The sequence below is a fragment of the Oncorhynchus nerka genome, linkage group LG15 (genome assembly GCF_034236695.1).
Source record: "Oncorhynchus nerka isolate Pitt River linkage group LG15, Oner_Uvic_2.0, whole genome shotgun sequence".
Lineage (NCBI taxonomy): Eukaryota > Metazoa > Chordata > Actinopteri > Salmoniformes > Salmonidae > Oncorhynchus > Oncorhynchus nerka.
Window position 1 is genome coordinate 82,358,195 of NC_088410.1, and position 280,075 is coordinate 82,638,269.

The following is a 280,075-nucleotide window of genomic DNA, read 5'->3' on the forward strand; positions in this document are numbered from 1 at the left end:
ATTACAACAATACTGAATGAACACTTTTCTTTTACCTTAATATAATACATCAATAAAATCAATTTAGCCTCAAATAAATAATGAAACATGTTCAATTTGGTTTAAATAATGCAAAAATAAAGTGTTGGAGAAGAAAGTAAAAGTGAAATATATGCCATGTAAAACAGCTAACGTTTAAGTTCCTTGCTCAGAACATTTGAAAGCTGGTGGTTCCTTTTAACATGAGTCTTCAATATTCCCACGTAAGAAGTTTTAGGTTGTAGTTACTATAGGACTATTTCTCTCTATACCATTTGTATTTCATATACCTTTGACTATTGGATGTTCTTATAGGCACTTTAGTATTGCCAGTGTAACAGTATGGCTTCCGTCCCTCTCCCCGCCCCTACCTGGGCTCGAACCAGGAACACATCGACAACAGCCACCCTCGAAGCATCGTTACCCATCGCTCCACAAAAGCAGCAGCCCTTGCAGAGCAAGGGGAACAACTACTCCAAGTCTCACAACGAGTGACGTCACCGATTGAAACACTATTAGCGCGCACCCCGCTAACTAGCTAGCCATTTCACATCGGTTACACCAGCCTAATCTCGGGAGTTGATAGGCTTGAAGTCATAAACAGCTCAATGCTTGAAGCATTGCGAAGAGCTGCTGGCCAATGCACAAAAGTGCTGTTTGAATGAATGCTTACGAGCCTGCTGCCTACCATCGCTCAGTCAGACTGCTCTATCAAATATCAAATCATAGACTTAATTATAACATAATAACACACAGAAATACGAGCCTTTGGTAGTTAACTAGTGATTATGTTAAGATTTATTGTTTTTTATAAGATAAGTTTAATGCTACCTAGCAACTTACCGTGGCTTCTTGCTGCCCTCACATAACAGGTAGTCAGCCTGCCATGCAGGCTCCTCGTGAAGTGCAATGTAAGGTGGTTAGAGCGTTGGACTAGTAATCGGAAGGTTGCAAAAACAAATCCCCGAGCTGACAAGGTAAAAATCTGTTGTTCTGCCCCTGAACAAGGCAGTTAACCCACCGTTCCTAGGCCTTCATTGAAAATAAGAATGTGTTCTTAACTGACTTGCCTAGTTAAATAAAGGTGTAAAAAACGAAAACTTGATATCGGCCCTAATTAATCGGCCATTCCGATTAATCGGTCGACCTCTAAACTCTACATCACTGAGGAGCTTCTGACGTATGACTTTGGTAGTTCAGAATAATGTGGAGCACACAGGGTCCTCAGAAACTTTAATAAAGCTTCTGTCGATTGCCTTATATTCAAACATTATGCCTTGAAATGTAACTGAAAACGCAATTGTTTGAGATTTTCATTTTCTGCAGTGAACCTGCGAGTCAATGCAATGAATGTAATGATGAATCACTAAACCAGCCATAAGAAGTGCTGCAGGTCGAGACAGGGCTGTCATGTCCGATCAGCCCTGGCCACTCAGGTCATTTGGACACAGTGGACAGCTGTGGCCTGTCAGTGCTCTGGCCTCGACACAGGGGAGAGAGAGGGGGCCCACAGACCCAGGGTGGGGGTTTCAACTTCATTAGCACTAGTGTCTACACCCATCTGTCAGCTGACATATACAGGTAACAGTCTCATTACTCAAATGAGGCCTTCAAAGTATAATGAAAACAGGTGCTTCCACACAGGTGTGGTTCCTGAGTTAATTAAGCAATTAACATCCCATCATGCTTAGTGTCATGTGCAAAAAATTATTTTGGTGTCACATTCCAATAGAGTTCCAGACTTGTAGAATCTATGCCAAGGTGCATCGAAGCTGTTCTGGCTCGTTGTGGCCCAACGCCCTATTAAGATACTATCTTGGTGCTTCCTGTATTTTGGCAGTTACCTGTATATCTTTGTCTTAGGGGAGGTGAGGGAGGGAGAAAAAGCTGAAGACAGTCAACAAGTGAAAGCATAAGAATATAGCCTTCCCACATGACATGTAATCAAACATTTAAAATCATAAGCATGCTATCAAGATTTTACTGCAAACAGCAACATTTGCTGACCAACACTCTACTCAACAGGCAGGGGAAGGCTGAGTGCTCTATCTCAGAATGCAGAATGAGAAGAGGGAGTCCACAGAGCTGCAGGGAAATGTAATGTTCTTTAGAGGGCTGGATTCCTCCTGCTTGCCTGCCGCTAATGGGCTGTGTATCAGTGCTGCGTAGCATTGACTGATGGCTGTTGGTCATTATGTGATCTCTCCAGAGCTAGGCAGACACGGATCCTGGCATTCTCAACCCAACGCACCCTACTGTCATAATGCTATCTGTTTTTATCTAAATCCTTTCCCGAGTGTACCGTACGACATCCTGCACTAACATAAGCTGTGGCTACTGGCCATGTGTTTGTTGAGGCGGTGGGAGCAGAGGAATTAGTAGGCTGTTAGTAGAGCTGGATGGCACAACTGAATTGTCTCACAGTGGAGCAGTGAGGCTCCATACACCCTTATCGCTCTCATCTGATAAAGAAGAGAAAACAAACCAACCTGGGGGCCTAGCCAGGCAGCCAGCCCTGGATCACACCTTTTAAATGACTCATCGATGTCATATGTCATGGACTGACAGAGAAAGAATAAAGAGAAAGAGGATTTGTGGGGGAGTGAGGCAATGGCGATATATACTATTTGCCAGATTCCCACTCGACCTATGTCACAACTCTCCTTCCCTGGCAATAGATACGAGTCTGGATAGGAGGGTGGCTGGGAAGAAAAGGGCAATTGTGTTGAAATATACATTTTAAGGAAAGGTCTAACAGTTGAGTACTGAAACGAGGATCTATTCTAGACAGAATACATTCTATAAACAAAGGCAACCAAATGAACCAATACAACAGGGAAACATCTCCAAATTACATTTAAAGAACCAACTCTGTAGTCTTAATGTCAACCTCATCATCAATCCAGTGAAATGTTATCACCTACTGCGAAACCACAACCTCACAACTGACAGTACCCAGAAAAACAATTAGGAATACTGAATATACAATGTTTAGTACTAATTACGTATACATTAACATACTTTATCAAGTCAAGTTCCTTCTTTGTTGTCTGTATTTTTACACCACCTGCTGGTGGGAATCTTACTTTGTCTGAGCTGAGCTACAACTATAGGTTACTACATTAATTACAGCATACCACATTACAGCATATAAGATCAAATTCATGTAAAGTGTTAGCATCTGATTTGGGGATGGACTATCCCTTTACATGTAGTGCTTTTTGAGGAGAGAGAAAGGATGAGCTCACCTGCCTTTCTCTGCAGGATGGAGTCTGGACTCAGACCAGACCACCACGGGCAGAACTTCAGCTGACCCTGGATCATTTCGTCTTCAAACAGGTCAGCACTACAGAGACAAACAGGTCGGTGTCATGACAGATTATAATGTAATAAAACGTATATAATCCGTGCAGTAGTTAAATGTCATAGAATTACTAAATTATGGGGTACTATTCTTTGGATAATTTACAGGTAGGTAATGGTCATGGCAGAATATGGACGTCTCGGCGTCTAGCCTTTCCCGTCTCCTCTCTGATGCTGTGGCCCTATCTGGGTTTTGGACATCACTCAACTCCTCCTGATTGGACAATCCTCCATCAGATTTTCACATGCTGTACTTGATGTAATGTTTTCCTGATTATATGATCAGGAAGAACTCCTGGCCTTTCTTATGTGAACTATAACAATCACATTCTAAACCTGCTAGCAGTGATTCCAAAAGAGACCATTCCACTACTCATTTCTAGTCATTGTCTTCAATAATAAAAAAAAGTATTATTTAAAAAAATATATAATATTTATTGGCCCATCCACCTCTTCAGAGGACAAAAGTAACTTTGTTTTACATTTTTGTTTTTTTACAGCTATTTTTACAGCTATTTTGTTACATATACATTATTCATACAAGCCAATGACCTTACCTGCAGTCCAGTGAACACTCCGGACCTCTGATTCCCAAAGCCATACTTCTGCAGTGTATTCAGTTGCTCCTTCAAGGTCTCCATGTCCAACTGCTGCTCAACCTGCCAGTCAAACCCATCTTCATCATCCTCTTCCTCACCTTTCAGACTCCCACTGCACACCTCTGTAATGTAAAGCATCAATGTCTTCGGGAGAAACCAAACCATTCAGCCAAATGGTATTACTAAAATCACTAATGACTAAATCCAGTGGGGTTTTCTGTTCTCAGTCCTTACTCAAGCAGTTTCATTGGGCTTCATTCAAACAACAATAAGGCTTCCAACCACATACTGCTAAATTAATCTAATCTAACAGTATCATCAACCAGGGCACAGTTTTTAGAAAGTTATCTATCTGGATTTTGCCTATTGCATAAGATTAAATGCATAGAATTAGAATGAATAAAACAGGGGTCCCCATTCCAGTCAATGATTAGTCCATTCTATTCAATCTATTTCTATGCATTTAATCCTATCCGATAGAAGAAATTCAGATAGATACCTTATGAAAAACTGGAGGCAGGATACTCTTCAAGATACCCAGGTCTTCCAACAGAAGCTTGGGTGAGTGGGAGCCGTTGGGACCCAGGAGACTGGTCAGCATCTGGAGCCCTTCAAAGTGCTCCCCTGCAGTCTCCTTGAAGACGCACAGGGTAAGAAGACCTGAGACATATCACAGAGAGAACATCAGGGAGCAGTTGAAACAAGTGGCACCAATAGATTGTTTAGCTGTTCAAGGTGTATAGATGTAGACAATGTGGAAGCAAATGGGATAGAATTGTCTTCCTCTAAACTGTCCTGAAGCGTCAGATAATTTTTGTTAATCAATTAGATATGGCTCCTTACATGTACAATAAATGTTAATGATAAATGCATGATTGAATCTCTGCAGAACAGACACCTATTCAGTCTAAATTAGGGGGTTAGTTCTCTAAAAAGAGCAATTAAAAAAAGAGAGACTACACAATCTATAAAATATGTGACCATTCCTTCACGTCTAGCCAAGGAGATAATTTTTAACATTTTAAAGAACTAATAAAACTTTCAACACAGAGTATTTATCTTAAAAATGCTTTATGCTAGTTGGCTAATTGCCATGGCTGTGGGCCCCTAAAGAAGCATCTTAATGATTTCTAATTGCGAGTGCAAACGGGGATACCCATTAGAGAAGGTTTATTAGCAGCAGTTAGTGGCTTATTTAGACAGTTTGTCAAACAACGCATCGCTGATCGAGGGCCAATGAGGTGTAAGTGTACAAAAGGCTAACGCTCCACCAACCCAACATAATTAAGAGATCATTGGAAATTAATTAAAGAGAGACAGAAGTGTTCCATTCCTAACTGATAAAATTGCTTTGCCACTTACACTAGTAACAAATACTTTGAATCAAAGTAGCCTCACGAGCTGGTAAATAAAATAAATACATTAAAAAAAAATAAAAAGGCCAAGTCTCACTAAGTAGGCATTCATTATTATATCACTGACAGCTCAAATTGCCCTTCACATCTAATAGTACAGCCAGCGATTAAGCCTGGGTGACTGACTGACTTTAGTAATACTTAAAGAGCACCAGAGATCAATCCCACTGACTGCTATCAGCCCCATGACTCCGGGTCCTGCTAGAGTATCTCTGACTAGCTGTAGTACTAACCGCACACTGTAGAGCACATATGTCAGAGTCAAGGCCCGCGGGCCACATCCGGCCCGCAAGAAGGTTTTTTACGGCCCCTGGGATGATCTTGATTTATTATTAGAACCGGCCCGCAGCAAGCCGGCAGCCCGCAGATCTTTTACACGCACCAATACTACATTTCCCACAATGCAAAGGTGACGCACCGAGCAGTAGGCTGCTTCATTTCAATATTTATTGGCACAGCAGTCGTCAGCATCACAGTAAAATTAACTTTCAGATACCCATCAAAAATGGCAAAACGGAAGGTGGATACTGAGAACCGGGGGTTTCAAACAAGGTGGGAGTCGGAGTATATGTTCACGAAGGTAGCTGGAAAACCTGTGTGTCTTCTGTGTGGAGAAAGTGTGGCGGTACTGAAAGAGTATAATCTGAGACGACATTATGAAACGAAACACGCGGACAAAAACAAGAATATGGACATGGAACAAAGGCTACAAAAGGCAGAGGAATTAAAACGAGGCCTCAAATCTCGACAGGCTCTGTTCAAAAAAGCCAAATCACAAGGCCAGGCTGCTGTCAAGGCCAGTTTTATTTTGGCAGAAGAGATCGCTAAATCAGCCCGGCCATTTACGGAGGGGGATTTCATCAAAAACTGCATGATTAAAGTTTGTGACGAAGTTTGCCCAGAAAAAGGCAACTCTTTTTAAATGTGAGTCTGAGCAGAAACACCATTGCCGAGAGAGTAGACCAGTTGTCCATCAATCTAAAAGAGCAGCTTGTGAAAAAGGGAAAGATTTTATTGCATATTCCTTGGCTGTGGATGAGAGCACCGACATTTCTGACATTGCCCAGTTGTCAATTTTCATCGGAGTGGACTCCAACCTAAGCGTGACAGAGGAGTTTTTTGGCTTTACGTCCTATGCATGGCACAACTACGGGGCATGATTTGTATGAAGAGGTGTCAAGATGTGTAAATGAGATGGAGCTGCCTTGGGAAAAACTCGTGGGTTTGACAACCGACGGAGCACCTGCGATGTGTGGACACAGGAGCGGACTGGTGGCGAAGATACGGGAAAAGATGCAAGAGGAAAACGCGACAGGTGAGCTGACAGCTTATCATTGTATCATACACCAGGAAGCGTTGTGCGGTAAAGCCTTGAAAATGGAGCATGTAATGAGCATCATCACGCGCACAGTTAACTTTATCAGAGCCAAAGGTTTGAATCACCGCCAGTTCAAGGCATTTCTGACGGAGTTAGAAACGGAGCATGGTGATTTGCCTTATCACACAGAGGTGCGATGGCTAAGCCAGGAAAGGTGCTTCAAAGATGTTTCGAGCTTCGTGAGGAGATTTGTCTGTTCTTGGACAGCAAAGGGAAAGACACAACACAACTCCGAGACGAAATGTTTCTGTGTGAAATGGCTTTTCTGTGTGACATTACGAGTCATCTGAATGCAATAAACTTGCAGCTGCAGGGTCGGGATCGTGTCATCTCTGATATGTACAGTACAGTGAAGGCATTTAAAACCAAACTGACTCTGTGGGAGACGCAGATGCGGAAAGAAAATTTGAGCCACTTTCCCAGCTGCCAGACCATGAAAGAGAAGCTCTCTACCAGTGCGTTCCGAGCACACAGTTGGCTGATAAAATAGGTATGCTTGCCGCTGACTTTCGACCCGATTTGCTGACTTTGAAGCACAAAAAAGCAGGTTGGAACTGCTCGGTAACCCATTTGCTGTTGACGTGGAAAGCTCACCACCAAACCTCCAAATGGAGTTGATTGACCTCCAATGCAATGATGCACTGAGGGCAAAATATGCGGCAGTGGGTGCTGCGGAGTTCGCCCGTTTCCTCCCGGCACAATGCCCCAGCTGCGCATCCAGGCTGCTCAAACGTTGTCTATGTTTGGCAGCACATACCTGTGTGAACAACTGTTTTCTTTGATGAACCTGAACAAAACATCACACAGAAGTCGACTTACTGCTGAACACCTCCACTCAATTCTGAGGATTTCTTCAGCTCAGAGCCTTACCCCGAACATTGATGAACTTGTGGAAAAGATGGGACACCACCAAGTATCACCCTCAACCTCAAACAAGTGAACATTACTGTGCAATCACATATTTAGAGTTTTTACTCAGTTCAAGTTTAAAAGTTAAAATTTAATATTTGTTTTCACTGCATGTTACTTCTCCTTAAACAAAGTGTTGTTTTTGATTAATAGATTTTTGCACTTTATTTTTTTGTATTTCAATCCAATTATATTTTAAAAATATTTCAGTTGAGTGGATGATAGAAAATTGCTATTATTGTTTTTCTTTGAAGTAAATTTAGCCCACTTTTGCTAAAATAGAAAATATAGTCTACTGATGGTGCCTTGAATACCGGTTTCTTTCATTTAATGTTCATGTTATGGGGATATTTATATAAAGGAAATTTGTCTTTTGTGTCTGTTGAAAATTAAAGATTACTGACAGAGCCATAAGAAAATATTGCTTTATTTATCTGATCATATTGTAATATATTTGTTAGGTTTTCAGTAGGTTCAATTAGGTTCACTAGACTATATGCGTCATTTAAAAATTTTTCAATGAACATTCGAACAGTCCGGCCCTCGTCTTGTAGCTGATTTTTTTATTTGGCCCTCCGTCCATTTGACTTTGACACCCCTGCTGTAGAGTCTAGTGAGAAAAGAGAACATCCTCCTAATCACCAGTAAAGCAGATCTGATTACTAGGAGGTCAAATGCACTGACCGAGATAGGGTCCCATTGCTTTTGAATGATTGTTAGTTTTTCCCCTATATTCAATTAGCAGCTAAATTGTTTCCGATACTCCCAAAAATATAATCATATATATACACACACACACACACACACACACACACACACTGCATTCGGAAAGTATTCAGACTCCTTGATATTTTCCGCATTTTGTTAGGTTACAGCCTTATTCTAAAAAGAAAATCTATTTAATCCTCATCTATACACAATACCCCAAAATAAAAACAGATATACCTTATATACATAAGTATTCAGACCCTTTGCTATGAGACTTGAGCTCAGGTGCATCCTGTTTCCATTGATCATCCGTGAGATGTTTCTACAACCTGATTGGAGTCCACCTTGTGGTAAATTAAATTGATTGGACATGATTTGGAAAAGCACACACCTGTCTATATAAGGTCCCACAGTTGACAGTGCATGTCAGAGCAAAAACCAAGCAAAGAAGTTTGATGGAATTGTCTGTAGAGCTCTGACACAGGATTGTGTCACGGCACAGATCTGGGGAAGGGTACCAAAACATTTCTGCAGCATTGAAGGTCCCCAAGAACACAGTGGCCTCCATCATTCTTAAATGGAAGACACTTGGAACCACCAAAACTCTTCCTTGAGCTGGCAGCCCGGCCAAACTGAGCAATCGGAGGAGAAGGGCCTTGGTCAGGGAGGTGACCAAGAACCCAATGGTCACTCTGACAGAGCTCCAGAGTTCCTCTTTGGTGATAGGAGAAAATTCCAGAGGGACAACCATCTCTGCAGCACTCCACAAATCAAGCCTTTATGGTAAAATGGCCAGACGGGAGCCACTCCTCAGTAAAAGGCACATGACAGCCCACTTGGAGTTTGCCAAAAGGCACCTAAAGGACTCTCAGAAACCAATATTGAACTCTTTGAACTGAATGCCAAGCATCACATTTGGAGGAAACCGGGCACCATCCCTACGGTGAAGCATGGTGGTGGCAGCATCATGCTGTGGGGATGTTTTTCATTGGCAGGGACTAGGCGACTAGTCAGGATCGAGGCAAAGATGAATGGCGCAAAGTACAGAGAGATCCTTGATGAAAACCTGCTCCAGAGCACTCAGGACCTCAGACTGGGGCGAAGGTTCACCTTCCAACAGGACAACGAACCTAAGCACACAGCCAAGACAGCGCAGGAGTGTCTACGGAACAAGTCTCTGAATGTCCTTGAATGGTCCAGCCAGAGCGCGGAATTGAACCCAATCGAAGTCTCTGGAGAGACCTGAAAATAGCTGTGCAGCGACGCCCCCCATCCAATCTGATAAAGCTTGAAAGGATCTGCAGAGAAGAATGGGACGAACTCCCCGAATACAGGTGTGCCAAGCTTGTAGCGTCATACCCAAGAAGATTTGAGGCAGTAATCACTGCCAAAGGTGCTTCAACAGAGTAAAGGGTCTACGTAAATGTGTTATGTCTGTTTTTTTATTTTGTACATTTGCACCAAAACATTTTTTTGCTTTGATATTATAGGGTATGTAGATTGAGGGGGAAAAAAACAGTTTATTCATTTTAGAAAAAGTCAAGGGGTCTGAATAGTTTCTGAAGGCACTGTGTATGTACATAAAGTACCAGTCAAGTTTGGACACACCTACTCATTCAAATCAAATCCAAATCAAATCAAAATCAAATCAAATGTATTTATATAGCCCTTCGTACATCAGCTGATATTTCAAAGTGCTGTACAGAAACTCAGCCATTCAAGTTAGATTTTTTATTTGAACTATTTTCTACATTGTAGAATAATACTGAAGACATCAAAACTATGTAATAACACATATGAAATCATGTAGTAACCAAAAGTATTAAACAAATCAAAATATATTTTATATTCTTCAAAGTAGCCACCCTTTGCCTTGGTGACAGCTTTGCACAATTCACATTCTCTCAACCAGCTTCATGAGGTAGTCACCTGGAATGCTTTTCCAACAGTCTGGAAGGAGTTCCCACATATGCTGAGCACTTGTTGGCTGCTTTTCCTTCACTCTGCGGTCCAACTCATCCCAAACCATCTCAATTGGTTGGGGGATTGTGGAGGCTAAGTCATCTGATGCAGCACTCCATCACTCTCCTTCTTGGTAAAATAGCCCTTACACAGCCTGGAGGTGTGTTGGGTCATTGTCCTGTTGAAAAACAAATGATAGTCCCACTAAGCGCAAAACAGATGGGATGGCGTATCACTGCAGAATGCTGTTTATTTAGAATTCAAGTGTGCCTTGAATTCTAAATAAATCACAGGCATTGTCTCCAGCAAAGCATCCCCACACCATCACATCTCCTTCTTCATGCTTCACAGTGGGAACCACACATGCAGAGATCATCCGTTCACCTACTCTTCGTCTCACAAAGACAATGGCGGTTGGAACCAAAAATCTCACATTTGGACTCATCCGACCAAAGGACAGATTTCCACAGGTCTAATGTCCATTGCTCATGTTTCTTTGCCCAAGCAAGTCTCTTCTTCTTATTGGTGTCCTTTAGTAGTGGTTTCTTTACAGCAATTCAACCATGAAGGCCTGATTTACGTAGTCTCCTCTGAACAGTTGATGTTGAGATGTGTCTGTTACTTGGGGCGGCAGGTAGCCTAGTTAGAGCGTTGGACTTGTAACCAAAAGGTTGCAAGATCGAATCCCCGAGCTGACAAGGTAAAAATATGTCATTCCGCCCCTGAACAAGGCAGTTAACCCACTGTTCCTAGGGTGTCATTGAAAATAAGAATCTGCTCTTAACTGACTTGCCTAGTTAAATAGGTCTCACCACTGGCGTCCCCCAGGGCTCTGTTCTAGGCCCTCTCCTATTCTCGCTATACACCAAGTCACTTGGCTCTGTCATAACCTCACATGGTCTCTCCTATCATTGCTATGCAGACGACACACAATTAATCTTCTCCTTTCCTCCTTCTGATGACCAGGTGGCGAATCGCATCTCTGCATGTCTGGCAGACATATCAGTGTGGATGACGGATCACCACCTCAAGCTGAACCTCGGCAAGACGGAGCTGCTCTTCCTCCCGGGGAAGGACTGCCCGTTCCATGATCTCGCCATCACGGTTGACAACTCCATTGTGTCCTCCTCCCAGAGCGCTAAGAACCTTGGCGTGATCCTGGACAACACCCTGTCGTTCTCAACTAACATCAAGGCGGTGGCCCGTTCTTGTAGGTTCATGCTCTACAACATCCGCAGAGTACGACCCTGCCTCACACAGGAAGCAGCGCAGGTCCTAATCCAGGCACTTGTCATCTCCCGTCTGGATTACTGCAACTCACTGTTGGCTGGGCTCCCTGCCTGTGCCATTAAACCCCTACAACTCATCCAGAACGCCGCAGCCCGTCTGGTGTTCAACCTTCCCAAGTTCTCTCACGTCACCCCGCTCCTCCGCTCTCTCCACTGGCTTCCAGTTGAAGCTCGCATCCGCTACAAGACCATGGTGCTTGCCTACGGAGCTGTGAGGGGAACGGCACCTCAGTACCTCCAGGCTCTGATCAGGCCCTACACCCAAACAAGGGCACTGCGTTCATCCACCTCTGGCCTGCTCGCCTCCCTACCACTGAGGAAGTACAGTTCCCGCGCAGCCCAGTCAAAACTGTTCGCTGCTCTGGCCCCCCAATGGTGGAACAAACTCCCTCACGACGCCAGGACAGCCTTCCGGAGACACCTGAAACCCCACCTCTTTCAGGAATACCTAGGATAGGATAAAGTAATCCTTCTCACCCCCCCCCCTTAAAAGATTTAGATGCACTATTGTAAAGTGGCTGTTCCACTGGATGTCTTAAGGTGAACGCACCAATTTGTAAGTCGCTCTGGATAAGAGCGTCTGCTAAATGACTTAAATGTAAATGTAAATAAAGGTATTAAATTTGATAAATGTGAAGCATTTATTTGGGCACACTGGTAACTCTAATGAACTTATCCTCTGCAGCAGAGGTAACTCTGGATTTTCCTTCCCTTTCCTGTGGGGGTTCTCATGAGAGCCAGTTTCATCATAGCGCTCAATGGTTTTTGCGACTGCACTTGAAGAAACTTTCAAAGTTCTTTCAATTTTCCGGATTCACTGACTTTCGTGTCTTAAAGTAATGATGGACTGTCGTTTGTCTTTGCTTATTTGAGCTGTTCTTGCCATAATATGGACTTGGTCTTTTACCAAATAGTCTTTAACCAAATAGGGCTATCTTCTGTGTACCAACCCCACCTTGTCACAACACAACTAATTGGCTCAAACTATGCCACAAATTAACAAGGCACACCTGTTAATTGAAATGCAGTCCATGAAGCTGGTTGAGAGAATGCCAAGAGTGTGCAAAGCTGTCATCAAGGCAAAGGTTTGAGCTCTAAAACAGCAACATTTTCTCTCAGCCGCATGGTAAAATTTGTAGAAATGCATGAGATTAGCTATTAAACTGCTAATCTGACGGATTAAACCAAAACTCCGGACACATCTTTTAGGAATCAAAGTTGAGAGAAATATTATTTAAATTCACAGAGGGCTATTGCAAGAAACTACAATGTACTTTTTCAGTTAATATGTTTTTTTGGCGAGTTTGAAATTGGGATCCTTTGCTCCGGACAAAGGCATTTCCAGGTATAGAGCCGACATGGAAATGAACAACATAGAAAATATTAAGAAAATTCCAAAAACAAACGTTCCCTCATAAAATTCCCCTAAATGTACATTTTAAGCTCAAAATGCAAAAAAATAATAATAAATACACCTTTAAAAATCAAGTTTCTCTAGCGGACAAGGACTGTCCCGACTTTCAAGAATCCCTGAGATAACGTTTAGCAGTTTTAAAGCAAAGTTCCTGTAATTCAAAAAAAAAATAATTCATGGCTTGTGATTTTTATTTTTTATTTTATGGCTTTTGCCAAAATTTCCAGAATTCCATGAACAAAAACAAATATATTTTAGAAACATTACCTTTATCAATGTCAAAGGAGCCCCCCCAATCCTCCACTATTGTTTCCAGGTAAGGTCAGTCTTGATAAGAGATTAAAATGTTAGAAATCTGATATTAAAACTAAACATGAACGTAGCCTATCAGCATTTTGACACACTTACAGCATATTGTGGTGCATTTACTTACTATATACAGTGGACCTAATACTTTTTTTTTTAATCCTTGAAGTAAGTGACTTCAATACTGGCTGCACATAACTTTAACTGATGGTCAGTCACTCACCTGAGAAAGTAAGGCTCGGCGTAGAATTTGAAATCATCTCCATTGATGTAGAGATCGAACTCTGATGTTCTACTGTAGGGCACATGGAGGTTTAGGATAAGGAAAGCTGGGTCCTGGATTAACTCAAACGCTGGAGTCATCATAATGAGCAGAACACCCGCAGGTATATGGATCTACAGAAGTCTGAGAGAGCTGTAGAAACAGTAGGGGAATTAAATTAGCACACAAGATATTATACACATTTCACAATGTTTAGCACTGCTTGACATCATACTACTCTTGTCCTGTGGCCACTTATTTCTTCTTATATCCTGGAATTGGGGACTCACAGAGCTTCAATACTTTTGTACCAGCAACACACGCCAGGGTCTGGTTATCCTTATCATTTATTTTAAAATGTTCACGGTTTTAGCCACAGGTTGCGCACCTCTCTGTATCTGGTTCTCCCTCTTAGTGGGTGTTGTCATTGTTTATTGGAAATGTTCATGTTTGTGTTACAGCCTATTGTGTAGTGTGTTAAGTATTCATTATTATGTGAAATGTGAATTTGTGCTATTGCTAATGAATAATTCACCTGTTTAAAAGGTGTGAATAGTTTATGCCAGGTTAGGGCAGGTCTATTTGGATGCCCGTGCTCCTCAGTCTAGGTCTTGGAATCTGACAGCTGCTTGTCAAAGTAACATACAAGTTACTAGCTCTTTTTTATTCTATTGACACTGGCTGTTTTTACACAGGCAGCCCAATTCACCTGTTTTTTGTTATGCCTTTTTTTACTCTAGTTATTTTGGCTAAGTAGCTTAAGTTTATTATTTTATTATCAACTTTGTCAAGTATCACCATCTGTATATTTTGTAAATAATCTTTGGCTCCAGTCATCACCTGCACTATCATACCTATTTTTGCACCTGACATATTGATTCACCTGAGCCTCCTAAATAGGCTGCCGGGTCCTCTTTAACAGTCACTACTGGGCTGGAACAAAACCTGTGCTCCAGGCCTATGAATCCACAAGACCACGTTTGAAAAATGGCAAACAACTCCACCGTGTGGTCGGTTTTGTAGCAGAGTGTGATGTGATGTTTACGTTCCACGTGCCAATGAGCCCCTCAGTTGCCTACAATTACCGTAGGTTAAATTACCTAACGTTACAAAGAACTGTTACAGTAGCACCCTGCTAAATATTTCAAATACATTTCAAATGAATGGCCAAAGACTGATTTAAATTGTGTAGAGGTAAGATTACAAGTATATTTGCGACTGAGTACGCTAGCTGCCTAGCCTAACGTTATGTTTATTAAAACTGATGCTAGCTAAATTAGCCAATTGAATTTCTATCCAGATAAAATAAAAACCTGTTAACGTTACTCAAACAATAGCTATGTAGACGGTTTACATGTATTAACAATTCAGTCACTTGCGGTAATTTCGTGTTATTTTTTTATAAGAAATTAAGCCCATGTCAGAATCCGAGAGTGAAATACTACACTCGTCTCAGCATTCCGGTGTTGTGCCGAAAAGCTCACCCCTGCCAGAATCCGCCCGCCCTTATTGTGAACGCGCACGCACTCAAATCTTCGTTGATGCGACTAGCTTGAACGCGCACGCACTCAATTCTTCATTGCTGCGACTTGCTTGCTAGTTGAGATTTCTGATCATGTTCGGCTACGTTCCATTTTATTTTTTATGTCGGTTTGATAGCGGGGGAGGCACTAGCAATGTCTGAAGTTTTCGGTTTGGCTATGTGTTTCAAGTCTATAAATAAATCTCTGCCCAAATCCGTCATCTCTCTCATGTCTTATTCGACTAGTAGTTGTTCTGAAATGTTTATTGCTTTCCTACATTTTACTCCTTCTATGTTTATTATAACACACATACATTCATGATCAATTTCGGTTGCCTACGTGAAGTTTGTTCTATAGAAAGTATTTGACTCTAGCCACAAAATTAAGGAAATTAGAAGGGGGGTATTTTCTTGCCTGCCAAAATTCTCCCCCCCTATCTTGGGACTGCAAGGCCTGGCACACTTCTGAATAATTTTGGTAGCTCATGTTGGTCAGTAGTGTGTGCCACAGAAAGTATTTGACAAGCCACAAAATTAAGAGGGGGGTTGGAGGATTTCAGCAAGGCCATTTTCTTCCATGCCAAAAAAATCCCCCCCTCCCTATTAGTCTACATGTGTGCATATCCATAATCATAGTAAAGTTATAATAGAAAAATTGAATGTATAATATTATAAACAAAACTATGACTGAATGTGCCTCCATGAAGAATCCTCTCCCCCAAAAGGTCCTGTGCCCTCAATATATAATGATGGGGCGGTGAGTCGGAAGCAGGTGAAACATTTTAATAAACCAACAAACCACCACTACATAAGGCAGTACACCGATACACAAGAACAATACCAACTGGTGAGTGAACATGGGAGAGTGACATATAAAGGGGAGAAAATTATGACGATAATGGAGTGCAGGTGTGAATCATAATTCACACGTGTGCGTAATGATGAGTGCCAGAACCAGTGGTTAGTACTCTGGCGACGTCGTACATCGGAGGGGAGGAGCAGGAGCAGACTTGACACAATAGGACACCCTCAGCACCTCCACCCTCCCCATCAACCTTAAAAGACAATAATGATAATAATAATAGAAATTAAAATAAAAAATTATATATACATATATATATATATACACACATGTATAGTACATATACATAAACATATTCACAGGACACTCAACGTGTCTCTTTTCCTACATCAGATATGCAGGTGACATTTCCACCTGGATGACAGCACATAATCAGCAAGACGGAGATGCTCTTCATCCGAGGGAATGCCTGCCCTTTCTCAGATGTTAGATAATCCGAGACGATCACGTCATTTACATTCAAGCACTTCTCAGCTCCAGATTTGACTACTTCAATTCACACCCTGCTGGAATCCCTGCATTCTCAGATCCCCCTCTGTTATTAATCTCTATATTGTAATCAAAGTGTTTCAAAATGCTGTACTTTTATTAACATATATGGTCAGATCATTCCTGAGAGAGAAGGGGTGTAAATATCTCCAGATGGGTGTGTGGTACCCTTCCTCATCCATGCCAAAAATATGTTATTTCTTGTGGGGTCTTTGCCTTGAAAGTAAGTATGAGTATAAGTAATGTACAATTAAACTACTGAAAGTATACGGACTAAAAGGAAAAACAGAACTGTCAAATTATATTATAGCTGTGTCGTTGTATACTTATGAATTAGAATCTTAAGTGTAACAATTTTGTTTGGGAAAACTGAAATGCACATCAACTTTTTTTCCTCAGTTTGCTGAATGTGTTCTGAAGGATTGTCTTTTCAAATACAGACAAAGATGTTAACATCATGAGAGAGGAAATAGCAGTCACTCTCCTCTAAAAGTGGCATGTTCAATTTCTAATTTAATATAATTGTAGATATTAAACATGTATATGGATCTTTGAAGGTTATATTTAATTAAACATTAAAATGTTTCTAAAAATGTTCTTTTATACTCCAATTAACATTAGCTAAAAATGATTCTGAAGTGTCAGGCCTTGCAGTCCCAAGATACTTTCTGTGGCACACATGAGTCAAATACTTTCTATAGAATACATTTCACATCAGGATAGGCATTCGAAATGAATAACTAATGTGTTAAATTAGAGGGAGTAAAATGTAGGCAAGCAATAAACATTTCAGAACAACTACTAGTCTAGTAAGACAATGGAGAGGTGACGAATTTCGGCAAATAGACTTATTTAGACAAATAGCCAAACCGAAAACTGCAGACATTACTACTGCCTCCCCAGCGATCAAACCCACATCAAAAATTCAATTTAGACGCAGCCTATTGTGATCTGAAATCTCAACTAGCAATCAAGTCGCAGCAATTAAGTATTGAGAGCCTGGGCGTTCCCGCGAAGGGTGGGGGGAGAATTCTGTCACAACACCGGAACAGTCCCATTACAAGTCAGAATGTCGAACACACTTCATTTCAAAGTACTTTACCTGTTGATCGACGATTTTGCCCCGATGTAGGAGGTAATCTGATACAACATATTAACAGGGAAGCATTATCAACCCGACATTCGGTTTGTATTTCTGCTAAATTAGAAATAATCATGACAAACTTGTGTACGAACCACTGAGCTGAACAGCTCCACGGGAATGCAGTTTTGATGTTTTTTTTTTATTGTTGGAAAAATATGAATATTTGCAGTTTCCTCAATGAAAGGGAACATTTGGAGTTTGAATATATTTTTATGTAGTCATAGAATATATTGTTTGTTAGTGGTTTTAGTGACGCCTGGGAGACTGCAGGGATTATCCAACAGTTGCCACCAGCGTAGCAATTGAGAGGGTGCAGCTAAATCTGGGTTTGAACCATATTAATAGTGTGTCATACGGTCCAAACTACATTGCAAATGTATTTTTAGACCAATCACACTCATGCAGGCTACAGTCACAGTATTCCCCTGGAGTTGCACTGATCCATGAAACACAGTGACGTGTGAACATTTGAAGTGTTATTCATCCTCAACGACCCAACAAAATTCACATGGACATTTGAGATAGATCTGTCGTTCTCATTGAAAGCAAGTCTATGAGGTGGTAGATCTGTTAAACCAGGTCGTCACTAGTTACCACAGCAACAAAGTCATAACCCCCGCCTATTTCTTCCATTTCTCTTCTTAAAATGTGATTTTAAAGCTAACCCTAACCCCACTGCTAACCTAATTTTAAGACCAAAAAGCGAATTTTTGTTTTCATGGATTTTTACGACATAGACATTTTTTTACTTTCCGGCTTTAGTTACTAGTTGAAACTGTTCGGGTCGACATGCGTGGATTTTTTTTCGCCTAAATTTCTTTATTGTGACAAATGATGATGGAAACAGTGTTTTACGAATAAATGATGATTGCCGAATAATTTTCAAGGTATGCGGGTTACTAGTCTCTTTTATAATCCGAGAGTGAAATACTTACTCTCGTCAATAACATTTAGCATTATCAACACGACCTAAATGACCTGTAATGACCTGACTAGATCATAAATGAACAATTGTCCAGACAGAGGCTTGAGTTTGCGAATTGACGGTTTATTGAACCAACTTTACACAGGCTACTGTTTGGGCCGTAGCACACGCCAAATAGATGACAGATTAACCCACAAGCCAATCGTGACCTTCTCTTGTGAAGCCCAGACGTAAGAGAGAGAGAACAAAGGCTGAACCTGGTCTTAACTTCCAATGCCCAACCCCCCTCCACGCCACTCCGCCAACCACCAGGATGCCCGGCATCAGAACATTCCAGGCATTCCCGTGATTGGCAGATAGCAGGTTGATTGACATGTCGGACCCCGCGAACACCGGGTACTGGTCAGTACAACACAACCACCTCCTAGCCTAGCACATAACACACAGCTGTCTGTGCGGGTCGCTACACAGCCCCCCCACCACAAAGTCCCTCGTCCCCGAGAGAACAAACAAAGTCTCTGAAGCGACCCGGAGGTCTCCTTTGCCTGCGTGGCCGTGATGGTCGCAGAGTGCCCCTCTGGGAACCAGGGGATGAAGGCAGGGATATGGGGGACAAGGAAGCGGGAACGGGTAATACAGTCCGTGGTTCTGGGGAACCACGCGGTGACACAGGGGGGGAGACAGGGGGAGTGGGCTGTCTGGAGCCTTGTCTGCGGCACCTGAGGGTGGGTGCCTGGAGAATGTCATTGCCAGAGAGGGGAATTGTGGGGGTTCCTGGGGTTTGGGGAGAAGAGGCCCCTCTGTATGGGGCTAACCTGTCCCGGTGCAGTGCCACCTTTCTCCCCCTGGGAGGAAGCTGCACCCGGTACACAACCTCCCCTACCCTCTCCAGGACACTGCAGGGTCCCACCCAGTGACTGTCCAACTTGGGGCATCTGCCTTTTTTTCCTTAGGGGGCTGTAGACCCAGACCAGCTCCCCAGCCACAAAGTGCCTTCCCGGTGTGCACGTCATAGTTCCTTTTCTGCCTCACACCTGCATTCACCAGCTGCTCTCTGGCGAAGGTGTGGGCTGTCTCCAGGCGGTCCTGGAGTCTCCGGGCATACTCCGGCCCCGGAGGAACATGAGGGCTATCCAGGGGCCGACCAAACGCCATCTCCGCAGGGGTGCGGATCTCTCTCCCCAGCATGAGGAGGGCAGGCGTGCAGTAGGTGGAGTCTTGGACAGCGGAGCGGCATGCCATGAGGACCATAGGCAGGTGCTTGTCCCAGTCATGCTGGACGATGGCCAGCTGCTGTCCAAGCGTTTTGTTGAAGCGCTCCACAAGGCCATCACTTTGAGGATGGAGAGGAGTAGTGCGGGTCTTGTGCATACCCAGCCTCTCACACATGGTGGCGAACACACGGGACTCAAAGTTTCTGCCTTGGTCGCTGTGGATGGACTCTGCAGCTCCAAACCTGCTGAACATCCCCGCTGTCAGGGCGTCGACGATGGTCTCTGCCTCCTGGTCAGGCAGAGCATAGGCCTCGGGCCATTTTGTGAAATAGTCCATGGCCGTGAGCACCCAGCGGTTTCCACTGTCTGTGGTGGGAACGGCCCAACTACATCCACTCCCACCCTCTCCATGGGAGCCCCCACTGGGAACTGTTGGAGCTGAGCATGAGAGCGGCCTGGGGGCCCTTTCTCGCTGTGCAGTTGTCACAGCGGCGACAAAAGTCCTCCACATCCCTCTTGTGCTGCCCCCAGTAGAAGCCCTGACGGAGACGGCGCAGTGTTTTTGTGACCCCAAAGTGTCCAGTCCCCACCCCCCATGAGTACTCTGGAGCACAGCCTCCCGCAATGCTTTTGGGACCACCATCTGCCACCTCTCCTCTCCCGTAGCTGACTCCTTCCATGCCCGCTGTAGCACGCCATCAGCCAGCCGCAGTCTCTCAAACTTCGACCACAACCCTTTGGTCGCGAGTGAGAGCGCTGTCACCTCTTCCCATGGTGGCCTCACCTGCCCCTCTACCCACTGTAGCACTGGCTGTAGGTCTGTGTCCCGTCCCTGCTGCTGCCGCCATTCAGCCACGTCGACAGTCTGCAGCTCACAGCAGACAGGCCCGCTCGCCCGACACACTGTGGCACAGACACCCTCCTCTGCCCGCAGCTCTCTCCCGTCCCTCTCTCCATTCACAGTGGCGGCAGCCGTCTGCAGTACAGGGCCGACGGGACATGGCGTCGGCGTTGGAGTGGCGTGCCCCTGCCCTGTGCACCACCGTGAAGTCATACGGCTGAAGCTCCTCCAACCAGCGTGCCACCTGCCCCTCTGGCTCTCTGAAAGACATGAGCCACTGGAGAGCAGAGTGGTCAGTCCTTACAGTAAAGGGCAGACCACCCGGGTAGTACTTGAAGTGTTTGACGGAAGCCACAACAGCCAAGAGCTCCCGCCGGGTGACACAGTAGCGGCGCTCATGTTTGTCAAATGTTTTGCTGAAGTACGCCACCACTCTCTCTCCCCTCTGGCCCCACCTGGGCCAGCACCCCACCCATGCCCACATTGCTCGCGTCTGTGTCCAGGATAAAGGGCAAGGTGAGGTCAGGGGGGCGAGCACGGGGCCTCGATCAGTGCACGTTTGAGGGTGTTGAACGCCTCCTCACACTCCACTGTCCAAGTGAAAGCCTTGTCCTTCGGCAGCAGGCGGTTCAGTGGAGCAGCAACGCTTGAGAAGCCCGTACAAACCTCCTGTAGTACGAGGCCAGGCCCAGGAATCTCTTCAGCTGACGCTGGTCGGTGGGGGTGGGCCAGTCTCTGACAGCCCCTACCTTGTCCTCCATGGTGCTGATCCCCTCCTTCCCCACTCGGTGGCCCAAGAAGGACACCTCTCTCCTCATGAAGTGGCACTTCTCGGGTGGAGCTTCAGACCTGCGGCAGCCACCCTCTCCAGCACACGCCGTAGCGCCCCCAGGGCTGACTGGAAGGAGCTGCCATGGGCCAGGATGTCATCGAGGTATACCAGACACTGCTGTCGGGGATGCCATCCAGCACCCTGTCCATCAAACGCTCAAAAGTAGCTGGAGCGTTGCACAGGCCAAAGCACAGGACCTTGAACTGCCAGTGTCCTCTGTTAGTGGAGAACGCAGTTTTGGCTCTGGCCTCTGGGGAGAGGGGCACCTGCCAGTAGCCACTGCGGAGGTCTAGTGAGGAGAACCAGGAGGACCCCTAACCAGGTCCAGCGACTCATCGATACGTGGTATGGGGTATGAGTCCTTCCTGGTTACCTCATTCAGCCGCCTGTAGTCCGCACAGAACCTCAGTTTGCCCCCTTCTTCGGAACCATGACGACTGGCGCCGCCCAGGGGCTGTCTGAGGGCTCAATGAAGTCTGCCCGCTGCATCTCCAACACAGCCTTGTCTGCCGCCTCCTGGCGTGCCAGCGGGATACGGCGGGGACGCATCTTGATGGGTCGAGCATCACCTGTGTCGATCTCATGCTGCACCAGAAGAGTCTGACCCACCTCTTCCTCACTCAACGCAAAGCTGTCTCTGAATTCAAACAGCAACTGCCACAACCGTTCCTGCTGCTCAGGGTCAAGACCAACACAGTTCCTCCCCATATCTCCCTCACTGCAGACAGTGTCCTCTCCTCTCCCATCTGGGGTAGCTGGGCTGGGGGTGCGGCCCGGGCTCACAGAGGGCTGTGTCATGGAGGTAGCTGGGGAATGTAACACACCGCCGTAGGTGACAGGGGACTGGGGAAAAGTCACACACAGCTGTGGGGGAGGGGGCGCAGCCATGAGTCTCTGCTGCTTTAACTGTTGGAGTAAAGGGTTTGTTGGGTTGAGTGAATGTGACATTAGGGGGGGCCATGGTGACTTCCGTCCCTCCCTGGAAGCTCAGTGTGCCCCTATTTAGGTCTAACTGGCAGCCTGTGCTCCTAAGAAAGTCCAACCCCAGGATACAAGGGTCCTGCACAGCCGCCACCCACACAGGATGACGCACAGTCCTGCCCCCTACTGCCAGAGTCATTATTCCCTTCCCTTTCATGGGTGCCAGCTCACCTGTGACTGTGCGGAGCTGCACAGTTGTAGGCTCACACTGAGTCCAACCTGGCACAATATCTTGTCTCACCAGGGTTACTGTGGACCCAGTGTCCACCAGGGCGGAGCAGGGCACCCCCTCCACAGTGACAGGGACATGACAAAAGTCCCCAACACAGGTCCGGCCCACCACAACAACAGGCTCCATCCGCTTGCCCTCGTCTGCTTTTCTGGGGGAAGTGGAGCCTTGCTTCCCCGTCTGTGCCGGTGGGCTCCTCCTGAAGATGATGGTGGTTGGGATAGAAAGCCAGGGTCCGCACTACCCGGTCTATGCGGACCCCGAGCCGTTCCCTGAGCTCTGGGGGACATGGGGCAATCTCGGCGCAGATGGCCTGGCTGGCCACAACCCCAGCAGACCCTGGGACCAGGGCTTGTGTTTCGTGCCGCCTGTAGCGACACAGCCCGAATGAGTTCTGTCATTTCGGCCACCCAAGCAGGCTTTTCCGGCTCCGGGCTGCTCTGCCCCCAGCTCGCACAGAGGGTGTGTCTCCCTGCACCCCCACCAAAGCCCCAGCTGAAGCCCCAGCCCACACCAGCTCCCTCTCCAAAGCCATCTCCAAGGCTGTCTGCAATGACTCAGGATGAGCCAGCTGGGTCTGTATGCGCAGCTCCGTAGGGGAGAGCGCCTGTATGAACTGGTCCCGTGCTAGCTCGCTCTGCACGGAGGGGGCATGTGAGCATATGCCCGCCGAGAGAGGCTCTCAATGTCATTAGCTAGCACCCGTAGAGGCTCTCCAGGCTGCCTGCGTCTATTCCTCAGTTCGGAGCGCAGTAGCCGGGCTGTACACACTGTCCATAGCGCCTCCTCAGTGCTCCCACAAGAACACCATAATCATGCCTGTCCTCGGGGCTAATCAATATCAAACAGGCCAGAGCTTCATCCGTGAGGCATAAAGCCAACTGCAGTGCCCTTTCTTCATCCGACCACCCCCTAAAATGAGCTAACAGTTCAAACTGAGCATGAAAAGCTTCCCAATCCGCCTTACCGGAATACTTCGGGGGTCTTAACAGATACGGACGCAGCCGGGAACTGGGCGCCGCCATGTTTGTTTACATCCTGAGCCCCATATTCCTCGTCACGCCGCGTCGACGTCGCCACTTCGGTCCGCCCACCAGAATCCGCGCGAAATACACTCGACGAAGCACTCCTGCCCGCTTCAGCCGCCATCACTCTAACGTCCTCCCTCAAGCGGCCTCTGCGCTCCGACGCCCTGGCGATCTCCTCAGACAGAACCCCGACGTCCATTCACACGCACCTCCTTGGCCATAATCGTCCCCTACCTCCACCTTCACTTTCGGATTCCCTCAAGCATTTTCAATCCCGTTCTCACCTACGGTAGCTAGCCACATAAGTCAGCTAGCTAGCTGGCTAACTTGTATCAACGTTTTTACTTCTGACACCAATGTAATGACCTGACTAGATCATAAATGAACAATTGTCCAGACAGAGGCTTGAGTTTGCGAATTGACGGTTTATTGAACCAACTTTACACAGGCTACTGTTTGGGCCGTAGCACACGCCAAATAAATGACAGATTAACCCACAAGCCAATCGTGACCTTCTCTTGTGAAGCCCAGACGTAAGAGAGAGAGAACAAAGGCTGAACCTGGTCTTAACTTCCAATGCCCAACCCCCCTCCACGCCACTCCGCCAACCACCAGGATGCCCGGCATCAGAACATTCCAGGCATTCCCGTGATTGGCAGATAGCAGGTTGATTGACATGTCGGACCCCGCGAACACCGGGTACTGGTCAGTACAACACAACCACCTCCTAGCCTAGCACATAACACACAGCTGTCTGTGCGGGTCGCTACAGTATGCTGTTCTGTATATTGTTTGTATTTCCGGTTTTCTATTTTCAGTCTTGACAATTCCCATTAGACAAACACTTGCACAATATGGCTGAGCCTAACCGAATCACAGACCGAACATTGTCCCACACGGTCAGATGACAAATGTTGAAACAAAATTAAACTGATTGAGAGGAAACGTGTTCGATTACATTTGGCTATTGTTTAAATATTTTTCATCACGTGCAATGTGTACGGAGATAATAGACAGAACCTACCGGTGCGAAAAAAGTTACACTACAAAAAAATGGAAAAACACTTTCCTGTGGGTACCCTATCTCCATCTCGTATCGCCAAAAGGACCTACAGCACGGACAACCGGTAAAGTAAGTGTAAATATCATGTTATTCAACATTCCGGCTTGTAGAGACTCTTGCGTCTTTTGTAGTCAGACTTCTTTCAAAATGAATAGCCAGCCATGTGGTAACCATGGTAACAGCCTGACGTTTAGGTAAGGGGGGCATGTGATGTCAACACTTAACTATTTTTTTTATTTTTTATTTCACCTTTATTTAACCAGGTAGGCTAGTTGAGAACAAGTTCTCATTTGCAACTGCGACCTGGCCAAGATAAAGCATAGCAGTGTGAGCAGACAACACAGAGTTACACATGGAGTAAACAATTAACAAGTCAATAACACAATAGGAAGAACAAAAAAAAAGGGGAGTCTACATACATTGTGTGCAAAAGGCATGAGGTAGGCGAATAATTACAATTTTGCAGATTAACACTGGAGTGATAAATGATCAGATGGTCATGTACAGGTAGAGATATTGGTGTGCAAAAGAGCAGAAAAGTAAATAAATAAAAACAGTATGGGGATGAGGTAGGTAAAAATGGGTGGGCTATTTGCCGATAGACTATGTACAGCTGCAGCGATCGGTTAGCTGCTCAGATAGCAGATGTTTGAAGTTGGTGAGGGAGATAAAAGTCTCCAACTTCAGCGATTTTTGCAATTCGTTCCAGTCATAGGCAGCAGAGAACTGGAACGAAAGGCGGCCAAATTAGGTGTTGGCTTTAGGGATGATCAGTGAGATACACCTGTTGGAGTGCGTGCTACGGATGGGTGTTGCCATCGGACCAGTGAACTGAGATAAGGCGGAGATTTACCTAGCATGGACTTGTAGATGACCTGGAGCCAGTGGGTCTGGCGACGAATATGTAGCGAGGGCCAGCCGACTAGAGCGTACAAGTCGCAGTGGTGGGTGGCATAAGGTGCTTTAGTGACAAAATGGATGGCACTGTGATAAACTGCATCCAGTTTGCTGAGTAGAGTGTTGGAAGCAATTTTGTAGATGACATCGCCGAAGTCGAGGATCGGTAGGATAGTCAGTTTTACTAGGGTAAGTTTGGCGGCGTGAGTGAAGGAGGCTTTGTTGCGGAATAGAAAGCCGACTCTTGATTTGATTTTCATTTGGAGATGTTTGATATGAGTCTGGAAGGAGAGTTTACAGTCTAGCCAGACACCTAGGTACTTATAGATGTCCACATATTCAAGGTTGGAACCATCCAGGGTGGTGATGCTGGTCGTGCGTGCGGGTGCAGGCAGCGAACGGTTGAAAAGCATGCATTTGGTTTTACTAGCGTTTAAGAGCAGTTGGAGGCCACGGAAGGAGTGTTGTATGGCATTGAAGCTCGTTTGGAGGTTATATAGCACAGTGTCTAAGGACGGGCCGGAAGTATATAGAATGGTGTCGTCTGCGTAGAGGTGGATCAGGGAATCGCCCGCAGCAAGAGCAACATCATTGATATATACAGAAAAAAGAGTCGGCCCGAGGATTGAACCCTGTGGCACCCCCATAGAGACTTCCAGAGGACCGGACAGCATGCCCGCCGATTTGACACAGTGAACTCTGTCTGCAAAGTAATTGGTGAACCAGGCAAGGCAGTCATCCGAAAAACCGAGGCTACTGAGTCTGCCGATAAGAATATGGTGATTGACCGAGTCGAAAGCCTTGGCAAGGTCGATGAAGACGGCTGCACAGTACTGTCTTTTATCGATGGCGGTTATGATATCGTTTAGTACCTTGAGCGTGGCTGAGGTGCACCCGTGACCGGCTCGGAAACCAGATTGCACAGCGGAGAAGGTACGGTGGTATTTGAGATGGTCAGTGACCTGTTTGTTGACTTGGATTTCGAAGACAGATAGGCAGGGCAGGATGGATATAGGTCTGTAACAGTTTGGGTCCAGGGTGTCTCCCCCTTTGAAGAGGGGGATGACTGCGGCAGCTTTCCAATCCTTGGGGATCTCAGACGATATGAAAGAGAGGTTGAACAGGCTGGTAATAGGGGTTGCGACAATGGCGGCAGATAGCTTCAGAAATAGAGGGTCCAGATTGTCAAGCCCAGCTGATTTGTACGGGTCCAGGTTTTGCAGCTCTTTCAGAACATCTGCTATCTGGATTTGGGTAAAGGAGAACCTGGAGAGGCTTGGGCGAGTAGCTGCGGGGGCGGAGCTGTTGGCCGAGGTTGGAGTAGCCAGGAGGAAGGCATGGCCAGCCGTTGAGAAATGCTTGTTGAAGTTTTCGATAATCATGGATTTATCAGTGGTGACCGTGTTACCTAGCCTCAGTGCAGTGGGCAGCTGGGAGGAGGTGCTCTTGTTCTCCATGGACTTCACAGTGTCCCAGAACTTTTTGGAGTTGGAGCTACAGGATGCAAACTTCTGCCTGAAGAAGCTGGCCTTAGCTTTCCTGACTGACTGCGTGTATTGGTTCCTGGCTTCCCTGAACAGTTGCATATCGCGGGGACTGTTCGATGCTATTGCAGTCCGCCACAGGATGTTTTTGTGCTGGTCGAGGGCAGTCAGGTCTGGAGTGAACCAAGGGCTATATCTGTTCTTAGTTCTGCATTTTTTGAACGGAGCATGCTTATCTAAAATGGTGAGGAAGTTACTTTTAAAGAATGACCAGGCATCCTCAACTGACGGGATGAGGTCAATGTCCTTCCAGGATACCCGGGCCAGGTCGATTAGAAAGGCCTGCTCACAGAAGTGTTTTAGGGAGCGTTTGACAGTGATGAGGGGTGGTCGTTTGACTGCGGGTCCGTAGCGGATACAGGCAATGAGGCAGTGATCGCTGAGATCCTGGTTGAAGACAGCGGAGGTGTATTTGGAGGGCCAGTTGGTCAGGATGACGTCTAGGAGGGTGCCCTTGTTTACAGATTTAGGGTTGTACCTGGTGGGTTCCTTGATGATTTGTGTGAGATTGAGGGCATCTAGCTTAGATTGTAGGACTGCCGGGGTGTTAAGCATATCCCAGTTTAGGTCACCTAACAGAACAAACTCTGAAGCTAGATGGGGGGCAATCAATTCACAAATGGTGTCCAGGGCACAGCTGGGTGCTGAGGGGGGTCGGTAGCAGGCGGCAACAGTGAGAGACTTATTTCTGGAGAGAGTAATTTTCAAGATTAGTAGTTCGAACTGTTTGGGTATGGACCTGGAAAGTATGACATTACTTTGCAGGCTATCTCTGCAGTAGACTGCAACTCCTCCCCCTTTGGCAGTTCTATCTTGACGGAAGATGTTATAGTTGGGTTGAAGCTCCACTCCACACTTAATGCTTACAGAACCTTTAGAAAGTATTCACACCCCTTGACTTTTTCCACATTTTGTGTTAGTCTGAATTTAAAATAGATTAAATTTAGATTTTGTGTCACTGGTCTGTGTCATGTAAAACATCTTCCCAGCGTGAAATAGTTCCCAATCGTTCTGATTGTGTTCTGATTGTGACGTCATGTAAATTTTCTCCGAGCTTGAAAACGTTCCGGTTTCAATAATTGACGCGCATTTCTTTATGTGGATGGCTGAGATTGTGTAGCTGTTTCAGCATATAAACACCCGACTCGCGCGTCAAAATGCTGAGGGTTGATGTGAGGAGAGATTTTTGCGATTGCAAAAACATTGGCGCTACGAGAGGGTGTGAGAGAAACATCAGCTCGAACTCAGCCCTCTACATATAGAGACGCACGTGCATGTATTAAACTGGGAACATTTTCACGCTGTGAGAAATTTTAAAACACACGTCATAATCAGAACACAATCAGAACGATTGGGAACTACTCAACGCTGGGAATATGTTTTACATGAGAGCCTTCACACAATTCCAGTGGAATTATGTATAGAGAAATGTTTACAAATTAATGAAATCAAATGATTTATCTTGAGCCAATAAGTATTCAACCCCCTTGTTATGGCAAGCCTAAATAAGTTCAGCAGTAAATATTTGCTTATCAGTCACAAATTGAATGGACTCACTCTGTGTGCTATAATAGTGTTTAACATGTTTTTTTTTATGGCTATGTCATCTCTGTACCTCACACATATAATTATCTGGAAGGTCCTTCAGTCCAGCAGTGAATTTCAAAACAGAAACTGAACCACAAAGACCAGGGATGTTTTCCAATGCCTTGCAAAAATGGCACCTATTGGTAGATGGGTTTATAAAAAAGCAGACATTGAATATCTCTTTGAGCATGGTGACATTATTAATTACACTTTGGATGGTGTATCAATACACCCAGTCATTACAAAGATAGACAAACTTCCTAACTCAAATGCCAGAGAGGAAGGAAACGACTCAGGGATTTCACAATGAGGCCAATGGTGACTTTAAAACAAGTAGAGTTTACAGCAGTCATGCATTAGGTGTAAAACTTATGACTCAATAATCTATGCTTTCTGGGAATGCTATGAAGTCCAAATATTTTGGGCGGAGCTAGAAAGTTGTCTGTCAGAAGTACTATGATATAAACTTACATTTAATCTGTCTGTTTGTATATTTCAAGACATGGCATGTTGGGGTGTAGTGGGCTGGACGATTCACTCATCACTCATCTTGAAAAAACAAATAGTAAAAACTTGGAAATCAATCCACCATCATGAACGCAATGGAAAAATAATAATTTATTATTTAAATATTGAAAGAGCATGGGCGACCAAATTAAAACAAATTGGTACAATTTATGGCCAAGTGGCAAACAATAATAAAGGCAATAGGGATGGAGGTGTGAGCTTGCGAGTCTGGGCAGATGAGATGTAGTCATTGTTTGTGTGAATCTGTAAGATGTTGTTTGTATGTATACATTTGTGTTTGTAGTAAAACATATATTTTTTTTTACAAACAGTTACAGAGTTTAATGCCTGTGATAGGAGAAAACTGAGGATGGATCAACAATATTGTAGTTATTCCACAATTACTAACCTAAATGACAGCGAAAAGAAGGAAGCCTGCACAGAATACAAATATTCCAAAACATGCATTCTGTTTGCAATAAGGCACAAAAGTAAAACTGCAAAAAATGTGGCAAGGAAATTAACTTAATGTCCTGAATACAAAGCATTGTGTTTGGGGAAAATCCAACACATCACGGAGTACCACTCTTCATATTTTCAAGCATGGTGGTGGCTGCATCATGTTATGGGTATGCTTGTCTTCGGCAAGGACTAGGGAGTTTTTTAGGATAGAAATAAATGGAATAGTGCTAAGCATAGGCCAAAGCCTAGAGGAAAACCTGTTTTAGTGTGCTTTCCACCAGACACTGGGAGACAAATTCACCTTTCAGCCGGACAATTACCTTAAACACAAGGCCAAATATACACTGGAGTACCAAGCACCATATTTACTGCCAACATCAAGTGGTAAAAATCTCTACCTGATTACAACTGGAAACACTACTGTTTTCCTACTGAACACTATAAAACTTGTGTATATTGAGTAACACTTCAACCACTACATTTTTATTCTACACTAGGTTTTTTAGATTTAAAATGTTTCTTTAGGTGTGACATGATTACGTCCAGCACCCTAGCAGGCAATCTATTTTCTATGCAAACTTTTTAAAATGTTGACAAAAAAATCACTGGACAAGTAAAAGCTGCAATATGTCACTTTTTGGGCAACCTGACCAAATTCACATAGATCTGTCATTCTCATTGACAGCAAGTCTAAGAAGTTGTAGATCTGTTTTATGTGCTCTATTTCTATGCTTCCCGTTCTTAAGTTTCGTTTGTGTGTCTTTTACTTTCGGTTTTGTACACCAGCTTCAAACAGCTGAAAATACAATATGTTTGGTATTTCAAACATACTTCACGGTTTAGATGGTACAATGATTCTCTACACTAAACATTGCTTGTTTTGTCAAATAAACTTAGATTAGACAAACTATTACACTTTTAGCAACCAGGAAATGGCGGAGCGATTTCTGCATTTTGCAGCTTTAATGTAAACATAGCTACTGATGCATTGTGATGGATGAGTTCACGTTGTGATGTCAAACAAAACGCTCGCACTTCTCTTCTAAAGATTACGGTAAGAGAATATAGAAACTCCCACTGAGTGATGGTCATGGACGTGGAAAGCTCCTCCTCTTCGCTCTGGGTCATCTCCGGCGCAATGCAACGGAGTAGTAACAGAATGTCAACTCTAGCTGTTATTGCGTATTCACAGACATGAAAGAGGAATATTGTGCTCCTCCAAATCATCAGAACAGTTTTCCACGATGAGAATTCATTGTAAAATTGTTGTGATCGCTGTCTGTTTTGGAGTTTTTTTACTTTTGTACTTTTTTGGGGGAAATGCTGCAGACGATCCGCCTTTGAAAGAAGTTGAGGATAACTATTTTCCGAAGTTCTCGGGGCTTCGAAACAATATTGCATCAAAGTTAACAAAAAAAACTCTCGATGAACTTCACATTCCACACAAACAACCACTCACGTACCGAAAAGTATCGAAAGTATCCAGTAGAGGAGGCAATGCGATCGCAAAGAGGTAAGGAATTATCGCACCATTACTCGCCTGCTAATGTTGATGTGATTCATGTTTTTTTTCTTCTCCACGCCTATTTTTTTCATCAACGTTTTGGAACACATTTAAAGACGCAAGATGTCTCAGGTTAGATGAGGATTTTTTTTCACCTTTTAACGGATTGCATGACTATCTGCTTACAGAGATAGATGGGCTTTATTCCCTGTGGAAGTAATGGAATGAGTCCACACGTATCCCGTCTTTCTCTCTTTATTCATTCAGGAAGACGTGCCCCCCCATCAAAAATATACATAGGCTCAATTATATTCAAGGACGTTGGCACCAAACAATGGCTTGGTCAGTCATGAGAGGACCAAACTTGCTTTTGTCATTCAAATCCTATTTTTATTATCACATGTATTGTTCTAAATGACCGATGGATGTATGACATTTATTGTAAAGGTATCCCCTATTCAGTATGTTGTGTGCAGATTTAATTCCAACATCGGCTCAAAGAAGTGTCTTGGGGTTGTAAAAATATTCTAATTGTGTAGCTTTGTAAACAACGAGTTTGACCTCGAATCTGACTTTTCTACCCCATGGTTTCTGGGGCTTATCCATTTTTTTAAAGTCCTGTGGTTAACAGGTTTAAAGGTCACCTTGAGAGAGTTTAAGATGATGGAATATACATTAGTCCAAGGAGACTCAGTCATTACACTATTGGGGATTGAGGAGCATACATTTTACTTATCATTTAGAACTCTCCACCTTCAAGTCAAGAGGCTGTACTTGTCAATGTGTATAATATGTGTGATGCCATGTCCCTTCAAAGTAGACAAGCCCAAGTAGACCAATATAGATGACCTCAACTGATGGCCATCATCCCCTCTTTCCTGTGCCTTGCAGACAATAACTAGACAATGGTTTGTCATCATTCACTATTTCTGTCCAGGTGTGGACTTGTTTTTTGTTATGTCTCCTATTATACTATTTTGGGCCCTGCTCAAATTCTTTCCCAAAACATAACATCCTTCCATTCCCTCTGTCATGGCTGTCACTGATATGATAATAGCCCAGATTTGATATTCTAAAGGCAATGTTCTGAAGGCAATGCTTTCTGTTGTAAATTTTGCTTTCACCTAAAATGTCCTGTTTGATCAGTGATCTGGTTGGAAGCATTTATAAAGCATTCAGTCTGGACCATAGTGTCCTGGCAGAGACCACACCCACATGCATGTGCTCTCTACTGATAAGAGAAATGGGGTGGAGGCCAATGGGGATGGAGGAAAATAACCAAAGCAGGTTTAGCAAACAAAGCAGTAAGTGCTCTGATAAAAAAAAAAAAAAAAAAACACTGCACATCTCCCATAGCTTCAGGCACTTTACCATTGGTTCTGGTGAGGGGGAGGGCTGAAAGGGAGGCATAGAATTACCATAAAATATAAGCTATTATGTTGTCTTGGTTACTCTTTCCTAATTTGTTCGTGTAATTTTCCCATCTTCATCACTGCAAACGCAACTGACTTCCTCTTACACACCTTTAAATAGACAAACATGCCCATCTTTCCTTATCAAACCATTTCCTCTTGATGTATCACTCTGCTTCCTGTGGATAAAAGTAGGGAGAAGAGCTGCTTCCCGAACAGATACCATCAGCTGTCCCAGCTCACACTAAATTCTACAGTCATATCTTGTTGTAGACAATTACACTGTAATAACACTTATTTTTGGTCAATATATTCCACTGCTGATGGATGTTTCACATCCAGGCTCAATGTAGCATGTATTTTTCAGTCTGTCTCACACATTGTGTAAGGAAAGGTCATGCATGATACTGTCCCCATAAAAAAAACTTTCCTCCCAATGGTTACATCTGATTTAATAAGCCCTTTTAAACAAATTCCTTGCCCCATCATCTGGAATACTGTAAAACAGTGTCCCCCGAGGCCAACAAGGTATTCCGTTGCACTGACATTATGTAAAGCTATAAAAATGTCATCTTGGATGACTGGAGACTGCTCTCTCTCTTTCTGCAGGGCTTTGAAATCTCCCTGCTTACCCGAGCATCCTGACAAGTTTTGAGAGACTTCTTACGTGGGCCTCATCAGGTGGAAAAAGCTCTCTTTTTGGTAGCTCACTCACTTAAGTACCTCCTGACAGAGGTTGGCGTTGAGTAACTGGGAAATATGTTAAACAGAATGCATGTAGCTAGGGGTGATGATTCACTCAAAGATACTGTTACTTTATTGAAATCAGAGGAGGCTGGTGGGATGAGCTATAGGAGGACAGGCTCATTGTAATGGCTGGAATGGAACGGAGTCAAACGTGGTTTCCACATGTTTGATACCGTTCCATTACAGACATAAGCCCATCCTCCAATAGCTTCTCCCACCAGCCTCCTCTGTTTGAAATCCATTATGCATAGGGAGGACACATTTTATAGCATTCCCTTCACACAAGTTTTATCCAAGCCTTCAGCACATTGCAGTAGTGGCTCGTATCTGATGGAATTTCTAAATAGTTGAAGTAATGTTTGATAGATTTGTTGATTAAGGTAAGCTATATTGTCACTGTGCTCTTCTGAGCTGTTTTGTCTTTCTTCATGATTTGAAAGAGATTGTTGCGAGCCCAAGGCCACGTAGGCACAGTACTCTCTGTTGTCAATAATTAGTGCAGTCCTTGTATCCCTTTAGAGCTAGTCGGAGTTTGTCAAAATGTTTCCAGATGGGTGGAAAATAGTTCTAACACTATGTAAGATTACCTCACATGAGCAGCATGTTCTTCTTACAATAAATAATGGGGCTTTGTTTGGTCTAACTAACTGTGTTCACAACATTAATTTCACTGGTCCAGGCCATCTATAACACAATGCAGTATGTATCATAGAACAACACATTTTCTGAGCATTTATGGTTAGGTTGCAGGTTAAAAGACAATATGCCTATCCCTCAGTATTTTTGTGTGTATAATTTTCCCCCTGGTAATAATGTACACAGTACATGTTCAAAAACACGAATTGTTCTTGAAAGAGCCTCTGCCATCAAAGCCTAGAGGACAGGTTTCTCTGAGCTCTACCATTAAAGCCTAGAGGACAGGTTTCTCTGAGCTCTGCCATCAAAGCCTAGAGGACAGGTTTCTCTGAGCTCTGCCTTCCATCGTAATCAGTGTTGCATGATTGTCCCTCAGCCATGCAGAAAACCAAGTGTCACGCTTGGAGACTGTCCTGCAACCCACCTGTCAAATTTCAGTTTCCCCCTTCAGATTATTAGACTAAAAGACACATTCTTTGCCTACATGAAGCTCTTGGGTAGATGTTGCACTTTCCTCTGGCAGAATAGTATGTTTCCTTTCCAAAATCCTCACACAAATGAGGGCTACTTCGTTCTGAAGAAGGATTTTGGGACCATTCTTCCTTTGCGTTTGCTAATGTTTACATTTACACGCATCATAAAAACCATCCCATATGGTGTGTACATAAAATACAACTCGAGGATTTAGGTCTAGTTCTACGTTGAGCTATACACATTTTTCTTTTTCAGAGTGTGATTTATTCTGCTCTGCTGAATCCATTTGAATTCAATGGCAGTCTCTGTTGCTGTGCAGAGAGCATTTTTATGTCTGCTATAGAAACAACTTTGCCTTGAACATGAGAGAACAAAGCCCATTGGGTATATACAGACCTACACTACAGGAGAGGGAGAAGGGTATGGTGAGGGAGTGCTGCTCACCCTGAGCATATGACAGGGATGTCTTGTAGGAGGCCTTGAATATGAACATGTTGGTTAGCTGTCTGTCAGTAGAAACAGTGTGATTATGTACTGTCTGGAATATGTGTCTAAGCCACATCCTGTCATGTTCAAATCTGTTCTCATGGCCGTTGACATGTCCATGAAGAAGTATCAGCGTTGCTATGCAGCGGCACGGCTCTGCCATTCTGTTGACAGTTGATGAGCAAGCCTGAGGAGCCTTCTGTAAGCGGAGAGTCTCATACTTGTTGCCCCTGTTTGTATCCCTGTAGCAGACAGAGGAGTGACATGGGAGTGGGTCGGCCCGCATCGAAGCGCACCCGTGCTGAGGAGGTCATGCACCTGGCCGTGGTGGCCTGTGGGAACCGACTGGATGAGACGCTCACCATGGTCAAGTCAGCCCTCCTCTTCAGCATCAAGAGTATCAAATTCCACATCTTTGCAGAGGACCCCTTGACCTCACAGTTTGAAAAGGGGGTAAGTATCCCCTTAACAAAGTACATGATCTAGGCTTTAGGTACGGTATGTTTCTAGAAAAGGACCACTGTAATTCTCAATGAAATATAGGACTATTTGAATATTTTCAAAGACTCTCATGCTTTTCATACAGACAGTATCTTGTTTAATGTTCTTCCATGCTCAGTAATAGATGACATTCACTGCCAGATCGGAGTATTGGCATGTTTAAAAAAAAAAAAAAAAAACAGATCTAACCTTTTTTGGATCTCCCTCTCACTTGCCCTCTAACGCCTTTACAGGCCTTTTATCTCAAGTTCGGATCATATATCCCCCAGACGTTTGCCTCACCGCATTAACCATGCAAGTTTTCAGTCACCGTTAGTTTATTCACGACTCAAGCTTCACGAAAGTCAATGTCTTATGCTACTGTGTAGCTGTAAACCTGAAGGTTTCCAAGATGGCGTAGCAGTCAGATGTTGTGTCGTGTCCCTTGTATATATTCGTTGTTTTTTTTACATTTTTCTTCGTATATCTTTTAAAACATTTTTCTAAACCTCAACATCTAAATACTCTCCTGCAACCCGCCTCACCCAATGTAGCGCGTGGATCTGCTTTTTTTTCTAAAGTATTTATATTTGCTTCGGATCCGGAACCCCTCAACTGAAGCTAGCCAGCTAACAGTCAGCAAACCATTGCTAGCGGTCATCAGCTAAACTTTAGCTCGGAAAGCTCTCGCCAGTTCGAGCAACGCGACTCTAACCAGAGCATAACAGACCTATTATTTTTATCCCTGGATTCCCACCGCAAACTGAACTTTTTCATCTGGATCTTCACAACTAGCTAACCGCAACCCCGGATGACTACTCCTGGCTAGCGTTTCCACCCACTTAGCTGGAAGCTAGCCCGGCCAGAACTCCTGTGCTGCCACTGAAGCATACTCCTGGGCTACAATATCCGGACCCACGACCGGTCTATCGATGTCACCACATGAAGAGGCATAAACAGACTCAACCCCCATCGTGACGTCCCCCAAAGGCTAACTTTCTAGCCCTTGCTATCTGCTTGCTTGCTAATTCGGCCTGCTAACTGCTAGCTTGTTAGCACAGGCCTGCTAACTGTCTGAATTGCTGCGTCCCCAGCCAGCCCATCCACTCACTGGACCCATATTTACTTTCAATCTCTTTTCGATTTTTAATTTGATTATACCTTCCGGTAACCTGCCTCACCCGATGTGATACGGAATCGCTATTATTTTAAATTTTTAGAACACATTCAAGAACCTCCAGAAGCCATTCCAGCTAACTAGCTACAAGCTATTTAGTCATTGTAAGCCACTGCTAGCGGCTTTTACCTTCTGCACAGCCAGCCAGTTTTTTTAGCCTGGATAATACTCGCCAGTCTAGCTTCCCTGTCCCATCAACCGCTGCCCCCTGGACACCTTGATCACTTGGCTACATAGCTGATGCCTGCTGGACTGTCCATTCATCACGGTACTCCATTCTGTTTGTTTATGTTTTATCTGTCGGCCGCACTCAGGCTCTGTGTGTAGTTAATCCGACCCTCCCTACCTAGTCAACGCCATTTTACCTGCTGTTGTTGTGCTAGCGGATTAGCTGTTGTTGTCTCACCTACTGGTTTAGCTCCCAATCAACACCTGTGATTGACTTAAATGTAATGTAATGTGATTACTGTATGCCTCGCTGTATGTCTCTCTCAAATGTCAATATGCCTTGTATACTGTTGTTCAGGTTAGTTATCATTGTTTTAGCTTACAATGGAGCCCCTAGTTCCACTCTTCATACCCCTGATACCTCCTTTGTCCCACCTCCCACACACGCGGTGACCTCACCCATTACAACCAATTACTCACTGCTTTAGCACACTCTGCTAACCCTGATGTCCTTGCCGTGTCTGAATCCTGGCTCAGGAAGGCCACCAAAAATTCGGAGATTTCCATACCCAACTATAAAATTTTCCGTGAAGATAGAACGGCCAAAGGGGGAGGAGTTAGCCTGCAAAGTAATGTCATTACTTTCCAGGTCCATACCCAAACAGTTCGAACTACTAATCTTGAAAATTACTCTCTCCAGAAATAAGTCTCTCACTGTTGCCGCCTGCTACCGACCCCCCTCAGCACCCAGCTGTGCCCTGGACACCATTTGTGAATTGATTGCCCCCCATCTAGCTTCAGAGTTTGTTCTGTTAGGTGACTTAAACTGGGATATTCTTAACACCCCGGCAGTCCTACAATCTAAGCTAGATGCCCTCAATCTCACACAAATCATCAAGGAACCCACCAGGTACAACCCTAAATCTGTAAACAAGGGCACCCTCCTAGACGTCATCCTGACCAACTGGCCCTCCAAATACACCTCCGCTGTCTTCAACCAGGATCTCAGCGATCACTGCCTCATTGCCTGTATCCGCTACGGACCCGCAGTCAAACGACCACCCCTCATCACTGTCAAACGCTCCCTAAAACACTTCTGTGAGCAGGCCTTTCTAATCGACCTGGCCCGGGTATCCTGGAAGGACATTGACCTCATCGCGTCAGTTGAGGATGCCTGGTCATTCTTTAAAAGTAACTTCCTCACCATTTTAGATAAGCATGCTCAGTTCAAATGCAGAACTAAGAACAGATATAGCCCTTGGTTCACTCCAGACCTGACTGCCCTCGACCAGCACAAAAACATCCTGTGGCGGACTGCAATGGCATTGAATAGTCCCTGCGATATGCAACTGTTCAGGGAAGCCAGGAACCAATACACGCAGTCAGTCAGGAAAGCAAAGGCCAGCTTCTTCAGGCAGACATTTGCATCCTGTTGCTCTAACTCCAAAAAGTTCTGGGACACTGAAGTCCATGGAGAACAAGAGCACCTCCTCCCAGCTGCCCACTGCACTGAGGCTAGGTAACACGGTCACCACTGATAAATCCATGATTATCGAAAACTTCAACAAGCATTTCTCAACGGCTGGCCATGCCTTCCTCCTGGCTACTCCAACCTCGGCCAACAGCTCCGCCCCCCCCTGCAGCTACTCGCCCAAGCCTCTCCAGGTTCTCCTTTACCCAAATCCAGATAGCAGATGTTCTGAAAGAGCTGCAAAACCTGGACCCGTACAAAACAGCTGGGCTTGACAATCTGGACCCTCTATTTCTGAAGCTATCTGCCGCCATTGTCGCAACCCCTATTACCAGCCTGTTCAACCTCTCTTTCATATCGTCTGAGATCCCCAAGGATTGGAAAGCTGCCGCAGTCATCCCCCTCTTCAAAGGGGGAGACACCCTGGACCCAAACTGTTACAGACCTATATCCATCCAGCCCTGCCTATCTAAGGTCTTTGAAAGCCAAGTCAACAAACAGGTCACTGACCATCTCGAATCCCACCGTACCTTCTCCGCTGTGCAATCTGGTTTCTGAGCCGGTCACGGGTGCACCTCAGCCACGCTCAAGGTACTAAACGGTATCATAACCACCATCGATAAAAGACAGTACTGTGCAGCCGTCTTCATCGACCTTGCCAAGGCTTTCGACTCTGTCAATCACCATATTTTTATCGGCAAACTCAGTTGCCTCGGTTTTTCTGATGACTGCCTTGCCTGGTTCACCAATTACTTTGCAGACAGAGTTCAGTGTGTCAAATCGGAGGGCATGCTTGTCCGGTCCTCTGGCAGTCTCTATGGGGGTGCCACAGGGTTCAATTCTCGGGCCGACTCTTTTCTCTGTATATATCAATGATGTTGCTCTTGCTGCGGGCGATTCCCTGATCCACCTCTACGCAGACGACACCATTCTGTATACTTCCGGCCCATCCTTGGACACTGTGCTATCTAACCTCAAAACGAGCTTCAATGCCATACAGCACTCCTTCCGTGGCCTCCAACTGCTTTTAAACGCTAGTAAAACCAAATGCATGCTTTTCAACAGTTCGCTGCCTGCACCCGCACGCCCGACTAGCATCATCACCCTGGATGGTTCCGACCTAGAATATGTGGACATCTATAAGTGCCTAGGTGTCTGGCTAGACTGTAAACTCTCCTTCCAGACTCATATCAAACATCTCCAATCTAAAATCAAATCTAGAGACGGCTTTCTATTCCGCAACAAAGCCTCCTTCACTCACACCGCCAAACGTACCCTAGTAAAACTGACTATCCTACCGATCCTCGACTTCGGCGATGTCATCTACAAAATAGCTTCCAACACTATACTCAGCAAACTGGATGCAGTTTATCACAGTGCCATCCGTTTTGTTACTAAAGCACCTTATACCACCCACCACTGCGACTTGTATGCTCTAGTCGGCTGGCCCTCGCTACATATTCGTTGCCAGACCCACTGTCTCCAGGTCATCTACAAGTCCATGCTAGGTAAAGCTCCGCCTTCTCTCAGTTCACTGGTCACGATGGCAACACCCACCCGTAGCACGCGCTCCAGCAGGTGTATCTCACTGATCATCCCTAAAGCCAACACCTCATTTGGCCGCCTTTCGTTCCAGTTCTCTGCTGCCTGTGACTGGAACGAATTGCAAAAATCGCTGAAGTTGGAGACTTTTATCTCCCTCACCAACTTCAAACATCTGCTATCTGAGCAGCTAACCGATCGCTGCAGCTGTACATAGTCTATCGGTAAATAGCCCACCCAATTTTACCTACCTCATCCCCATACTGTTTATATTTATTTACTTTTCTGCTTTTTTGCACACCAATATCTCTACCTGTACATGGCCATCTGATCATTTATCACTCCAGTGTTAATCTGCAAAATTGTAATTATTTGCCTACCTCATGCCTTTTGCACACAATGTATATAGACTCTCTTTTTTTTCTACTGTGTTATTGACTTGTTAATTGTTTACTCCATGTGTAACTCTGTGTTGTCTGTTCACACTGCTATGCTTTATCTTGGCTAGGTCGCAGTTGCAAATGAGAACTTGTTCTCAACTAGCCTACCTGGTTAAATAAAGGTGAAATAAAAAAATAAAAATGTATATAGCCTACATTCAGGGCTCTCCAGCCCTGTTCCTGGAGATCTACCGTGCTGTAGGTTTTAGCTCCAACCCTAATCTAGCACACCTGATTCTAATAATTAACTGCTTGATAAGCTGAATCAGGTTAGGTAAAACTGGGGTTGGAGTGAACCTACAGGAGGTTAGCTCTCCATAAACATGATTGGAGAGCCCTGGCCTACATAAACGAAAACACTGTGCATGCATGGGGCTACATACCCTTTATGTGCTTATGAGTTATGGTATGTTTACCATCTGAGAACCTCCCCTTTGTAATTGGCTTCATGCTAGCCAGGAAGTTGAGTTGGTTAAACCCAAAGGTTAGTAGCATGTGAGCAGGAGATGGAATGTTTCACATCCGGCCTGTGCTGATGAAACAGGAATTAGAAGCAAGCTAAAACGTTTTTTGACCTCTGATCTGTGCACCTCGTCAGCAGAAATCCTGCCTGCTCCTCACACTGATCTTTGTCTCATGGCCAAATGGTTTAATAATGTTGATGATTATGGAGGGCTTGAGCGTCTAACAGAGCGGAAAATCGTAGGCTTCTATGTGTGACAGCAGTGTTGACTTTGAGGGGGTAACTCGACAGAATGGGATTAATATTTTCTACCTCCTTTTGTTTAGGTTAGTTTAACTGGGAGTTGGGCATAGTTATAGCAATAACTGGCAGCGTTATGGTCAATGTACGACAACGCTGCACTTACTGTAAAGACATTACTTAATTGGTTTACAAGAACTTCCTTAGGTGTTTATGTAGACTTGAACTCTCAGGAGTGTATCATGTGTCAGAATAATGAATATTTCCATCTGCTCTCTCAGTGATCCCTCTCCTCTACACCTCTTGACTCAACCTTTTGAAAATGCGCTCAAGTTGTGCTTTTGTTTCTTTGGAAATTAAATGAGACTTCCGGGGATTGCATCTAAAAATGGCTGTTACCTCTCACAGCAAATTATGATGTTTAGTAACTTTGTGTAGTTTCTCTTTCAGCTGAGCCAGTGGCCCCATGCTATCACAAACAAGTTCCAGTACAGTATCTACCCAATCACGTTCTCTGTGGGGAATGCAGAGGAATGGAAAAAGCTGTTCAAGCCCTGCGCTGCCCAGAGGCTGTTTCTCCCTGTAAGGCTGCAGCACATCGTTTCTCTTCTCTCTCTGTGTACCTAATCATAATTACTACACTGTTGGAGCTAGAAACATAGGCATTTCGCTACACCTGCGACATCTGCAAATCTGTGTGCGCGACCAATAAACTTTGATTTGAATCCTATCTATCAAACATATGAACTGATTCTTTAAACGGATAAAGCTATATTCATTAAAAAATGTGTTAAGGTAATTGCCCATGTCATCAGTTTTCTTAGTACCATGCCACTCTGGGCTGCATCCTGACCCCAATGCATTTTCTATTAGATACGTTTAGCTTGATTTACACAGGCAGAAGAATGATATACCCAGGTAATAATACTATGAATACTTTATGATAATATATGGCTTTATTCATACCCATTGACCGTTACTTAACAAACAAGCAATCCCCAGAGATTTAATTAAATAACTTAATTAAAGCATTGCTTTTCATTGACTTTTTAATGGACAATCTTTAAACCATCAAACCGTGTGCACACATTGCTTTGTTTTTGTACACATTGCACCGTTATAAAAGTGGTAAGCAATCCATGTCTGCAACTTTATTGATTGGCAGATGATGCAACACAAACCCTATACTTTGCAGGGGCCGAGTGCTATTTGATTCTCATCAGGAACAGATTGCTTTGTGATTGTAATCTTCCGTCAAGCCATTGTGGTGCCGTGGTCTAAGGCACTGCATCTCAGTGCTAGAGGCGTCACTACAGACACCCTGGAGTCGAAGGCTGTATCACAACCTGCCATGATTGTGAGTCCCACAGGGCTGCGCACAATTGGCCCTGCGTCGTCCGGGTTTGGCCGGTGTAGCCGTCATTGTAAATAAGAATTTGTTCTTAGCTGACTTACCTAGTAAAATAAAAAATCCCATATACACTACTGTTCAAAAGTTTGGGGTCGCTTAGAAATTTCCTTGTTTTTTAAAGAAATGTTTTTTTAAATGTCCATTTAAAATAACATCAAATTTATAAGAAATACAGTATAGGCATAGGCATTGTTAATGTAGTAAATGACTATTGTAGATGGAAATGGCATTTTTTTATTTAAAAATAATAATAATAATAATAGAGTATCTACATGTGCGTACAGAGGCATCAGCAACCATCACCTGTGTTCTAATGGCACGTTGTGTTACGTTGTTGTGTTAGCTAATCCAAGTTTATAATTTTAAAAGGCTAATTGAAAACCCTTTTGCAGTTATGTTAGCATTACTGAAAACTTTTGTGCTGTTTAAAGAAGAAATAAAACTGTCCTTTAGACTAGTTGAGTATCTGGAGCATCAGCATTTGTGGGTTCGATTACAGGCTCAAAATGGCCAGAAACAAATAACTTTCTTCTGAAACTCATCAGTATATTTCTGTTCTGAGAAATAAAGGCTATTCCACGCAAGAAATTTCCAAGAAACTGAAGATCTCGTACAACGCTGTGTACTACTCCCTTCACAGAACAGCGCAAACTGGCTCTAACCAGAATAGAAAGAGGAGTGGGAGGCCCCCGGGGCACAACTGAGCAAGCGGACAAGTAAATTAAAGTGTCTAGTTTTAGAAACAGACACCTCCCAAGTCTTCAACTAGCAGCTTCATTAAATAGTACCCACAAAACACCAGTCTCAATGTCAACAGTGAGGAGGTGACTCCGGGATGTTGGCCTTCTAGGCAAATTTGCAAAAAAAAAGCCATATCTCAGACTGGCCAATAAAAAGAAAAGATTAAGATGGGCAAAATAACACAGACGCTGGACAGAGGAAGATTGGGGGGAAAAGGTGTTAGACAGAAACATCTAAGTTTGATGTGTTCAGATCACAAAGAAGAACATTTGTGAGATGCAGAAAAGATGCTGGAGGAGTGCTTGATACAATCTGTCAAGCATGATGGAGGCAATGTGATGGTCTGGGGTGCTTTGGTGGTGGTAAAGTGGGAGATTTGTACAGGGTTAAAGGGATCTTGAAGAAGGAAGGCTATCACTCCATTTTGCAATGCCAGTCATACCCTGTGGGTGGCGCTTAATTAGCGGCCAATTTCCTCCTCCGAACGGGCAATGACCCAAAGCACAGCTCCAATCTATACAATAACTATTTAGGGTAGAAGCAGTCTGCTGGTATTCTGTCTATAATGGGGTGGCCAGCACAGCCACCGGATCTCATCCCTATTGAGCTGTTGTGGGAGCAGCTTGACCGTATGGTACGTAAGAAGTGCCCATTTAGCCAATCTAACATGTGGGAGGTGCTTCAGGAAGCATGGGGTGACATCTTTTCAGATTACCTCAACAAATTGACAACTAGAATGCTAGAAAGGTCTGCAAGGCTGTAATTGCTGAAAATTGAGAATTCTTTAACAAAAGCAAAGTTTGAAGGACACAATTATTATTTAAATAAAAAATCATTATTTATAACCTTGTCAACGTCTTGACTATATTTCCTATTCATTTTGCAACTAATTTAATATATGGAAAACAAGGACATTTCTAAGTGACTTTTGAACGGTAGTGTGTGTGCATTATGTACCATCACTGGAATAAGAGGAAATGAATTATTCCGATAGTAACCTGATTATTATCCTAACAGGTGATCCTGAAGGATGTAGACTCTTTACTCTACGTGGATACAGATGTGCTGTTCCTCAGGCCCATGGATGATATGTGGAGTTTCCTCAAGGCCTTCAACACCACCCAGCTGGCTGCTATGGCCCCAGAGCATGAGATCCCTAAGATAGGCTGGTATAGCCGCTTTGCACGCCATCCCTTCTACGGGGTCACCGGGGTCAATTCAGGAGTCATGCTGATGAACCTCACGAGGATACGAAGTACTCTGTTCAAAGTAAGGAACATCATCAATCAATTAGCCTTTTGGTCATCTCCGTTTGGTATTTTGGTCATGCCTTCCCTGTTTTCTACCTGAAAGCTGCAAGGAGATTGGTTTTATCAATCAATCGTATCTATCTGAACCCAACCAGCAACAGATGTGTCACTTATTGACAGTCAGCGTCAACAATCTGAGTGCTCAGAGTAGAGTAGACTGAGGCTCTGCGATCGCCACACTCGCATTAAAGCAATGCTTCAGCACATTCAAGCTCAAGTTGGCATCTCTCTGCAACCAAGAAAGAGCAGTAGAAATTGTAACATGGGCAATTCTTGGCTTTTTTTTTTAATTGGGCATTTCTGTAGTGTTTGATGTGTAGCTACTCCCTAGGCGGTGGAGTAAACCAGTCCTTGTTCCTATTCCAGAACAGCATGATAACAAGTGGCCTGTCATGGGAGGACCTCCTCCACCCACTCTACCAGAAGTACAAGAATCACATCACCTGGGGTGACCAAGATCTCTTAAATATCATCTTCCACTACAACTCAGGTACACTCGTCCTCCCTCTCTCTTCCACTACAACTCAGGCACACTCTTCCTCCCTCTCTCTTCCACTGCAACTCAGGCACACTCTTCCTCCCTCTCTCTTCCACTACAAATCTTGGCCCGGTTCCCCGATAGCGATGGAACTTAGGCTTACGAGTGTTTTTAACAATGCATCTTTCCTACAACGGCCGAAGATGTAACACGCCTTTCCCAGAACACCATGCAGAGAGAACGGTCGCTAAGTGCATCGTTGGAGCATTTGTCGATACTGATAGGATCGAAAGAAAGGCAGCGCTGCTCTCGGGTCAGCTTTCTCAATTCAAATCTTACCTTAACGTTCCAATTATTTCACAATACTGACGACGGATCAGCTCATAGAGAGAGATTTTACCACCTTGAGGTTGACCAATAAAAATGCATTAAATCACTGATTTGCCACATCATTTTACACACATTATAAAATATGAGACAAATTACAGTCAGTAGCCTACAAGTAGGAAAATAGAACTCAATTTATTGAACATGAAATGTACAGTTGATGTCGGAAGTTTACATACACCATAGCCAAATACATTTCAACTCAGTTTCACAATTCCTGACATTTAATCCTAGTAAAAGAGAGAATGATTTATTTCAGCGTTAATTTATTTCATCACATTCCCAGTGGGTCAGAAATTTACATACACTCAATTAGTATTTGGTAGCATTGCCTTTAAATTGTTTAACTTGGGTCAAACATTTCTGGGAGCCTCCACAAGCTTCCAACAATAAGTTAGGTGAATTTTGGCCCATTCCTCCTGACAGCTGGTGTAACTGAGTCAGGTTTGTAGGCCTCCTTGCTAACACGCTTTTTCAGTTCTGCCCACAAATGTTCTATAGGATTGAGGTCAGGGCCTTGTGATGGCCACTCCAATACTTTGACTTAGTTGTCCTTAAGCCATTTTGCCATAACTTTGGAAGTATGCTTGGGAGACCCATTTGCGACCAAGCATTAACTTCCTGACTGATGTCTTGAGATGTTGCTTCAATATATCCACATAATTTTCCCTCCTCATGATGCTGTCTATTTTGTGAAGTGTACCAGTCCCTTATGCAGCAAAGCACCCCACAACATGATGCTGCCACCCCCGTGCTTCACGGTTGGGATGTGTTCTTCGGCTTGCAAGTCTCCCCGTTTTTCCTCCAAGCATAACGATGGTCATTATGGCCAAACAGTTCTATTTTTGTTTCATCAGACCAGAGGACATTTTCTCCAAAAAGTACGATCTTTGTCCTCATGTGCAGTTGTAAACCGTAGTCTGGCTTTTTTAATGGCGATTTTGAAGCAGTGGCTTCTTCCCTGCTGAGCGGCCTTTCAGGTTATGTCGATATAGGACTTGTTTTACTGTGGATATAGATACTTTTGTACCTGTTTCCTCCAGCATCTTCACAAGGTCCTTTGCTGTTCTGGGATTGATTTGCACTTTTCGCACCAAAGTACGTTAATCTCTAGGAGACAGAACGCGTCTCCTTCCTGAGCGGTATGACGGCTGCGTGGTCCCATGGTGTTTATACTTGCGTACTATTGTTTGTACAGATGAACGTGGTACCTTCAGGTGTCTGAAAATTGCTCCCAAGGATGAACCAGACTTGTGTAGGTCTAGCATTATTATTTTTTGAGGTCCTGGCTGATTTTCTTTTGATTTTCCCATGATGTCAAACAAAGAGGCACTGAGTTTGAAGGTAGGCCTTGAAATTCATCCACAGGTACACCTCCAATTGACACAAATGATGTCACTTATCCTATCAGAAGCTTCTAAAGCCATGACATCATTGTCTGTAATTTTCCAAGCTGTTTAAAGGCACAGTCAATTTAGTGTATGTAAACTTCTGAATTGTGATACAGTGAAAAGTAAGTGATATAATCTGTCTGTAAACAATTGTTGGAAAAATTACTTGTGTCATGCACAAAATTGATGTCCTAACCGACTTGCCAAAACTATAGTTTGTTAACAAGATATTTGTGGAGTGGTTTAAGTTTTAACCTAAGTGTATGTAAACTTCAGACTTCAACTGTATGTACAGTAATGCCTAAAAATCTGCCGTTCTACACTTGAGCAATGCAGTTAATCCCCAACAACAACTGTTCCCCGGGCGCCGATGACGTCGATTTAGGTAGCCCCCACACCTCTCTGATTCAGGGTTAAATGCGAAAGACACATTTCGGTTGAATGTGTTCAGTTGTGCACCTGACTAGGTATGCCTCTTTCCCTAATGTATTTATATTTTAATGCATTTATCATATGCATTAAAATATGTTGCTTGTTTGTATCAATTGCAAATATATCGGTAACTTTGTATTTGTAGTCAATTTTGTTCTGAAGTTATCAGTGGTCACAGGGAAACGATAAACCATGTGATTTTATGTTTAGCTTAAATCGTTTGTGTAGAAAGTGATGCGGGAGGGCAAAAAAGCATCTAATGAGTCTGAGGCAGGCGTTCAATTACGAGTGCTTTCTAGTGCAACGTCAATAATGGTGGTTTTGGGAAACCTCCTTCGAAGGTTCTAACGATGAACTTAGCCTTAATACGCTTTTGGAAAACTGGGCCCTAGTACACTGCCTCCCTCGCTCTTCCTCAATGTAGCAGAGTGCTGTCATTGATTTGGAATACATTTGTTGACTACAAATAGGAAAATAAAGTTGTATTTAATGTCACCACCATTCATGATGACAGCTAGAGCAATAGCTGTACTTAGGCCTGTGTCAAATTAGAATGTTTCCCCAAAATGTAATTCCAAAGGGTGTTAGCGCGAATGTCAGCTCGTACGGAATTCAATATAATTCCTTCAAGCAGGTGTAGGTATTGGTTTTCTCTAATACATCCACAAGAAATAACTATCCTGAATTAAGTCAACGCTGTGGAACTAAACCAGCCTGTGGCTGCAGCAGCAGATTGACACCGGTGCAGTCTGCGAGATGGGTATTAAGCGTTCCAAGCCTTAAATAGACTTGGCAGGAGCATTGTTTGTCTGACAACATGATTAGAACCTGTCCAGGAAATAACCATTCCCATAGCAGCATCCCCAAATGGAAAAACAGGGCAATGTGGTGGGAGCAGCCAGTCACTGTGTAATATCTGCCTCGCCATGGAAACATGACTGATCTTTCTATTTTACGTGTACCCATGTTTCTGGTTTAAGGGGATACTCTGTTGGTGTTATTCTACCTTCACAAGCCAGGATTTGATGCAGTTTAAAAGGACTACAATCCTTGTAGTTGTAAAGCAAGTAATTTGATAATTGTTAAATCAGTAAAGCAAAACTTAGAAGGGTCCTGAGCGATTAGCATTGCACGTTTTCCAAATGCTCTTTGGCAGTAACAATACTGGTATCAGAGAGGGTATACACTGGCAATCTTGGGGACATTGTGCAGAAATCTGATGTAACAGACGTATAACGGTGTGTTTGCAGAGTGTCTGTACACCTTCCCATGCCAGTGGAACTACAGGCCTGATCACTGCATGTATGGGAGCAACTGTAAAGGAGCTGAGGAGGAAGGCGTGTCCATTCTCCATGGGAACCGAGGAGTGTATCACGACGACAAGCAACCAGCCTTTAAAGTCGTTTATGATGCAATACACGAGGTAAGAATCTATTCATTTTAGTGGATTATTGTTTCCTTTGTCCTTTTCTCCTTGGACAGCAAACGGTGTGGACATGTTTACATAAGGAAATCCTTGTCACACAGCAACATCAGCCCCCTCTGCTGTCCATAGATATGCCTTTTATTAGCCAGATGATATGATTCATATGCATCCCCCTCTACAGTAAGCAATGGTACTGTTGATTTCTGTGTGGTTTGATAAGCTACCACTACTGGTGTCTAACTCTGAGGCATGCAATGGTTCTGTTTCGTAGTACCCCTTTGAGGACAACTTGTTCCAGTCGCTGTTCTATCCCCTCCAGACCAAGTTTCTGGACACAGTCAACACCCTGTGTGGTCGGATTCCCCAGGTGTTCCTCAAACAGGTGGAAAAGTCCATGAGGACCGTGTATGAGAAGAAAGTGGTCCGTCATGTGAGGCCTCCACCAAAATAATTACAGGAAACTGAACAGAGGAAGTTGTCTCTGACATCACTATGGGAATCTTTCTGTGGAAGATGTGCAATGTCAGAAGTCCCCAGACCTGAAGGAATCCGTATGCATTACACAGTGTTTGTAATACAACAGATCATGGTCTAGTGGACATGATGGTGGTATGGATCATGATCGTGTAGAACACGTGTCAAACTCATTCCACGGTGGGCTGAGTGTTTGCTGGTTTTCGCTCTTCCCTTGTACTTGATTGATGAATTAAGATCACTGATTTAGTTAGGAACTCCCTCTAGGTCTTAATTGAAAGGAAAAAACAGAAACCAGCAGACAATTTTCCCTCCATGGAATGAGTTTGACACACCTGGTGTAGAAGGACAGGCACACTGTACAGTGCTTGTCAATGATGCTGTGTTTGGGGTAAACTTGCCTTATCATCCACCCACTAAATGTTTTACAGAACCTGATTTACATGTGAATGTGATGAGAGATATAGTGGGGGTTTCCTTATGATTACGATCAGTCCCGGTGGAGTATTACGTGATGATTTAAACATGGCAGAGGTTGTTTTTGTCAACATGATTTTGAGTGTTTTTCTCATAAATGGGCAACGAAAATGTCTTCCGTAAGGCCGCTATACCATAGGCTTCTGGAAATGGTTTGAAATGGTCCCACTCTGCCTGTAGGTTGCTGCCTAATTGATAATTTTATGTCATGCAAAGCTAATATGGGTCTTTGCTTAAGCAGAGCTTTCTGTTTATGTTGCATGTTGCAATTGTCCAAAAAGTGAATGTTATATCAACAAAATCCCTTGCATAGCAGCGACAGGAGGTCTAGTGGTTAAGAGCAGTGGGCCGGTAACCGAAAGGTTGCTGGTTCGAATATCTGAGCTGCCTAGGTGAAAAAATATTTTGATGTGCCCTTGAGCAAAGCACTTAACCCAAAAGTCTCTCTGGATAACAGCGTCTGCTAACTGACACAAATGACTATCTGTACAAGAGGGAATATGATTCAACTTGTCCAGTTCTCCAAATGCCAACCGCAGTATTAAACATAGTATGAACATATCATTCACTAAGCAATTATCATTAATATTGTGTACAGAAGAGGTGTAGATAAATGCACTTTTGTATTTCTGTAATAGTTCAGTTTGTGCGATTAGGACAGGACGTGCATACCATTTCTCCCCTATTCAATTGTCAAAGCATTGCAAATCCCTATCTGAAAAAGCAGTGTGGTTGTCTCTGAACAAAACTTCCAAAGTGCAAGCGCTTATAATAGTGGTACAGTATTTTCAAGACAAAATGTACCATATGTATATTTACAAACGCTCTTAAGTTTTCTGTGTACGAAAAGGACAGCCAACTTAATGAGGAAGTGTCTTAGTGTATTCATGTCATACTATCAGTGATCCAGTATGTGAACTCTGAGACTGTAAATGCAAGCATTTATAATGTGATGTTTGTGTAGTCTACTCCATCAGTTTGATGTTTGTGTAGCCTATCAATTGTCAGGTGTGTTTACCGGTAATAATTTAAACTGGAAACTCCAGATGGTTTTATTTATACATGCTTATGTTTCTCTTTTTTTTGTTTACTCTTTGTTTCTGAATAAAGTTACTGTGCCATCAGTTCTGTTTGTCTTAGGAGGCCTATTGTATAATTGTAATGTATTGATAAAAATACAGTGCATTCAGATAACAACATTCAGACCCCTTTACTTTAACCAATTTCCTTTACTTTACAGACTTATTTTAAATGTATTACATGTTTTTCCTCTTCAATCTACACTCAATATCCCATAATGACAATTTTTGCAAATGTATTAAAAATGCAAAACAGAAATATCTTATTTACATAAGTATTCAGGCCATTTGCTATGTGACAAGAAATTGAGCTCAGGTACATGCTGTTTCCATTGATTATCTTTGATGTTTCTTCAACTTGAATTGATTGGACATGATTTGGAAAGGCACACAACTGTCTACGTAAAGGTACCACAGTTGACAATGCATGTCAGAGCAAAAAACAAGTCATGAGGTTGAAGGAATTGTCTGTAGAACTCCGAGACAGGATTGTGTCGAGGCACAGATCTGGGGAAGGGTGCCAAAAAATGTCTACAGCATACAAGGTCCCCAAGAAGACGGTGGCCTCCATCATTCTTAAAGAAGAAGTTTGGAACCACCAAGACTCTGCCTAGAACTGGCTGCCTGGCCAAAATGAGCAATCTGGGGAGAAGGGCCTTGGTCAGGGAGGTGACCAAGAACCTGATGGTTACTCTGACAGAGTTCCTCTGTGGCAATGGGAGAACTTTCCAGAAGGAACACCATATCTACAGCACTCCACCAATCAGGCCTTTATGGTAGAGTGGCCAGATGGAAGCCACTCCTCAGTAAAAGGCACATGACGGCCCTCTTGAAGTTTGCGAAAAGGCACATAAAGGACTCTCAAACCATGAGAAACAATATTCTCTGGTCTGATGAAACCAAGATTGAACTCTTTAGCCTGAATGCCAAGCGTCACGTCTCGAGGAAACCTGACACCATCTCTACGGTGAAGCATGGTGGTGGCAGCATCATGCTGTGGGGATGTTTTTCAGCGGCAGGGACTGGGAGACTAGTCAGGCTTGAGGGGAAGATGAACGGAGCAAAGTACAGAGAGATCCTTGTTGAAAACCTGCTCAGGACCTCAGACTGGGGCGACGGTTCACTTTCCAACAGCACAACGACGCGAAGCACACAGCCAAGACAATGTAGGAGTGGCTTCGGGCCAGAGCCCGGACTTGAACCCGATCGAACATCTCTGGAGAGACCTGAAAATAGCTGTGGAGTGACGCTCCCCTTCCAACCTGACAGAGCTTGAGAGGACCAATGCAAATAGTCTGGGTAACCATTTTATTAGATGTTCAGGAGTCTTATGGCTTGGGGGTAGAAGCTGTTTAGAAGCCTCTTGGAAACATACTTGGCGCTCCGGTACTGCTTGCCGTGCGGTTAGCAGAGAGAACATTCTATGACTAGGGTGGCTGGAGTCTTTGACATTTTTTAGTGCCTTCCTCTGATACTGCCTGGTGTAGAGGTCCTGGATGGCAGGACGCTTGGCCCCAGTTATGTACTGGGCCGTACGCACTACCCTCTGTAGTGCCTTGCGTTCGGAGGCCGAGCAGTTGCCATACCAGGCAGTAATGGAACCAGATGCTCTCGATGGTGCAGCTGTAGAACTTTTTGAGGATCTGAGGACCCATGCCAAATCTTTTCAGTCTCCTGAGGGGGAATAGGTTTTGTTGTGACCCTCTTCACGACTGTCTTGGTGTGTTTGGACCATGTCAGTTTGTTGGTGATGTGGACACCAAGGAACTTGAAGCTCTCAACCTGCTCCAATACAGCCACGTTGATAATAATGGGTGCGTGCTCGTTCCTCTTTTTCCTGTAGTCCACAATCATCTCCTTTGTCTTGATCACATTGAGGGAGAGATTGTTGTCCTGGCACCACATGGACAGGTGTCTGACCTCCCTATAGGCTGTCTCATCGTTGTCGGTGATCAGGCCTACCCCTATTGTGTCATCGGCAAACTTAACGGTGTTGGAGTCGTGCCTGGCCGTGCAGTCATGAGTGAACAGGGTGTACAGGAGGGGACTGTGCACACACCACTGAGGGGCACAGAGGGAGGTTTTTAGTCCCATGGTCCTTAGCTTATTGATGAGCTTTGAAGGCACCATGTTGAACACTGAGCTGTAGTCAATGAATAGCATTCTCACATCAGTGTTCCTTTTGTCCAGGTGGGAAAGGGCAGTGTGGAGTGCAATAGAGATTGCATCATCTGTGGATCTGTTGGGGAGGTATGCAAATTAGAGTTGGTCTGGGGTTTCGGGGATAATGGTGTTGATGTGAGCCATGACAAGCCTTTCAAAGCACTTCATTGCTACAGACGTGAGTGCTACGGGTCGGTAGTCATTTAGGCAGGTTACCTTAGTGTTCTTGGGCACAGGGACTATGGTGGTCTGCTTAAAACATGTTGGTATCACAGACTCGGACAGGGAGAGGTTGAAAATGTCAGTGAAGACAGAAAACGACTCAAGTGAAAGTCACCCAGTAAAATACTACTTCAATAATAGTATTTGGTTTTAAATATACTTAAGTATCAAAAGTAAAAGTATAAACCATTTCAAATTCCTTATATTAAGCAAATCAGACGGCACAATTTTATTTACATTGTTATTGACATACAGTCTATGTATGTACACTCAGACATAATTTACAAACAAAGCATTTGTGTTTAGTCAGTCCGCCAGATCAGAGGCAGTAGGGATGATCTCTTGATAAGTGTGTGAATTGGACCATTTTCCTGTCAAAATGTAATGAGTACTTTTGGGTGTCAGGGAAAATGTATGGAATAAAAAGTGTATAATTTTCTTGAGGAATGTAGTGAAGTAAAAGTTGGCAAAAATATAAATAGTAAAGTACAGCCAAAAAACGACTTAGGTAGTAATTTAAAGTATACTTAAGTAATTTACACCACTGCAAGTTGAGGGAGCGTACAATTGGCATGCTGACTGCAGGAATGTCCAACAGAGATGTTGCCAGAGAATTGAACATTCATTTATCTGCCATAAGCCGTCTCCAACATTGTTTTAGATAATTTGGCAGTACATCCAACTGGCCTCTCAACCACAGACCACATGTATGGGATTGTGTGGGTGAGCCATTTGCTGATGTCAACAGAGTGATCCATGGTGGCGGTGGGGTTATGGCTACGAACAATGAACACAATTGCATTTTATCGATGGTAATTGGAATGCACAGAGATACCGTGATGAGATATTGAGGTCCATTGTCTCATCCACCGCCATCACCTCATGTTTCAACATGATAATGCACGGCCCCATGTCACAAGGCCTGCATGGCCTGCATCCTCACCAGACATGCCACCCATTGAGCATCGAGCATGTTTGGGATGTTCTGGATCGACGTGTTTAACAGCATGTTCCAGTTCCCGTCAATATCCAGCAACTTCGCACAGCCATTGAAGAGGATTGGAACAACATTCCACAGGCCACAATCAACAGCCAGATCAACTCTATGCAAAGGAAATGTCAAGCTGCATGAGGCAAATGGTGGTCACACCAAATACTGACTGGTTTTCTGATCCACACCCCTACCTTTTTTTAATTTAGGTATCTGTGACTAACAGATGCATATCTATATTTCTAGTCATGTGAAATCCATAGATTAGGGCTTAATCAATTTTTCCAATTGACTTATTTTCTTATATCAGCAGTTCCCAAACTTTTTATAGTTGTCATGCCCTGATCTGTTTCACCTGTTCTTGTGATTGTCTCTAGGTGTCGCTTATTTTCCCCCGTGTATTTATCCCTGTGTTTCCTGTCTCTCTGTGCCAGTTCGTCTTGTATGTTTTCAAGTCAACCAGTGTGCTCTCCCGTGCTCCTGGTTTCTATTCTATTTTTCCAGTCTCCCCGGTTTTGACCCTTTACTGTTTTTCTGGACTCCGTATCCGCCTGCCTGACCCTTCTGCCTGCCCTGACATTGAGCCTGCCTGACCCTTCTGCCTGCCCTGACATTGAGCCTGCCTGACCCTTCTGCCTGCCCTGACATTGAGCCTGCCTGACCCTTCTGCCTGCCCTGACATTGAGCCTGCCTGACCCTTCTGCCTGCCCTGACATTGAGCCTGCCTGACCCTTCTGCCTGCCTCGACATTGAGCCTGCCTGACACTCTTTACCTCTTGGACTCAGAACTGGTTTTGACCTTTTGCCTGTCCACGACCATTCTCTTGCCTACTCCTTTTGGATTATAATTAAACAACAAAGACTCTAACCATCTGCCTCCTGTGTCTGCATCTGGGTCTTGCCTTGTGCCCTTATAATAGCCCCATACCCCTTCAAACATTCAACCTCCAGCTGCGTACCCCCTCTAACACCAGCGTCAGTGCACTCTCAAATGTTGTCTTTTGCCGTTGTAAACCTGCTACACTACACTACACGATACATTTATTAAACATAAGAATGAATGAGTTTTTCTCACAACCCGGCTTGTGGGAAGTGACAAAGAGCTCTTATAGGACCAGGGCAAAAATAATAATAAATAATTTTGCTCTTCATTTAGCCGTCTTACATATACAACCTTATTTGTTCATCAAAAATGGTAAATAACTCACCACAGGTTAATGAGAACGGTCTGCTTGAAAGGATAGACATTTTTTAAACATTTATTTAACTAGGCAATTCAGTTAAGAACAAACTCTTATTTTCAATGACAGGCTAGGAACAGTGGGTTTACCTTGTCAGCTCAGAGATTCAATCTTGCAACCTTCTGGTTATTAGTCCAACGCTCTAACCACGAGGCTACCCTGCCACCCCACGTAACTCTGCAATGTTGGGTTGTACTGGAGAGTCTCAGTCTTACATTTTTGTTCCACACAGTCTGTGCCTGTATTTAGTTTTCATGCTAGTGAGGGCCGGGGTACGTGGTTGCAAAGGGCATCAGTGTCTTAACAGCGCAATTTGCCAAGGCAAGAAACTCTGAGCGCAGCCCTATCCAGAAATCTGGCAGTGGCTTCTGATTAAATTCCATTTTCAGAGAACCGCTTGTTGCTATTTCGATGAGGCTCTCTCGTTCAGATATCGGTAAGTGGACTGGAGGCAGGGCATGAAAGGGATAACGAATTCAGTTGTTTGTGTTGTCCGTTTCAGGAAAGTAATTGCCCACCCAGCTCACTCAGGTGCTTCACTATATCACATTTTACATTGTCCGTAAGCTTGAGTTCATTTGCACACAAATCATACAATGATCATAGCCTCAAAATCATAGCCTCAATTTTGTCTGGCATATTGGAGAGTCCCTGTAATCCTAGATTCAGATCATTCAGGTGAGGAAAAAATATCACTCAGATAGGCCAGTCGTGTGTGAAACTTGTCATCATGCAAGTGGTCAGACAAGGGAAAATGATGGTCAGTAAAGAGAACTTTAAGATTGTCTCTCAATTTACAAAAAAACGTGTCAATACTTTGCCCCTTGATAACCAGTGCACTTCTGTATGTTGTAAAAGCGTTACATGGCCATATCATTGCATAATGCAGAAAATACACGAGGGTTCAGGGGCCTTGCTTTAACAAAGTTAACCATTTTCACTGTCGTGTCGAAAACGTCTTTCAAGCTGTCAGGCATTCCCTTGGCAGCAAGAGCCTCTCTGTGGATGCTGCAGTGTATCCAACTGCTTGCACGTGCGTTACCACTCCACTCTGTCTGTCTGTCATGGCTTTTGCGCCATCAATACAGATACCAACAAATCTTGACAACCAAAGTCCATTTGATGTCAAAGCTGTCCCATACTTAAAAAATATCCTCTCATGTTGGCCTGGTTTCCAGTGGTTTGCAGAAGAGGATGTCTTCCTTAATTGCCCCCTCATAAACGTAACGGACATATACCAGGAGCTGTGCCAGGCTCGCCACGTCTGACTCATCCAGCTGTAACACATATAATTCACCGACTTTTTGTATGCGAAGCAGTACTTGTTAGAAAACATATCCTGCCATGTCACTGATGCATCGTGGAACAGTGTTGTTTGATGAAGACATTGTCTGTATAGTTTTTTGGGCCTTTTCCCCCAGTGTTGCCCCAGCCATTTCTGCCGCATTAGGAAGAAATTAGTCCTCCACGATAGTATGGGGCTTGCCTGTCCAAGCCACTCGGTAGCTCACCATTTTAGAGCTTTTAGCCCCTTCTTATTAATGGCATCTGCTGCTTTTTATACATGTCTTACTACTCGAAAATCTTCTGTATTCTCGCTCAAACTCCCTTGGCTTATTTTTCTAATTGTCATGTTTAATTTCTAAATGTCTGCGCAAGAGTGGAGAGAGTAACGGTTAATGTGAATGGATGTTAATTATTTGACTAGGCCACCTGTATTTGACATTGTGGTGTTTCGCTGAACAAAAGATGGTTAAAAACAAAAAATAATCGGCAGTGAAACGAGGCTACTCAGGAGAGAAAAACCTCACCCAAATGTATCGCCAGTTGGAAAATATATGTACTGTTTCAAAATGTGAAGAAAAAATGTACCCCACAGTTTGGGAATACCTGCCTTATATGAACTGTAACTCAGTAAAATCTTTGAAAGTGTTTCATGTTGCGTTTATATTTTTGTTCCGTATCAATCTGGATGACCAGCCATAATGAATGTTCAATGTACAGATAGATCATGCTTTCAAAACTATTAAGACAGGCTACTTTTCAGATGACGATGGTACAGTAGTCTGTTACTCTCGTTGAGTCTCACGTGTTCTTTTCCAGTCCAGTGTTCCATTGTGCAACTTGTTGAACAGCAGCGTACTCCCTGTACTTTCTGAATCTGATCCGCCTGTCTGCCAACAGGCAGTGACCTCACGAGCGCCATATTAAAATGCTTCTTCTTCCCTACTTTTTTTGTGTTGAGAACGTAGCCACCATCAGTCTGCCTCTTGGTTTCAAGAGATTGACAGAGAACATGATGGAAATAAACTCACTCCAAGAGGCGTTCAAAGGTTATTTTGGTTCTTATGAATAGCGCAATACTTCGATTGAAAGGCAGACGTTTTGTTTACTTGATTCCACAGTGGTTAGCTAGTTATATCGCCAGGTGTTGAATGTAGCTAGCTAGCTATAAGCTAATGTTAGCAAGTCAGCTAGCTAATGCTAAAATTCGGAAGAAGAAGCAACGTTGCTTAGCTAGTAGCGTTCAATTCTCAAACCTCCAGAAAAGCAATCACGCGAGCTATGTTATGTAATTGTTTCCTATGTATAGTTCTGGATTCAACAATGTAGCTAGCTAGTTAACCATGATGGTGTTGACAACTCCATCGCCACATAGCTAACGTTAGCTAGCTTGACACCCAGCTAGCTAAGCTAATGAACTGATTAACTACCGGTAGTTAGCTGGCTAGTTAATTTAGCTATCTAGATAAGACATTGGCATTAAGTTAAGCCTAACTAGCTAGCTAATTGTTATGTAAATTGTACCCTAGCTAGTGTTAGTTAGGTGGCTAGTGAGCTAATTTTGTGTTCACTTGTAGCTGTTCAATTGCCACAACTAGCTGTAAAGGACAGCCTTTTATGCGAACACTCAATTAAATTCGCAGTTGGTGTCATTAACTTGATTATCCCCATTTGGCAGGTGCTTGTCTGAAGCTGGCTAGCTAGCTAGTTGAATGGCTAAAACACACTGACAGTGTTGTAGCCACAAATCCCCATTCATTAGATAGTAATAAGCAAGCGAATCACTCAGTTTCCTTATCTGTTGTGCTCACTGATTTGATATCACTGTTCTCTGCAGACTTTGACAAGAAAGGGACGCAAGAAGTGGCTCCCCTGCTAGATCAGTTTCTGTGTCATGTTGCCAAGACTGGAGAAACCATGTAAGTAATGTTCCTATTGACAAGCCTGGAGCTACAGATTTCATGCATATGAGGATGAGGCATGTTCAGTGGGAAAACTTGAACACCACTGGTCCAAATGATGGAATATGCCAAGGCCATGCCAAGTCTTTTCTGCATGTGGGCTATAACTAAATTACACATTTGACATGTTGCTAGCTAAGTTATTATAATCTTGAAATGCAAAAAAATGTGTATGCATCATATTCTCACATCTTGCTTTATTTAACAAGTTAAATCATAGGAATGTGGATTATTCATTTTAAGAAATGTGTACTCTTTCTCCAGGGTCCAGTGGTCCCAGTTTAAAAGCTATTTCCTCTTCAAACTGGAGAAGGTGATGGATGACTTCATAGCCTCAGCACCCGATCAAAGGGGGGTAGCCAATCCCAATGTGGAGTCCATTCCATTTGAGGACATGAAGGAGAGGATACTGAAGATTGTGAATGGATACAATGGGTAGGTACCAGCAAAACCTTTAGGCAACTGTTTTCCTACAGTCATGTGATGCCATCTGGAGTTCACTATTGCTGATTTTGTGGTGGTTATACAATGGCGCCATCTACTGGATAGGCATTTCTAGATGTCACATGTACTGTAGCAGGGTTTGACATTCACTTTTTTAGCCACTTGTCCCTCAGCCTAGTAGGACTGTTCAATTTTTTTTTTTACTTCTCAAAAAAAAACATGTAACACCATTTTTACATAATTGTATGATGCAAGGAACCAATTTACAAAATAAAATGCATTACTATCTTTACCATAAGAGAATCAGACAAAAAATGTGACTACACACAATTGGCTTCTTTGAATATTCAATCAAGACGGTCTCAAAATTCTCCTTTAGTTCTCTGCTGGAGGATGGTAGCCTGGTACCCTATAAAATGTTGCAACATTATTACAATTACTAACAAATATTTTTTTATGTCTTTATAAAATAATTCCCTCCAGGGCTCTAAAGAGGTTAAAAACTGACTCTGAGACGGTTCTTGGCCGACAAATCCTAAATGCATTCAAACACTGCACATTAAACATGTAAAAAGGAAATGAGGCTGATGCAACAGATCAGACTATTTAGCTTAAAACTGTAATGTTTATTCATATCATAAGCTCAACAATGCACACATTGCTGTAGGCTATGCGCAAATGCAATTAGAGGAAAACACTTCTCAAAAGCTCACCGCACGCGCAAGTGGACCGAGACGAAAGTATCCATTAGAAATAGGGATGCGCAATATATCAGAAACCATATCGGAATGGACACACTCCTAGCTCCACAACTGACTCGAGAAATAAGCTGATCAACTGCGTCTGCTGCAGACATTTTACCCTCTGTCATGGCATAGAACACCTGCTCAACAAAACTGCCGACACACCGTGGGTTTAAAACTTGCAAAAGTACTCAAGGCTGTGAACAAGCGAATCGGTGGCATTCTCTCTGAGCCTCTTTACTGTGTTGCCACCATGCTCGATGCTAGGTACAAGGACCGCTACTTTGATTCAGACAAGAAACAGGGTTTATGTGAAATGTTAGCCACAGCTGGACAAGATGGAAACAGACACAGTGACAGTGCGCATCGCAGAAGAGGCCACAGAGCTGAAACTTCACTGCTTGACATGTATGATGAAATCCTGGTTGAGACTGAAAAAATGAACAATGAAAAAAGGTTTGTGATTATGTCAAATCAAACTTTATTTGTCACATGCGCCGAATACAACTTGATCATGAAATGCTTACTTACAAGCCCTTTACCAACAGTGCAGTTTTACTGGTAATGGGGACACATGTAAATGCCAACAAAATAACTTTGTGTGTTTTAACTATTTAACTGTACTAGTCCGCAAAGATGTTAAATATCGGTATGGGTTTTTTTTGGCAAGGAAAATATTGGATATTGGACAAAAATGTAATCTGTGCATCCCTAATTAGAAATTAAGAGGGGAAATCTAAAGATGCATCAACTAGCATGGGTTACTAATATGACTAGGATTATGCCTTTGGCTGCTGGACAATAAAATTAAGTTTATTTGAAAACCAGTAGAACATGAGAGAATTCCTGGTTTCAATCGCATATTAAGTATTTGTAAAATAATTGCCTCAACATTTCTATGGTAGCTTTTTTGGCTAGGCTACTCTGAAACAAGGTAAAGCATGCTTCATAAAATTACCTAAAATATCCAGGTTATAAGCAGTTAAGTTTGTTTAAATAGTTTCTAAATGCTCACCACCTCAAATTTAAGGTGGGTGATGAGCGGTGCATGCTCCTTCACTCTGGTCTTGTGACCATTTGATCTGAACGAACCGTGCTTCAAGTATGTCGACAGAATCAAGCCTTTAGACGTTAATGTTAATTATCCTTCAATTTATTTGTCAAAAATGACTGGCCACTTAGCCTATATTTATGTAATTAAAAGTCTCATTAAAGTTTGGCTATATTTTCTGGACTTTTTCCATATTTTGTTGCTACAGCCTGAAAATTGATTAAATTTGGACATTGTCATTGGCCTACACACACTACCCCATAATGTCAAAGTGGAATTGTTTTTCTAAACATTTTATTGAAAATGAACAGCTGAAATGTCTTGAGTCTTAAGTATTCAACCCCTTTAAGTTCAGGAGTAAAAATGTGTTTAACAAGTAACATAAGTTGCATGGACTCACTCTGTGTGCAATAATAGTGGTTAACATGATTTTTTTAATGACTACCTCATCTCCGTACCCCACACATACAATTATCTCTAAGGCCCCTCAGTCGAGCAGTGAATGGTGTATAAAAATCCTTCCTAACTCAGTTGCTGTAGAGGAAGGAAATCGCTCAGGGATTTCACAATGAGGCCAATTGTGACTTTTAAACAGTTAAGAGTTTAATGCCTGTAACAAAAGAGAACCGAGGATGAATCAACAACGTTGTAGTAACTACACAATACTAACCTAAATGAACGTGAAAAGGAGCCGTTACAGAATACAAATATTCCAAAACGTGCATCCTTTTTGCAATAAGGCATTAAAGTTAAACTGCAAAAAAAGTGACAAAGAAATTCACTAAGTCCAGAATACATAGCAGTATGTTTGGGGAAAATACAACACATCACTGAGTACCACTCTTCATATTTTCAAGCATGGTGGTGGCTGCATCATGTTATGGGTATGCTTGTCATCGACAAGGACTAGGAGTTTTTTAGGATAAAAATAAACTGAATAGAGTTGAGCACAGCCAAAATCCTAGAGAAACCTGGTTCAGTCTGTTTTTTAACAAACACAGGGAGACCAATTCACCTTTCAGCAGGATTATAACTTAAAACACAAGGCCAAATATACACTGGAGTTGCTTACCAAGATAACATTGACTGTTCCCGAGTGGTGTAGTTAGTTTTGGCTTAAAATCTAAGGCAAGACTTGCCAGAGCTTGACACATATATTTAAATGAATGTGAAAATATTGTACAATACAGGTGTGTAAAACTCTTAGACTTGCATGTATTGACTCAGTGGTGTGAATAATTGTGTAAATTAGATATTTATCTTTCATTTAGCAAACATTTCTAAAAACATGTTTTCACTGTCGTTATGGGGTATTCTGTGTAGATGGGTGAGAAATCCATTTTGAATTCAGGCAATAATGCAACAGAATGTGGAATAAGTCAAGTGGTATGAATACTTTCTGAAGGCACTATCTAATATTATCACTTTTTTTCATTAGCTAGGCCTCTGTTTTCTTTAGCTAGTCTGTTTTTCACTAGTTTTTACAGCTTTTTTTTTACATACATGGTACTTTTATACACAGCATTCATTTATATATATATATATTTTATACACATTACATTTCATTAATAAATAGTACTGACATCTCCGGTATACATTATATGTAGGGTTTTCCAGTAATGACCATTACCGATCATGAGCTCTCTAATATCACCCCTGAGCTACTCACAGCCCATCTCACCCATCACCCTCTTTTGATTTGCATGTGCCATATCATTTTCAACTGTGATGTCTTACATGAATTTGAAACATTTCTAATGGCATAGTATCCACAGAGCTAAAGATGAAAACCTTTCCTACGAGTATTATTATATTGTTGATTGACAATGGCTTTCCAAATCACCCAACCCTGCTGTTTGTAGTGTTCATTTTAAATCAATGTTGTGTTTTTTCAGCCACTCTTGAACCTGTGACCAGAAACAAGCTACATGGGGCAATACCATAATAAATTATCTAATTATTCTCTCTTCGCAGCAAAATTGGGTTTATTTTAATCAACTCCTTACCATCATTCCCTCAGAATTCCATTTACAATCCAGCGTTTGTGTGAGCTGCTTACAGAACCCAAGAGGAATTACACAGGAACAGAGAAATTCCTCAGAGGTGTTGAGAAGGTGAGTTCAGTGCCACATTAGATAGGATTTTTATAGTGTGTGTAATATATATATAAATACGTGTGTGTGTATGTGTAATATATATATATATGAGAGGGAGATATACACATCTATCATTAACAGTACTAGTCAAAAGTTCAAGGGTTTTTATTTATTTTTTACTATTTCCTACATTGACATCATAAACTATGAAATAACACAATAATAATCATGTAGTAACCAAAAAAAGTGTTAAACAAATTCAAATACATTTTAGATTCTTCAAAGTAGCCACCCTTTGCCTTGACAGCTTTGCACACTCTTGGCATTCTCTCAACCAACTTCATGAGGTAGTCACCTGAAATGCATTTCAATTAAAGTTAATTTGTGGAATTTCTTTCCTTCTTAATGGTTTGAGCCAATCAGTTGTGTTGTGACAAGGTAAGGGTGGTATACAGAAGATAGCCATATTTGTTAAAAGACAAAGTCCATATTATGACAGTCCATCATTACTTTAAGACATGGTCAGTCAATGCAGAAAATGTCAAGAACTTTGAAAGTTCAAGTGCAGTCGCAAAAACCATCAAGGATATCAAATATAAAATATTTTTTTGAACACTTTTGGTTACTACATGATTCCATGTGTTATTTCATAGTTTTGATGCATTCACTATTATTCTACAATATAGTAAAAATAAAGAAAAACCCTTGAATGAGTAGGTGTGTCCAAACTTTTGACTGGCTGTGTGTGTATATATATCTCAATAAAATAGTATTTATATATTGCAGTGTTTGTAATAGGGTTTTTCTTCTCCCAGAATGTGATGGTGGTCAGCTGTGTGCATCCTACCTCAGAGTAAGGGTTGTCTTTTCCTTATTGTTATACATTATAGCAATGAAACATTTTTAGACACACAGAGGTGTGTTTTATTAAGTTTATATGATGTTCGGAATTGTCATTGTGATGTTTCTCTCTGTCATGAAGGAAAAACGGATGCAGTGGTGTGAATAGAATTAATGGTGTTATGTTGCCTGGAAACTCATCTGCTTTTACAGAGAGGTAAAGCGCATAGGACAGGCTCTCATTCTCCCATCCTAGTTTCACATCAGTGATAATTGCCTAAAGGTAAATGCAGAAAGTAAACCTCACTTTTCTTAGTCTCTTATTATTTTCTTGCAGGAAAGTTAATGGCCCAGGGACCCCCAGGCCGCTGAACAGACCAAAACTCTCTCTAGCCAGCTCACTAGCGACAAACGGTCTACCGGACAGTACAGACAACAAAGATCCTACCACAGAGCAGGGACATGACACACATTCCAGGTACTTCAGTTGCTACCCAAAAGACCATGTGATACTCACTTCCTACCGTTCTTTTATGAATTGAATGCGTGTTGAATCTTCTTTCTCAGTGAGGTGTCAGCATCGGATATGCTAGGGAGCTCTGTGAAGAACAAGCACTATGACGATCAGGAGGTTATGGAGGCGGAGCAGCACGAGGTGAAGAGGCTCAAGTTCAACAAAGATAAAGAGGAGGAGGAGAAGAAGGTGGACACCCTCAGCTCCTGCCATGCTGACAGCTTGTCGGAAGAGACAGAGTCCATGGTCCAGGAGAAGGAGGAGGAGGACAGTGAGGCTGCCAGTACTGCTGGGACTTGTGAAGACCAAGGTAGGACTGAATTTTCACCTTTTTCCATCATGCCGGTATACATCGCTGGTGAAATCCTTTGTGGATATTAGTAAGTGTATGAGCAGAACCAGGAGTTGCCTGAATTCTGAGGTGTTCATTGCAAGTTCAGCTTATCTGTGTGCCAGATCTATGAGAACCCAGTTACATTGCTTACTGTGTTTTTGTTTCCTTGCCTGTCCCACAGAGCCATCGAGCACACAGTCGGAGCCATCAGCAGGGCCCGGGGCGGATAAGCAGGCAGAGGGGGAGGTACCTTGTGACTCCCAAGAGGAAGGTAATGACATGGACCAGTCAGAACAGCAGGCCACTGCTGGCGTCCTGAAGAACCCTGAGGCCCGGGACAGCGATGAGGGCAGTGACCCAGTCAGCAGCAGTAGCGCCAGCAGCTGTAACAGTGCGGAGAATGAATCCAGGGAAGAGGCAGCCCCTGCTCCCTCCAGCAGTACTCCTGAGCCAGCTGCAGAGGGTGCCATGGAGAGTGGCAGCCAGGACACTGGGACCAGTGAAGAGCCCATGGAGCAGGACTAACAGCTCCTCAGGATCGATCTATTGACCATTAAGAACATCTGTCCTCAAGTCTAGCTTGAGTGTCACCGGTGAAGGGGCTACTCCATCCTGGTCCCCTAGATACTTTACGCCTTGTCTACATTTTGGCTACTCCTCAAAATGACCACCTGTCATTGATGTGGACATCCACATTTTTATTTTCAATTGAAGATTTTTTAACTGGATTATTTTCTTCCCCTACACTCTATTTAAGAGTTTCCTTTTAAGGCTTGTGGTCTCCAGAGGTCTTTGTTTCAGCCTTGGTCAGTTTTTTGGGTTGCATATGATGTTTGTTCAAGCTGTGCTGATTGGACGGTGTGTTCACCTGGGTATTGTTTTCTCATCAATTTGAGCATTTGACAGGTAAAGCAGGCCCAGTTTTGTTCCTGTAGCCAGTTGTTTTTCTCTTTTCTCTGTGGATTATCACCCCCGCCAAACCACCAGAGTCAGGACAGAGCTAACCCTGCTAACTAACCTCTTCATTATTTATGCCGTTAGTTACTTACTCCAGAGATGAGCTAGCTAGCATTTCTGTTTGACTGAAGCTCGAGCCTCAGCATCCAGCCCATACCACTGTTTTTACTCATGTGCCGCCATCTTGGCTGTTGAGGAAAAAGTATCTTTCTATGTTATTTAAAAAAATCTATTTTCCTCGTGAGATGGAGTATTGTATTAGATTTTCCATGTGAGACCATATTCTCCTTTTTAAAATGCGTCTGTTGTCTTTGCTATGATGCACTACCGATCCAACTCGAAGAGTAATGTAACATGCTACTTTTACCTTCAGATATAAGATTATATCATTTTGGGGGCACCATAATTTATATAAACATTTCAACTCAACTACTTATTTTGTAAAATGTTATTTTGTGGCAGCCAGTTTAGTTTCCAAAACCAGCTGTAAGTACAAGATGACTTCCAATTTGGATTGTGATGTCACCAAGTTGTTTGACTGACAGATATCCAGAGCAGTTACTGGTTTCTTTCTATAGCTGTACTTTTGATATTTAGAATTTTAAATTTCTGTAAAGTAGACTTTTGTAGATTGTAATACAGTATGTGTTCACTTCCTTTGTGAAACCATATAATTGTATAATTTCTGTGTATACTCTGAATGATTTTGCTTTCAATGCAGTATTCAGATAAAGCAATAAATGTTCACATTTTTGTGTGGTCATGCTTTCTTACCCGTGAGGCATCTCGTTTAGTCCACTGAGCTGCTTTAAAAGCTGCATGTTAACCCGACTGGTATCAGATGACCTATGTCACAACCTCAACACCTCTGCATAATTTTTTAAAATACATGTGTTGAAAACAATGTGAACTTATGGCCATTTAGCCATTAAATCCTCAGTTCAAGACTATTCCTCGGTCACATTTTGTATTTGAACAGGTTGTACAATGTGTCCCTTGCCTGAGGTCTTAAGAGCTGAAGACTAATGTCTAGGCTTTGGCTCAAAGGGCCAATGCAGACAACCTGATCGGTTACTTATGTATTCTTGAAATCCTCAAACTGCAGTCAGTTTAAGACCAAACACAAGATGTATGAGAATTGCTAGGTTATACACAGTGTATAACTATTTTAACACCTATATTAGAACACCTTCCTAATACAGAGTTGCACCCCCTTTTGCTCTCAGAACAGCCTCAGTTTGTCAGGGCCTGGACTCTACAAGGTGTCAAGTGTTCCACAGGGATGCTGGCCCATGTTGACTCCAATGCTTCCCACAGTTGTCAAGTTGGCTGGATGTCCTTTGTGTGGTGGACCATTCTTGATACACACAGGAAACTGTTGAGCATGAAAAACCCAGCAGGGTTGCAGTTCTTGACACACAGACTGGTGCGCATGGCATGTACATTGCATTCGGAAAGTATTCAGACCCCTTTATCTTTTCCACATGTTACATTACAGCATTATTCTAAAATGGATTACATTGTTTTCCCCCTCATCTACACACAATACCCCATAATGACAAAACAGAAACAGGTTCAGACATTTTTGTAAGTTTATTAAAAATATCACATTTACGTAAGTATTCCAGACCCTTTACTCAGTACTTTGTTGAAGCACCTTTGGCAGCGATTACAGCCTCAAGTCTTGGGTATGACGCTACAAGCTTGGCCACCTGTATTTGAGGTATTTCTCCCATTCTCAGCAGATCCTATCAAGCTTTGTCAGATTATATGGGGAGCGTTGCTGCACAGCTATTTTCAGGTCTCTAGAGATATTAGATCGGGTTCAAGTCCGGGCTCTGGCTGGGCCACTCAAAGATGTTTAGAGACTCGTCCCGAGGCCACTCCTGCATTGTCTTGGCTGTGTGTTTAGGGTCGTTGTCCTGTTGGAAGGTGAACCTTCACCCCAGTCAGGCAAAATATTTCAATCGTTGGTTTTATCAGACCAGAGAATCTTGTTTCTCATGGTCAGAGTCCTTTAGATTAGAGGTTGACCGATTAATCCGAATGGCTGATTAATTAGGGCCAATTTCAAGTTTTCATAACAATCGGAAATCGGTGTTTTTGGACACCGATTATTTTTTATTTTTTTACATCTTTATTTAACTAGGCAAGTCAGTTAAGAACACATTCTTATTTTCAATGACGGCCTAGGAACGGTGGGTTAACTGCCTCGTTCATGGGCAGAACGACAGATTTTCACCTTGTCAGCTCGGGGGATTCAATCTTGAAACTTTACAGTTAACTAGTCCAACGCTCTGACCACCTGCCTCTCATTGCACTCCACGAGGAGACTGCCTGTTACGCGAATGCATTAAGCCAAGGTAAGTTGCTAGCTAGCATTAAACGTATCTTATAAAAAACAATCAATGAATCATAATCACTAGTTACCTACACACGGTTGATGATATTACTAGTTTATCTAGCGTGTCCTGCGTTGCATATAATCGATGCGGTGCGTATCGTTGCTCCAATGTGTACCTAACCATGAACATCAATGTTCATTTCAATGTCCTTTCTTAAAATCAATACACAGAAGTACATACACTGCTCAAAAACATAAAGGGAACACTAAAATAACACATCCTGAATGAATTAAATATTCTTATTAAATACTTTTTTCTTTACATAGTTGAATGTGCTGATAACAAAATCACACAAAAATGATCAATGGAAATCAAATTTATCAACCCATGGCGGTCTGGATTAAAGTGGAAAACCACACTACAGGCTGATCCAACTTTGATGTAATGTCCTTAAAACAAGTCAAAATGAGGCTCAGTAGTGTGTGTGGCCTCCACGTGCCTGTATGACCTCCCTACAACGCCTGGGCATGCTCCTGATGAGGTGGCGGATGGTCTCCTGAGGGATCTACTCCCAGACCTGGACTAAAGCATCCGCCAACTCCTGGACAGTCTGGGGTGTTGGTGGATGGAGCGAGACATGATGTCCCAGATGTGCTCAATTGGATTCAGGTCTGGGAAACGGGCGGGCCAGTCCATAGCATCAATGCCTTCCTCTTGCAGGAACTGCTGACACACTCCAGCCACATGAGGTCTAGCATTGTCTTGCATTAGGAGGAACCCAGGGCCAACCGCACCAGCATATGGTCTCACAAGGGGTCTGAGGATCTCATCTCGTTACCTAATGGCAGTCAGGCTACCTCTGGCGAGCACATGGAGGGCTGTGCGGCCCCCCAAAGAAATGCCACCCCACACCATGACTGACCCACCGCCAAACCGGTCATGTTGGAGGATGTTGCAGGCAGCAGAACGTTCTCCACGGCATCTCCAGACTCTGTCACGTCTGTCACATGTGCTCAGTGTGAACCTGCCTTCATCTGTGAAGAGCACAGGGCACCAGTGGCGAATTTGCCAATCTTGGTGTTCTCTGGCAAATGCCAAACGTCCTGCACGGTGTTGGGCTGTAAGCACAACCCCCACCTGTGGACGTCGGGCCCTCATACCACCCTCATGGAGTCTGTTTCTGACCGTTTGAGCAGACACATGCACATTTTTGGCCTGCTGGAGGTCATTTTGCAGGGCTCTGGCAGTGCTCCTCCTTGCACAAATGCGGAGGTAGCGGTCCTGCTGCTGGGTTGTTGCCCTCCTACGGCCTCCTCCACGTCTCCTGATGTACTGGCCTGTCTCCTGGTAGCACCTCCATGCTCTGGACACTACGCTGACAGACACAGCAAACCTTCTTGCCACAGCTCGCATTGATGTGCCATCCTGGATGAGCTGCACTACCTGAGCCACTTGTGTGGGTTGTAGACTCCGTCTCATGCTACCCCTAGATTGAAAGCACCGCCAGCATTCAAAAGTGACCAAAACATCAGCCAGGAAGCATTAGGAACTGAGAAGTGGTCTGTGGTCACCACCTGCAGAACCACTCCTTTATTAGGGGTGTCTTGTTAATTGCCATTTCCACCAACAGCATGTGAAATTTATTGTCAATCAGTGTTGCTTCCTAAGTGGACAGCTTGATTTCACAGAAGTGTGATTGACTTGGAGTTACATTGTGTTGTTTAAGTGTTCCCTTTATTTTTTTGAGCAGTGTATTTTTAAACCTGCATATTTAGCTAAAAGAACTCCAGGTTAGCAGGCAATATTAACCAGGTGAAATTGTGTCATTTCTCTTGTGTTCATTGCACGCAGAGTCAGTGTATATGCAACAGTTTGGGCCGCGTAATTTGCCAGAGTTTTGTGTAATTATGACAAACATTGAAGGTTGTGCAATGTAACAGGAATATTTAGACTAATGGATGCCACCCATTAAATAAAATACGGAACGGTTCCGTATACGGTATTTCACTGAAAGAATAAACGTCTTGTTTTCGAGATGATAGTTTCCGGATTCGACCATATCAATGACCTAAGGCTCGTATTTCTGTGTGTTATTATGTTATAACTAAGTCTATGATTTGATAGAGCAGTCTGACTGAGCGGTGGTAGGCAGCAGCAGGCTCGTAAGCATTCATTCAAACAGCACTTTCGTGCATTTTGCCAGCTGCTCTTTGTTGTACATCAAGCAGTGCGCTGTTTATGACTTCAAGCCTATCAACTCCCGAGATTAGGCTGGTGTAACCGATGTGAAATGGCTAGCTAGTTAGCGGGATGCTCGCTAATAGCGTTTCAAACGTCACTCGCTCTGAGACTTGGAGTAGTTGTTCCCCTTGCTCTGCATGGGTAACGCTGTTTCGAGGGTGGCTGTTGTCGTTGTGTTCTTGGTTCGAGCCCAGGGAGGAGCGAGGAGAGGGACGGAAGCTATACTGTTACACTGGTAATACTAAAGTGCCTATAAGGACATCCAATAGTCAAAGGTTAATGAAATACAAATGGTATAGAGAGATATAATTCCTATAATAACTACAACCTAAAACTTCTTACCTGGGAATATTGAAGACTCATGTTAAAAGGAACCACCAGCTTTCATATGTTCTCATGTTCTGAGCAAGGAACTTAAAAGTTAGCTTTCTTACATGTCACATATTGCACTTTTACTTTCTTGTCCAACACTTTGTTTTTGCATTATTTAAACCAAAATTTATTTGAGGCTAAATTGATTTTATTGATGTATTATATTAAGTTAAAATAAGTGTCCATTCAGTATTGTTGTAATTGTCATTATTACAAATACTTTTCTTTTTTTAAATCGTCCGATTAATCGGTATCGGCTTTTTTTGGTCCTCCAATAATCGGTATCAGCGTTGAAAAATCATAATCGGTCGACCTCTACTTTAGATGCCTTTTGGCAAACTCCAAGGAGTGGCTTCCGTCTGGCCACTACCATAAAGGCCTGATTGGTGGAGTGCTGCTGAGATGGTTGTCCTTCTGGAAGGTTCTCATCTCTACAAAGGATCTCTGGAGCTCTGTCAGAGTGACCATCGGGTTCTTGGTCTCCTCCCTGACCAAGGCCCTTCTCCCCCGATTGCTCAGTTTGGCCAGGCGGACAGCTCTAGGAAGAGTCTTTGTGGTTCCAAACTTCTTCCATTTAAAAATGATGGAGGCCACTGTGTTCTTGGGGACCTTCAATCCTGCAGAAATGTTTTGGTACCCTTCCCCAGATCTGTGCCTCAACACAATCCTGTCTCGGATTTCTACAAACAATTTCTTTGACCTCATGGCTGGGTTTTTGCTCTGACATGCACTGTCAACTGCTGGACCTTTACATAGACAGGTGTGAGCCTTTCCAAATCATGTCCAATCAATTGAATTTACCACAGGTGGACTCCAATAAAGTTGTATAATCATCTCAAGGATGATCAATGGAAACAGGATGCACCTGAGCACAATTTCTAGTCTCAGCAAAGGGTCTGAATAATTAAGGTTTTTCTGTTTTTATTTGTATTAAATTCACAATAATGTCTAAAACCTGTTTTTTCTTTTTCTAAAACCTGTTTTTTTTTCAGAGTAAGGCTGTGACATAACAACATTTGGAAAAAGTCAAGGGGTCTGAATTCTTTCTGAATACACTATACTACCGTACCCTGTACAAAGGCACTTCAATGTTTTGTCTTGCCCATTCACCCTCTGAATGGCACACATACACAAGCCATATCTCAATTGTCTCAAGGCTTAAAAATCGCTCTTTAACCTGTCTCCTCCCCTTCATCTACACTGATTGAAGTGGATTTAACAGGTGACATCAATCAGGATCATAGCTTTCACCTGGATTCACCTGGTCAGTCTGTCATGGAAAGGTCTGACATGTTTTGTTCACTCAGTGTATTTGTGAAGGCTCACTGGCACCTTAAGTTTGTGTGCCACATCCATTCTGAACATATGTCTTTCTCGTGAGAATAAAAGTTAACTGGGGGATCATAGCTCTGGAAGAGCCTTTGATACCACCCTGGCGCCCAACTTTTTAATATTTTAATAATCTTGCATGTCTTATTTTTACACAGGAGCCTGCAAAGGTGCTTTTGTGGGTTGTCTTACAGTGTGCGACATGTCTGTCTCTTGGCTGCTGAAATTTACCCAGGCTCTCTAAGGAAATAAATAGTGGATTGTATGAATCCGAGCAGCAGTGCTGTTCTGTGGGATGGGAGACAGCATTAAACTGTAGTCTTTAAAAAGGCATCTCCAGGGAAATAAATGCCAGGCCAACCGAGGAATAAAGAGGAGCTCTCAATCAAATGAGATATAATTTCATCCCTCTCCAGAAATGGCAGAGGTTATTATAGAGTGACAACACTGTATTTCATTTGGGCTTCTTTTAAAAGTTTGTTTCATACTAAAAGTTAGTTCATGCTCAGGACCCTGTTCTTGGAGACTTACCATTCTGTAGGTTTTCATTCCAACCCTAATCTAGCACATCTGATTCTAATAATTAACTGGTTGATAAGATTAGTCAGGTTAATTACAATTGGGGTTGGGGTGAATACTGGACTATAGTGCTTCAAGAAGAGGGTGGGAGAGACCTGCTCATTACTTTGCCCCCAATGTTGCTACTTGCAGAAGGCCTTCAACCCATCATTTGGAATACTATACTGAACAAAAAATATAAATGCAACATGCAACAATTTCAACGATTTTACTGAGTTAGAGTTCATATAAGGAAATCAGAAATAAATGAATTAGGCCCTAATCTATGGATTTCACATGACTGGGCAGTTTCCCAGGATGTCCTGGGAGGGCATAGGCCCACCCACTTGGGAGACTGCCTACCCACTGGGAAGCAAGGCCCATACAATCAGAATTAGTTTTACCCCACAAAAGTGCTTTATTACAGACAGAAATTCTCCTCAGTTTCATCTGTGGATGAAACCAGCTGTCCAGGTGGCTGGTCTCAGACGATCCTGCAGGTGAATAAGCTGCATGTGGAGATCTTGGGCTGGCGTGGTTACACGTGGTCTGCAGCTGTAAGGCTGCTTGGACGTACTGCCAAATTCTTAAAAATTACTTTGGAGGTGGCTTATGGTAGAGAAAGTAACAAATTCTCTGGCAACAGCTCTGGTGGACATTCCTGCAGTCCACATGCCAAATGCACGCTCCCTCAAAACTTGAGACATCTGTGGCATTGTGTTGTGACAAAACAGCACATTTTTAGAGTGGCCTTTTATTGTCCCCAGCACAAGGTGCACCTGTTTAATGATCACGCTGTTTAATCAGCTTCTTGATATGCCACACCTGTCAGGTGGATGGATTATCTTGGTAAAGGAGAAACGCTCACTAACAGGAATGCAATCAAATTTGTGCACAACATTTGAGGGAAATAAGCTTTTTGTGTGTATGGAACATTTCTGGGATCTTATATTTCATCACATGAAACATGGGACCAACACTACAAAGAGCTGGGTTAATTTAAAATGTAAACAGATTGCTGTGTTTTCTGTCTCATAGAAGTTTACACACTGGTGTATGCTGCTGAAGGAGCTTCATTATTTCTCAACTGTGTTTGAAAGACTATCTTTGATATAAACTCTATTGTTTGATCCCAGGGGACCTGGCTTCATTACTTGGGGATCAAAGAAGGCTAAATAAGGTAAATATCCAGACAGCCCATGGTCAGGTCTGTATGTAGAGTAGGGTCATTATCTGCCTCTCATAACATCACAAAGGTAACACATGGTACAAAGACCAACAGCAACCCTTTCTTTAGGCTTGCCAAATTTAAGAAATGTAGTAATTTAAGGAAATACAGTGTGAAATGAACGACTTGCACATAGTTGGCTTAGCTTTTTTATGCATTTCTAATTATGCTTAATGGGAGTTCATTGTTCTTGGCACTTTTGTAGTCTAACTTAAACTTTGATGAAATGTAAATTTAAGTGGCTCAATATAGCTTTAATTAATTAATCGCTGCCCAGGTGACGGTGCCAACTTTTACTCCTTGGCACTGGGCTCCAGTACAACCCAATTGAGTTCTGTGTGTGCTTTGGATCTGAAGCAAGCTTTTATGGTAGAGGCTTTTGAAAAAAGTATTGGTTTATACAAACACAGGTTGAGCGGTTTGAAATCATTTTTATGAATTTGACTAATGTAAGTGATCTTTGTTTTCCTATTCACTGAGAATCAAAGATAAAAATGTGGCCCTCTCAAGGACATCAGATAATCTGCTCCAAAACCTCCATTTCCATAAACAAAGCCTTACTGTTTCAGTCTACAGCAACCCTTCAGTATCTACGTCACACTATTTGTGATTTATTGGATAAGTCCCCAAGTGTTCTCCTACAGTCCAGAATGGAAAATATTGCCCTTCTGAGAAAGAAGCTGAGTTGCCTATCTACACAGCTGTTTCACAATGCAGATCTGTATGTCTATAGTAGCCTACTTTCATATGTCCTGAACCTTCTATCCCAAGACACCAAACCCTGAATCTAAATTCAGTAGAACCTGCTGGCTTGCTCCAGTGCAGAACACAAGATTGGGCAAACTACTACAAACGTTTTACGGGGATGATTATTTTGGGTTGAAAAAACAACACTCCAGGCCACACTTGAAATGATAATGGACCTATATATTTTTAAACAACTGACACTTTTCTGGTCCGCAAATAGATTTTGACAAAACATGTCGTCTGTGCAACCCTCTGTTGAATTTCGAATCCCAATGTGGCCCTCGCGCCAAATAGTTTGCCCACCCCTAGCATAATCAATCAAGCTAACTGCTTTTGACTTCTCTTTACAGTTCCTTGGATCAGGAGCCATGCCTAATTTCCATATTACTTATAATTTATTACAACAGGTGATGCTTATTAAAACTCAGTGATTGTTTGCAAGTGTTCATGATTCTCTACTGTAATGCTAGCTTTTGTTTTAGAACTAGTAGATTGGTTGTTTGCTTGCAGAGTAGCATGAATTCCAAATGTACAGTTGAAGTCGGAAGTTTACATACACTTACAGTGGGGCAAAAAAGTATTTAGTCAGCCACCAATTGTGCAAGTTCTCCCACTTAAAAAGATGAGGCCTGTGATTTTCATCATAGGTACACTTCAACTATGACAGACAAAATGAGAAAAAAAAATCAAGAAAATCACATTGTAGGATTTTTTAATGAATTTATTTGCAAATTATGGTGGAAAATTGTGGGGGTGCTTTGCTGCAGGAGGGACTGGTTGCACTTCACAAAATAGGAAAATATGTGGATATATTGAAGCAACATCTCAAGACATCAGTCAGGAAGTTAAAGCTTGGTCGCAAATGGGTCTTCCAAATGGACAATGACCCCAAGCATACTTCCAAAGTCGTGGCAAAATGGCTAAGGACAACAAAGTCAAGGTATTGGAGTGGCCATCACAAAGCTATGACCTCAATCCTATAGAAAATTTGTGGGCAGAACTGAAAAAGCTTGCGCGAGCAAGAAGGTCTACAAACCTGACTCAGTTACACCAGCTCTGTCAGGAGGAATGGGCCAAAATTCACCCAACTTATTGTGGGAAGCTTGTACAAACTTGTACAAGGCTACCCGAAACCCAAGTTAAACCATTTACAGGCAATGCTACCAAATATTGATTGAGTGTAAAAGCTGAAATAAATCATTCTCTCTACTATTATTCTGACATTTCACATTCTTAAAATAAGGTGGTGATCCTAACTGACCTAAGACAGGTCATTTTTACTAGGATTAAATGTCAGGAATTGTGAAAAACTGAGTTTAAATGTATTTGGCTAAGGTGTATGTAAACTTCCGACTTCAACTGCAGCTTGGTCGGTGGTAGAAATCATGAGGAAATGTATGCGTCGTTCTAATATGGCTTTATAATCACAAGTCACTTTTTGACCTTGTATTATTCATAGAAGACAGTTCCCTATATCAGTTTTTCCCGACCCTGGTCCTCCAGTACCCCCAACAATACACCGGCCCTGGTCCTCCAGTACCCCCAACAATACACCGACCCTGGTCCTCCAGTACCCCCAACAATACACCGACCCTGGTCCTCCAGTACTCCCAACAATACACCGGCCCTGGTCCTCCAGTACCCCCAACAATACACCGACTCTGGTCCTCCAGTACCCCCAACAATACACCGGCCCTGGTCCTCCAGTACCCCCAACAATACACCGGCCCTGGTCCTCCAGTACCCCCAACAATACACCGGCCCTGGTCCTCCAGTACCCCCAACAATACACCGACCCTGGTCCTCCAGTACCCCCAACAATTGATTGAAAGAATTGAGAGTTCAGAAGGGCACAGCGTCTGGACTTTTAAGTGTAGCAGCATCTGAACTATCAGTAGGCATGTTCCTCTGTCGGGGTCAGGCATCCCGGTGCACAATCTCTGTGCTATCCAATAGAGGGTACTGTTTAGTTTCCCAGGCAGATTTAACTTGATAGTCCTGGCCTGAAATGAAGGCGCAGACCCAGTACTGCCTGCAGCTGCTGATAGGAGCTGTGACACATTTCTCCCCACCATGTTATCACACTCCCCCACATCATAGGGACCACTCCACCTCCTGGGTCTACTGCATCCAATGCAGTGAATTCCTCCACATGAACTCATGCACTGAATGTGCATCATTTACTTTTCATATAGGCAAAGGCTAGAGCCTATTACTAGGATGATGTTAAATATGTTGTAGATGTCTGTGAATTGATCTGATCCATAGGTCACCTATTTGATAGTAACCTATGTCAATTATGTACACCATTGTGTGTATTTGGTTAGGAAAATTGCACAATAAAAAAGAAACAAACAAAAAACAATGTATTTTTTTAAATGATGCTACAGAGGTTTTGTATTCATTTCATATGATATTTTACATCCTGCAACAACAATATATATATACACAGTACCATATATATACACAGTACCATATATATACAGTACCATATATATACACAGTACCATATATATACAGTACCGGTGAAAAGTTTGGACGCACCTATTCATTCCAGTTTTTTTATTTAAATTATTTTCTACACTGTAGAATAGTAGTCAAGGCATCAAAACTATGAAATAACACATATGGAATCATGTAGTAACCAAAAAAGTGTTAAACAAATCAAAATATATTTTATATTTGAGATTCTTCAAAGTAGCCACACTTTGCCTTGATGACAGCTTTGCACACTCTTTCGTTCAATATCAAGTTCTATAGTCTGGCATACAGCAAGTTCAAACATTCTGCACTGCTCTGACAAATGGCAAGCATTACTAGTGGGTGGGTGCCGGGTGCTGTCCACTCTGTTTGTAGACCAGACAGTACAAGAGTCAGAAAATAGCTTGTCCTTCTCCTGTTACCCTGCGACCCAGCGGATGGAATACTGAACCTGAAAGCCCAGGGACAACATTGGAAGAAGCACCAGAAATGCTACACTTTATGACTCCATTAGAGCCACCTAGTGGAGAGGAGACTCCTGAGGAATACTGTGTAATGTCTTCGAATATTCTGAGGAAAGGGGACTGGAAGTTGTCCTAGCTTTAGGCCCTGGGGTGTTGAGGTTTGTCTTGTGCTGCTTACTGCAGGGGTGTAAGTCCAAGCGGGCACCATTCTCAGCTAATTGTTATTTGAACTGCTAGACTGGCATCAGAGAGAGATGTAGAACAATTCCATTGAGTTTTCCTCTGTCTGCACATCTCTATTAAAGAGAGGAAGCAGTAAAATAAGGAATTGTATGTAAAACTACACAAATGTATTTTACACATGTAAATATATGAAAAAATACACAGCTATAAAGGACTCTTGACTAAATGGAAAGCCTTCATATCATTAGTCTATATGACACGTTCCTTATCATCTGCTCTCCCATATGGACAGTCAGGTGAGGGAGCATGTCCGAGCACTGCTCTTAAACCCCAGTTTCTCTATAGTCGTGGTACTTATTATTCACACCTGAATGCTTACACTGGTTTCAACTGAATGCTAACAAGCTTAGACACTGCAGTGTAATAAAATTGGTTAATTGTTTATGAAATAATCAGGCTTGCGTAACCAAAACAAATCCTCATGAAAAACAAAAGCAATAAAACAGGCCCTGCCCCTGTTATTTCTGCAGTTAAAGATAAGCCTATGCACGGAGCACAAAGCCCCAGGGTTTTGTCTCCACAGACTGTGTTGGCGTGCGTGCACGTCCAGTCATGTTCCAGTTCATCTCCTTTCTATTCTCTTTTCCTCCCACCAAATCAACTCCTACACCACTTTGTGGCATTTCTTTTCTTTTTGTGCTGAACTTTTCTTTTTTTCTTTTTTTGTGAGGTGTTCAGATCACAGACAGGCAGTAACACAGACAGGCAGTAATACTCAAAAATGACATAGATCCACCCTCCCCCTCTCTTCCCAGCTTCCAGAGAAACCCTCACCATACCATCCCTTCCCTGTGGGCCTGAATCATATATTTAGTTTGTATGTATGTGTTGGGCTTTATGAATTGTTTATTTGTATGTGTTGGGATTTAGCTGAGATTATTCTTTACAGAGTCAAGTGTATTTGTCCAGGCCTCAATTGTTCCTTGACATACTTCTCGCTGTCGAAAATTCTAATGTTATACTTTCTAATAGTAACTGTATTCACTGGCGAATTGGGAGAGAGCGGAATGATTGCCATTTTAGACCAAACATATTTTTTTGCAGCAGTGCTGTCTGCCAGTAGTAATCATCTCTGATTGAATCTCTCAATCAATGAGCTATCATTGTTAAATAACATAGCAGATACAATGCATTGAATAATTACATTCATGCACTTCAAAAATAAATGTAACTTTGTCCCAGAAGCATTTAACTGCAGGGCACTCCCACATCATATTATGGAATGTTGCATTTGAGTGATTCTCTTTTTTCTACCAAGTTTATGTTAGATGGTAAAAGCACCCGGTGCCTGGTACTAGGAGGTGATATTACAGAATCATGAAATTATAGTACTTCAGGCCCCAACCCCTGGCCCATGATGAGGCTATTGATGATGGTAAAACCTGGAAGTATGGTGAATGACACAAAGGGAGGCAATGTATCTCTCGCCAGAATTAATTTGAAAACAAATGTGTCCAGAAATAATAAAACTACTGAGTGGGAAGAGTCAGTTTAACCTTACATAAAATGTGTTGCAGATGTTTGCAAATGAGCACAAATTAAATCAAGCATGTCTTTCCTTGTTTTGTTTTATATAATCTGTGAGTTTGCCTAGTCATCATGTTTGTTGCAACACGTTTTACAACATAAATTAGGTGTCAAAATGTCATATTTTGTATGTACGATCTGACTAAGAAGAGAACAGTACTGAGATAATAGAATGTCTTCCTTTGGAGTAAGGTGACAGGGTTTATGTTGATGACGTCTGTTCAGTTCATGCTACAACCATGATGGAATTTCCTCACTAGTTGCATCACTGGAGCCAACTGTAAGTCAGTGGAAAATATGATGCAGGTATGAGTACATCCATAGGGTAACTGTTTGGATCTTGAACTGGCATAGCACTCTGTTACAAAACAAGGAGTGGGTACTTACTTAGACCAGTGGCTCTATTTTATGCTGATTTTGATTGATAGCATTGCCAGGGTTGTCACCAGGTTGCTGTATAGGAGTACAACAGTGTAATGAAGAGCATTAATTGTCTGCACATTGGCCCCTCCGTGCTTCTCATCCAGGCACTCCAGCGAATGGAACTGAAGCTTCTTGTTTCTTACAGGGCTTTTATGGGCATTTTGTAAGAGGAGTGCTGATCTTGGCATTGAGCTGTAAAAGTGTGACTGGGAGCTAAATCTGAGCCAAATCGGTCCGTGACGTTGGTGGTAAGAGTGTGTGTGTCCTGTTGTTGAATTAGCCTGGCTAGCTGTTGCGTAACTGTAAGTGCTAGTTAGGCCACATTGGAGAGGCAGGGATGAGAGAGCTCAAAAGGAGAACATCACTTCACCAGGAGCATACACCCCCTATAGTTCTAGCACTCTGCCTGTACTAGGCACTCCACACTGTTATAGAGGGCATCGTATGAAGCACAAAGCAACAAATGAACAGACTGTATTCAGACGATACACCACACCATTTCCTTTATCAAAGTGCCACAACGACACACAGGTGCCGTGATCATTAGGAGTTGAATTAGATAAACGTGGTTGATCAGTCCACTGAGCCATTTTTGTCTTCACTCGTACTCTAGGCCTTCATCACATAGGTAATAGTTTGATGTACAAATATCTTGTAAACACAGACTGACAAATTAAATGCATTGATTGGACTGTTGCTTGTGAAAACGTGCCTCCAAGAAGAATGTGCACAATGAGCAGTGGCCATTTACTGCTACAATCAATCTTGAGTCCCATTTAGGGTTGCTGGTAGTATCCTAAATCAAGGCAGGAAATAACAACGCTTCTCCTGACTGCACGCTGAGCACATCACACGAGAGGGGGTTGGTGGCATCTTAATTGGGGAGGAGGGAGTCGTGGAAACGGCTGGACGGAAGAAGTGGAATGGTATCAAACATGGTTTCACCCCACTACCAAGACCATCATCAAGGACCTCAGCCACCCGAGCAGTGGCCTGTTCACCCCGCTACCATTTATAAGGCGGAGACAGTACAGGTGCATCAAAGCTGTTAAATAGTTACCACTAGCCTGCCTCCACCCATTACCCTGCCCTGAACTTAGTCACTGTTACTAGCCGGCTACCACCCGATACTCTACCCTGCACCTTAGAGACTGCTGCCATGTAAAAAGTCATTGAACACTGGTCACTTTAATAATGTTGACATACTGTTTTACCCACTTCATATGTACAGTATATACTGTGTTCTAGTCAAGGCTCATCCTATGTAGTTACTTTTCTATTCATATAAACTGTCCACACCATCAGTCTATACACACCATCATATACATATTTATATTCCAGACTCTGACATTGCTCGTTCTGATAATTCTTAACCCTTTTACTATTTTATTAACACTGTTTGGGTGAAGTCTTGTCACGCACTGAGATTTTTAATTCTTTGCTCCTTCAAGTAGATCAGAGGAAATCCCTCACATTTCACTGCGTAGCCCATGGCAGGGAGATTTTAATGGGAGCAAATGTGTCCCTATTTTCATCGGGGTTTGGTGTCTGAGGAATTTGAAGTTATTGATACGCTGCATTACCACATGTCTATCTGGATAAATCTCTCCTTTATAGTGTGACCATGGCAAGGAGCACAAAATGATCAAGCACAAAGCCAGTGACATACAGTCATCCATTGAGCATGACAGCAAAGACAGGATTCATGCAGATCACCCCATGGGTGGACTCTTGGATTAGCATTTGAATCCTGTCTTTGCTGTCATGTTCATTGGAGGACTGTATGTCTTCTTGGCTCAGCAACCAGACATGGTTGAAATAAATGAAATGAGATATTCTCAACAGGCATTGTGAAGTTGTTGAAAAACTATACTTATTCAAGGCATTGTCATTGGGAAGTGACAAAGGTTATTGTCACAACTCTGTGGAGGTGGTGATACTGTTTGAAATATGACCGTAACTTTGTTTTCCACCACAATACCTGGATGGGTGGGGGTATCCTTTGACCTAAATAATATGCTTCTCTTCATCATGTAATTATCTCATTTATGCTTTGCTCCATTACATGAGACACGTCATCATAAATGAAAGATGTCTGGGCTACACCATTGAATGACTGAAAATGTACATTCTGATGTTGGCACACCTGACTTACCCATAAACAATGCTTTTTACATTTATTGAAATGCCAACATACAATAAGTCATTGATATTATCTGATGGACAGTGGGCTGTGCCGTTTGAGATTGAATTATAGAACCTTTCAACAGCCAACCACTCATTAAAATATGGTGGAGGCTTGTACACATTTCCATCCTATCTAATCTTGTAAAAGTACAAGGCCCTTCCTCATATTATTTTAGGTCATTAATCTTGGTCGTGTCTCCTGTCACTCCACCTTTTGTTTGTGATAACGCTTATCAGGGTTCAAGTTTTATTATTCATTTTATGTATGTGATGCATTTAGGTATTGTATGTCCTCTATCCTCATTGTCGAGGATAATATTTATAGTGATAGAAGGCATATGTTTTTGCCAGATAAAAAAAAAAAAAAATTACATTAAGTGTAATAGCAAAATCACCAAATGAAAAAGTAATACATTTGTAAATACTGTGTGCAATTTCAGTGAATAAAATTTGTCTAGTGATTGAAGGAAGGTGGCCAATCAACAGTATACATCTTGTTATCAGCCACATCTGTGTGAAATGATAAAGACTAACTCACCTTTGGAAATGGCAGTTGGAAATCGTTCCCAGCACTCCAAATGGACAGGCTCTGATTCTGGCCATTTTGCATGATTGAACAAGGTTGGATGAAGAACAATGTACTCAAGACAGTATTTATTGATTTGGTTCCTTTAAAACATTCATAGAAATGGAAATGAAACATAATTGGTGTCTTACTACATAATAACAATCCCTAGTATAGAGCTCCCTATAATTGGAAGGTTCTTTAGCTTGGGGGCTTTTATTTTTGGCAGACATTGTCTATGTAAAAAGGAATGAATGTCTGATTCACATGGAAATAGGATACGAAAAGTGTTATTATTAAAAACATGCAGCATATGTAACTCTTTATCTCCCTTCTGATGTGGACTCTCCAGTGTGCACAAGGCTTCTCAGAAATATTTCGATATCATAAAGCCAGGGTAAATGAAGGGTCCTTTGAGACATTGTAAATCCTTACTTGTCAACACCGCTGACATACAGGCAATCCCACTAATTCCAGGGATTGTTTTCACTGTTTAGTAACACGTGATTAAGTCAAGGTCATGGTCAATTATCTACTGCAGGGGTGTCAAAGTCAAATGGACGGAGGGCCAAATAAAAAAATCAGCTACAAGACGAGGGCCGGACTGTTCGAATGTTCATTGAAAAATTTTTAAATGACGCATATAGTCTAGTGAACCTAATTGAACCTACTGAAAACCTAACAAATATATTACAATATGATCAGATAAATAAAGCAATATTTTCTTATGGCTCTGTCAGTAATCTTTAATTTTCAACAGACACAAAAGACAAATTTCCTTTATATAAATATCCCCATAACATGAACATTAAATGAAAGAAACCGGTATTCAAGGCACCATCAGTAGACTATATTTTCTATTTTAGCAAAAGTGGGCTAAATTTACTTCAAAGAAAAAACAATAATAGCAATTTTCTATCATCCACTCAACTGAAATATTTTTAAAATATAATTGGATTGAAATACAAAAAATAAAGTGCAAAAATCTATTAATCAAAAACAACACTTTGTTTAAGGAGAAGTAACATGCAGTGAAAACAAATATTAAATTTTAACTTTTAAACTTGAACTGAGTAAAAACTCTAAATATGTGATTGCACAGTAATGTTCACTTGTTTGAGGTTGAGGGTGATACTTGGTGGTGTCCCATCTTTTCCACAAGTTCATCAATGTTCGGGGTAAGGCTCTGAGCTGAAGAAATCCTCAGAATTGAGTGGAGGTGTTCAGCAGTAAGTCGACTTCTGTGTGATGTTTTGTTCAGGTTCATCAAAGAAAACAGTTGTTCACACAGGTATGTGCTGCCAAACATAGACAACGTTTGAGCAGCCTGGATGCGCAGCTGGGGCATTGTGCCGGGAGGAAACGGGCGAACTCCGCAGCACCCACTGCCGCATATTTTGCCCTCAGTGCATCATTGCATTGGAGGTCAATCAACTCCATTTGGAGGTTTGGTGGGGAGCTTTCCACGTCAACAGCAAATGGGTTACCGAGCAGTTCCAACCTGCTTTTTGTGCTTCAAAGTCAGCAAATCAAGGCCGAAAGTCAGCGGCAAGCATACCTATTTTATCAGCCAACTGTGTGCTCGGGAACGCACTGGTAGAGAGCTTCTCTTTCATGGTCTGGCAGCTGGGAAAGTGGCTCAAATTTTCTTTCCGCATCTGCGTCTCCCACAGAGTCAGTTTGGTTTTAAATGCCTTCACTGTACTGTACATATCAGAGATGACACGATCCCGACCCTGCAGCTGCAAGTTTATTGCATTCAGATGACTCGTAATGTCACACAGAAAAGCCATTTCACACAGAAACATTTCGTCTCGGAGTTGTGTTGTGTCTTTCCCTTTGCTGTCCAAGAACAGACAAATCTCCTCACGGCTCGAAACATCTTTGAAGCACCTTTCCCTGGCTTAGCCATCGCACCTCTGTGTGATAAGGCAAATCACCATGCTCCGTTTCTAACTCCGTCAGAAATGCCTTGAACTGGCGGTGATTCAAACCTTTGGCTCTGATAAAGTTAACTGTGCGCGTGATGATGCTCATTACATGCTCCATTTTCAAGGCTTTACCGCACAACGCTTCCTGGTGTATGATACAATGATAAGCTGTCAGCTCACCTGTCGCGTTTTCCTCTTGCATCTTTTCCCGTATCTTCGCCACCAGTCCGCTCCTGTGTCCACACATCGCAGGTGCTCCGTCGGTTGTCAAACCCACGAGTTTTTCCCAAGGCAGCTCCATCTCATTTACACATCTTGACACCTCTTCATACAAATCATGCCCCGTAGTTGTGCCATGCATAGGACGTAAAGCCAAAAACTCCTCTGTCACGCTTAGGTTGGAGTCCACTCCGCGGATGAAAATTGACAACTGGGCAATGTCAGAAATGTCGGTGCTCTCATCCACAGCCAAGGAATATGCAATAAAATATTTTCTCTTTTTCACAAGCTGCTCTTTTAGATTGATGGACAACTGGTCTACTCTCTCGGCAATGGTGTTTCTGCTCAGACTCACATTTAAAAAGAGTTGCCTTTTTTCTGGGCAAACTTCATCACAAACTTTAATCATGCAGTTTTTGATGAAATCCCCCTCCGTAAATGGCCGGGCTGATTTAGCGATCTCTTCTGCCAAAATAAAACTGGCCTTGACAGCAGCCTGGCCTTGTGATTTGGCTTTTTTGAACAGAGCCTGTCGAGATTTGAGGCCTCGTTTTAATTCCTCTGCCTTTTGTAGCCTTTGTTCCATGTCCATATTCTTGTTTTTGTCCGCGTGTTTCGTTTCATAATGTCGTCTCAGATTATACTCTTTCAGTACCGCCACACTTTCTCCACACAGAAGACACACAGGTTTTCCAGCTACCTTCGTGAACATATACTCCGACTCCCACCTTGTTTGAAACCCCCGGTTCTCAGTATCCACCTTCCGTTTTGCCATTTTTGATGGGTATCTGAAAGTTAATTTTACTGTGATGCTGACGACTGCTGTGCCAATAAATATTGAAATGAAGCAGCCTACTGCTCGGTGCGTCACCTTTGCATTGTGGGAAATGTAGTATTGGTGCGTGTAAAAGATCTGCGGGCTGCCGGCTTGCTGCGGGCCGGTTCTAATAATAAATCAAGATCATCCCAGGGGCCGTAAAAAACCTTCTTGCGGGCCGGATGTGGCCCGCGGGCCTTGACTCTGACATATGTGATCTACTGTATGCATAGTGACTTTACAAATGGCCTCGGCTAACCTGTTCCCCCGCACATTGACTCGGTACCGGTACCCCCCGCTTATATGTAATTGTATTGTGTTACTTTTTGAGTACATTTTTTAATAACTTTCATTTTTTTAGTAAATATTTTATAAACTCTTATTTATTGAACTGCAATGTTGGTTAAGGGCTTGTAAGTAAGCATTTCACAGTAAGGTCTACACTTGTTGTATTTGGTGCATGTGACAAATAGATTTAGATTTAAAATAAAATTAGATTTGAGGTCAAAATACTACACCTGAAAGTACATCAATAATGAATGCACAGTAATATAATTTCAATATAATTTTACTGCTAAATATTTGTCACTACAGAAAATGTTTCTAGATGGACAAGGTAGGCCTGCCAGTGATAGGGTGTGAATATTTATGCGTCTCCCTGATTAGCTTTGCAGTTAGTTACAGCACCTTTGTGTTGTGATGTAAATAACAGAAAAGTGGGTCAGACAGCATTCCTTGCAGCATGTATCAAGCAGCTTGTTGTTTTTAATCCAACACTCGGGATCAGCTAATACGCTTTTCTCCACCTACTAAATTCTTGTTTCTTTTTGCTTACTACCAATCCCTGTGCCTCCCCCGAAGGCCAGCACCAACTGCAAAATATAAAATTCATTTAGGTCACATTGTTTCAGCAAAGGAACTCAACTCAGATAAAGTGAAATAAACAGCACCTAAACTCAGCAAGAAAAAGAAACGTCCCTTTTTCAGGACCCTGTTTTCAAAGATAATTCGTAAAAATCCAAATAACCTCACAGCTCTTCATTGTAAAGGGTTTAAACACTGTTTCCCATGCTTGTTCAATGAACCATAAACAATGAATGAACATGCACCTGTGGAATGGTCGTTAAGACACTAACAGTTTACAGACGGTAGGCAATTAAGGTCACAGTTATGAAAACTTAGGACACCAAAGAGGCCTTTCTACTGACTCTGGAAAACACCAAAAGAAAGATGCCCAGGGTCCCTGCTAATCTGCGTGAATGTGCCTTAGGCATGCTGCGAGGGGGCATGAGGACTGCAGATGTGGCCAGGGCAATAAATTGCAATGTCCGTACTGTGAGACGCCTGGAAAGCGTTACAGGGAGACAGGACGGACAGCTGATCGTCCTCGCAGTGGCAGACCACGTGTAACAACACCTGCATAGGATTGGTACATCCGAACATCACACCTGCAGGACAGGCACAGGTCGCCTATGGGCACAAACCCACCGTAGCTGGACCAGACAGGACTGGCAAAAAGTGCTCTTCACCAGGGGGGGATGTCGGATTCGCGTTTATCGTCGAAGAAATGAGCGTTACACTGAGGCCTGTACTCTGGAGCGTGATCGATTTGGAGGTGGAGGGTCCGTCATGGTCTGGGGCGGTGTGTCACAGCATCATCGGACTGAGCTTGTTGTCATTGCAGGCAATCTCAACGCTGTGCGTTACAGGGAAGACATCCTCCTCCCTCATGTGGTACCCTTCCTGCAGGCTCATCCAGACATGACCGTCCAGCATGACAATGCCACCAGCCATACTGCTCGTTCTGTGCGTGATTTCCTGCAAGACAGGAATGTCAGTGTTCTGCCATGGCCAGCGAAGAGCCCGGATCTCAATCCCATTGAGCACGTCTGGGACCTGTTGGATCGGAGGGTGAGGGCTAGGGACATTCCCCCCCAGAAATGTCCAGGAACTTACAGGTGCCTTGGTGGAAGAGTGGGGTTACATCTCGCATCAAGAACTGGCAAGTCTGGTGCAGTCCATGAGAACGAGATGCACTGCAGTACTTAATGCAGCTGGTGGCCACACCAGATACTGACTGTTACTTTGATTTTGACCCCCCCCCATGTTCAGCGACACATTATTCAATTTCTGTTAGTCACATGTCTATGGAACTTGTTCAGTTTATGTCTGTTGTTGAATCTTGTTATATTCACACAAATATTTACACGTTAAGTTTGCTGAAAATTAACACCGTTGACAGTGAGAGGGTGTTTCTTTTTTTTCTGAGTTTATGACTGTGCACTTCTTGAACATTATTATTCAACACACACACACACACACACACACACACACACACACACACACACACAGAGAGTACATACTGTACTGTATTACCTCAACTACCTCGTACCCCTGCACATTGACTTGGTACTGGTACTCCCATATAGCCTCGTTATTGTTTTCATTATGTTACAATTTCCATTTTTATTAATCAAATATTTGTCTAATTTAGACTGTTCAGATAAATAGAGGGATATCATACTCAATATAAAACCACATAACAAAACACACCCATCCTTTAGTTAGTAGTAAGGAATTAAGAAAATGGCCATAGCATTTTCATAGTCCTGCAGTAAGTAAATAAATAGTTAGACCAAAATGGCCACCAGAAACGCCAGTATGTATACTCTGGTCTAACTGCCGTTGGTTCAGTAAGACCATTCCTCTCACCCTGAAGAATTTAAACAGCAGCCTCAGCAGCACCACCAGCCAGCCAGGCAATAGAGCACCAGCCTTATCACTTAATGGATGATTACATTGGAATGTCAGCCTTTCTCTTCGCTGCCATTTAAACGGAACAGAGCAAGCAGTTCTCCAGCTCAAACAGAGGAGGACAACCAACGAATGAATAACGGAACACTTTCATTCATTCTGAAGAAAAACCCCATAAAAACACGGTGGCAACAAAGCCAAGTGTGTGATGGAATAATCTCCCTGCATCAAGAGGGGGCGGCCCAGAATTGATTGTAAGAGCTTTTTGTTTGCCTTGCGTGCCAAATTGTTATCTCCCATTAAAGGAGTGTGCACACAGCCTTGTACCCAGACATAAATCATAGAGCTTGGGCTCTCTGAGGCTTAAGGAGGAGCAATCCATTACATTCCAGTAGACATAGAGGAAGTACCTGAGCCTGCTCCCTGGGCTACTCTTATCATCATAATCATCCCCCTTAAGTGATGCAGTCTGGGACATAGACACCAACCCGTGGCGCACTGAGATGCACTCAAACATCCAAGACAGTGTGACAATAAGGCTCATGGAGACATGGATAGACAAGTACACAGAGTCAGATCAGTGTCCACAGGCATGACTTTGGTGTCTGTATCAACATATAATTTTTCTCTTTTTCTATCTTAATCTATCACTGGTCTGAGATGGTCAAAGGTAATATACAGACCAAATAATCTCTGATAGACAGATATATTATTGTAAAGTTGTATATCATCCATGCACTGACACATTTCATACGCCTCTGTTCTGTATTCTAATTGACAGTGGTAACTCAAGAGACTCTGTTAACTTCTCTGGGAGTTGGGTTATTTCTGTGAGGATTGTGTGTGAGAAGTGTAGTGAAGTGTGGGGGAGATAGGGGTCAGGGTGAGTCAGTCACTGGCCTCTGGGTGGAGAGGTCAGTCTGTGGGGGAGAAGTGTGGGGTAGATAGGGGTCAGGGTGAGTCAGTCACTGGCCTCTGGGTGGAGCGGTCAGTCTGTGGGGGAGAAGTGTGGGGGAGATAGGGGTCAGGGTGGGTCAGTCAGTGGCCTCTGGGTGGAGCGGTCAGTCTGTGGGGGAGAAGTGTGGGGGAGATGGGGATCAGAGTGGGCCAGTCATACTTTTTCTCCTGGGTGGAGTGGTCAGTCTGTGGGGGAGAAGTGTGGGGTAGATAGGGGTCAGGGTAGGTCAGTCAGTGGCCCCTGGGTAGAGTGGTCAGTCTGTGGGGGAGAAGTGTGGGGAGATGGGGATCAGGGTGGGTCAGTCAGTGGCCTCTGGGTGGAGCGGTCAGTCTGTGGGGGAGAAGTGTGGGGGAGATGGGGATCAGAGTGGGTCAGTCAGTGGCTCCTGGGTGGAGTGGTCAGTCTGTGGGGGAGATAGGGGTCAGGGTGGGTCAGTCAGTGGCCTCTGGGTGGAGCGGTCAGTCTGTGGGGGAGAAGTGTGGGGGAGATGGGGATCAGAGTGGGTCAGTCAGTGGCTCCTGGGTGGAGTGGTCAGTCTGTGGGGGAGAAGTGTGGGGTAGATGGGGGTCAGAGTGGGTCAGTCAGTGGCTCCTGGGTGGAGTGGTCAGTCAAGTGTGGACACCACTCAGCTATGATTCATCAGACTTTATGCCCACCTAGACAATGGTGATTCAATAACGAGGACAAATCCCCCTTGCCGATATTGGTTAATGACATTTCAAGAAGGGATGAGTTGGCTTGTATCCCTATAAGCACATAAGGACTGTAGTACAATTCTTTCAAATCAAATATCATCTCTTCCTCTGAATCTGCTCAGCAGTCTGTGGACAAGTGCAGGGCATCTCCGATGGCAGGTTCAATCCACACCATGACTATTATTAGTAACAGGGTGTTGTTAGACTGGGGGCATAACAGCAGTGCAGTGGCAGGACAACATTGCCTTTTGGCCAATAGTTCAGCTGTATTTAAACTGAGGAAAAGTATAAAAACGGGAATAAATTTTAAAAAAGTCCTTATAGTTCTTTGCAATTCTTACTCATTCGGCAGGTAGCCTAGTGGTTAGAGCATTAGGCCAGTAACCGAAAGGTTGCTACATTGAATCCCCAAGCTGTCAAGGTAAAAATCTGTCATTCGGCCCCTGAACATGGCAGTTAACCCACTGTTCTTAGGCCGTCATTGTACATAAGAATTTGTTCTTAACTGACTTGCCTAGTCAAATAAAGGCAAAAAAAATAAATAAACAAATTGAGACCCTAGTCAGTATCCTTCCTCCTCTGTTCAAACAAATGGCCCTCATCTGTCTGGGATGGTGAGGGAGTTTAGCCTTATTATGGACCTCAGCTGAGATTATAGTCAGTGGCTGAAAAGAACAATGCCATGAATTGTCAGGCTATTGTATGTTTGCTAATACTCCATAAAATCTTTCATTTTGTATTGAAATCCTGAATTTTGAATGTAGGGTACTATTTCCCATAGCACATTAGAAATGTACTAAGGCATCTTCAAAGCATATACAGTAGGCTGATGCTGTATAAGAGTTGCTCTCTCCTTTACTCACCTGCCATCTACCCACACTGACTCAGCAGGTCAATTAAAAACCCCACACCAGTGTTTGAACGCTCATCAAATATAAAACAATAATTTATTATTTCTCTCATTTGACAAGACATCAAATTGGGTGGCTAAGTAAGGATTTGTTAAGCTGTGTCATTTGGAGTCCTACGAAGGTAAGGCGACTACAATGTGCTTCAACAAAAACAGAAAGATTTTGATTTAAAAAAATGCGTGACAGTTTACCTCTATCCTGATACATACACAATATCACTTCTTGAAGGTAGAATACGTAACAGATGATACCCACTCGTTGTATAACTTTTTAAAAACAGCACCCATCGAGATCTTCAATAACTAAAAAGTGTTTTGTTTATAAAAAAAAACTGAGGTTGAGTTACATTTACAAAAGTATTTTGCAGATTATGTGCTGACCTTGAAGCTAAATATTTATGTATTTCTTTCAATAAGCAAAAGTTATGTACACTACATTCCCAAAAGTATGTGGACACCTGCTTGTCGAACATCTCATTCCAAAATCTTGGGCATTAATATGGAGTTGCTGCTATAACAGCCTCCACTCTTCTGGGAAGGTTTTCCACTAGATGTTGGAACATTGCTGCGGGGACTTGCTTCCATTCAGCCATAAGAGCATTAGTGAGGTCAGGCATTGATGTTGGGCGATTAGGCCTGGCTCGCAGTCAGTGTTCCAATTCCTCCTAAAGGTGTTCGATTTGGTTGAGGTCAGGGCTCTGTGCAGGTCAGTCAAGTTCTTCCACACCGATCTCGACAAACCATTTCTTTATGGACCTCGCTTTGTGCACGTGGGCTTTGTCATGCTGAAACAGGAAAAGGCCTTCCCCAAACTGTTGCCACAAAGTTGGAAGCACAAAATCATCTAGAATGTCAAAATATGCTGTTAAGATTTCCCTTCACTGGATCTAAGTTGGGGAAGGCCTTTTTCACTGGAACTAAGTTCTTAACACAACAGCATATTTTTGACATTCTAGATGATTATGCGCTTCCAACTTTGTGGCAACAGTTTGGGGAAGGCCTTTTCCTGTTTCAGCATGACAATGCCCTCATGCACAAAGCGAGGTACATAAAGAAATGGTTTGTCGAGATTGGTGTGGAAGAACTTGACTGACCTGCACAGAGCCCTGACCTCAACCAAATCAAACACCTTTAGGAATAATGGTCTGGGGCTGTAGTTCAAACCATGAAAAACAGCCACAGACCATTATTCCTCCTCCACCAAACTTTACAGTTGGCACTATGCATTGGGGCAGGTAGCGTTCTCCTGGCATCCGACAAACCCAGATTTGTCCGTCGGACTGCCAGATGGTGAAGCATGGTTCATCATTCCAGAGAACGTCTTTCCACTGCTCCAGATTCCAATGGCGACGAGTTTTACATCACTCCAGCTGACACTTATCATTGCAATTGGTGATCTTAGGCTTGTGTCCGGCTGCACGGCCATGGAAACCCATTTCATGAAGCTCCCGATGAACAGTTATTGTGCTGACGTTGCTTCCAGAGGCAGTTTGGAATTTGGTAGTGAGTGTTACAACCGTGGACAGACGATTTTTACGCGCTACACGCTTCAGCACTCGGCGGTGCTGTTCCGTGAGCTTGTGTGGCCTTCCACTTCACAGCTGAGCCGTTGTTGCTCCTAGGCGTTTCCACTTCATTATCACAGCATTTACAGTTGCCCGGGGCAGCTCTAGCAGGGCACAAATTTGATAAACTGCCTTGATGTAAAGGTGGCATGCTATGACTGTGCCACGTTGAAAATCACTGAGCTCTTCAGTATGGGCCATTGTCCTGCCAATGTTTGTCTATAGAGATTGCATGGCTGTGTGCTCAATTTTATACACCTGTCAGCAACGGGTGTGGCTGATATAGTCGAATCCACTAATTTGAAAGGGTGTCCCCATACTTTTGCATACGCAGTGACTTCGGAAACCATTCAGATGCCTTGACTTTTTCCATATTTTGTTACGTTACAGCCTTATTCAAAAATTGATTAAAAAATAAATATAATCCTCAGTAATCTACATAGAATACCCCATAATGACAAAGCGAGAAAAAATAAATACCTTATTTACGTAAGCATTCAGACACTTTGCTATAAGTCTCAAAATTGAGCTCAGGTGCATCCTGTTTCCATTGAAGTTTGTACAACTTGATTGAAGTATACCTGTGGTAAATTCAATTGAATTAACATGATTTGGAAAGGCACACACCTGGCTATATAAGGTCCCACAGTTGACAGTGCATGTCAGACAAAAACCAAGCCATGAGGTCGAAGGAACTGTCCCTACAGCTCCAAGACAGGATTGTGTTGAGGCACAGAGCTGGGGAAGGGTATCAAAACATTTCTGCAGCATTGAAGGTCCCCAAGAAAACCGTGGCCTCCATAATTCTTAATTGGAAGAAATGTGGAATCACCAAGACTCTTCCTAGAGCTGGCTGCCTGGCCAAACTGAGCAATCAGGGGAGAAGGGCCTTGGTCAGGGAGGTGACCAAGAACCCAATGGTCACTCTGACAGAGCTCCAGAGTTCCCCTGTGGAGATGGGAGAACCTTCCAGAAGGACAACCATATCTGCAGCACTCCACCAATCAGGCCTTGTTGGTAGAGTGGCCAGACGGAAGCCACTCCTCAGTAAAAGGCACATGACAGCCCGCTTAGAGTTTGCCAAAAGGCACATAAAGACTCTCAGACCACGAGAAACAAGATTCTCTGGTCTGATGAAACCAAGATTGAACTCTTTGGCCTGAATGCTAAGCATCACGTCTGGAGGAAACCTGGCAGCATCTCTACGGTGAAGGATTGTGGTGGCAGCATCATAGTGTGGGGATGTTTTTCAGGGACTGGGAGACAAGTCAGGATTGAGGCAAAGCTGAACGGAGCAAAGTACAGAGAGATCCTTGATGAAAACCCTCTCCAGAGCATTCAGGACCTCAGACTGGGGCGATGGTTCACCTTCGAACAGAACAATGACCCTAAGCACACAGTCAGGGAAATGCAGGAGTAACTTTGGGACAAGTCTCTGAATGTCCTTGAGTGGCCCAGCCAGAGCCCGGACTTGAACCCAATCGAACATCTCTGGAGAGACCTGAAAATAGCTGTGCAGCAAGGGTCCCCATCCAACCTGACAGAACTTGAGAGGATTTGCAGAGAAGAATGGGAAGAACTCCCCAAATACAGGTGTGCCAAACCTGCAGCATCATATCCAAGAACACTCGAGGCTGTAATAGCTCCCAAAGGTGTTTCAACAAAGTACTGAGTAAAGGGTCTGAATACTTATGTAAATGTCATATTTCTGTTTTTTTTATTTTATAAATTAGCAAACATTTCTAAACACCTGTTTTTGTTGTGTCGTTATGGGGTGTAGATTGATGAAGGAAAAATGATTTAATACATTTTAGAATAAGGCTGAAACGTAACAAAATATAAATGGGTCTGAATACTTTCCGAAGGCACTGTATAGTGTATAACAGTAAAATACTGATAAGAGATACTTGTTAAAAACGTAATAAAACAAAAAAATGCGTAAATGTTGGCTGCTCTTTACTTATGACAAACGGTCTTGACACACAGAACAAAGGTAGAAACTCACTGGGCACACACTGGTTGAGTCAACGTTGTTTCCACATCATTTCAATGAAATTACGTTGAGCCAAAATGCCCAGTTGGAAATGTGCCCAGTGGAAAAGTTATTGAAAGCATTTGAAAACAGTATTATCCTGTCAATAATCATCTTCAAAGTCCATCCATGGAACACTTTGTAAAGTATCTCTCAACCGCCCGCAGGGGCCAAAAGGTCCTTCAGAAAGGCTTTACCTGTTTAATATTTACAAAATGTTGCCACATTGAACGAGGCAGAAATCTGTACCCCAATCGGTAGTGTCCTATTTACAGTACATTACACCCCAGGCCTGGCCTGTCCTGTCTGCCTCCTACACTGTGGTGACAGACAGGAGGGAGTTGTACACTCGTGTGCCGTCAGGCGACTTAGCACCGTGGGTCAAAAGTTCCTGGATAGTCATCCAATTGTCAAAGATTTTCTTGTTCCTCTTTTTCATCATCTTTTTGTGGCTCAGCTCAATGATATTGGGCTCCTTCTTGTCGTCATCCAGGCTGGCCTGTTCCTTCAGGCAGTCGGCGCGGCTCTGCTTCATGAACTCGCGGCGCTGTTTCTGCTCCTTGGCGCGCACCGCGTGCTGCTTCCTCTCCTCCTTGCTCCAGTAGCGCCCGATCTTCAGCTCGCTGATGGCGTCGTCGTCTGTGGTCATGCCGCTGCGCTCCTCGCGGATACGCAGGGCGCGCTCCTTCAGCAGCTTGTCCCTGATGGGCCTCTTGGTGATGTAGCGTGTGCCATCGCTGCGGATCTTCACCTTCCACTCCTTCTTGGGCTCCAGCATGTCTCTGGGGGTCACAGGGTCACCGCGGCTGACGAGACTGACCAGGCTCATTTGGCTCTGGGCATACTCCACGGCAGACTTCTGCTGGATCAGCTGCATGTAGCTCTGGTAGTGCTGGGCATGGGCCGGGATGTGGGCGTGTTTGTACAGGGAGCGGGGCTGGGCCAGCTTGTGAGTAGACTCTCCCAGCTTACGCTCCTTCTCCTCCGCCTGCAGGTCACACTCAGACTCCTTAGAGGAGGAGGGCCTGATTCTGCTGGGACCATCGGCCTCTTGGACAGGAGACAGCAGGGGCTTGAGGATCTTGTTGTTGAGCCCTGTGCTGCTGTAGGCCCCGGCCTCGCCCTGGTTCTCTTCCCTCCTTCGGAGGGAGTTGTCTGGGGACAGCTCCAGGGTGAGGGGGGTGCTGCGGCAGCTCTCTCCAGTGTTGTAGGCGCTGGAGCTGTCCTTGTCCGACTTCTCGGGCAGTTCGTTAATGTCAGAGAGCTCGTGGCGGTGCGCATCGATGCTGGTGTTGTAGTTGCGGAACCCGCTGTTGTGCAGCATCCACGACTCGCGGTACTGCTCCCTTAGCTGCTGCATCTTGTGGGCCCGGACGATGTTGAGGCATTCAAGCTCAATGCTGTGCAGCTCCTCGTTCAGCAGCTCCAGCTCCTTGTCCACCCCCTCTTCGGCCCTTCCGGCCCTGGCACTCTGGCAGTACAGGCCATGGGGGCCCCCCACGCTCCTCACCTGGCATTTCAGCTCCAGGAGCTCTCGGAAGCGCTCACACTCATCTGCAGGGATACCCAGGAAGTCAGCATGGTCGTAGTCTGCAGAGATGAAGGACTCACTGCTGAAAGGCAGTTCAGTGCTGCCCAGGGTGTCCTGGCTGTAGGTCAGCTTCCTGCGGCTGCAGCTGCCCAGTGTGTTGGAGGCTGTAGTCTGGTCATCCCCCAGGTTCTCCTGCTCAGAGCTCTCGTCGTTGCGTGTGCTCTCGTCGGTGCGCGTGCTCTCGTCGGTGCGGCCAACCCCACTATCCTTCTCGTGGTGGTTGGACAACAGGGTGGCTGTGTCCGTTGTTCCACCATCCTCCTCATGCTTCTTCTGCAATACCAGACAATAGGATTAATAATTGAATCACCTTTTAACACACATTATTAGTTTTCTCTGTACGTATCATTGACTATGTGAACCTACCCACATCACTGCTACTACATTTCAGTATGTAGAGTACTGTGGGCCATTATGGCAACTGAGCATATGTTACCCTGTATGGAATTGGCTCATCTTCAGCAACATGCAGGTGAGCATATGTGAATCTATGATTGATCGAGCCATCTTGTTGACTCACGCTGTGTGTACTGTGTGTGTCTACAGTGCTGAGGGGCTCTATGCTGGCTGCTGTACCGTACCTGCTGCAGCATGCTGGCGGTGAACTGCATGGCCTGGTGGTGCTGCTGCTCCAGCATGTCCATGTGGAGGTCATCCAGGAAGTCATTCCTGTCGTCATCCATCCAACCCTCATCCAGCTAGGACACAGGGGACAGGAGGGAGAGGGAGGAGGATGTTAGTCTCTTCCAATTAAGGCTACAGTACAACTCAGGAAACTGAGTTTATACATGCCTAGTACTAGAGAGGGGTCTAGGAGGTGGGTGGTGAGATTACCTGGATCTCTGGTCTGGCTACCAGTAGGCACACATTCTGATTCTCCTCACTGGTCAACAAAGCCACAGCATCCTCTCGGTTCTGGATCTCAATTCCATTGATCTAAATGGAGAAGTAGAGGAATGGAATCAGAGCTGGGCTCCGAAATGGTCATGCACAATATATTATTATAAAGTTTCTTGTAAGTATTGAGAATGTTCATCCTTACCTGGATAATTCTATCTCCCTCTCTGATCCTGCCATCCTTTGCAGCGATGCTGTTTGGGTCAATCTAAAGAAATAACGCAGAGCATGTTTTCATTTCAAGCAGACTTTCAGTCACAGAGGAAAGACAGCATAAAGAAAATACAGTTCTTATCTGCAGGTTTTGATATTCTTAATTCAGAGGTGTACTGTCTGTTACTTTAGTGACCATAAGATGATACATGAAGTTCTATCCAACCAGCACCCATTATTCCTGCTTCTTCTTTACATCATAACCGTGACAACAGTATACCAGGGAGGGGGAACCAAGGGGAAAGGGCTTGTCTCTTTTCTTTCAAAAAATTATGTCTGTATCTGGCCATGCCTGCAGATGTGCTACATACCTCACTGACATAGATCCCAGTCTCGTCCTCATCATCAGTCCTGTAGCAGACAGTTAAACCAAGCTTGTCCTGGATGTTGGTTCTGTACAAATCCACTTCCTGCAACAAGGCAAAAACAAAAACATTTAAATCACAGATCTCTCTCTCTCAATGTGTGGAGTGGAGTTCCATGGTTGCTGTTGTTTTATTATACACCCAGCAGTATATTGAGTTCAACATAGGTCCATGAACACACAATGATCCATCCATCACAATAATGGCTCCTTCAAGACGATGCCCTGTATCTCTTGGAGACAGTGACAGGATGAACGATGATCCACTGGTTTGCAGCTGAGCAGTATCCCATTTGTCACTAGTCAACACCTGTAATCTGTGAGATACAGACCCTGATACTAGCTGTCCTATGCCTCTGGGTCAGGGGGGTAGAGAGGGTTAACCGCCCAACGCAACTGTTCTCTACCACGGTAGCTGACTATTGAAATCCCCCCTAATCTCCAAAACAGAACATGCAGAATACTCTGTGGTTTCAGACAGGGTTTAAACAAAACAATTGAAGGATTTCCATAAACACACAAACAAAGAGTAAAGTGTATTATTTTCCTGTTACAGTACAATATCCCTTTAAAATGACCTTTCATCTGAACTGATGGCCAGACCTCATTCACACCTCTGTTGTGGAACTACATCATAAGCCGTTTAGATGTAGCATAACATCAGTATGCAAATGTTTTAGCACCAGCATTCCAGTGAAAGCACCTATAAATACCCGGGCAGAGGGGACTGAGACAGAAACCCTCCATAACAACTCAGAGTATCAACCGACGCATCTTATAGTACTGCAGTAGAAAGGAAGACAGGGAGAACATCCGCCATGGACTAAACTAACAGAGGTAGTCCACTGGATCCTTTGTCCACAGCATTGAAATCAGTGGCTCTGAGCTGGAAGGCTTCACCAGATAGACTTTGGGTCTATGACAGGGTCAGAGCAGGTCTGTCTGCTGTGCATCTGTCCTTGGCTTGGACAGCATGAACTTCCCCTCTCTCTCCGCTCTCTGGCTTCATGTTGGTGATAGGTTATTAATGTACTACACTGGTGGGGAGGAGAGAAGGGGAAGCAGTGGTCAGAGGAGGAGCACCCAGAGACCTTGGAGTCTTCATCCCACCATTGTAAATCACTCTGGTTCCTATTATCAGTGCCATCTACAGTAATTCTCCTCAGTGCATAAGCCTTTTTGAGCGCCCCCCTCCAATGCAAAGAAACATTAGGCATTGTCACAAAATAAGTAATGATGTCACCATTTCGAATCTGCTGTACTATGGAGCAAACAAGTCACTCGATTCCTGTCTGGCCTACATACTCAAGTGTCGTTACGGGACTAGAATGGGCACAGGTCATCAAAAACAGCGATATATTGGGAGAATGGGCATTAGTTATTTTATTTTTTATTTTGTTATTTCACCTTTATTTAACCAGGTAGGCCAGTTGAGAACAAGTTCTCATTTACAACTGCGACCTGGCCAAGATAAAGCAAAGCAGTGCGACACAAACAACAACACAGAGTTACACATAAACAAACGTACAGTCAATAACACAACAGAAAAATCTATGTACAGTGTGTGCATGTGTCGTAAGATTACGGAGATAGAAAATAGGCCATAGTGGCGAAATAATTACAATTTAGCATTAACACTGGAGTGATAGATGTGCAGATGATGATGTGCAAGTAAAGATACTGGGGTGCAAAAGAGTTTTAAAAAATATAACAATTTGGGGATGAGGTAGTTGGGTGTACTATTTACAGATGGGCTGTGTACAGTCGTGGCCAAAGGTTTTGAGAATTACACAAATATTAATTTCCACAAAGTTTGCTGCTTCACGGTTTTAAGTTCCTCGGCGTACACATCACGGACAAACTGAATTGGTCCACCCACACAGACAGCGTTGTAAAGAAGGCACAGCAGCGCCTCTTCAACCTCAGGAGGCTGAAGAAATTTGGCTTGTCACCAAAAGCACTCACAAACTTCTACAGATGCACAATCGAGAGCATCCTGTCGGGCTGTATCACCGCCTGATACGGCAACTGCTCCGCCCACAACCGTAAGGCTCTCCAGAGGGTAGTGAGGTCTGCACAACGCATCACCGGGGGCAAACTACCTGCCCTCCAGGACACCTACACCACCCGATGTCGCAGGAAGGCCATAAAGATCATCAAGGACCACAACCACCCGAGCCACTGCCTGTTCACCCCGCTATCATCCAGAAGGCGAGGTCAGTACAGGTGCATCAAAGCAGGGACCGAGAGACTGAAAAACAGCTTCTATCTCAAGGCCATCAGACTGTTAAACAGCCACCACTAACATTGAGTGGCTGCTGCCAACACACTGACTCAACTCCAGCCACTTTAATAATGGAAATTGATGTAAAAATATATCACTAGCCACTTTAAACAATGCTACTTAATATAATGTTTACATGCCCTACATTACCCATCTCAAATGTATATGTATATACTGTACTCTATATCATCTACTGCATCTTTATGTAATACATGTATCACTAGCCACTTTAAACTATGCCACTTTGTTTGCATACCCTACATTACTCATCTCATATGTATATTATGTACTCGATACCATCTACTGCATCTTGCCTATGCCATTCTGTACCATCACTCATTCATATTGTCACGAGTGGCGCTCGGAGCATTCAACAAGTTGAAGACGCTGTTCACTGATGCGCCCGTGTTGGCGCATCCGGACCCCTCTCTAGCATTTATAGTGGAGGTGGACGCGTCCGAGGCTGGGGTGGGTGCCGTGCTATCGCAGGGCTCGGGTACGCCACCAAAACTCCGCCCCTGCGCTTTCTTCTCAAGGAAGCTCAGCCCAGCGGAGCGTAACTATGATGTGGGGGACCGGGAGTTGCTAGCGGTGGTTAGAGCTCTGAAGGTGTGGAGACACTGGCTTGAGGGGGCTAAGCACCCCTTTCTCATCTGGACCGACCACCAGAACCTGGAGTATATTTGGGCAGCTAGGAGACTTAACCCACGTCAGGCAAGGTGGGCCATATTCTTCACCCGGTTCCGGTTTACTTTGTCTTATAGACCGGGCTCCCAGAACGTAAAGGCTGACTCACTGTCCCGCCTTTACGACACGGAGGATGGGTCCACCGAACCTACTCCCATCCTTCCCGCCTCAAAGCTGGTAGCACCAGTGGTATGGGAGGTGGACTCGGACATCGAGCGGGCGTTACGGGCTGAACCCGCACCTCCTCCTCCTCCTGTCTCCTGGTGTTTCGGGACAAGCTGATTCGGTGGGCTCACGTCCTACCCTCCTCGGGTCACCCTGGGGTGACGAGGACAGTGGGGAGCCTTCAGGGGAGGTATTGGTGACCTACTTTGGCTAAGGACGTTAAGGGTTATGTCTCCTCCTGTTCAGTGTGCGCTCAGAGTAAGGCTCCTAGGCACCTTCCTAGAGGGAAGTTACAACCCCTCCCCATTCCACAGCGGCCATGGTCACATCTGTCCATAGATTTCCTGACCGATCTTCCGCCGTCTCAGGGGAACACCACGGTTCTAGTGATTGTGGATCGGTTCTCTAAGTCCTGCCGTCTCCTCCCGTTGCCCGGTATCCCTACAGCCCTACAGACTGTGGAGGCGTTATTCACCCATGTCTTTCGGCACTACGGGGTGCCGGAGGACATCGTTTCTGATCGGGGCCCCCAATTCACGTCTCGGGTATGGAGAGCGTTCATGGAACGCTTGGGGGTCTCTGTCAGCCTGAACTCCGGTTATCACCCCGAGAGTAATGGGCAGGTGGAGAGAGTGAACCAGGAGGTTGGTAGGTTTCTGAGGTCGTATTGCCAGGATCGGCCAGGGGAGTGGGCACGATACATTCCCTGGGCTGAAATGGCTCAGAACTCACTACGCCACTCCTCTACTAACGTGTCCCCTTTTCAGTGTGTGTTGGGGTATCAGCCGGTCCTGGCACCATGGCACTCGTGCCAGACCGAGGCTCCTGCGGTGGAGGAATGGGTACAGCGCTCCAAGGAGACCTGGAGGGCCGTCCAGGAATCTCTACAACAAGCGAGTGGACGGCAGAAGAGGAGTGCTGACCGCCACCGCAGTGAGGACCCCGTGTTTGTACCGTGGGACAGGGTCTGGCTCTCGACCCGAAACCTACCTCTCCGCTTGCCCTGCCGGAAGCTGGGTCCGCAGTGTGTAGGGCCCTTTAAAGTCCTGAGGAGAATAAACGAGGTGTGTTATCGATTACAACTCCCTTCCTATTATCGTATTAACCCCTCGTTTCATGTGTCTCTCCTCAGGCCGGTGGTAGCTGGTCCCCTGCAGGACAGTGAGGTGCCGGAGGTCCCCCCCCCCCCCTCTGGACATCGAGGGGTCCCCGGCGTACACGATCCGGGCCATTCTGGACTCAAGACGCCGGGTGAGGGGCCTGCAGTACCTCGTGGACTGGGAGGGGTACGGCCCGGAGGAGAGGTGCTGGGTACCGGTGGGGGACATCTTGGATCCATCCATGTTGAGGGATTTCCATCGCCTCCATCCAGATCGCCCTGCACCTCGTCCTCCGGGGCGACCTCGAGGCCGGTGTCGGCTCGCTGTGGGAGCCGCGCGTCAGGGGGGGGGGTACTGTCACGAGTGGCGCTCGCCGGTCGTCGTCACCGGCCTATTAGCTGCCACTGATTGTCTTTCCTCCCCCTCCTTGTATGTTTATTGGTAGCACCTGTTTATGTATGATTAGTTTGTCTTTATTAGACAGCCGGCCCGCCTGGTTGTTGTGCGGGATTATTTCAGTGTAACCTTCGGCTCTGTTGTAGAGGTACGTGTTAGTGTCTGGTCGTGATTTTTCCGTTGTACATTTTCATTCCCTGTGTTTGGGGCCGTTACTATTGTGAGCACCCTGTGGTGCGTTGGTGCTATTAAAGACGCACAGCATTGCACTCTCTGTCTCCTGCGTTTGACTCCACACCCACGACACCCGGAGCATTACACATATATCTTTATGTACATATTATTTATCCCTTTACACTTGTGTGTATAAGGTAGTAGTTTTGGAATTGTTAGGTTAGATTACTCGTTGGTTATTACTGCATTGTCGGAACTAGAAGCACAAGCATTTCGCTACACTCGCATTAACATCTGCTAACCATGTGTATGAGACAAATAAAATTTGATTTGATTTTATATATTTTTGTCAGATGTTACTATGAAATACTGAAGTATAATTACAAGCATTTCATAAGTGTCAAGGCTTTTATTGACAATTACATGAAGTTGATGCAAAGGGTCAATATTTGCAGTGTTCACCCTTCTTTTTCAAGACCTCCTCAATCCGGCCTGGCATGCTGTCAATTAACTTCTGGGCCACATCCTGACTGATGGCAGCCCATTCTTGCATAATCAATGCTTGGAGTTTGTTCAGAATTTGTGGGGTTTTGTTTTTCCACCCGCCTTTGAGGATTGACCACAACTTCTCAATGGGATTAAGGTCTGGAGAGTTTCCTGGCCATGGACCCAAAATATCAATGTTTTGAGATGTTGCTTCAATATATCCACATAATTTCCCTCCCTCATGATGCCATCTATTTTGTGAAGTGCACCAGTCCCCCAGCAAAGCACCCCCACAACATGATGCTGCCACCCCGTGCTTCACAGTTGGGATGTGTTCTTCGGCTTGCAAGCCTCCCCCTTTTCCCCAAAACATAACGATGGTCATTATGGCCAAACAGTTCTATTTTTGTTTCATCAGACCAGAGGACATTTCTCCAAAAAGTATGATCTTTGTCCCCATGTGCAGTTACAACCTGTAGTCTGGCTTTTTATGATGGTTTTGGGGCAGTGGCTTCTTCCTTGCTGAGCGGCCTTTCAGGTTATATCGATATAGGACTCGTCTTTACTGTGGATATCGATATTTTTGTACCCGTTTCCTCCAGCATCTTCACAAGGTCATTTTCTGTTGTTCTGGGATTGATTTGCACTTTTTGCACCAATGTACGTTCATCTCTAGGAGACAGAACGCATCTCCTTCCAGAGCGGTATGACGGCTGCGTGGTCCCATGGTGTTTATACTTGCGTACCATTGTTTGTACAGATGAACGTGGTACCTTCAGGCGTTTGGAAATTGCTGTCAAGAATGAACCAGACTTGTGGAAGTCTACAATTTTTTTTCTGAGGTCTTGGCTGATTTTCTTTTGATTTTCCCATGATGTCAAACAAAGACGCACTGAGTTTGAAGGTAGGCCTTGAAATACATCCACAGGTACACCTCCAATTGACTCAAATGATGCGAATTAGCCTATCAGAAGCTTCTAAAGCCATGACATAATTTTCTGGAATTTTCCAAGCTGTTTAAAGCACAGTCAAATTTGTGTATATAAACTTCTGACCCACTGGAATTGTGATACAGTGAATTATAAGTGAAATAATCTGTCTGTAAACAATTGTTGGAAAAATGACTTGTGTCATGCACAAAATAGATTTCCAAACCGACTTGCCAAAACTATAGGTTGTTAACAAGAAATTTCTGGAGTTGTTAATAAACAAGTTTTAATGACTCCACCCTAAGTATATGTAAAACTCCGACTTCAACTTTATCTTCATTGAGAAGGTGAGAGGGAGAGAAGGGGTGGAGAGGGGGAGACAGAAGGAGAAGAAGAGAGGGTGAGAGGGAGAGAAGGGGTGGAGAGGGGGAGACAGAAGGAGAAGAAGAGAGGGTGAGATGGGTAGAGAGGAGGAGAGGGGGAGAAGAAGAGGGTGAGATGGGTAGAGAGGAGGAGAGGGGGAGAAGAAGAGAGGGGGAGAAGATGAGAGGGTGAGATGGGTAGAGAGGAGGAGAGGGTGAGAAGAAGAGGGTGAGATGGGTAGAGAGGAGGAGAGGGTGAGAAGAAGAGGGTGAGATGGGTAGAGAGGAGGAGAGGGGGAGAAGAAGAGAGGGGGAGAAGATGAGGGTGAGATGGGTAGAGAGGGTGAGATGGGTAGAGAGGAGGAGAGGGGGAGAAGAAGAGAGGGTGAGATGGGTAGAGAGGAGGAGAAAGGTCGATGGTGAGAGGGAGAAAAAGAAGGTAGTCGTCTGTCTGTTACCTCATATTCCAGCTCCTCTCGATCCATCTCCTGCTGCATGCCCTCCAGGAAATCATTGGGGTCAAAGTACTCGTGCCCAGGGGAATGCCTATGAAAGTAATTCAACACAATAAAGATAGTTGTATAGGAAATTGACCGACCTACAGAAACTAATAACACTATTGTTCTTACAGATTACAAGGCTTGTCATTATTAATCTGTTACTACAGTGTTTCAGTTAGATCTTATTACATTGCTAAATTTGAAATGACTTGAGAATGGAAAACAACTGCCCACATTATTTTGTAAGAGTGGAATCTTAAATCAAGTTAAGAAGTGTTAAGAATGTTCTGTTTTTAATTTGACTTAAATCAATTAAAATAATAATGATTGACGATTAAAGAGCAGCTATTCCTACCGATAATGAGTTACACACATAGACTGTGAGCTCGGGGCCACGCATAGACTGTGAGCTCTGGGCCACAGCTCCAGGCCACACGTAGACTGTGAGCTCTGGGCCACACATAGACTGTGAGCTCTGGGCCACGCATAGACTGTGAGCTCTGGGCCACACATAGACTGTGAGCTCTGGGCCACACATAGACTGTGAGCTCTGGGCCACACATAGACTGTGAGCTCTGGGCCACGCATAGCCTGTGAGCTCTGGGCCACGCATAGACTGTGAGCTCTGGGCCACACATAGACTGTGAGCTCTGGGCCACGCATAGACTGAGCTCCGGGCCACGCATAGACTGTGAGCTCAGGGCCACACATAGACTGTGAGCTCCGGGCCACACATAGACTGTGAGCTCCGGGCCACATATAGACTGTGAGCTCCGGGCCACACATAGACTGTGAGCTCTGGGCCACAGCTCCGGGCCACACATAGACTGTGAGCTCTGGGCCACACATAGACTGTGAGCTCTGGGCCACACATAGACTGTGAGCTCTGGGCCACACAGACACACAGCTAGTGGACGACAGACAGGTAGTAATTCAATATGCTAACACAAATGAACAAGGCCATCTTCATTTAAGCATGTGTCCCAGGACCTGATATCTCACTAAGTGACAGCTGTAACATTCACATGAACTTCAGTTAGAAGGTTCTGTTTTAATGAACTGGCAAAGTGACACTGCATCCAAATATTTTTCCTTCACCTGAGCCTTTTCTTTACTGACTGGTTAAGTTTTCAACAACATTATTTTGCCTATCAAGTCCTTTTCCAATCATTGACCATGAATGGACAAAAAAATAAAGAAAGGAATCATCTTGTCTTTTAACCCCGTCCCTCCCCTTAACTCTATCCCAGCAGATAGGACAGTGTACTGTAACTCACTCCTCAGGCATTAGGTATTGCTCCAGCACAGCCACGGCGGGGGTGGAGGCAGGTAGCTTGGTGAGGGCCATGATGTGTTGAAAGGTGATGTCTGTCTGGGTGCTGATGTCTACCACCTCGGTGTCTGAGGCAGGGATAGAGGGTTTGGGGCGGGGGGCCCGGCGAAGCACATGGACCATGATGGGCTCCTTGGCCGTGCGGAAGACCTCCACTGCCTGGTCATGGGTGGCCTTGGACAGGTCCTTCCCATTCACCTGCACACACAGATGAGACAGGATATGGTTAACTATAGAAGAACAGCGTTAGGTGTCTGGATTTGACTTTGAAAAGTATTTCTTTTTCAGTGGCTATATGACAGTTTGCTTGTACACAGCACACTGTTGTAACACACACACAGAGAGTAAATGAGGGGATGAGACATACTTAAATTACACTATTAATCTCTCTCTATTGCTTCCCCCATCTCTCATGTTCACAAGCTGGGGTTTATTGTAAGTAGATGGATACAGTACATCCCCAACAACATCCCTCCTCATGCTACATAAGCCCTGATATCATCATATTGTAGATGATCACACCAGCAGATCACTGGATGAGTGTGTCTGTGGATTTCCACAAAAATCCAGGAGGAGAGTATTCCGGTTTGACATTTGCGTGTGATAATGTATTACTGCCTCAGTCTGTTTGACAGGGTCACAGCATGACCAAGCAGCATAGGACGTTAATTAGGACTGAGCCTCTCTTTAATGAATCAAGAAGAAGAACCTGACCTCCACTCAGAGACTAGCTGCTATGCCAGGCTGCTGCAGTATGTTAACCTGGGGAGATTATTTTGAGCAGCAGGCCGGACTGCAGTGTCACACAGAAGAAGCTAGTTAAATTGGGATGAGCCACTAAAGTCAATCCCCTCTGCCTTCTCAATCCTTATAATCAAGAGGATGTGTCATTCTATCTCATTAGGGATTTACCGTTTGTTATACATGCATTGTTTAGGTGGTTACATAATAGTCAAAACAGTATAGGACAATATTATTTCATTAAAACGTGTAGTTTTTACGTGACAAAACATGACAAAGAAAAAGCACTGAGAACTGTGTAGCCTACCTGTTCACCAGAGCAGAAATCCTAGACCAAACCCTAACCCCCAAAAGGAACAGCCAAAACAACAAAACAGGAGTGAACTTCATTAAGATGTCAGGAAGAAAAGACAGCACCACACGAGATGGGTTGTCCTCCTGCTAACAGTGCTGCACGGCACCCTGGGTCAGCAGCCTGCCTCTCTTCTCGGCTTATCAGGCCTCTCCCAGAGCCTTTGCCAGTTCCACTCTCAAATTCCGCAGCATTTGTAATTTGTTTGCTTGTGATTCCTGGAGGTGTGAGAGCTTTGATAGGATCTGAGCCCGGGGGCTCTTCTCGTTTCAGTGGCTGGCCACGCTCTCCTCTCCCCCTGCGTGCTCTCCACAAACACAGGCCAGGGCCAAGATAGCCCACTGTGGGCTCACTGAGAAGACTGATGTCCAGGTGTATACCTCTGGAGCTCATTAGACATGTTCTCTCTCTCGGGATTCATTTTATGAAAAGCGTGGAATTGGTTGAAACTGTTACTGTTTCCTCTTGCCATATTTGTCTCATTCTAATTCACAGCAGAAGTTCAGTCTTAACTGGGAGGCTGTAGAACAGGGACAGCAGCAATGTCAACCCTGTCCCTGTGACTTAATGATGGCATGTGTGCCATCCTGGATTCTGATTCCAGTCTGGTTGTGCTTGTATCTAATACCTATTATAATAGCCAAATTTGCCAACGTTCTATGGTACATTGCCAGTGCTCTGTGGTAATACTTGTATCTTAGAATGTGCTCCATGCTAAGACATCACCACAGAGCACTGAGCTGTGAGTGTGTGTGTGTGTGTATGTGTGTAAGGATGAGGAGGGGACATTGTGCACTTCAACTTTGAAGAGGTTATGTGCTCACTAATAACCAGAGAGGATTAACGCTAATCCCAGCCTAGAGGATAATTGTATCATCTCAAATGAGTTCAATTTCCACTTCTCCAACGTCACAATTTGGCCAAAAGTAATAACTTCCATTTACAATTTGCATTTAATAATTGAGAGAAAATGGAATGAGAAGAGATGTGCCGAATCATTACGAAATTGAAATAATAAAAAAAGATTAATGTGAGGACGAGTGCTGAGAGGCTTTGGAGACGTTTGGCAAACACACACAGGCTATAAACGAAAAAGTAAAAACAAAGTTCCGCTGTCACCGCTTTCTCTGTCTCTCTCTGTTCATTTCTCTGGGTTAGCAGAGTCTTGTCTGTGTGGCCGTCCCTTTCTCAGACAGGCCTGTTTGCCCTGTAATCCCAGTTGTCATTGAAGGCAGTGACCCGGAGACAAAGCCAGGCCCCTCCAGGAGAGCTGGAGCATTCTGCATAATAATACACCATTTGAAAGGAGTCCGAGATGGCATGATACAGCAGACTAAATGTTAGGAGTTTTATCATTGGCCATAAAATTAGTTGAATGTTGGACCTCAGACATGTGATAGAGATGTCTGTCTGTGTCTCGTCCTGGAGGTAATGAGGAACACAAATTAACAGCCCAGCCCAGCCACCCTCCCTTAACCTTACTCACCTCCAAACAACCATGGAATGCAAATAAATCCAGATTGAGACTTTAGCATGAAGGCAGCAGGTGTGTGTGTAGTGTGTGTGTGTGTGTGTGTGTGTATATCAGCCACTCCCTGATTGCTGACCTGCTGCCAAATAGGCGTATCTGTCAATTTGTAAGAAAAGTAACTTTCATTCTAGCCCAATACTGTAGCTGTGGGCTGCCTTAAGAGAACTCAAGTCATGTGGAAGAAACGTCAACAGCACCAAGTGGAGGTGTAGAACTTTGAGTATAATTGATGAAAATATTATATTGGAAAGGCTTTACGGAAACTACAGATTTGAGCCAAGGCATACAATGTAACATGTTAGACTTGTCTCTTATATAGTTGTTCATGCTCCAACAAATCTTTCTTAATTAAAGAAGAGTACATAATTAAAGAAGGACTGTTTCTTTTCCTTTAGGCGATGCAGCCAGTGAGGTGAATGGAGTGGAAATGGCCAGGTAAAGACGGTACCTTTCAACAGTGGGTAGGCAGGAGAGCCCTGGGAACCTCTGTTTATATAGACACTTGTTCAGAAGGGACCATGAGTGGCGCTCACTTCTCTCTCTAAAGTCTCTCTTTATGGTTCAATACACCTCTTAAGAAAATTCTTCAAAGTCTGAATTTATTTTAACAGAGAGAGGAAGGGCTGACGTGATAGAGAGAGTGGAGGGAGGCTTGACGGCTTCGTTTCAGGGGGCCTATAGCTGCTTGAGTGGCAGTGGAAGTGTTTTCTCAATGTGGGTTCATTCAGTTCCCAACTACAGTTAATCCCTTCTTTTATTTCACGTTTAAAATGTTCAACAAAAAAGCAGTATGGCTTGGTGAGCTTGTTAATGGTCTCATTCTGAGTGTGTGTGGTTTGTGTGGGTTTTATTCTTTTGACTGACTGTGGGGAAAGTCTACATTTCTGAGTTAAAAACACAGCAGTCTTTATTTACTGCAGCAGGCAGGTTTACAGAGGATTACAGAACAAATAGAAAGAAACTCATTCCGCTAATAAGCATGGCAGGCTGAAAAAGACACGACTGATTACTTTCTCCTAATCTGATATAAGCATGGGATATACTGTTATCCATAGTAGATCAATAAAATACCCAGAATCACTTCCTTTAGGCTTTCTGCTGCTTTCCTCTTAATGAGCTCAACGTAAGGTGCTAATCAAGAAGGGCTTTCCTAGTTTCCCACACTGATGGAACAAGCACCTTTTACTTACAATTTGAACAACGGTTTTAACTGAGATGACTGAGAATTGCTCTGAACCAGGCTGTGCTGTGTGACATTGGTTTACACTGGTCAGGATAGAACATCTGGCCGTGAGGTCGAGTCTGTGTGTTATCCTCATGGATAACATGAGGATGGGAGAGGAGTGTGTCTGCTGGCAGTATACCACAGCAGTTTCCGACTCTCTGCCTCTATCTGTTGCTGCACAGTGAAGACAAAAGGGGAGCGAGGGATTGACCCAGTGGGGTAGTATTCACTGGCAGTGGGGCTGGGACCCAGGGCTCTGTCACCCTTCACTATCTCCCTCTGCTGGCCCACAGTCACCAATCCCACCAGCAGCCCAGCAGCAGCACACACAGGCTCATTTCTCCACACCCCCCGTGTGAGGACTGACAGCGGATCATATTTTACTCCAGCAGGCAGCATCTCCTGTTAGCTCTACCATCCTTTACCCAGGACGGCTTCATCTCAGATGATATAGTAGTACACTCAGAGAAACAGCTGCTGTGTGTGTAACCCATGCCTTCCTCTCTCAATCATCTCAGAGAGCCAGGACACAAACTACAAACACACCCAATCAAAATAAACTTGTCTGTCTAAACGACAGTGACTAATGGCATCAAGCCGTATCCTGCAGGGATCGCAGCAGGGCTACAGGAGCCACCTGGGGCATCCTCATCTCCACACAGGGAATTAAAGCTCTGGGTCCCAGGTGCCCCCCACGGTAAAAGGTAGAACAAAAACACACAATAAATGAAAATAAGAACATGAGGGTCAGTTCCAATATCATACTTACAATGTGCAGGGATACTGGAGTTATAGAGATAGATATGTTTAAGGGTAAGGTGACTAGGCATCAGGATATACACTACATGACCAAAAGTATGTGGACATCTGCTCGCCGAACATCTCATTCCAAAATCATGGGTATCAATATGGCGTTGGTCCCCCCTTTGCTGCTATAACAGCCTCCGCTCTTATGAGAAGGCTTTCCACTAGATGTTGGTACATTGCTGCAAAGACTTGATTCCAGTCAGCCACAAGAGCATTAGTGAGGTCGGCCACTGATGTTAGGCGATTAGGCCAGGCTTGCAGTCGGCATTCCAATTGCTCCCAAAGGTGTTCAATGGGTTGAGGTCAGGGCACTGTGCAGGCCAGTCAAGTTCTTCCACACCGATCTTGACAAATAATTTCTGTATGGACCTTGTTTTTTGCACGGGGGCATTTTCATGTTGAAACAGGAAAGGGCCTTCCCCAAACTGTTACCACAAAGTCGGAAGCACAGAATCGTCTAGATTATCATTGTATGCTGTAGCATTAAGATTTCTCTTCACTGGAACTAAGGGGCCTAGCCCGAAATATGAAAAACAACCCCAGACCAATATTACTCCTCCACCAAACTTTACAGTTGGCACTATGCATTGGGGTAGGTAGCGTTCTCCTGGCATCCGACAAACCCAGACTCATCCATCGGACTGCCAGATGGTGAAGCCTGATTCATCGCTCCAGAGAATGCGTTTCCACTGCTCCAGAGTCCAATGGCGGCGAGATTTACACCACTTCCACCGATTCTTGGCATTGCGTATGGTGATCTTAGGCTTGTGTGAGGCTGCTCAGCCATGAAAACCCATTTCATTAAGCTCCCGATGAACAGTTCTTGTGCTGACATTGCTTCCAGAGGCAGTTTGGAACTCGATACGGAGTGTTGCAACTGTGGACAGACGTTTTTTATGCGCTGCTCGCTTTAGTGGTTCCGTTCTGTGGGCTTGTGTGGCCTAACACTTAGTAACTGAGCTGTTGTTGTTCCTAGATTTTTCCACTAAACAATAACAGCACTTACAGTTGACCGGGGCAGCTCTAGCAGGGCAGAAACTTGAAGAACTGACTTGTTGGAAAGGTGGTATCCTATGACGGTGCCACGTTGAAAGTCACTGAGCTCTATAGTAAGGCCATTCTACTGCCATTGTTTGTCTACAGAGATTGCATGGCTATGTGCTCTATGTTATACACCTGTCAACAATGGGTGTGGCTGAAATATCTAAATTCACTAATTTGAACTGGTGTCCATATACTTTTGAGTAGAGAATAGCAGCAGCATATGTGATGATTGAATGTGAGTGTGTGTGCATGCATTTTATGTGTGTGCTGGAGTGTCAGTGTGCGTGAGTGTGTAGAGTTGTGTGCATAGTGACATTTTTAAAAATAAATACAAGGGTCAACTCAGATAGTCCGTGTAGTCATTTTGTTAGCTATTTAGCAGTCTTATAGCTTGGGGATAGAAAATGTTCAGGAGCCTGGTGGTGTCAGACTTGATGCACCTGTACCACTTGCCATGCTGAAGCAGAGAGAACAGTCTATGGTTTGGGTGGCTGGAGTCTAACGATTTTCTGGGCCTTCCTTTCACACCGCCTGATATAGAGGTCCAGGATGGCAGGGAGCTTGACCCTAGTGATGTACTGGGTTGTCCTCACCATCCTCTGTAGCGCCATACGATCGAGAGCGGTGCTGTTGCCATAGCAAGCAGTGATACAGCCAGTCAAGATGCTCTCAATGGTGAAGCTGTAGAACTTTGAGGATCTGAGGGGCCCATGCCAAACTTTTTCCACTTCCTGAGGGGGAAGAGGCGCTGTCGAGCCTTCTTCACGACTGTACGTGTGGACCATTTAAAGTCCTTAGTGATTTGAACCCTGAGGAACTTTAAGGTCTCGATCCACTGCAGCGCAGTTGATGTGGATGGGGGCGTGCTCGCCACCCTGTTTCTTGTAATCCACTATCAGCTCCTTGGTTTTACTGATGTTGAGGGAGAGGTTGTTTTCCCGGCATCACACTGCCAGGTCACTGACCTCCTCCCTCTAGGCTTTCTTAGGCCTGATCACCGGCAACGATATCATCAAAGTTATCAGCAATTTGATGACGGTGTTGGAGTCGTGCGTGGCCACTCAGTCGTGGATGAACAGGCATTACAGGAGAGGACTAAGCACACACCCCTGTGGGGCCCCCGCGTTGAGCATTGCAGAGGAAGTCCAGGATCTAGTTGCAAAAGGAGGTGTTCAGTACTAAGGTCCTAAGCTTGGTGACGGATGTTGAGGGGACAATGGTGTTGAACACTAAGCTGTAGTCAATGAACAGTATTCTCACATAGGTATTCCTCTTATCTAGGTGGGTGAGGGCAGTGTGGAGTGCAATTGAGATTGCGTCGTCTATGGGGTTGTATGCAAATTGGAGTGAGTCTAGGGTGTCTGGAACGATGGAGTTGATGTGTGCTATAACCAGCAATTCAAAGCACGTCATGATTACAGATGTGAGTGCTACAGGGCGGTAATCATTGTAGCATGAAGCCTTCGAGTTATTGGGAACAGGAATGATGGTGGTCATCTTAAAACATATGAATACATATATTCATAATATGAATACAGACTGGGACGAGGAGATGTTGAAAATGACCGTGAATATGCCTGCCAGCTGATCTGCGCGTGCTCTGAGAATGCGCCCTGAAATACCGTCAGGCCCCGTGGCCTTGCCAGTGATCACCCAGTCCTCTGGTTCGGTGGGTGTTATTGTTGATGCATAAAATGTGTTGAATTCGTCTGGTAGAGAGGTATGGTTGGGCAGATCAAGGCTCCGTAATGGACAGTAAGTCCCTGCCACAGCCGTCGGAGCCTGCGTAATATCACCACACTTTTTATTCCTATATTGTCCTTTTGTTCTTTTTGATGACTCTGCAGAGATCCTAACGGGACTTGTTGTACTTGTTCCTGTCCTCAGCCGTTGCCTCAGGGTTGTCTGCGATAGCCCTGTGTGTGGTAGCCCTGTCAGTGAGGGGCTCCTGGTGAATAGCAGCTCAGATACATAATGAGGAATAATGACCCTCTAGCAAAATGGCCCCCGCATCTTGGTGTGCTTTAATAAGTGCTTAAACCCCTCTCTCTGTCTGTTGAGATGGTTTATTCATGACAGTGGATTACAGACAGACACAGGGGACACATTGGGGTATTCACAGGGTAGGCCTAGAATGGTTCTCTCTTAATCATGTCATATCACTACCAACTACATTACCAGTCTCTGGGTTTGTACATAAGGCTCCAATGAAAGAGATGTGTAACTGTAAATGAACAGTTACCATCCACAGTGCAGGAATGTTTTTTTTTTTGAGAAACAAATGCAAACAGAAGTACACAAGCACATTTACTTGATAGCAAGAGGTGAAGCTACCAAATGCATTACAACGATTCTGAATAGTTTTTGGCCTACAATGGGTGATTGTTTTGAACAAGACAATATACATGTAGTAGCTGAGCAGAAAGGTGGCTTATATTGTTCATCTCTCTGGGTGTTTCTGTCCACATACAGAATCACGCAGTTGAGGAAATATTATGTCCTCATAAAAGGAACCGTCCCACCTGTGTCTGTCTGTCTGTCTTCCCACACTGTAATCTGTGACCCAATATGGGTCCAAATGATGTCTTTCTATTTCAGGATACTGCCGGGCCTTTGTGGCAAATGTAATAATCTTCATGTCATTGTTATAACCTCCAGTATTGTATTTCTATCGGCCTGGTAGAGTGCAGCCAGAGACCACCTGGTGTCATTCCAGAGAGTAAATGAAGAACAACGCTTCACAATAACCACTCAGAAAGCAGCAAAACATGACCTACTGTACCAGTACGCCATACTGAGAGTTCAAACTGCTATGATACTGTATATCAGTTGTTTTTCCATGTCTGACACTATGGGTACATTTACACCTTCTTCTTCTTCGCAGTTTTATAGTGATTGGCAATCAATTCTCTCTCTGTCTTTAGTGCATTGCATAACTTGTTTCAGAGTGTGTTTGTGGTTTGTGCTGTTATATCTACATATGGTGTCTGTGCTCCTCAGTGCCATCCTCAGGCTTGACGGAGGAACGGGGGACATGGGCTGGTGCGAGGAGGAGCGCTCCCCTGTGGCTGCTTGCCACCTGCTACAGTGTTGAACAGATGTGGAGGCACACCAGGGTGAACCTGCCTGTTATTAAACACAGTAGTGGGCTCCTCCAGCCATCCCATCAGCATAGCCCGCTTTGTCTCCCCACCCCGCCTCTGTCAAGCCTCATTACCAGGAGAGGGGGAGAGGGGGAGGAAGAGCGGGAGAGCCATCCTGGAGCTCCAGATGTCATGCTGCTTTAATGACAGGGGTCCTGACAGTGGGGGTCAGAGCCATGTTGGACAAATATTTCATCTCATTCTCTTCTGTCCGGATGAAGGAAGACATGCTTAAGTCTTTTTGGAACAAGGTCAATTTTCATGTACTTTTGATGAATATCAGAATATTTTGAAGTGAAAAATATTGCCAACAAGGGGTCCAATAGTATCTCACTGCTGTCTCAGATCACAAATGCATGGAATCTGTTGGTGTCAATCTCTTTCTTTACTCAAAATCTCCCTCTATAACGAGCTGTAAAGAGGACACAGACAAGCAGCAATGAAAACGGTGATGAGGCCAACTCCCGTCTGGATCGGAGCTTGAATGGGGGCCTTGTGTTGGAGGTCTCATTAAGCCCTGGGTCTTCTATGAAACACAGACAGGCGCCAGGACCATTACAGGCCACTTGTGGAGAGATTAAGAGCCGTCGGTCAGACAGGACTGTCAGACAGTTTCCAGCTCCCTACCTTCACTGCCCTGACAAAAGCAGCAGAGCTTGCATCTCTGCATGGCACTTACCTTTCCAGCTGTGAGGCTTGAGCATGGGGTTCAGGCTGTTCTAGGGGTCAAGTTTACATAGAGGGGGGACTGAGACACTCCCTCCCTCCCTCCCTCCCATACCTAGCCTGCCCTGCTCAAAGCTGTAATTATCTGTACTTCTTCTGCCTTCAGGCTGCCTTTCATGCTGCTTACTAATACTCTTTCCTAAACAGAGGCTTTTCAAAGGGTTTCTTCATTGAAATCAATGTCATAACTGATCTTCACATATTTGGCATAGTACAGAAGATTTTTTGTTAAGTAGATGGTTTAAAAGACATGACTCAAATATGATCTGTTAAGCCTTTTTTGTAGCATTTAGCTTATTGCGCTCAATTTCAAAAGAGTCAACTGAAGAGGCAAGGAAAATGATTCAAAAGGGATTTCTAAACCAACTTTGTTAAAATGTCATTCTTAGTAGAGATGACACACCAACCAGACCGGAGTTTCGTACCCATAACTAACTAGAAGGATAGTGATACTGTCCCTGTTTGGGAACAGTAGGTGTGCGTAAACAGTGAGAAATAGAGAGAGTAGCAGGGAGTGTTGAGGATCAATAAAACCCCAGGGAGCTGTGTGTGTGTGTGCGTGCGTGCGTGAGTGCGTGTGTGTGTGTGTGCGTGTGTGTGTGTAGCGTGGTGTGGGCATGGGCAGTGTGCCAGGCACCCTGATCTAAAGGATCTGTGTGTATTATCAGTAGATGAAACAAGCCTGCTGCCTGATCCCCAATGTATCCCATCCTAGGTCTCCCTGACACAGACAACACAGACCACCCTGATCTCTGTCTGCAACCACAGCTCCAGCCCCATAGGATTAATTGAACAGGCGTGAAGGCAAACACACACACACACACACACACACACACACACACACACACACACACACACACACACACACCCACCCACCCACCCACCCACCCACCCACCCACCCTTTTGAACTCTCCCATAAGGTGGCCACATGGCACTGTCTGGCACATGCCTACCTGAACTTGGGCATGCATGCAGACAGACAGATGCACGCATGCATGCACTCACACACGGAAAGGCCCCGAGGTCTGATCCACGGATTGTAATAATGGAAAGACCGAAGCCATGTGAAGATATATGCTGGCAGTGAAAAGACAATGTTTACCCACATCCAACTGACACAGGAGTAGGACAATAAAATAACCACAGTAAAAATAAACATAATGTTCTGAATATCAATTATTTTCAAGACATGTTGGCAGATTATTTGAAGCCTGCGACCACCCTCCCTGTCACAGTGCAGGTCCGGTTCTAACAGGAAGTGACCTCACCTCAACCCCGGCCTGAGGCACACTCCTCAAGACAGTGAGTGAGTGACCAAAATGAATCTGCACAACACAACAATCCCATGGTTTATAAGCCACAATCCTGCTGCCACTTACGCAAAAAGCCAGACGGTTTTACAGTGCAAGGAAGGTTAATCGAATTTCTAATATTTTTCTTTACTGGTAATGTCACATTGAGATGATGCTTAATCTTTTATCCAGCAGAGTGGCCCGGGGAAACCAAGGCTGACAACATCCTTCTTTATTTATTTTGTGTATCATTCAAGTCCTAGTGCATCAATACAAAAAGATGTATCAAGTTGAAAGGCATGTAAGCATTCTCTGTGTGATCGGGGAGGAAAGAAGGGAGGGAAGGTTGCTGATGGGGTAGTCTGAGGTTAGCTCCTACTGATGAATAGGGTTTGATGTGAAACACGGAGCAGCTGAGCGGCTTTGTCTGCTCTGCCTGGCTCAGTCTGGTCAGGTGGCTCTCCCTCCAGGTAGGAGTAATGGGCAAGACGGAGGGAAGGAGGGAGCCAAAAGACAAACAGTAGGACTCCACCAGCTAACAGCCTGCGAACAGCCAGCGAACAGCCAGCTAACAGCCAGCGAACAGCCAGCTAACAGCCAGCTAACAGCCAGCTAACAGCCAGATAACAGCCAGCTAACAGCCAGCTAACAGCCAGCTAACAGCCAGCTAACAGCCAGCTAACAGCCTGCCAATCAACAGTAATCGACAGGGAGAATGACAGCCTGGCTGTGGCTGGAGATGGAGAGGAACAAAGGAACTCGCTGCCTCCCTCTAGTACCATCTTCTTGCTGTCATGTTTTTTTGTAGGGGGCTGGTGGGTGAAAACATGAAATGGAGAAGAAGATGGGGTTGTCTGGTCCCTATCACATCAGCTGTTTGATTTACCCAAACCCAGAATCCATTTACCATCACATAAACATACCCCTTCCTTACCAGAGTCCTCCAGTCAGGGCAAAACCTTTTAGTCATTTTGAACCAGACCTGCAATGATCAAAGCAGGGTGATTTGCAGACACAATACTGAGACAGGGCCAGGGCTGTCATCTCTCACTAATGGGAACAGAACAGCTTCTTAGGGAACAATAAGGGAAATCCACACAGAGCTTGCTCATTAACTTCACTTAAATAGCCACCATGCAGCCTGCCACACAGCAGCACCCTGCTCACTAAATGGGTATGTAATATGCTGACAACACTCAGCTGGTGCCCTTCAAGGAAGAACAGAGACAAAAACCCAAAGCTAGAAAACATTACTGGGGTTCTGCTCATAAGACTAAAGCCCAGTCTGTCAGAGTGAGACACTTGGAGCTAAAGCCTTGTCTGCTGGCAAAATCTGTAGTTGTGTTCTTATTAACACATTGGTAGAGCATACCTGCTTTAAGATTAATATACACTCTTAGACAAAAAGGTGCTATCTAGAGCCTAAAAGGGTTCTTCGGCTGTCCCCATAGAAAAACCCTTTGAATAACCATTTTTGGTTCCAGGTAGAACCCTGTTGAGTTTCATGTGGAACCCTTTACACATAGGGTTCTACATGGAACCCAAAAAGAGCTCTACCTGGAAATAAAAAGGGATCTACCTGGAACCAAAATGGTTCTCCGTTGGGGACAGAAGAACCCTTTTGGAACCCTTTTTTCTACGAGTGTAATAATCATATTGTATAGTGAAGAAGATAATGAAGAAGTATGTGTACACTAGAGGGAATGGTCATGTTTGATCTGAATAACCCCCTTTTGGCCACAAAGGAAACTACACATTGGTGTATCTTTCCCATCATAAGATTTTTTTTTAAAGAAAAAAAAAGAAAAAAAGATAGTCCTTCATTGCTGACTCTATCTACATTTTATAAATGAAGCTATGTTCTCCCTGCCAGACAGAATTGTATTAGGCATAGCAGCAGCAGCAGCAGCTATCGTACAAGCTTGTTCCTATTAGGTTCATCTGAGGACAGAGGGGATGTAGACTGACTGGACCTTGAAGAGCCTTATGGTTCCCCACTCTACCATTCTCTTTTATTCCTGGTACCACACTTCTACCATTCCCTTTTATTCCTGGTACCCCACTCTACCATTCTCTTTTATTCCTGGTTCCCCACTCTACCATTCCCTTTTATTCCTGGTTCCCCACTCTACCATTCTCTTTTATTCCTGGTACCCCACTCTACCATTCCCTTTTATTCCTGGTTCCCCACTCTACCATTCTCTTTTATTCCTGGTTCCCCACTCTACCATTCCCTTTTATTCCTGGTTCCCCACTCTACCATTCTCTTTTATTCCTGGTACCCCACTCTACCATTCCCTTTTATTCCTGGTACCCCACTCTACCATTCTCTTTTATTCCTGGTTCCCCACTCTACCATTCCCTTTTATTCCTGGTCCCCCACTCTACCATTCTCTTTTATTCCTGGTACCCCACTCTACCATTCCCTTTTATTCCTGGTTCCCCACTCTACCATTCTCTTTTATTCCTGGTTCCCCACTCTACCATTCTCTTTTATTCCTGGTTCCCCACTCTACCATTCCGTTTTATTCCTGGTCCCCCACTCTACCATTCTCTTTTATTCCTCATTCCCCACTCTACCATTCCCTTTTATTCCTGGTTCCCCACTCTACCATTCTCTTTTATTCCTGGTTCCCCACTCTACCATCCCCTTTTATTCCTGGTTCCCCACTCTACCATTCTCTTTTATTCCTGGTTCCCCACTCTACCATTCCCTTTTATTCCTGGTTCCCCACTCTACCATTCTCTTTTATTCATGGTACCCCACTCTACAATTCTCTTTTATTCCTGGTACCCCACTCTACTATTCTCTTTTATTCCTGGTACCCCACTCTACCATTCTCTTTTGTTCATGGTACCCCACTCTACCATTCTCTTTTATTCATGGCACCCCACTCTACCATTCTCTTTTATTCATGGTACCCCACTCTACCATTCCCTTTTATTCCTGGTACCCCACTCTACCATTCTCTTTTATTCCTGGTTCCCCACTCTACCATTCCCTTTTATTCCTGGTTCCCCACTCTACGATTCTCTTTTATTCCTGATTCCCCACTCTACCATTCCCTTTTATTCCTGTTTCCCCACTCTACCATTCTCTTTTATTCCTGATTCCCCACTCTACCATTCCCTTTTATTCCTGTTTCCCCACTCTACCATTCTCTTTTATTCATGGTTCCCCACTCTACCATTCCCTTTTATTCCTGGTTCCCCACTCCACCATTCTCTTTTATTCCTGGTTCCCCACTCTACCATTCCCTTTTATTCCTGGTCCCCCACTCTACCATTCTCTTTTATTCATGGTACCCCACTCTACCATTCTCTTTTATTCATGGTACCCCACTCTACCATTCTCTTTTATTCATGGCACCCCACTCTACCATTCCCTTTTATTCCTGGTACCCCACTCTACCATTCTCTTTTATTCCTGATTCCCCACTCTACCATTCCCTTTAATTCCTGTTTCCCCACTCTACCATTCCCTTTTATTCCTGGTTCCCCACTCTACCATTCTCTTTTATTCCTGGTACCCCACTCTACCATTCCCTTTTATTCCTGGTACTCCACTCTACCATTCTCTTTTATTCCTGGTTCCCCACTCTACTATTCCCTTTTATTCCTGGTTCCCCACTCTACCATTCCCTTTTATTCATGGTTCCCCACTCTACCATTCCCTTTTATTCCTGGTTCCCCACTCTACCATTCTCTTTTATTCCTAGTTCCCCACTCTACCATTCTATTTTATTCCTGGTTCCCCACTCTACCATTCTCTTTTATTCCTGGTTCCCCACTCTACCATTCCCTTTTATTCCTGGTCCCCCACTCTACCATTCCCTTTTATTCCTGGTTCCCCACTCTACCATTCTCTTTTATTCCTGGTTCCCCACTCTACCATCCCCTTTTATTCCTGGTTCCCCACTCTACCATTCCCTTTTATTCCTGGTTCCCCACTCTACCATTCTCTTTTATTCCTGGTACCCCACTCTACCATTCCCTTTTATTCCTGGTTCCCCACTCTACCATTCTCTTTTATTCCTGGTTCCCCACTCTACCATTCCCTTTTATTCCTGGTTCCCCACTCTACCATTCTCTTTTATTCCTGGTACCCCACTCTACCATTCCCTTTTATTCCTGGTACCCCACTCTACCATTCTCTTTTATTCCTGGTTCCCCACTCTACCATTCCCTTTTATTCCTGGTCCCCCACTCTACCATTCTCTTTTATTCCTGGTACCCCACTCTACCATTCCCTTTTATTCCTGGTTCCCCACTCTACCATTCTCTTTTATTCCTGGTTCCCCACTCTACCATTCCCTTTTATTCCTGGTTCCCCACTCTACAATTCTCTTTTATTCCTGGTACCCCACTCTACCATTCCCTTTTATTCCTGGTACCCCACTCTACCATTCTCTTTTATTCCTGGTTCCCCACTCTACCATTCCCTTTTATTCCTGGTCCCCCACTCTACCATTCTCTTTTATTCCTGGTACCCCACTCTACCATTCCCTTTTATTCCTGGTTCCCCACTCTACCATTCCATTTTATTCCTGGTTCCCCACTCTACCATTCTCTTTTATTCCTGGTTCCCCACTCTACCATTCCCTTTTATTCCTGGTTCCCCACTCTACCATTCTCTTTTATTCCTGGTACCCCACTCTAAAATTCCCTTTTATTCCTGGTATCCCACTCTACCATTCTCTTTTATTCCTGGTTCCCCACTCTACCATTCCCTTTTATTCCTGGTCCCCCACTCTACCATTCTCTTTTATTCCTCATTCCCCACTCTACCATTCCCTTTTATTCCTGGTTCCCCACTCTACCATTCTCTTTTATTCCTGGTTCCCCACTCTACCATCCCCTTTTATTCCTGGTTCCCCACTCTACCATTCTCTTTTATTCCTGGTTCCCCACTCTACCATTCCCTTTTATTCCTGGTTCCCCACTCTACCATTCTCTTTTATTCATGGTACCCCACTCTACTATTCTCTTTTATTCCTGGTACCCCACTCTACTATTCTCTTTTATTCCTGGTACCCCACTCTACCATTCTCTTTTGTTCATGGTACCCCACTCTACCATTCTCTTTTATTCATGGCACCCCACTCTACCATTCTCTTTTATTCATGGTACCCCACTCTACCATTCCCTTTTATTCCTGGTACCCCACTCTACCATTCTCTTTTATTCCTGGTTCCCCACTCTACCATTCCCTTTTATTCCTGGTTCCCCACTCTACGATTCTCTTTTATTCCTGATTCCCCACTCTACCATTCCCTTTTATTCCTGTTTCCCCACTCTACCATTCTCTTTTATTCCTGATTCCCCACTCTACCATTCCCTTTTATTCCTGTTTCCCCACTCTACCATTCTCTTTTATTCCTGGTTCCCCACTCTACCATTCCCTTTTATTCCTGGTTCCCCACTCTACCATTCTCTTTTATTCATGGTACCCCACTCTACCATTCTCTTTTATTCATGGCACCCCACTCTACCATTCCCTTTTATTCCTGGTACCCCACTCTACCATTCTCTTTTATTCCTGATTCCCCACTCTACCATTCCCTTTAATTCCTGTTTCCCCACTCTACCATTCCCTTTTATTCCTGGTTCCCCACTCTACCATTCTCTTTTATTCCTGGTACCCCACTCTACCATTCCCTTTTATTCCTGGTACTCCACTCTACCATTCTCTTTTATTCCTGGTTCCCCACTCTACTATTCCCTTTTATTCCTGGTTCCCCACTCTACCATTCCCTTTTATTCATGGTTCCCCACTCTACCATTCCCTTTTATTCCTGGTTCCCCACTCTACCATTCTCTTTTATTCCTAGTTCCCCACTCTACCATTCTATTTTATTCCTGGTTCCCCACTCTACCATTCTCTTTTATTCCTGGTTCCCCACTCTACCATTCCCTTTTATTCCTGGTTCCCCACTCTACCATTCTCTTTTATTCCTGGTTCCCCACTCTACCATTCCCTTTTATTCCTGGTCCCCCACTCTACCATTCTCTTTTATTACTGGTTCCCCACTCTACCATTCCCTTTTATTCCTGGTTCACCACTCTACCATTCTCTTTTATTCCTGGTTCCCCACTCTACCATCCCCTTTTATTCCTCATTCCCCACTCTACCATTCCCTTTTATTCCTGGTTCCCCACTCTACCATTCTCTTTTATTCATGGTACCCCACTCTACCATTCCCTTTTATTCCTGGTACCCCACTCTACCATTCTCTTTTATTCCTGGTTCCCCACTCTACCATTCCCTTTTATTCCTGGTTCCCCACTCTACGATTCTCTTTTATTCCTGATTCCCCACTCTACCATTCCCTTTTATTCCTGTTTCCCCACTCTACCATTCTCTTTTATTCCTGATTCCCCACTCTACCATTCCCTTTTATTCCTGTTTCCCCACTCTACCATTCTCTTTTATTCATGGTTCCCCACTCTACCATTCCCTTTTATTCCTGGTTCCCCACTCCACCATTCTCTTTTATTCCTGGTTCCCCACTCTACCATTCCCTTTTATTCCTGGTTCCCCACTCTACCATTCTCTTTTATTCATGGTACCCCACTCTACCATTCTCTTTTATTCATGGCACCCCACTCTACCATTCCCTTTTATTCCTGGTACCCCACTCTACCATTCTCTTTTATTCCTGATTCCCCACTCTACCATTCCCTTTAATTCCTGTTTCCCCACTCTACCATTCCCTTTTATTCCTGGTTCCCCACTCTACCATTCTCTTTTATTCCTGGTACCCCACTCTACCATTCCCTTTTATTCCTGGTACTCCACTCTACCATTCTCTTTTATTCCTGGTTCCCCACTCTACTATTCCCTTTTATTCCTGGTTCCCCACTCTACCATTCCCTTTTATTCATGGTTCCCCACTCTACCATTCCCTTTTATTCCTGGTTCCCCACTCTACCATTCTCTTTTATTCCTAGTTCCCCACTCTACCATTCTATTTTATTCCTGGTTCCCCACTCTACCATTCTCTTTTATTCCTGGTTCCCCACTCTACCATTCCCTTTTATTCCTGGTACCCCACTCTACCATTCTCTTTTATTCCTGGTTCCCCACTCTACCATTCCCTTTTATTCCTGGTCCCCCACTCTACCATTCTCTTTTATTACTGGTTCCCCACTCTACCATTCCCTTTTATTCCTGGTTCACCACTCTACCATTCTCTTTTATTCCTGGTTCCCCACTCTACCATCCCCTTTTATTCCTCATTCCCCACTCTACCATTCCCTTTTATTCCTGGTTCCCCACTCTACCATTCTCTTTTATTCCTGGTTCCCCACTCTACCATCCCCTTTTATTCCTGGTTCCCCACTCTACCATTCTCTTTTATTCCTGGTTCCCCACTCTACCATTCCCTTTTATTCCTGGTTCCCCACTCTACCATTCTCTTTTATTCATGGTACCCCACTCTACCATTCTCTTTTATTCCTGGTACCCCACTCTACCATTCTCTTTTATTCATGGTACCCCACTCTACCATTCTCTTTTATTCATGGCACCCCACTCTACCATTCTCTTTTATTCATGGTAGCCCACTCTACCATTCCCTTTTATTCCTGGTACCCCACTCTACCATTATATTTTATTCCTGGTTCCCCACTCTACCATTCCCTTTTATTCCTGGTACCCCACTCTACCATTCTCTTTTATTCATGGTACCCCACTCTACCATTCCCTTTTATTCATGGTTCCCCACTCTACCATTTCCCTTTAATCATGGTCTTCGTGACCAGAGCACAAGTCCCAGGCTGTACAATGTCCAAGTGATCTTCTTCAACGTTGGTATTACAGTGTACTGGAACAGAAGTAACTACCTTTCATAAAAAAACAGGAATGTGTGCTTGATGGCTAGTAATACATTCATTTTCTGAAGGCTATTTCTTCTCCATACAAATCAAGGGTGCTTTTTTCACCTCAGAACAGCCTCAGTTTGTCGGGGCATGGATTCTACAAGGTGTCAAAAGCGTTCCACAGGGATGCTGAACCATGTTGACTCCAATACTTCCCACAGATGTGTGAAATGGACCATTGTTGACACACAGTAAACTGTTGAGCATGAAAAACCCAGCAGCATTGCAGTTCTTGACACAAACCTGTGCGCCTGGCACCTACTACCATACCCCGTTCAAAGGCACTTCAATCGTTTGTCTTCCCCATTCATCCTCTGAATGGCACACATACACAATCAATGTCTCATTTGTCTCAAGGCTTAAAAATCCTTCTATAACCTGTCTCCTCCCCTACCCTACACTCCCCTACATCTACACTGATTGAAGTGGATTTAACACGTGACATCAATAAGGGATCATAGCTTTCACCTGGTCAGTCTATGTAATGGAAAGAGAAGGTGTTCTTAATGTTTTGTAATACTCAGTGTACCTAAACATAGGGACAAGGGATGATTCATTCCTCATTGATATATTAACTTTGTTCAAAACAACAAACAATTGTTTACATTAATCAAATACCTATACAACACTTCTGGTCTATTATCATAGTGAAACATCTGCAGTCTAAGCACTTTAGTGTTAAACACATTTTAAACGGAAGTGAACTAGGGGTTAAAGTCAGAAGTGGCTGAGTCGGGAGTCAGTTGACAATGAGGTGGCTTATGATCAGCACACACTAACAGACACCTTCAGAGAGCTGTCAGCTCTCCCTCAGTCCTCCTTTATCAAGACCTCCTCACCACCGCTCCGTGACCTCGCGCCCAGAGTTCACACAACTGCAACACCAGTGGGGATCCAGCTTGCCAGCCACAACAACACTCTACTACACTCTACTATACTCCAACCCTGTCACTCAATCTGCCCTAGCCAGACTGGCATCAAACCAACACAGAGGCCAATGCAAAGGAAAAACACCAAACTACAACACAAAGCCAACACATCTACAACCACATCAAACTGAAAAGGAATCCCAGCTAAGTGAATAAATCAGTACTTACAAGACGTAATGCAGAAGTATGCCCATGAATCACCACATTCAATACATTAACATTGCAGTAGACAACAAAACATCTGTAGAACCTCTACACTTTGAGTTGACACCAGCAGTGATTCAACAGCCCTGAAAGTTCAGCCGTTCAGAAGAGGGCAGAAGTAGCTTGGTTACATTACCTGGCAGACTTCATAGAGTAGTTTGTATTGCTCCTCAGGCTTCTGCAGGGTACAGAGGCTGCATCCCATGGTGGAGGAATCTCACCATACAGTCTTGCTCTCCAGTCTGCCAGGCAAGTTGTCTCTCTCTCTGGGCTGCTGGCTCACATGCAGCTGCTGACCAGGCTGCTCCGTCTCGCAAACTCACCCAGGAAATAGGTTTAGCTGAAAGGATTTACATGAAGGCTATGCAGCCAGTCATGCACGCGTGTCCTGAGTGTGTCTGAGTAGGAGTAAGCACGCTCTACTCTCAGTCTGTCTCTCACTAACTCACTCCCTCCCTCACTCTGAGCCAGCGCCTCTCCTCAGCCCAAATACACCCCCTCATGCATATTAAGCAGCCGCTCATTGAATAATCATGAGGGACTGTCCCAATATGATGGGGTGAGCTAACCGCAGACTATGCTAGTGGAAGTTTTATTAATTAACAATAATTACGCCTATTGTGCTGGGAACAAAATGAGGGACATGGAGGCTTTTTGTAGTCACTGCAAACAAACATGATTTCCTTTCATGGGGGCAAGGAGATCTTGTCAGTCTTAATTATTCCAGGAATTTCATTTGAATGGTTTAGCATTGTGACAATGAGCCCAGTCCCATGTGCACGGAGCCACATAAAGGCATCCATCTCCAATGTCGATCTAGACACAAAGTCCACAGAAATGCTCTATAGCTTTTTTCACAAAAGAGGTTGACATAAAACAAAGGTGTAGAGGGAATTTGAAATGTTTCATGCCCCGGGTTCATGCCCCGGGTTTATGCCCCGCGTTCAATTTAGGCTTTTTTTCACCATGACCTTTGTCACATTCTTTCTTAGGAAAAGCCAAACTATTCTTTCTCCTAATGGGTGGGTAGACGGACAAACAAACAAACAAATCAAATGTTTAAGCTTCCTAAAACATAGAGGGAAGCTTCAGCCAATGGAGCCACTGATGGTAAGTGACATGCCATTCTCTGCATCCTCGGTGGTGTCGCAACGCTAAATCAAAAGCTGCCCTTTCCAGCACCTGAGCTGACAATGGCTACAGCTCCAGTGTGCCAGACCTGTCATGGGTCTTGGTACACGCTCCGGTGCCATGCAGCCATCCAAACTGTAATGCCAATTAGGGTTTGATAGTGGGGCGCCGGGTGGCCCTGCTTATTTCGATAAGGGGTGGCAGTGCCCTCCCAGAAACAGAGTGCCACTGTCGTACCCTCTGCCTCTGCTCCACTCACGCAGTTAGTGACACATCGGTCCGTCAAGGCTGATGTCACTTGGCAGTCAGTGATCATCAAGGCCTTATGTTGGGGAGTCCTGGGAGAAGGGCAACCCGCCGCTCATGTCAGTACACTGGCAAAGGTTAATGACCTATTGAGGCCAATTATGTAATGAAATGACCGATTGTGTGATAAGTGCAGGTAGCCTAGCGTTTAAGAGCGTTGGGCCAGTAACTGCAAGGTTGCTGGTTTGAATCCCCAAGCTGTCTAGGTAAAACATTTGTCGATGTGCACTTGAGGAAGGCACTTATCCCAATAAAAGAAGAAAAAATTAAATACATTTATCTTTCATCTGTGTTTCATAATTTTCCATTTTGGCAACATTAAAGAGAAGAGGATGGCATTGATATTTCTCTACAAGTCGAGAAACACACACACACACACACACACACACACACACACACACACACACACACACACACACACACACACACACACACACACACACACACAGAAATCAGTACCATGGACAGACATAACATTTAGCTTACATTGATTGGACTAAATTGTTTTTGGAATTGTTTAGTTGTCACTGTGTTAGACTAAGCAGAGATGATTTGATGATGTTGAAATCTTCCGGAAATAGTGGAGCCAACTCCTATTTTCTTTGCGATATGCAGTAACTCTCCGCTGTCCGAAATCAATGGTTGTTTAGTAGTCCAAAAATGTCGGAAACATTAACTTGATTGACCATGTTTTCGTAACATGCAATTTGCTATGTGGACTCCATCGGACAGAGGTTGCTCTATGGTTTTGTAATGAAACAAAGCTGTGGTTATATTTATTCTGCCACTGTGACTTCTTATTGTCTCGGCCTTAGGTATATATAACACGGTGTCAAGGCATATGAACTAACAGGTTATAGATCAAACAACATAATTATCACAACACATAGGTTGTAATTATGGCTTTTCCTGGCTTGGCTTCCCCAGTGAGTTTAACCACACACCCCTACTGGCTCCTACAGGGTCGTCATTCCTCCGTCTGTCAGATGTGGGGGTTATCACAAAAGGACATTATTTCAGACACTGGTAAACAGGGTCCCAGCCCATATCCCATGTCCTCTCTTTCATACAGCATGCTGGGTTGTAATTCATACCGGTCTACATCACATGGCTGGCTGTGTCCCTGGCATGGTGAATGGTGTTGATAGTGGTACATGAGCACTGTGCAGGGTGTTTCCGCAAGCCAGATGTTTCCACCAATCCCTATCCGTCTGTCAGCATTGCTTCCCTCACCACTACCTCCCAGGCCTGCTCCACCATGAGCCCTGGCATAACCTAACGTAGCATCCCAGACCTGCTCCACCATGAGCCCTGGCTTAGCCTAACTTAGCATCCCAGGAACTGCTCCACCATGAGCCCTGGCTTAGCCTAACTTAGCATCCCAGGAACTGCTCCACCATGAGCCCTGGCTTAGCCTAACTTAGCATCCCAGGAACTGCTCCACCATGAGCCCTGGCATAGCCTAACTTAGCATCCCAGGAACTGCTCCACCATGAGCCCTGGCATAGCCTAACGTAACTTCTCAGGCCTGCTCCACCATGGGCCCTGGCATAGCCTAACGTAGCATCCCAGGCCTGCTCCACCATGGGTCCTGGCATATCCTAACGTAGCATCCCAGGCCTGCTCCACCATGAGCCCTGGCATAACCTAACGTAGCATCCCAGACCTGCTCCACCATGAGCCCTGGCTTAGCCTAACTTAGCATCCCAGGCCTGCTCCACCATGGGTCCTGGCATATCCTAACGTAGCATCCCAGGCCTGCTCCACCATGAGCCCTGGCATAACCTAACGTAGCATCCCAGACCTGCTCCACCATGAGCCCTGGCTTAGCCTAACTTAGCATCCCAGGAACTGCTCCACCATGAGCCCTGGCTTAGCCTAACTTAGCATCCCAGGAACTGCTCCACCATGAGCCCTGGCTTAGCCTAACTTAGCATCCCAGGAACTGCTCCACCATGAGCCCTGGCATAGCCTAACTTAGCATCCCAGGAACTGCTCCACCATGAGCCCTGGCATAGCCTAACGTAACTTCTCAGGCCTGCTCCACCATGGGCCCTGGCATAGCCTAACGTAGCATCCCAGGCCTGCTCCACCATGGGTCCTGGCATATCCTAACGTAGCATCCCAGGCCTGCTCCACCATGAGCCCTGGCATAACCTAACGTAGCATCCCAGACCTGCTCCACCATGAGCCCTGGCTTAGCCTAACTTAGCATCCCAGGAACTGCTCCACCATGAGCCCTGGCTTAGCCTAACTTAGCATCCCAGGAACTGCTCCACCATGAGCCCTGGCTTAGCCTAACTTAGCATCCCAGGAACTGCTCCACCATGAGCCCTGGCATAGCCTAACGTAGCTTCTCAGGCCTGCTCCACCATGAGCCCTGGCATAGCCTAACGTAGCTTCTCAGGCCTGCTCCACCATGAGCCCTGGCTTAGCCTAACTTAGCATCCCAGGAACTGCTCCACCATGAGCCCTGGCTTAGCCTAATTTAGCATCCCAGGAACTACTCCACCATGAGCCCTGGCTTAGCCTAACTTAGCATCCCAGGAACTGCTCCACCATGAGCCCTGGCATAGCCTAACGTAGCTTCTCAGGCCTGCTCCACCATGGGCCCTGGCATAGCCTAACGTAGCATCTCAGGCCTGCTCCACCATGAGCCCTGGCATAACCTAACGTAGCATCTCAGACCTGCTCCACCATGAACCATGGCATAGCCTAATGTAGCAGGTGTAGAAAGACACCCGAGTGTACTTCCCTCTTCCCTTATTCAGAGGAAATAGAAGTTAAGTTGAAAATACCGTATCCATGGCACTGCTCCATGGCACTGCTCCATGGCATCCTGCTTCAGAGCAAGACAACACCCTCCGGTGTTCATTCTATAGGAACCAGCCGTAGCCTTATCCATCTGCAGAGGTTTAACCATTGGAGGACTGGCAATGAATAATCATCTCTTTTCCCACCACGTTAGTTTTGAAACACCCAGCACGCCTTAACAACAGAAACAATATGATAGTATTACAGAGCTGATACTCAGGAAAACCTGTCACAGGCAAATTAAGGATTAGCTACATTTGCAGGAACTGTTATTATAATCAGTATTATAGTGTGTAGTCCAACAGCTTGTATTTAGCCCCAGTGGTATTTAGTATTTAGTGGTATTTAGTCCCACCATGACAGCCAGTGCTATGCTAGTCTTATCCACAGTGTTGGCCTGCCTGGGGTTGGAATGAATGGAGCACACTCTCTATGCATCTCTTTCACACTATATTCAAGAACAAAGAGCACACACTCAATCTCATATAGGAACACCTGAAAGAGAAGAGAGCCAGAGAGATATTCACACTGGAGAATGAACCACATGACTGACAAAGAAACAATATGGATGGGATAAAGTACAGTGGAAGTTGGACATTTACATACACCTTAGCCAAATACATTTAAACTCAGTTTTTCACAATTCCTGACATTTAATCGTAGTAAAAATTCCCTGTTTTATGTCAGTTAGTATCATCACTTTATTTTAAGAATGTGAAATGTCAGAATAATAGTAGAGAGAATGATATATTTCAGTTTTATCATATCATCATATTCCCAGTGGGTCAGAAGTTTACATACACTCAATAAGTATTTGGTAGCATTGCCTTTAAATTGTTTAACTTGGGTCAAACATTTCGGGTAGCCTTCCACAACTTTCCCACAATAAGTTGGGTGAATTTTGGCCGATTCCTCCTAACGGAGCTGGTGTAACTGAGTCAGGTTTGTAGGCCTCCTTGCTCACACAAGCTTTTTCAGTTCTGCCCACAATTTTCTATAAGATTGAGGTCAGGGCTTTGTGATGGCCACTCCAATACCTTGACTTTGTTGTCCTTAAGCCATTTTGTCACAACTTTGGAAGTATGCTTGGGGTCATTGTCCATTTGGAAGACCCATTTGCGACCAAGCTTTAACTTCCTGACTGATGTCTTGAGATGTTGCTTCAATATATCCACATAATTTTCCTCCCTTATGATGTCATCTACTTTCTGAAGTGCACCAGTCCCTCCTGCAGCAAAGCACCCCCACAACATGATGCTGCCACCCTCGTGCTTCACGGTTGGGATGATGTTCTTTGGCTTGCAAGCCTCCCCTTTATATTCCAAATATAACGATGGTAATTATGGCCAAACAGTTCTATTTTTGTTTCATCAGACCAGAGGACATTTCTCCAAAAAAGTACAATCTTTGCCCCCATGTGCAGTTGCAAACCGTAGTCTGGCTGTTTTATGGCGGTTTTGGAGCAGTGGCTTCTTCCTTGCTGAGCGGCCTTTCAGGTTATGTCGATATAGGACTCGTTTTACTGTGGATATATGTGTGGAGTGCTTGAAAAACGAGTTTTAATGACTCCAACCTAAGTGTATGTAAACTTCCGACTTCAACTTTACGTAGACTTGATTAATTCATCACAAAAATGTGACAATGGAAATAATAGCCTAATAATCTGTCTGTCACACCCTGATCTGTTTCACCTGTCCTTGTGCTTGTCTCCACCCTCATCCAGGTGTCACCCATCTTCCCCATTATCCCCTGGGTACTTATACCTGTGTTCTCTGTTGCCAGTTCGTCTTGTTTGTCAAGACAACCAACGTTTTGTCTCAGCTCCTGCTTTCCTCAGTCTCTCTTTTCTCACTCTCCTGGTTTTGACCTTTGCATGTCCTGACTCTGAGCCTGTCTGCCTGACCACTCTGCCTGCCCCTGACTCTCAGCTTGCCTGCCGTCTGGTGCCTTTGCCCCTACTCTGGATCACCGACCACTGCCTGCCATGACCTTTCATTTGCCTGCCCCTGTTGTTGTAATTAACATGGTTACTTCAACACAGTCTGCACTTGGGTCTTACCTGAAACGTGATAGAACAAACTGGCCATGATTGACCCAGCAGACTAGGACCAGCACAGCAATGCCATCTACTCCCATTGGTCGACACGAGGAGTTACTTAGCGGTCTGATGGAAGGGTTCCAAGACGTGGCCATACGTCACGACCTAGCATTGGACGCTTTGCGGGAGAAATTCCATGGGTTGCTTACTAGGCAGCCTACCACAACGATACCCTCCCAACCCCTCAGTAACCCAGCTGATAGCAGCGCCGTCACCTCGATTTCCCGGGAACCCTGCTTACTTCCACCGGAGCACTAAAATGGAGATTCCAGAACCTGCCGGGCATTTCTCAGTGCTCCCTCATTTTCGAGCTGCAGCCTTCTTCGTTCCCTTAGGACCCCTCAAAGAAAACATACATTATTACGCTGATGTCCGGGAGGGCACTCGCCTGTGCCACGGCGGTGTGGGAGCAACAATCGGCCGTCTGCCTCAGTCTGGAGGTATTCGTGGCGGAGGTGAGAAAAGTTTGAGGCTCTGGTGGCCGGTAGAGAGGCTGCCCGGAAGTTACTCCAGCTTCGGTAGGACTCCCTCAGTGTGGCAGACTATGCGGTGGATTTCTGTACGTTAGCAGCGGAGGGTGCCTGGAACCCGGAAGCGCTGTTCGGCACGTTCCTGTACGGCTTATCGGAGGAAGGACGAGCTTGCAGCCCGGAAACTACAAACGGAACTTGACTCACTCATCACTTTAACCATCCGGATCGATGGTCGGCTACGGGAATGTAGGAGGGAGAAGAGGTCTGATTACGGTCCCAATCGCTCATTCAAGGATCCCACCTTGCATCTGATGAACTCCGGAAGTCCCCAGCGTTTTTGTCCCCGCGAGGAACCTAGCTTACCCGAGTTCCTCCAAGAGCCTCAGAAGACTGCTGATTTGCCTCTTCCCGAGCTAATGCAACTCGGCAGGGCTAGGCTGTCTCCAGCCGAACACGTACGCAGACAACACTCAGAGTTGTCTGTATTGCAGTGCTGCCGGTCATTATTTGTCTACCTGTTCCGTCAAGAGACCTAGCTCATTGGTAGGAATGAGTACTCTGGGTGGTCTTAAGGATAATTTTGCATCTCCCCCTACTCACCCCCCTCTCCATGCCACCCTGCTGTGGGGCAACTAGTCCAAGTCTTTCCAGATACTCATCGACTCGGGGGCCGATATGAGTCTTATGGACGTTAGTTACCATGGCGTCCGAGCTGGGCATCCCCACTCAACCCCTCTCCATTCCCATGGATGTTAGAGCACTGGACGGGCACTTTATAGGCCGGGTCACCCACCATACCACCTCCATCAACCTACGAGTGTCGGGGAACCACAGTGAGACAATGCAATTTCTGCTAATTGAGTCTATGCAGGTTCCTGTGGTGTTGGGATTCTTTTGGCTCCAGCGACACAATCCCTTGATTGATTGGACTACTGGTGCCATCGTGGGATGGAGCCTGTTCTGCCACGCTCAATGCCTAAAATCAGCTCTGCCTGCCCTGGGACGTCTTCCTGGGGGCTTGGAAATTATTGCCCCGAACCTCTATCCCATTCCCTCAGAGTACCAGGACCTCTGGGAGGGGTTCATTAAGGCCCGGGCTACTTTGCTTCCACGACACCGACCAGTACCCAAGGATGTTAAGCCGGATGCGTTGGCACGCCACTATAGCCCCGCGGCTACACCCTCGGAGGCTGAGACCTTTCCCTCTGCTCCAAAATCATTAGACCCTCTGCTGTTTGTCCTCTGTTGCACTGTACCCTCCGTATACTTCCTACTTGTCATGTGTCTTGATGTAAATTCATGTCTCACAGCCCTTTGTCTCCTGTCTCAGCTCCTGCTTCTTTTCTCGCTCTTCTGGTTTTGACCTTTGCCTGTCCTGACTCTGAGCCCGCCTGCCTGACCACTCTGCCTGCCCCTGACCCTGAGTCTGCCTGCCTGATTACTGACCCCTGCCTGCCCCTGACCCTGAGTCTGCCTGCCTGATTACTGACCCCTGCCTGCCCCTGACCCTGAGTCTGCCTGCCTGATTACTGACCCCTGCCTGCTGTGACCTGTTGTTTGCCTGCCTGATTACTGACCCCTGCCTGCCCCTGACCCTGAGTCTGCCTGCCTGATTACTGACCCCTGCCTGCCCCTGACCCTGCCTGCCTGATTACTGACCCCTGCCTGCCCCTGACCCTGAGTCTGCCTGCCTGCCTGATTACTGACCCCTGCCTGCCCCTGACCCTGAGTCTGCCTGCCTGATTACTGACCCCTGCCTGCCCCTGACCCTGAGTCTGCCTGCCTGATTACTGACCCCTGCCTGCCCCTGACCCTGAGTCTGCCTGCCTGATTACTGACCCCTGCCTGCCCCTGACCCTGCCTGCCTGATTACTGACCCCTGCCTGCCCCTGACCCTGCCTGCCTGATTACTGACCCCTGCCTGCCCCTGACCCTGCCTGCCTGATTACTGACCCCTGCCTGCCCCTGACCCTGACCCTGCCTGCCTGATTACTGACCCCTGCCTGCCCCTGACCCTGAGTCTGCCTGCCTGATTACTGACCCCTGCCTGCCCCTGACCCTGAGTCTGCCTGCCTGATTACTGACCCCTGCCTGCCCCTGACCCTGAGTCTGCCTGCCTGATTACTGACCCCTGCCTGCCCCTGACCCTGAGTCTGCCTGCCTGATTACTGACCCCTGCCTGCTGTGACCTGTCGTTTGCCTGCTGCTGTTGTAATAAACTTTGTTACTTCAACACAGTCTGCACTTGATTCTTACCTGAAACGTGATACTGTCACTGCATTAATCAAATGACCAATTCATTTCTAGTTGCTGTGACAACAGTATACCATCGCCCGCCCTCCCCCACCACTGCAAAAATGTTGGGGTGTAAACAGACTTCAAACAGCAGCTTGATCTATGGGCTCTGGAGACAAGGAGTCCAACAGCAAGTCCCAGTCATTAGTGACAGACAGAGACACAGTCTCCCGCCTCTACACAGGACCCAGTAACAAGTAGGACCAAGAGGTAATAATGTCATGTGTGTCACTGTAAACATCGGGGGGTTTGGCTAGAGGAAGGGACAGGAGTTATCATGTCCCTCCCTCATTGGCTATGGGGTCCTTTGAATGTGTGGGTCTCCTGTGCTGTGTAGCTCCCTGCTTGACTGGGTCATTTATATTCATGGTGTCTCTGTAGTGCCGCTCTGTAGCACTCTGCTCTGTAAGGGTCCCGCTGGGGCCAGTTTAACAGTTGTGTTTTTAACTACAGCAACAGAGGTGTGGTGCGACACTCACTGACTGGGTCTGGCTCAGAGTCACTCTCTGTTTTCCACACACTTTCTCATTATCTGTCTCTCTCTTACTCTTTCTTTGTTAGACAAGTTCTCAGGATACATTTGGATTGAAGAGACCAGAAATCACATACGTGTGTGCAGTATCTACAACAGTTATTTCACCTGTTATTACCATGATTGTGTGTCCTTCCTCAGCCTATAAACTATTGACCAAAGTTTGACAATGTCTCCATTCTACTATGATCCACTCGGATACAGGTGGCATGTATTTACAAGTGCGCAGTTGACACCTGCTCAACCCCCGCTCAGCTCAGACTAATTGAGGATTTACTGTGAGTGCACCAGTGTTAACAGGGTCAGTCTCAGTGCTGATCTGTGGTGCAGTTTAAACAGTGCCTTTACTGCCTGTCTGACTGCAGGGCAGAGCAGCATCTCTGTAGATCTACCAGGGTCTCTTCACTGTGCCACTGAGTTAAGTGAAGATGACCTCGGCATTTCAGCACGCCAAGCTGGAAAATGTCAAGCTATCAGTCTTCCTATCTATCGGACGATTTGCCTGGGAAAAATAAGTTGTGTGAATGTCTTCCAACCTGGATATGGTTTTTATGACCTGAGAAGATCAGAGAGAAACAGGGGGGTTAGCAGAATGTTGAGAATGATCTGGGGTCGTGACGATGTGGAAACGATGACTGACAGTGATAAGAGTCCAGTCCTTCTCACAGTCCATAATGCTCTGTCCAGACACCAGCAGAGGTGGTGGGAGGGGTGGAGTAGAGACATCTATATAAATAAATAGAAGTCTCTGGTTCCTTCCATGGCTGATATATTCTGTGTCACCTCCCCTACCTGCAGACATGCTAGGCCAGGCTGAGACTAGGCTGTGGAAGTAGAAAGGAGAGAGGAGTGGTCATAATCTCACAGGCTCCCACAGTGGTGTGGCCTGGTAGAGATTCAGTGGCGTCTCCCCTGAGTTGACTTTGGACCTGGGCTACACCTATCATCTCCTTAATCTGTAGACAATATGAGGGATGGAGGACCCACTCTGTTCAGCACTGGCTTTATGAATAATGGAGACAGCAGGTGAACAGGTGTGAGAAAGAGGGACAGAGAAGAAGAAGAAAAAGAAGAACAAGAACAAGGAGGAGGAAGAGCGAGAGAGGGAGGGAGAGGGGGAGAGAGAGAGGGAGAGGGAGAGAGAGAGAGGGAGGGAGAGAGAGGGGGTAGAGAGAGTGAAGGAGAGAGGGGAGAGAAAGAGAGAGAGGGGGAAAGAGGGGGAGAGAGGGAGAGAAAGAGAGAGAGGGAGAGAAAGAGAGAGAGATAGAGAAAGAGAGGGAGGAAGAGAGATGGTGGGTGTAAGAGGAGAGTGAGGAAGAGTAAGCAGAGGGTGTACTTTAATGAGTTCCCCTCCCTTAAGCCTTGCCGTTGGGGCCTGTGTGTGTGTGTGTGTGTGTGTGTGTGAGTGTGTGTATGTGTGTCCAACCCTAGAACAATAGTCTGTGCATAATTTAACAGACAGCTGTCAGCTCCACGTTGCTGTTGACTGTGATCCACAGATCCTCCACCAACAGAGACAGGCACCAGGGGAATCACAGTCCCCACAACCTTTTAATTTGGAGGGGAGAGCAACTAATAATGTCTACCCCTGCTGTACAGTATGGTCATTTACTTGGCTTGGGAGAAAACCATGCAGAGGATCACTGTCTCAATCACTAGATATGCCTTAACAAAGATATTCTGAATGTATAAATAGGTTCCTTTCAGAGAGTACATAAACTACGCTGTAATGTGACAAAGCAGAATAGATGTTATTTAGATTCCTTCCTACTCTTAGAGGAGTTAGAAAACAAAACATCAGATTGCATTTAAATCTCATTTCCTCTCCATCTCCCCACATCACTGTATGTCTTTCATCATGTACTGCATTCAGCTGGGGCTACCTCTACCTCTACCTGTCTATATTTGCCATCTTGTGGGATATGGGAAAACTAAACAGTCACTACAAAAGCACACAACCACATGCCATATCTGATAAGAAAATATCACTCACTGACAAACAGCAAAACAACAGATCCAACACAGAGTTTGTTAGCTTTTAAAAAATAAACAGTGTTCACACACTGGATATTTCAGGGCTCCATGCTGCTTCTAATGGAGTGATTTGGCTATAAGCTGCTGTCTGTCAGAGAGAGAGATAGCGAGTGACAGTGATAGTGAGCGACAGCGAGGGTGAGAGAGAGCGAGCGAGAGCTGGGTGTTCACACAGGGATTTGAATGTAAATAAATTGGTTATGTGATGACAGAGAGTGACTGAGTCTGAGGTAATGGATTCTCCCTGGCCAGGGGGCTGAGAGATCCAATATGTCTCCAGCCATGGCAGGACTCCAACCATCCAATGCAGGACCTCTGGTCCCAGCAAAATTAACGGCCATAATAGGGCCACTAAAATCACCACCTAACCTTTGCTACAAATAAAAAGGCTGCCGATTGCCTCCAGCAAGGTATCATAAAACACTATTTACAGCTAATTATCCAAATGCCACGACATTCCTCCTGAAGGTAACTCATGCCGCTTGTCAACACAGTTATTAGGCAGAATATTAAAGGAGTTCATATTTCATCCCTTTCGCACCGGTCGCATCTCTCCTGTTCTGAGAGCAGAGCTACAGCTAGGTGGGCAGTGGGGCACCCTCCATCCTCCATGACCAGGGACTCTCTCTCTCAGTTCTGACCTGGACACTGGCTCCTGTCACCAGCTCATTCACAGACCCATCAGCACTCCTGGCTGAGTCGGTGTGTTTACAGCCAAGGTTGTGGACTGGACAGAGCTCCATTTGTTGGGCATGGAGTGAGACAGGACCACTGTGGGATTGAATCAGTAGGTCTGTGTTGTAGGTGGTCTGTCTCTGGGGCTGTAGGTGAACAGATATTGGACAGGTCCATGTTCAGGAGTCCATCTCATTACATTACAGTGCCCTCCCAACTGACAGGACTGAGTGAGGGGTGACCTCATTGACAGGTGAGTAACTGACATGAGGATGATATCACAGACTTCTATACTAGAACAGAGACCTACAGTATGAATGAGGGTCACTGCCGAAGGAGTAAAGAAACAATATTTCTCTATGTGCAAAGCTGACCGTCTGTGTTACTTCACAATATTTAATGATATTGAAACATCTTAACTGGGCTAACTCAAAGACTGAGACACTCAGTAAATCTTTACATTAACAACCCCTCTCCCCGTTAGTCACTCAGCCAGCAGACAGACAGTGACCTCTGTGTGGCCAAGCGAGAACTAGAGGGGGAATTCCCAGCCTCCCTGTTATTTTTGCCGAGTCACTGAGCAGTTTTAAAGTGAGGTAGATGTCCCATCTCTTAAGATCGGTCATGCCTGACATCCAGACACATTGGACTACACTATGAATCATAGCTAAAGTAAATTTATGCAGGCTGAACCCTCCACCGCTCACCGATAAGTAACTAAACATACACACAGTTTCTGCTTGGTCTTTAAAGACAATTCTAGTTGTTAGATTGTCTTGCAGAATGATTCAGGAACAACATCTGATACCAGATGGAACATTTGAAGGCAGAGAAGTTCATCTTAAATCTTGTCATCCTCAGGGAAATCATACAGTACATGTAGAGAAAAGTCATTGTTTTATTCTCTGTAGTTTTCCCTGTGATAGGAAATCATCACAGTTGTATTGAGTAAAGTACACTAAATGACCAAAAGTATGTGGGCACTCATGGACAGTAATATGGAGATGGTTCCCCCCTTTGCAGCTATAACAGCTTCCACTCTTCTGGGAAGGCTTTCCACTAGATGTTGGAACATTGCCACGAGGACTTGATTCAATTCAGTCACAAGAGCATTAGTGAGGTCGGGCACTGATGTTGGGCGATTAGGCTTGGCTCGCTGTCGGATTTCTAATTCATCCAAAACGTGTTCGATGGGGTTGCGGTCAGGGCACTGTGCAGGCCAGTTATGTTCTTCCGCACCGATCTCAACAAACCATTTCAGTATGGACCTCGCTTTGTGCACAGGGGCATTGGCATTCAGAAACAGGAAAGAGCCCCAAACTGTTGCCACAAAGTTGGAAGCACATAATCTGATTTCCCTTCACTGGAACTAAGGGGCCTAGTCCAAACCATGAAAAACAGCCCCATACCATTATTCCTCCTCCACCAAACTTTACAGTTGGCACTATGCATTCTCCTGGCATCCACCAAACCCAGATTTTTCCGTCTGCCTGTCAGACGATGAAGCGTGATTCATCACTTCAGAGAACGATGTCGGCTAGCTTTAAACCACTCCAGCCAACGCTTGGCAATGCGCATGGTGATCTTAGGCTTGTGTGCGGCTGCTCAGCCATGGAAATCCATTTCATAGAGCTCCCGACGAACAGTTATTATGCTGACAGTGCTTCCAGAGGCAGTTTGGAACTCGGTAGTGAGTGTTGCAACCGAGGACAGGTGATTTTTATGCGTTACATGCTTCAGCACTCGGCGGTTCCATTTTGTGAGCTTGTGTGGCCTACCACTTCACGGCTGAGCCGTTGTTGCTCCAAGAAATTTCCACTTCACAATAACAACAGCAGGGCATAAATTTGATGAACTGACTTGTTGGAAAAGGTGGCATCCTATGACGTTGCCATGTTGAAAGTCACTGAGCTCTTCAGTAAGGCCATTCTACTGCCAATGTTTGTCTATGAAGATTGCATGGTTGTGTGCTAAATTTTATACACCTGTCAATAACGGGTGTGGCTGAAATAGGCGAATCCACTCATTTGAAGGGGTGTCCACATACTTTGTATACAGTGGGGAGAACAAGTATTTGATACACTGACAATTTTGAAGGTTTTCCTACTTACAAAGCATGGAGAGACCTGTAATTTTTTATCATAGGTACACTTCAACTGTGAGAGACGGAATCTAAAACAAAAATCCATAAAATCACATTGTATGATTTTTAAGTAATTAATTTGCATTTTATTACATGACATAAGTATTTGATACATCAGAAAAGCAGAACTTAATATTTGGTACAGAAACCTTTGTTTGCAATTATAGAGATCATACATTTCCTGTAGTTCTTGACCAAGTTTGCACACACTGCAGTAGGGATTTTGGCCCACTCCTCCATAGAGACCTTCTCCAGATCCTTCAGGTTTCGGGGCTGTTGCTGGGCAATACGGACTTTCAGCTCCCTCCAAAGATGTTCTATTGGGTTCAGGTCTGGAGACTGGCTAGGCCACTCAAGGACCTTGAGATGCTTCTTACGGAGCCACTCCTTGGTTGCCCTGGCTGTGTGTTTCGGGGCGTTGTCATGCTGGAAGACCCAGCCACGACCCATCTTCAATGCTCTTACTGAGGGAAGGAGGTTGTTGGCCAAGATCTCGCGATACATGGCCCCATCCATCCTCCCCTCAATACGGTGCAGTCGTCCTGTCCCCTTTGCAGAAAAGCATCCCCAAAGAATGATGTTTCCACCTCCATGCTTCACGGTTGGGATGGTGTTTTTGGGGTTGTACTCATCCTTCTTCTTCCTCCAAACACGGCGAGTGGAGTTTAGACCAAAAAGCTCTATTTTTGTCTCATCAGACCACATGACCTCCTCCCATTCCTCCTCTGGATCATCCAGATGGTCATTGGCAAACTTCAGACAGGCCTGGACATGCGCTGGCTTGAGCAGGGGGACCATGCGTGCGCTGCAGGATTTTAATCCATGACGGCGTAGTGTGTTACTAATGGTTTTCTTTGAGACTGTGGTCCCAGCTCTCTTCAAGTCATTGACCAGGTCCTGCCGTGTAGTTCTGGGCTGATCCCTCACCTTCCTCATGATCATTGATGCCCCACGAGGTGAGATCTTGCATGGAGCCCCAGACCGAGGGTGATTGACCATCATCTTGAACTTCCATTTTCTAATAATTTCTCCAACAGTTGTTGCCTTCTCACCAAGCTGCTTGCCTATTGTCCTGTAGCCCATCCCAGCCTTGTGCAGGTCTACAATTTTTTTCCCTGATGTCCTTACACAGCTCTCTGGTGTTGGCCATTGTGGAGAGGTTGGAGTCTGTTTGATTGAGTGTGTGGACAGGTGTATTTTATACAGGTACCAAGTTCAAACAGGTGCAGTGGAGAACAGGAGGGCTTCTTAAAGAAAAAATAACAGGTCTGTGAGAGACGGAATTCTTACCGGTAGGTGATCAAATACTTATGTCATGCAATAAAATGCAAATTAAATACTTAAAAATCATACAATGTGATTTTCTGGATTTTTGTTTTAGATTCCGTCTCTCACAGTTGAAGTGTACCTATGATAAAAATTACAGACCTCTATATGCTTTGTAAGTAAGAAAAACTGCAAAATCGGCAGTGTATCAAATACTTGTTCTCCCCATTGTATATAATGTATATCCAGTGACCCGGAGCTTTCTGGACCCAGTTTTCTAAAATGATCTATCTGGCTATCGGATAGGATTAAATGCATAGAAATAGAATGCATAGAATGGAAGTCCCCACCCAAATCAATTTGTATGTTCTATTCTTTATATTTCTATGCATTTAATCTTATTCGATAGCTGAAATCCAGATAGATAATTTTTGAAAAACCGGGCCCTGAAGATTTCGTATGGCAATCTGTTTTGGTAACACCACTGATTACTCCCATAGTGTATTGGGATTAAACTACTGCACAGTAACAGCAGACAGCAGATAACCTTCTACCATAACACTTCCTGTCACTGGCTAAACGTCATATGATTATTTTGTGAACCTTTTCAGTCGTCCACTATTCTCCAAGCCGGAGAGTAACGCATAATATTTACTTGTTATAATAAGAATGATACTTCACATGAACATGATCCTTTCCCAGTGATAATCATAATATCAAATCTAATTTTATTTGTCACATGCACCGAATACAACGTAGACCTTACAGTGAAATGTCCAGGTGGCCATTTGATTAATTGTTCAGCAGTTTTATGGCTTGGGGGTAGAAGATGTTAAGGAGCCTTTTGGACCTAGACTTGGTGCACTGATACCGCTTGCCATGAGGTAGCAGAGAGAACAGTCTATGAGTTGGGTGACTGGAGTCTTCCTCTGACACCGCCTAGTATATTGGTCCTGGATGGCAGGAAGCTTGGCACCAGTGATGTACCCGGCTGTACGCAATACCCTCTGTAGTGCCTTTTGTTCAGATGCCGAGCAGTTGCCATACCAGGCGGTGATGCAACTGGTCAGGATGATCTCGATGGTGCAGCTGTAGAACCTTTTGAGTATCTGGGGACCCATGCCAAATCTTTTCAGTCTCCTGAGGGGGAAAAGGTGTTGTCGTGCCCTCTTCACGACTTTCTTGGTGTGTTTGGACCATGATAGTTTGTTGGTGATGTGGACACCAAGGAACTTGAAACTCTCGACCCGCTTCACTCTCAACCATGGTGGTGTGGTCTGCCCTCCTTATTCTGTAGTCCATGATCATCTCCATTGTCTTACTCATGTTTAGGGAGAGGTTGTTTCCTGGCACCACACTGCCAGGTCTCTGACCTCCTTCCTATAGGCGGTCTCATCGTTGTCTGTGATCAGGCCTACCACCATTCTGTTGTAAGCAAACTTAAATGATGGTGTTGGACTAGTGCTTGGCCACACAGTCGTGGGTGACAGGGAGTACAGGAGGGGACTAAGCACGTACCCCTGAGGGGCCCCGTGTTGAGGATCAGCATGGCAGATGTGTCATTACCAACCCTTACCAGCTGGGGGTGGCCCATCAGGAAGACCAGGATCCAGTTGCAGAGGGAGGTGTTTAGTTCCAGGGTCCTTAGCTTAGTGATGAGCTTTGTGGGCACTATGGTGTTGTGATAATATGATGAAAGAGTGGGGCCCAGGGACATACAGTAACAGACTGGTCTATCTAATCCAGTCCCCCCCTGTCCCTGTCCCTGACAGTCTCTCTCGGCCCTGCACTGACATCTGTTCCAAACAATGCTAACCTCGTTAGGCCGATAAGTGAATTTAATAAGCAACTGCCAGAGTATCAAAGTACAATTTATCCCCAACTCCACTTCCTCCCTCTCCCTCTGATCCCCAGATAACAGAAAGGTTACTGCTTTTAAAGGAGATCGACTAAATTAAATTGCCACAGATGTCATAACTGAATACCTTGAATACCTTTACGCTAACAGTGTAGGCTAAAGCGCTCAGTTTGTCAAATTGTGACGACTCAACTTTTAATGCATGTTAATGTATGTATACAACCATTAATGTATGCAACTACTATGTGGGGGTTATAGTCCATGATAAAAGCTCCTTATGAATGTTAAGAGGAAACAGGTGAATGCCTGTCATTTTCCTGTTAATTTCCCACATACCAGTATGAATCTTTATGCTTCAACAACATTAACAGCAGAAAAAATTTGTCATGTTAGAAGCATTTTTGCTGTGTGTCTTTCAGTGTTTCGCATAATGAATGACCATTAGCTGGTTGTGTTCTATCTGGAGTAAAAATGGGATGAATCAAGCAGAGACGGTGTTTGAGTCAATACAAGATACTGATTGAAACCATTTCATTTCCAAGCCTCTGTATCTCTGTGAGCAATTCACTTCAGGTTGGGGATGGGAGAATTGCCATGAAGTGCAGGTTTCCCCTTTGAGATCCGGTACGCTTCCATGAGCCCATTGTTATTAGTACAACTGTAATTCCCTAAGTATTATTTCCTCCACAGACCCTTAGAGAGAATTATATTTGATTGAAAATAATACATCCCACAAATGTAGCCCCTGCTTTCCCCTGCTCTCTCCAAATGGATAGGGGAAAATAGATGTCTGGTTTTAAAACGCCTATCATTTTCTTCCAATTCCGACTTCATTTTGCACTGAAGTGCTCAGCAAATGCTGTCATTACAGAACGCAATGGTATGGCACAGTGAAAAGGACCTGTGTCCATTAAATGGAAAGATGAGGGAAGGGTCTCGTACACCTTTTCCATTTACAAAGATAAGAGAGAAAGAGGGATAGGGGGAGAGAAGGAGAGATGGGGGCGTAAGAAGGGGAAAGGGAGTGAGACAGAGAGCCCTGTTTATAATGAGGTGACAGTGATTTTGGAGGAGAATGGAGAGCGAGCAGGGGGATGGTTTGACCTATGACCCTCAGATCCCTTGGTGCATATGATAGGTCCTAGATCAGAGGCAATATTAAGGTCATCAACAGAGTAATGAGCGTGATGTATTGTTGTCTCTACCTTCTTGCCTTTGAGCTGTTGTCTATTGCCAATAATGTTTGTACCATGTTTTGTGCTGCTACCATGTTGTGTTGCTGCCATGTTGTGTTGCTGCCATGTTGTGTTGCTACCATGTTGGTGTCATGTAGTGTTTCTACCATGCTGTGTTGTCATGTGTTGCTACCATGTTGTGTTGCTACCATGTTGATGTCATGTAGTGTTTCTACCATGCTGTGTTGTCATGTGTTGCTGCCATGTTGTGTTGCTGCCGTGTTGTGTTGCTACCATGTTGATGTCATGTAGTGTTTCTACCATGCTGTGTTGTCATGTGTTGCTGCCATGTTGTGTTGCTGCCGTGTTGTGTTGCTACCATGTTGATGTCATGTAGTGTTTCTACCATGCTGTGTTGTCATGTGTTGCTACCATGTTGTGTTGCTACCATGTTGTGTTGCTGCCATGTTGTGTTGCTGCCATGCTATCGTCGTCGTCTTCGGTCTCTTCTTTATGTAGTGTTGTGTGTTTGGTCCTATATTTCTATTTTTAACCCCAGACCCGTTAGCTGTCTCCGCAGGAGGCCTTTTGCCTTTAGATAGGCTGTCATTGTAAATTAGAATTTGTTTTTAACTGACTTGCCTAGTTAAAGGTATAAAGGTTAAATAAAAATTAATTAATAAAATGAGAAAAGGGCACATGTTGATATTCTCGTGTACCCGCAGAAAAAACATTATGCACCCCACTCTCTCTACCCCCCCCCATGTGTGTGTGTGTGTGTTGGTGCGTGCGTGTCTAATTCAATGTTATAGTAATCACAGCCTTTCTCTTCCCTGTGGCAGTGGGTCATTTTCTGTGGGACTTTGTGGTTCATTCACTGGTGCTCTACACACCTCATGTGTAACAGGGTCATCATGACAGAAATGTGGCATTGCAGACAGACAGAGGAGTGTGGAATACTGCCCTAGGATAGCTTCCTCCCTCTACAATGACTTTTACCAGGACAAATGCTTTTCAATAGGTTTGGGATGGAGTTCTACCATATAATATGGCTGGAATGAGACATTTGAGACAAAAAAAGTTAAGGTAACAAATCTGAGACCGACAGGGAAATTCTTGGGTACGCGTGGTTTCCTGGGGTTACTGAGAGTTGAAGATCAAGGCATAAGAGCGTTTATGTGAGGGCACTGTAAACGCTTTCACCAAGTGATCACTGACTGTCCTCTGACCCAAAGCAGAGAGGAGAGGGGTTGGGTGTAAGTATTCTCCTATATCCCAACTGACCACTATCGGCCTTTATATTCTAGACCCATGTTGGTGTCATGTAGAAATGTGAGTTATAGATGTAATTCTCATCGAAACCAAGTCTAAGCATTGATATATGTTCTATGAGCGCTATTTCTATGCTTTACGTTCATAAGTTTAGTTTTTGCGTCGGTGTTGTACACAAGCTTCAAACAGCTGAAAATACAATATTTTTGGTTATGGAAAATATATTTCACAGCGGTTTAGGTGGTAAGTGATTCTCTACATTGCTCAATTTCTGCATATTGCACCTTTGAAACCTACAAAAGTACCACTTGAGCCCTGTGTTCAGCATGCCATGATATTAACTTTCATTGGCTTGTTTCACTGACTGACTGTCTGTTTATTTTTTTATTTGATTTGATTTTACCTTTATTTAACCAGGTAGGAAAGTTGAGAACAAGTTCTCATTTACAATTGCGACCTGGCCAAGATAAAGCAAAGCAGTTCGACAGATACAACGACACAGAGTTACACATGGAGTAAAACAAACATAGTCAATAATACAGTATAAGTCTATATACAATGTGAGCAAATGAGGTGAGAAGGGAGGTAAAGGCAAAAAAGGCCATGGTGGCAAAGTAAATACAATATAGCAAGTAAAACACTGGAATGGTAGTTTTGCAATGGAAGAATGTGCAAAGTAGAAATAAAAATAATGGGGTGCAAAGGAGCTAAATAAATAAATAAATAAAATACAGTTGGGAAAGAGGTAGTTGTTTGGGCTAAATTATAGGTGGGCTATGTACAGGTGCAGTAATCTGTGAGCTGCTCTGACAGTCTGTGCTGGTGGAGTCATGTTCGATGGATCACATCCTCCATTTTCCACCCTCCTTATTACCACACGTTGTCAATTACTCCCTGAGCACACAAAGACAGACAAGGCCATCGCCTGTTCCGCCCCATCATTGTCCCGGGAAGGGTGAGTGACAGGGGAGCATCTGCTCCTCTCTCCAGGAGTTCAGGGCAGAGAATGGTTACTTTGTACCTGCCATTCAAGCTGTGGCCTGTGACACAGAGGTCACGTGGGCTCGTGGTGGGGTGTCCCTGGGATAGGGTGAGGTGAGGGGATCCAGGCCAGCAGGTTACCCCAACCCAGGCTCAGAACAATGACACCTCCAGCAGCTGGCTCCTTGGGACACAACAGTAGAATGTTTGGTTGGACTCCATGGAGTTTTAAAGATGGCTTGAGGTGCTACAGTGCTGCCCATAAAATCACACAGACTGCCATCAACAGCCAGCTACTGTACATACCAACAAAACGTATACTATAGGTGGAAAAACCACAATTGAATAAATAATGAACTAAATCCAAATGAAACACTTCCCTCCAAAAGGAGATGTTCTTTTGAAGTATTTCTGAATACAGGAAGGGTTAATACAGGAGGTTGAACGGTTGAATAAACAACAGAAGCTTGGCTTGGTGTTCTGTGAAGGGTCATACAGGCTACTCCATCCCCATCTGTCTCCCTCATAGCAGGAGCAGCACACTACCTAGCCCTCTCCATCAGTCCTCCCACCCTCTCCATCAGTTCTCCCACCCTCTCCATCAGTCCTCCATCAGTTCTCCCACCCTCTCCATCAGTTCTCCCACCCTCTCCATCAGTCCTCCATCAGTCCTCCCACCCTCTCCATCAGTCCTCCCACCCTCTCCATCAGTTCTCCCACCCTCTCCATCAGTCCTCCATCAGTCCTCCCACCCTCTCCATCAGTTCTCCCACCCTCTCCATCAGTCCTCCCACCCTCTCCATCAGTCCTCCCACCCTCTCCATCAGTCCTCCCACCCTCTCCATCAGTTCTCCCACCCTCTCCATCAGTCCTCCCACCCTCTCCATCAGTTCTCCCACCCTCTCCATCAGTCCTCCATCAGTTCTCCCACCATCTCCATCAGTTCTCCCACCCTCTCCATCAGTTCTCCCACCCTCTCCATCAGTTCTCCCACCCTCTCCATCAGTTCTCCCACCCTCTCCATCAGTTCTCCCACTCTCTCCATCAGTCCTCCATCAGTTCTCCCACCCTCTCCATCAGTCCTCCCACCCTCTCCATCAGTCCTCCCACCCTCTCCATCAGTCCTCCCACCATCTCCATCAGTCCTCCCACCCTCTCCATCAGTTCTCCCACCCTCTCCATCAGTCCTCCCACCCTCTCCATCAGTTCTCCCACCCTCTCCATCAGTCCTCCATCAGTTCTCCCACCCTCTCCATCAGTTCTCCCACCCTCTCCATCAGTCCTCCATCAGTTCTCCCACCCTCTCCATCAGTCCTCCCACCCTCTCCATCAGTTCTCCCACCCTCTCCATCAGTCCTCCATCAGTTCTCCCACCCTCTCCATCAGTCCTCCATCAGTTCTCCCACCCTCTCCATCAGTTCTCCCACCCTCTCCATCAGTTCTCCCACCCTCTCCATCAGTTCTCCCACTCTCTCCATCAGTCCTCCATCAGTTCTCCCACCCTCTCCATCAGTTCTCCCACCCTCTCCATCAGTTCTCCCACCCTCTCCATCAGTTCTCCCACCGTCTCCATCAGTCCTCCATCAGTTCTCCCATCCTCTCCATCAGTTCTCCCACCCTCTCCATCAGTCCTCCCACCCTCTCCATCAGTTCTCCCACCCTCTCCATCAGTCCTCCATCAGTTCTCCCACCCTCTCCATCAGTCCTCCATCAGTTCTCCCACCCTCTCCATCAGTTCTCCCACCCTCTCCATCAGTTCTCCCACCCTCTCCATCAGTTCTCCCACCCTCTCCATCAGTTCTTTCACCCTCTCCATCAGTCCTCCATCAGTTCTCCCACCCTCTCCATCAGTCCTCCCACCCTCTCCATCAGTTCTCCCAACCTCTCCACGAGTTCTCCCACCTTCTCCATCAGTCCTCCATCAGTTCTCCCATCCTCTCCAGTTCTCCCACCCTCTCCATCAGTCCTCCCACCCTCTCCATCAGTTCTCCCACCCTCTCCATCAGTCCTCCATCAGTTCTCCCATCCTCTCCAGTTCTCCCACCCTCTCCATCAGTCCTCCCACCCTCTCCATCAGTTCTCCCACCCTCTCCATCAGTCCTCCCTCAGTTCTCCCACCCTCTCCATCAGTTCTCCCACCCTCTCCATCAGTCCTCCATCAGTTCTCCCACCCTCTCCATCAGTTCTCCCACCCTCTCCATTAGTTCTCCCACCCTCTCCATCAGTTCTCCCACCCTCTCCATTAGTTCTCCCACCCTCTCCATCAGTCCTCCATCAGTTCTCCCACCCTCTCCATCAGTCCTCCATCAGTTCTCCCACCCTCTCCATCAGTCCTCCCATCCTCTCCATCAGTTCTCCCACCCTCTCCATCAGTTCTCCCACCCTCTCCATCAGTCCTCCCACCCTCTCCATCAGTCCTCCCACCCTCTCCATCAGTTCTCCCACCCTCTCCATCAGTCCTCCATCAGTTCTCCCACCCTCTCCATCAGTCCTCCATCAGTTCTCCCACCCTCTCCATCAGTCCTCCATCAGTTCTCCCATCCTCTCCATCAGTTCTCCCACCCTCTCCATCAGTCCTCTCACCCTCTCCATCAGTTCTCCCACCCTCTCCATCAGTCCTCCATCAGTTCTCCCACCCTCTCCATCAGTCCTCCCACCCTCTCCATCAGTTCTCCCACCCTCTCCATCAGTCCTCCATCAGTCCTCCCACCCTCTCCATCAGTCCTCTCACCCTCTCCATCAGTCCTCTCACCCTCTCCATCAGTCCTCTCACCCTCTCCATCAGTCCTCTCACCCTCTCCATCAGTCCTCCCACCCTCTCCATCAGTCCTCCATCAGTCCTCTCACCCTCCATCAGTTCTCTCAATCAGTCCTCTCACCCTCTCCATCAGTCCTCTCACCCTCTCCATCAGTCCTCTCACCCCCTCCATCAGTCCTCTCACCCCCTCCATCAGTCCTGTCACCCTCTCCATCAGTCCTCTCACCCCCTCCATCAGTCCTCTCACCCTCTCCATCAGTCCTCTCACCCTCTCCATCAGTCCTCCCACCCTCTCCATCAGTCCTCCATCAGTCCTCTCACCCTCCATCAGTTCTCTCGCCCTCTCCATCAGTCCTCTCACCCTCTCCATCAGTCCTCTCACCCCCTCCATCAGTCCTCTCACCCCCTCCATCAGTCCTCTCACCCTCTCACCAGTCCTCTCACCCTCTCCATCAGTCCTCTCACCCTCTCCATCAGTCCTCTCACCCTCTCCATCAGTCCTCCCACCCTCTCCATCAGTCCTCCATCAGTCCTCTCACCCTCCATCAGTTCTCTCAATCAGTCCTCTCACCCTCTCCATCAGTCCTCTCACCCTCTCCATCAGTCCTCTCACACTCTCCATCAGTCCTCTCACCCTCTCCATCAGTCCTCTCACCCCCTCCATCGGTCCTGTCACCCTCTCCATCAGTCCTCTCACCCCCTCCATCAGTCCTCTCACCCTCTCCATCAGTCCTCTCACACTCTCCATCAGTCCTCTCACACTCTCCATCAGTCCTCTGACCCTCTCCATCAGTCCTCTCACCCTCTCCATCAGTTCTCTCCATCAGTCCTCTCACCCTCTCAATCAATCCTCTCACCCTCTCCATCAGTCCTCTCACACTCTCCATCAGTCCTCCCTTATCTTTCACAGTCAGCTACCGCTAGCTCATTCACACTGACTCCAACTCATGTGAAAAGCCAATGGACTTGCTCTGCTGTTGAAAAATATCAATGTTTTCTGATCAATGTTACAAGTGAGGCTCTATTACAGTATATGCCAATCACAGCTCAGTGAGCTGGCGGGTGAGTGACTGGCTGTAGACAGCAGGCCTAATGGGGTCACAGAGCCTGACCCGTCAGAACGATCACTGGCCAAGATAACAGTAATGAAAGTACACAGTTCAACTACAGGATCACCTAGGAATACACAGACCACCGTTGAAAGCTGTAGGCTCGGATTTACTATCTAAGAGATCATAGGTAAATGTGAATTATAGATACTCGAGTATGAGAACCAGTGCTATGTCTGTAAAGTTCCCACTGTGTTGTGGGTAGGGCCTTGCTGCCCAGGAGTCATATTTGTGAATTCCTAGTTAATGTATGTGTGATCTGGACGTGGTTTTCTGTGTTGAGTATTGAGGTTATTTCCTTCAGAAGTCCAGAGTGAAGAGCCCACTATTGGGTACTTGTCGTTCCCCACCCCTGCCTCCCTAAACCCACACCCTCTCTTTCTCCCTGCAGGGGTTTGTGGTCCCAGTGGGGTGTCATCAGTCATCCTGATGGACTCTGGGCTGTCTGGGCTAATTGAGTTGCCCAGGATGACAAAGCCTCTCATTACTGCCAGGCCTCTCTCCTTTGATGCTGCTGTTGCTGCTCCTTCATGCTCCACTAGACACTGGGCCCTAATGAGGCAAACAGGTGAGCACAGAAAACCATGAACAAACCTCGCCATAACTCAACATGTCTACTCCGCTGCAGCATAGAGATGACAAAGTGAATGGATTCGAATCTTCCTTTTGGAAGAAGAGTAGTCTCAGAGCCTAGTTGCCAGAACTGTGTTTGCTCTGATCAACTCTGCAGACATTCATTTTCAGGCCGCTCAAACATGACAGAGTTGGCCAAAGCTCCAACAGATCTGGCAACAAGGCAAGGACGGCAATGGGAAAGGGCCAGTAGTATTAGGTGCTCATGGTGCGCCACACAGCCACAATAGCTGACCTCCTTCTCACACTCAAGCAAAGAGTTTCCTGTTAGACACAACTTCCTGTGAGTGTCTCTGGGCTTCTGTGTAGATGTAGACAAGACCAGGACCGAGAGACAGACAATTATTTATTATTTAAAATGTATTTTACCTTTATTTAATGAGGCAAGTCAGTTAAGAACAAATTCTTATTTTCAATGACGGCCTAGGAACAGTGGGTTAACTGCCTGTTCAGGGACAGAACGACAGATTTTTACCTTGTCGGCTCAGGGATTCGATCTTGAAACCTTTCGGTTACTAGGCTACCTGCCGGCCCTATGATGCTAATGTACCCTGCATGGCAGGAACAGGGACAGTCGCCTAGGAAACATGAGCTGTTATTGTCAGTCACTATGGCAAACTGGATCCCAACAGTGTTCCGGGGCTCTTGTGAAGGGGATGATGGTCCATTGAAGATCATGCTGTCCTTGGGTTTTCTGTCTCTTCCATTCTCAGAGATAAGTGCATATGAAGACAGGGAGGACAGACACAAGGGCATACGGAGACTGAAGGAGGACAGACACAAGAGCATACGGAGACTGAAGGAGGACAGACACAAGGACATACGGAGACTGAAGGAGGACAGACACAAGGGCATATGTAGACTGAAGGAGGACAGACACAAGGACATACGGAGACTGAAGGAGGACAGACACAAGGACATACAGAGACTGAAGGAGGACAGACACAAGGGCATACGGAGACTGAAGGAGGACAGACACAAGGGCATACATAGACTGAAGGAGGACAGACACAAGGACATACGGAAACTGAAGGAGGACAGACACAAGGACACACATAGAATGAAGGAGGACAGACACAAGGACATACAGAGACTGAAGGAGGACAGACACAAGGACATACAGAGACTGAAGGAGGGCAGACACAAGGACATACAGAGACTGAAGGAGGACAGACACAAGGACATACGGAGACTGAAGGAGGACAGACACAAGGACATACGGAGACTGAAGGAGGACAGACACAAGGACATACAGAGACTGAAGGAGGGCAGACACAAGGACATACAGAGACTGAAGGAGGACAGACACAAGGACATACAGAGACTGAAAGAGGACAGACACAAGGACATACAGAGGTTGAAGGAGGGCAGACACAAGGACATACGGAGACTGAAGGAAGACAGACACAAGGACATACGGAGACTGAAGGAGGACAGACACAAGGACATACGGAGACTGAAGGAGGACAGACACAAGAGCATACGGAGACTGAAGGAGGACAGACACAAGGACATACGGAGACTGAAGGAGGACAGACACAAGGGCATACGGAGACTGAAGGAGGACAGACACAAGGGCATACGGAGACTGACGGAGGACAGACACAAGGGCATATGTAGACTGAAGGAGGACAGACACAAGGACATACGGAGACTGAAGGAGGACAGACACAAGGACATACAGAGACTGAAGGAGGACAGACACAAGGGCATACGGAGACTGAAGGAGGACAGACACAAGGGCATACGGAGACTGAAGGAGGACAGACACAAGGGCATACGGAAACTGAAGGAGGACAGACACAAGGACACACATAGAATGAAGGAGGACAGACACAAGGACATACAGAGACTGAAGGAGGACAGACACAAGGACATACAGAGACTGAAGGAGGGCAGACACAAGGACATACAGAGACTGAAGGAGGACAGACACAAGGACATACGGAGACTGAAGGAGGACAGACACAAGGACATACGGAGACTGAAGGAGGACAGACACAAGGACATACAGAGACTGAAGGAGGGCAGACACAAGGACATACAGAGACTGAAGGAGGACAGACACAAGGACATACAGAGACTGAAAGAGGACAGACACAAGGACATACAGAGGTTGAAGGAGGGCAGACACAAGGACATACGGAGACTGAAGGAAGACAGACACAAGGACATACGGAGACTGAAGGAGGACAGACACAAGGACATACGGAGACTGAAGGAGGACAGACACAAGAGCATACGGAGACTGAAGGAGGACAGACACAAGGACATACGGAGACTGAAGGAGGACAGACACAAGGGCATACGGAGACTGAAGGAGGACAGACACAAGGGCATACGGAGACTGAAGGAGGACAGACACAAGGGCATATGTAGACTGAAGGAGGACAGACACAAGGACATACGGAGACTGAAGGAGGACAGACACAAGGACATACAGAGACTGAAGGAGGACAGACACAAGGGCATACGGAGACTGAAGGAGGACAGACACAAGGGCATACGGAGACTGAAGGAGGACAGACACAAGGGCATACGGAGACTGAAGGAGGACAGACACAAGGACATACGGAGACTGAAGGAGGACAGACACAAGAGCATACGGAGACTGAAGGAGGACAGACACAAGGACATACGGAGACTGAAGGAGGACAGACACAAGGACATACAGAGACTGAAGGAGGACAGACACAAGGGCATACGGAGACTGAAGGAGGACAGACACAAGGGCATACATAGACTGAAGGAGGACAGACACAAGGACATACGGAAACTGAAGGAGGACAGACACAAGGACACACAGAGAATGAAGGAGGACAGACACAAGGACATACAGAGACTGAAGGAGGACAGACACAAGGACATACAGAGACTGAAGGAGGGCAGACACAAGGACATACAGAGACTGAAGGAGGACAGACACAAGGACATACGGAGACTGAAGGAGGACAGACACAAGGACATACGGAGACTGAAGGAGGACAGACACAAGGACATACGGAGACTGAAGGAGGGCAGACACAAGGACATACAGAGACTGAAGGAGGACAGACACAAGGACATACAGAGACTGAAAGAGGACAGACACAAGGACATACAGAGGTTGAAGGAGGGCAGACACAAGGACATACGGAGACTGAAGGAGGACAGACACAAGGACATACGGAGACTGAAGGAGGACAGACACAAGGACATACAGAGGTTGAAGGAGGGCAGACACAAGGACATACGGAGACTGAAGGAAGACAGACACAAGGACATACGGAGACTGAAGGAGGACAGACACAAGGACATACGGAGACTGAAGGAGGACAGACACAAGAGCATACGGAGACTGAAGGAGGACAGACACAAGGACATACGGAGACTGAAGGAGGACAGACACAAGGGCATACGGAGACTGAAGGAGGACAGACACAAGGGCATACGGAGACTGACGGAGGACAGACACAAGGGCATATGTAGACTGAAGGAGGACAGACACAAGGACATACGGAGACTGAAGGAGGACAGACACAAGGACATACAGAGACTGAAGGAGGACAGACACAAGGGCATACGGAGACTGAAGGAGGACAGACACAAGGGCATACGGAGACTGAAGGAGGACAGACACAAGGGCATACGGAAACTGAAGGAGGACAGACACAAGGACACACATAGAATGAAGGAGGACAGACACAAGGACATACAGAGACTGAAGGAGGACAGACACAAGGACATACAGAGACTGAAGGAGGGCAGACACAAGGACATACAGAGACTGAAGGAGGACAGACACAAGGACATACGGAGACTGAAGGAGGACAGACACAAGGACACACATAGAATGAAGGAGGACAGACACAAGGACATACAGAGACTGAAGGAGGACAGACACAAGGACATACAGAGACTGAAGGAGGGCAGACACAAGGACATACAGAGACTGAAGGAGGACAGACACAAGGACATACGGAGACTGAAGGAGGACAGACACAAGGACATACGGAGACTGAAGGAGGACAGACACAAGGACATACAGAGACTGAAAGAGGACAGACACAAGGACATACAGAGGTTGAAGGAGGGCAGACACAAGGACATACGGAGACTGAAGGAAGACAGACACAAGGACATACGGAGACTGAAGGAGGACAGACACAAGGACATACGGAGACTGAAGGAGGACAGACACAAGAGCATACGGAGACTGAAGGAGGACAGACACAAGGACATACGGAGACTGAAGGAGGACAGACACAAGGACATACAGAGACTGAAGGAGGGCAGACACAAGGACATACAGAGACTGAAGGAGGACAGACACAAGGACATACAGAGACTGAAAGAGGACAGACACAAGGACATACAGAGGTTGAAGGAGGGCAGACACAAGGACATACAGAGACTGAAGGAGGACAGACACAAGGGCATACGGAGACTGAAGGAGGACAGACACAAGGGCATACGGAGACTGAAGGAGGACAGACACAAGGGCATACGGAGACTGAAGGAGGACAGACACAAGGACATACGGAGACTGAAGGAGGACAGACACAAGAGCATACGGAGACTGAAGGAGGACAGACACAAGGACATACGGAGACTGAAGGAGGACAGACACAAGGACATACAGAGACTGAAGGAGGACAGACACAAGGGCATACGGAGACTGAAGGAGGACAGACACAAGGGCATACATAGACTGAAGGAGGACAGACACAAGGACATACGGAAACTGAAGGAGGACAGACACAAGGACACACAGAGAATGAAGGAGGACAGACACAAGGACATACAGAGACTGAAGGAGGACAGACACAAGGACATACAGAGACTGAAGGAGGGCAGACACAAGGACATACAGAGACTGAAGGAGGACAGACACAAGGACATACGGAGACTGAAGGAGGACAGACACAAGGACATACGGAGACTGAAGGAGGACAGACACAAGGACACACGGAGACTGAAGGAGGGCAGACACAAGGACATACAGAGACTGAAGGAGGACAGACACAAGGACATACAGAGACTGAAAGAGGACAGACACAAGGACATACAGAGGTTGAAGGAGGGCAGACACAAGGACATACGGAGACTGAAGGAGGACAGACACAAGGACATACGGAGACTGAAGGAGGACAGACACAAGGACATACGGAGACTGAAGGAGGACAGACACAAGAGCATACGGAGACTGAAGGAGGACAGACACAAGGACATACGGAGACTGAAGGAGGACAGACACAAGGGCATAAGGAGACTGAAGGAGGACAGACACAAGGGCATACAGAGACTGAAGGAGGACAGACATTGTGAGAAGAATGAACAAGCTCTGAATATTTCATCAAATCCTGAATAGAAGTTCTGAAGCCCATATTCAATGTAAGCTCCAGAAATGTCTTAAATTCACTTAACATCACGTCGGCCATTTAATTGCTTCGAGTAACCTTACATAATCTTTCCAGACACCAAAAATGTTTTTGAAGAAATTAGAAATGCCGCTACCGATGCAGATACCGGTAAAAACCTAGTACTCTTAAAAGATAGTTTAATTATCAATACCGGAGTCAGCTCATTCATAATAAACTGTACTCTGTCTATAAGAAATAGGCAGAGAGGGCCATGGCCAGTGTAGAGCGCACAGCAGTGGTTGCTTCTCAACTAGCCCACCCGCTCTGCTCTACTATTAGTTAGTTATCTGGATACGCCATCCACCCACCCATCTATCCAGTGGGCTCTAAAGCAGCTATTGATGTGTTACTGAATGTAAGGGCTCAGGTGAAGTAGAGCTTTTGATCTCTGAATGCTCTCACTCTGCTTATTAGATTATCAGTTCAAATGGGCTCTGAGGACTGGGGGATAGGGATGGGTCAACTCCTGCAGGAAGGGTGCCGTGCTGTGGCACTGGAGCCACTCAGCAAACATCAGGGCACAGATGAACTCCTGATTACGTCACAAATCTTTCTCCCTCTCCCCAAAATACACAAGTACTGTATATATACCAACTGTCACACAAACCAATACACACTTCGATATCCCCGAACTTTGAGAATCGGAAGCCAATAGGCAACTGCACTCAAAGATGGCAGAAGTTTTTGGTCTGCCTCAAGAGACTGATACACACTCTGACCTATAGCCAACACTTAAACATACACACGTCTTCATCCACCCAATCAAGTATGCTGAAACACACACACAAACACCTTTGCATTTTAGTAATTTAGCAGACGCTCTTATCCAGAGGGACTTACAGTAGTGAGTGCATACACTTTTATATTTGTTCATACTGCCGCCCCCACCAACCCACACACACACACGGGGAATGACAAACATACACATTTAAACCTTGAAGGTGAAAAAGGCTATTGAGAATTCATATATGCCTTTCTGTTAAAAGCCCAGACTGTCATATTATCCAGGTTTGTGCCCAAACAATTTGAGCTTCTACTTCTAAAAATCCACCTTCCCAGAAACAAGTCTCTCACTGTTGCCGCTTGTTATAGACCCCCTTCAGCCCCAAGCAGTGCCCTGGACACCATATGTGAATTGATTGCCCCCCATCTATCTTCAGAGTTCGTACTGTTAGCTGACCTAAACTGGTACATGCTTAACTGGCCATCCTTCAATCTAAGCTAGATGCCCTCAATCTCACACAAATTATCAATGAACCTACCAGGTACAACCCCAAATCTGTAAACATGGGCACCCTCATAGATATCATCCTGACTAACCTGCCCTCTAAATACACCTCTGCTGTCTTCAACCAGGATCTCATCGATCACTGCCTCATTGCCTGCGTCCGAAATGGGTCTGCGCTCAAACAACCACCCCTCATCGCTGTTAAATGCTCCCTAAAACACTTCAGCGAGCAGGCCTTTCTAATTGACCTGGCCCGGGTATACTGGAAGGATATTGACCTCATCCCGTCAGTAGAGGATGCCTTGTTGTTCTTTAAAAGTGCTTTCCTCACCATCTTAAATAAGCATGCCCCATTCAAAAAATGTAGATCCAGGAACAAATATAGCCCTTGGTTCACTCCAGACCTGACTGCCTTTGACCAGCACAAAAACATCCTGTGGCATTCTGCAATAGCATCGAATAGCCCCCGCGATATGCAACTTTTCAGGGAAGTTAGGAACAAATATACACAGGCAGTTAGAAAAGCAAAGGCTAGCTTTTTCAAACAGAAATTTGCAACCTCTAGCACAAACTCCAAAAGGTTCTGGGACATTGTAAAGTCCATGGAGAATAAGAATACCTCCCATCTGCCTACTGCACTGAGGCTAGGAAACACCACCAATAAATCCCCTATAATAGAGAATTTCAATAACAATGTTTCTACGGCTGGCCATGCTTTCCACCTGGCTACCCCTACCCCGGTCAACAGCCCTGCACCCCCCACAGCAACTTGCCCAAGCCTCCCCATTTCTCCTTCATTTCTCCTTCACCCAAATCCAGATAGCTGATGTTCTGAAAGTGCTGCCAAATCTGGACCCCTACAAATTAGCTGGGCTAGACAATCTGGACCCTCTCTTTCTAAAATTATCAGCTGAAATTGTTGCAACCCCTATTACTAGCCTGTTTGACCTCTCTTTCGTATCGTCTGAGATCCCCAAAGATTGGAAAGCTGCCGCGGTCATCCCCCTCTTCAAAGGGGGAGACACTCCAGACCCAAACTGTTACAGACCTATAGCCATCCTACACTGCCTTTCTAAGGTCTTCGAAAGCCAAGTTAACAAACAGATCACCGACCATTTCGAATCCCACCGTTCCTTCTCCACTATGCAATCTGGTTTCCGAGCTGGTCATGTGTGCCACTCAGCCATGCTCAAGGTCCTAAATTATATCATAACCGCCATCGATAAAAAATACAATACTGTGCAGCCGTATTCAACGACCTGGCCAAGGCTTTTGACTCTGTCAATCACCACATTCTTATTGGCAGACTCAACAGCCTTGATCTCTCAAATGACTGCCTCGCCTCATGTGTCAAATCAGAGGGCCTATTGTCCGGACCTCTGGCAGTCTCTATGGGGGTGCCACAGGGTTCAATTCTCGGGCCGACTCTTTTCTCTGCATACATCAATGATGTTGGTCTTGCTGCTGGTGATTCTCTGATCCACCTCTAAGCAGACGACACCATTCTGTACACTTCTGGCCCTTCTTTGGACACTGTGTTAACTAACTTCCAGATGAGCTTCAATGCCATACAACTCTCCTTCCGTGGCCTCCAACTACTCTTAAATGCAAGTAAAACTAAATGCATGCTCTTCAACCGATCGCTACTCACATCTGCCCGCCAGTCCAGCATCACTACTTTGGACGGTTCTGACTTAGAATATGTGGACAACCTAGGTGTCTGGTTAGACTGTAAACTCTCCTTCCAGACTCACAAGAAGCATCTTCAATCCAAAATTAAATCTACAATCGGCTTCCTATTTCACAACAAAGCATCCTTCACTCATGCTGCCAAACATACCCTCATAAAACTGACTATCTTACCGATCCTTGACTTTGGCGATGTCATTTACAAAATAGCCTCCAACACTACTCAGCAAATTGGATGCAGTCTATCACAGTGCCATCCGTTTTGTCACCAAAGCCCCATTTACTACCCACCACTGTGACCTGTATGCTCTCGTTGGCTGGCCCTCGCTTAATATTCGTCGCCAAACCCACTGGCTCCAGGTCATCTATAAGTCTTTGCTAGGTAAAGCCCCGCCTTATCTCAGCTCACTGGTCACCATAGCAGCACCCACCTGTAGCACGCGCTACAGGTGGGTGCTGGTATATTTCACTGGTATATTTCACTGGCCACCCCCAAAACCAATTCCTCGTTTGGCCGCCCTTCCTTTCAGTTCTCTGCTGCCAATGACTGGAACGAACTGTAAAAATCACTGAAGCTGGAGGCTCATCTCTCCCTCACTAACTTTAAGCATCTGTTGTCAGAGCAGCTCACAGATCATTGCACCTGTACATAGGCCATCTGTAAATAGCCCATCCAACTACATCCTCCCCCATATTGTTATTTTATTTTTCCTTTGCACCCCAGTATCTCGATTTGCACATTCATCTTCTCCACATCTATCACTGCAGTGTTAATTGCTAAATTCTAATTACTTTGCCACTACGGCCTATTCATTGCCTTACCTCCCTAATCTTACCTCATTTGCACACACTGTATTTTTTTCTATTGTGTTATTGACTGTACGTTTGTTTATTCCATGTGTAACTCTGTGTTGTTGTTTGTGTCACACTGCTATGCTTTATCTTGGCCAGGTCGCAGTTGTAAATGAGAACTTGCTCTCAACTGGCCTACCTGATAAATAAAGGTTAAATAACAAAATACATTTAAAAAAAGACTGCCCTCTGCTCTGACAATGCAACATTTGCTCCAAGGAACCCTCAGAGATGACTTTATATCTACTCTCCATCATAGAAGGCCATGTAATATGAAGGGGACAGATGCCTCCCAGAGTTCCACCCACCAGGTCAGCTGATTTAGAGGAGTCCCGTTGAGAAATAAGAGAATGAACGTTGATGCGTCATGATCCACACTAAGAGGATTAATTTGGGGTTAAAAGCGCCTTATGACTGCTGCAAGAGCAGAGCTTCTGTTCTGAGAATCCATCAAAACTAGAATGGACACAGTTCCACAAACTTGCTGGATTAGATCTGTATTTGGTCATATTAGCACGGTATGGGCAATAGCGATATTAGAGTTATTAATTAGTCTGGATGCCTTTATTTACAAGGCGATTGTGTTCTCCCGCATTCAAGCAAATGATGACCCACACGCAAATAGGCTATCAGGTAATCATGATAGCCAGAACATCTGACCAATGAGCACCTGTTTTCAGTCATTAAGGGCGTGTGAAGTCAGTCTATTATGATCACCTAGGCCTACGTATTATGCCACAGACGTCCTGGACACAGGGTGTCTAGAGCAGCGAAGCCTTGCATTCTACCAGAAAATAAATAGTCATGTCTTTTAGACAACAGAAAAAAATATAGGTCAGGTACATTTTCTACAGCACCCAATGGTGTTTTTAAATGTGCACTGCACTAACGAGATACCATTTGGCTGAGGGGAGTCAGATCAAAGAGCAAAGTGAAAAGATTCTGTCTCCGCCAACTAATTAAGAACCTCAATAGATTCTATAGGGCCATACTGCCACCTATTGGTCATGTGTTTTAGTGTGCTCACATAGCCTTTGACTATGTTAGGCATAATGTGCTCAAAACATTATGTCATTTGACCTTTATCTTGAAATTTCAAATAACACTGTGAAATCAAGAGATAGAGAGTGGGAGGGAGACGGGGAGGAAAACCACAGACAGACAGACCGTCAGACAGACTGACTGAAAAGAAGTGGGAGTGGAAGTGGCAGTGAGAGTGGGAGTGAGAGTGAAAGTGGGAGTGGAAATGGGAGTAGAAGTGGGAGTGGGAGTAGAAGTGAGAGTGGTGAGAGACAGGTCCTGCCCTGCAGGAGTTTGTGCCAAACTGAGAATCTGTGCAAACAGCTTCAACAAGTGGACTAATCCCAGAGCCGTGTCCTCCGGGGGAGGAGGGGCTCGCTGGTATTTACCTGATAGATTCTACAGCAAGCCATAAATCTATCCAGGGCCTCACACGCTCCTCCCGCCCCCTATTCTTCTTCCTCCTCCTCCCTTCTCCTCTTCCTCATTGCATTTCAACACTCCCCTCTCCATGCTCCCATGGAGTAAATCTACGTCTCTGTGTGTGTGTGTGTGTGTGTGTGTGTGTGTGTGTATGTATCTCTCTCTGTTAGCCTAGCTGGTTGTGCAGGCAGTGGGAGGAGAGGGAGAGGAAGAGGGAGGGAGAGACACGGTGCAATGGCACCAGTCTAGTATGACTCAGGCAGTGCGCATCCCTTCCCCTGGGGGTTAGAAGACAAAACACACAGCCAGTCCCACACATCCCCCTCCTCCTGTAATTACAGGATTCAAATGCTTACTTTTCCCCTCAACAGGTGCTCCCAAGTCCCCAGTTCCAGCCCCGCCTGCTGCACACAGCAGTTATAACACCAATGACAGGGGGACTGGAAACACATTAGGAGATGCGTGTGGTTGGGCTTTTTCTTCTGAAGCTTGCTGTGTGGCACGAGCTGAGATGGGAGTGGGATGCCTCTATCATGAGAGGACTTGCAGAGCAGAGGGGGGAGAATGGGCCCCTGTGCGGCTCTGCTTCGAGGAGGACCTCTGCTCTACTCGTCACGACTGTGCTGTTGGCTGGGGAATGCGATGCTGAAGAGAGGAGGGACAACTTGACGGTATGAGTGGAGATGGTTCCCCAGGGGGATCTCTCCACCACCTGTTCAAACAGCCAACGCTATCCTAAGGAAATTAAAATTTCCATCTCCACAAAGCCACAAGGATCCAGCACACCAAATCCCCCTTCATAGTCGCCACAGCCCACTGTCTGCTGTTTCCACAGCTGTTCCTATCCGGAGATCTGGAGCTAACACAGAGCTGAATTCAAAACTTGAAGTGGGTGAAAACTAAAATGTATAAACCACTCTCTTGTGATAAAACAGGCCCCCAAATATTTCTTACATTAAATACATCTTTACAATGCTGTGGGTAAACTGTTACAGAATGAGAACGGGATAAATAATACACCTGATCCAATGAAATCACATTCCTCCGCCAAGTTCATGTTCTAATGCTACATGCACAAGTACAGTGAAATGCCTTTCTTGCAAACTCAAAACACAACAATGCAGTAATCACCATGTGGACAGAGCTGACAGAAGAGACCATTCAGCAGAAACTGAGTCAAAGATTTTATGAAACCTTTCAGCCTGTCTGTGGATGTTTTTCAGGTCATAGTACGAAAAGAGCAGTGTATGGCGCAGTGGCAATCGTCTAAGGTCCCCCAAGAAGACAGTGACAGCACCTGAACTGTGGTTGAACTTGGTCCGGCATTGTCCTTTCACAGAGATGAAAGCAGGACGTTAAGTAGAACCATTTTACTCAACTGGAAGAGTGCAATCAAGCAAGGTTCATCTCCGGGCCTGAACGTTCAATTCTCCTTCTCAAAGCAGGTCAACAGATAGGTGGGCAAAATGCTTGAGGGCACTGACCTACATCTGAGTGGTTCAGCTGTTCTTTCAGGGAAGTTATTATGCTCTCTACTTACTACAGCCTTCAGGAGTTCAAACAGCCCTATCTGTCTGACTGAGACAAGCCCTGGCCTAACCCAACCTTCAGGAGTTCAAACAGCCCTATCTGTCTGACTGAGACAAGCCCTGGCCTAACCCAACCTTCAAGAGTTCAAACAGCCCCCTCTGTCTGACTGAGACAAGCCCTGGCCTAACCCAACCTTCAAGAGTTCAAACAGCCCTCTCTGTCTGACTGAGACAAGCCCTGGCCTAACCCAACCTTCAAGAGTTCAAACAGCCCTCTCTGTCTGACTGAGACAAGCCCTGGCCTAACCCAACCTTCAGGAGTTCAAACAGCCCTCTCTGTCTGACTGAGACAAGCCCTGGCCTAACCCAACCTTCAAGAGTTCAAACAGCCCTCTCTGTCTGACTGAGACAAGCCCTGGCCTAACCCAACCTTCAAGAGTTCAAACAGCCCTCTCTGTCTGACTGAGACAAGCCCTGGCCTAACCCAACCTTCAGGAGTTCAAACAGCCCTCTCTGTCTGACTGAGACAAGCCCTGGCCTAACCCAACCTTCAAGAGTTCAAACAGCCCTCTCTGTCTGACTGAGACAAGCCCTGGCCTAACCCAACCTTCAAGAGTTCAAACAGCCCTCTCTGTCTGACTGAGACAAGCCCTGGCCTAACCCAACCTTCAGGAGTTCAAACAGCCCCCTCTGTCTGACTGAGACAAGCCCTGGCCTAACCCAACCTTCAGGAGTTCAAACAGCCCCCTCTGTCTAACTGGGACAAGCCCTGGCCTAACCCAACCTTCAGGAGTTCAAACAGCCCCCTCTGTCTGACTGAGACAAGCCCTGGCCTAACCCAACCTTCAGGAGTTCAAACAGCCCCCCCTGTCTGACTGAGACAAGCCCTGGCCTAACACCTACCTTCAGGAGTTCAAACAGCCCCCTCTGTCTGACTGAGACAAGCCCTGGCCTAACCCAACCTTCAGGATTTCAAACAGCCCCCTCTGTCTGACTGAGACAAGCCCTGGGCTAACCCAACCTTCAGGAGTTCAAACAGCCCTCTCTGTCTGACTGAGACAAGCCCTGGCCTAACCCAACCTTCAGGAGTTCAAACAGCCCCCTCTGTCTGACTGAGACAAGCCCTGGCCTAACCCAACCTTCAGGAGTTCAAACAGCCCCCTCTGTCTGACTGAGACAAGCCCTGGCCTAACCCAACCTTCAGGAGTTCAAACAGCCCCCTCTGTCTGACTGGGACAAGCCCTGGCCTAACCCAACCTTCAGGAGTTCAAACAGCCCCCCCTGTCTGACTGGGACAGACCCTGGCCTAACCCAACCTTCAGGAGTTCAAACAGCCACCTCTGTCTGACTGGGACAGACCCTGGCCTAACCCAACCTTCCGGAGTTCAAACAGCCCTCTCTGTCTGACTGGGACAAGCCCTGGCCTAACCCAACCTTCAGGAGTTCAAACAGCCCTCTCTGTCTGACTGGGACAAGCCCTGGCCTAACCCAACCTTCAGGAGTTCAAACAGCCCCCTCTGTCTGACTGGGACAAGCCCTGTCCTAACCCAACCTTCAGGAGTTCAAACAGCCCCCTCTGTCTGACTGGGACAGACCCTGGCCTAACCCAACCTTCAGGAGTTCAAACAGCCCCCTCTGTCTGACTGGGACAGACCCTGGCCTAACCCAACCTTCAGGAGTTCAAACAGCCCCCTCTGTCTGACTGGGACAGACCCTGGCCTAACCCAACCTTCAGGAGTTCAAACAGCCCACCCTCTGTCTGACTGGGACAGACCCTGGCCTAACCCAACCTTCAGGAGTTCAAACAGCCCCCTCTGTCTGACTGGGACAGACCCTGGCCTAACCCATCCTTGAGGAGTTCAACAGTCCCAGTGCAGCCATGCAGTGCAGTCTCTTATCAGCAGCACATGCAGACAGAGCTCGGGCTGGAATCAGGCTGGGCGGACTACCTGGGTATGCTGCAAACTGAAGTAAACAACACAACCTTAACTGCTCCCCTCACCATGGAGATACTCTGTCAGGACCAATCAAAATGAGACAACTGGGGCCAGGTTGTAAATGAGTACCATCAGCTATTTTATGAGCAGTTAATGTATTGCCGCATCGGTCTAGCCTACCCCATTATTTCAATTCGATCGGCTAGTCCTCTATTCAGCAGCAGGCCTCCTGAATGACACCAGCCCAGAACCAAACGAGTCCTGCATGCTGTCTATCAGATCAGTCGTGCTACGCTACGGAGGACGAGAGACAATATGTTCTGCCCCCTCTTCACACCAGAACCAGCCAAGGTGAAAGGGTTCTTCTGGAGAGGCAAGGAGCTGGCAGGCTGGAGGATCCCAAACAAAAAGCCTGCTGTTGTTTCCTACATGATTTCACAGCTGAGTGGCTCACTTATTTCTTAAGCTTCTACTGGAGACTGAAAATTATACCTTCATGGTGGTCATAAATCATACCTTGTTATGTTAAAGCAGCAATCAGTAGTTGAAACAATAACAAAGCGAACTCCCCGCCCCTGTTTTGGTAAAAATCTGAGAGATAGGGCTGGAGAAATGTAACAACTCTTAAATTCATAGACAGAGCTAAGGATGAAAAGATTGACCTTCCATGATATCAAAATGATAGTTGTAACCATGGTTTTAGGCTATATAGTGTTTGTTTACATTTACTTTATTGACCAAAATTGTAGTAAAACAATCTTATATTTTGGGTTCTGGTGGGGTGCGACTGTTGAACTAAGCTCATGAGGCATTTATAAGTTATATAAGTTATCTTCAAGATCAATGGATACATATCATTAATTCACAAGTCCAAAAATGTATGTAGCAACTGCAGATTGCCCCTTTAAGTGCTCATGTGTCAAGAGGTAAAATACAAGCTTGTTAAACAAACTATGTACGTACTGGAAGAGCGAGTCAGCTGTTGTCTCATAAATCCCAGACAGCACTAAAATGTATGTAACAGAGGTACAGAATCATCAAGACTAAGCCCGATGAAAAAACAACGTTCCAAAAACCTGCTTGGCTTAGTTATATTTGATTGACACTTTTTAGAGTAGATTTAGAGGGAGTTTGAGACTGTGAGTGCAGACTGTGGCCACTAGGAGACTCTCTACACCTCTGCCATTGATGTTGTTCTAGACTACCTGGACTGATGTCAAGAATGATCCTCGCACACAGAGCCCAGAGTCTCCCTTCTCCCTTCGGATGAAAACCAGTCTTGTGAAAAACACACGGCTCTAACAGGTCGACTGAGGCTCCGTTTAACAGACAACAGCTTCAGTTACACATAAAATGCATTTTTTGGGGAGCATATAAATATTTTACGGTAGTGCCACAGCTGGCACGAAAGCGCGTAAATCCCCTCTCACTTGTGAAAATATTTCTTAGCATATTCTACACCTCGGCTTTACCTCAAACGTACTTTCTGGCCACAATTATGAACAGTGTGCGCAAATGAAAGAACTTGAGAGCTCCTTTCCAAAACAAGAAAAGTGTAGAGAGCAGAAAATCACAGGGAACAGCAACAGAACAACACACAGACAGCACAGCCCTAGATAGAATCCATGTGTAATATCAGTGTGTCTTACCAGCATTACACACCACACCTCAGCAGCAGGAAACAGCCTACAAATAGATGGAGAGGAACTACAAGGATCTCCACTTAAGGTTTCATCTTGCTCCCTGACCAGATGTTAGTGACGAATGTATTTGCTGCCATCACTGATTACAAGAGAGAAAAAGAGGTAGAAACACTAAACGAGAGAGAAAATAGAGTTGGATATTTAAAGCCCTATTGCCAGTTCCATAGGATAAGAGCAGGGACGGTGCAATGCTCATGATTGAGTTGGCCCATCATGGGCTTACTCATACTTTACCAAACTGTAGACCGGAAGCACCTGGGCCCAGAGGCCTGAGAGTAGCAGGCAGGCAGGGGTCCTGCACCCAACCAACACTACACATCATCAGCGCAACTGGAAGGAATCTATGTGGATCTGTGACCCAACAGTCAGCCTGCCTGCATGGGCTGTGCTGTGTGCAAACAAACATGCTTCCCCTCCCCTGCACAGAGAAGTGGCATAGGGGAGAGACTCTTTCTGTGCCCATCCAGAGCCAACTTAATGCCTCCTCATATATCCAAACCCATTACTAAATGAAATATGATTTTCCTCAACAAGAGTTGATTTCTTAATGTACCAGCTACTTACAAAAGAGAGAAAAGGAGATGCGAGAGTAGGATGGTAATATGTCCAACGTGGTTATGACTCGCTGGCTGTCCTGCATTGGGAGGAGCACAGCGGCTGTGTGGCGGCTGGGTAGGAGCTTGGATGAGCAGGGTCTGGCTGGTGGGCGTTTGGTTGAGTTTGGTGACTGTGTGGCTGCCCCCACCGAGTACTATGGGGATCAGAACTCAACCACAGCAGCCAGAGGCAAGTAGCCCAAAGTAAACAGCTCATTCTGGGGACGGCTGAGTTGAGGAGCTAGCTAATGTTATTATACTGGTGGTCATGAGAAGATGAATAAGACCAAGAGGAGGAGGAGGAGGGGAAGAGGGAGGAAAAGACTCCGGCCGATACTGACATTGATCTTTATCTGCTGCAGATTCCCAAGGAATGAATCAAATAGGATTTTTCTGCGGGGACCAAAGGGCCAAGGGGGATCGGGAATGGAAGCTGGGTGGAGAGAGGGTTCAGTTCATACTACTCTGTCTTCACTCTCAAGCCAAAAGTTCTCAGAACATTTTCAGTTCTCTTCCAGAGGCCCTTGGCAAATCATCTCAAACAACAGTGTAGTCTGCTGAAATGTGAAAGTTAGAGCAGAATAAGGTCCATCAACAGGGTTCAGAAGTTGCTGGATTCTCTACTTCTACATACAGTGGGGCAAAAAAGTATTTAGTCAACCACCAATTGTGCAAGTTCTCCCACTTAACAAGATAAGAGAGGCCTGTAATTTTCATCATAGGTACACTTCAACTATGACAGACAAAATGAGAAGAAAAACACCAGAAAATCACATTGTAGGATTTTTAATGAATTTATTTGCAAATTATGGTGGAAAATAAGTATTTGGCCAAAAACAAAAGTTTATCTCAATACTTTGTTATATACCCTTTGTTGGCAATGACAGAAGTCAAACGTTTTCTGTAAGTATTCACAAGGTTTTCACACACTGTTACTGGTATTTTGGCCCATTCCTCCATGCAGATCTCCTCTAGAGCAGTGATGTTTTGGGGCTGTTGCTGGGCAACATGGACTTTCAACTCCCTCCAAAGATTTTATATGGGGTTGAGATCTGGAGACTGGCTAGGCCACTCCAGGACCTTGAAATGCTTCTTACGAAGCCACTCCTTCGTTGCCCGGGCGGTGTGTTTGGGATCATTGTCATGCTGAAAGACCCAGCCACGTTTCATCTTCAATGCCCTTTCTGATGGAAGGAGGTTTTCACTCAAAATCTCACGATACATGGCCCCATTCAATCTTTCCTTTACACAGATCAGTCGTCCTGGTCCCTTTGCAGAAAAACAGCCCCAAAGCATGATGTTTCCACCCCCATGCTTCACAGTAGGTATGGTGTTCTTTGGATGCAACTCAGAATTCTTTGTCTTCCAAACACGACGAGTTGAGTTTTTACCAAAAAGTTCTATTTTGGTTTCATCTGACCATATGACATTCTCCCAATCGTCTTCTGGATCATCCAAATGCTCTCTAGCAAACTTCAGACGGGCCTGGACATGTACTGGCTTAAGCAGGGGGACACGTCTGGCACTGCAGGATTTGAGTCCCTGGTGGCGTAGTGTGTTACTGATGGTAGGCTTTGTTACTTTGGTCCCAGCTCTCTGCAGGTCATTCACTAGGTCCCCCTTGTGGTTCTGGGATTTTTTCTCGTGATTGTGATCATTTTGACCCCACGGGGTGAGATCTTGCGTGGAGCCCCCGATCGAGGGAGATTATCAGTGGTCTTGTATGTCTTTCATTTCCTAATAATTGCTCCCACAGTTGATTTCTTCAAACCAAGCTGCTTACCTATTGCAGATTCAGTCTTCCCAGCCTGGTGCAGGTCTACAATTTTGTTTCTGGTGTCCTTTGACAGCTCTTTGGTCTTGGCCATAGTGGAGTTTGGAGTGTGACTGTTTGAGGTTGTGGACAGGTGTCTTTTATACTGATAACAAATTCAAACAGGTGCCATTAATACAGGTAACAAGTGGAGGACAGAGGAACCTCTTAAAGAAGAAGTTACAGGTCTGTGAGAGCCAGAAATCTTGCTTGTTTGTAGGTGACCAAATACTTATTTTCCACCATATTTTGCAAATAAATTCATTAAAAATCCTACAATGTGATTTTCTGGATTTTTTCTTCTAATTCTGTCATAGTTGAAGTGTACCTATGATGAAAATTACAGGCCTCTCTCATCTTTTTAAGTGGGATAACTTGCACAATTGGTGGCTGACTAAATACTTTTTTGCCCCACTGTATACTGAACAAAAATATAAATGCAACATGTAAAGTGTTGGTACCATATTTCATGAGCTGAAATAAAACATCCCAAAAATGTTCCATACTCACAAAAAGATTATTTCTCTCAAAGTTTGTGCACAAATTTGGTAGTGAGCATTTCTCCTTTGCCAAGATAATCCATCCACCTGACAGGTGTGGCATATCAAGAAGCTGATTAACAGAATGATCATTACACAGGTGCACCTTGTGCTAGGGACAATTAAAGGCCACTAAAATGTGCAGTTGTGTCACACAACACAATGTACCAGATGTATATTCAACCATGCTGGTCATTTATGAACATTTGAACATCTTGGCCACGTTCTGTTATAATCTCCACCCGGCACAGCCAGAAGAGGACTGGCCACCCCACATATGCTCTCTCTAATTCTCTCTTTCTTTCTCTCTCTCGGAGGACCTGAGCCCTAGGACCGTGCCCCAGGACTACCTGACATGATGACTCCTTGCTGTCCCCAGTCCACCTGACTGTGCTGCTGCTCCAGTTTCAACTGTTCTGCCTTATTATTATTCGACCATGCTGGTCATTTATGAACATTTGAACATCTTGGTCATGTTCTGTTATAATCTCTACCCGGCACAGCCAGAAGAGGACTGGCCACCCCACATAGCCTGGTTCCTCTCTAGGTTTCTTCCTAGGTTTTGGCCTTTCTAGGGAGTTTTTCCTAGCCACCGTGCTTTTACACCTGCATTGTTTGCTGTTTGGGGTTTTAGGCTGGGTTTCTGTACAGCACTTTGAGATATCAGCTGATGTACGAAGGGCTATATAAATAAATTTGATTTGATTTGATTTGATCAAGCTTTGAGGGAGCATAATTGGCATGCTGACTGCAGGAATGTCCACCAGAGCTGTTGCCAGAGAATAATATGTTCATTTCCCTACCATAAACTGCTTCCAACGTCGTTTTAGAGAATTTGGCAGTACGTCCAACCGGCCCCACAACTGCTGACCATGTGTAACCAGGCCAGCCCAGAACCTCCACATCTGGCTTCTTTACCTGCGGGATCATCTGAGACGAGCCACCCGTACAGCTGATGAAACGGAGGAGTTTTTCTGTCTGTAATAAAGCCCTTTTGTGGGGAAAAACTCATTCTGATTGGCTGGGCCTGACTCCCCAGTGGGTGGGCCTATGCACTCCCAGGCCCATTCATGGCTGTGTCACTGCCCAGTCATGAAATCCATAGGGCCTAATGAATTTATTTGTCTCCTCTACTGCTTTCTGATAATGTGAACTCATACACCTTAAAGACAGTTCCATGTGGGTTCTGGGAAGAATGTATTCAGCTTACCACAAAATTAAAGTATCTCCAAACTAAACTGGAAACAAGCCTTCAAGGAAATGGGAATTAAAACGTCTCTGCAGACCTGCAAGCCAGAACATTAACGCGTCTGTTGCTTTTGTACTGGAGTACTTTTCGGCTCGTCTATCTCCTTTTTTTTGCCAACAAAACCCTAAAGGAACAAGGCCAATTATCTATACAACTTTGTGCTGTGTTTTGCTAGCGCAGCCCACATGTACCTTTCTCCAAACTCCATGGCAGCTAGACCGAAGGCACTGTATCTTTCAAATGGTTTCTACTTGTGTCCATTAAAAGTTACTTTAACTTCCCAAAACTCTTTAGAGAGAGACAGGGGCTCTGTTGTTAACCATTTCACCTACACACCCACAAACAACATCCAAATGTATGGAAAGTCTGCCCCTTCTGACAGAAATGAGAGAAAAAGACTATGAGTAACATTGATGATGACAGAACTTCCATCATGTTTTAATGGGATCTTCACAGCAGCCTTGAGCCTGCGAGACATTGAAGATTAAACTGAAATGAACTCCTAGAGTCATGACATTGTAATAATCATAGAATAATGTTGTAGAATTTATGTTGGGGAGGGGATTAGATTACTATTCTGAGGAGGCTTCCTGATTGGCTGCTAATGGGCTATTTTTATGCTTAGCCACCCAATGAGCTTACCAGAAATTGAGCTACAGTAGGGGGCATGAATCAATGTTTAGGCCACAGAAGATACACAGTGAATAAACCATTTACAATGGTATCTACAGTTCTGCTTTACTAAAGACTGTATTTCTGTTCCACATGGCTTTATAGTAATGTGGGACCTTTACTGCGGGAACAGCATGTGACTTTTATTTTGATTTGTTCTTCTACAGGTTAACAGAAGAGCAGAGGTTGCTGGGTAATTGGGGGAGTCTTGAGATTAGAGTGACAGCAGGTGCCACGCTCATCACATCAAATCAAAGTTGATGGTCACATACACAGATTTGCAGGTGTTATAGCAGGTGCAGCAATACCATTATGTTACTAGCTCCAACAGTGCAGTGGAATGTTTTATTATTTTACATTTCCCTAAGTTGTTGTACTCGGCTATTAAACAGTGAAGTCTTGTAATAGAGAGTCACATTGTCCCTGGTCATCATTCATATATCGGTCTTACAGTAACATCATTGTCTTAATAGAGCTATGGAATTTGTCTTTGCAAACTCCCAAACCGCCATTTACTGTGCATTACCCTGTGGAAGTCAAAGACAAGGAGTAGGTCAACTACCCATGCTGCCCTACACAGCCTCCCTCTCCCTCTGAGTGTGGTAGTTAGGATGTCAGCCCCTGACCTTCCTCCCTCTGTGTGTGGTAGTCAGGATGCCAGCCCCTGCTCTTCCTCCCTCTGTGTGTGGTAGTCAGGATGCCAGCCCCTGACCCTGCTCTTCCTCCCTCGGTGTGTGGTAGTCAGGATGCCAGCCCCTGCTCTTCCTCCCTCTGTGTGTGGTAGTCAGGATGCCAGCCCCTGCTCTTACTCCCTCGGTGTGTGGTAGTCAGGATGCCAGCCCCTGACCCTGCTCTTACTCCCTCGGTGTGTGGTAGTCAGGATGCCAGCTCCTGACCCTGCTCTTACTCCCTCGGTGTGTGGTAGTCAGGATGCCAGCTCCTGACCCTGCTCTTACTCCCTCGGTGTGTGGTAGTCAGGATGCCAGCTCCTGACCCTGCTCTTACTCCCTCGGTGTGTGGTAGTCAGGATGCCAGCTCCTGACCCTGCTCTTCCTCCCTCGGTGTGTGGTAGTCAGGATGCCAGCTCCTGACCCTGCTCTTACTCCCTCTGTGTGTGGTAGTCAGGATGCCAGCCCCTGACCCTGCTCTTCCTCCCTCTGTGTGGTAGTCAGGATGCCAGCCCCTGACCCTGCTCTTCCTCCCTCTGTGTGTGGTAGTCAGGATATCAGCCCCTGACCCTGCTCTTCCTCCTTCTGTGGGTGGTAGTCAGGATGTCAGCTCCTGACCCTGCTATTCCTCCCTCTGTGTGTGGTAGTCAGGATGCCAGCTCCTGACCCTGCTCTTACTCCCTCGGTGTGTGGTAGTCAGGATGCCAGCCCCTGACCCTGCTCTTACTCCCTCGGTGTGGGGTAGTCAGGATGCCAGCCCCTGACCCTGCTCTTACTCCCTCGGTGTGTGGTAGTCAGGATGCCAGCCCCTGACCCTGCTCTTACTCCCTCGGTGTGTGGTAGTCAGGATACCAGCTCCTGACCCTGCTCTTACTCCCTCGGTGTGTGGTAGTCAGGATGCCAGCCCCTGACCCTGCTCTTACTCCCTCGGTGTGTGGTAGTCAGGATGCCAGCTCCTGACACTGCTCTTCCTCCCTCGGTGTGTGGTAGTCAGGATGCCAGCTCCTGACCCTGCTCTTACTCCCTCGGTGTGTGGTAGTCAGGATGCCAGCTCCTGACCCTGCTCTTACTCCCTCGGTGTGTGGTAGTCAGGATGCCAGCCCGTGACCCTGCTCTTACTCCCTCTGTGTGTGGTAGTCAGGATGCCAGCTCCTGACCCTGCTCTTACTCCCTCGGTGTGTGGTAGTCAGGATGCCAGCCCCTGACCCTGCTCTTACTCCCTCGGTGTGTGGTAGTCAGGATGCCAGCTCCTGACCCTGCTCTTACTCCCTCGGTGTGTGGTAGTCAGGATGCCAGCTCCTGACCCTGCTCTTACTCCCTCGGTGTGTGGTAGTCAGGATGCCAGCTCCTGACCCTGCTCTTACTCCCTCGGTGTGTGGTAGTCAGGATGCCAGCCCCTGACCCTGCTCTTACTCCCTCGGTGTGTGGTAGTCAGGATGCCAGCTCCTGACCCTGCTCTTACTCCCTCAGTGTGTGGTAGTCAGGATGCCAGCCCCTGACCCTGCTCTTACTCCCTCGGTGTGTGGTAGTCAGGATGCCAGCCCCTAACCCTGCTCTTACTCCCTCGGTGTGTGGTAGTCAGGATGCCAGCTCCTGACCCTCCTCTTACTCCCTCGGTGTGTGGTAGTCAGGATGCCAGCCCCTGACCCTGCTCTTACTCCCTCGGTGTGTGGTAGTCAGGATGCCAGCTCCTGACCCTGCTCTTACTCCGATCCACACATGGCCCTGGCTCCAACCTGGCTCTGATTAACAAATTAACAAGCTCCGGAGCTGATCCTGGACCAGGTAGCGGTGCAGGAGTAGAGTATGTGACCCCAAAGCCAGGGATTAAGCCTCCTTTATACACAGATTACACAGCATTTACTCCCCGATCTGAGAGGCTGTCAGGTGTGTCCTCACAGATTAGCACAAAACTCCTGGTAATGAAAGAAATGATACCTGGTGCTGCCTCGGCCACCTTTGAAGTAAGATCAGTCAGGCTGAATAAAAGGCATTCCCCTCCTCTCCTCCATCCCCTCCCCCTCTACTCTCCTCCCTCTTCTAATCTGTTCTATTTATTCATTCAACGTGAGTAGCTAATTGGTTGATAAATGCTTAGGTAGCTTGCTGATTAGCTTAGCATGTTGCCGCTAGCTTGCTACATTTTACTCTTTGCTTCCGATTGTAGAGATATTGTCACATTTGTCTAACTACTGTAACACAATAATGACTTCAAAACATTTAAACTTGTAAGTCTAATTTTATTTACAAGATTATCAAACCTCTGCCATGTTTCCAAAAATTGTGTAATCTGTTAAACTCCTCCCATTGACCTTTTAGAAACCAATCGGATTTGTTCTGCCCTAAACTAATCAGATTATTTCTGCCTTTAGAAAAAAGTTGACTAGACTTTATGTCAATGTGCCCAGGCTGGGGAAGGTGGAGGTGCATAGAGGGGGAGGGCCAGGGTTCTGTGTTATACAGACTAACAGAAGAGAGCAGAGGTTTTTTTTTTACTAAGAGGGATAACCTTGCATGGAGAAAATGTCAGAAATAGTTGTCCCTGAAACGCTCAGACATTAAAAAAGGATTTAAGGATTTAAATGAAACAGTGTCGAAAACCATAATACACCCCCACAGAGAATCTGGTTTCACGTGTGGATGTTGAAAGAACAAGCTAAGGACCTGGGGCGAGAGAAAAACATCTGAACTGCAAAGTGATGAAACGCAAATGTAATTGAAAAGAAACCTGAAGCAGGAAAAAACAGAGCGAGATAAAGCAAGCAGCAGGAGAGAGGTAATAGCCAGAGATAGAAAGGTAAAGTCCATGCCGAGGTTGGAGGCTTGTCTTGGAAACTGAGCAGACTGTCACTGATAGAAATATCTGACATGGCACAAACAAGCAGACTGCGGCATTACACAAGCACATGCAAACACAACGTAACTACAGGCAGGCAGGCTGCGGCATTACACAAGCACATGCAAACACAACGTAACTACAGGCAGGCTCAAAACCTATATATTCGTGGCCAAAAGCTTTGAGAATGACACAAATATTAATTTCCACAAAGTTTGCTGCTTCAGCCTTCAGTCATCAGTCTTCAGATATTTTTTGTCAGATGTTACTATGGAAAACTGAAGTATAATTACATGCATTTCAAGGCTTTTATTGACAATTACATGAAGTTGATGCAAAGAGTCAATAATTGCAGTGTTGACCCTTCTTTTCAAGACCTCCTCAATCCGCCCTGGCATGCTGTCAATTAACTTCTGGGCCACATCCTGACTGATGGCAGCCCATTCTTGCATAATCAATGCTTGGAGTTTGTCAGAATTTGTGGGGTTTTGTTTGTCCACCCGCCTCTTGAGGATTGACCACAAGTACTCAATGGGATCAAGGTCTGGGGAGTTTCCTTGCCATGGACCCAAAATATCGATGTTATGTTCCCTGGCAACTTAGTTATCACTTTTGCCTTATGACAAGGTGCACCATCATGCCGGAAAATGCATTGTTCGTCACCAAACTGTTCCTGGATGGTTGGGAGAAGTTGTTCTCGGAGGATGTGTTGGTACCATTCTTTATTCATGGCTGTGTTCTTAGGCAAAATTGTGAGTGAGCCCACTCCTTTGGCTGAGAAGCAACCCCACACATGAATGGTCTCAGGATGCTTTACTGTTCGCATGACACAGGACTGATGGTAGCGCTCACCTCGTCTTCTCTTGACAAGCTTTTTTCCGGATGCCCCAAACAATCGGTAAGGGGATTCATCAGAGAAAATGACTTTACCCCAGTCCTCAGGAGTCCAATCCCTGTACCTTTTGCAGAATATCAGTCTGTCCCTGATGTTTTTCCTGGAGAGAAGTGGCTTCTTTGCTGCCCTTCTTGACACCAGGCCATCCTCAAAAAGTATTTGCCTCACTGTGCGTGCAGATGCACTCACACCTGCCTGCTGCCATTCCTGAGCAAGCTCTGTGCTGGTGGTGCCCCGATCCCGCAGCCTTTTTTTGTGCAAAGCAATGATGGCGGCGCGTGTTTCCTTGCAGGTAACCATGGTTGACAGAGGAAGAACAATGATTCCAAGCACCACCCTCCTTTTGAAGCTTCCAATCTGTTATTTCAAACTCAATCAGCATGACAGAGTGATCTCCAGCCTTGTCCTCGTCAACACTCACATCTGTGTTAACGAGAGAATCACTGACGTGATGTCAGCTGGTACTTTTGTGACAGGGCTGAAATGAGGTGGAAATGTTTTTGGGGGATTCAGTTCGTTTGCATTGCAAAGAGGGACTTTGCAATTAATTGTAATTCATCTGCTCACTCTTCATAACATTCTGGAGTATATGCAAATTGCCATCATACAAACTGAGGCAGCAGAGTTTTTGAAAATGAATATTTGTGTCATTCTCAAAACTTTTGGCAGTATGAGTCTCACCAACCCACCCCCACTTTATACTGTCCTTACCCTCCTCTCTACTGCTTTTCTCTTCCCTGTCCTCTTCTATACTCTCCTGTAACCCTTCCATCCTCTTCCCTATCCCTTCTTCTTATCTTTTAATGCAACTCCCATCTGATTTCAAGCGGCTTCCCGCTTTCTTATATAGGGCAAAGCCAGTTGTTTTCAATCCCAACCTTCTGTAAAACTAATGCCAACTGGTATGAGTCACAGGGTAGTCTCAGGGGGGGATAGAGAATGTTCTGGAGAGGATTTATTTCCTCCAGCTGTGGCAGTAGAGTTATTAATGGACCAGCTACAGCACAGAAACTGCTGGCTTAGCTAGCTATTTCTTTCACTACTGCTTTGTGTTGGGGCACTTCTTTCAGTTGTCAATGCTTAAAAATAACCCATCATAAATGTAAAATCATTATATTCAAAATAAATTAAACCCTTCTTTCTATTCCATTTTGGCTGTCCTAGTAGCTTCACCAGCTATTTCATTTTCAATGGAGCAGTCAAATGTGAGGAGGAAGAACCAATTGACAGTACTGTCAGTGAATCTTAAAATACTCCTTGTCCATCACTTGCTATCCCATCCAGAATCTAGTGCTTGGACAGCCAGGGCTCAACTCCCTGTGTTCCCTCCATCAACGGGACCTTACTCATCAACAGTGGGAGTTGCTGTAATCTGTGTTGCCCTGACTAACCCTAACCCCTCATCAACTCAGCTGATCATCCCTTTCACCCCCAGCCTGGCCGTCTGTGCTGCTACTGGATGATGATTGAGGGATTCAAAGAAAGAGAAAGAGATAGAGGGATACAGAGATATAGAGAGTGGTAAAAGAGGGAGGTTTTCTCAGGATAAACTGTGCCCATGATGGCAGCAGATGGCATTGGTGAGGGGGGGGGTGGAGGTTGCTTGATGCTACGGAGCCCGCTGGCTGCCATGTTAAAACAAACTGTGGTAGTGTGGCTGTAGCCTGGCTGGGATTGGGTCAGGTCTTATAAATGTACAGTGGCAAGAAAAAATATGTGAACCCTTTGGAATTACCTGGATTTCTGCATAAATTGGTCCTAAAATTTGATCTGATCTTCATCTAAGTCACAACAATAGACAAACACAGTCTGCTTAAACTAATAACTCACTAACTATTATACATGTTCATGTCTTTATTGAACACAGAGTGTAAACATTCACAGTGCAGGGTGGAAAAAGTATCTGAACTCTTAGATTTAATAACTGGTTGACCCTCCTTGGGCAGCAATAGCCCAACCAAACGTTTTCAGTAGTTGTGGATCAGACCTGCACAACGGTCAGGAAGAATTTTGGACCATTCCTCTTTACAAAATTGTTTCAGTTCAACAATATTCTTGCATCTCATTCGAGTTGAGGTCAGGTCTCTGACTGGGCCACTTCAGAAGGCGTATTTTCCTCTGTTGAAGCCATTTTGTTGTTGATTTCATTCTTTGTTTTGGGTCGTTGTCCTGTTGCATCACCCAACTTCTGTTGAGCTTCAATTGGCGGACAGATAGCCTTACATTCTCCTGCAAAATGTCTTAATAAACATGGGAATTAATTTGCTGTCCAGGCCTTGAGGCAGAAAAGCAGCACCAAACCATCATGCTTTATACTTGGGATGAGGTTTTGATGTTGGTGTGCCTTTTTTTCTCCACACATAGTGTTGTGTTTTCCTTCCAAACAACTCAACTTTAATCTGTCCACAGAATATTTTGCCAGTAGCGCTGTGGAACATCCAGGTGCTCTTTTGTGAACTTCAAACGTGCAGCAATGTTTTTTTTGGACAGCAGTGGCTTCTTCTGTAGTGTCCTCCAATGAACACCATTCTTTTTCTATTTTCTTTTTTTTTTTCTATTTTCTCCCTAATTGGTAGTAGTTACTGTTTTGTCTCATCGCTGCAACTCCCGTACGGACTCGGTCGAGAGCCATGCGTCCTCCGAAACACAACCCAACCGCACTGATTCATGACACAACGCAGATCCAACCCGGAAGCCAGCCGCACCAATGTGTCAGAGGAAACACCGTACACCTAGCGACCCGGTCAACGTGTACTGCGCAGACACTCCTGTATCCTTCTTAACCTCATTGAGCATTCTGCGCTGTGCTCTTGCAGTCATCTTTTCAGGACGACCACTCCTAGTGAGAGTAGCAACAGTGCTGAACTTTCTCCATTTATAGACAATTTGTCTTACCGTGGACTGATGAACTTCAAGGCTTTTAGAGATACTTTTGTAACCCTTTCCGGCTTTATGCAAGTCAACAATTCATCATTTTTGTTTTTTGAGATCTCCTTTGTTTGAGGCATGGTTCACATCAGGAAATGCTTTTTGTGAATAGCAAACTCAAATGTTGTGATTGTTTTTTATAGGGCAGGGCAGCTCTAACCAACATCTCCAATTTTGTCTGATTGATTAGACTCCAGGTTAGCTGACTCCTGACTCCAGTTAGCTTTTGGAGAAGTCATTAGCCTAGGGGTTCACATACTTTTTCCAAACTACAGTGTGAATGTTTAAATAATGTATTCAATATAGACATGAAACATATAATAATTGGTGTGTTATTAATTTAAGCACCCTTTGATTGTCTTTTACTGTGATTTAGATGAAGATCAGATCACATTTTATGACCAATTTATGCAGAAATCCATGTAATTCCAGAGGAATGCTTGTTTGTTCTGGGGAAAATGGGTGATGGGTGAGGTCGTATTTAAGGTCGTATTTAAGGAAAACAAAGGTATTTGTTTCATTAGTCCATTGTTGATATAATCACAAAATGTTTGCATGTCAGCAAACAAGTTATCAAGACAGAAATACAGCCGGTATGATGCATTTTGCATCATATGATTCAAAACGCAGCATCATATGATGCAAAATGCACCATACCTGCTGTATTCCTGTATTTTGAAAGTTAGATATCTTGATAACTTGTTTGCTGACATGCAAACATTTTGGGACAATATCAACAAAGGACTAATGAAACAAATACCAATAGAAAGTTTTGGGGTGGAGTTTTCCTTCAATACGACCTCACCCATCACCCATTTCCCCCAGAGCAAACAAGCACAGACAGGACCTATATTTATAAGACCTGACCCAGTCCCAGCCAGGCTACAGCCACACACTACCACAGATGGTTTTAACATGGCAGCCAGTGGGCTCCGTAGCCTCAAGCCCTCCTCCTACCCAGAAGCCCCTGCACTGGCAGCCTAGCCAGGTCTGCATAAACACAATTAGGTTAGGAGACACTCTGCAAATGTTGCTTATGTCGACCTAGCAGAAAAATACTAATTAGAGAATATTTAGTTTAACAAATAATATTTTATAATATTTGGCATATTACAGTATGATCTGAGATGTTTATAAATACTAGAGGGGTCTCAGCTGTAGGATTCTGCTCTGCTGTATATTGATGAAATTGGGTGTTCAGGTAACAGGCCAGTGAAGATGAATATGATCTCCCTGGTTCTGTATGAAAAGAGCGCGAGAGAGAGAGAGAGAGAGAGAGAGAGAGAGAGAGAGAGAGAGAGAGAGAGAGAGAGAGAGCGAGAGAGTGAGCGAGAGCGAGAGAGAGCAAGAGAGAGAGAGAGAGAGAGAGCGCGAGAGAGAGAGAGAGAGAGAGAGAGAGAGTGAGAGCGAGAGACAGCTCGAGAGAGAGAGAGCGCGAGAGCGAAAGAGAGAGCGCGAGAGAGAGAACGCGCGAGAGAGAGCGAGAGAGATAGAGAGCAAACATATATGCAAACCAATTACAGGATGTGTGGTCTGGGCAAAGTGTATGAAGTTCTGGAGCAAAAAGTGAGGCTCTACTCCATGATGTGTGCTACTGCCCAGAACTGTTGGATGTCTGGCCGGCCCCTATAAAGAACCCAGATCAGACACACTGTTTAATACTCCGGCCTAAATATACCCTCCAACCATGGTCTCTCTCCCCATCTGAGTGACTCATCTGTTTCATGTCAGGACATTCGGTAACAGCAAAGCTAACGTGTGGTGGAACACTGTTGACGTCAACCAAAACAACCAGAGCAAAGATAGAATCGCCTGACTCAGTTAACACCAAGACTCCCTGGCTTTTACTGGTAAATAAAGTAGCGGCAAATCAGAGGTGCACTCTGGGATCGCAGTGCTGTACCGCCGGTCCCTCAGCCCAACTGGGGTCTCGTCTCTATTGTGATGGAGGTAATGCTTTCTTCCTTTGCCAGTCCTGGAACAGAAAGCGCTCGCCTATCACCAGCTCCCCAACCTCGTCTTTCTCCACACTCCGAGGAAGAGGCTGCCTTACATAAGCAGGCGGGGGGGAGCATCAGTCTGTGTGGTTGAGTGATCTGCCTGTCCAAGCCCACTCCTCCCAGTGACCTAGTGGCCCCGGGCCCCTCTGATCGACACGGCTTCTGCTTTCACCCCAAACACTGCCATTATGGCCCGGACTCAATCCTTTCTTTTGAAGTCCTCTCTCTCCTCAGAGGAGACCCACATTTACCTCCCTTTCTCCCTCCCCCTGAAGACCAAAGTATCCCTCGCAGCAGGATTGGAGCTTTCCCCAGCCAGCCAGCCAGCCTGTTTACTCTGGTGCTATTGGCCTGGTAGTAATTACAGACACACTGGATGTTACTCTTTAGCCAGAATTATGCAAAGGTGTAGTTAAAACAGGTTAAGTCTCTATTATCACTAAGCCAATATGGCTCCTGCTAAATTGTTGGCAGTAAATGGTTCCTTTCGTCATGGCAGCACAATGGCTAGGAGAGAGGAGATACCAGCTTGTGCCAGTAATCAGGGGCATGGATCGACTGACACACGGGATTGCTCCATGGTAGAGTGGTGGGGGAATGAGAGCTCACCGCTAGCAATTCACACAGTGTTTTAAAGCAGCCCGACTCAAACGGCTGTCAAAACAACATGTATCCAAAAAGGACATCACACACATACAGTACCTGCACGGAAAAGAGGATGGGGAATCCACACAGTGCCATTCTAAAAGAGGATGGGGAATCCACACAGTGCCATTCTAAAAGAGGATGGGGAATCCACACAGTGACAGTCTAAAAGAGGATGGGGAATCCACACAGTGACATTCTAAAAAAGGATGGGGAAACCACACAGTGACATTCTAAAAGAGGATGGGGAATCCACACAGTGACATTCTAAAAGAGGATGGGGAATCCACACAGTGACATTCTAAAAAAGGATGGGGAATCCACAGTTATATTCTAAAAGAGGATGGGGAATCCACACAGTGACAATCTAAAAGAGGATGGGGAATCCACACAGTTATATTCTTAAAGAGGATGGGGAATCCACACAGTGACAATCTAAAAGAGGATGGGGAATCCACACAGTGACATTCTTAAAGAGGATGGGGAATCCACACAGAGACATTCTAAAAGAGGATGGGGAATCCACACAGTGACATTCTAAAAGAGGATGGGGAATCCACACAGTGACATTCTAAAAGAGGATGGGGAATCCACACAGTGACATTCTAAAAGAGGATGGGGAATCCACACAGTGACAGTCTAAAAGAGGATGGGGAATCCACACAGTGACATTCTAAAAGAGGATGGGGAATCCACACTGACATTCTAAAAGAGGATGGGGAATCCACACAGTGACATTCTAAAAGAGGATGGGGAATCCACACAGTGACATTCTAAAAGAGGATGGGGAATCCACACAGTGACAATCTTAAAGAGGATGGGGAATCCACACAGTGACATTCTAAAAGAGGATGGGGAATCCACACAGTGCCATTCTAAAAGAGGATGGGGAATCCACACAGTGCCATTCTAAAAGAGGATGGGGAATCCACACAGTGCCATTCTAAAAGAGGATGGGGAATCCACACAGTGACATTCTAAAAGAGGATGGGGAATCCACACAGTGACATTCTAAAAGAGGATGGGGAATCCACACAGTGACATTCTAAAAGAGGATGGGGAATCCACACAGTGACAATCTTAAAGAGGATGGGGAATCCACACAGTGACATTCTGAAAGAGGATGGGGAATCCACACAGTGACATTCTAAAAGAGGATGGGAAATCCACACAGTGACATTCTAGAAAAGGATGGGCAATCCACACAGTGACATTCTAAAAGAGGATGGGGAATCCACACAGTGACATTCTAAAAGAGGATGGGGAATCCACACAGAGACATTCTTAAAGAGGATGGGGAATCCACACAGTGACAATCTAAAAGAGGATGGGGAATCCACACAGTGACATTCTTAAAGAGGATGGGGAATCCACACAGAGACATTCTAAAAGAGGATGGGGAATCCACACAGTGACATTCTAAAAGAGGATGGGGAATCCACACAGTGACATTCTAAAAGAGGATGGGGAATCCACACAGTGACATTCTAAAAGAGGATGGGCAATCCACACAGTGACATTCTAAAAGAGGATGGGGAATCCACACAGTGACATTCTAAAAGAGGATGGGGAATCCACACAGTGACATTCTAGAAAAGGATGGGCAATCCACACAGTGACATTCTAAAAGAGGATGGGGAATCCACACAGTGACATTCTAAAAGAGGATGGGGAATCCACACAGAGACATTCTTAAAGAGGATGGGGAATCCACACAGTGACAATCTAAAAGAGGATGGGGAATCCACACAGTGACATTCTTAAAGAGGATGGGGAATCCACACAGAGACATTCTAAAAGAGGATGGGGAATCCACACAGTGACATTCTAAAAGAGGATGGGGAATCCACACAGTGACAGTCTAAAAGAGGATGGGGAATCCACACAGTGACATTCTAAAAGAGGATGGGGAATCCACACTGACATTCTACTTACATGGCAGATCACAAAGGCTTTAAGAGAGGGCAGTCTTTCTTACCTGGGGGAGAAGGAGAGCAATAAGAGAGAGGGAGGAATATGTTAAAACTTTGCACATTATTTGACAGTGAGGCATGTACAGTATTTGGAGTGTGCCAGGACAGCCTGTAGATTGGGTTCATTATTTAGAACGGTGAGGCCGGCGGTGAGAGGGTGAGCTTTTGGCCTTATTTGGTGCTGAGTGTGGTTGATGGGTGCTCCCCTAGCCGGTCTCTGTGCTGGTCTCAGCTGGCCAGGCAGCCTGACAGGCAGCAGATTCTCCTCCAGTTCACTCTTATCTACAGGCTGCTCATCCTCCTCCCACACACAGGCATACATTCTAACACCAGACAGAGACATATACCATTTTCACATGACTGGAATACATGCTATTATACCATTGGGGCTCTTCCCTATATTAGACCGTGTGTTTCTCCTCTTCCTATCCATGTCAATTATACCGCTCCCTTTCTCATGTGGATGAGCTACAGAAGTTCTACAGTTACTAAACGAGTTCTATAGTTCAATAGTGATGGGGGAAAGAAATCAATACAGTTACATATCGGGATATTATTTTTGCCGATATATCGTATCGTTTTGACAATATCGCAATATTATTTTTGAGCTCGTTGGCTGTACCTGCACCAAAACTCCAGTATTTTTCCTTCATTGCTTGTTCTCCTATTTGTTTTCAGAACTTTTATTTCCATGACTGATCAAAACTCTCTTGTCCCTCCGCAGCAGACATGCTGAGCAATACGTTTAGAACATCAAATCGCAATAAAATCACAGTATGGAATGGCAATACATATAGAATGGTGAGAATCGGCAACTTAGTATCGTCGTATCGTATCGTGAGGTCCCTGGCAATTCCCAGCCCGAGAGTTGAACTAGTTCTGGTTCTTTCATTGAGTTGGTTAGACAGCTGGACATTATCAACAGAATAGTGAGAGTGATGGGTGAGGATTTGAATTGACCCCAGAGCTCCTATCAACATCAAGGACCATCAAGGCAGCTTATAGGAGAGAGCATCTCAGGAACAATATCTTCTGAAAATCAGCAGTGGACTGGGGGTGAGGTCATGTCTGCAGATGTGAGTGAGTGAGTGTGTGTCTTTGCGCGTGTGTGTATCCTGTTATCGGAATATGACACACATAAGCATGGCAGTAGACTGAAGCTGTCCCTCAGACTCTTTAGTGACAGAGAACACTGATAACCAACAACCTTTTAATGACTTGGGTGAAAATACACACTGTCCAAGCCAACGTTTGATTTACATAAGGTGAACGGTGTACATGTCAGATAAGGATAAGGATTACTTTAGCTTTCAATCAACAAGCTATTTGATTACAAACCTGTTGTAGGCGTTCTAGTATATAAATCTCCTCTTCTGATAACAGCTCTACCCCACACGTCCATTTAAGTGGAGTGGGAGGAGAGGAAAGATGGGGTAGAAGTTGGGAAGGAGGGAGGGAGGGAGGAAGAGAGGGAAGGAGGAAGAGACATGAGTGAACATACCAAAGGCATGACCCAGCCTTGACTGCCCAGGATGATGATCAGTGGCTGGAATGAGGCAGGCCTCAGGCTGGTGAGACTCATCTGTCCACAGTAGGGATTAACCTTGGTAACTGGGATCCCGGGACTGTCCCGGGAACCCTTCACATTTCCCGACAAAAAATAGAAAATACAATAAATCAAGAATTCCCCAATGTCGCACTTATGCAAATCCACAAAATCCACAACATGCGCAGCAGCAGATTAGCAGAAAAAATGCATTATCCAAACAGGTTGACGCATGGAAGCCTTTAGCTTAGCGTATTTACTTCACACAAAGTCAACATAAATTCAAAGCAGACGCATAATCAACACTGCCTCTCAGCACACACGACCCGAATGCAGTTAATAAACCCTACAGGAAACCCCTACATGATAGGCCCTTTTACATTAAACAACACTCTTGACGGCAGTAAGAATGCAGTTAATAAACCCTACAGGAAACCCCTACATGATAGGCCCTTTTACATTAAACAACACTCTTGACGGCAGTAAGAATGCAGTTAATAAACCCTACAGGAAACCCCTACATGATAGGCCCTTTTACATTAAACAACACTCTTAAGAATGCGGCAGTAAGAATGCAGTTAATAAACCCTACAGGAAACCCCTACATGATAGGCCCTTTTACATTAAACAACACTCTTGACGGCAGTAAGAATGCAGTTAATAAACCCTACAGGAAACCCCTACATGATAGGCCCTTTTACATTAAACAACACTCTTGACGGCAGTAAGAATGCAGTTAATAAACCCTACAGGAAACCCCTACATGATAGGCCCTTTTACATTAAACAACACTCTTGACGGCAGTAAGAAAGTGATGTTTTTGTTACTTCTAAACAAAATAACTTTTTGGGGTTCTCACACGCTTACAATAATATTTTGAGTCACTAAGATTATATTTGGTTGTTTTCTTTGCAAAATAACTATTTTGGATGGAGCAGTTGTTTGCTAGAATGCTAACGCTCATTGATATAGGCTGTAGCAAAAACTAACTAAAAAGTGCCATTTTACTGGTTGAAGTTGAAGTGATTTTTAAGAATAATGCAATTGATTTGCAATGATGACACAAACATTATATTAAGCAGGACATCCATACAAACATTAAAATCCAATTATAATCCAAAAGTAGTGTGAAATGCACTCAGAATCAACATAGAGGCATTTTTTGCTGGTGATCTATAAGAACTCTCCCTTGTTTTGCCACCAACTTGCACATATTGCCTTAGGGGTCTATAAACCTATAAAATAGCGTGTGCCTCTGAGCTGTCATAGTGACTCTTCAGACAGTCACACATTTGATAGACCTATGCACAATTCACTACATAGGCATCTCTGTTACAGACATGAAGTCTGTCCTCGATTGCAACTCTCACCACCGAGTTCCAAACTACGTCAGCACAATAACGGGATCTTCATGGAATGAGTTTCCATGGCCGAGCAGCCGCACACAAGCCTAAGAACACCATGTGCAATGCCAAGCGTCGTCTGGAGTGGTGTAAAGCTCGCCGTCAATGGACTCTGGAGCAGTGGAAACCATTCTCTGGAGTGATGAATCATGCTTTGCCCATCTGGCAGTCTGACGGACAAATGTGCGGCAACTGTATAGTTTGGTGAAGGAGGAATAATGGTCTGGGGCTGTAGCATACAATGACATTCTAGACGATTCTGTGCTTCCAACTTCGTGGCAACAGTTTAGGGAAGGCCCTTTCCTGTTTCAGCATGACAATGCCCCTCTGCACAAAGCGAGGTCCATACAGAAATGTTTTTTTTTGTCGAGATCGGTGCGGAAGAACTTGACTGGCCTGCACAGAGCCCTGGCCTCAACCCCATCGAACACCTTTGGGATGAATTGGAATGCCGACTACGAGCCAGGCCTAATCGCCCAACATCAGTGCCCGACCTCACTAATGCTCTTTTGGCTGAATGTAAGAAAGTCCCCGCAGCAATGTTTCAACATCTAATGGAAAGCCTTCCCAGAAAAGTGGAAGCTGTTATAGCAGCAAAGGGAGGACCAACTCCATATTAATGCCCATGATTTTGGAATGAGATGTTGGACGAGCAAAACACCAGTCTCAAGGTCAACAGTGAAGAGGCGACTCCAGGATGCTGACCTTCTAGGCAGAGTTGCAAAGAAAAAGCCATATCTCAGACTGGCCAATAAAAAGAAGAGATTAAGATGGACAAAAGAACACCGACACTGGACAGAGGAACTCTGCCTAGAAGGCCAGCATCCCGGAGTCGCCTCTTCACTGTTGACGCCGAGACTGGTGTTTTGGGGGTACTATTCAATGAGGCTGCCAGCTGAAGACTTGTGAGGCATCTGTTTTTCAAACTACACACTCTAATGTACTTGTCCTCTTGCTCAGTTGTGCACCAGGGCTTCCCACTCCTCTTTCTATTCTGGTTAGAGACAGTCTGCACTGTTCTGTGAAGGGAGTAGAACACAGCGTTGTACGAGATCTACAGTTTCTTGGCAATTTTTCGGATGGAATAGCCTTCATTTCTCAGAACAAGAATAGACTGATGAGTTTCAGAAGAAAGTTCTTTGTTTCTGGCCATTTTGAGCCTGTAATCGAACCCACAAATGCTGATGCTCAAGATAGTCTAAAGAATGCCAGTTTATTGCTTCTTTAATCAGAACAACAGTTTTCAGCTGCGCTAACATAATTGCAAAAGGGTTTTCTAATGATCGATTAGCCTTTTAAAATGATAAACTTGGATTAGCACAACGTTCCATTGGAACACAGGACTGATGGGTTGCTGATAAAGCGCCTCTGTATGCCTATGTAGACATTCCATAAAAAATCTGCCATTTCCAGCTACAATAGTCATTTACAACAATAACAATGTCTACACTGTATTTCTGATCAATTTGATGTTATTTTAATGGACCAAAAATGTGCTTTTCTTTCAAAAACAAGGACATTTCTAAGTGACCCCAAACTTTTGAACGGTAGTGTATATATATATTTTGCTTGTTTTTAGTCCCATCCTTCAGCTAACCTCAACCCCACCAATCTCAAAACACCATCCAATTTTTTAAAAACTTTTCTATTCTCATAGTTTCTACATATTGTAAATTAAAGATAACATTTTTTGCTAAGAGTATTATTATTTTATTGATCGATTGACTATGACTTTTCAGATCACCCAGCAGTGCTAGTTGCAGAATTAACTCTGGGTAAATGTTGCAATTCTTCAGCCATTCCTGAACCTGCGACCAAAAAACTAGCTACATATGGACAGTACCAAAACAAATTATCTAATGATTCTGTTTCTTCGCAGCAAAATCTGCAGAGCGGGGATATATATAATATTCTTTATTCATGTCTTGGAGATACTCTGCCTTCTGCACCAACGATTACAGGCCAACATATGTTCACAAGCTATTACTCACTTCCTTTCTTGCTAGCTTGTTGTCCATGTCGTCTTATCTATTCTATAATTGTGCCTTATTATACAGGCCAGATAAGCACGAATGAAGTCGGGATGCCGCCTCTCATGTAAGCAATTTCCATGTTTTGGCTTTGATCTAACCTTGCTGCTTCTCAGTTTGTATGTATTTGTTTGTTTTACTATACTTGTGAGGACCAGAAGTCCTCACAAGAATAGTAAACCAAGGAGAATTCAGACAACTGAGGACTGTTGACTGGTCATAAAATGGAAAAAGGCTATTTTAGGTTTAGGGTTAGAATTAAGGTTAGAGGTTTGGGGTTATAAGGTAGGGATTAGGTTTAGGGTTTATGGAAAATAGGATTTTGAATGGGAATCAATTCTTGGTCGCCAAAAAGTCCTCACAACTATAGTAATACACAATTGTGTGTGTGTGTGAGTGTGTCTGCAGAGGAGACCTGGTCTTGCACAACACAACACAACACATCACGACAGTGAGGAGGAGATGCAGAAGAATTTAATTTGGCCCCGGCTACAGACACAAGCACTGGGCCCTCAGTGGTGGGCAGCTCAGGTCTCATCTAAAACCCCTGCCTCGCCCCCTCACCACACCCCTTCACCTCATACGCCTCTAATTACTAGTCATGGGAATACTGGGAAAACAACACCACCAACAACACCACCATGTTCAAAGATCTTTGCTAGTTTTGAACGACTGCCATCACATTATGGGATAGATGAGGCAGTACAGTACATGGACATGTAATCGATTCATTGGTAGTGTACATATCCTGGCATCATGAGCGATGGCACACCCTGTTGCTGGTTGGAGTGGGATGGGATGGAAGGCACTGTGGTTGATCTATAATGGGTCTTTTACAATACCTGTCTATTTATATAATAATTAAACAGCAGTAATTGTGTGATAACTCAATCATGGGTCTGTGTAGACCACGTGACGCAACATTGGGCATCAACATCTCAGTTACTTCGCTCCCTCCCTCCTCCCTTCCCCGATTCTCTCTCCGGGGTATGGCCTGTACTTCAATGGAAAACATTCAATGAGGAGGAGATGGAAAGCTAATAGCAGGGTCATTCTTCGATTCAGTAACTTACAGAGCCTAGTAGATAGTCATATGGGTTTGATTTGAGCTCTGATGTAGGTAAGAGGAGTGAAAGTACATAGCCTCAGATAACCAAATTCTAAATCATGACTTAGATCCCTGATTTAATGTCTTTGCTGTGTGGGGATAAGGTACTTTCTTTAAGTGGTCAACAGGCTTTTGCTTGCATACTCTCTTACAGAGTAGTAAACTGCTGAGAAACATTACCGTTTTCTTTCTGAAATGTGGGACTGTTTAAAGTCCCTGATGAGCTCAGTCTGTTCCAACCCTCAGCCCCCCCACACACAAACACGGGATGTGTGCTCATCCATGGAAAGCACGCATCCTCAGGAGTTCCTCGTCACTGATAGCCTTTGAGACAGAGCACCTTTTCACAGCACTTACTCAAACTAGCAGTTTAACTGCTCTGGGCTATGGCGGTGGTGTGAGGACCAGAGGCATGTAAACACTAGACTACAATGCGCAGACTGACCAGACTGCACACTTCTGTCATTCAAACCTCTTTACGACTCTGTCCCCACAAGCCACAGAGCCGTCCTGGGAAACAATATGCTGGCAACCCACACAACCTCAGCTGAGTACAGCCAGGGGGGTAGTATAGGGTACTACAGCACAACAAATACATGAAATAACAATAATACCGTCTTGTTCACTAGAATATGACTTATGATACAAGGTCATTCATAATGCTGAATGATAATGAATCGAGAAAAAGCACATCTCAAACCTGTAAACATTCTGAATGATTTTCCAGCCTGTAGTGCAACAATGCAAAAAGTAAACAAACAAGTCTTAAGCAGAGCCACTTTGTTTGGCTGTTTTTTTTTCTTCTTTCAAATTGCATCTGGAGATGTTTAAATGTCATTCAAATATGTACTGGCGGGGCTCAAATAACTGCCAAAAATGGCCGGAGAACCATGGATGCATTATTCTTCCCCTCATCACTGAGGTTGACTGCAGAGAGAGTCTCCTGAAGACACCTCACACATCTCTATCAGTCACTACAGTGAAAATCGTTTTTCGGGAGTGAGACGACGAGGACTTTTACTAACAAACATATGTGAAAGTCAAGAGTGGAGAGAGAGAGAGATCGAGAGGTGGACAGAGAAGAAAAAGAGGAGGAAGAAACCTGCGGGAGCCTCAGAGAACTATGAGTGTCTGTGTGCGACCCGTGCCAAGAAAAACAAGGCGTAAGAGAAGGTTGGGATCTGATTTCAGCAGAGGCATGGCAGGAAATGGCCTCCTCTGGGGGAGGGGTGTGGGTCCACAGCCACGCATAGAGAGAGAGTGTGAGAGAGAGGGAGTGAGAGGGGGGAGAGAGAGAAGGGGGGAGAAAGAGGGAGAGCGAGAGAGATCACATCTCTATAAACCCCTCTACAATCCTCACATGACACTCCACATCTTACTCTAAATATGAAGATGACGGCCCTCACAAAATGGAAGATGGCACAGTTTGAACTATCAACACAGATTTGGTCCTCAAAAACCTCTGTGAAATTCAAAAGGTCAGCTCAGTTCAGGCTGCCTCTCTCTCCACTAGTCAGGCCAATATCTGCATCTGGATCACCACTACACAACAGAGCCACAGGGACATTACTCACCACATGTGCTGGGAATTAGTGCTGGATAGGCTGTTTTGAGGCTAAAACTATACTGAACAAAAATAAAAAAATATAAATGCAACATTTAAAGTGTTTCATGAGCTGAAATAAAAGTTCCCAGAAATGTTCCATATGGACAAAAAGCTTATTCCTCTCAAATGTTGAGCACATATTTGTTTACATCCCTGTCAGTGAGCATGTCTCCTTTACTATCCAGCTGACAGGTGTGGCATTTTACTAACCTGTTTAAATGGCATAATCATTACACAGGTGCACCTTGTGCTGGGGACAATAACACAATGCCACAGATGTCAAGCTCATGGGCTGGCGTGGTTACACGTGGTCTGCAGTTGTGAGGCCAGTTGCTACTGCCAAATTCTCTAAAACGACGTTGCAGGTGGCGGCATGCTGACTGCAGGTTTTGAGGGAGCATTCAGTCGGCATGCTGACTGCAGGTTTTGAGGGAGCGTTCAGTCGGCATGCTGACTGCAGGTTTTGAGGGAGCGTTCAGTCGGCATGCTGACTGCAGGTTTTGAGGGAGCGATCAGTCGGCATGCTGACTGCAGGTTTTGAGGGAGCGATCAGTCGGCATGCTGACTGCAGGTTTTGAGGGAGCGTTCAGTCGGCATGCTGACTGCAGGTTTTGAGGGAGCGTTCAGTCGGCATGCTGACTGCAGGTTTTGAGGGAGCGTTCAGTCGGCATGCTGACTGTAGGTTTTGAGGGAGCGTTCAGTCGGCATGCTGACTGCAGGTTTTGAGGGAGCATTCAGTCGGCATGCTGACTGCAGGTTTTGAGGGAGCGTTCAGTCGGCATGCTGACTGCAGGAATGCTCTACAGAGCTGCATAAGTGATGCTCTCCACTTTCTGGAGAATCGAGTTTTGAAATCAGTGGAATTAGAGTATGATAGCTAAGGAGAAGGAGAAAATTCTGTCGTTTCATTGCAAATATGCAGACAGAGTTGAAAAGAAAACACACAGAAGGCAGTTTTATTCTGGAAACAGGTGTTTTATACATCTTCAAACTAAGGGCAACCATGGCATCCGTGACAGAGAGGGAGAAGCTACATTTTCAGATATTACACATTTCTAATTTTGTCAAAGTCATTTTCATTTCAAGTTAAAGTGCACTGATAGCTAGCTAGCTAATGTTAGCTGGCTGGCTAGCTAATTTTACGTGTATGATCTGTGTAGTAATATTATTCGTATTTCAGAGCCATTTGCATTGCTACTTATAGCCTAATGTTAGCTAGCTTACATTGAACCTGGTTGGTTAGCTACCTGTAGATTCATGCAGGGTAGTAACGTTATGAGTTGGAATTATGGTTCATTGTTTAGCTAGCTACAGTCGGAGTTGGAAATTTACATACACATTAGCCAAATACATTTAAACTCAGTTTTTCACAATTCCTGACATTTAATCCCCGAAAAAATTCCCTGCTTTAGGTCAGTTAGGAGCACCACTTTATTTTAAGAATGTGAAATGTCAGAATAATAGCAGAGAGAATGATTTATTTCAGCTTTCATTTCTTTCATCACATTCCCAGTGGGTCAAAAGTTTACATACACTCAATTAGTATTTGGGAGCATTGCCTTTAAATTGTTTGTCCGCGCTTTGTCCGCGCTTCGGTCTGCTTCGGTCTGCAGGTTGTATAACTTTTCATTACATTTCATTACATTTCATTATAGTACAACGGTTTGATTTGTCTAATCTTAGCAATTTCTTCTTAGCTAGCTACATAGCCGTCTTTGTATCAAAGATAATTGCGTAATTATCGTATTTCGTCGTCCTCCTATCTGCCCAGCAGCTAGCCAGCTAGCAAATGTTCACCGTCTACCGTAGCACTGTAGTAACTATCACACTCAACTGAACGACTTGATTAATGTAGTGTTAGCTAGCTACATAGTTGTCTTTGCTGTCTTCGTATCCAAGATAATTGTGTAGTTTAGAGTGTGTATTCTTAGAGTGATAATTGCGTAATTATCGTATTTCGTCGTCCTCCTATCTGCCCAGCAGCTAACCAGCTAGCAAACGTTCACCGTCTACCGTAGCACTGTAGTAACTATCACACTCAACTGAACGACTTGATTAGTGTAGTGTTAGCTAGCTACATAGTTGTCTTTGCTGTCTTCGTATCCAAGATAATTGTGTAGTTTAGAGTGTGTAGTCTTAGAGTGATTATCTTAATTTACCGAGGTTAGCTAGCCAGCTATTTGTCGTCCTTAACGTAGGAGTCACTCCTAGCTAGCCAACAGCTAGCCAACGTCTACTGAATAGAACTTTCGCATTCCGGTCGCATTCCACTTCGCTCCACAGGTAGTATCACATTTTCATTTCATTTCATTACAGTCCCAACGGTGTGATTTGTTTGATCGTAGCTAGCTACATAGCTAGCTACATAGCCGTCTTTGTTTCAAAGATAATTGTGTAGTCTAGAGCGATTTTCTAGGTTAGCTAGCCAGCTATTGTCGTTCTTTTAGCAACGTAACGTAATCAACACTGCTAGCTAGCCAGCTAGCCCCGAATAGCAGCATTGTAGAAACTTTACACTCAACGGAACGACTTGATTAGTGTAATGTCAACAACGCAGCCACTGCCAGCTAGCCTACAAAGTCAACAACGCAGCCACTGCCAGCTAGCCTACCTCAGCAGTACTGTATCATTTTAATCATTTTAGTCAATTAGATTCTTGCTACGTAAGCTTAACTTTCTGAACATTCGAGACGTGTAGTCCACTTGTCATTCAATCTCCTTTGCATTAGCGTAGCCTCTTCTCTAGCCTGTCAACTATGTGTCTGTCTATCCCTGTTCTCTCCTCTCTGCACAGACCATACAAACGCTCCACACCGCGTGGCGTGCACCACCTAATCTGGTGGTCCCAGCGCGCACGACCCACGTGGAGTTCCAGGTCTCCGGTAGCCTCTGGAACTGCCGATCTGCGGCCAACAAGGCAGAGTTCATCTCAGCCTATGCCTCCCTCCAGTCCCTCGACTTCTTGGCACTGACGGAAACATGGATCACCACAGACAACACCGCTACTCCTACTGCTCTCTCTTCGTCCGCCCACATGTTCTCGCACACCCCGAGAGCTTCTGGTCAGCGGGGTGGTGGCACCGGTATCCTCATCTCTCCCAAGTGGTCATTCTCTCTTTCTCCCCTTACCCATCTGTCTATCACCTCCTTTGAATTCCATGCTGTCACAGTTACCAGCCCTTTCAAGCTTAACATCCTTATCATTTATCGCCCTCCAGGTTCCCTCGGAGAGTTCATCAATGAGCTTGATGCCTTGATAAGCTCCTTTCCTGAGGACGGCTCACCTCTCACAGTTCTGGGCGACTTTAACCTCCCCACGTCTACCTTTGACTCATTCCTCTCTGCCTCCTTCTTTCCACTCCTCTCCTCTTTTGACCTCACCCTCTCACCTTCCCCCTACTCACAAGGCAGGCAATACGCTCGACCTCATCTTTACTAGATGCTGTTCTTCCACTAACCTCATTGCAACTCCCTCCAAGTCTCCGACCACTACCTTGTATCCTTTTCCCTCTCGCTCTCATCCAACACTTCCCACACTGCCCCTACTCGGATGGTATCGCGCCGTCCCAACCTTCGCTCTCTCTCCCCGCTACTCTCTCCTCTTCCATCCTATCATCTCTTCCCTCTGCTCAAACCTTCTCCAACCTATCTCCTGATTCTGCCTCCTCAACCCTCCTCTCCTCCCTTTCTGCATCCTTTGACTCTCTATGTCCCCTATCCTCCAGGCCGGCTCGGTCCTCCCCTCCCGCTCCGTGGCTCGACGACTCATTGCGAGCTCACAGAACAGGGCTCCGGGCAGCCGAGGCGGAAATGAGGAAAACTCGCCTCCCTGCGGACCTGGCATCCTTTCACTCCCTCCTCTCTACATTTTCCTCCTCTGTCTCTGCTGCTAAAGCCACTTTCTACCACTCTAAATTCCAAGCATCTGCCTCTAACCCTAGGAAGCTCTTTGCCACCTTCTCCTCCCTCCTGAATCCTCCTCCACCCCCCCCTCCTCCCTCTCTGCAGATGACTTCGTCAACCATTTTGAAAAGAAGGTCGACGACATCCGATCCGACAACCTGCCCGCTTGACCCTATCCCCTCCTCTCTTCTCCAGACCATTTCCGGTGACCTTCTCCCTTACCTCACCTCGCTCATCAACTCATCCCTGACCGCTGGCTATGTCCCTCCCGTCTTCAAGAGAGCGAGAGTTGCACCCCTTCTGAAAAAACCTACACTCGATCCCTCCGATGTCAACAACTACAGACCAGTATCCCTTCTTTCTTTTCTCTCCAAAACTCTTGAACGTGCCGTCCTTGGCCAGCTCTCCCGCTATCTCTCTCAGAATGACCTTCTTGATCCAAATCAGTCAGGTTTCAAGACTAGTCATTCAACTGAGACTGCTCTTCTCTGTATCACGGAGGCACTCCGCACTGCTAAAGCTAACTCTCTCTCCTCTGCTCTCATCCTTCTAGACCTATCGGCTGCCTTCGATACTGTGAACCATCAGATCCTCCTCTCCACCCTCTCCGAGTTGGGCATCTCCGGCGCGGCCCATGCTTGGATTGCGTCCTACCTGACAGGTCGCTCCTACCAGGTGGCGTGGCGAGAATCTGTCTCCTCACCACGCGCTCTCACCACTGGTGTCGCCATCACGGTTGACAACTCCATCGTGTCCTCCTCCCAGAGCGCTAAGAACCTTGGCGTGATCCTGGACAACACCCTGTCGTTCTCAACTAACATCAAGGCGGTGGCCCGTTCCTGTAGGTTCATGCTCTACAACATCCGCAGAGTACGACCCTGCCTCACACAGGAAGCGGTGCAGGTCCTAATCCAGGCACTTGTCATCTCCCGTCTGGATTACTGCAACTCGCTGTTGGCTGGGCTCCCTGCCTGTGCCATTAAACCCCTACAACTCATCCAGAACGCCGCAGCCCGTCTGGTGTTCAACCTTCCCAAGTTCTCTCACGTCACCCCGCTCCTCCGCTCTCTCCACTGGCTTCCAGTTGAAGCTCGCATCCGCTACAAGACCATGGTGCTTGCCTACGGAGCTGTGAGGGGAACGGCACCTCAGTACCTCCAGGCTCTGATCAGGCCCTACACCCAAACAAGGGCACTGCGTTCATCCACCTCTGGCCTGCTCGCCTCCCTACCACTGAGGAAGTACAGTTCCCGCTCAGCCCAGTCAAAACTGTTCGCTGCTCTGGCCCCCCAATGGTGGAACAAACTCCCTCACGACGCCAGGACAGCGGAGTCAATCACCACCTTCCGGAGACACCTGAAACCCCACCTCTTTAAGGAATACCTAGGATAGGATAAAGTAATCCTTCTCACCCCCTTAAAAGATTTAGATGCACTATTGTAAAGTGGCTGTTCCACTGGATGTCATAAGGTGAAAGCACCAATTTGTAAGTCGCTCTGGATAAGAGCGTCTGCTAAATGACTTAAATGTAAATGATGTAAATGGGTCAAATGTTTTGGGTAGCCTTCCCCAAGCTTCCCACAATAATTTGGGTGAATTTTGGCCCATTCCTCCTAGCAGAGCTGGTGTAACTGAGTCAGGTTTGTAGGCCTCCTTGCTCGCACACGCTTTTTCAGTTCTGCCCACAGATTTTCTATAGGATTGAGGTCAGGGCTTTCTGATGGCCACTCAAATACCTTGACTTTGTTGTCCATAAGCCATTTTGCCACAACTTTGGAAGTATGCTTAGGGTCATTGTCCATTTGGAAGCCCCATTTGCAACCAAGTTTTAACTTCCTGACTGATGTCTTGAGATGTTGCTTCAATATATCCACATACGTTTCCGTCCTCATGAAGCCATCTATTTTGTGAAGTGCACCAGTCCCTCATGCAGCAAAGCACCCACACAACATGATGCTGCCACCCCTGTGGTTCACGGTTGGGATGGTGTTCTTCGGCTTGCAAGCCTCCCCCTTTTTCCCCCAAACATAACAACAGTCATTAAGGCCGAACAGTTCTATTTTTGTTTCATCAGACCAGAGGACTTTTCTCCAAAAAGTACGATCTTTGTCCCCATGTCCAGTTGCAAACCGTAGTCTGGCTTTTTTATGGTGGTTTTGGAGCACTCTCAAAAGTGAGGTTACAAGTTTATCAACTTTTAAAGCAGAATAACTTTCCCATTGTTCCTCAACTGTAGTGTATGATATAACATCTAGCTCCGAGTCTCTACTTTTAGCCAATGTAAAAATCACAATTTCATTTTTTTCTACATAAAACCGATTTAGAGCCGGTCAGTCAGAAATGTCCCAGTTCTTCCATGGCCTACATACCCACCCAGCATGTCACCCATTGAGCATGTTTGAGATGTGTACGACAGCATATTTTTTAAAGATATGTGTGACAAACAGACTTAAACGGAAACTATATTCCCAGTCATGTAAAATCCATAGGGCCTCATGAATTTAATAAAATTGACTGATTTATATTTTTGTTCAGTATACTTTCCTTAACTTACATTATTCCACACAGTATAGTATTGGCATGTAAAGTACTTAAGGTCTTATTTGTCATTTGTGTGATTCTAATACAGTGGAGCAGTAGAATTGTAATGACAGGAACTGCTAGAGTGCTCTGTGGACCTCGCTTTTGTCTTGAGTCAATCTCTGATGTAGCAAATTAGAAATAGAGAAACTGGATACCTTAAGAGGAAAAGGAGTCTGATTAAAGGAGCCATGTTGTCCTCCAGACTGTGTTTATGTGGAAACACCAACAGAACATAAAACACAGCAGCATAGCCTGGCCACTTGGCCAGTGACGATAAACACTAACTTGTTTCCTTTAGCTAAACCCTCACATGCAGGTCTGACCCTCAGAGCCTGCAGCCCCATCCATCCCCCTACAGCCCCCTCTGTCCACCCCAGCCTCCTCCGTTCCCCCTCCATGCTGGATGACTCAAAGGTGGGAGTAATGATGCCAGATGTGACCAATCAGGCTGATAAAGAGAGGGTCTGCTGTGGCCCAACACACAGCCCTGCATGGCCTGGGCTCAGTCCTAACTACCACCCTCCCTGTGTAACCTGGGCCTGTACACACCTCCAATGCCCTCTCTCTCTCCCTCCCTCCCAACCTGCCAGTATAAGCTGGGCCTGTACGGTGTTCTCTCCCCTCCCTCCCTCCCTCCCTCCCTCGAGCGCAACACAAGTCTGCTCAACACATTAAAGAACTTATCCCATTCTGACAGTAGGTTTAACGCAAATGCAGCCATCACCGTGAGTTATGCCATTCAGGTCAGTTGAGGGTTCATGAGAATAATACAAATCATATCTAAAATGGACCTGGGAAATAGAATTGCATCATAAAACTGTGAGAGAATGAAGGAGGCCTGGAAATTTAGGAAATCTCTTCACCAAGAATTCCCACAAAAAAAAGAGGAATGTGATCGTGTCTCAGTGTAATCAAGGTATGACTATTGTTATTGTCAAGTACAAATCTCTTTTAGGGCTTAGTTGTGGTTCATTTTCAGTGTACGAATTATTATAATTATGTAATGCCTCGCCCACCATCCGTGCCAACAAAAATAGGCCTGCGGCTGAATCTAGTTGCTTACCCCTGCTTTTGGGTGCTCTGTTTCCATCAGAATCAGGCAGTGATGAGGTGAAGTCCTGAGGGGGTCGTGTTGTTCATATGTTCCGTTGGAGGAGAGCGAGGTTTGGTCTTTAACACATGGAGACATCTCCTCTATGACCTATGACCTGCCCCAGGATGCTGGAGGAGGAGCTGGGGACACAGACTCCACCCCCGGGTAACCGACACACCCCTGGGACTGTGAGTAATGGTGTCTGGTCAGCCAGGTGGCGTACTTTATGAAGAGAAGACAGACAGGAGGAAGACAGTCAGTGTGCCTCAGAGCTGCTTTACAAACCCTTATCCAGCTCAGAGAGATTAGAAGAGACTGGAATACAGATCATATCCAGACCCTAATCTACCCACCATTCAGATTCCCCCTGAATCGACCCACCAGAATCCAGGATTACTCCTCACATAACGTCCTTTCCAGAAATGTACTTAGCAATTTCTCCATTTTTCCCAGAGGAGCTGACGCAGTTCCAGACGGGCCGCACAACAGCCACTCTGTTGAAGGGAGCTGAGCTGGCTGGGAGCTGCTGGGTACTGCTGGATGAATGAATGTGGACCTTTAAGAGTGCTTATGCACGCACACCAACACACCCACACACATGCGTGTACACACACACACACACACACACAGCGCCGTGCACAATTAAAACCCCATGTCACATGCAGGATGTTTGGACTCCAACAGCACGCCACTCACGAAGAACATACGCTGCAAACAAACAAGACAACCAAAACCAGGGAATGCAACCACACACACTGTCATTCACTACAAGAGAAGCTACAACTCAACTCTGAAAACGCTTTACCCTCTCTCAGCTCGCCTGTACTCTTATATGAACATACCTCAATAGGGCAGTGGCCCAGGTCTCAATTTCTGGGATATGGAGATTACAGTAATGTGTTGGCAGCCTGGCTATAGTTACTCAGAGACCTCCTGGCTGGCTGGCTCACATGCAAATAGAATTCCAACACCTGAGCACCACTATTAATACAGTCTGTTTATGAGCACACATCATGTTTCTTGGATGTTCATGTGATTCTTATCCACTCAGCACCACTGTATGTTACTGGTTATCAGCAGAAATCCCCTCGGATGCATGGGCTCAGACCATATGGCATTACGCACCAGTGTGCCCTCTTCAACACTATTAGTTTGCAGCTCTGCTGATTGCTATTACACTTCCAACCATCCAGACATACTGGTAAAACAGATCAGCTTCCCATGCCAAATTAAAAGACTAAAATGTTCATGCGATGAGAAGAGCATGTAAACAAGCCACGTAATTGTAATTTTGAGAGAACTACCAAAAGCACAGAAGGACTGATCATGTGTTATGCCACAATATGTACTGTAAAAGGCCTATTAAGATGGAAGAGTAGGCTACATACTGAGAATACAGGTGACATCTGATAACGGAGGTGCTGTGGACACACTGCTAAAGTCTACTCTAGACTGTCTTTAAACTCATTAGACTGGTAACTCTATGTCCGATAAACAATATACTGTGCACACACAAACACAAATCCACAAACAGTCAATGTCACTGAAACCAAGGAGAATACCTATGTAAGACTCTTCAATTTAGATCAGGAGATGGCACAATAGAGAGAGATATGAAAACAAGCCTAGGGGTAAAAGTACATGTTGACCTGATATCCCATCGTGTTTTTAAAACACCTAGCTAGCAGGACATTTAGATCATAACTGTAGAGTTCATGAAGCACTTCTTCCAGACCTGCCTCTTTGATGGGAGCTCTGATGTCCCACTCTGGCAACCTGACCAACCAGGTCACATAGATCAATAAATGATGTCTGTTATTGCACCTCTCCCTAACTCCCCAAATATCATCTGCTTCTCCCATTAAGTCCTTCTGTCTGAGTCAGTCAGTCCAGATAGAGTCAGCCAGTCAGTCTCCCTGCAGCTCAGGCCAGCCCGGCCCAGCTCAACCCACAGCTTAGCCTGGCTACAACAGGACACAGATCACTAAATCAGCAACTCAGAGAAAATATAATATTTCATTTGGTATTTCAAGTTTCCAGCCGAGTTGGCGGAGCCGCAGCAACAATGACTTGCCTAACTGGTCTGTTAATGAAATTAGAATGTGTCATCTGTGTGCACGTGAACACAGGTAGTGTACATAACAGTACATGCTTGGCCTGCTGTGGTGTATACCTTGGCTGGGACTGGGGCTGCTGCCGTACAGGAGATTGATGGACTCCAGTTGGGAATAGGGGGGGTTTTGTGTGGACCTAAATCATGACTGTTACTAGAAAGGACTAATTAGGAGAGCAGAGTTCGGAGCGGAGCGGCTGACTGCGTGCTTGCCTGGGGAGTGTGTGGTTTGGTGAGTGCTTTTCAGGAGGTCTCCAGGACTCCATGCCACGTTCTCCATGACCTCACTACAGTACTATCAGACATGGTTAGCTAGCTACAGTAGGTATGCAAAAACTCCTACGGAGTCCTATGTGGCACAGCAGAGCCTCAGTCACCGCACAGGGAGAATAACTAGGGGGCAGGGGGAGGGAAGATACTTACTGTAGCTACAGTACAGTGGCCATCTGGGCAGTGTTCAATCGGAAAAGAGCGATTAAGAATTTAGCCTGAGAGCTGATGGGAGGTGAAGTTCAGCAGCTGGTGGTTTTGGAGTTTAATGTGTTCTCTGGGACTCAATGGAATACGCCGGGCTGCATAATGGTTGGAGGCTCTGTGTCTATCTCGACTATGTTCTCTATTGCAGAGACTAGTATTAGGTGTTGATGTGAACTGTGGTAGATCGACCAAAGACGAACAAATCAGGGCGATCAAAGTCTTTGAAATAGTATTTTTGTACAGCAAATGGTGAGAAATGAGGCATTGGTGTGTATAAAACTGGAACATTGGAAGGGTAAAAAGCGCAAAAGATTTCAGCCAACAATGTCAGCATAAAACAAGCTAGTTGTTATTTTACATGAGGCATGAGTCATGACACAAAAATAACTATGTAAGTGATCGTCTCATTCCAGGCCAAACACTCCCACCATGAAACTGACCCTTGTAGTTCTCTGCCATTGGCGAGCAGCATACTGTAGCAATGGCATATCGTTTCCCTATAAGCCCTGTGTTTCTGCTGAGGCCTTCTTCTCTAATGAGGCAGCGTGTAGATCATTTGCAGACAGTTGATGTTGATTAGGCAAGGCATGACACCCTGAGCACATGGACACATATCCACCAATTAGGTTTGGCCTGTTCGACTATCAGGATTTACAGGACTGTAAGCAGAGACAGAACAGGAAGCGAGACTTCCCTGTCCCTCATTTTTTCAGGTTCATATACAGTGAATAAACTAAGCAGACCAGACCCAGCTACTATCACATTTGTTTCTATGGCAGAGCCACCCCTTAAGCGGACCAGTAATGTGACCATTTTTCTTCAACTATTAACGGCCTAAGACATCTTCATTTATCGGCCATCTTTGCCGTAAAGACCACGAACAGGCTGGTGTGAGAAATCTAAATGGTTATATGGCTTAGGTTCTGTGTTTAGGCTGACCACATTACTGTGTGTCCAGATATAACTGTAGGCGAAAGCTTATGTCTAGGGCCCTAAGTTGTGCCTGGTCAGGTTGCATGAACTAAGAGCCTTACTTATGGTTAGTGACTACACACGTCTATCCTGCTGTGGCCCTAACAGACTACGTTCTATCACGGTCATATGCAGTTAACTGAAAGCCAGACCAGGACATTGCAGATCAAGGTAACATCTGAATGATGCTAGGCTACAGTCAGCAGAGAGACAGCAATCAGATCTGCGGAGTGACTCACATCAGAGCTCTGGGTGTGCAGCCTCTGTGCGTTAACTCACTCCCACAGTATGACTGCATTATGGTGACGCAAGGCAAGATGCTTACAGGAGGGCTCGATACTTTTGGCTGGCGTTAGAGAGAGGGATAGATTTAGTGCTCAATCTGGATGCTATGGGCCTAAAATGACTTAATAAACGGGAGCTGACATTTTCAGTACCAAGGTGGAAGCATAACTTTTGGAGAGCTTGGAGCGTTACTCCTGTTTCCTATTCAGCTGTACTGTACTGTAGGTGTGTGTGTGTGTCAGTGTGAATGTGTCAGCAGCTAGGATCATGAGAACCTGTGTTATGGCAGCACATCAAACAAGTCTGCTGCTTGTCTCCCACTGGGCACTGGCGTATCCGTGGAGACAACCTCAGTAACCCCGCCCCAGAGGGCCATCCCCTCGGTCTCCTCGTCCTAGGCTCAGTCCACTTCCTCTCTGGCCTGGCCTGTCTGGAGAACACTATTCCCAAGGGGACCATGGGAAGGGTTCACACAACAGTATTGGCCTGGAGTCTGCCTGCTCACTCCTACACAGTATACATCTAGGAGCCATGCCAGACTGCCAGGGCCCTGCTGCTACTGAGAGCTCCCGTTCCTCAAGCAGGCCAGACCAACTCAGTGTTTGTAACAAGCAACCCAATCTACTACTAGCCCCACCTGCTCCCTTCCCCTCTTTTCCCCTTCCCCTCTTTTCCCCTTCCCCTCTCTCCCCCTTCCCCCCTCTCTTCTCTTCTTCACTCCCTAACAGACATGTACTGATGGAGAGATAACTTGAAGGTTATCCTGAAAGAACTGAGGCTCCGGGGAAGAATGTGAAGAATGACACTGTTCTCTGGACAAGGAGCATATCAGAGCACTGCTGACACGAGCATGGTGTATGGGCTTGTCATCTCATCCGAGCTGTCTGTCTGTCAGTGTGAACTGTGAGGCCGGCTGATGTAATGTAGGAAGGGCACAAAGATCATGTGGTGTATGATGTGGTCCCAGTTCGGCAACAAGCCCTGCACTGCAATCACTGCCTCTTTTTTTGTGTGAGCTGTTTATGCAGGCAAATTATTGTGATTATTATAACACTGTGCCAGACGGAAACACATTTACAACCCACTCATTGAGGCAGACTGGTGTATAAAATTGTGTTGAGAAATGGGACACACTTTGAACAGCAGAACAACAAACTTAAAAAAAAAAGTTCTTATTTTTCCAGGCTTGTAATTCCAAACCCAGTTGCTGGTGAACAGAGCATCGACATCAAAACACTCCCTGAAATATGGATAGCATTACAGACATGGTTAATTATATGGAAAAAGACAATGTTGAAATAATAATAATTTCATCTAGACTTTCCCCCGTATTCAGTATCTATTCCTTTCGAGCTCATTATTCAAAGAGCGGAACAGATCAAACACTGATTGTGATTCAGCGGTAAGTCAGATTTCCATTGGCAGAGCTGTGTAACACATTGGTAATGAGTGAGTCATGTGAGACCCACAGCTGCTCTGGCTGAGGCTCTTTGGGCTCTGCTCAGAGGCAGCTAGCCCACATGAAAAAATACTACAGTTTACTATAGAATACTACAGTACTTACTATAGAATTATGTAGTATAATGTAGGATACTATTGAAAATACAGTATTATCCGCAAAAAAAGACTGCAGTAAATACTACAGTAATGTTCGCAATATAGTGTTGAGCGATTAGTGCTTTTTGACATTGGTACGGTTGCGGTTCAATTACAAAAAAATCATCGCAGTTTTAAAAAAAAATTCAACATTAAATGCCTTGTGAAATAATGACATTACAATGATTTTAGAGCTTTTTACTGGAAATTCACAAGCCAAAAATTATGAACATCCCAATAGCCAAATCCTTGAAAATCATCCATTGTCTCTATCAGTTCCACATTGGGTAGATATCAATAGAAATAGCTGTCTGACGATCATTTTATTAGTAGATAAGCCATACTTTCATTAACTGTCTCTGTCCCTAATGTCGTTGTGTTGTGTACATTCCTCTCTCATGTGGTCTGTGGGGTGTGTGTGTGTGTGTGTGTATGTGTGTGTCTAACCTAAAGTAGCAAGCTTACAAGTGTATCTGTCCAGAGATCTGTATGTCTGAGAAGGAAAAAAAACAGGCACACTGGATTATGGTCATTGTAGTTAATTACCACGTTTCTGCGCTGAACTAGATTCAATATCTGCTTAATGAAAACTACAACTCCCTTCAGCCCAGTGTCCCACAGTTCCATACTTGATTTCTCTCTAGAGAAATGGCACGGCTCACAAAAAAAAACAAGTAAATGGAATTCATTCAAGTAACTGAACCGACGTCAGTCAATTAGTTGTTTAATAACCGAAAACCCTCAGAAATGTTGGTTAATTGCTCAGCACTACCGCAAAAACACTACAATTTAAATATAGTAAACATTACAATATTGAATTTGCATTCAATTGCATATACCCACATATCCAAATTTGTGCTATTTATAAGTGAGAAACCTACATGCTGAGTATAGACCATATTGTGTTCTATACAGGTTCAAGAAAATATCAAAAGCTCAGAACTATCCATTCAGAGCCCTGTCCTACCTACCTACAGGTTATGGACTTTAGTCTGCAAAAACTCCACAGTGAATACTACAGTATATATACCATATTATAAACTGGGTGGTTTGAGCCCTGAATGCTAACTGGCTGAAAGCCGTGGTTTATCAAACAGTATACCACGGGTATGACAAAAATATTATTTTTACTGCTCTAATTACATTAGTAACCAGTTTATAAAAGCAATAAGGCTCCTTGGGTGTTTATGACATATTGCCAATATACCACGGCTAAGAGCTGTATCCAGGCACTCCACGTTGCTTGTACATAAGAACAGCCATATACCACACCTCCTCGGGCCTTTTTGTTTAACTACACTATAGTATACTCAGCTCACTGAGAACTAATAAAGAAGGCAGCTCACTGCTCAGTGTCTTCTATAGCTCTGTCTGTCATTCAGCATGATGAACTAGGCTAGCTGTAAAATGTGTAGTGTCGTGCAGAGTATCATCCCAGATATGACAAAGAGAGATACACTAGAGAGAGAGAGCATTCCAACATGGAGGTGTCTCCTCTAGTTCTACCAGTGGTGGTTAAAAGACATGTAAGGCATAGTTACTGTTACACTGAAATAAATACCTGGACAAACATTTTTTGTTATCATGAAGTGCCCTTCAGGATTATTAGGTGTGAGGCCTCTTAACTTTAATGGAGAATAGAGAGGTTCTAGCACAGTGTGATGTTTTGTTTCAGTCCCTGAGTGACCTAGCTGTCTGCATCCCTTTCCCTGTTGCTTGTAGCTGTGCCCACTACTTCTTCTATATTCACCTTGTTGGTCCGTATGCTGTTCGCCTGTCACCACACTCATAATGGACCACACATTCAGCTCAATGGGGAAACTATGCATAAAGCTCAGCTTAATGTGAGCAGTGGGTCAAAATTGGACCAGACTGGTTAGCTTAGATAAGCAGAACCAGGCAGGATGATCGTCCTTCTAGAACAGTGGTTCCCATCTAGGGGTACTAGGACCCCTGGGAGTACTCCCACAGGGGATACTTGAGAAGAGCCATGAGACCATAGGCCTACTGGTAAAATGCATATGAGGGGTACTTCAGGGATACTACAGGCAGAGCAAAACTCAGTTGATGGTAGAGTAACCGAAAAAGGTTGGGAACCACTAGAACAACAAACCTGACCCAGGCCAGCAGACAGCAGGTAGGCGAGTAGAACAAAAATAATGTTACTAAACCTATGGTCAAATATATTGTGTCCCCTCCTCTTCTGTACATATAGAAACAACCAGCACATACCCCTATGCCCATTCCAAATTTGACTCTCTCCTGAAAATTCCCACTGACCAAATGTAGGATATACCTCCAATCAGCATTGTAGATATATATCTATTTGTTTGTAAGAGTCAATTCATTTGGGATTCTGCAGTATAATTGAGGGAAAATGTTGTATCTTAAACTATTCTGATGTGTCCATAATGTATACATTGTAGAGCGTTGAACTTTCCTTTGTGCTTTATTTATTTATTTTCTATGTTCTAACACAATGCTCTCTTCAGGAGGGCTACACAACCGTTGTATAGACTTGACAGGCGGGTGATCTCACACTTGCTAATCAGCCCGTCTCTGTGCTCTGTGAGGCGGAGACGTGCACATTCAGGGTGGCACCTGCCATGCAGCACCCTCGCTCACTTAAAAAAAAAAGCTCAAACAGATGACTATGTTGATGACTACAGCCCAACGAACGCCGAAGGTCCCAAGGTCAGCCCATTGGTATTCAAGGTCAGCCCATTGGTATTCAAGAGCAGCAGTGCATTAACAAAAGTGCCACAAGTTTGAAAATACACATGTTTTTTCATCCGTCAACGCCATTGGGCTTTTTAGGATGTTTTGACACAATCAAGCTTGCAAAAGTGTCTGCTTTAATTCCAAATAGATGTAGGCCAATGTGTCTCTAAGGCCATCTTAATCCAACTGTTGAAATTAAAACCAAATTCAGTTCAGTGGGCATTCTGTGACTACATGTACCAAATATGTCAGTGACATTATGGAAAGAGAGGGCATTTGACACAGGATTTAGATAGATCATTTGTCTTCCAGCAAGCAACTCTTCACTCTTCTGCAGTCTTAATTCATCCGAGCAAGGACTGTGCACCACATTTCCTCACAGCTGACAAATTCTGTGGGACTAGCTGATACAGTAGACATTTCCTCATATAGCCATAGGTTGAAATGATGTCTTTCTCCGCCTCGCTACACATGATTATCATACAGAACTGCCTAAAGTAACATCCAGATGAATAAATGATTAAGTTTGATGTACTTAGCAACCATACATTTCATATTTAGAGTTCAGAGTAGATTTCTTCTTCTTCACCATCAAAGCCGCGTAGCACACTGTATCATTAAATACAATGCCTCGGAGCAACTGTAAATACAACGAGTGGGTTTCAGTGTGTGTGTCAGAATGAGTGTGTGTGTGTGTGTGTGTGTGTTTAGTGCACAGTACTTTAAATGTGTATTATTTATTAAGTCCCTGAGGGGGTTTTCTGTAGTTGTGATATAGCTACTGTTGAATCACAGCTTCTAGCGTTGTTTAAGAGCTCCAGAGTTTAAGACTAACTCTGTGCTAACTACTCCACTCTCTCTCCCCCTTTCTTTCTCTCTCCGTCTCGGTCTCTCGCCTCTAGGGCTTGGAAGGGCAGCGGCTTCAAGACCGGCTTGTTAACCGATTACTGTCTCTGGAATGAATAGCACACAAAAGCCAAAGCATCTTTCAGGAGATATTTTTTAAAAGCGTTGAATGAAAGGGCTAATTGACTAAAAGTGAATCATGTGTTCGCAGGCAAGTGTTTCTCCCCAGTTCCAGTTGAGTGATTCCTGCTCTTGTTATATGTAGAGTGGTGTGGATGGGAGAAGAGAGGGAGGGAGGGGCGACGGAGGGAGAATGTTTTTTTGGGGGGGGTGGGGTTGTTTTGGGGGGGTGGGGTTGTTAGTCATCTGTGAAAGGCAATGCAACCTGGTTTTCAGAGAGACTGCAACAACAAGGGGATATGGCCTATTTTATTTTATTTTTTACTGTATGGGCGATGCACAATATATATATATATATATATATAATGTTTTTTATATGTTTCTTCTAAATAAGCGTTGTTATACAATTAAAGGTCAAATACACTGCATTTCAAACAGTCAGCAAAAATCGAATGAATTCAGGGCTTGTGAAGTTATACTTCGGCTAAATATATATAAGCCTTCCACAGCCATAAGACCCACTAATAATGTAATTATATTTTTTTGCAATAATCACTAATCTGGCTTTCAAGTCTGTCTATGAAAATTCCCTTTTATTGTTTCAAATTTAACTGGAACCATGCATAATGCACATCCACTAATGACTACCTTCTTGCAGCAGGCGGCTAAAATTAACACAGGCCTCATCAACAATCTCTCAAGCCCAAGTGCTAGTGATTAGCCAGCTAATCTTTATACTTCAAGTTTAGCCAACTTGGATCTATTTGCTAGCTAACAAGGTTGAACAGTTGAACACACCCTTCTGTCTGTCTCCAATTGTTTGAAAAGTATGCTAGCCTGTCCACTTTGTTCAGATGTTGAAATCAAGTGGCCTAACTTATTTCGCAAAATGACAACAAATTGTAAATTCCTTATATAATTGTGTTTTATTCATATTGCACATTTATTAGACACTGACTAGACAGCTAGCATAACAGTCGTTGGTCTAGCGGTAGGTGGTACCACAATTTTCCAGAATCAATGTTCATTGATACTCTTGTTTTAGTAGTGTCTGCCCTGCACACAATTTCAATAGTTGAGACATAAAAAGGATATAGTTAGAAAAGTGAACATCTCCTTTATTACAGTAAAAACCTGTCTCAATGTATTTTAGTGTCCATATGACCCATTCTGTTGAACCAAACCTCAAATGCAGGTTGAAACCGGTTGTCTCTGAGGAAGATGTGATCTCTCAACTTAGCTGGCATGAGAGGCAGGGGGAGGGGCTTGGTGTGTGTGTAAACCATAGAGGAAGAGGCATTTCACTACACCCACAATAACATCTGCTAAACATGTGTATGTGACAAATAACATTTGATTTGATTTGAAGTGAGATGTTTCACTATCGCTAAAATCTGTCCAAAATAAGGCCAATCAATGCGTTTCTATGGGCTTATTTTGGACCTAAACTTGTCGCCTGCCTTCCAGCCTTTGGGACGACTCCAGTTGTTAGGGCGGAGTCATGCATCTCGTCATAATATACAGATCTCTGGTGTAAATGGGAAGGTGCACACAGCACAGAGGAGCGATGGAGACGAGAACAAAAATACAACATGAGAACAAGGGGACATAAACGCCCATAAAAACAAAAAAATAAAAAATACAGGCATTTGGAATATCGTGCAAAAACATATACAGTTGAAGACGGAAGTTTACATACACTTAGGTGGGAGTCATTAAACCTCATTTTTCAACCACTCCACACATTTCTTGTTAACAAACTATAGTTTTGGCAAGTCAGTTAGGTCATCTACTTTGTGCACAAGTAACTCTTCCAACAATTGTTTACAGACAGATTATTTCACTGCATCACAAATCATGGGAAAAATCAAAAGAAATCAGCCAAGTCTGGTTCATCCTTGGGAGCAATTTCCAAACGCCTAAAGGTACCACGTTCATCTGTACAAACAACAGTACGCAAGTATAAACACAATGGGACCACGCAGCCGTCATAAAGCTCAGGAAGGAGAAGAGTTCTGTCTCCTAGAGACGAACGTATCTTGGTGCGAAAAGTGCAAATCAATCCCAGAACAACAGCAAAGGACCTTGTGAAGATGCTGGAGGAAACAGGTACAAAAATATCTATATCCACAGTAAAACGAGTCCTATATCGATATAACCTGAAAGGTCGCTCAGTAAGGAAGAAGCCACTTCTTCAAAACCACCAAAAAAAGCCAGACTACGGTTTGCAACTGCACATGGGGACGAATATCGTACTATTTGGAGAAATGTCCTCTGGTCTGATGAAACAAAAATATAATTGTTTGGTCATCATGACCATCGTTATGTTTGAAGGAAAAAGGGGGAGGCTTGCAAGCCAAAGAACACCATTCCAACCATGAAGCACGGGGGTGGCAGCACTTCACAAAATAGATGTCATCATGAGGTAGGAAAAGTATGTGGATATATTGAAGCAACATCTCAAGACATCAGTCAGGAAGTTAAAACTTTGTCGCAAATGGGTCTTTCAAATGGACAATGACCCCAAGCATACTTCCAAAGTTGTGGCAAAATGGCTTAAGGACAACAAAGTCAAGGTATTGGAGTGGCTATCACAAAGCCCTGGCCTCAATCCTATAGAACATTTGTGGGCAGAACTGAAAAAGCGTGTGCGAGCAAGGAGGCCTACAAACCTGATACACCAGCTCTGTCTGGAGGAATGGGCCAAAATTCACCCAACTTATTGTTGGAAACTTGTGGAAGGCTACCCGAAACGTTTGACCCAAGTTAAACAATTTAAAGGCAATACTAGCACATACTTATTGAGGGCATGTAAACTTCTGACCCATTGGGAATGTGATGAAAGAAATAAAAGCTGAAATAAATAATTCTCTCTACTATTATTCTGACATTTCACATTCTTAAAATAAAGTGGTGATCCTAACTGACTGAGATAAGACATGGAGTTTTTACTAGGATTGAATTTCAGGAATTGTGAAAACTGAGTTTAAATGTATTTGGCTAAGGTGTATGTAAAGTTCCGACTTCAACTGTATCTAATTAATTCAAATGTATCGCCCAACCCTAAACTCAACTTCCACTGGTGGACTAGAGCCATAAGAAACATGTAGACAATTAGAATATGCAATATGAATCAATCAGTTAGCATAAACAATATGGATTTATGCAAGCTGTGTGTCATGTTCCATATCCTGACTACAATACATCCAAACAGGGACAGTGCAGTCTTTCTGCAATTTTAGTGAACTGGAAACATAATTTTGATTCCTTTAGAGGCCATGGTATGATAGCTTTTTCATTTTCAAGAATAGCCCTAGGTATGACTTAAATGAAAGGATTACAATGTAGCAGAGCATGTATCTACAGATGGTACTTGGGCTAAATTTCCAGACTTAATATTTAGTTAAAAAAATCTGTTTTTGGACACAGCAACCAGGAATGAAGCACTGGAGGACCACAAAGTTACATTTCTTTCCTCAGAGTCATCCCTCATTAGTCAGAGGTAGAGAAGAGAGAGTGAGTCAGAGAGATTAAGGGAGAGAGAGACGGAAAGAGAAAGGCAGTGTACGAGAGACAGAAAGAGAAAGGCAGTGTACGAGAGACAGAAAGAGAAAGGCAGTGTACGAGAGACAGAAAGAGAAAGGCAGTGTACGAGAGACAGAAAGAGAAAGGCAGTGTACGAGAGACAGAAAGAGAAAGGCAGTGTATGAGAGACAGAAAGAGAAAGGCAGTGTACGAGAGACAGACAGAAAGGCAGAGAAAGGCAGTGTATGAGAGACAGAAAGAGAAAGGCAGTGTACGAGAGACAGAAAGAGAAAGGCAGTGTACGAGAGACAGAAAGAGAAAGGCAGTGTACGTGAGACAGAAAGAGAAAGGCAGAGAGTATGAGAGACAGAAAGAGAAAGGCAGAGAGTATGAGAGACAGAAAGCAAAAAGGAGATCTTTCAGACAACATAAGAGCGGCAGTCTCAAAGTCAAAAGCTGCTACTTGTCATTTCAGCTTGATAGCACAAGAGCCTCTTGAAAAGGAAACTAGGAAATATTTTACTGCTGCTCACCGCTTGGAGACCGGAGTCTCGAGTCTGCCCCCCTAGAGTTTCTGCATCATGTAATTTTATTCATGAGCCACGAAACACAGCTAGTGTCCACCTACTGAGCTCTGACTGCACTTGGCTCAGGAGTAGCTACACTGAACCACCAGACACATAACCAAGGCTCCCATTGCTGGAGGACAGTGGCGGTAACATACCACGCCAGACAAATGACTTCCAGAAACCTCTGAAAACATTTCCAGTAATTGTAAATCGCAAAGTTAGGCCTTTTATCTGCCATACACCTCTCGGGTGGTGAAATATCCTAACTCTGTGTTTACTGAGTAAATACATAGCCTTGTGGATTATCCATTTAGATGACCACTTACTATATATATGTTTTAATGTGAGGCGGCACCACAATGAGAACAGTGGCGACTGTTTAAGAGGCTTTCGACCTCATATAGTAATTGTATGTTCTTTAGGACTTCAGAATTTGCAACGTTGCTTTTTAATCTTGCAGAGTCTACCTTAATATGGGTATACTTTGACACATTTATGATGACATACCGTGGAACAACACATTGTTCATGATTCATCATGAAATGGCAGCAAACCATTACCACACTTCCTAAATGTACAAATCAAACTACAGTACATATACACTGTTTTGTCCTGATAACTGACAAACATATGTAATGGTATGGATAACACACACACAAACAACATAGGAGATATGTTTATTCACTGTTCATGAAGCAGCATTATGCCCAGTAATTGTGTAGTTATACAATGTCATGATGTCATATCAATGATACAGTGTAAGCAGTGTTCTTGAGTTGATCTGCATCAGGGCAGCCCACAGCCCACACACAGACTGGACACAGAGAGACTCTAAGTGAGCCGTCTGTAGCCAGCCCAGCCCAGCCCACTGCCCACACCCAGAGGCAACCCAAGTCCACTGCGCAGGACTAGCTAAGTCCCCTGGCCAGAGGCAGTTTTGTGAAGGAACTGTCAGGTAGGTGAGAGGGCCAGTGTAGTTTCCTGTGGATCTCCAAACAGTATATTCTGGTCCAATGTCATCAAATCATCTCTTCTTTATTTACCCTGAGACCTGAAGAGCTGAGCTGCCTCCACACAGCCAGCCAGAGAAGCACATCTATCAAGGAGGAGGATATGAGTATATGAGGGACGCTGTTATCGGACAGCGCGTGCGTGCGTGCAAGCGTGCGAGAGAGAGCGAGAGAGAGAGAGAGAGAGAAAGCTCAGTGTGTGTGGGGTAAGGTGCTGCCTGTCAGAGTCCCTGGTGAACACCCAGCCTGACATCTGATTACCCCTAGCTTCTTTAGGGGCTTCTGGGAGCCGAGTCCAATGAAGGTCAAACCACAGATGAAAGGGCTGTTTGATCAGGGCCCCGGGCCGTTAGCTTGACCTAATGTGCACGCTTACATAAATATTGACCGGATTTTGAGAACCATGTAAATCACAGGTGTCAAAACTATGGCCCGCGGGCTGCGAGGGGTTCAGTCCGGCCCGCGAGGGGTTCAGTCCGGCCCGCGAGGGGTTCAGTCCGGCCCACGGGTGGTTCAGTCCGGCCCACGGGTGGTTCAGTCCGGCCCGCGAGGGGTTATAGTCCGGCCCGCGAGGGGTTCAGTCCGGCTCGCGAGGGGTTCAGTCGGGCCCGCGAGGGGTTTCAGTCCGGCCGCGAGGGGTTCTGCCCGGCCCGCGAGGGGTTCAGTCCGGCCCGCGAGGGGTTCAGTCCGGCCCACGAGGGGTTTGAGTAAAAAAGTTATATATTACGATTTCAATATACTTTAACATGACTAAAACCAAATGGAAACTGTTAATAAATGATAATGGACCTTAATTTATACAGTTTCTTAATAATCACAGAAATCACAGCTCACTAATAATCTCAGAAATTATAGCTCACTAATAATGACAGAAATTAAAGATCTTCAGGGACCATAGGAATTACCAAAAATTCTGAATAGAAGACTATTTTTTAAACTTTTTTAAGGCGAGGAAATAACACATTTTCAGTGCGGCCCTCATTGCGGCCCCCGAGGCAAAATAAGATTGACACCCCTGGGAGAAAAGGGAGCTGTAACGTCTGCTTCCAACTCACACACTCAAACACGTAGATCCCCTGAACACAGCTCACTCTCCAGATCCCAATCTCCTGAATTCTGATCACCTGTTCACACACATGTATGTCATTATCACACACTATTTAGTTCAGTTCTTTGCACCCCATCATTGTGAAGTATTGTTTGTTTTGTGACACACCTCTGTTTGGAGCTCTGTTTTTCCCATAATTCAATCCTCCCATGTATGATAGTTTTGGCCTGCCTCACTAACAACACCTTTTGACTATTCCCTGCCTGTACTTTAGCCTATCGGATTTCCTGTTATCAACCTATTGCCTGATCTCCCGGAAGACGTTACTAGCCTTTTCCCTGCCTGTACTGTTGTCGTTTTGGACCCCCTGTGTATGACCTTCTGCCTGCCCCTGGACCCAGCTACCTGCCTCCTCCTGTGGGCCTACACAATAAACACCTGCTGTGCCCTGCACTTGAAACCAGCTCTCTGTCTCCCATTGTGTTCATTACAGGAGCGTGATAGTCAAAACGTTTCATGGACTCTCCTTAGTCTTAGTCTGAATGTGTTTGACATTTGACGGATGACCTGATCTTCAAAGAGATATGTACACAATGGAAATGGAGATGTTCCCAGTTATATCGATCTGTTGTGATTTTTATGTAGTTTCAGTGCAGTGATGGCTGAAATGGAAGTAACAACTAACTATATTAGCCTTATGAAATAAAGTAATTGATGAATTGTTCGATGTTACTGCACTGTTGGAGAAAGGAACACAAGCATTTCACTACACCCACAATAACATCTGCTAAATATGTGTAGCGACCAATACAATTTGATTTGAATTACAATCCATTAATTTTAAACATATTTTAGAGGTGTTTTGTTTTCAAAACCTGGGCTCACATAAGCATGTGTACATTTTTCTAAAACCTGCCTGCTGACTACCTGACAAAGAGGTTGTGTCAATAAACCATTGTGTGGATAAAGCAAGGCAGAGATGTGTGCAGAGATGTTATTACCCAAAGAATGTTTTATAGCAACATTCGCTGAGAAAGAGCTTAGGGAAGGAAGGCAACTGTAAAAAATAAGTAAAATGTGCTCTACCTTAGTCACTAGGCTAGGTAATGCTTTCAACAAAAGTTAGGAAACCATGGCACATTTGGTTCAGATCAGTGGGGTCACGACCTACACAGGGTTTATTTGGACCTTTACACCAAAATAATCACAGGGCTCGCTTTCTCCTGTGATCGACATTAACAGTCTGGAACCACTTCTCTCTGACTAAATGAAGTGACTTTGTGTTTGCCCATAGTGCTGCAGGCCACAGAGGTACTGTTCACGCTGGTCTGCCTATTCTGTAACTTTCACCTTCCATCTCAAAACCCACAACCCCTGTGTCACTGTGGCTAACTATGCCAAATCCATTTAGACACCATGACAGACACAAATAAATGTTTGCATATTTCCCAGCTAATAAACATTGAGCATGATCTGGTTGTTATCGTAGAAGGGCCATAAGCACCAAAATAAAGGGCCTTGTGTAAGATCCGGTGTAGTGTGTATGGAAACCTAGTCCAGCAGCTGCTGGCCTGATATAGCACGGCTGGAGAGGAGAGGAAAGTAGAGGGGGCAGGCAGACCCTTAAAATCTGTCGTGGTGTTCTTTTAGCGTCTCTCTCTCAGCCTATTCTGTCTCATGCCATGATCTTCTAAGGCCAGAGGAACAGTGGGGAATGATTATTTTCGACTTCTCTACTTGACAAAATATGACGAACAAAAGAGTCACAGTAGACATGCCTACACTTATACACATGTTACAATGTTTTTGGTTTGCTTGTTTTCTTGCTTGTTTTCTAACATACAGTGAATGCCATCTCTCTCAATCCTTGAATTGCTGGAGTACATAGTATAAGTAACCCAAAATGAATCTTCCTGTTTAACACTAGAACCACCATAGGCCAACGGCCCCTGACGTTTGATTCAGTAAATAAATCAATAAAATGCTTCTCTGACTTTTCCTAAATGTTTATATTTTACACTGCTCATTTGCCAGAATTTTGAAATCACAAAACAGGAAAGTATTTAGAGCCTTTCTACCAGTTTGTTTTTCACACCTATTCTTAACTTAACATGCCAAGACAATGTGCTGTAGGACGTTGGTACCCAGCCAGGCACTAATGGGTCTCTTTCTCCTCACTGAATGAATGACAAATGGACAAACTGCCGATAATTGTGCACCTTATTTCACAATTTAATTTGAATTACACCTAACTGAATGTTAAAGTGGGTGAAGAGGTTGATTTAATTTCTAAAGACAATTGTGTCATTATGAGTTTGTGTTATGCCGATTTTTCAGTAGCAAATCATTTGACCACGTGCCTTGCAGTTTGATACCATTCTCTTTTACATTTTACTTAGTAAAAAATAAGCAGTTACAGAACTGTATTATTTAATGAAATTCTATTACTAATCAAATGTATTGTAAGGGGAAGGAAAACATGCTATGTGTTGCAGTAGGCCTTTAGAATAATGCAGAACATATTGACTCTGTCCAACTTGATGAGCGGGAAATAAGTGATGCCAGTCAGCCTGCACAGCCGGCCCATCCAAACTAACCCTAAACTATACCAACGCTAACTTCACGCAGCCTATACACAAGATTCAATTGGCAATAATCTGATGAGTGACAATATTAGGCCTATCAGTTATCAAATTGTATATGAAGAGGTGGGCACATACTATATTCTACAAATGCATCGAAAGGAGCATCACTTTATCAAGTAAAATATTTCTATATAGTATCAGAAAGATCATATTTTGCAGTTTTTATGACATTTACCTTTATCAAATAACTCTCATAATTCAAGCAGCGCTGGCAGTAACTGGAGGCTCACCGCAGATGTGGGGAGGTTTATTTAATATATAACCTACCGTGTCCAACAACAGGACACTCCCTAAATCTGTCCCTCTGTCGGCTGTCTCTCCCTCCACATGCCCACTCTATCCTCTGCTTCCCCGGGGTGATAAACGACCTTCCCTCTGCCTGAGGTCCGTTTAATCTCTGTCCCTGACTCTCTGGGTCTCCGTCTCAGATTGGAGGTAGACTCCAGCTCTGAGCCTCCTGCTCCGAGTGCAGGGCATGGGGCCTGACAGTATTAGATACCACTGTTTTTAGACTCAGTGGGAACCCAGACCGGTAGGCTCAAGAGAGCACTCGGACTCCCACCAAAACCCATGTAATCTGGGTCAACTCACCTCACCGCAGAAGAACATACTTTATCCTATTTCTTTAACCCTTTACACTCGTGGGAATTGGCCTATATGGATAGAGCTAAATTGAAATGTTTCTTACAGAAGAAATATGAACAGCATATGCATAACCATGGTAGCAATTGAAAGGAAACAGTTTGGAGATAATGGAAAAATCATGTGGGAATCATTTGAAAATCATGTGGGAACCATCTGATAATGGAAAAATCAGGTGGGAATCAGTTGAAAGAGTGTTTGATTGCCAACATGACGAGCTAAGTTATTAAATATGATCTTACAGTGTTAGGCTTTCACAGGGTTATTCAGAGAAACCGATGGTAATGTTGGTGCTCATAGAAAAGAGTCATGAGTGTATTCAGGTGTGTGCGCAGCGGAACATGTTCTTCACAATAAACAAACAGACTCGATCTGTTGAGAACAACCCTGTGTATGACGCCAAGTCATCTTGTAACTGTACATCAAACATAGGGATCTTAAACGTTTACCCTGTATATGACATGAGTTTTAGGATTTGGAAATATGAAGTGCACATTTGGACACAGGCAGTATTTACTATAATCCTCAACATCTCATCTTTCAAAATACATAGAGTCATCTTCATTTTCAGCATTTCCCATTTGCAAAAGTTGCTCAATTACCGGGAGGGATGGGGGCAAATTCTTGTCGTGCGGTGCTCAAGTTCAGAACGACTGCCAGTCAAAACCCATACAGTGCTGTGAAGTGCAGAGCCTGAACTCTGATGTCATGTATAGCATGTTACTGTACTGCCACTACGTTCCAATTTAGGGGCTTATTAGTACCCAAATGTTCAATTTTCAACCCGTATATGGGTACGAGGGTAGAGGGCGCTGCTTCATTCTCCTCTGGAAATAGCAGAGCAGATCGTAATGGAGAATGGATTCATTAAAATGTCAGTAAAAGAAAGAGACGTCTTTAAAAGAGAACCTGAGGAGGCCTTGCTTGCCGTGTCATTAGTTGATAGACAGAAGGTGAAAAATGTAGCAGTTCAGTCCACAATGGCTCATTGTTTAACGCCACGCCAGTCCTAGCTGGACAATGTGCTTGATTTACACCATATTTCTTTCATTTCCACACTGTATATGTGAGTGTGAAACAGATTGGTAGGGAGAGATGGTGAGATTCAGAAAAATAGGGACAGACTTAATAGATTCTTTAAGAGTGATATGGTTGCACACACTAAATCAAGTTAACAATGGAATGTTTCTAGAGAGTAGTTGTGCCAAGCAGAGATTCAGTAAATAACTATAACAGTGTAATATTCCATGAAGTAAATACTTTGGGCTGTACATATATTTGAAACAGCAGATGGTTCATCAAGAAAGACTAATCTGTGACGCCCTCAAAGCCTTTCACTAACACTGTATGACAGTTAGCAGTTGGTTTAACACAACACTGGCCATTTAAACACACATACCAGACTAGTGTGTGGTTACATTGACAGTGGCTTTGCTTCAATTATGTTCTCCAACATCTCATAATGACTAACAGACATTGTTCTTGATTAAACAACGATACATGACAAGCAGCATCAGCAAACACATCAAGGATCCGTAATGCTTTCCTTCACGAGAGAGAGAGAATAGTTCTACTCTACATTGACAGTGAAGGGAGAACGTTGATTCCTGCTTCAGGCTTCCTCATCCGCATACAGAAGAGACAAGAGTGGAGCGAGGAGGTATTTTGAGGGAGGTGCCTGCAGCCTGGCCCCACTCCCACGCCACGTGTGTGTGTTCCTCCACTGCTTCCTCGATGTGGCAGTTCTGGCAATTTCTCTGTCTCTTTTTAAAGAAAGAGGAAGTTTTGAATGAGACAGAAAGGTACAACTTGAAAGCGAAACATCTCTCACAGAAGAACGAGAGAAAGGCAAAACCAGCATAACACAGACTATGAACCAAGCCTTTCTAACAATGTTTTTCTATTTAGACACATTTGCATCAGAAAGGCGCGCAGCGGCCACCAGTTCTACTTTGTTGGCAAGTGAAAGGGAGGCCATCTAAAACCCTTGTGAAGAGACGCTGACGAGGGTGGGAGCAGTAGAATTCTAAAGCGGTCAATGTTGTCAGGATTAGCAATGGAGGCCAGGCTGCCACCGTGAATCCTTGAATCATCCCTGTATGCCTGTCCAACCTCCCTGCCACCCTTTGTGCTGCGCCAAAGCATCCTGGGATACCACTTCAGCCTCCAATGACATGTTGTGACCCATCCACTGTCTAGACAGGGTACAGCCTAATGGGATGTAAAAGCAGGTGCACGGCTCTTTAAGATGTACTGTAAATGGTAGAGCATGTTTTCTGCGTGAATGGTACAGTCGTTGATTTCTGTAAAGAAACATCTGCAAGGTGATGTACAGTATTCCAATTAGCTCAGATATCACCCAACATCTGCCAGTTGGAAGAGGGAGAATGACCTGCAGTAAATTGATGTCAACCCTTTGTGTTCTTCCGCGTAAATAACATCTGTAAAGGACATTACAAAGCAAAATAAACAATACAGTAACATCTATTGGCACTAACCAGGGAGAGATAAGAACGTTTTGAAAAGGAAGAGTGAGTTTGAGTAACCGAGCTTGTTAGACAGAAGTCTGACTGCAGTACAGGGAGGAAGACAAAGAGCTTTTATGGGGTCTTTGTTATAAGCTACTCTGCACGAAGAGTTTCCTGCCATGAATTTCAGCATTTACAATATAGTTCAACAGTATAATGTACCTGATTAAAGTGCTGGTGAAGAATGGAAAATCTATTTAACACTCACAGCTTACAAGAGCCTGGCTATAAAAAGTTTCCATTTGAAGAGAGCACACTCAATCCCCTCTCATTCTGTATATGATTTATGATAGTAAATGAGACGTCTGTAGAGCTGGACATCTATAGATATAACCTGCTGAAGGGACTGATGTTGGAACATGAAGTCACTGTTGAAATGTTGAACAAACTTTGTTCAAATTACAGTATGGCCATTTGAATAGGAACAGCCACACGCACACGCGCACACATGCACACGCGCACACATGCACACGCGCACACATGCACACGCGCACACATGCACACGCGCAGCGTCTGAAGCCAACTTTAGAAAAGATGATCCAGGAAATATCCAGGAAGTAAACCAGGAATGTACTTCCATGTATCACCATAATGCTGGACTGTCATAAAAAACTCCCACGTATCATATTAGGAAAAGATACTTATCTTGTTCCATCAGTTAAACTCCATATTTGGAAGGCTGCAGTCCCATAAAATGATGATTCTTTTACAAATAAAAAAGCCTACACCCAAACTGTCCAGCCCAAACCACATGCATGTCAGCATTATGTGTGATTTATCCTAAAGTGTACAGCTGTGGGTTAGCAGCACTAGCTGCCTCGGTCAAATTTTACTTCATGGATAATTTCTTACAATCACTAGTCCTCCCTGACTTTTTTATTTGACATAATACACAGATGAAATCATAGAAACAACTGTGGTTCAGACTCTGGGCTTTTTTGGTAAGGAAATCAATCACAGTAGAATTAGCTGGAGGACAGTGGAGCGTGAAGCTGGCCAAGCTGGTGCCTGCCGAGCCCAGAGAGAGCACTCCGAATGGGCAGTGATTAACGTACAGCAGTCAGGAAACATTTCAGAGGGGCACCAGGAGGAAACAACAGGCCATTACAGCACCAACAAGGGTCTGTTAATCAGCCTATTAGCGTTTAATTGAGGGTAGTTAATTAGGGAGACAGTGGGCAGTCCACAGGGGGAGGAGGGGTTGGGGTCGGGGGCTGACAGGGAGAGCAGCTGGTGCAGGGCAACCTCAGCCTATTGTTACTGAGCCATTTACACAAGCCCAGAGATTGATTGGCAGGAAAATTTGCCTTAATTACACCTGTCTATTTCTGTCCCTAAAACCTTTAGGGCCCTAAAATTAACAGAGGGAATGAGTTCTATGAATAAAGAGAGACTGTTGTCAGAGCAAAAGCAAACACATTTATAGTCGGTCAAACATTGAGTCTCCATGAAAATCATCACCCGCCGGCTCTGCTTTGAGGAAGGGATGCTGTTCAGATGGAGAGGAAAATACTATATTTTTGTGTGTGGCATTGGCATACAGTGGTGGTGCAGATGAAGAGAAGCGGCGGGCCCCTCGAGGTGACAGTTCACCTCATACCGTCTTAGGGTTGTATATGTAATCACTCCACAGCTTCAAAAATCTATTTTGCTCTCATTTCCATACGGAGAAGGAAAAACAAAAATGTGCCTTGTGCCTGTTCCAGTCGGGGGGCCTTACTGTGCGCCCTGCACAGCGCAGCGACCACTACCAGAAGCTGATTATGGCCTCTTTAAAAGTTAGATTTGATTTAATGTCCTCCCTTAGATGAGCCAAAGAGGCTCGGAATGTGCCTCCCTGTGCTGGGCTGCATGGGGCTGAGACTGGCCTGCCTGCACTGAGCAGGGAGCGAGCGACTACGAGAGAAACAGAGAGTGAGAGAGAGAGCAAGAGACCGAGAGAGAGAGGAGCCGGCCGACTGCACGGGGGCCTGAATCCAATAAAGGCCCTGACAAAGGCCTGCTTCTTGTCTCGGGATGCCAAACAACATGTGATCCCCCTTAGGGAAATAACTGCCATTTCTGTTCCTCATAGCCTCCGGGTCAGAAATAACGCCTGGGAACTTGTGACACATGTCTTGTCCAAGATGCCATGTGCTGTGACAACTTATTAGCGACAGTCAGGATGGACTGCCCACGCCATGCTGTCGGACCTGGCATTCTGTCCCTCTCAGGGGGAAAAAATGAATAAAGAATTATTGAACCTTTATTTAGCGGGAGAGTTCATCTCATTCTAGTCAAGTGACGAAAATCCCTAAATCCTTTTAACCCAAGTTTGAAAGGTTCACTAATTTTTAAATACATTTTCTGTCACATCCTGACCATGGAGAGACCCTGGTTCTCTATGGTATAGTAGGTCAGGGCATGACTAGGGGGTGTTTTAGGTTTATTATTTCTATGTTGGTGCTCTTGGTATGGTTCCCAATTAGAGGCAGCTGAGGTTCGTTGTCTCTAATTGGGGATCATACTTAAGGGTTCCCTGTTTCCACCTGCTGTGTGGGATATTGTTTTGAGTTAGTGTATATAGCGCTGCTGATGTTGGTTATTTTTGTTTGGAAGTTTCGCTTAAACAAATATGTGGAACTTTAATCACGCTGCGCCTTGGTCCGTCTCTCCACACAACCGTGACAGTTTCAGGTAACATACAAAAATACCTGAGCCGACTCAGTGAAAAATCTGTCAATGTGCCTTTGAGCAAGGCACTCAACACTAATTTCTCCTGTAAATCGTTCTGGATAAGTGTCTGCTAAATGACCAATGTAAAATGTAAGCGGGAGAAATGCTAACAGGACTTCAGACAGAATTAGGCCTCATCAACATGCACGCTTTGTTTCTTCCACAACTCCCTAAACAATTCTACCAGCCACAACTCCCTAAACAATTCTACCAGCCACCATTCACAACTCCCTAAACAATTCTACCAGCCACCATTCACAACTCCCTAAACAATTCTACCAGCCACCATTCACAACTCCCTAAACAATTCTACCAGCCACCATTCACAACTCCCTAAACAATTCTACCAGCCACCATTCACAACTCCCTAAACAATTCTACCAGCCACCATTCACAACTCCCTAAACAATTCTACCAGCCACCATTCACAACTCCCTAAACAATTCTACCAGCCACCATTCACAACTCCCTAAACAATTCTACCAGCCACCATTCACAACTCCCTAAACAATTCTACCAGCCACCATTCACAACTCCTGGCCAGGCAGTCAGGCTGCCATTTAGCACCGGGAAGGTCTGGCTGGTGAGTCGCCACTAAAACAGCTCTGGAGAGTGAAGTGGTGCACCGTGAGTAACCTTACAGCAAAGCGGTCACATGGAGATAAGGACTGCTCTGGCGTGACCCACAAAATTCCAGACGTTGAACGAAGGTGTCACCTCGCCACTCTAACCGGACTAGGTCACATAATTGTCTAAATGAATAGCATTCTGTTTTCTAGTCACCTATCCTTCAAACAATCCTGATTTGGGGATTTTAAGCGGGTACAACATGGCAGTCAGTAGATAGCCAAAATAAAATGTTACCTTGATGTCTTGGCAATTGTCAGCTGTAGCAATTAACATATATTTCAACAGTCTTGTGATAAACATTTCAACATTAATAAAAATAAGGGGATGGGTGAGGGTAAGTCAAAATAGCATATCAGACATGTGGTCATTAGCAGATACATTTTTCAACCAGTCCTCCCCAGTCCCCATGCACTTCCAAGCAAGTTAGAAAAACAAGTAATTGCAAGTGAATTCATATGTCATATGTTATGCTATGTTTGTTGTGTAGAAACAAATGACAGGCTTTTACATTCTATTCAGGGTGGCTAGTCAACCCACCATCGAACTGGAGAGTCACTTTCGTAACAACAAGCCTACATTATGCCTGAAGGAGAGCATCACATGCATTTCTGGGGAAAAACTCAAAAGCACATTCCTTAAATCAGTACCATACGACAGTGACCTAAATAAAATACAGTTGATTCCACCCTGGGACGGACATTTACAGGAGATGCTGCACAAAGTTGTTTTACTGCTGCTAAACTCTATCACAGCCTTAGCTTGAGCCTTTACTTCAAATGCTACAGACAAAACAGGGCCACAGAGAGAAAGAGACCAAGCAAGTACAAACAGTGATAACACTAAAGACTCTATTATTCTGACATTAGACAGGGTTTAGCAGGACTCTACAGCCCTGTGTGAGTTCTTGACTACAGCTTACATTGCTGCCACAATTAAAGTTGGACACATATCTGCTGGCAATGACACATGGCCTCTCAAGACTACAACTGGTTTCTCCTCAATGTCAGTTTATTTTAAAGTAGTTGTTGTTTTTCAACCTTCATGACCTGAGAGTGTTTACAGAGGATTTACAAGGTGACATTTACAACTGAAGCCTCAGCGTCCTCGTTCTACTCCCATTCTTGCATTTGGATTCCTACAAAAACAACTCCATTCCCTGAGAGATCAGAAACAGTCATTTTGGGATTGTGACATTGGTTTAGTCCTGCAGACAATGGTGCTAGGATTCAGCATAACATTTGAGGCATGAGTAAACACCCGGAGACATTTCTTAGAGACAAAAACCAAGCACACATTTCCTTGTATAAGCACTAACAATGTGTGGTGTGTCAATGTGAAGATCTAGCCCCGAGAGACTAGGGCTACATGAAATGTGCAGGCAGATGGCTAGGCAACTGTAAAAGAAAAAAGAGGAAAACATCAAGACTTAAACATGTTTGAAAACAATTTCTTACATCTACTACAGCATCTCACTTTAAGACAAATGTGAAAATATTGACTAAACTAAGTCCCCCTGTCGAGATAAGGTTCACAACACAGAGCTCTCTTTGCCTATACCGAGCCACATAAGTTTCATTTAAATAAACCTATTCATTAAATCTTCTCAGGCAAACACATCTACTCCGAACCAGATATTTAGCTTGCGGAGAGAGCGAGCGAAAGCAAACATAGATCCAGGTTATGAGAGAATGTGTGTGCTGAACAAGGAGGCATTCATGAGCTGATTCATCCCAGGCTGAAGTATTAGCAGTGCTGCAGAGGAGGGACATCTGCCATCACACTCCCCCACGAAGAGGCTGTTACCGAGGAACAAGCCAGGACCATTTCCATTTTAGTCATTTAGCAGACGCTCTTATCCAGAGCGACTTGCAGAAGCGATTAGGGTTAAGTGCCTTGCTCAAGGGCACATCGGCAGATTTTTCAATTAGCGATTCAAAACAGTGACCTTTCGGTTACTGGCCAATGCTCTTAACCACTAGGCTACCTGCCGCCCCATCCATGTATACTTCCTGGAACAACAACGTTCACAGGGGGAAGATGGAACACCACACCATGTGTTTTCCTATGAAAGAATTGACCCCAGTGCTTTTGCCTCCTCAGTTGAACTTATTATTCTGTCGTAGTTCCACATGTTATGTAAATGGCTCCAAATAGGCCAGCTGATCCCCGCAGCAAGGCAAGGCACTGGGACTTTTTTTGTGATGCATGAATGGTGATCCACATTATCTGCTTTTAGATGATCTACTTTCATATGGTGTTCATTAAAAAAAGGGCTTTCATTTCCAAAGGCAATGGAAATGGTAGGAGGGTGGTGATGAGTAAGCACTAAAGTTGTTGGATCTCACATCTCTCTTGTGCAGGCCCAACTGTAAAGGGGATAGGGACAATGAAATCAGAATGGTAAAAGCATGATGAGTGACACCCTGATGTCTGTCATGTCAGCCAGTCTTTTGAGAATCTGAGCAGAAAGTCAAGCCAAAACTATCACAATACAACCAGAATGCTACATACCATGTGGATTTGGACGAATACATTCCTGACTTAAACTAGATCTTCAACTTACACATAGCCTACATACCAATATGCCAGGAAATTAATAAATGAAACCTTAATTTAACATGGCAAGTCAGTCAGTTAAGAACAAATTCCTATTTACAATGACAGCCTACTGGGGAACAGTGGGTTAATTGTCTTCTTCAGGGGCAGAAATAATTAATTTTACCTTGTCAGTTCAACGCTCTAACCACTAGGCTACCTGCCATCCCCCCATAAATGTGCCACATCCACAAACAACCATTCAAAATGAATCACGTTGCATCCAACTTTAAAGTAGAGAAAAGTAGCACTAAAGAAAGAAAAGCCCTGCCAGAAGAGTTGTGGGAGAGACGAGGCAGTACTGGGAGGGTTCCGGTGGCACAGGTTTAAATATGCATGCTCCAGCTGTGCACAGGGCCCTACATAGCGAGCGGAGCAGGATGAGGCTACAGGCTGTTGGTTTAGCCACACAGGGTTGGGAGTACAGTACACGGAACTGCCGGTGGGTTCTTTCTATTCATTTTCCCCCTCAGTTCATCACTTGGTACCACTGAGACCTCCATCCCCCCAGGTAGGAAACAAAACTGAACTATTGTGCCTTATAAAATATGAAAGGGTACTTTTATCTGCTTAGCTGTAACAAAGAGGATTGTTGAGATTGAGAAACTTAAACCACCTCTATCAGATTCCCTATCAAATGAAAAGCACCCAGGGATACAGCAACCATGCACCGTCAGTGTATACAATGAGTATTATTAATTGGATCGGTTTGGTTTCTCATCTTGTCCTGGGGTTCTACATGTCCTTGTTCTCCTAATGCTCTACCCACTCCTCTCTGTGACTTCTCCCCCATTAGGTCAAAGACAATACAGAGACAAAAACACCAATGTGGGTCCAATATCGTCCTTAAGCTAAATCTGCTTTCTTTTAATTGATAAAAGATGGATGGCTATGAACTGAGCACAGCAGGATCCTGTAGAGGTGTTCTCAGATGGCTCAGTACACTGATTCCACCTGGTAACACACACACACACACACACACACACACACACACACACACACACACACACACACACACACACACACACACACACACACACACACACACACACACACCTTCTCCCAGTAAGTCACACTGACAGCCACACAGCACATGAACAAATCTCTCCTTACAGAACAGGCAACAAGGCCACTTGGAGGCCCTATAGGTCTTAGTCACTAGGCACTGAACTGCTGTCGGTTTTGGTGGCTTAAATCTGCCTATTGTCAAGGGATCTTATGATATATCTTAACGAACAGTGGGATTTCAGCCACTTGTTACTGCTGCTTGAAGTGGTTACTGTTGAGGGATAGGTTGTTGTACAGTATCTGTCTCTCTGGTGCTAACATTAAAACGTATGCATGTCAATACCAAGGATGTGGTTAGAGGGATGCATAATAACTACAAATCTGAGCATGTAGCTTACATTTTTGCTCAAATCTCCCATTTATCAAGTATCAATGCTTACTTAATGCGAAAGTGTGATGCTTGCTCAGAACTCAGAACGTATCTTAGAGTAAGTGGAAGAACTACAGGACAGAAACTACTATTATCAATCTAGTCTTGATGCATACTTAAAAAAAAAACTATTTCAATGGATAAACACAAACATCTAGTCATTGCTCTGAAAATATGTAGCTGAGGTCTGACAATGACGGCTGTAGGGAAACATTTGTCATCTTGCGGCTTACATGTATTGATCCCATCTTTACTAATGCTGTAGACATTTGCTTGAAAGCAGTATCCAGATCCATCGGATGTAGTGATCACAAAATAGTAGCCATATCTTAGAAAACCAAAGTCCCAAAGGCTGGGCCTAATATAGTGTATAAGAAGTTTTGTAGTGATTCCAATGTTAAAAGAATATCTGTTGGTCTGTGGTGTGTAATGAGAAGCAAACAGACACTGCAATTGACACATTTATGAAATTGCTTATTCCAATTGCTAATAAGAATGCATCCATTAAGAAAATGATTGTAAAAACTTAAATCCTCGTGGATTGATGAGGAATGGTATGGTTGAGAGGGATGAGGCAAAATAAATGGCAAATAAGTCTGGCTGCATAACCAAAAATTGAGAAATCATTTGACTAAACTGAATAAAAAGAAGAAGAAACTACACCATGCAACAAAGATAAATGAAAAAGAATGATAGTAAAAAAGCTTTGAGCACCTTAAATTTAATTATTGAAAAAAAGGCAAACTCAGCTCCATCATTCATTGAATCAGATGGCTCATTCACCACAAAACCAATGGATATTGCCAACTACTTTAATGATTTTTTTCATTGGCAAGATTAGCAATTTAGGCATGACATGCCAGCAACAAATTCTGACACTACACATCCAAGTATATCTGACCAAATTATGAAAGACAAGCATTGTAATTTTAAATTCAGTCAAGTTAGTGTGGAAGAGGTGAAAAAATGATTGTTGTCTATCAACAATGACAAGCCACCAGGGTCTGACAACTTGGATGGGAAATTACTGAGGATAATAGCAGATGATATTGCCACTCCTATGTGCCATATTTTCCATTTAAGCCTACTAGAATGTGTGTGCCCCCAGGCTTGGAGGGAAGCAAAGGTCATTCCGGTACCTAAGAATAGTAAAGCCCCTTTACTGGCTCAAATAGCACACCAATCAGCCTGTTACCAACCCTAGGTAAACGTTTGGAAAAAATTGCATCTGACCAGATACAATGCCATTTTACAGTAAACTAATTGACAAACTTGCAGCATGCTCATAGAGAAGGACATTCAACAAGCACAGCACTTACACAAATGACTGATGATTGGCTGAGAGAAATTGATGATAAAAGATTGTGCGGGCTGTTTTGTTTGACTTCAGTGCAGTTTTTGACATTATTGATCATAGTCTGCTGCTGTCAAAACGTATGTGTTATGGCTTTAAACCCTCTGCTATTGTGGATAAAGAGTTACCTGTTTAACAGAACACAGAGGGTATACTTTAATGGAAGCCTCTCCAACATAATCCAGGTAGAATCAGGAATTCCCCAAGGCAGCTGTCTTGGCCCATTTACTTTTTCAATCTTTACAAATGAATTGCCACTGGCTTTGAGGAAAGCCAGAGTATCTATGTATGCGGATGACTCAACACTATACGTGTCAGCGACTGAAATGACTGCAACACATAAAGAGTTGCAGTTAGTTTCAGAGTGGGTGGCAAGGAATAAAAAATTTAATTTCTAGAATTTGGGACACATCATTCACTAAACCCTAAACCTCAACTAAATCTTATAATAAATCATGTGGAAATTGAGTTGACTAAACTGCTTGGAGTTACTCTGGATTGTAAAGTGTCATGGTCAAAACATATTGATATAACAGTAGCTAAGATGGGGAGAAGTATGTCCATGATAAGGCACTTGACAGCACTGTCAACAAGGCAGGTCCTACAGGCCTTAGTTTTGTCGCACCTGGAATACTGTTCAGTCGTGGTCAGTTGACACAAAAACGGACTTAAGTAAATTGCAATTGTTTCAGAACAGGGCAGCACGGCTGGCCCTTGGATGTACACAGAGAGTTAATATTAATAATATGCATGTCAATCTCTCCTGGCCGAAAGTGGAGGAGAGATTGACTTCATCACCACTTCTGATAATACCTTATGAGAGTTGAATGCATTGAGCTGTCTGTTTGAACTACTGGCGCACACTACTGGCGCACCACTCGGATACCCATGCATACCCCACAAGCCATTTCACAAGAGGTCTCTTCACAGTCCCCACGTCCACAGACTATGGAAGGTGCACAGTGCTACATAGAGCCATGACTACATGGAACTCTATTTCACATCAAGTAACTCATGCAAGCAGTACAATTAGATTAAAAAAACACATTATGGAACAACAGGGACTGTGAAGCAACACAAACATAGGCACAGACACATGCATACACACACGATAACATACACACTATACACACACGTACACATGGATTTTGTACTGTAAATATGAGGTAGCGGTGGAGTAGCAGCCTGAGGGCACACAGTCGATGAATGTATTGTAATGTTTTTAAAATTGTATAAACTGCCTTAATTTTGCTGGACCCAAGGAAGAGTAGCTAATGGGGATCGATAATAAATACAAATACAGTAATGCACAGTTAAACTTAACATCTGAGTTCCATGCATCCTTTGTGACAACCTCTAGTTCACACTATAAAATAAACCTTTGTGATGTTGGTTTTCTGTACACGCTTAAAAGTGACCCGCAGGAGCACATGACCTTTGCACAGTGAGATTTTGTATGAAGGCGAGAGGATGCTGCTCCACAGCAGGTCTGTCGGAAGGAATTCGTCAGCTAGTCAGTAAACGAGTGCCTCTTTTGAGCAGCTATAGCAAACATAGAGAGACAGCCTGGGCTCAGGTTGGTCTAACTCTATTTACAGTGATGTCTCACTAAAAGTCTTAACATAAGAGACATTTGCTGCATGTAACTTCTGCAAATATAGTCAAAGTTGTTTAGCAATGTTTATCTGTTACTGTCGTGTCTGTATTAAAAAAGAACATTCCTGCTTTTGATCGTTTATCACCATCAGACTATCTGTTGCTTTATTTCTTAGCATGGAGAAAATGGACACATGCTAAGTGCTGTGCTAAATGCCCCAGAAGCCACCTCACCTCCTGGTTCTTGGCCTTCACACGAAATGGTACAGAAGGTCAGTCACATACCTCCATTATTCTGTCGTGGATCTGAAGGCCTCCTTCCTTGTCTGTTGGTCCCTTCTCAACGATCTTGGATACAAAAATTCCTTCATTCGAAGTGCCTTCATGGTCGTCCTGTGGCGAAAAAACTGCCATGTTAATGACCCATTTTCTGATCATCTCAGATAACACATTGATGAAATTGATTAAGAAATAGTTGTAACTATTGAAGATGATTACATAAAAATATTTAATTACAATACATGCTAATTTACTTTAAAATATTCAGCAAAAATAATATCTTTAAAATATTAAACAAGTCTCTTGCTAAATCTGCCTAACCTACTTTCAAAAGTCCTGAGGACATTATGCAGACAATTCAAAATGGTTTTCCCATTACCCATTCCCACCAATCAGGGTCAGAGACACCCTGCTGGTCTTTACATGTGAACGCAACTGCAGTCATCAACGCAGCCTTGTTAACCCAGCGATTAACCGCAGGGCTCAACAGCCTGTAGTGACTGGCAAGTGGTTGCAGGTGCACATTACACAGGGCTTAATGTTGGGCTCCACAGAGCCCCAGTGCCAAAATGCCTGCCAGTTGACATGTTTCCTAGGGCTGGATAATACAACTCTGACCCAGCCCGTTAGAGGGGCTAAATGTTGAATGGATGTGTTGGAAGGATATGAGTTACTCTGCGTCCATCAGTGAGGCTGTGACCCCTGAGTTGTAAGAGCTACGATTGGCTTAACAAAGCACTGCCAACATCCCTCTCTGCTCTCTCCTAAAACCACATCAAACCAACCCTGTGCCTCTGCCAAGTCGTGCGACAGTGTGCTAAATTTATATGGAATACTTAAAGAAACCTCAGAAGTCAAGGTGTGAATGCTGCAATTCATTATTTCAGGTCTGCTTCCTTTTTTTCCGAGCTCATCACAGCACATTTTTAACTGTGAAACAAACACATTTCCTCCCAAAATGGCACGGATTGCCAAGGGAATGTCACAGCAGGAGAGTGAGAGGACTGATGCTTTGCCATGCATCCCCCTGCCCTGGGGCCACAGCGTGGACAAACTCAGTACTTAGACCCTACAGTGTCTACGAAGGCCAGCCTTTAATCATACTCAGCCTGGTTTCCAACCCAACTCTGTCTCTGAATCGCATCAACACTAGTCAAGGGTGAAAACGCCATTAATCAATCGTTTCTTGTGGAGGATTTGGTGACCTCTTTATGAAGTTATTCTAGTCTTAAAGACAATTAGAGCAAAAGTTGAGTGCATGGGACCCCCTTTTGTAGCACAGGTGGCTGGTGGCACCTTAATTGTGGAGGGCGGGCTCATAGTAATGGCTGGAACAGAGTAAATTGAATGGTATCAAACACATGGTTTCTGTGTTGTAATACCATTCCATTTACACCATTCCAGATATTATTACAAGCTGTCCTCCCCTCACCTGCCTCCTGTGTTTTGTAGGCCCGCAGATCAGTTCCCCAGATGTAAAAATAACAAAGAGCTCTTTTCATTTGATTGCAAAGTGCATATTTCAATGTACATAATGAGCAATAACTTAAACATATTCTCTTCACTGTCAAAACTCTATTTGGATTGATGCATGGTTCTGTCAAGGGAACCGGAAAGACCATGGAATCAAGAAAAAATGCTTTCGGTGTTTAGTCCTTTTTATAGTTTCCTGCTGTAAAACGTTTTACTGTAATAATCCATGTCGCCACAGCAAAGTGCGTCACTATAGCAATTTAAATTAACCACAGAACAACAGCCCTGAGTGGAACACTTTGGCACACATTCTTCCCAGCAAAAAAAAGATACTGCGAACTGGGACCAGCTTACTCTGTACAGAGATTGAGATGCTCCAAGTATACGAGACCCAGTTCTAACTGAGCTCTGAGCCCAAATTTATCTGAGTAAGATTGCCAATCTTGGATCAGGTCCCCCTTTCCATATAACTGTATTCATTATTATCTAGAAAGGCAAAACTGATCCTATAGCAGTCCTTCTACTCTAAGAATCTTTGTGAATATGTGCCCTAATCCCAGTTCAGCAGTGATATTCCTTCCCTCTCCTCTCGGGAGGCAATGGCAGACAGTGAGACAGCAAACACAGAGGCCATAACAGATTATCAGCTCAGGGCAGAGGACCCACTTCCCACCATGTCTGTTTTTACTATGTCATCATAGTCGCCTCAATTAAAAAGGACAATAGTGTGGGCGCAGTCATAATCCTTCATTTGATCCTCATATGAAGTAATTATAAACAAAACATCCGCTAAACCTAACCATTAAACAAACACAATGCGATCTATCCACATAGGCTCAAGAGAGATACTTTTTAATTTGACCTTTTTTTAAACTAGGCAAGTCAGTTAAGAACAAATTCTTATTTAGAATGACGGCCTACCCCGGACGATGCTGGGCCAATTGTGCACCACCCTATGGGACTCCCAATCACGGCCGAATGTGATACAGCCTGGAATCGAACCAGGGACTGTAGTGACACCTCTTGCACTGAGATGCAGTGCCTTTGACTGCTGCTCCACTCGGGAGCCCAAAAAATACTTGCACTGTGTGTGCAAGCTATGTCGGTATTGGGGTAAAACACAAAACTATAGTTAATCGTAGTTCAAGTATTTGCCTCCATTCCTGATTTCCCATATGACACTTGGCTGATCATCAATGAGATAAAACAGTAACCCAGAGATGCCACTTGTAACCTACCGCACATGGTCGTCCTCCCACGATGTTGAAGCCCAGAGAACCTCCCTCCCGATGAAGGATGGCTGTGAGGTTTTTTGTCTCCCCGCCCTGTGGACAGACAGACAGAAAGAGGACAGGAAGTCATTAACAACCCAAATAACAAATACCACTGAATAAAATAAATGATTGAACAAATCATAAAAAATCATAAAATAAAACTCCCTACAGACAGACATACAGACAGGTAGACAAAGGGCAGGTGCTTATTTTCACTTAAAACAACACAAAAATAACTTGGAATGAAAGTACTGAACAAATCTAAGAAATTGACCTAGAAGTCAATGGAGTATTTGAGGTACGATAGAAATAGCCTCAGGTAAAAGGGCAGAACCCCAAGCTACTCCATACACAGTAAATGGATATGTAAAGGTATCAGCGTAACCAACATGGCTGGTAGCAGGTGGGGAGATCCATCTGTTCTCACATCTTAGTACTTCACTGGTGTGGACTAGAGGTCGACCGATTAATCGTAATGGCCGATTAATTAGGGCCGATTTCAAGTTTTCATAACAATCGGAAATCGGTAATTTTGGACGCCGATTTTGCCGATTTTTTTTTTTTTACATCTTTATTTAACTAGGCAAGTCAGATAAGAACACATTCTTATTTTCAATGACGGCCTAGGAACAGTGGGTTAACTGCCTTGTTCAGGGGCAGAATGACAGATTTTTACCGTGTCAGCTCAGGGATTCAATTTTGCAACCTTATGGTTAACTAGTTCAACTCTCTAACCACCTGCCTCACGAGGAGCCTGCCTGTTACGCGAATGCAGTAAGAAGCCAAGGTAAGTTGCTAGCTAGCATTAAACTTAATAAATCATAATCACTAGTTATAAACTACACATGGTTGATGATATTACTAGTTTATCTAGCGTGTCCTGCATTGCATATAATCGATGCAGTGTGCATTCGCGAAAAAGGACTGTCGTTGCTCCAACGTGTACCTAACCATAAACATCAACGCCTTTCTTAAAATCAATACACAGAAGTATATATTTTTAAACCTGCATATTTAGCTAAAAAAAATCCAGGTTAGCAGGCAATATTAACCAGGTGAAATTGTGTCACTTCTCTTGCGTTCATTGCACGCAGAGTCAGGGTATATGCAACCGTTTGGGCCGCCTGGCTCATTGCGAACTAATTTGCCAGAATTTTACGTAATTATCACATAACATTGAAGGTTGTGCAATGTAACAGGAATATTTAGACTAATGGATGCCACCCGTTAGATAAAATACGGAACGGTTCCGTAGTTCACTGAAAGAATAAACATCTTGTTTTCGAGATGATAGTTTCCAGATTTGACCATATTAATGACCCAAGGCTTGCATTTCTGTGTGTTATTATGTTATAATTAAGTCTATGATTTGATAGAGCAGTCTGACTGAGCGATGGTAGGCACCAGCAGGCTCATAAGCATTAATTCAAACAGTACTTTCATGCATTTTGCCAGCAGCTCTGCTGTTTATGACTTCAAGCCTATCAACTCCCGAGATTAGGCTGGTGTAACGATGTGATGTGAAATGGCTAGCTAGTTAGTGGGGTGCAAGCTAATACCGTTTCAAACATCACTCGCTCTGAGACTTGGATTAGTTGTTTCCCTTGCTCTGCATGGGTAACACTGCTTCGAGGGTGGCTGTTGTCGTTGTGTTCTTGGTTCGAGCCCAGATAGGAGCGAGGAATGGGACGGAAGCTATGCTGTTACACTGGCAATACTAAAGTGTCTATAAGAACATCCAATAGTCAAAGGTATATGAAATACAAATGGAACAGAGAGAAATAGTCCTATAATTCCTATAATAACTAAAACCTAAAACTTCTTACGTGGGAATATTGAAGACTCATGTTAAAAGGAACCACCAGCTTTCATATGTTCTCATGTTCTGAGCAAGGAACTTAAACGTTAGCTTTCTTACATGGCACATATTGCACTTTTACTTTCTTCTCCAATACTTTGTTTTTGCATTATTTAAACCAAATTGAACATGTTTCATTATTTATTTGAGGCTAAATTGATTGTATTGATGTATTATATTAAGTTAAAATAAGTGTTCATTCAGTATTGTTGTAATTGTCATTATTACACATACATTTTAAAAATCGGACGATTAATCAGTATCGGCTTTTTTTGTCCTCCAATAATCGGTATCGGTATTGAAAAATCATAATCGGTCGACCCCTAGTGTGGATCTATATCCTGATTATCTGTGGCTTAGCTAGCTCTCTGGGAAAGAGCGGTCAAGTGACTGGTTCAAGCAAGGGTTAAGGCTCTTTCCTTCGCCCTCTCCTTCTCTTGCTCCAAAAGCCATTTGCTATGTGTATTAATACACCAGTAGACCTCTCTGTCAATGGAGGGATGACAAGTGGAACGCTGAGAAACCAGTGCAGTCAACTCTCTTCATCTGCTTTTTAAGGGGACAGTCAGAGGGTGGGACTGATGCTGGGACCATCATGTCAGCGGTCATCCCAGTATGGAGAATGCTATAGCATACAGGGACTAAATATAAAAGCGGGTATTAACGGTATGTACAGTGTCATGACTGAGTCCGGCTACCATATAGGCTACAGGATAAGGTGCAGAGTACTAGCCTATACTGTAGGTCTGCCAGGGAAGAATGTGCACTGCTGCTGGACCATGTTGTGTCGGCGCATGTGTACAGAGTTCTATGTTTCAAAACAACTATTGGCTATTTCCTGAAAGGAAAATTCATCTTCTGCCGATCTACCATTCCAGTGTTAAATTGCTATATTGTAATTACTTCGCCACCATGGCCTATTTATTTCCCTTACCTCATTTGCACTCACTGTATATACACTTTTTGTTTTATTTTGTTCTACTGTATTATTGACTGTATGTTTTGTTTATTCCATGTGTAACTGTGTGTTGTTGTATGTGTCGAATTTGCTACGCTTTATCTTGGCCAGGTCGCAGTTGCAAATGAGAACTTGTTCTCAACTAGCCTACCTGGTTAAATAAAGCTGAAAAAATAAATTAAATAAATATCTAAGAATATGAAAAATATAGAAAGACTGAAAGTAGAAGGGTAGGCAAGTTAGTCAATGCATTCAGCATTGTCCCTTCCTTTTATACTATATGTTGTAAGGATAGCCTACATCTGTAGGAACTGAGAAACAAGACAATGTGTACGGAGGACTGAATAATTCTAAAACCAGTGGGGTGAGCATGTCACGCCAGACAGACACTAATCCCACAGACAGACGCCAATCATTGCAGACAATGTTGATCTTGCTTCGCATTCACCTAACCTATGTAGCCTTATTTATGACAGGATCACGGAGAAAGACCACATCCCATATTCAGCCCAGTCAATCTTTGTCAGTTTCCTTATTCTGTTCAGTTCTGTACATTTTATGTATTTATTTATTTATTTAACCTATATTTAACTAGGCAAGTCAGTTAAAAACAAATTCTTATTTACAATGACGGCCTACCAAAAGGCAAAAGGCCTCCTGCGGGGTCTGGGATTAAAAATAAAAATGTTAGACAAAACACACATCACGACAAGAGACACCACAACACTACATAAAGAGAGACCTAAGACAACAACATAGCATGGCCGAAACACATGACAACACAGCATGACAACATGGTAGCAGCACAAAACATGTAACAAACATTATTGGGCACAGATAACAGCACAAATGGCAAGAAGGTAGAGACAACAATACATCACGTGAAGCAGCCACAATTGTCAGTATTAGTGTCCATGTCAATCAGAAGCCAGGTGTATATCAGCACTGGAAAGCTGGCCTATGCCATGTTTTCCTGTACATTTTTCAATATGGCTGAGATTCTGTGTTCCAAACCCAGCAGTCAAAGAAGGTTACCTGTCACCATTGATATTTCTCCTGTTATGGCAGTCGATTGGGGAGCAAATATGTCAGCCTGAATCTGATTTCAGAATATCTGATAACACGTGACCTGAACTAGCCCAAGTAAAAACACAGAAGCTGCTTCGCTGAGATTTGCAATGCAGCGTCAGTCTACATGTCGCCCGACTCCAACAGTTAATTCCACTTGTGTCTTTCTGTTTGATACTGCCACAGATATTGCCACATGTGCACTGATGTTACCTGCCAAGCAATCCTGTTCATACTGCTTGACTGAACCTGGGGGAAAAATCTGAAGAGAAAAAGCCTTTTAAACTAGCCACATCATCCACGTAATTTTTTTTCTTCTTCTAGCTTCCTCTTTTTCTTTCATGGATCATTTGAAAAATAATTCATTTGGAGATGTTTTCCAGGGATTAGAGCTTCAAGGAGGAGAACAACTTTCTTTGTTCATCCACTTTAACGGAGTTTTGTACAGTGCATTTCAAAGGATTGAATAGACAGTACTAAATAAGAAACCTGAATCTGTAAAGTGTTTTGAAAGTGTAATCTTAATTTCTTTATGGTACCAGGCTGAAAAAACATGTTAGTTGTCAAATCTGATAGTGTATCAAGTAATACTGTGGTAATGGGGTGCAGCACACATTTTTAAAAAGAGTGCAAAAGCAAGGCCCGCCACAGGAGTTGCTATAGCGAGATGGGACATCCTGGCCAGGATGTCCTTAGGACATCCTGGCCAGCCAAACCCTCCCCTAATTGTGCGTCGCCTCATGGGTCTCCTGGGCGCAGCCGACACAGGTCTCGAACCAACATCTGTAACAACGCAGTCTTAGACCGCTATGCCACTCGGGAGTCTCCAGCCAATAAGTGTTTAATGCCTTGCACAAAGTATCAAAATACAAAAATACTACACAGGACTCTTAAAGAATATCATTTAAATGCTAATTGTATTTTTGATCACAGAAACAAAGAGAAAATATGGAAAAATAAATAATGAAATGTTAATTATAAAAGAAACTGTGTAATCATCTGCCAGAGAGTAGCCCCAATCGGCCCGAGCCCCAAGTAATATATACATGTGGGCCAGATAACTCACACTGGAATCGGCCCGAGCTCTATCCCCGCACTCTAGCCATAAGTACTACTGCTGAAGGAGGCCCAGACTCGGGCCACATGACATCGGCAGAGTCTGACTCTCAGCCAAGTGCCCCGACTCTCAGCCGAGTGCCCCGACTCTCAGCCGAGTGCCCCGACTCTCAGCCAGAATTGGGCCAGATCCACTGTGCTAGCTGGGTAGGCTCTCTTACCCGTCCGTATACATGGATGGACGCTTCTCCTTCTCTGTCACGGATGCCATGGTTGCCCTTAGTTTGAAGAAGTAATTCAGAGACAGGTTTTTTATACAACAGCCTTCTGTGTGTTCTCTTTTTCAACTCCGTCTGCATATTTGCAATCAAACAACAGAATTTTCTCCATCTCCATAGCTATCATACTCTAATTCCACTGATTTCAAAATTTGGGTCCTCCAGAAAGTGGAGAGCAACACTTATGCAGTTCTACTATGTGATATCTTTCAAAAAAGCAGCGTTAGAAAGCATTACCTACACATACTGACCCGCTCATATTATAGACAGAAGTGGGCTACATGGCAGACCAATCCGAACTCATCTTTCGGCATGTCCAGCCCACTCATTATCTCAGCCAATCATGGCTAGCGGGAAGGTTGCTCACTTTTTCCGGGGCTAATTTAACAATTGTATTCGTAAGATGGCATAAAAGTGTGTTATGAATGCGCATCAAAGTTCACCTGTTCCAGAAGGCATTTCTTCCCCAAAACGTAATTTGATTAAAAAAGTTTTAAAAAAAAGTTTCCTGAAACAGGTGACAAATGCTAAAGTTGTCCATGATGAGACTCGAACACGCAATCTTTGGGTTGCTAGACGTTCAAGTTATACGCCCACCCACCCTACTAAGTAACCTTCTGTCTTATGTAGCCATACCAAACATAACATATCATACTAATTTGAGTGTCCGGATTTACCCTTACTATGTTTCATCTAGTCTATGAGACCAGGCTGGTGTGTATGTTCCCTTATATTCAGAATGCTTGTAGGCTTGTAGTGTACCTTACCTGTTCTTCCACCATGGGTTGATATGGACTTATACAAGATCATAAACATTTCAACCTCTCCCTAGCTGACCAGAAGGGAGGCCTCTATCCTTTTATGTCCACTGTGTTGAGTCCAAGACTTGGCTATAGAACATGGCAAAAACTATGCACTGACTAGCATATAAATATATGCGATATACACTGAGTGTACAAAACATCAAGGACATATCTTTCAATGACATAGACTTACCAGGTGAATCGAGGTCCCTTATTAATGATCCCTTATTAATGTCACTTGTTAAATCCACTTCAATCGGTGTAGATGAAGGGGTTATTTAAAAGTATTTTTAAGCCTTAAGACAATTGAGACGTGTGTGTGTGTGTGTGTGTAATTCAGATGGGGAATGGGCAAGACAAAAATTTAAGTGAGTCAGTTAAGAACAAATTCTTATTTACAATGACTGCCTACACCGGCCAACGCTGAGCCGCCATATGACACTCCCAATCACCGGTTGTGATACAGCCTGGATTCGAACCAGGGTGTCTGTAGTGACGCCTCTAGCGCTGAGATGCAGTGCCTCAGAACACTGCGCCACTCGGAAGCCGCAGCTAATCTATATAGCCTATGTATGGCAAACTGAGGAAAATAAACAAACTTTTGACCATTAGTAGTAGACTAGGCCTAATGCAACGGTGTTTGACCACAGGAGTCTCAAAGTCTATCTGGTCAATGATTTAACCTGGCAGACATCGGATCACTAACGTTTTAAACTGGTTAATACAAACACCTCATAAGTAACAGAAAATGCAAAAAAGTAGAGCAGATGTGAAAATAATACCAGTACGCGCGCTCTATAGATAAAAGGTAACATATAACTATGGACAATCACAAACAAAGTAACAATTTGTAATAGCCACAAATTCCGTAGCGTGCTTTTTGAAACGTTCTTACCTTGCACGGGGGAGCAAGGGTCCTAGTCAGCGAATCGATCCTTGCACTGTATTCAGTGAATTTCTTCTGATACTTCAGCGCTGTCATTTGTAGCTCATTGTGCACCGCGGAGAGTTGAGCAAGAAGTGATTTCTCTCTTTTGCTTGATTTCAATGATTGCTTCTTGAACTCTTTGTCCAAGTTGACCACCTTCCCGTGCAAAGCACTATTATGTGCTTTCATGGCTTTCAAACAGCAATGGGTGTCTAGTTTTTGCTCTTTGTGGATGAGCATCAAGCCACATCCACTGTCGCATATCCCGACCGGTCTGTATTCACACGATTCCCGCATATGGGCATCCATGTCCTTCAGATTGAGCACCTCCTTGCATCCTTTATTCCTGCATTTGGCCGGTGAGTAATCGCACATCTCGGCATGCTCTGCTAGATGATGCAGCTTTACCACTTTTTCACAGCCTCTGGCATGGTTGTCACACTTTATGTCCAGCTTCAGAATCAGGTTTTTCAGAGGGAGAACGTGGTTCAGCTCTGTCGTGGAGATCCTTTGACATTTGACGGGGCAGCTGCTTTTCTGGATAACCCATGGCAGCACACAGTTTGCGCAGAAGACGTGACCACACGGAGTAGTGAGCGGGTCTTCTAGAACTTTATTACACAAATTGCATTTAAAATCTGGGTCCACAGCCCCTTTAAACCGATCCAACTCGAATCCCATGTTTTTAAATAAATCCAAAACTCCTCCGGGATTCCCACAGATCGAAGTAGGAGTAATGGGTGTTTTAATTTGTCATTGGAGGAGTAGACTGACTTCAAGCTCTCCTGACTGTCTAAACTAATTGACCGAGACTTCTTCGGGAAAAAAGTGGAGGAATTCTCTACCGTAACTGCCGTAAGAGCCGTGCAACAGACTGAAACGCAATCATCAATTGGCCTAATTTACGAATCGAAAAATTATTTAAGCTTTTTAAATTGTAACTCAATCGAGGAAACGTGTAATGCAATTATTACATTGTAGTTACGAAGAAAAATAGGCTGCACATAGGGGTGTCATGCACCCCCCAAAAATCTAAGGGGACACAAAGTATGTGAGGATGGCTTGGGGGTGGTCCATATGGGGGCTATGCCCCCAGTCTGTAAATGACCGAATTTAGCATTTTTTCAAACACATGAAACAGCTTTCTCCTGCAATTTAGAGCCATAATCATTACGCTTAATGCTATGCTTCTCTGTAGAGGGATGGTGCTCTGAGTGTGACTTCTCATTGTGTCAAACCATGTTAGTGTCTGCGATATTATTACACAAAGCTATGGCTCTATGTCTTACCTAGCTAGTTGTGACTGACACTTCAGGGTATTAGCTATGTATACACTGAGTGTACAAAACGTTAGGAACATCTGCTCTTACAGGGCGGCAGGTAGCCTATTGATTAAAAGCATTTGGGAAGTAATTGAAAGGTTGCTGATTTGAATCCCCGAGCCAGAAAGGTGGAAAAATAACCCATTCTGCCCTTGAGCAAGACAGTTAAGCCCCAACAACAAATGCTCCCCTGGCACCGATGACGTGGAATTCATTCAAGGCAGCCCTCCGCACCTCTCTGATTCAGAGGGGTTGGGTTAAATATATAAAACACATTTCAGTTGAATGCATTCAGTTGTCCAACTGACAAGGTATCCTCTCTCCATGACATAGACTGGCCAGGTGAATCCAGGTGAAAGCTATGATCCCCTGTTGATGTCAATTGTTAAATCCACTTCAATCAGTGTAGATGGGAGTGAAGGGGAGGAGACATGTTAAAGAAGGATTTTTAAGCCTTGAGACAATTGAGACATGGATTGTGTATGTGTGCCATCAGAGGGTGAATGTGCAAGACAAAATATTTAACTGCCTTTGAATGGGGTATGTTAGTAGGTCCCAGGCGCATTGGTTAGAGTGTGTCAAGAACTGCAATGTTGCTGTGTTTTTAATGCTCAACAGTTTCCCGTGTGTATCAAGAATGGTCCACCACCCAAAGGACATCCAGAGAACTTGGCACAACTGTGGGAAGCATTGGTGTCAACATGGGCCAGCATCACTGTGGAACTCTTTCGACACTTTGTAGAGTCCATGCCCTGAGAAATTTAGTCTCTTCTGAGGGCAAAAGGGGTTGCAACTCAGTATTAGGAAGGTGTTCCTAATGTTTTGTACACAGTGTATAAACAAATGCTGTGTGCTGATAACCATGGTGTGCATGACATGTCACTAGGACTTTGGAGACATCACACGCTAACTGCTGAAGGCTCAGACGGGCAGAGCACTTGTGAAAACAAATGGGTGGAAGAACACTTAATAGCAAGTGACATTTTTATTTCCCCCCGAAACACACACTTAAAATCCCAGAAGACAGAGAGAACAAGCAAAGAGGATATTCAAGTGTTTTGGCTGGCATGTAGGCCACCCTGCAGCTCTTACACTCATGTTGACAATGACAGGCTGTCTTCTTATTTCACACAGTGCAGTGAGTACACTAGGGGACAAAACTGTAACCTACAGTAGATACAGAAATGTAACCTAGATACAGACAATATCATACAGAACAATTATTTAAAATGTATGTGAAGCATGAAAAACATGTCAAACATGTACATACCTTAGGCTAGGTCTTTGGCTAATTACTGTAATAGAACCAGAGGGACAGTCTGCACTCTATTAACCAATCCCCATAAATGTGTGTTTGTGTGTAGTTGTGTGCGTGTGTACGTGCCCTTATGGGGCTGTTTCTCTGTCAATTTATTTTCTGCATAAAGAAAAAAGCACCTTTATTTAAACTTGTGCATTTTCGATCTCGGCAGGAAGTGTTATGGTCATAAAAAACTCACAGGGCAAGCCAGTTATGCTCAGTGATGGGACAACAATCACCAGCACACTGGCAGCTTAACTTTCTTTTTTTGAGCAAAGTCCATCTTTGTTCATGATCAGACTCCATAATATTTCTGATGGAAACACACATCTATTGGTTGTCTACTCTCTGGGAAACCCAATTACATGTGATGCCATGTTTTATAAATCCATTCCACATGTGTTACTATCAAAGACTAAAACCAAAGGTTCATCAATGGCTCTGTGGGACACAGTGACAGAAGGGGAATGCACACTAGCATTCAATTAAAGTCTGAGGTAACGCGTCAACTCTTACACATGATAAATGGGTATCTCACGAGTAAAATGTGATGTAATTTCTTGACACCTTTATGGTATTATTTGGCTATATCGTGAGTAATGTAATGACCTCTTCTTCTTCTTCTTTCAAAAGTACAAAATCATCAGTTTTGTACAATATCCACAGACCCGTGTGATTGGATGAGAGAGACACAGACGCATAGTAGATTTAAGCATTGAGGCCCGAGGGGGTGTGGTATATGGCCAATATAACACGGCTAAGGGCTGTTGTTATCCACGACGCAACGCGGAGTGCCTGGATACAGCCCTTAGCCATGGTATATTGGCAATATACCACAAACCCCCAATGTGCCTTATTGCTATTATAAACTGGTTACCAACCTAATTAGAGCAGTAAAAATAAATGTTTTGTCATACCCATGGTATATGGTCTGATATACCATGGCTTTTGGCCAATCAGCATTCAGGGCTCGAACCACCCAGTTTATAATAGGTCATAAAACTGGAAAATTTAGTTGTGACATATCCTTTTGTTCTATTATACCCCTTTGCCCGCACAATGATTCTTCAATTTCCAGTAGTGTTTTGCTGTGAATGATGAGATTTGAATATGCTACACAGCCTGTCTGTTTGTGTTTCCTTGCCAATTTTTCTGCTAATGATTTATTATTTCTTACAATGGAATTACAGGCCCCAGTTGTTTATTCTAGGGCTGAGCTGTGGGGTCTTCCTCTAAGCATCAAACTAAATGAAATATTAGTATTCCAGAATGGATAAAAAACATGAAAACAAATTTTAATAGTACGCAGCTATACCCAGCTGTTTTGAGAATATTGGCCAGTTTTGGAAAATCTGACCATAATTCTATCTTCCTGATTCATGCTTACAAGCAAAAACTAAAGCAGGAAGTACCAGTGACTCAGTCAATAAAAAAGTGGCCAGATGAAGCAGATGCTAAGCTACAGAAATGTTTTGCTAGCACAGACTGGAATATGTCCCGGGATTCTTCCGATGGCATTGAGGAGTACATCACATCAGTCACTGGCTTCGTCAATAAGTGCATCGATGACATCCTCCCCACAGTGACTGTACGTACATACCCCGACCAGAGCCATGGATTACAGGCAACATCCGCACTGATCTAAAGGGTAGAGCTTCCGCTTTCACGGAGCAGAACTCTAACCCGGAAGCTTATAAGAAATCCCTCTATGTCCTCTGATGAACCATCAAACAAGCTTAAGATTGAATCGTACTACACTGGCTCCGACGCTCGGTGGATGTGACAGGGCTTGCAAACTATTACAGACTACAAAGGGAAGCACAGCCGCGAGCTGCCCAGTGACACGAGCTTAACAGACAAGATAAATAACTTCTATGCTCGCTTCAAGGCAAGTAACACTGAAACATGCATGAGAGCATCAGCTGTTCTAGATGACTGTGTGATCACGCTCTCCGTAGCCAATGTGCAGTGGCGGATTTAGGCATAGGCGTCATGGGCAGCTTCCCAGGGCGGCATCTTGTCAGGGGAGGCATGGGGCACCCGCACAGAATATTAAAAAATAATTTAAAAAAATAATAATATTCAGAATGGTGACATTTGCGCAATCCGTTTTCTAACGCTCATTTGCATGTCACGTCAATGATATCATGTCATGGTGTGGGACTGTGGGTCAATTAATCTTGTTGGAGTGGGTGCCCTGATTCTAGTTTGTGAGCTGGGAAAGCTACTGCCTGGGAAGGTCTCCCACTCAGGTGCCACAGGGTTCAATTCTTGGACCGACTCTCTTCTCTCTATACATCAATGATGTCGCTCTTGCTGCTGGTGAGTCTCCTATCCACCTCTACGCAGACGACACCATTCTGTATACTTCTGGCCCTTCTTTGGACACTGTGTTAACAACCCTCCAGGCAAGCTTCAATGCCATACAACTCTCCTTCCGTGGCCTCCAATTGCTCTTAAATACAAGTAAAACTAAATGCGTGCTCTTCAACCGATCGCTGCCTGCACCTGCCCGCCTGTCCAGCATCACTACTCTGGACGGCTCTGGACAACTACAAATACCTAGGTGTCTAGTTAGACTGTAAACTCTCCTTCCAGACTCACAATAAGCATCTCCAATCCAAAATTAAATCTAGAATCGGCTTCCTATTTCGCAACAAAGCATCCTTCACTCATGCTGACAAACCTACCTTCATAAAACTGACCATCCTACCGATCCTCGACTTTGGCGATGTAATTTACAAAATAGCCTCGAACACTCTACTCAACAAATTGGATGTAGTCTATCACAGTGCCATCCGTTTTGTCACCAAAGCCCCATATACTACCCACCACTGCGACCTGTACGCTCTCGTTGGCTGGCCCTCGCGTCACACTCGCCGCCAAACCCACTGGCTCCAGGTCATCTACAAGTCTCTGCTTCGTAAAGCCCCGCCTTATCTCAGCTCACTGGTCACCATAACAGCACCCACCCGTAGCACGCGCTCCAGCAGGTAGATCTCACTGGTCACCCCCAAAGTCAATTCTTCATTTGGCCGCCTTTCCTTCCAGTTCTCTGCTGCCAATAACTGGAACAAACTGCAAAACCACTGAAGCTGGAGACTCATATCTCCCTCACTAGCTTTAAGCACCAGCTGTCAGAGCAGCTCAGAGATCACTGCACCTGTACATGGCCCATTCTGTAAATAGCCCATCCAACTACATCATCCCCAAACTGTATTTATGTATTTATCTTGCTCCTTTGCACCCCAGTATCTCTACTTGCACATGCATCTTCTGCACATGTACCATTCCAGTGTTTAATTGGTATATTGTAATTACTTCGCCAACATGGCCTATTTATTGCCTTACCCCCATATCCTACCTCATTTGCACACTGTATATATACTTTTCCCCCTACTGTATTATTGACTGTATGTTTGTTTATTCCATGTGTAACTCTGTGTTGTTGTATGTGTCAAACTGCTTTGCTTTATCTTGGCCAGGTCGCAGTTGTAAATGAGAACTTGTTCTTAACTTGCCTACCTGGTTAAATAAAGGTGAAATCAAATAAATAAATAAATAAAACATTCCCCAACTGGCCTCCCCTCCCCAGATAGCATATGAACACGTCATAAACCATGGCAATTTGTTTTTTAGAATTACTGAAAATTAACTGTTAAACTGCAATGTTTTCTCTCAGCCTCATGGCAAAGTGTGTAGAAAAGCATGACATTAGCTATAAAAATGCTAATGCAACTCACTGTGGCAACGTGTGTAGAATAACATGAGGTTAAGTAGCTGTAAAACTGCAATATTTTCTCTCTGCCCAATGGCAAAATGTGTAGAATTGCAGGAAGTTAGCTATATGTGTCATCGTAGGAGGGTCAATTGTGTGAATAGTTTTGCACAGATGTAAAAATAAGAACTTGGCTCTTTTCATTTGATAGCAAAGTGCATATTTCAATACACACAGTGTGTGACATCGATAGAATGCTGTTGGACTTCATCACTGAATCCTCTCATTCTATTCTATTGTAGCTAGTAAAGCTAAAGTAATGTGAGTTTTAGTCGTGTGATGAGGGTGTTCTGTGAGGCTTTGGAACCAGGCCATAGTAACCATCCCCAGACTTTTTTTGATAGGTCAGAAAAACGAGGACCATGTGGGAGACTGAAGATGAGTTATTGCTTTTTGGGGATGTGTTTTTCATGTGGCGTTGTACTGTAACATGGTGTACTTTCTAAAATAAATACTTAAATCTATCTAAATCATTCCGTTCCCTTTGTTCATACTGATTTTTTCATGGTCAACTAGTGTGTATTGCAAACTTTGCAAACCTTGCTGAAACAGCATACTGTCCAGTACATTCATTTTGTTTAGTTAGTTACTGACATTCCTATAATGCTGTTCCTGACAGTTCCTTCTCTGGTAAGAAATCTACTGTGCCTATGAATGGACTAAATGTTCATAGGGTGCCCTGTTAGGGAACAGTGGGTAAAACATTTTAGTAGGGGTATTAGGGTGACCTTGTGAACATGTTTATTGGAGCTGCATTGGGAGGGAGGGGTCCAAACTGGTAACAGGCAAAGCAAGGCCACACTTGTCTTCCAGAAGATGCTGATGACAGATGGTGAGAGAACTAAACAACCACCCAGCCCCTCTCCATGTGTTATGACAGTGAACAGCAGCTCAACTGTCACAATATAATCTGAGGCAAAAACATGTAGGAATTGGATTGGCAATGTTCTCACATCACGAGTTTGGACCTCAAATGAGTATGATGAAATGTGTTTGTCAAGGTATGGAATTCTTTATTGCCTAAAAAATAAATACACCGAGTATACCAAACATTAGGAGAGTCCTAGTGACATGTCATGCAGACCATGGTTATCAGCACACAGCATTTGTCTACACACTGTGTACAAAACATTAGGAGCACCTTCCTAATACTGAGTTGCAACCCCTTTTGACCTCAGAACAGACTCAATTTGTCAGGGCAGGGACTCTACAATGTGTCGAAAGTGTTCCACAGGGATGCTGGCCCATGTTGGCTCCAATGCTTCCCACAGTTGTGTCAAGATGTCTGGGTGTGCTTTGGGTGGTGGACCATTCTTGATAAAATCAAATCAAATTTATTTATATAGCCCTTCGTACATCAGCTGATATCTCAAAGTGCTGTACAGAAACCCAGCCTAAAACCCCAAACAGCAAGCAATGCAGGTGTAGAAGCACGGTGGCTAGGAAAAACTCCCTAGAAAGGCCAAAACCTAGGAAGAAACCTAGAGAGGAACCAGGCTATGTGGGGTGGCCAGTCCTCTTCTGGCTGTGCCGGGTGGAGATTATAACAGAACATGGCCAAGATGTTCAAATGTTCATAAATGACCAGCATGGTCGAATAATAGTAAGGCAGAACAGTTGAAACTGGAGCAGCAGCATGGCCAGGTGGACTGGGGACAGCAAGGAGTCATCATGTCAGGTAGTCCTGGGGCATGGTCCTAGGGCTCAGGTCAGTTGAAACTGGAGCAGCAGCATGGCCAGGTGGACTGGGGACAGCAAGGAGTCATCATGTCAGGTAGTCCTGGGGCATGGTCCTAGGGCTCAGGTCCTCCGAGAGAGAGAAAGAAAGAGAGAAGGAGAGAATTAGAGAACGCACACTTAGATTCACACAGGACACCGAATAGGACAGGAGAAGTACTCCAGATATAACAAACTGACCCTAGCCCCCCGACACATAAACTACTGCAGCATAAATACTGGAGGCTGAGACAGGAGGGGTCAGGATACACTGTGGCCCCATCCGAGGACACCCCCGGACAGGGCCAAACAGGAAGGATATAACCTGATACACATGGGAAACTGTTGAGCATGAAAAACCCAGCAGCGTTGGAGTTCTTGACACACTCAGACCAGTGCGCCTGGTACCTACTACCATACCCCATTCAAATGCACTTCAATCTTTGGTCTGCCCATTCACCCTCTGAATAATACACATACACAATCCATGTCTCAATTATCTCAAGGCTTAAAAATCCTTCTTTAACCTGTCTCCTCCCCTTCATCTACACTGATTGAAGTGGATTTAACCATTGACATCAACAGGGGAACATAGCTTTCACCTGGATTCAACTGGTCAGTCTATGTCATGGAAATAGCAGGTGTTCTTAATGTTTTGTAATCCCAGTGTATAGTACTGCTTTGACAGCAATTAGACTATGAGTTTTGCAATGTTTATTATGTATGTTCACCCTCAGAGGATAGAGAGCAGAGCTGTTGCTCACATAACAGACATCAGAATGGAGTGAACACTCTTTGGGAGGTGGAGAGAAAGGATTTGGGTCAGAGAGGAACCTGGAAGGATAAGCACCAAAGCACAACTACACAAGAAGGGTAATCCCCATTTTATAGGAACCGAGTCAAGGTCTGAGAACAAAATCTGACCTTAATCTGTAGCCTAACATACAGTAGCTAATTCAAATAGGCCTTCACTATGCATAGTCCTTTGTTTCTATATTCAGGTTTGCAGTATGTAAAGGGTTGACAACTGCTGATTCAAGGTTCTTCACATCATTGTGAGTCAGTACAGTTTGGAAAAAATATAGAAATATGAGGTGGTATTTGCTGTGTCTTTCCAATGTTTCTATGGTGATGGCAAGAGAGTTTAAGTCAAAAGGATGAATGGTATTGGTTAAATGAAGTGCAAAGCTGGTTTCTATTGAATTGAGAGAGGGGATAAATCTACCTGAAAAATAAGGTATTATCTTCAGACTGTGATCTGCCGTAAATCTTGCGTAAAGCTCTCAGCATTCTGGCAAATGGACTAACATAATGCATTAGTTACAGAGGTTTCCAAGTGTGGAATATTAGAAACAGATGATTCCTTTTGCAAAGGACACCGGAGACTGTTCAAAACAGGATGGAGGAAATAATCAAAAGTTCCATGATGAAGCCTAAGTGTCACCACAGATTTTCTGGAAGCTCTCTACATGGGCTAAATAAATGAGATACTAAGTAGTCTTGGCACTTTTTACCCTTATCACTTATTAAAAACTGTTACAATTAAGAAGTAGAAAAAGAAGAATGCAAACCCAGAGATAATGCCAGCCCATTTAAAACCACATTTTAGTTTTTATGATTTCAACATTTCAGTTCCGTAATACTTTACTGAACTTAACGTTGATGACAAATTAAAGAACATATGCACTTTGCAATGTAAAGTGTTTGCCAAAGAACCTGGTGCATGATGATTGTCACGTGTGCTCCCTCTCCGGCCTCTAGGTCACCAGGCTGCTTGTTATGGAGCACACCTGTCACCATCGTTACGCACACCTGCGCGTCATCACTCACCTGGACTCCATCAGCTTTCTGATTACCTTCCCTATATATGTCACTCCCTTTGGTTCCTTCCCCAGGTGTTATTGTTTCTGTTCCAGTGTTTAGTCTGTTTGCTTTTCTTCTTTTGTTTGATGTTGCATTTATTAAAACACTCACTCTCTGAACTTGCTTCCCGACTCTCAGCGCACATCGTTACAATGATATTCATCAATGTGATCATGTCAGCGTTATTAAACGAGCAGAATTGTGAGGTGCATGTCACTGTAACCCCTTCAACCCCTGAACACTGCGGTCCTATCCCTCTGCATACCAGTCTACTACAGCATCTAGCAGTGGTCACCAAACTACGGCCCACGGGCCGGATACGGCCCGTCAGCACATTTGGCCCGGCCCTCTGAACAATACCAGAGACGCTATCGAATTTTTTTCCTATTTGGCCTCCAGAAAAAAAATCCTAGGCCCGGCCCTGTCAAAGAGAGAACGGAATAATGGCGAAAAGGTTAGGTAAGAGAAAAATTGATTCAGAATGCAGGGTATTTAACCTGCAGTGGACAAACAATTTTTTTTTTGTTCAATGCAAAGAAAAGGCTGTTTGTCTCATCTGTCAAGAGACGGTGGCGGTATTCAAAGAATACAATCTTCGCCGACACTATGAATCCCGTCACAAAGACAAGTACGATAGCTTGCAAGGCCAAATACGAGCAGACAAACTCTCAAAGCTAAAAAGTGGACTACTATCTCAGCAGAATACATTTGTACGCCAAGCTCAGCTGAACCAGGCATCCGTTCGGGCCAGCTTTCGGGTTGCTAAACTGATAGCAAGAAGCGGTAAGCCTTTCACTGACGGAGAGTTTGTTAAGAAATGTATGGATGCTGTCGCGGAGGAGGTGTGTCCCGAGAAGAAAGATGCATTTAATGCCGTAAGTCTGTCGGCGAGTACAATCACCAGACGCGTTGAAGAAATCGGGAGTAATGTATATGCCCAGCTGCAGCAGAAGACGAAAGAATTTGACTTTTTTTCATTAGCACTGGATGAGAGCACGGACGTGCAAGACACAGCGCAACTGCTCATTTTTATTCGTGGAGTTAGCGCAAACTTTGAGATATGCGAGGAGCTGGCAGCCCTCCAAAGTCTCAAAGGGACTACAACGGGAGAGGATATTTTTGACAAAGTGTGCCAAACCATGGAGAAGTTGGACCTGGACTGGTCAAAGCTAGCTAGCATCACGACTGACGGGGCTCCTAGCATGGTGGACGAAACTCGCGGTCTAATAGGACGCATGAACCGGGAGTTGGAAAAAGGGGTCTCACCGCCCCGCTACGAGTCCACTGCCTAATTCACCAGCAAGCACTGTGCTGCAAAGTGTTGAAGTGGGATTCTGTAATGAAGGTTGTGGTGTCGTGCATAAACTTCATCAGAGCAAAGGGACTTAAACACAGGCAGTTCCAAGAATTCCACGCACGGAGATGTGCTGTACTACACAGAGGTCCGATGGCTGAGCCGGGGCAGAGTTTTGAGGCGTTTTTACGAGCTGCTACCCGAAAATAACGCATTTCTTCATTTAAAAGACAAAACGGTCCCAGAGCTGATCGACCCAGAATGGAAATGGCACCTCGCATTTTTAACAGACGTGACAGAAATACTTAACAGCCTTAACTTGCAGCTACAAGGCGAGGGGAAACTCATTTGCGATTCCTGCTACCCAAAACCTGTCGACAGAGAACCCAGCGGTCCCGTTCCCAGCTGAAAAGTGTGTGGAAGCACTGGAAATGCTGAAGGCGGAGTTCGGTGTGCGATTCAGTGAACTACATGTTCATGCAAAAGAAATCCGTCTTTTTCAGAACCCCTTTGTTGCCGACATTGATGAAGCCCAGCCTTCATATCAGTTTGAGTTGGCTGAGTTACAGAACTGTGATGTTCTGAAAGACTCATTCAAGCCCAACAGTCTCATTGACTTCTATGCCGCCCTCCCAAACGACACATATCCAAACATCAAAAAACACGCAATGAAAATGTCCACAGTTTTTGGCAGCACGTATATCTGCGAGAAAACCTTTTCTCGCATGAAACTGCTGAAAACCCCGATGAGATCAAGATTGACAGATGAACATTTGCATCAGTGCTTGAGACTGGCTGTAACTAGAATGGAACCTGATATTCAACTTCTCACCAGCCAGATGCAGGCCCACAGTTCACACTGATGAACATACATAGGTAAGCTCACTTTTCTGACTTGAATGAGTCATTCTGAGCATAAACAAATATAATCATAATAAAATCTACTGGGATAAAATCCATCTTTACAACCATACTGGTAGTGAAATGTATAGTGCTGTGTAGGTGCTGTATCACTTAGTTCAGTTTCTCAACCTGCTTCTTTTGTGGTTTTCACAGGGAAGTTGATGAGAGAGAGCTGCAAACAGCGGTGTCTACAAGCCTACTGGAACCTACAAAAGGATTATAAGGAAGGAACACAAGAACTTTAAGAGACTGCTCATATGTGTCAGAGAGATTCTGCTCTGACAACTGAGCTGAACTTTTATCTGTTAAGATTGTGCATGGCACGACAGAAAGTTAATGTTCCATGGCTTTTTTTTCTATGAAGAACCCAGAGAGAGTTATTTAGTTATTATTTATTTCCTGTTTTTTCTGTGAAGAACTCAGAGAGGGTTATTTAGTTATTATTTGTTTCCTGACTTTTTTTCTGTAAAGAACCTGGAAAGGGTTATTTGGTTATGTGTGGCTTTCTGGAAAACAATAAATTTTTTAAGCTCCCCTACGATCGTCACACTTTTTCTGTTACAAACTGACACCGGCCCCCCATCAGAGAAGGGAAACGTTATGTGGCCCTCACAGGAAAAAGTTTGGGGACCCCTGATCTAGAGGATTAGAGAGACATGCTAAAGTGTGAGAAAGGCAGTAGGTGTTCTAGTTCACTAGTCTTCCTGTTTCACTATCTGAGGGAGTCCTTATGGCTTATATAAGATTTAGTATTTATTTTAAAGAGTATAATGTGTGCAGAGAGAAAAGGGGAAAAGCACAAAGTTCCAAGTTTCAAGGTTAATTAGTTGTATGTACAGGATGTACATGGAACACCGTCCGCCGAAAGACTTACTTGCAGGTTCCTTCTCGACAATGCAACAACAATAAGAAATAAGAAAAGGTAAGAACACGAACATAAAGTAAATGGCTCTGCAGAATAGATGAACATTTTAGCGTAAGTATAATACAGGAAGGCACAAGTGAAGGGAAATGTGCTGTAAGTAAACATGGACGCACACCATGGGGTTTAGAGAGAAGGGGATTGAGTGCTATATGTATATTACAGTATACAGTATACATGCATTGGTAAAGAAAGGCGTTTTAACAGCACAGAAAACCCATTATGCTCTCTTTTATTTTCCTTCAAGTGCTGTACTAGCAGGCTGTGAGCTTGGAGCACTCTTCTCCTCAGCCTTGTGAGGCGGTGAGCTCTCTGCAGAGTGAGTCTCTAAGCAGGTGTGAATTGGCTACATTCCTTGGACATGGCCTTATGTACAAATCAAATCAAATGTTATTTGTCACATACACGTGTTTTTTCAGATGCTATTGCGAGTGTAGTGAAATGCTTGTGTTCTAGCTCCAACAGTACAGTAATATCTAACAATACACATCATCTAAAGGAAAGGAATGGAATTAAGAATATATATATATTGGACAAGCAATGTCAGGGCAGCATAGACTAAGATACAATAGAATACAGTATATACAATTGAAGTCTGAAGTTTACATACAGTTAGGTTGGAGTCATTAAACCTAGTTTTTCAACCACTCCACACATTTCTTATTAACAAGCTATAGTTGTGGCAAGTCTGTTAGGACATCTACTTTGTGTCATTTTTCAACAATTGTCATTTTTCCAACAATTGTTAACAGAAAGATTATTTCACTCATAATTCATTGTATCACAATTCCAGTGGGTCAGAAGTTTACGTACACTAACATGGAACCCAAACCGGCTGCTCGTGTGTGCCATCTTGGCTATAGAAGCTTCTGATAGGTAATTGACATAATTTGAGTCAATTGGAGGTGTACCTGTGGATGTATTTCAAGGCCTACCTTCAAACTCAGTGCCTCTTTGCTTGACTACATGGAAAAATCCAAAGAAATGAGCCAAGACCTCAGAAAAAACACTGCTCCCTACACCCAAACAAGGGCACTGCGTTCATCCACCTCTGGCCTGCTCGCCTCCCTACCATTGAGGAAGTACAGTTCCCGCTCAGCCCAGTCAAAACTGTTCGCTGCTCTGGCCCCCCAATGGTGGAACAAACTCCCTCACGACGCCAGGACAGCGGAGTCAATCACCACCTTCCGGAGACACCTGAAACCCCACCTCTTTAAGGAATACCTAGGATAGGATAAAGTAATCCCTCTCACCCCCCCCCCCCTTAAAAGATTTAGATGCACTACTGTTCCACTGGATGTCATAAGGTGAATGCACCAATTTGTAAGTCGCTCTGGATAAGAGCGTCTGCTAAATGACTTAAATGTAAATGTAATGTTTGGTTCATCCTTGGGAGCAATTTCCAAACACCTGAAGGTACCACGTTCATCTGTACAAACAATAGTACGCAAGTATAAACACCATGGGACCACGCAGCCGTCATACCGCTCAGGAAGGAGACGCGTTCTGTCTCCTCGAGATGAACATGCTTTGGTGCTAAAAGTGCTAATCAATCCCAGAACAACAGCAAAGGACCTTGTGAAGATGCTGGAGGAAACAGGTACAAAAGTATCTATATACACAACATAACCTGAAAGGCCGCTCAGCAAGGAAGAAGCCACTGCTCCAAAACCGTCATGAAAAAGCCAGACTACGGTTCGCAACTGCAACTGGGGACAAAGATGGTTTGGAGAAATGTCCTCTGGTCTGATGAAATAAAAATAGAACTGTTTGGCCATAATGACCATCATTATGTTTGGAGGAAGAAGGGGGAGGCTTGCAAGCCAAAGAACATCATCCCAACCGTGAAGCACAGGAGTGGCAGCATCATGTTGTGTGTGTGCTTTGCTGCAGGAGGGACTGGTGCACTTCACAAAATAAATGGCATCATGAGAAAGGAAAATGATGTGGATACATTGAAGCAACATCTCAAGACATCAGTCAGGAAGTTAAAGCTTGGTTGCAGATGGGTCTTCCAAATGGACAATGACTCCAAGCATTCTTCCAAAGTTGTGGTAAAATGGCTTAAAGACAACAAAGTCAAGCTATTGGAGTGGTCATCAGAAAGACCTCAATCCCATAGAAAATGTGTGGGCAGAACTGAAAAAGTTTGTGCGAGCAAGGAGGCCTACAATCCTGACTCAGTTACACCAGCTCTGTCAGGAGGAATGGGCCAAAATTCACCCAACTTATTGTGGGAAGCTTGTGGAAGGCTACCCGTAATGTTTGACCCAAGTAAAACAATTTAAAGGCAATGCTACCAAATACTAATTGAGTGTATGTAAACTTCTGACCCACTGGTAATGTGATGAAATAAACAAAAGCTGAAATAAATCATTCTCTCTACTGTTATTCTGACATTTCACATTCTTAAAATAAAGTGGTGATCCTAACTAACCTAAAACAAAACATGTTTACTTGGATTAAATGTCACGAATTGAGTTTGAAAAAGACTGAGTTTAAATGTATTTGGCTAAGGTGTATTCCGACTTCAACTGTACACATGAGATGAGTAATGCAAAATATGTAAACATTATTAAAGTGATTAGTGTTCCATTATTAAAGTGGCCAGTGATATCAAGTCTATGTATATAGGGCAGCAGCCTTTAATGTGCTAGCGATGGCTATTTAAGCATGAGAGATTGGCTACTTATTGTATCTCACTTAATCACAGACTGCACTGGTAGAATTGGCTTCTCTTTCATATATTTTTTTCTCACAATTTCTATCTTGTCTCATCACTGCAACTCCCCAACAGGCTCGGGAGAGGCGAAGGTCAAGTCATGCGTCTTCCGAAACATGACCCGCAAAACTGTGCCTCTTATCACCTGCCCGCTTTACCCGGAAGCCAGCTGCATCAATGTGTTGGAGGAAACACCGCTCAACTGACGACTGAGTTCAGCCTGCAGGCACCCCACCGGGCAAACCCTCCCCTAACCCGGATGACGCTATGGGACACCCGGTCATGGCCGGTTGTGACACAGCCTGGGATCGAACCCAGGTCTGTAGTGACGCTTCAGGCGATGCAGTGCCATAGGCCGCTGCACCACTCGGGAGGCACGACTATTCTGGGTTTTATCCACATTTGTCCCATCCCAGAAGGTGTATAATTTAGTGTTCTTAAACATAGGTCAAAGCTGGAGGAAGATTTGGAAACAGGATAGCAGTTTTCCGCTGGGATGAGAGGCGTACATAAACCGTTTGTTTTATAGTTATGGTAATGCAGTCATTTGAATGAATACATCCCAGTCTAATCCTGGATGTTCACAGAGTAATTCCAATATAAACAAAGCGGTGTGAAGTAACTACTGGCATGAAGGGGCACCATAACACCTCCATAGAGCTACACTGTGGGTATTTAGGAGACTGGTGCAGGACAATCAGGCATGACAAAACCACTCTTACAGTGCCTTTAGAAAGTATTTATACCACTTGACCTTTTTCCCATTTTGGGACACACCTACTCATTCCAGGGGTTTTCTTTATTTCTACTATTTTCTGCATTGTAGAATAATAGTGAAGACATCAAAACTATCAAACAACACATATGGAATCACGTTGTAACCAATAAAGTGTTAAACAAATCTAAATATATTTTATATTTCAATTTCTTAAAAGTAGCCACCCTTTGCCTTGATGACAGCTTGGCATTCTGTCATCCACCAAATCAAATTTTTATTTGTCACATACACATGGTTAGCAGATGTTAATGCGAGTGTAGCGAAATTAACATCTGCTAACCATGTGTATGTGACAAAAATTTGATTTGGTGGATGACCATGATCATGAGGTAGTCACCTGGAATGCATTTCAATTAACAGGCGTGCCTTGCAAAATGTTAATTTGTGGAATTTCTTACCTTCTTAATGTGTTTGAGCCAATCGGTTGTGTTGTGATAAGGTAGGGGTGGTATACAGAAGATAGCCCTATTTGGTAAAAGACCGAGTCCATATTATGGCAAGAACAGCTCAAATAAGCAAAGGGAAACAACAGTCCATCATTACTTTAAGACATGAAGGTCAGTCAATGCAGAACATTTCAAGAACTTTGAACGTTTCTTTAAGTGCAGTCGCAAAACCCATCAAAGCGCTATGATGAAACAGGAAAGGAAGACCCAGAGTTACCTCTGCTGAAGAGGTTAAGTTCATTAGAGTTACCATCCTCGGAAATTGCAGCCCAAATAAATGCTTCACAGAGTTCAAGTAAGAGACACATCTCAACATCAACTGTTCAGAGGAGACTGTGAATCAGGCCTTCATGGCCGAATTGCTGCAAAGAAACCACGACTAAAGGACACCAATAATAAGAAGAGACTTGCTTGGGCCAAGTAACACGAGCAATGGACATTAGATCAGTGGAAATCTGTCCTTTGGTCTGATGATTCCAAATGTGCCATTTTTGGTTCCAATCCCGGTGTCTTTGTTAGATGCATAGTAGGTGAACAGATGATCTCCGCATGTGTGATTCTCAACATGAAGCATGGAGGAGGAGGTGCGATGGTGTGGGGGTGCTTTGCTGGTGACACTGTTGTTGGTTTACTTAGAATTCAAGGCACACTTAACCAGCATGGCTACCACAGCATTCTGCAGTGATACGCCATTCCTTCTGGTTTTTTTGTTTGCTTAGTGAGACTATCATTTGATTTTCAACAGGACAATGACCAAACACACCTCCAGGTTGTATAAGCGCTATTTGACCAAGAAGGAGAGTGATGGAGTGCTGCATCAGATGACCTGGCCTCCACAATCACCCGACCTCAACCCAATTGAGATGGTTTGGGATGAGTTGGACCCCAGGGTTAAGGAAAAGCAGCCAGCAAGTGCTCAGCATATATGGGAACTCCTTCAAGACTGTTGGAAGAGCATTCCAGGTGATGCTGGTTAAGAGAATGCCAAGCTGTCATCAAGGCAAAGGGTGGCTACTTTGAAAAATATAAAATATAAATAAATGTTTCCATTTTCATAGTTTTTATGTCTTCACTATTATTCTACAATGTAGAAAATAGTAAAAATAAAGAAAGACCCCTGAATGAGTAGGTGTGTCCAAACTTTTGACTGGTACTGTAAGTATTCAGACCATTTACTCAATACTATGTTAGAGGATCTTTGGCAGCAATTACAGCCTTCAGTCTTCTTGGGTATGACCCTACAGGCTTGGCACACCTGTATCTGCAGAACCTCTCAAGCTCTGTCAGACTCCTTGGGAAACTAGTCAGGATCGAGGGAAAGATGAACAGAGAAATATACAGCATCCTTGATGAAAACCTGCTCCAGAGTGTTCAAGACCTCAGACAGGGGCAACGGTTCACCTTCCAATTGGACAACTACCCTAAGCACACAGCCAAGACAACGCAGGAGTGGCTTCGGGAATACTCTAAATGTCCTTCAGTGGCCCAGGGTCTGAATACTGTATAGGATAGCGATGATTGAATTACAGTTTCTCAACAAATGCATACTCAATGTACCCTAAAACCCAATGAGCCATGAATAGTTTACATGTGCAAAAAGGAAGGAGGACATTTTGGAAAATAGCCTATTATTCCTATTTCCTGTCTGGATTGTAAATGTTTTATGTTTTTATTGTATTTTTAAATCTGTTTATCGTTATTTATATGTTTGCCTATGTAGAGCTTTGAGATAACACTGTAATAAAAAGTGCTGTACAAATGAAATGTATTATTATTAATAACCCTTTTGAAATAAAGAGACAGAGAAATCCCTCAATGTTTCCCACTGACATTGAACCAATAGCTCGGCTGTGTTTAGACGTTCCCATCCAGACATGGCTTCATAACCTACTTATGGGCCTTCGTTTTTGGAACATTTAACATGATGCAACAACAATTCAAGTGTAGAGAACAAGGCTGTTTGTTATTTATAATCAGAAACTATTCCACATCACGTAACTTAAGAAGCACACACTTAATGTGTTGTGAAATCTGCTGTGAATGTACTGTAATGTTTTAAAATTTGTATAGCTGGCTTAATTTTGCTGGACCCCAGGAAGAGTAGCTGCTGCCTTGGCAGGAACTAATGGGGAACAATAATAAATACAAAATACAAAACATTTGTTTAGTTCCACCTGAACTTTTGCTTCACCACAACAGCTGGCTGGGTTTGGGAACACATATTCCAAGAAGAAATGAACCAGACCACATTGAATCTCAGCCAAAATAGGTAGTAGTACCAGGTAAAATGTCCAGCAGTGCACTATAGAGAGGGGTTCGTTGCAGGATCATTTAATATACACGGAAAGAAGGCAATGGTTTGTGTAAATAACATTAGGAGCAAATCGGAAACAAGCCCTCTAATTGCCCATTAGGACAAAAACAGACTGAGGCCATTGTTATTGCTATCCCTTGTGGGGAGCTAGGGACTATCACGCTAGACATTTTTTAAGCTGCAACTCGAGTGATGCATATTTAGACTGAGTTCAAAGTGCACTTGTTATCTGTATCATCTGGCAGCTATACAGTGCATTCAGAAAAGTATTCAGACCACTTGACTTTTCAACATTTTGCTACGTTACAGCCTTATTCTAAAAATGGATCAAATATTTTATGACCTCAATCTACACAAAATACCCCATAATGACAAAGCAAAAACAGGCTTAGACATTTGTGCAAATGTATAAACAAATTAAAACAGAAATATCACATTTACATAAGTATTCAGACCTTTTACTCACTACTTGGTTGAAGCACCTTTGGCAGTGATTACAGCCTCGAGTCTTCATGGGTATGACGCTACAAGCTTGGCACACCTGTATTTGGGGAGTTTCTCCTATTCTTCTCTGCAGATCCTCTCAAACTGTCAGTTTGGATGGGGAGCTTTGCTGCACAGCTATTTTCAGGTCTCTCCAGAGATCCGATCGGATTCAAGTCCGGGCTCTGGCTGGGCCACTCAAGGACATTTTAGAGACTTGTCACGAAGCCACTCCTACGTTGTCTTGGCTGTGTGCATAGGGTCGTAGTCCTGTTGGAAGGTGAACCGTCGCCCCTGTCTGAGGTCCTGAGCGCTCTGGAGCAGGTTTTCATCAAGGATCTCTCTCTACTTTTCTCCATTCATCTTTGCCTCGATCCTGACTTGTCTCCCAGTCCCTGAAAAACATCCCCACAGCATGATGCTGCCACCACCATGCTTCACTGTATGGATGGTGCCAGGTTTCCTCCAGACGTGACACTTGGCATTCAGGTAAAAAAAATTCTATCTTGGTTTCATCAGACCAGATAATCAATCAATCAATCAGTCAGTCTGTCTGTCTGTCTGTCTGTCTGTCTGTCTGTCTGTCTGTCTGTCTGTCTGTCTGTCTGTCTGTCTGTCTGTCTGTCTGTCTGTCTGTCTGTCTGTCTGTCTGTCTGTCTGTCTGTCTGTCTGTCTGTCTGTCTTGTTTAAGTCAATAGGAGGTGCTATAAAGGCGGACATGCAGAATAGTATATAGGTTGTACTGTATGTATTTAGTTGTCTGTATTAAATGCAAGTATTTGTGCAACACCATCCAGGAAAGAAGAGACAGTGTGATCCGTGGCCTGGTCATATACCTCGGTGAGAGGGTTGAAGACCTTATCACGGAATACAAGGTAAAGGTTTTTATTTTGTATCCTTATTTATCTCTAAATTAGGTATCTTCCTTTGTTTCCCTCTATCTCCTCTCAAGTTGCACAGTTAATGTAATAGCCTAACAGTGTCTCCTGACCCCTCCTGTCTCAGCCTCCAGTATTTATGCTGCAGTAGTTTATGTGTCGGGGGGCTAGGGTCAGTTTGTTATACCTGGAGTACTTCTCCTGTCTTATCCGGTGTCCTTTGTGAATTTAAGTATGCTCTCTCTAATTCTCTCTTTCTCTCTGTCTTTCTCTCTCTCGGAGGACCTGAGCCCTAGGACCATGCCTCAGGACTACCTGGCATGATGACTCCTTGCTGTCCCCAGTCCACCTGGCCGTGCTGCTGCTCCAGTTTCAACTGTTCTGCCTGCGGCTATGGAATCCTGACCTGTTCACCGGACGTGCTACCTGTCCCAGACCTATTATTTGACCATGCTGGTCATTTATGAACATTTGAACATCTTGGCCATATTCTGTTATTAACTCCACCCGGCACAACCAGAAGAGGACTGGCCACCCCTCATAGCCTGGATCCTCTCTAGGTTTCTTCCTAGGTTTTGGCCTTTCTAGGGAGTTCTTCCTTGCCAATGTGCTTAAACACCTGCATTGCTTGCTGTTTGGGGTTTTAGGCTGGGCTTCTGTGCAGCACTTTGAGGTATCAGCTGATGTACGAAGGGCTATATAAATACATTTGATTTGACTAGTCTGTTATTTCTTAATTTTTTCACTCAGGATGCTGACGACACCATGATCCGAGAGGACCTCATTCAGCATGTGATGAAGGTGTTTACTGTGAAGGATCTGCACCAGAATATAGAGCATGGGATCTGCATCGAAGGAGCAGAGGTCCTGGCTGGTATTCCCAGTGTTACACAGTCATGTACGTTTCTTATGGGCCTCATCTATGGCTTAAATCTAAGGTACCCCAAAGAACTGAAATATACCTTTGAGGTGTTCCAAAAAGTATTCTTGGAACTTGATGATCTCAGGACCTTCCCACGGGTCCAAGCTCTAAAGATGAAGTTACTTGTTTTCAGAGATATCTAAAGAACTCTCAAAGGGCTACTCACGAACTGTGGTCTAAAACTTGTTCAGTAAGCTTGTCAATTGTCAAGAGACATTGTCAATTCCTGTTTAAAACACAGCTTTGTTTTAAAACTTACTCCATATGCACAATTAGATTTCTGAGATTATTTGTAGTCAGGTTCAAGCTATCTGGATGTAACGTCACCTAAGGAGGCAAGGTGGAGTTATACCCAGAATGCTTATATCTGTCAAAATAATATGTCCATATGGGCTTCACTAGTGCAAATGGAGTCAGGTTTAAGGGACAATTTGGCATATATTTTGTAACAATATGTTGAATGTATGTTTTGAAAACCCATGTTTTGATTAATCTAAAACAGTTTGAATGAGGTTGTATTTGAGCTAAAATTCATACTGTGCTTTGTGTAAAGTCTATTAAGACAAATCGTTAATTTACGTTTCTGTTAAAATATCGCTTTGTTGTTAAGGGGCACATAGACCACCAGAGAATTCTTGCCAAACTATACAAGATGTGAGGTCAAAGTGCTAATCCCAAACTATCACCTAAATGTTATGCAGTTGTGAAGATCTGAAATTATTTGTAATTAAACTTACAATATTAGTTATGTAACTGATTACATTAAGTATATCAAACTTAGAACATTAGTTCTATGATTTGAAGGACTTAAGCAGATCAAGCAATAGCATGGTATTCTTTCACTGCAATAGCGACTATAAATTGGACAGTGCAGTTAGATTAACAACAATTTAAGCTTTCTGCCAATATCAGATATGTCTATGTCCTGGGGAAAAGTTATTTTTACTTACAACTCAATGCTAATCGCATTAGCCTATGTTTGCTCAACCGTCCCGTGGAAGGGACACCGATCCCAATGAAGTTTTAATATATTTGAGTTTAGCCAGTTAGCTTGGGTGCTTGACTGCTGTGGTTAGTACAGAACGCTCGGATCAACCCTTAAAGAGATGGGTGGGGCTAAAGCTTAAGAGTGTGTGAACGATGCTGAAGGGGTGTAGACCAAGAAGAGCTCTCTGATAAATATAAAAACATTCAAAAGCCATTTTCTCAAAAGTGAGGTTACAAGTTGATCAACTTTCAAAGCAGAATGACTTTCCCATTGTTCCTCAAATGCAGTGTATGATATACCATTATGTAGCTCTGTGTCTCTGCTTTGTCTGTTCTTTTTTTGTTATCGATGAAGGTATTTGATTGGGGAATGGGGATAGTATTTCTAAATAGGAATAAAATCCCCTCAAGCAACTGCATGGTATTTGCAACTATGACGAGTCTGGACTATGATCAATTAAGCCATATCAATGCATTTAAACAGGTTAATGTAAAATAATGAATTATGTTGGCTTACACTTTTGGCACTTCCAAGGTCATTTCATGATGATTATTATGGTTGTGTCAATCATGTTATGTACTTAAGCTATTGTAACAAGGTACTGTATATGCCAGCATTGTAGGCCTACTGCCTCTGCCCAGAGGCCTACTAGGCTTTCATGGCAACGGCTGATAGAGCTCTCTTTGCCACGTATAAGCCCTGGTCAGAGTCCCTGTTGCAGCTTTAACTTTCTTACACTACATTTGTGGTAGCGTTGGGATCACGTCTAGCTCATGTCTAGTTATGTGATCTAGTGGTGGGAAGCATTCTGTCTTTCATCATTGTGTTGGGTGATATATCTAGTGAAGAATGGACAAGCAACAATGGGCATGACGGATAGAAGTAGTCACTACAGAAAGTGCTATGCCCTGACCAGTTATTCAGAAAAGAATCCTCCGTGTCTGTCTACTTTACAAGTGAACTTACCTGTGTGGACCCAAAACAAACACATTCTGCATATTTACAAAGTACCTGTTTAAAGTGTTTACAACCGTGGTGTTCTTTTGTTGCTTATAAACTCAGCAATAAAACGTCCCTTTTTCAGGACCCTGTCTTTCGTAAAAATCAAAATAACTTACCAGATCTTCATTGTAAAGCGTTTAAACACTGTTTCCCATGCTTGTTTAATGAACCATAAACAATTAATGAACATGCACCTGTGGAACGTCATTATGACACTAACAGCTTACAGGCGGTAGGCAATTAGGTCAGTTATGAAAACTTAGGACAATAACAGGCTGACTACACCGCTCATTGCAGCCAACGAGCGTCTGCGTGGCAAGGGCTAAAATAGAAGTCAGTTCTATTTCTGACACAGATCGCGCTGCAAGTCCTGCTTTTCCCACCTCCTCATTGATTTATAGAAGCAGGTACCTGAAAGACGAACGAGGTCAGTGGCGGTAATGCACCTAATTTATGAAAGTTGCATATCGCATTATAAAGTCAAGAGAAGAAAAAGCCTGGAAGGAGGAGAGGTGACTAGAAACGATTTGGTTGACCGTTTTATGTGTGGATTAATTGTCGGAGTAGAGGACCTTGTGCATTTCAGGTAAAATAGCAACTCAATGTTTATATCCCAGGACAAATTAGCCAGCAACAGCAAGCTAGCTAAATAGGACAAATTAGCAAGCAAGTGTAAGCTAGCTAGCTAAATTGCCATACATGTTTAATGCTTTTCGACCTGTCCCCAAATGAATATAATTGGTTCAGAGTTTATTTTGATATTTTAACCTGCGTGTCGTGTTCGCGTTTGGTGTGGGGGGACAAAATACATTTATGCATGATGGCGCACGCACGCAGCCGGTTTGGGTTCCGTGTAAAGAGAGAGACATTCCTGGCAAAAAGTGCTCTTCACTGACGAGTCAAGGTTTTGTCTCACCAGGGTTGATGGTCAGATTCGCATTTATCGTCGAAGGAATGAGCGTTACACAGAGGCCTGTACTCTGGAGTGGGATCGATTTGGAGGTTGAGGGTCCATCATGGTCTGGGGCGGTGTGTCACAGCATCATCGGACTGAGCTTGTTGTCATTGCAAGCAATCTCAACGCTGTGCGTTACAGGGAAGAGATCCTCCTCACTCATGTGGTACACTTCCTGCAGGCTCATCCTGACATGACCCTCCAGCATGACAATGCCACCAGCCATACTGCTCATTCTGTGCGTGATTTCCTGCAAGACAGGAATGTCAGTGTCTTTCCATGGCCAGCGAAGAGCCCAGATCTCAATCCCATTGATCACTTCTGGGACCTGTTGGATTGGAGGGTGAGGGCTAGGGCCATTCCCTCCAGAAATGTCCAGGAACTTGCAGGTGCCTTGGTGGAAGAGTGAGGTAACATCTCACAGCAATAACTGGCAAATCTGATGCAGTCCATGAGGAGGAGATGCACTGCAGTAATTAATGCAGCTGGTGGACACACCAGATACTGACTGATACTTTTGATTTTGACCCCCCCCTTTGTTCAGGGACACATTATTCCATTTCTGTTGGTCACATATCTGTGGAACTTGTTCAGTTCATGTCTCAGTTGTTGAATCTTGTTTTGTTCATACAAATATTTAGACTTGTTAAGTTTGCTGAAAATAAACGCAGTTGACAGTGAGTGGACGTTTCTTTTTTTTCTGAGTTTATATCTAACAACCTGACACATCATATGGGTAGTGTTATGCAGCAAAACACAACTATCTTTTTTTAGGATGCAAACCAGTAATATGAATCCCTGTTGATCTATCCTGTTCTGATCTAATGAGATGGATGTAGGATTTTCTACGGCCTAAAATCGAGGCCTTCCCCAGTCATGAAGGATGAAGCTAGACCCCTCTTGGTTCTCATTGGTGAAGACTGAACTCAAGTTAGGGGTTACATGTCACTCCTATACCACCATGCCCAACATGTTACACCCATAGGTTGCAAAAAAACACATTTTTAAGGTGATGTAACTTGTATTATTATTATAGGGCTGTGAAACCCATAGCCAAATGTTTTCAGACTGAGAATTTCTCACTGGAAATTGCTGCTGAAATTGAACATAGCTTAGCTTCGGTTAGGGTATTTAATGAATTGGAGACTCTCCTATAGGTTATAAATAACCCCATTTGAAGCTGAGATACTTGTATCATTATTACAGGGCTGTGAAACCCATAGCCACGTCTTTCGACTGAGCATTCCTCACCATTTATTTACGGAGAGCAATTTCCATTTTATGACAAATAGTGTCCAGTCTGACAAACCTCAGAAAATTAGACATAGCCTTGTATAAAACGTATTATGAAAGTAAAGGTGTAATGTAAATGAAAAGTGGAGCCTTGTATTAAATGCATTATGAAGAAAATTGTATAATGTAGGCTCCATGAAATATAAAATGCATTATGAATAAAATCATGTAGGCCTACTGTTGCCTAAATGAAATAAGGGCCTTTCTGACTAGTGCACCATTATCTCAAAGTATTAAGTGAAAACAAGCATAGAAGACAGTATTGGCATTAATAAAATAAAAAAACAACGTAAGGCACCTATTATATTATCATTATTTTGGTGACAACCTGGTTGATTAACAATATTGTGTTGTTAACAAGTTTGTTTTTTAAATAAATAATTTTGGGACACAAAAATAATGCAGTGTAGAACACCATTGCCCATTGTGTATCGCTCTAATAATTAAAAAAAAGATTGTACCGAAGTTTGCCCCCCCCCAATTATTTTATTTTCCTATGAATTAAGTCGCACCAGACCTTGTGCCTTTTCCTATGAATTACGTCGCACAAAATTGTGTCTTTCACAGGAATTAAAATTAAGCCACGCAAAAGTGCATAAAAATGCACAAAATCTGCTGAAATAGTTTAAATAGATTGACGCATTTTGAACATTTTAAACATTAAATACATGCTCATGAACTTTGGCGACTAGTAAGTCTTTTTTTAACTTCCTGCTTTGAGCTGAATGTGTCAATGCGTAGTTTATATATGCATAATCTATGAGCAGAATGACTATCTTACCTCAATTAGACATGAAATCCCTAGTTTGAAAGCGACTGTTTTCTGGAAGCTGTGCGGCACCATTTCCTCCACATGGGTCAGCCCCTGAGCAAATTCAAGTTCTAGCAAATGAGCTTCATCCTCTCGCCATTTGAGTGGCAGCTAGCAAGGTGACGTGGCGCACATATCTGCACATATGTGAAGTAGTATACCATTTTCGGGGAACACTTTTGGCTCTTGATGCAAATTTCAGAACTACTGGCTAAAAAGTATACCAAAGCAGCAGAGAATCCCTTTAATTAACAGCACATTACGTTGTGCCTTTACATCCTGTCATATTCAGTGTCAGCCTTTGGGTCCCTGTGAACTCTTCACCTGCCCTGGGGTCTGTGTGCTGCTGTCACATGGCTTCTCTTCACTAGGTCATAATCAGAGTGGCGTTGCGTGGGTGTGGAGATGGTTTGCGGTTTGTCCAGCTAGTGTCTCCGGACCAGCCATGTCTTTGTCCTGGTGTGTTATGCTTCATACAGAAGACTTTTATGATCACATAATGTACTCTTCAGTGCAGACAGTGGAGACCAGACTCAAGTGAATCACACACAGTATTCTGCCATTTACATATCTGGAGATTTTCCAGACTGAAACTATGTTACAATCATGTCATGCTTCGACATGACAACCTAGAAAGTACATAGGGCCTTGTTGTAAGAAAAATATCCATCACGACTTTTAATCTCTGAAACAGAACCAAACCACAAGAAAGGTACGGCTTTGACATAACACAAGGTTTTTACAAAGTAGTGCAGTTCCTTACTCCCACTCAATCTGGTCTGTACAAATCTGCTCCAATTCGTTGCCATGCATGGTCTTTTTAATGTAACAACACAAAACCATATGGCATGCTCACCAAACCATGGCATCTGTAGTGCATTCAAACTGTTCAGACTTCAGATGTTAAATTGTGAGTGGGTGCAATAAATCTAATTAAGATGAATTGTATTATTTTTATTTCCACTTTACGTGTGATATGACTTTCACACAGTAGAGAGGAGGAGCGAGAGAGAGAGAGAGGTAGTGGAGGCATGACACACTGAATTTGTGTACTGCAATTAGCCATGATGAAGTACATAATCTTACCACTACTAAATGTGACCAAATACATCACCATTTGTTACCATCTCCACTATCTCAACTACACATATTTGTAGTTACTTGAATCTGCTGAATTGGCATAATTTAGATTCAGCACTAACTTTTGGGGTTATGGAGGTGAACATAACTGGCCCCTTTCATACAAAAGCAGACAGAAAAGTAAATAATCTGAAATATTCTTTGGAGATATGTATCCATAATGATACAGTAGCTGACCAAATTGACCAAAAATCTAAAACAAACAAGAACAATCTGTATTTATGGATGGATTGCACATTCGGTAAGCAAACATTTCAGTAAGATTATATTATATGATAAAAGTTATCAAAGCCAGAGCCTTTCAATTTTTATTTTCCAATTATAGGTTCAGACTTGTGGGTTCGCTCTCAGGCAAATTGAGTACTGCTGTAATCCAATAGACTCACATTACTCCTGGGCATAAAATACAAAATTCACAGTAAGCTCCTTTTAGCAAGCTACTTATAAAATTATATTTATTCATTTGAGCTTGATATAAAAACTTGCTCTTACATTCCACTTCAGTGTAGGATAATATACCTACTGTATATCAGCACATTCATATGTAACAAAACAGATTGTTTTTTTTTATAGTTCAAATCAAATCATATTGCATTGGTCACAAACACACGGTTAGCAGATGTTAATGCGAGTGCAGGGAAATGCTTGTGCCTCTAGTCCCGACTTTGCAGTAATAAGTCATCTAACAAATTCACAACGACTACCTTAAACACACAAATGTAAAGGGATGAATAAGAATATGTACATATAAATATATGGATGAGCGACGGCCGTGCGGCATAGGCAAGATGCAGTAGATGGTATAGAGTACAGTATATACATATGAGATGAGTAATGTAGGGTATCTAGACATTAATAAAGTGACTAGTGATACCTTTATTAAATAAATAAATTACATTTATTAAAGTGGCCAGAGATTTGAGTCTGTATGTTGGCAGCAGCCACTCTATGTTAGTGATGGCTGTTTAACAGTTTAATGGCCTTGAGATAGGCATTGAACAGGCAGTGGCTCGGGTGGTTGTTGTTCTTGATTATCTTTTTGGCATTCCTGTGACATCGGGTGCTGTAGGTGTCCTGGAGGGCAGGTAGTTTGTCCCCGGTGATGTGTTGTGCAGACCGCACTACCCTCTGGAGAGCCTTGCGGTTGTGGGCGGAGCAGTTGCCGAACTAGGTGGTGATACAGCCCGACAGGATGCTCTCGATTGTGCATCTGTAAAAGTTTGTGAGTGTTTTCGGTGACAAGCCAAATTTCTTCAGCCTCCTGAGGTTGTAGAGGCGCTGTTGCGCCTTCCTCACCACGCTGTCTGTGTGGGTGGACCATTTCAGTATGTCCGTGATGTGTATGCAGAGGAACTTAAAACTTTCCACCTTCTCCACTACTGTCCCGTTAATGTGGATGGGGGAGTGTTCCCTTTGCTGTGTCCTGATGTCCACGATCATCTCCTTTGTTTTGTTGATGTTGAGTGAGAGGTTATTTTCCTGACACCACACTCAGAGTGCCCTCACCTCCTCCCTGTAGGCCATATCGTCCTTGTTGGTAATCAAGCCTACCACTGTAGTGTTGTCTGAAAACTTGAGGATTGAGTTGGATGTGTGCATGGCAATGTAGTCATGGGTGAACAGGGAGTACAGGAGAGGGCTGAGAATGCACCCTTGTGGGGATCCAGTGTTGAGGATCAGCGGGGTGGAGATTTCCTACCCTCACAACCCGGGGGCAGCCCATCAGAAAGTCCAGGACCCAGTTGCACAGGGAGGGGTCGAGACCCAGGGTCTCAAGCTTAATGATGAGTTTGGAGGGTACTATGGTGTTAAATGCTGAGCTGTAGTCAATGAACAGCATTCTTACATAGGTATTCCTCTTGTCCAGTTGAGATAGGGCGGTGTGCAGTGTGACGGCGATTGCGTCGTCTGTGGACCTATTGGGGCGGTAAGAAAATTGGAATGGGTATTGGGTATCAGGTAGGGTGGAGGTGATATGATCCTTGACTAGTCTCTCAAAGCACTCCATAATTACATAATTACATAATAATTAGTGAGTGCTACGGGGCGATAGTCATTTAGTTCAGTTACCTTAGCTTTCTTGGGAACAGGATCAATGGTGGCTCTCTTGAAACATGTGGGCACAGCAGACTGGGATAGGATTGATTGAATATGTCGGTAAACACACCAGCCAAATGGTCTGCACATGCTCTGAGGACATGGCTAGGGATAACGTCTGGGCCGGCAGCCTTGCAAGGGTTAACACGTTTAAATGTTTTACTCACGTTAGCCACGGTGAATGAGAGCTCACAGGCTTAGGTAGCGGGCCATGTCAGTGGCACTGTATTGTCCTCAAAACAAGCAAAGAAGTTGTTTAATTTGTCTGGGAGTAAGACGTCGATGTCCTCGACGTTGCTGTTTTTCTTTTTGTAATCCGTGATTGACTGTAGACCCTGCCACATATACTCAGCAAAAAAAGATCTTCATTGTAAAGGGTTTAAACACTGTTTCCCATGCTTGTTCAATGAACCATAAACAATTAATGAACATGCACCTGTGGAATGGTTGTTATGACATTAACAGCTTACAGACGGTAGGCAATTAAGATCACAGTTATGAAAACTTAGGTCACTAAAGAGGCCTTTCTACTGACTCTGAAAAACTCCAAAAGATAGATGCCCAGGGTCTCTGCTCATCTGCATGAACATGCCTTAGGCATGCTGCAAGGAGTCATGAGGACTGCAGATTTGGCCAGGGCAATACATTGCAATGTCCGTACTGTGAGACGCGTAAGACAGCGATACAGGGAGACAGCATGGACAGCTGATCGTCCTCGCAGTGTCAGACCAAGTATAACGACACCTTTTTTTAAATGATTTTTTAAATGATTTATTACAAAAAAACACAAGGAAGGGGTAACATTAAAGTATTAGAACATGAAGGACAAACAATACAGCATCAAGACACTTTAAAACGTATCAGTCTTTCCGTAACAGAGTCATCCTTATGTGTGCATGTGTAGTGATATAAAATATATGTCATAGTTTCATTTTTCATGATCACAATCTTGTGAAACCCGAACCCTCCAAGATCCCCCCACAGTTCCCCAATAGTTGTCCCTCAACCATTCGAGACCCCTCCCAAAGCTCCCCCCAGGAAGAAAAATCAAAAATCAAATTAATTCCATTCCCCACCCCAAGATCCTCCCTATGCACCAACAACCAAGAGAATGAACCCCCACCCCAAGATCCCCCTAATGCACCAACAACCAAGAGAATGAACCCCCACCCCAAGATCCCCCAATGCACCAACAACCAAGAGAATGAACCCCCACCCCAAGATCCCCCCAATGCACCAACAACCAAGAGAATGAACCCCCACCCCAAGATCCCCCTATGCACCAACAACCAAGAGAATGAACCCCCACCCCAAGATCCCCCAATGCACCAACAACTAAGAGAATGAACCCCCACCCCAAGATCCCCCCCAATGCACCAACAACCAAGAGAATGAACCCCCACCCCAAGATCCCCCTATGCACCAACAACCAAGAGAATGAACCCCCACCCCAAGATCCCCCTATGCACCAACAACCAAGAGAATGAACCCCCACCCCAAGATCCCCCTATGCACCAACAACCAAGAGAATGAACCCCCACCCCAAGATCCCCCTATGCACCAACAACCAAGAGAATGAACCCCCACCCCAAGATCCCCCTATGCACCAACAACCAAGAGAATGAACCCCCACCCCAAGATCCTCCCCCTATGCACCAACAACCAAGAGAATGAACCCCCACCCCAAGATCCCCCTATGCACCAACAACCAAGAGAATGAACCCCCACCCCAAGATCCCCCTATGCACCAACAACCAAGAGAATGAACCCCCACCCCAGGATCCCCCTATGCACCAACAACCAAGAGAATGAACCCCCACCCCAAGATCCCCCTATGCACCAACAACCAAGAGAATGAACCCCCACCCCAAGATCCCCCTATGCACCAACAACCAAGAGAATGAACCCCCACCCCAAGATCCCCCAAGAGAATGAACCACCAACAACCAACAACCAAGAGAATGAACCCCCACCCCAAGATCCCCCCCAATGCACCAACAACCAAGAGAATGAACCCCCACCCCAAGATCCCCCTATGCACCAACAACCAAGAGAATGAACCCCCACCCCAAGATCCCCCCCAATGCACCAACAACCAAGAGAATGAACCCCCACCCCAAGATCCCCCTATGCACCAACAACCAAGAGAATGAACCCCCACCCCAAGATCCCCCTATGCACCAACAACCAAGAGAATGAACCCCCACCCCAAGATCCCCCTATGCACCAACAACCAAGAGAATGAACCCCCCACCCCAAGATCCCCCTATGCACCAACAACCAAGAGAATGAACCCCCACCCCAAGATCCCCCTATGCACCAACAACCAAGAGAATGAACCCCCACCCCAAGATCCCCCTATGCACCAACAACCAAGAGAATGAACCCCCACCCCAAGATCCCCCTATGCACCAACAACCAAAGAGAATGAACCCCCACCCCAAGATCCCCCTATGCACCAACAACCAAGAGAATGAACCCCCACCCCAAGATCCCCCTATGCACCAACAACCAAGAGAATGAACCCCCACCCCAAGATCCCCCCTATGCACCAACAACCAAGAGAATGAACCCCCACCCCAAGATCCCCCACTGCACCAACAACCAAGAGAATGAACCCCCACCCCAAGATCCCCCAATGCACCAACAACCAAGAGAATGAACCCCCACCCCAAGATCCCCCAATGCACCAACAACCAAGAGAATGAACCCCCACCCCAAGATCCCCCTATGCACCAACAACCAAGAGAATGAACCCCCCCACCCCAAGATCCCCCAATGCACCAACCCAACCAACAACCAAGAGAATGAACCCCCACCCCAAGATCCCCCTATGCACCAACAACCAAGAGAATGAACCCCCACCCCAAGATCCCCCTATGCACCAACAACCAAGAGAATGAACCCCCACCCCAAGATCCCCCAAGAGAATGAACCCCACCCCAACAACCAAGAGAATGAACCCCACCCCAAGATCCCCCTATGCACCAACAACCAAGAGAATGAACCCCCACCCCAAGATCCCCCTATGCACCAACAACCAAGAGAATGAACCCCACCCCAAGATCCCCCTATGCACCAACAACCAAGAGAATGAACCCCCACCCCAAGATCCCCCTATGCACCAACAACCAAGAGAATGAACCCCACCCCAAGATCCCCCACTGCACCAACAACCAAGAGAATGAACCCCCACCCCAAGATCCCCCAAGATATGCACCAACAACCAAGAGAATGAACCCCCACCCCAAGATCCCCCAATGCACCAACAACCAAGAGAATGAACCCCCACCCCAAGATCCCCCCCAACAACCAAGATGAATGAACCCCCACCCCAACATGCACAACAACCAAGAGAATGAACCCCCACCCCAAGATCCCCCAATGCACCAACAACCAAGAGAATGAACCCCCACCCCAAGATCCCCCAATGCACCAACAACCAAGAGAATGAACCCCCCACCCCAAGATCCCCCTATGCACCAACAACCAAGAGAATGAACCCCCACCCCAAGATCCCCCAATGCACCAACAACCAAGAGAATGAACCCCCACCCCAAGATCCCCCAATGCACCAACAACCAAGAGAATGAACCCCCACCCCAAGATCCCCCAATGCACCAACAACCAAGAGAATGAACCCCACCCCAAGATCCCCCTATGCACCAACAACCAAGAGAATGAACCCCCACCCCAAGATCCCCCAATGCACCAACAACCAAGAGAATGAACCCCCACCCCAAGATCCCCCAATGCACCAACAACCAAGAGAATGAACCCCCACCCCAAGATCCCCCAATGCACCAACAACCAAGAGAATGAACCCCCACCCCAAGATCCCCCTATGCACCAACAACCAAGAGAATGAACCCCCACCCCAAGATCCCCCAATGCACCAACAACCAAGAGAATGAATCCCCCCACCCCAAGATCCCCCTATGCACCAACAACCAAGAGAATGAACCCCCACCCCAAGATCCCCCAATGCACCAACAACCAAGAGAATGAACCCCCACCCCAAGATCCCCCAATGCACCAACAACCAAGAGAATGAACCCCCACCCCAAGATCCCCCTATGCACCAACAACCAAGAGAATGAACCCCCACCCCAAGATCCCCCCAATGCACCAACAACCAAGAGAATGAACCCCCACCCCAAGAATGCACCAACAACCAAGAGAATGAACCCCCACCCCAAGATCCCCCTATGCACCAACAACCAAGAGAATGAACCCCCCCCACCCCAGGATCCCCCAATGCACCAACAACCAAGAGAATGAACCCCCACCCCAGGATCCCCCAATGCACCAACAACCAAGAGAATGAACCCCCACCCCAAGATCCCCCTATGCACCAACAACCAAGAGAATGAACCCCCACCCCAAGATCCCCCCACTGCACCAACAACCAAGAGAATGAATTAAAGAGAAAAATGGAAAAGACAGAAGAACACAGCAAACAACAATGAAAATAAATAAATAATAATATTACATTTAAAACAAAGTACATTAAGTACAACTGAAATCATAACAGCAATGCCAACTGTATATGTTTGTGTGCATGTCTGGCACTACTACATGTATGTGTGTGTTCTTGTATGTGTTTATTTGAATGAGAGTGTGTATATGTATATGTATATGTATATGCATGTGTACAAACACCTGCACGGCATCAGCCTCAGGCAAACCGGCATTAGTTGTAAAAATACTGCCATTCAAATGTGTTCCCCTTTATCTTTTGACCATCATTCTCTCTCTCACACAGCAACTCCACTCCCACTTGTCTCCAATTCCACATCCCAACCCTCAGCTTCCCTCCGCCCATCCCATCTATCTCTGCTGGCCACCCACTTCGTGTTTCTACGCAACACATATCTTTCAACTATGCTTAACGTACAATTTCAATCTATCTAATCGAATAGAATCTACAGATTGCGTGTTGAAGATAAATACTTTTACTAAGAGTATTAGTATATTAGTAATTGACTGACCGGTCTCTCCAGATCTCCTAACAGTACTATTTCTAGGGTCAATTTTAGATCAATGCTATGCATTTTCAGCCATTCATGAACCTGAGACCAGAAACCGGCTACCTGAGGGCAATACCAAAATAAATGGTCTATTGATTCTGTATCCTCACAACAGAGCTTCGATGATTTTACGCCCCAAATATTCAACATTTTGGTGGTGGCAACAATTCTATATAATAATTTTAGCTGAAAAGCACTAAGTCTTGAATCTTGCTTTGCTTTATATATAAACTCATACACACTTTAACATGGAATCGGTACATCAAAAATCTCTTCTCAACTATTTTGCAATCTGTATGGCACAGTTGTCAACATCCTGGTCCTCAAATGAAACTGGTATACTTTTCTATTTATGCTATTTTTATTCCTCCACCAGTTTTGATCCTTTATATTGGGCAGACAGACCAGTTCCCTGCCTCCTCCTGCTGCCACCCGCCTCCTCCATTTCTGGGGCAATGCTGTAATCAATTGGTTGTTCTCTTGGATTGAGCAGACCTTCCTGTACAATTCTGATAACTCCATGAAGGACATAACTCTACCATTACAATTTACAATATCATTTAAGAACAAAATACAATTTTCAAATATCTTTCCCATAAATACAGGTATCTAATCAACCAGCACATTTGAGTTCAGCCATAATATTTGTTCTATCTTTTCAGGGGGATGAAATTGAAATTGTAGCCAGCTCTGCAATGCTTGTTTGAAAAAGACAGATACTTTGGAAAAAATTATATATATATTTTTTTTCAATTAATTGAAAATGAGACATGGCAATCTGCACAAAGGCAAAAAGTATTTTTAAACAATGTATGAGCTTTTCTTATTAATCTACTTGAGAAACATTTAGGGTTCCAATAAAACTTTTGATTTAGTGAAGCTTTTAGAGAGGTTTAGTGCTTTTATATTTAATCATCTCAACCCACCCAATTCATATTCATTATTTAGATATGCTCGTTTTATTTTGTCTGGTTTAGCATCCCAGATAAAGCAAAATATTTTTTGGCTCATACGATTTGAAAAATGAATCATCAGGAGTAGGCAGCACCTGTCATGTTCGTCATTATGATCGGACCAAGGCGCAGCGTTGTATGCGTATATTCTCTTTTTAATAATTGAACGAAAACAACCAAACTAAACGTGAAGCTATACAAACTAGTGCTGACAGGCAACTAAACACAGACAAGATCAAAAAACAAGAAAGTGGGAAAAAGGGCTACCTAAATATGATCCCCAATCAGAGACAACGATATACAGCTGTCTCTGATTGGGATCCATATCAAGCCAACATAGAAATACAAAAACCCTAGAAGAACAAAACTAACCCTAGATGAACAAAACTAGAATATCCACTCTAGTCACACCCTGAACTAACCAAAATATAAAGAAAAAACAGAGATATCTAAGGTCAGGGAGTGACAGCGTCATAAGTAAGTGAGTAAACTGAGATATGACTAAGGAGTTAATCAGGGCAATTTTTCCATAAATAGACAGGTATTTACCTCTCCATGGTTGCAGGATCTTGTCTATTTTTACAAGTTTTCTATTGCAATTCATTGTGGAGAGCTTATTTATATCTTTTGTGATATGAATATCGAGTATGTCTACTTCACCATCAGCCCATTTTATAGGTAAGCTGCAGGGTAATGTAAAACGTGTATTTGTTAAGGATCTAATACGTAATATTGTACACATAATTAGGTTTTCGTCCAGAGAGCACAGAAAAGTTATCTAGATCTTTAATGAGACATTGCAGGGATCTAGCTTGCGGACTTAACATAAAACTTGAGTCACCTGCATACATGAACACCTTTGTTTTTAGGCCTTGGATTTCTAATCCTCTAATGTTGTTATTGGATCTGATGGTTATGGTGATGAAAAGTATAACGTATAACGACACCTGCACAGGATCGGTACATCCGAACATCATACCTGCGGGACAGGTACAGGATGGCAACAACAACTGCCCGAGTTACACCAGGATAGCACAATCCCTCTATCAGTGCTCAAACTGTCCGCAATAGGCTGTGAGAGGCTGGACTGAGGACTTGTAGGCCTGTTGTAAGGCAGGTCCTCACCAGACATCACCGGCAACAACGTTGCCTATGGGCACAAACCCACCGTCACTAGACCAGACAGGACTAGCAAAAAGTGCTCTTCACTGACGAGTCGCGGTTTTGTCTCACCATGGGTGATGTCGGATTTGCGTTTATCGTCGAAGGAATGAGTGTTACACTGAGGCCTGTGCTCTGGAGCAGGATCGATTTGGAGGTGGAGGGTCCATCATGGTCTGGGGCGGGTTGTCACAGCATCATCGGACTGAGCTTGTTGCCATTGCAGGCAATCTGAATGCTGTGCATTACAGGGAAGACATCCTCCTCCCTCATGTGGTACCCTTCCTGCAGGCTCATCCTGACATGACTCTCCAGCATGACAATGCCACCAGCCTTACTGCTCATTCTGTGCGTGATTTCCTGCAAGACAGGAATGTCAGTGTTCTGTCATGGCCAGCAAATGCCCGGATCTCAATCCCATTGAACATGCCTGGGACCTGTTGGATCTGAGGGTGAGGGCTAGGGCCATTCCCCCCAGAAATGTTCAGAAACTTGCAGGTGCCTTGGTGGAAGAGTGGGGTAACATCTCACAGCAATAACTGACAAATCTGGTGCAGTCCATGAGGAGGCAATGCACTGCAGTACTCAATGCAGCTGGTGGCCACACCAGATACTTACTGTTACTTTTGACTTTGATCCCCCTTTGTTCAGGTACACATTATTCCATTTATGTTAGTCCACATGTCTGTGGAACTTGCTCTGTGTATGTCTCAGTTGTTGAATCTTGTTATGTTCATACAAATATTTGCAGTTGAATTGCGACTCTACTGTCTCTATACTGACGCTTTGCTTGTTTGATTGCCTTGAGGAGGGAATAGCTACACTGTTTATATTTAATGTTTCCAGTCAAAGCGGTGGTTCGCGCTTTCAGTTTTGCGCGAATGCTGCCATCAATCCATCATCCAGTTTCTGGTTATGGAAGGTTTTAATAGTCACAGTGGGTACAACATCATCGATGCTCTTGCTAGTAAAATTGCTCACGAGTCAGCGTATACATCAATGTTGTTGTCTGAGGCTATCTGGAACATATCCCAGTCCACATGATTGAAGCAATCTTTTGCTGTGTACAACGAAAATGATTTAGCACTATGAACCAGGCCATTAGTGTTCTTTCAAAAATGTACTTTTTTAAATTATATGCTGTTGGCATAATTGAAAGCATGGTGAAGGGGGAATGGTTCTTGACAGAAATTGGACAAAATTCCTTTTTAAAGTTTGAAGCATCACTGAAATGCCATAGAATCCTTTGCATCAAAAATGTTATTTTTAATTCCTAAAATGATGCCTCTCTTCTCGCCAATCCTTTAATATCTAAACCTAAAATCTCAATTAATTTCTAAGAAATGAAGAAAGAGAGAGGAAAAATAAAACGTCTCCAAACGTAATGCTCTTCAATGCGGACGGCTCCTTCAACTAGTGTTGGAAATTTGCCAATTGTATGACTGTATATTTTCCCAACTGATTTAATCTGCTTGCATATGCTAAAACCACTTCAGCATTAAGCAGAGGAGGACAAGCATGAAAAACTGGGCGTCCCCGCAGTCAAAGCGTCATCCTCAACCTTCTGGACTCGTACCAGCACAAACTGAACATGTCCACTGTTGCTTAGCAATGGATAATCAACTAGACAAAACAGACACACATTCATTAGGGACATGTAAGATGTTTGAGACATATACAGGCCTATCAGCCATTTATTGTAGGATGATTCACAAAGAAACTGCATTACAATCATTACATTGTAAATGTTTGCACAATATTGGAACTTTTTGTGGGCTGGACAAAGCAAAAGCAGCACGTTATCCTACAGTCTTTATCAGTCGTTCTCAAACTGTGGGGAGCACGAGGGGTCGGTACGGGGGCGGGGGGGGGGGGGCGCAGAGTGCCTGGGGATGATGACTTGGTTATTTGAATTAGCTGTGTAGTGCGAGGGCAAATAACTAAACGTGCACCAAGGAGGGGGCCCCAGGACCGAGTTTGGGAAACCCTGCCTTACAGAGCTATTTATAACTCTAGAAATGTCCAGATCAATTAGCCCATAGATATTGTTGTAATTTTTTGTCACTCAAATATCACATGAATACACATTAGACATGGCTAAATCTATAGAATTGCAAGAAAATTTGCTTTAAAACGGCAAAATGTTCTTTGCACCCCATGACAAAATGTGTAGAATTGGAGGAAATAAGTTTTAAAAACCTGTAAAATTCTTTCCCAAATGCTGAAAGGGGGCCCAGAGTAAGAAAGTTTGGTAACCCCTGCTCAATATGACACTCAAACTTGAGCATACCGAATCAACTGCACAACCCATGGCACTCCTTCAGTGCTTTCAAACAAATAGACTTCCACAGAGGACAATTCATGAAGAGTGCACTTCTACATATCCCTTTTCTGTGCATTAGAGGATTCTAATCAGGAGAATGAGACTGTTGTTGAGATCCACTTGAGTGTCTGCCAGACCCGCCCAAGGTTTTCCAAACTAACCGGGCTGAGAGGACTATCCCTCTGACCCAACAGATTGTAAACTATCCCAACCACACGTGTGGAGCTCAGCAGCAGTGCAGAAATGGTGACTGTGTCATGTACAAACGCTAGGTTAATGAAAAGGCCTCATCTGAAGGCCTGCCATACAGGGCTCAGAGCAGGAGACAACCATCCCTCACAAGTCTGCTCTGGGAAAATAGACGTGCAGTCAGTGGATGAAGTACAGAGTTTTTCTTCATCCCTTAGTTCCCTGACTTCAGTTCTTTATTTTTTCACCTAGCAGAGAGCAGTATGGGATATCGCTGTCCCAGAG

The 280,075-nt window shown here is 44.4% G+C and overlaps 3 protein-coding genes across 5 annotated transcripts; 2 read left to right on the forward strand and 1 right to left on the reverse strand.

The window, feature by feature from the left end:
* The first annotated feature begins 30,856 nt into the window (after positions 1 to 30,856).
* LOC115143407 (glucoside xylosyltransferase 2-like) lies at positions 30,857 to 50,641 on the forward strand. 2 transcript variants are annotated; one of them, XM_029683807.2, is made up of 7 exons: positions 30,857 to 31,263; positions 35,258 to 35,462; positions 41,429 to 41,572; positions 44,160 to 44,411; positions 44,819 to 44,942; positions 48,391 to 48,563; positions 48,838 to 50,641. In XM_029683807.2, exons 1-7 carry the CDS (start codon positions 30,995 to 30,997, stop codon positions 49,015 to 49,017), a joined length of 1,347 nt encoding a protein of 448 aa, XP_029539667.1. In that variant the 5' UTR covers positions 30,857 to 30,994; the 3' UTR covers positions 49,018 to 50,641. The 2 variants fall into 2 exon arrangements, with proteins under 2 accessions (XP_029539667.1, XP_029539668.1); XM_029683808.2 differs by having other exon boundaries at positions 30,858 to 31,263; positions 41,441 to 41,572.
* Positions 50,642 to 57,433: 6,792 nt separating this feature from the next.
* On the forward strand, positions 57,434 to 66,190 carry LOC115143408 (serine/threonine-protein phosphatase 4 regulatory subunit 2-B-like). 2 transcript variants are annotated; one of them, XM_029683809.2, is made up of 9 exons: positions 57,434 to 57,546; positions 58,335 to 58,416; positions 58,723 to 58,893; positions 62,717 to 62,810; positions 63,608 to 63,645; positions 63,775 to 63,849; positions 63,949 to 64,110; positions 64,200 to 64,456; positions 64,662 to 66,190. In XM_029683809.2, the coding sequence occupies exons 1-9, from the start codon at positions 57,510 to 57,512 to the stop codon at positions 65,003 to 65,005; spliced, it is 1,260 nt and encodes a 419-aa protein (XP_029539669.1). In that variant the 5' UTR covers positions 57,434 to 57,509; the 3' UTR covers positions 65,006 to 66,190. The 2 variants fall into 2 exon arrangements, with proteins under 2 accessions (XP_029539669.1, XP_029539670.1); XM_029683810.2 differs by having other exon boundaries at positions 57,436 to 57,546; positions 63,970 to 64,110.
* Positions 66,191 to 90,451: 24,261 nt separating this feature from the next.
* LOC115143409 (E3 ubiquitin-protein ligase PDZRN3-B-like) lies at positions 90,452 to 240,989 on the reverse strand. The gene is made up of 10 exons (XM_029683811.2): positions 240,175 to 240,989; positions 233,223 to 233,309; positions 230,518 to 230,625; positions 105,454 to 105,707; positions 104,135 to 104,222; positions 97,041 to 97,139; positions 96,662 to 96,724; positions 96,454 to 96,555; positions 96,201 to 96,317; positions 90,452 to 95,892 (listed from the first exon to the last, which is right to left on the reverse strand). The coding sequence occupies exons 1-10, from the start codon at positions 240,886 to 240,888 to the stop codon at positions 94,342 to 94,344; spliced, it is 3,183 nt and encodes a 1,060-aa protein (XP_029539671.1). The 5' UTR covers positions 240,889 to 240,989; the 3' UTR covers positions 90,452 to 94,341.
* Positions 240,990 to 280,075: the final 39,086 nt, after the last annotated feature.

Excerpts from the sequence above, each read along its gene's own strand:
- LOC115143407 (XM_029683807.2), top strand. The coding sequence starts at position 30,995 with ATGAGAATTCATTGTAAAATTGTTGTGATCGCTGTCTGTTTTGGAGTT. Across the intron at positions 31,264-35,257 it reads GGCAATGCGATCGCAAAGAG|CAGACAGAGGAGTGACATGG; the intron begins GTAAGGAATTAT and ends GTATCCCTGTAG. Across the intron at positions 44,943-48,390 it reads CATCTTCCACTACAACTCAG|AGTGTCTGTACACCTTCCCA; the intron begins GTACACTCGTCC and ends GTGTGTTTGCAG.
- LOC115143408 (XM_029683809.2), top strand. The coding sequence starts at position 57,510 with ATGATGGAAATAAACTCACTCCAAGAGGCGTTCAAAG. Across the intron at positions 63,646-63,774 it reads TGTGTGCATCCTACCTCAGA|GAAAAACGGATGCAGTGGTG; the intron begins GTAAGGGTTGTC and ends TCTGTCATGAAG. Across the intron at positions 64,111-64,199 it reads GGACATGACACACATTCCAG|TGAGGTGTCAGCATCGGATA; the intron begins GTACTTCAGTTG and ends CTTCTTTCTCAG.
- LOC115143409 (XM_029683811.2), bottom strand. The coding sequence starts at position 240,888 with ATGGGATTCGAGTTGGATCGGTTTAAAGGGGCTGTGGACCCAGATTTT. Across the intron at positions 230,626-233,222 it reads TGGGAGGACGACCATGTGCG|GACGACCATGAAGGCACTTC; the intron begins GTAGGTTACAAG and ends TTTTCGCCACAG. Across the intron at positions 97,140-104,134 it reads GAGAGGAGCTGGAATATGAG|GAAGTGGATTTGTACAGAAC; the intron begins GTAACAGACAGA and ends GCCTTGTTGCAG.